Here is a 288,358-nt window from a genome sequence, read left to right as displayed (position 1 = left end):
AAACCTACCCCCAAGCCCATTAAACAAATGAAACAATCTATTCCCCCAAAACCCAAAAATCAAATGAACAAAACTACTCCCCCCAAACAAATGAAAAAACGTATACACATACCCCCACCTGGGCCACCTGGGCACATGTCTTTAGTCCCAGCACTCAGAGAGGCACAGGCAGGCAGATTATGAGGCCAGCCTGGTCTACAGAGAGTCCAGGACAGCCATGGCTGTTACACAGAGAAACTCTGTCTCGAAAACCAAACAAACCAACCAACAAGCCACCTACCCACTCAACCAACCAACCAAAGAAACTGAAAACAAAACTTACCCCCAAACCCAAAAAAACAAATGAACAAACCTACTATACCAAACCCCCAACTAACAAACCTACTCCAACCCCTGGAAAAAAAAACCCCAATCAATAAAGCATGAAGACTTGTTATTTTGCAGAAGTTTTTCTTTTGTTTGTTTTGCTGAAAATGAAACCAGCTGAGAGGTGGTGGAGCACACCTTTGATCCTAGCATTTGAGAGAGAGAGGCAGGTGGATCTCTGTGTTTTCAAGGCCAGCTTGGTCTAAAAAGTGAGTTCCAGGATAGCCAGGGCGAAGCAGAGAAGGAAGGAAGGGAGGGAGGGAGGGAGGGAGGGAGGGAGGGAGGGAGGGAGGGAGGGAGGGAGGGAGGGAAGAAAAGAAAGAAAGAAAGAAAGAAAGAAAGAAGGAAGGAAGGAAGGAAGGAAGGAAGGAAGGAAGAAAGGAAAGAAAGAAAGAAAGAAAGAAAGAAAGAAAGAAAGAAAGAAAGAAAGAAAGAAAAGAAAAGAAAGAAAGAAAGAAAGAAAATGAAATCATATAATATAGAGAAAACCTGGCAAATCTGCGACTCTGCAGGAGCAGTCAAATGGCACACGATAGCCTGGCTTAGGAGTCTTCTGTCTAAACAGGAGATGCTCAAATGCCAGGAAATCTCCTCGGACCTACTTCTCCTTAAAAGTTATGATTTCACCATTTACAATGATACACTTATGTGCTTGTTTTTCCGGCAAGGGTTTACCCATAAGGTTTGACACACAGATGGTCCTCTAAAAGGCCAAATGGAAAAAAGAGTATATTTTAAAATTTTAGGTTTATGTTGTTTCAAGTGTGTGAATGTTTTGCTTGCATGTGTGCATGCGCACTACATCTGTGCCTGGTGTCAAGGAGGAGGTCAGACCCCTGAGACGAGCTAAGGATGGTTGTGAAGCACTTTGTGGATGTTGAGATCTGAACCTGGGTCCTCTGCAAGAGTAGCAAGTGCTCTTAACTACTGAGCCAGTCTCCAGTCCCCAACGGGGAAAAAAGATTTTGAATAGGGGGAAAATATCAGTATGTGCTCTTGTGGATTCTCGCATCAGTCGGCCAGGTCTGAGGACGTCAGTGCCTCTGCCGAGTGCTCCTAATTACCAATGATTTGTACGGCTGCTCTGTAGCATTCTGTGCTTATGCAATGTCTTTTCTGAACTCTTTTTAGAAAATATTTGTTTTCATTTTATGTGCATTGGTGTTTTGCCTGCATGCATGTCTGCGTGAGGTTACAGACAGTTGTGAGCTGCCATGTGGTGCTGGGACTGAACCTGGGTCCTCTGGAAGAGCAGTCAGTGCCCTCAACTGCTGAGCCGTGTCTCCAGCCCCTTCTCAATCCTTTTTTTTTTTAATACACATATTTAAATATTTTGTTTTATTTTATCTGTATATTATTTTGCTGTATATCTACCAGTGTACCACATGCATGTACATTTGTGCCCACGAGGCCAGAAGATGGCATCAGAGTCCCTGGAATTGTGTTACAAATGGTTGTATACCCCTATGTAAGCGTCCATGAATTGGACCCAGGTCCATCGGACAAGCAGCTAGTGCTCTTAATTCTGAGCCATCTCCCCAGTCCTTTAGGCAGCATCTCTGCTCTCTTCCCTTCTCTTCTTGCTCCACCACTCCCACTCTTTTTTCCCTTTCCTGGCCATATATACTTTTTCTGCCAGAGGCGCCCATGAGCATTACCGGGTCTGAACTGCCACCTCAGTGGCACTGATAACCTTCTCTTTAATGCTCCAGAGTATCCCTACACACTTCATGCAATAGTTGTTTTTCTTTACATTATGTAAATTTCCTTTTTCCAAAGTACTAAATATATAAAACTGTTGGCTAGACAATTTGTTTAACTGGTTTGTTTTTTTTTTTTAATTTTAAAAGAGATTTATTTATTATGTACACAACGTTCCACACACCTGCACACCAGAAGAGGGCACCAGAGCTCAGTATAGACGGTTATGAGCCACCATGTGGTTGCTGGGAATTGAACTCAGGACCTCCAGAAGAGCAGCCAGTGCTCTTAACCTCTGGAGCCATCTCTCCAGCCCTTAACTGTTGTTTTTTAAGAAGACATGTCAGCATGAAAAGCACTGAAAACTAATGGACTTATCTGGATCAGATACTATGTTCGCAGAATTACGGGACACCAGAGTCCTCTAAAGAGGTGTGCTGTACACTCCCTGGGGGAGCCCTTGAGTCATTCCAGTGAAGGGTCTTGACCCTTATTCTCATCTTGAGTGAAGAAAGTCTCTTCCAGAGAGCTGTCATGTTTTACCCCTCAAGTGCTTTAATCTTACACTTACAGCAAGGACATCTCTGCAGTTAGCAACTTGCTCGATGGGCATAGCAAAAGGGCAGTGTGTTTTTATTAATGAGAAATGGCCCCATAGGTTCATGGATTTGAGTATTTGGTCCCCGTTGGTAGCTGCTTGGGAGGTTATGGAGAGAGAGCCTCGCTGAGGAGGTTCATCCCATTTCCTGTTCTCTCTCTCTGCTTCCTGTGTGTGGATGAAAATGTCATCAGCCAGCTTCCTGCTCATGCTGCCATGCCTTCTGCTCTGCCAATATGTGTTCTACCCCCTCTGAAGCCTAAATTAAAGGTTTTTCTTTTCTAAGCTGCTTTTTGTCAGAGAAACCTATCACAACAACAGAAAAGTAATTGATACAGGTGGCTTACTTGAACTGACAAAAGATGTCTGCATACTCTGGAAGGATCCCACTGGCCTGTAGCACAGTGACTCGGAAGGTGAAGGCACTGCCCAGTTTCAGGTGGTTACCAATCTCTTCAGAAAACCCTTCCATCACCATCTTCCCATCCAGCAGAGTACCTGACTTCAAATCTAAAGAGTGAAATGACACACAGATGGTTCAAGTACTATGACAAGAAGGGAACTGGGCACTCTTTCTGTTTCTAGTTGAGCAAAGCGATTATGTTGCTTGACTGTGGTGCTCATTGTTTCCTACTGAGACTCCTCAATAACAGGCATCTGTCTACGTACCCAAGTCATTCATTCGGTTAACTTCCTCTGGAGGACTGATAACGTCAGAGCTCTGACCTTGTCCTTCCACAATCCTCAGTTCCTCCAAAGACAGACCAGAACGAGTCATTGCAACTGAAGAAAAGTCACTCTGTAAGTAAGACAAGGCCAGGTAAATGACATATTCTCCATTTCTACAAAATGATAATTAAATGGACTAAGCTGTCTGAGAAAAGGCAATGTGCTCCTGTAGTTTCATCTCTGTGACTGCTAGACACATCCCATAATTCACTGAGTGACTGCATCTTAAAATTGCTAAATGCTATAAAAGGGAATTGGGTGCCAGCATTGCACACTTTCCTCACAAATCCATTTACTTCCTTTCTTTCCCCAAGGTGTTTCTTTCTTCCCAAATACTTCTTACCTGATTAAAGTATTCATTATCAAAAGATATTTTAGCTGTTCCTGATTGCCGAATTCCAGAGCCATAATCAGGAGCTTCTTCATCAGCTAAATAGAAAGAAAGCCAGCAAAGACTGAATGAAAATACATGTGGGAGGAGGGAATAGCTCTTCCTGAATTATTAAGTCAGGAGGAAAGACCTTAGTATAAAAATGAATGGCACTGCAATAAAATTATAGTCATGGCTTCCAACTATTTTGTAGATTAACCATCTTCCTCTGCTCAGACGAGACTAGTTAGAAAAGAACTGGTTTCAATCTTGAGTTTGTTTATACTGCCACACCTAGATATTCTGACCCCTTAACATCTTGCCAAGATTATACTCAATAACCCAGCAACAAACATTGAAACATTCTACTGACTTGTGGAAGACTTTATATTTACATACAGCTCAGTATGGATGACAATGTGATAGTTTTTCAAGGGATAAAGGCTGAAAGGTCATTATTTGCAGGACAGCATTTATCAGTTAAGACAGAAAATGGCCATATTCTTTACTCATAATGTTGGCATGATCATGGAAAAGCAGAAAATATCATAATTTTGATCTGTGTATTACATTTAGCAGTGAAATAAATGCTTTCTGTTTTGCTCTGTTTTGAGAAAGGGTCTTATGTAGTCCAGGTTGGCCTCAAACTCACTATGTGGCTAAGATTGACCTTCAACTCCTGATCTTTCTGCTTCCACCTCCATGGGTATGTGCCACTATGCTCAGCTGCAATAAGAACAATATACAATCCTTTTTTACTCTCTAACAGTTAGACACACTAATTCAAAGCCCATTGGCTAAGTGTGGTGGCTCATACCTGTGAAGCCAGCACTCAGGAGACCAAGACAGGAGGATTGTTGTGAATTCACGATAGCCTCGACTACACAGTGAAACCTTAAACTAAAAAAATTAAGAAGACAAAAATAAAATGTCCAACACTTGAGCCAAGCACTGGTGGTGTATGTTTACAAACTTTGGAGGATGAATTTGAGGTCAGCCTGAGCTATACAGAAAAGATACTATCACAAACAAAAAGAGACTATGAGGTTTCTTTCTTTGGTTGTTTTGTTTGGAGGGAGGGTCTTACTACATAGCCCTGAGACCAGACTGGCCTTGAACTCACAGACCTCTGTCTGCCTCTGCCTCTTGAGTGTTGGCATCAAAGGGGTGTTGTACCACTATGCCTGTTTTTTTGTTGTTGTTGTTTGTTTGTTTTTGCTGTTGTTGTTTTTTTTGGCAGGGGAGGAGATTCTGAGACAGGGTTTCTCTGTTCTGCAGAGCTCTGGCTGTCCTAGACTCTCTTTGTAGACCAGACTGGCCTCAAACTCATAGAGATCCGACTGCCTCTACCTCTGTAGCACCACGCCTGGCCAGCTTTTTATTTTTTTTTAAGATCGTGTCTTACTACGTAACTCAGGCTGACTGTGAAACTCTACAACCCACGGTGCCAGTCTAAACTGTTCACACTTTACAAAGTCACTCCAAGAGCTATTCGTGTTACACACCATTTTCCTAAAATAGCAATATCCCAGAATAAAGTGAAATCTACTTCAGGGCCAGGGTAGCAGGTAAAGCTAATAGAAGGAAGCTTCAAGGGGCCATCCCCAAGTAGAACACATTAGCATTTATGTGTGTGACTGAAGTGTCCCTGCATGGAGCTAGTCTGTTTTTTCTATGATTTTTTTTCTTTTTAAAAAAATTTTATTTTATGTGCATTGGTGTTTTGCTTGCATCTATGTCTGTGTAAGGGTGTTAGATTCCCTGGAACTGCAGTTACAGACAGTTGTGGGCTGCCACATGGGTACTGAGAATTGAACCTGGGTCTTCTGGAAGAGCAGCCAGTGCTCCTAACTGCTGAGCCTTCTCTCCAGCCCCTAGCCTGCTTTTTCTGTAGGAAAGAATCCCAGCTTTCATTTGGAAAAAGGTCACTCACCTGCAATGGCCTGCACAGCCACACGAAGAAATCCCCGCACTTCCCCCTTCTCACTGACGATGGCCACCCTGTGAATCAGGGGCACCGGATACAGCAGGTTGCTCAAGTATACAAATGCCCTGTAGACAGAAGGCCAGAGACAAACATCAGAACATCTGAGGAAGGAGAGGCTGAGTGTTTCTGCTTCCCCAAACTCAGCTGGCTTCTGGGCCTTTTAAGATCCACTCTGAACTCTGACCTCTTAAATTGCCTCCAGTTGCTTTTTCAGACCATCGATACATAAGCAAGTGTAATGCATGGCAACACAGCTGACAAAGACCAACTTACACCAAATTACTCTACAAAAAAATTACACCATAGGGAGAAGAGTAACAATTGGAAGTAGACTGTGAGTTCTGTCAAGGAGAAAGGAGCCCACTGAAGTGCTTAGCCTCCAGAGGTCAGGATGCACCAAGAGATCTGGCTGGTCTCCATCCACAAAACAGAAATCAAGAGACAAAAAGGGCAGGAAAGTGTGAGTGAAATACAGTTACTTGTTCTAAAATGGATTTTATATCACAGCAGTATGAGTCTTTGTTTTACTTAAAGGATGATTAAAAAGGTGAGAGAAACAGACATTTTGGCAGAGAGGTTATGTAACCGTAGGGAGCTTGCAGGGACTGAATGGGACAAGAGAAATACTAAGGGAGAGGACACAGCTGGCCCTTATGGAGTTGGCCTTTGCTCCTCAAACCAAAGTCATAAATAAAAGGGAACTTACAAGTCTCCCCTGCTTCCCTTTTATTTCCTTCTTTTGTGGCCCTGGGGGAGAAACTCAGAAGTCTCATACTTAATACGTAATCCTCAACACTCAACTGCAGCCTCAGCCCTTCCTTTGAGACAAGGTCTCACTAAATTACTCAGGCCAGCTTTGAGGTTACTCTGTAGTTTAGATAGGCCTTAAAAATCTCAATGTTTCTGTCTCAGCCTTCCAAGCAACCGAGAAGACAGGCCTGACCTACTAGACCTGGCCAACACATGATACACATGATACACTCCAACAAACTAGACAAGTCCTATCACGTTTGTGCTTTTTTAAAGGTTCACTATTTTGCAGATTTTTCCCCCCTGAGACAGGGTTTCTCTGTGTAGCCCTGGTTGTCCTGGAACTATCTTTGTAGATCAGGCTGGCCTTGAACTCACAGAGATCTGCCTGCCTCTGCCTCCCAGAGAGTTGGGATTAAAGGCGTGAGTCACCATGCCCAGCCTCTTTTTATTTTTTATTTTTATTTTATTTACTGTTCTCTCACTGTGTGTGTGTGTGTGTGTGTGTGTGTGTGTGTGTGTGTGTGTTGTGGGTGAGAGTCTGACATGCCCAGAGTGTGGAGGAGGGAAGACAACTGTGAAAGAGTCCTGTCTCTCTTTCCACTAAATGAGTTGCACAGACCAAAGTCAGGTAGCCCGGCTTAGTGCAAATACCTTTGCTCACTAAGCCATCTCACCTGTCCCATTCATTTTTTATTTAAAACAATTAAAACTGGTAATCACAAATTTTAACAGCTCTTGTTCCAATAATCAGAATGAAAAGTGGAATCTAGTTCCTACTGTTACTCCTATCTTCTCACTTGGTATATGCTGATCTTTGTACAGAAAACAAAAGACAGTAAATACTATACCAGGAAATTAAATGCAACTAAACTTGACACACAGGGCTATTGTGGCATTTCTTGATCTAACATGTAAGTTATAACAAGGAGAGAAGGATGAAGGAATGGATACTTGGATTTCAACTAAAAACAATAAAAGCAATTCTGCAAATAGGTAAAATACATCACAATAATACCATTTAAGAACATACATGACATATGAATGAAAAGCAAACAAAAGTAACTGCAAATGAACAGAAAACTGTATCATGATGTCTAATTCCCTTTCAGTCTGCTCCAAAGCAAAGGAGGGTTTAAACTTTTGTTGAACAAAAACTTATAAATGAAAATGTAATCTAAAAAGGATTACAAACAAGGTCATCAAACACCACTACCATGAGTTTAAAAAACTAAAAATTTGGCATATGAACCAAACAGCTAATTTCACTTCCAAAGACAATACCAAACAGACCACACATCTGCCTCAATGGCATCTAGTCAGACCTGCCCACTTTCAATAACTGGACCGTTGACAGCAATCACATGTCTCTTTCCTCTCTGCTCTCATCTTCACCTCATGCTTTGATTTCACATCCTTAGATCTTAGTGTAAGTGATACTTTCACGACAGGTCCTTCCAGTATTATACAACTCACATGACACACACAATTCTTTCACTGTGGCTATAATTTACATTTATGCCATGATCTTTACTTAGTGTCTTCATCACTCACCAGATTATAAGACTGTGGGGACAGAAACTATCTCTGGTTTTGTTCATCTATCTGCACAGGGTGTGGTTTGTAGTAAATACACTCAAATATCTGGCAAGTGAGTATCTATGTATGTTACAAACCAGGAATGTGATCTGTCCTTTATCTTTACACAGAAGTGGAAGGTCTTTCAGAAAAAAATGGGTCCTACCAGTGGCAGAAAAGCAAGCCATCCAACTTTACACTAGGTTGATTTTTCAAAAGCAAACTCAGGATAAAAATTAACTGCAAAGAATCCTGCCATTATTTAATTTTACTATGTTAGGTATATTATTAGAAAAAAACATAAAACCACTGTCATGCCTGTGTTCTCTAGCACCTCGAGCATGTTTCTGGGACCTGGACAGGTTAGGCAGGTACTACACTGCTAAGCAATGTGACTGGCCCACAAATTACTAGTGTTTTAAAACATATATTCACAGGTATATCATCATACAAACAACGCTGGGTTGCACAATAAAGGTGAGAATTCCTTCTGCTGATGGCACAAGCTTTTCTACACACAGAAGCACTGAGGGCATTACTGTACACTTCCATTGTTAGGAACGAGTCTATGGCAAGGCAGAGGCACTGGCCTGTGATACATGGATGCACTCACTAGACAGCTCTTTGACATGTAATCAGAATACGGCCTTTGGCCCAATTCTGTATATAGGTTCTTCTCTGAAGCTTTTAAACTAGAATTTTGTTATTAACTCTGTGTTGAACATCCTTATACTTTGACCTAGCAGACTGAAGGAGAACAGGGATGAGAGGGGAGAAAATGTAAGACACATTAGCAGAAAATGATGTGAAGTTACAGCAGTAGGAGAAACTAGTTTGTCAACAAAAAGAAAATCAGCATAATTATGGTGATACTTACAGAAAAGATGTCAAATTTAGGTACTTGAGAAAGGTCACAGAATAACCATCTTTTGCCCCCTTTAGCCCAGAAGACTAACATATATTTTATATTTCATCCCAAGTTATGGTGATGGTTCTTAACATCCCAACATGCTGTAAGAGAATAGCTAAAGGGACAAGCTCTTTTATTCTTGATACAAAGATTCACCAGAGGCAGCCATGGCCAAAAAGCAAACCTATAAATGGAATTCAAAGAAAACATGCAAATTTTCATAAGCGAATTATATTTATAATTATGTGCCAATAGGGAAATCTAATACTGTGAATTATAAGAACAGGAAAGAGAGTACACCTTTTATACACGCTATTACTACTGCACAGCTGAATGCTGCGGCTCTCCTGGAGAGATGTGGCTGAGGGCAAAAGTGATGAGCTCCGCATCCTTTTACTGACTGCTACTTTGCCTTCTCCTGCTCTCTTTTTGTTTGGTGATAGGATTTGAACCTGGAAAAGTACCACTGAGTTCTCCCCAGCCACATCACCAACACCTCGGGCTCCTTCTCACAAGTCAGTAATAGTTCTAGAACCAGAAATCCAAGCAAATAGAAACAACTCCTGAGCCCATAGTCTATAATGTTCTAGATGAAAATCAGTGTAGAGTTGACTGTGTTATATTTATTCTTATATCATCTAATATGACAAAAAGAATAAAACTTTAAAAAATATACATATTTTACTTAACCCAGTGAATGCCCATACTAGGGAGGATTCTGCCTTAACTCTTTCATAAAAGTGATTCAAGATAAAAGTGCTCTTAAGCAAAAGTCTTTTGTTGTTATTGTTGTTTTTGAGACAGGGTCTCAAGGCATAGCTCTGGCTCTCCTGGAACTCACTATGGTGACCAGGCTAACCTTGAACTCACAAAGATCTGCCTGTCTCTGTCATGTACCATTATGCCTGCCTCCTAAGCAGAAATCTTAATAGCTGTATTTATTTTGCTAGTATGGATAACAGAATATAAAAGATGAAGGGGACTGGAGACATGGCTCAGAAGAGCACTGGCCCAACAACTACATGGTGGCTCACAACCATCTATAATGAGATCTGATGCCCTCTTCTGGTGGGCACACGTGCATGCATGGAAAATACTATATACATAATAAATAAATCTTTTAAAAAAAGATGAAGGTAAAAAGGATTTTTAAAAAACTATTCATTTTTTAAACTTTTATTTGCATTGGTGTGGGATCCCCTAGAACTGTTACAGCTAGTTGTGAGCTGCCATGTGGGTGCTGGGGATTGAACCCAAGCCCTCTGGAAGAGCAGCTGGTACTCTTAACCACTGAGAGCCATCTCTCTATTCCCCCCCACCCTCCACAAAAGGATTTTTTAAGGTTCTTTTTTTTCCTAACTCATATAAGTTGCTTGTCCTAAGTTGGTGACAGAGATGCTCAGGACCCAAGGTTCCTTCTGACCACTGTGTCAGGTTTCTCTTCACCAGGCCACTTAGGAAGAAGTTGCCTACTCCTCAGTGTGATTTAGAACATGGTAAAGAGACTAAGAGCTGGAGGCAAAGTGACTAAGCTAATGATCAAAACCTGGCTTAACCTTCTTAGAATATAATGGAAATGTACTGAGGAATACAGATATCCAGAAAATAAATAAAGCACGATTTTTACATACTTTTCTCAATTTTAATATAAATGAATTTCTCTAAACTCCTAAGTAACACTGGCAATAACGCCATGAGCAAACACTACTTGTGATTATATAACCTCATCACGTTTTCAAGGATAATCTGCATTGTAAAACTCAGAGTGAATATTAATTTAGGTTTTCACTTCTATCTAAAAGCATTTCTTTTTGCTCTTCCATCACCTTCTACAGTGAGTTCACTAGGTATCCAATACCATATGACAACAAAGTTTTAGCCCTATGTCTCTGCTGTGCCCAGATACTCGCTGCATTGTTACTCGACTGTGCTTACCCACAGTGATAGAGCCCTTATTTGTAAAAGGTTAAAATTATGTGGTTCTTATGTATCATTAACCTTGATCTTTTTGTTTTTTTGAAACAGGGTGTCATGTATCTCAAGGTAGCTTTAAACACCACCACCCCCACGAAGCCAAGTTTAACCCTGAACTCCTAATATTCCTGCCTTCACCCCAAGTGCTGGGATTGTAGGTATGTACTACCATGCCCAGCTTAAAGCAATGAGCATGCTACTGTCAAACTTCGATTACTTTATTATGAAGAGGGGATGTGGACCACAGAGATATCAGGAACCTATGCATCTCTGACAGGAATATGCACAGCAAGAACTGGAGATAAGAGCTTCAACACAAAGCAGCTTCATGTAGTGCAAACAAATAGTGATGACGGTGACAACGGGTAACTTTCTGAAAGTCATCATAAACCTATAGGTTATTTCTGTCAGAAGACCAAGATAGGCTCCGAACACAGCAAGACAGCCATTGTCAACAAAGGAGAGCTAGGCAATCCTGATTCTTTTATATGCCCAAGTCCACCGCAGTCCTCTAATTTCTGAGGAGCCACAAATTCTTTCGCCTAACCTCGGGCTTGCTCTACTCCTGCTCATTTTATCCCTATATGCTTCACTAACCACACTCCTTTAGAGATGAAGCATCTGGACCTCAGTAACATTTGCTAAAGCAATTACATCTGAGTCTTAGCTAAATTACTGGGCAATTTGGGTCAAGCCATCCTCCAGGTAGTCTTCCAAAGTTGATGATGGTGTTCTAAGTAGACTGTGCCTCACAGATAAGGGCGGGGCTTTCTTTCTAGCCAAAACTGCACAAAGAGGCATTTAGAATAAGAGCTGGTCCCTTTTTGCCTTTCTCACAATAACCTCACCAACCTTCCTACTAAAATGAACCAAGGGGATCGGTCGTAAAATGGGTCATGCCCATCACTGAAGAGATCTGATCCCTCTTCCGTCCCTGCGTCAGAGCCGGTGTCATCCACGAATGCCTCATCATCAAAATCCTCCATGTCATCCTGCTGTTCGTCAGCCAGTTCAGTGATGTCGGAATCGGCCGTGGAAAAAGTGGGGGAGGGTGTGCGGTCGGCAAGGCGCTCATTCACACAGCCGTGGAAAATGGGGGAGCTAGACACCAGGTAAGACGCCGATTAACACAGGCAGGGAGAGAGGAATAGTTGGTTAAACAGGATGCTCAGGTACCAGCAGGACAGAATCCACTGACAGAATCAACATGGTAAAAGCAAATAGAAAAGTAAAAGAGTAAAATGGACATGAACTACACGGTTCAAGTAAGAGGGAACAGGAGCAGGTTGGTGAGATCTACAAGGACAGGTCCTCAGAATAAGGAAAGCAAAGAGCATCCATGAGCAGACCAGCTCAGGTAAATATTACACTGCAAAATGTATATGTTCTCCAGTTCACATAAAAGATCAGCATCTCCTGTCCTCCAAGAGCCACTTACAGGAGAAATAGTAAGGCTTTAAATGTTTGAATTCTCCTGTCAGCTCAGAGCAGAAGACCAAATGGATGAAGCTGCGTATGGCAAAGCAGCACATGCTGGACAACCCTGAGTCTACCATCAGCGTGCAGTGGGAAAGGCTGACTTCAACAAAATGCAGTACTTCAGTAACTCCTTTTCAGTTGCTTCCTTCACAAAACATCTCATGGCATTTACAAATAACGAGTAACTCATAATTCTGAAACTAGTGCATTCAAAAGTCACATTTTCATGGGGCTGGAGAGGTGGCTCAGTGGTTAAAAGCACTGGTTGCTTTTGTAGAGGACCAGGTTTGGTTCCTAGCACCCAGAGTAGCTCACAACCATCCCTAAGTCCAGTTCCAGGGGATCCAATGCCCTCCTCTGGCCTTGGTGGGCATACATATGGTATACAGACACATATATAGGCAAAAAACAAAACACACACACACACACACACACAAACCCAAAACAAAACAAAACCAAAAACATATAAAATAAAATGCTTTTTAAATTTTTGCATTTCCTTGCTTTTACATGTCTAAACCTTCTTGAGAGCTAAATTCCAAACAAATTCACAGAGAAACTTGTTTTCATAAAATGCTGGCAGTGATGCATAAAAGAACTGAAGAGGCCTACCATGGCATGCAATTAGCTGGACTAAACCAAGACAAATTGCTTCAAGGAAAAACAATTGAGGATCAATCAGGTCACGGGCCAACTGCAGTCTGGTAACACACACTGTGATTTCTATTTAAAGTGTACAGAATTCAGACAAGTCTTCTTTTTCATCTCAATCTACCTTGATCAAACATTCTGTGAGTAAGGTGGGAGTCAAATACTCTGGCTAAAAAGCCTGACAGTCAAAGCAATATGCACACTGAGAGAAACTGAAGCAAGCACATGAAACAGTGCAGTGCTTCTGAGTGGGCAAGATTTAGAGAGGAGATGGGTCTTTTGGTTTCTTTGTTTTTCTTCTTTCTAATGCTACTAGGAATTGAACTTGGGACATGCAGGGCTGAACTACAAGCCCAGGCTGAGAAGGGGCTTTTACATAGTCCTTTTTCCCTATATTTCTACTGACATTTAAAAAGTTAAAAGTGCTTGTTATTTTTTTTTTAAAGACAACAAAATCATTGCATACCTTCCTACAAGTTTGAACCAGTGGAACCGATCATAGAATGGGTCACTGCCAGTCATGGTCGTCTCGCTTTCGTCTTGAGCGTTGGAGGCCATCTCACCCGCCCTGTCGTACATCTCTCGCATTAAATCCAGTCTCTGCCTATTTGGCAAACATGGGTGCACTGAGTAAGACCATGAGATTGCATGAAAACTTTACTTTGGAAACTGCTTGCATGCAAGATATTTTAAAGAAGCTGCTCGTATCATTTAATGTTATTAAAAACAGAAACAGCCAAAAGCGTAGAAACCAAAATGCTCAGTATCCGATATGTCTGAGTAGAGAAAGATGCCACTAAACATAAAAAAAAAGAAAAAAAAAAGGAAACTAAAAAATGTGTGTGTGTGTGTGTGTGTTTGTGTGTGTACTTGTAACCAAGGAGAGCAATAGAGAGTCAGTAGAGAGATCTGATTTTATTAAACCTACAGTCATGGAAGAAATGTAGTTCAATAGTATTTGATATCTTAAATATAACTAGACAATGAGAATTATCTTGTCACATTAAATGTAAAAGAAGAGAAATGATTACTTCTTTGTTTAATTAAAGATTACCGTGAGGCCCAGGATGAAAGTAAGAGAAAGGTAAGTGCTACAGTCAAGACAGAAATGAATATAGAACTGGCTCATTTAACATTAAAGAGGGCTTATGGAAATAAATTTAAAAATTAACCAATGTCAGTGTTGTCTGGTAAACGCGTTTCTTTGACTTGAGAAAAAAAAAATGGATGGCACAATGTTGACTGATCACAACACTTAAAGGCCACAGAAAAAAATTGACATCATCCTCAGAGAGAGGTAAGTATGAGGGAACCCACTTAAGCAAGTCACTTTTTTTTTCTGTTTGTTTGTTTTGTTTAGTTTTTAAACACAGCTTGGCTGTCCTGGAACTTTCTCTGTAGACCAGGCTAGCCTCAAACTTATAGAGATCTGCCTGTCTTTGCCTCCTAAGTGCTGGGATTAAAGGTGTGCACCACCATGCCAGGCTATTTTTTTCTTTTTAAAAAATTATCTTTAATGAATATTTTCTTACTTGAGTTTATCCAAAGACCAATAATGTGTTGCTCCATTCTTCAGATCCTGGACTTCCACGGCCACCACTGTACGAGGGAAAGGTCTGTCCTCGTGAGTTTTTTCCATCTCCGTGGGAAGTAATTCAGGAGGCAAAGGGGAGTAGAGTGTGTCAGTCAGCAGAACAAACTGAAACTGCACCTGAAGAAAGAGTAAGGATGGACAAATGTCCACATCACTATCTCAGCAGGTAAGATTCAGAGAGATGGTGATACAGCTGGCTGGGCACAAAGAGGTCAACTACAGAGCATATATTCAATAAACGGCTGTGACTAACTGAAAAACTGGCCATCTACATTTTATTTTATTTCTATGAGTAGCAATGGCTGTCCTGAAACTTGCTATGTAGACCAGGTGGTCTGGAACTCACAGAAATCCACCTGCCTCTGCCCTCCTGAGTGCTGTGATTAAAGGAGTGCACCATCACCATCTGGATTCTACCTACATTTTAAATTCAGGGCACAATTCTAATTTTAAACTAAGGTATTTATAGGCTTTGTTTTCCTGGAGTGGTGATGTGTTTGTTTGTTTTGTTTTGTTTTTTGCACAAACTAAAACTTCAGTAAATATATCTTAGCGAGTGAATGAAGACTCCTATAGAATGTAAACAAAAGACCAGAAGGTGGACCCACTTATTCGCTAATGAGAGAAGATGCACAAGCAGCTTTTCAGTTGACCGCAGAGGACTACAGCTATCACTCTTCAAAGCATTTACTATGTAATAAGACTGCATCGTGTCATTTATTTCTTGCTATGCTACCTTGGATTTTTACCAACACATACCAATTAAATAACAGGTACAGCAACAAGAAAAGAAGATACAGTGCCTGACTTTAATCCACTCAATGAAGAAAATGGTTAATAATTAACTTAAAAAGTGCTTCTGAGACCATGAGTGAAGATAACACCTATCCCAATTTACAGATGTAGAACACATGCCGCAGGAGAAGAGAATCAATTTTCTCATCAGGTGTGTGTGTTTCTTCCAACTGTACCATATGGTTCCCAGCTGCTAAGTAGTAAGGAACACAAAGGAATCAAAGACTTCGTGTGAAAATGTGGTAACAGTATTTGGGGGTTGGAGGGCTTAGGTGGCACAGTGCTTCTTAGGAAGTGCCAGGTCTTGTGTTCAGTTTCCACAGCAGTTGAGGTCTTTGATCGTGTCCAGGCACTGTTACTGGTGTTTTGTACGCACTCATTCTCTTTCATCGCTTATCGACCTTGCCAGCAAATCAGCTTGTAGATGGAGCAATAGAGCTACAGAACTTTTAGGACATTCAACCGCTCTGGGTTAGACTACGGCTGTCTGAGTGCACAGCACACACACCTGTCCGCTACCCAGGGCCTCTCAGGCCCCAGAAGGGAACAAATTGGTGACAAAGGGGCATAGAGGTCTCAGAGGTGTAAGCTAAAGATGGAAGAAACTAGAAACTAGAAGAAAACCAAGATTTTTTTCCCCAGAAATCTAACAGAAGCATTTATCTATTAATAAGTTTATCCAGATCTCCTTTAAAATACTCACGTTTGTAAAATATGCCAGAAAACAGCCATTGTAAAATTTGTAATTACAACCTACATTGTGCTGGCACATATATGGAATGAAGCTGGTTCATGGCATAGCACGGCTGAATTCCGCAAGTAAAAAGTTAATTTAAGGCTATTAATTTAAGTGCACCCACTCAGCCTCTGAATCACCTGTGTTCTCATCACCCTCCATACCTTCTTCTTCAGTTCCACACTGATGGCGTTGGCTTCCTTCAGGTACACCGCGTTGCCCCACAGTAAGTCCCTTAATGAAGTAAACTGGTGACATTTCCATTTCCGGAATGCCCATTGGGCTAACTCAAACTCATGCTGTGTCCAAGGAACTGTAAGAGCAGAGGGAACATACTGACTTCAGAACCACAAGGAGCTTCATCCCTCCGGTGCAGCATGTGTACTTCTACATACCTAAACCACAAGAATACTGTTCTGGGTTGTTTGGTTTGTGTGTGACAGGGTCTCATGCAGCCTAGTTGGCTTCAACTATGCTATGTAGTCAAGACTGGCCTTGAACTCCTCCTCCTCCTCATCAACCTTCCTGCTGAAGTTGCATACATTCCTCTTCTTTCTTATTTATTTGTTTATGTATTTATTTTTCCAGACCGGGTTTCTCTGTATAGACCTGGCTGTCCTAGAACTCACTCTGTAGACCAGGCTGGCCTTGAACTCACAGATCCATCTGCCTCTGACTCCCAAGTGCTGGGATCAAAGATGTGTGTCCACCACTGCCCGGCCACATCCCCCTTCTTAAAATAAGTAAATAAATAAAAATTTTATGATGTTTATTGGAAACTTCCCAATGTAGTTATTTATTTATTGGGGGAAGGGACATGTGCCATAGCATGCATGTAGAAGCTCAAAATACAACTTGAAAGAGTCAGTTTTCTCTTTGAAAATGTGGGTTCGAGAGATTAAACTTCAGTCACCAGGCTTGGCAACAACACAGTTACCTGATGAGCCAACCCTTTTTTTCTTTTTTCTTTTTCTTTATTGTTTAGGTCTAATTTTTAAGTCCCTGATCATTATCATATTGTACACTTTCATTACTTGACAATAACTAGCAACAAAGCCCCTGATTCAGCTAATAAGTTCTGGAAAATTAAGATAGGCAAGCATGACTAAACAAGGTATCAGTCTGTCAGGAATGAATCAGCCATAGTGGCTCGCCTATAATCCCAGAATTTGAGACACTGTGACAGGAAGAGCAACTCTCATTCAAGGCCTGACTACAACAGTGTCAAGCCAGAGGATGCTACAAGGCTAAGACTCGGTCACAATCAAACATGTCTGCCTGCCTGCAATGACTGTGAGTACACACACCGACTCTATCCAAAACCCTCAGCAGTGAATCTCTGATAGGAACTAGAAAATTGAACAAACTATGTAAGCAATGGTCCATCTCTGTATTTACATGAAGTTCTAATGTGCAGTGATGAGAGCTGGCCTATGTGAAGCTCCCAAAGGACAGTGTGAAGCCCTAGAAGCACTGTCCACCCCACCCTTACAACACAGCGCGGAGCTGCAGCACTGGGCATCTTTTAAGTCATCTCCGAGCGGGCTCAGAGCAAGGGCGACGGGCAGTAGTGCAAATCCGCGGAACCCGACTTTGTAACGCCTTAAAGGACCAATTGGATAACACTGATCCAAAAGACGAAAAGCAATGGGCTCTAGCTCTCACCTTCCTCCTCCTCCTCTTCCTCTTCAGTTGTTTCTGCAGCCAGAGAGCGCGTCTCAACCTGTCTCTGCAAGGCCTGCAATTTACTTTCATAGTCCTGAGTGAAAAGAAAGAGGAAACAGGTAGAGAAGGGAGGGAAGAAGGAGGAAGTGGGGGATGAAAGGAACAAGGGGCAAAGCACAGACAACAAGAACAAACACAAGAAAAGGGGGGAGGTTTTATCTTGCACATCAAGGAGTCCAGAAAAAGAAAACACCGGGGAGATAAGTCACCAGTGCCTCGTAAGGCCCCACCTTCTAATGATTCAAAGGGAAGATAATTAAGACTATTGGTTTTGAAGCCCACAGCACCACTGAACTGAAATAGTTGTAATTCAGAATATTTTAAATATACTCGTTTGTGAATTTAAATGAGTATAATATAAGTCAGGTTATTTTTTTTTTTTTTTTGTCTTTGTTTTTTGACACAGGGTTTTTCTTTGTAGCCCTGGCTGACCTGGAACTGCAGACCAGGCTGGCATTGAACTCATCGATTTGCCTGCCTCAGCCTCCCAAATGCTGGGATTAAAGACATGCGCCACTGCCACTGAGCTCACAAATCAGATTTATTTTCTATTTCTCTACCTTATCCATGCACAATAAATTCTTTTTTAAAATTATATATAATTATTAAAATTATGTTATCTGTGCATGTCTGAGTACAGGGACCTGAAGAGGCCAGAATAGGGTGTTGGATCCTAAGGAGCCAGAGTTACACGAAGTTGTGAGCAGCCACCTGATATGGGAGCTGAGAGCCGAATTCTTGCCCTCTTCAAGAGGACATGCTCTTAACTGCTGAGCCATGCTCCATGTCTTTTCAATACAAGTAGTATTACTTCAGAGGGGGCAATGTTTATTGGATGGAAAAAACATTCTTGTTTCTTTTAAAAATTAAGATTATAATTTATTATTATTAATTTTTGGGGGGATGAGTACTGGTTCTAACAATAGTCTAATTCCAGAAAGCTAAGTCTTTCCTAAACAATAATTTCTTCATCTTTAAAAATTTTAGTATATGATCTTCCTACCAAACAGCTGGAGAAGGACCAACAGATAAACCTTCTAAAAGACATGTGAAAGTTCCCTTAAATAAAACTATGGTAATAAAATGGCACTTGTGTGTATACATGCACATATGTTTCTGTGTGTGCATGCATGTGTGCACATACATGTAGAAGCTGGAGGTTGCTGTTGAATGCCTTCTTTATTGTGTTCTCCAATCTTTTTAAATTTTAAAATTCTATTTATTCATTTGTTTAAACTGTTTAGTGTGTGTGTGTGTGAAAGAGAGAGAGTTAGGTGGAGGCCAAAGTACAGTTTTTAGGAATCAGTCCTCTCCTTCTACTGTAGTGAGAATTCAGGAATTTTTGTTTCTTTAAAAAAACACAGACCAAGTCTAGGACATCTAAAGCTGTGCACACAGAGAAACTCCACCTCGAACAAACAAACAAACAACAAAACCCCACAGAAATACTATAAGCATGTGTTCATCTTAATCCCAGGTGTAGGGATATGGGGCTGCTTCACAGCAGCTGACTATGACTTGCCTCCTGCTCTAGCAGAGGTGTGGTTTTGCCAGCTGCAGATAGTTTTTTGCAACTGTGTGATGTTTGGAATTCTGGGAAGTGTTCAGAGGGCATATAAATGCTAGAGCCCCAATAGGAGGTCAGTGGTTGTTGGTCATTCAGGGAGGTTGGCTGCTGTTAGTAGTCATGCTCAAAGAAGAAACAGCTGAGGTGTGAGGATGGCTTTCTCTCCACACTCTGGCCCAGCTTCAGTGGGAATACAAGATCTCTCATCACCGTCAAGATGGCAGGAAAACCAACCTCCAAAGGAATTTTGATTAAATTTTGATAGTTCAAATAACAATACTATTTTTTGAATTGAAACCTGTTCCCAAACCTGGCTTCTTATGAACTTCCAAGGACATTAGTATGTCACAAGGTATGTCTGTCTGTCTGTCTATCCGCACATGCGCGCAGAGGCCAAAAGGTGGCACTAGCTAGAGCTACAAGTGACTGTGAACTGTCCGACATGGGCACTAGAAATCCAACTCCAGCCATCTAAGCCATCTCTCCAACCTCCAGACTAATATATTCTGTGATCCTACTAATTACCTGATGCTACAGATACAGAGGTTAGCTAGAAAAAGGTCATGTGGTGAGGGATAAAGAGATGATAAGCAGTAAACATGGCATACACTACATTTTGGTAGAGAGAAGCATTCTGAATTATGTAAAGCAAAGCAAAAGACAGATGAGGGATTACCAGGGAGAAAAGAAGGAATGGAATAATCATTTTTGATTAGGTGGTAGGGAAAGTGAAATGAAGCTGAGGCTGCTTTCATTCCTAAAGGCACCTATTATGAGTTTTTACAGCAGCCTGCATTTTTCCCTCTTGGCCTATCACAGTGTTGATAAATACCAGTGTGGTTATCTGTCCAGTGGCTGCTTCTCCATTATTTTGAATTTCACAAGTACAGGGACCATACTGTCATTTACCACCCAAGTACCTGGCACATATCTCTCTTCCAAATAGAAAATCATGTCTTAGTCTAGACCGAAGGACTCAAACATGACTATGTTTTAGATCAGGGACCAGCACACCATGGCCTGTGGGCTAGATCCAGACACCTAAGAGTAAGTATCGCCAGTGACTAGGCATATGCTTTAGTGGTGGAATACTTGCCTAGCACATACAGCGCCCCATCTGTCTTCCATCCCCAACACCAACTTTTACAATGTTAGTATCTGCCTTTTTACAGGAAAATGGTTTTCCAACCCCATTTCCGCCTAAACAGTTTTGGATTTCAAAGGTGCCTGAGGCTCAGACATCATTCAGGTACTCTGGATGCAAATGATCAAGTCTCATGCCAGATAGAGTTAATCAGGATTCTGGAGGTAGACCCAGAAGTCTGTTCTCACAACACCTCTAGGATACTGTGAACACACTACACTTGAGAATGACTGATCTGAATCCTGGGGAAATGAACAGAACAGACAAGGCTTACATTTTCATGGAAGAACCAAGCAAATGCACAGACATGCACAGGTTGTGATTATTAAAATACTGTGACTTCATAGAGTGCTTGTCTAGAATGCACAGAGCCCTCCATTCAATCCCCAACGCCGTGTAGATAGACTAGATGTGGTGGTACATGCCTGTAATGCTAGTAGCAGGGAGGTGGAATAAGGAGGAACAAAAGTTCAAGGGCATCTTCAGCTACAAAGTTCAAAGTCAGAATGGGATGCATGAGACCCTATCTCAACAAATTATTTTATCTATCTATCTACCTACCTATCTTCATTTTATTTTGAGACAGGATCTCACTATCTAACTGGCTGGCCTGGAACTCAACTATGTAGATCAGGCTGGCCTCAAACTCATAGAGATCCACCTGCCTCTGCCTCTCAAGTGCTGCGATTAAAGGCATATACCAACATGCCTGGCTGAAAAATAACATTTTCTGAAAGTGGGAGTTCACGTAGGGTGGGTTTGGAGTAGGAAGAATGGCACAGAAGTGGTGATTTGGAAGAGATAAGCATGATAGGAAACAAGCTAGAGAATGAGGAAGTGTAACTGAGGAGGAACAAAAGGCCAGAGGTTATTTGCACTGTGGCATTAATAACATATGGAAACATTAGTGACATATGTAAAGCCTTGTACACAATGCTACAATTCAGATTTAAAAGTGCGTTGGAAAACCGTGAGGCCACTGACAGGATGTGACTTGGATCTTAAAAAGATGGCTTTGGTTGCTGCATGGACAATGAATGGCATGAGTTAAGAACAGAAGCAAAGGCACAAGCCAGGCTATTAGGGGAGAGATGATCGTAGCACAGTTTGTATCCTTAAGATGAAAATTTAGGCAAAATCAAACTCATCATCTTTTAACAATAGAAATGTGGGGGAGCTGAAGAGATGGCTCAAAGGTTAAGAGCACTAGCTGCTCTTCAGAGGTCTTGAGTTCAATTCCCAGCAGCCACACAGTGGCTCGAAACCATCTTTAATGAGATCTGGTGCCCTCTTCTGGCATGCAGGTGTACATGCAGACAGAACATCATATACATAATAAATAAATCTTTCAAAACAATAGAAACTTGGCTTCAAATCATAAGTTATAATGAGCAAGCAATCACAGGAATGGATATATCCACCCACATCCCAGGTGACACCTCACTTCTTGTCAACATGTGAATGTGCTCCTCATCACCAGGAAGACAATCTCAGATCCATGGCTCCTCCCCAAGGGTTCAACAATTTTTTTAAGTAACAGCTTAAAAACTTTTTAGATTTATTTTACATGTATGAATGTTTTGCCTGCATGCACATATGTGTGGTGTATGTGTCTGTTAGATCCCTAGAACTGGAACTGGGGTTATAGATGGTTGAGAGCCATCATGTGGGTGTGAGATTAGAACCCAGTTCCTCTCAAGAGCAACAAGTGCTCATTGAACCATCTTGCCAGCCTCCTATAACTCCTTGGTTGGTTTGTTTGTTTGCTTGTTTTTTCCACTTCTGTTTTGTTGTTGTTGTTATTGAGACAGGACCTCATGCAGCCAAGGCTGGTCCAAGAGATTTCCCCGTCAAGTTTCCTTAGTGCTGAGATGACAAGAGTAAGCCACCATGCCCAGCCTAGGACATTGTTTCTAAAATCAAAACAGCTCCCATCTCTCTCTTGGCACTGCTTTGAGAAACACTTTCTCACCTGGATCAAACAGCAACTTCTCAGCTGGCCCACATGGCTCTGAATTTTCATGCCCACAGTCCACCCTCTATATTGTGACCACAGTGATTGTTCTAAAAGGTGGATCTAATAAAGGAATCTTCCTGTTGACACCGAGTTGATAGTTTCTCCTGCCAGTCTGGTCCTCACCACCTCCAGCCTCCTTGTCTTTTACTCACCAAAGCAGCCGTGGTTTTCTGACCCTCCCAAGAAATTCACATGGTTCCCTATCCTGACCTGCTTTCTTCATGGCTCAGGACTTCCTCCACAAACTTCTCCCACTATCTTCTCTGGCTGTGGCTCTGTGCATACAACTGTCACTGCATGCATTACACTACACTGGAACCACCTCTGTGTCCTAGGACACTAGGAATCTTAGAAACTTCCACTAGCTCCCTGCAAAGCCGAAACATACAAGGTACTTGAAGAGAAAGATGTGAGACCTGGTACAGAAAAATTCAAGCTTAGCATCTCTCATAAAGCATAATATATTAAGAACTCATGCACCTGAGTCTGCATGCATTGAATTTTAATTTGCATTGCACAATGGTGCTATTTTCCAACTTGAAAAAAAAATCTGCCAGGTCACAATTTTTTTCAGATAATTCATGTTTATTTTTATGTGCATTGGTGTTTGGCCTGCATGTCTGTGTGACAGAGTCAGAACCACTGGAACTTGAATTACAGACAGTTGTGAGCTGCCATGTGGGTGTTGGGAATTGAATCTGGGTGCTCTGGAAGAACAGTCTGTGCTCTAAACTTAACCACTGAGCCATCTCTCCAGACCTGGGTAGGTCCAAATTTTTAATAAGACCAATGGTCCATTAAAAAACAAAATCAAAATTCTGTTTTTTTCAGGTTCATTTTTAGCAGACTAACAATAATTTTGAGTGAAGAAAAGCAGACACTAAAGTAGAGAGAAAAGGTATATGACCTAAAATCATTTCAAATCATGACTATGTAATAAAAAATTTGAAAAGCTAAATGTAAACTAAAATCAAAAAGTATTATTCTAATTCATATATGAAGAGATTTTTGTTTTTGGGAAAAAGAATAAAGTATAATTTAAAGTGTTTTCTTATCATTTTGTGGCACTAGAGACAAAGCCAGGACCTTGTGTGGTAGGTTTAAGTACTAGCATGCCACTTAGCTATATCCCATGGTCCCAAATTTTGTAAAATAGAAAAGGACATTATATGCAAAAGCTTGAAGGTCCATATAAAAATATAAAGAAAAAAGATATCTGACACACAACTAGCTTCAGATGAGAAAGCAATAACTATGAGCCAGGAAGAGACTGAGTAATTAGCGTTACTTGGTTTTGTTTTTCCCTCTGCAATAGAGATAAATCACACTTAACAGATCATTCCAAGTTTTATTTAATGAGGACTTTATTTTTTTTTAATATTACAACTAACTCTCCCTCTCTGAAAATGCAGTCTTACACTCGATATTCAAGCATTGTTGTAAGAAATTGAGAGAAAAACCACAGTTCATCAGCAAGAAGATTCACAACTTCTTTTTACAGTAATAACAGAAAAAACAGTACATGTCACAACCTAAAGTGGATAAACTGAGTCTACCTAGAGCAGATGTTAAAGTCTGGGGAAGATGAGATCAACTGGACACGTAAGAAAACTGTAATGAGTTTGTCTAATGATACAGAGCACATGCTTTCTTTCCACTGAATCTAGGACTCACTCATCACAGTACACCAGACCACAGGAAGCTTCCTCTCCTCTCAGGCTTCTGTGTAAACCACTAAGGCAAGTCAACAAAGGACCAGTAAGGCACTGGCTACAGCAGCTGACCAGGGGAAGCCCTTGTAACTTAATATAATCTGATAGTATTTAAAAAAGCAGGCACTAGTGTGCAAACTCAGTGTTTTGTTTTTAGTATCTTATGACTAAAGCACAAAAGGTCACTTCAAGTCACTTCAATGTAATAAACAATTCTTTTTTGTTCTGTTTCCTATGAAAGGAGAAACAATATGCTGTACTAGAAGAATAGGAAGCAAGAGTAAAGGAAAAGCCCTTTGGTTTAAATCTATTAACCAGATTTTCTAACTGTCATAGGATTACATTCTACAGTCCCAGTAATGCCAGATCACGTATAATTTCCCAAGCATGAGCACTTTTCTCCATTTTACAATGATAACACCTAGGAATATTTTCAAAATAAAACAATGTTTTAATCTAGACAATTTCTCTTTGGTCTTGTTTTTTTTAAGCTGAGGGAAAGACTCCATCATATCAAAACAACAAAAAACAAAACAAAAAAAACAACCAAATAAACAGCAACAACAAATAAAACTAAACTGAGCTTGGTGATACACACCTCTGACTCCAGCAACTGGGGAAGCTCAGGCAAGAGGATTACAAGCCCAGGGCAAGCCTGGCACACAGGCTGAGTCCAAAAAAGCATGATGGCACTATATACTTGTTCAGCAAGTCAATCGAGCAATTCTGTGCACACAGTTCTCCAAGGTAAGTACTCTCAAATGCATGAAAGGACATTGCTGGCAGAGTGAAGCCTTGGTTCATTTCTTTCCCGGTCATCTAGAACATTAAGGGCTTCTGTAGATGTCTGATCATTTCAGTAACACAAGGGCACTTAGATTAGCAGAAGAAGAACAAAATTAATTCTTTGGACTATCCCTGTGGACATAATAACACCACATCTGTACATGAAAATATTACAGAATTCTTCATTGTAATGTCAACAGTGGGGAGTTACCTCACTCCTAGCATTTACTAGTAAAGGAAAGCATTTATCTATAATGGAGAGAAAAACTGTATGGACCTAAAATATCCTCTTTCAAGTTAGGGAAATGAGAGCTCATTTTTGCTACAGAGTTGGAACCTACGTAATTAATTTTAGAAAACGAATTTTTTGACAAAACCAAAACCCTGAAGGGTCAGTATAATTATGTGTGAAGGAGAAAGAGAACTGTAGATTTACATAGATGCCTTGAAGTGACTCAAATGAAGTAGCCTACGAAGAGTACAATCAAACCAAATAGCACAGAGATTGTCATCTCAGTTCACACACAGCATCATCATTCATCCAAACTGGATCTGTCCTACAGATTTCCACTGAAGACTAGAACTGTTCTAGCTATGAAAGTGAAAATACCTCCCCAAACTTCTTTTTTAAGGAAAAAAAAGTTGGAAGTAACTTATTGTGCATTCGGACAGCATTTTCTTAGAAGAGAGAGAGAGAAAACAAAAAAGTCCACCACAATTAAAACTAATGTGCTCTAATAAAGCATAGTTCCCCCACACAAAATGGGGTTGGGGGAAGCACATAATCAGTCTTGAAGGCCACCTTGAATGCTATGCCATCTTGTCTGCAAATTTTCACATCACTAGAAGACAGATGGTTGGCGCATGACTTGGTGTGACTCGGAGATCTTCAGCACTGCGGAGTCTGGCCATCTCTAGCTCTTCATACCGACTCTTAGAAAAGCTCCTGACAAGTCCCAGAGATGAAGAAGCATATAGCAAGCCATTCTTTTTTTCCATTTGAATCAACCTTTTCTTTCTTTCTATTTTTTCTTTTTCTTCCTTTTTTTTGTTTAAATTGATTCAAAGAAGAGTCTCCAGCAGGGCACACCGCAAGCACAACATGGTGAAGTGAGGTATTGGCAGCGCAGTGGCTGTCCGTCAGGGCTTCTCTCCCTGCTAAAGGGTCTGTGTGCATGGCTACTGTTGACTAAGCAGCAGCTTACTATATATACCGTCTCCAAACTCACCAAAGACACTTTTATCATCTCACCAGCTATTGGAAGAAGGCAATTGAAGAGGTATATATCAGCCTTCTTGCCATGTCCCATCTCTTTCTTCTCTCACCAAATAATCTTCTTATAAACTTATACACAGTGCTCAAAGCACACATTTCTGTTGGTATTTCTATTGGCATAATTTCAGCAAATATAGTTCAGTATATGTGAGATAGTCAGTAAACTTCAAAATACAGATCAAATAGAAACCCAGACAGTACCAATTTAAAGATTTTAGAGTTATGACAAATTTTATGTATATTCTGATACATTAAAAATTACTGAATCAGTTCCTTAAAAATATAGACTAAGATGATGATCTATGAAAGGCAAGGCTGTGTAGGACAAAAATATGCCTAAAGACCTTGGGTTTGAGCTTGTAAAAATGCCAATGATATTTAATGAAAAGAACAGACATCAAGGTGAAATCTAAAGCTGTGTCCACACAGTTGCATGTTATTTTTAAGCCTAATTTCTAGTGTTTATGGGGAATAAGAGGTTTTTATTCTATGTATCAATTCCTCTTTTGATTGTTTCCAAAAACTAAAAGGCAGGTCTTATGGGACATCAAATAAATTTCTTAAAAAAAAAAAAAACAAAACAATTTACTTAATTATACATGAGTGTTCTATTTGCATGTATGTCTATATGGCAGAAGAGGGCATCAGATCCCCTTATAGATGGTTGTGAGCCACCATGTGGGTACTGGGAATTGAACTCAGGACCTCTGGAAGAACAGTCAGTGCTCTTAACTGCTGAACAATCTCTCTAGCCCCCTCAAATAAATTTCTAATAACTAAAAAAAATTACAAAACTTACACCAAAACAAGACAAGCCAGTGTAAGTACATTAATAATTTAGGCACCATGGTGGAAAGTATCAGAAAAATACAGGGCCTTGATGTTTTATACGAAATTCTAGGACCTGCCCACTGATAATACACAAGCAAAAGGGAGGCATTGAAACATTTACCAGTGTTTTACATTTTAACAATGAAAACCAGTTAGTACTTGTAGGAACACAACATTAAAATCATAATGAATATAGCAGGCACCAACTCAGTCCATGAAGTACTATGAACACTGCCTGTTTCCTCTGCTACAACTTCAAGTTTGTCCAGTAATTTACTTATACTGTGGTTTCTCGACCAGCCTTGAGATTGGGTGCTGAGAATTGTCTCCTCATTCTTGGAGGTGTCACAAACTGGCTACAGTGGTTGGACTTGTCAGTCTGCTTTTGACAGCAACTGGCTGTACTGCCCTCTACCTGACCTCCAGTGTTATAATTACAGTAAGACTGACGGTGTTGGTGAATATGACGCTTGGCCTGGAAAGTTTGTAGATCGGCAGTGGGGTGACCACTGTGGGAGTTTAATGACTCTGAGGAGGCAGTTGCCTGGCAGCGCATGTTTTTCGGTTGGCCATTGTTGAGAGAATTGCTTCTCCAACGTAGCTGAGGTGGTGGTTGCTGATTGATAATATGCTGTTTGCTAACTTGGATATGATCCTGACTTCTTGTACCCTGGGAGCCCCATGCTGACTGGGGATCTTTAGATGCTGCTCTACCCCCTTTTTCTTGGCTTTCTTCTTTATTTCCTTTTCTTCCTTCTTCATCTTTTGGAATTCTCAGCTCAATAACCTCATCTTCTGTTATAATAATATGTGTCCCAGGACTCCAAGAGTTTCTGTGTCTAGGATTGCTCTTAAAAGGAAAGCGGGGCTTCCGGTTCTCAGGCGGGATGAACCTGTGGGGTACATTCTGCCGACGAAGCTGCTTTGTTATCTCTTGCTGTTGCAGGTTCTTAAACCGAATCTGCTCTTGCCTCATCCAACGTAGACGCCCACGTCTAAAAGCTGGATCGCCGTTCATCAACTGGGAAACACGTTCTTCTTTGCCTAGTTCTTCACTCTCTCCTTTACTGATGCCAGTATCAGAGATGCTGTTAGCACTAGCAACTAGGGGCTCTTTTGTTTTGTGATTTCCTTGGCTCTTCTGTTCCTGAGATCCAATCAATGGCAAGACTTTCTCCATTTTGAGCATTTTATTTCTTAAGACTTTGATTTCTTCATCTTTCATATTATTTTGCTTTTTGACTTCTTGTAAAATATCTTCCAGCTTGTCGATGTGAACCCTGAGGTCATCTACATCTGCTCCACCTTTCCCAGTGGCCATGATATCTTCCGTTTTCTCATCCCCTACCCCAACAGTGTCCCAGACATCCCTGGCCACTGCCTTCCAAGAGTCCCGCTCATTGGGATCTTTCTTTCCATACATGGCACAAAGTTCTTTCATCTTAACAATGGCCAAGGCTTCGATCTCCTGCCGGCTGTGCCTAAAATCATTGAGGGCTACCTCATAGCAAATCTCTTTAACAGCCTGAATCTTAAGATCTGAGATGGTGACCCACTTGGAATCTTTACTCAGGCGCCTTCTTTGTGGGATCTGATACATTTTAATTGGTTCTCGTTTCTTTCCACTGCTGGGGAGGCCACACTTTTTAACAATGGTTTGTAACTTGCTGGGAGGTAGCTTTTCTCTCAGAGAAGTAATCAGTTTCCAGCTCTCTTCACAGGACCTCTTGTCAGAATCGTCCCCGCTATCAGAATCCGCGTCCTTTGAAAAAAACAAAATAAAAAAATGGCCCCCAAATAACCAAAATTAAAATGTAAAAAGGAAAATCAAATTGAAGAAAAATCAAGCAAAATGCTTTAACCAAGTTTAAAAACAAAACAAAAATCTAAAAAACAAAACAAAACTCAAACCAAACAAAACCTAGATGAAGAAGTCTTTTAAGACCTATGCATATGTAGATTACTATTAATAAAAAGATTTGTTTGTATTCCTGATCCAAAGGCTGGGGTACATGAATCACATTTCTTGGAGGGCCGGACTCTCACTCTAGTCATATAAGCTTAATAGTCTAGTGTGAGATAACACCTCCACCATGCCAAGAAAACAAGTAAAGCCCTAAGTCCCACACGTGCTAACAACCCATGCAGCCACTCTCCCACATTTGCCTTGGTTATTGCTGTTGCTTCTTCCAGAATCTCCTTCCCCAAGAGTGAGCACGGACGCCATACAAAGATGTGACGAGCAGGCAGGTTAACAAAGGTTAGTAAGACTGCAGGGTGCCAAGTTTTGTTTAGCTTTACTAATGTGAGCAACCCTAGAAAAAAGTTAGATAGAAAATAGAGAAAGAAGCAAACAGAGACGATGTTAAAGTGCTAAGAACTCCTATTTGTAGAACATGTAAAGTTCTTATCAGCCAGATTCCCTTTCCTATTGGATGAATGATTTTGAAGCTGGTCTCTCTAAAAGCAGATACTGGATTTGCCATTTTATTTTGCAAGTAAGTTAATCCATTTCATTGTTACATTAAGGCTTCTTACTCTTAGAACAAGAAATCATTAGGGGAAAAAGGGACCGTGGCTTATTTTTTACAAAAAAGCCTTTCATTAAATATAATTTAAATTTTCCTGAGTAACAGCATATTTTAAACCTGTCTTGGAAGTGGGTACTGGTGCCCTGTACATGCTAAGCAAACACTCTACAACTCTAGTATCACAGCTTATTTCAGAAGCTTAGGCATGGGAGCTAACATCCACAGCCTCAGAACATGGAAGCCTGAGACTGAAAGACTGCCACAAATTCCAGGACAACCTGGGTTTAGTGTAAGATTGTCCCTAAATAAAAAACAAAACAAAACCTCTACAGACAACAGAAAACAATTTATATTTTCTATGGAGAAAACCCATATGATTTCCAGCTACTTGAGGACTGCTACTTTTAAGTGACAATGCTGCCAATAAACACACAGAATATAGTCTGTGTATTTAAATGGATGCACTTCAACCGTCTTTTCAGTAATCTGAGATGCAACATTGTTTCCTCTTAAAAGCAAGGGGGAAAAATTAAACCTCGGCTCAAAGTGTGGCCTCACAACACACTTTCAGGTTCTTCTTTTCGTCCTTTTTTATTTTTATTTATTTGAGTGTGTGTGTGTGTGTGTGTGTGTGTGTGTGTGTCTACATTTGCTTATGTGCACCATGAGTGTGCCTGGTGCCTGCCGAGGCCAGAAGTGGGTGCTGGATGCCCTGGCCAGGAGCCACAGACATTTTTGAGCTTTCATATGGGTGTTTAAAATTGAACCTATGTCCTCTGTTATAGCATAACTATTGAGCCATCTTTTCAGCCCAAAACCAACTGTTCTTTTGTTTGTTTGTTTTGTTTTTCAAGACAAGGTTTCTCTGTGTAGCCCTGGCTGTCCTGGAACTTACTCTGTAGAACAGGCTAGCCTTGAACTCACAGAGATCTGGCTGCCTCTATCTCCCTAGTGCTGGAATTAAAGGCTTACACCACCACTATCTGGCCAATTGGTTTTTGTTTGTTTGTTTGTTTGTTTGTTTTCAGTTTATTATTTTTATTTGATTTTATGGGTGTTTGCCTGCACATGTCAGTGAACCATGTGCATGCTTAGTGTCCAAGGAAGCCAAAAGAGAGTGCTGGATCCCTTGGAACTGGAATTACAGATGTTTGTAAGCTGCTGGAAATTAAACCCAGGTCCTCTGGCAGAGCAGCCTGTGTTCTCAGTCACTAAGCTAAGAACACAGCTCTCCTAACCAACTGTTGTTAACAAAAGTTTTTCTTGCTCACTGTGTAGACCAAGCTGACCCTGAACTCAAAAGATCTGCCTGCCTCTTCCTCCCAAGTGCTAAGATTAAAGACATGCACCACCACACCTATTAAAGACATTAAAATTTAATAGTGTCTCTTGTCTTCCAGGCACAATTATCTGTATGTATGGTCACTTTAGGAGGGACCATATGCCACCACAGGAGGAATAGTACTGCAATAATGGCAATGAGTAGGCTTTGTGGTTGTTTTTGTTTTGTTTGCTTTTAAAAAGTTTTTATTTGCATTAGTGTGAAGGTGTCAGATCCCTTGGAATTGGCATTACAGACAGTTGTGAGCTGCTGTGTGGGTGCTGGGACTTTAACCTGGGTCTTTTGGAAGAGCAGACAGTGCTCTTAACCTCTGAGCCATCTCTCCAGCCCCTGGGCTTTTGAATTTAAAGATAATGCTATAGATCTGGATTTCTTCTAAATAAGCAGGTACTAAACCCACTTATAAACTCTACTTAGAAATTTAACAAGGAAAAGCAGATTAAGGCATGCTTAGATAGTCTAAACTTTTGAACTGTATATGGTATATGGCCAGAGATCTGTTGGAGATCTTCCTTTATGTCTCTTCAACTTGTTTTTTGAGACAGCCTCTTTTGCTAACCCTGAGCTTGCCGTTGGGACTAAACTTGTTGGCTATATCCACCTGACTCTCCTCCCCCAGGTTAGGCTGATACAGGCCTCCATGCCTGGGTTTTACTTGGGTGCTGGGGGCTCCAAATATAAGTCCTCACGCTTGCACAGCAAATATTCGACTCACTAGGACATCATGTCCCTAGTCTTCTCAGAGTTAAAAAAGGCAGAATGAGCTTTAAGTACAGCTTAGTGTAAGAGGACTTACCTAGCATGGGCCAGGCCCCAGGCTCAATTCAAGTACCACAAGAGAAAAAAATGCAGAAGTCGAATTCTGTGTGTGTGTGTCTGTGTGTCTGTCTGTGTGAAAGAAAGAAGGGCCAAGGACAATGTTCTGAGCTCCTGAGTTCAGCCAGGCTGGCCAGCCAATAAGCTTTAGAGATGCCCCTGTCTGGCACTCTTGAGACGAGGGTCACAGGCATGAGCTGTGGTGCCTCGCTCTTCCCCTGGGTTCTGGGCATCTGAACTCAGGTATTTATGCTGTGCAGTAGCTGCTTCAGTGACTAAGCATCTTCCCGACCTCAAGACATCAACACATGGAGGGAGAAGCATGTCTGAATTGAATGCATTTGTTTTCAACTAGACAAACTCAGTTTGATAGAAGAAAAATTATCTTAGATTCTTCCACATAACTATTATTTTATTTCTTGGTTGTTTTTTAATTGCTTAGGGATAAAGTGAGTATGACTGGGAATTTAGAAAATGACAACTATTCTGACTATTTAAGTGTCAGACTTGAGAAATCAAAGATAACTTTAAACTCTAAAATGAAACACAATAGTTTACATAAATTTGAAAAACTCAAATTAAACCAAGCACTCATAATTTTCATTCTTTTTAAAAATACTATTTAAAAATACTACTAGCTCCATAAAATATCTTCTCTTTAAAGTTTAAATTTACCATCATATCTCATTCTGACCATGATACAAAAACAAGACATAAGTTCATTTCAATTAAAAAAGACGTAAAGCTATTTGTACACCTGATTAAAGAGCTAGAAATAACACCTGGGCCTGGCCCCTCCCCATCACTAAATGAGTCATCCACACTTACTACAAATGCACTATGGGCCTGTGGGAAAGTTAAAAAAACAACTATATTCAACTGAGAAAAAGGAAAGACAGGAAGTGTGTGAATGCAAGGATGAAAGACACAGGTGTACAAGAGCACCAGCTGTAAAGAAGGCTCACAAGCAGAAGAGGGAGATGCGTCTGGGGAGCTGTCGTCACAGAAAACTCGTGAGCTCCAATTTTAGAAAGCTATGCAATGTACATGTGCATGCATGTGCACACATACATACGCGTGTGCGTTTGAACCTGTTCCTGCCATGGCACACGTGTGGAGGTCAGGGATCAACTGCAGGAGGTAATTCTCTCCTTCTGCAGTGTGAGTTCCGGAAATAAAATTCAGGTCATCAAGTTTGATGGCAAGCATTTTTATCCACTGACTCTGAATTCCAATTTTTAATACTGTCATATTTTAAAAATTTAAAGATAATCATTATCTAAAAATAATTCATGAATATTTTAATAAAATATCTAGTAAAAACAGCATTTTCTTCATATCCTCTCAATCTTTTTAGGGCACGTATTAGTTGACCAAAACAGAATCATAAAAAAAATACCTTCTCTATCAGTATTACTGGTAAATAATCTTTAGGCTAAAAGTGTTAGGTATGAGTTCCTCTCAAAGTCAAGAAACTTAAATACAAGAGAGCTAGACTTATCAATGAAAAGTAACTTCCCTTCTATGAGGGAACTTCTTTTTTACTATTCTAGCTTACCTTTAGACACACACAAGAAATGGCAACCAGAGTGTTATCACCTGAAGACTAGAGATGGCCCCCTAAAAACCAACACTAAGTACATCTTAAAGACAACTTAATTTCTCTTTATTAGTATTTCTTTCTCCTTCCCTTCCTTTTTTTCCTTGGGGTTAAACCTAGACCCTTTATATGCTATATAATCTCTGTCCCTCTAAACTATAACCACCTGCTCCCTTTTGTCTGTTTTAGATTTGTGGGCAGTGTCTGGCAGAGCTGTGCAAACTTGCTATGAACCTGTGACCCTCTTGCCTCAGCCCCACAGACAGCTGGCTTTCGGTTGGGCTGAGCCCCATCGCTGCCTTTGCATCAAGGCATAAAATGATTGCAACTCTGCTGACGGAGAGCACCACACATTGTTATGCTTTCACACCCACTTGCTCAGTGTGTTACAAGGCCACTGGCACCAGCACCACCCGGGAATCTCAGAGAAACTAGAATCCCGGATCCCACCCCCAGACCTCAATCACTACCTGTTTTTAAAAGACTCCCAGTGATTGAGAGGTACTGAAATAAATTAGGAAACTTAAGTTTAAGGTTGAGATCCATGACTTAGCAGGTATATAAGGCCATTACTGAAGCAAATTTTTTTAATGTACATATGCACAGTAACATTGTTTTCCAATCTTAATATCGACTATGAAGGAAAGGCAATGTTATATATTTCATTTACATATATAGCTACCAAACAGTTGTTGCATGTTATCAAGTAAAATGATAGATGTTAAAGCTTTTTGTAAATTACAAAGCACTGTATACTTAACTAGAAGACACTACTGTTAATACATAGTGCTTAATTATACCTTTCCTCTTTGATGTCTCACAGAACATCACGGACATGTTATTAGATTATACTACATAATTATGATAACACAAATCTTTCAAGCCCCAGCCTTTAAAGCCAAAGCCAAGAGATATTCTCCCTATAACATCAATATCTTCTTGTTCCAAACACTTTATTTATTCTCCCAATCCATAGTTTTTGAGGACTTAACTATAAGTTTAAAGATAATAAATTAACTGGTTTACCCTACTGCCAAGAACCAAATGCTCTGATAAAAGCTGCTTTTGTTTAGTGTCTTGGCTTTCATGGTCCACAATGCAACAGTTTTCCAATAGAACACAACATGGCATAAGGCTGAACCATATGTTGTAGTTCACATTAAGGGAAGAAGCCAGGGTCCTTCTCCCTGCTTTCTCATTGCTTCCTTTTCCGGTTTTTTTGGTTTTTTTTGTTTGTTTGTTTGTTTTTGCTTCTTGTTGTTGTTTGTTTTTGTTTTGTTTACAAAAGGTAACTTCCTAAACTATATCAATTGTATTCAATCTTTGTACCCCTGAAGTCCTGAAACTCACTGTGTAGATCAGGCTGGCCTCAAATTCAGAGATTCTCCTGCCTCTACCTCTCAAGTGCTGGAATTAAAGGTGTATGCCATCATACCCAACAATATGGAACTTCTTACTACTAGGGCATTGTGACTGGCTTTAAATATAAAATCTACTAAGAGCAATTTATTTATTCATAAGACACTTTTATAAAACTTTAGAAATAATCATAAAGTGTTAACCCATTATGGCTGAGATGATCAACTGACTTTCCAACCGTTTATCCAAATCCTTTCTCACCCCAGAGCCAGCAGTGTCCCTCTCCTGAGATGGGTGTGCAGCCCTGCTACACTGGTACCACAAAAGCCACTGAGAACCGTACTGAGATTTCAGACTCCATGCAGGGCAACAGAAAAGGATTAACACATGCAACTGTGCAGCAACACTTTTAGACACAGTTTAACTTAAAAACAAAAGAAAACAAGAAAGAAAAGAAAAACAACCTGCCCAGCACAAGAACAACCCCACGTCAGCCTACGAGCAGAGAATTAGTACTATCAGGTGGCCAGAAACAAAACCAAGGCAAACTCCCACAAAATTCAATATTCAGTTACTATCAATTAAAAAACCACTACTGGTGCACATTCAAAAGGCACTACCAAAGGGCAAAGGTGTCATAACGCTCTCATTATTTCTTCCAAAAGCTCTTGAATATGACAGAAGTAAAGATTTAATTTTAAGAAAGATAAGGTACAAAACAGTACCTCTGTAGATGTTTTCTCAAACTAAGATTGCCAGAAGATACATAACAGTTCTTCACTAAGAAGATGAAGGTTAATGCGTGGCACCAATGAGAGCTAGAGGTGTGAGAACAAGCGCCCTTCCCAATAGTTGCCGATTCAGGACAGATTCCTACCAGTCTCTGCTGCTCCAGAAGAAGATCAGCTTCCTCCTTTTCCTTTTTGTACAGGATCTCCATTTCCTGTAGCCTAGAAGTAAAACAGAAACAAAATACCAAAAAAAAAAAAAAAAGAAAGAAAGAAATCATCAGGCTGTTGTGAAAGCTACTACATGTTTCAGAGCATCATACAGGCTGTGTAACACTTATGGATTACCTCTTTTCCATCTCCTGTTTCATATCAATTCCTTGTTTTTCAAGAAGCTCTCTCTGAGCAAATGTCCAGTCCACTGGCTCAGAGGGGGTCTCCGCAGAGGGAGTCTTCTCCCGTTCAGCTCGGGCTTGTTCAGGGTGGTTGAAACGAAAAACATGGTTTTTACCCATAATGATACGGTTCCCTAACAAAACAGAAACAGGGTGAGAATTTATTTGCTTTGAAGTGCTATGAATCAAATCCAGGGCCCTGTACACACTAACAAGTGTGCTTTACCACTCAGCTAAAGCCCCAGTTCCAAGGAGTCCATTTTAATAAACAGTTCTAGTTTTTAAAATGTTAATCTTGCCAGGAAGGGTGGCAAATGCCTGTAATCCTAGCACTCAGGAGGCCAAAGGTTTACAACTTTGAAGTCATCCTAGGCTACACAGGGAAAACCTATCTCAAAGAAACACAATCTTACTCTCTTCATACAAAAAGACAGCTGCTAGGCTGGGTGTGATGGCCCATGCCTTTAATCCCAACAGAAAGCAGAGATGGGAAAACCTTCGTGAGGCCTACCTGGTCTACATAGCCAGGGCTTCTTAACGAGAACAACAGGCAAGATTAAAAAGACACTTCTGTAGCTTTACAAGAACATAAATCCTAGGCTAAGTTTAGCCTTTAAATGAAGAGTCAGAGCCTGAGCTGCTCACACAGGCCATATATACATGGCGGTCGATGTTGGCATCTTCTCAGCCTTACCTGAGCGCAGCTGCACGGGATGGGCCACCCTCTTGCCATTCACATATGTTTCCGAGCGCTCACAGGGCTCTAAAGTCACAACAACTAAGGAGAATACAAACTGATGTTAGTACCATAAACTAGTGCCATCACACAATGAAAAGTGCTTCACTATCAGGACTCAGTAACTACAACAGATCCTTATAACCAACCAAGAGACTGAAGTGTCTATAAAGCAAGGGTTTTTGTTTGTTTGCGTGGAGTTTTGCTATTTTTGTTTGTTTCAAGATATTAGAACTTCTGTCAGTATAAGAAGCTATTGGAAGCCATGGCTATGCTAAAAACATTTAACTAAATTTCACAAACCTCAGAAGAAAACAGAAAATACTAATTTTGATAAAATCTGATACAGCAGAAATCTTAAGTATGATACATAAATAAAAGCTAACATTTTGGTTAAGGAAGAATTATATATTCAGGGAAGAAGCTAGCATATAGCATAAAAGTGTCATTAGATAGCTGCTGTCCTGTTAATGAATTGGGTTGGGGTGGGGACTCACACAAAATTGGCCTTTTCTTCCCTTTAAGATAAAAAGAAAAAAAACTTCTATTGGCCTAATACTAAAGATTTTTCAACTCTCCTGTTACATAGAACAGTCATTTTTCTCTTACTTTTCTGTTAAATAGTTAAAATTCAAGACCAAACCTAATTGCCTGCATCCTGCTCAGTTCTTGGCAGTAACAAATGGGCTCCTTTTGTTCATGCTATTTTCATGTTAAGTAGCTGTGTGTGTCCTTGCATTTATAAACATCCCAGGTTTTTCTATTTTTCAATATTTGATTGACACAAAAAATTCCACTAACAGAGATAGGGAACTCCCAATCTTAAGGATTTCTCATGCTACAGAGAAAAAAAAGCTGCTTGAGAAAGTAAAACACAAAATTCTCACCTTCACCAGTGTTGTTTCTCTCACTCCGAAAGATACAATGCTCTTCTTTAATGTGAGCCCCACTCAGCACTATGTCCTGGCGCCGCTCAGCATCTGCTTGGCCAACCCTGAACACAAGGAAAAGTGTTTCACAGGGACATTCAGACACAAAAAGCACTTATAGACAATGAACTGCTTTCTCCCAAAGAACTTCCTTTTATATGTACACACATATATATATATGTATGTATGTGTGTGTGTGCATATATATGTATACATACATATACATACATACCGCTTTTTTGTATCAGGTGCTTTCAACTACAAATTTTATTCTCAAGTGTGATGAATATCTGTACCTGATCAACACACTGATATAATTTACACAATATAAGAAACAGGGCACTCCAACTTTGCTAGTGAACTCTTGCATGTTGTTATATAGGGTAATTTTTATTCAGGTTCTTCCAGAGAAAACTAAGTGCTAACTGGTTCCACTTAAAACCATGAAAAGAAGAGAAGATAATTTATAATCATTTCAGAAAGAAGAAGTAGTGAATTATTACAATTTTTGGATAATTCCTTTAGTTATCAATGTCTAGAAGAAAACATTAAATGACTCAAATGAAGCAAATATACCTTGTAATTCCATCTTTGATATAATAAAGCAGACACTCCGACATTAGTGGGTCTTCATTGAGGTTAACGAGATGTGGAGTCTGGAAAAGGTTATAGATTATCAGTTTGGGGCAAGACAGCATGAGAAGGCTGTAGCAGCAGGGATATACTGAGCCTAAAAGCTTCTCAGAGTCCCCAGAATGCCTGAAGTGAGAGGGTCAACAGAAGTCCTAGCTGTAACTTTGTCATTAATAAAAGGCCTCCTCAGACTTGACTATCACATCCTGTTTAAGAACATGAGTTCTAGAAGGGTGCAGTGGCTCATGGCTGTAAACCCAGCACTCAGGGAGGCAGAAGCAGGTGGATCTCTGTGAGTTCAAGGCCAGCCTGGTCTACAAAGCAAATTCAGGACAGCTAAGGATACACAGAAAAACCCTGTCTCAAAAAACAACACACACACACACACACACACACACACACACACACAAGATTATGAGTTCTACTAGGCATGGCAGCATGTATCTTTAGTCCTAGCACTATGGAGGAAGAGACACGTGGATCTCAAGGTGAACCTGATCTACACAGAGTTTCAGGCCAGTCAGGACTAACCCAGTCTCAAAAAAAAAAAAAAAAAAGAGTACATAATAATAATAATAATAAATGGGGCTAGAGACATAGTTCAGTAGGTAAGACAACTGTCAGCTCCTCTACAAGACCCAGGTTTGATCCCAAGTACCTACATGGGTGCTCACAAGCATTTCTGTTGCAGAAGATCTGGCCCAGGCATGCATTTGGTATTCATAACGTGCACACAGGCAAAACAGACACATAAAATAAAGTGCTTCCTCAAGATCCAGCCATACCACTCCTAGGCATATATCCAAAAGAGGCTCAAGTACACAATAAGGACATTTGCTCAACCATGTTTGTAACAGCTTTATTTGTAATAGCCAGAAGCTGGAAACAGCCCAGATGTCCCTCAACGGAAGAATGGATGCAGAAATTGTAGTACATCTACACAATGGAATATTACTCAGCAATGAAAAAACAAGGAAATCATGAAATTTGCAGGTAAATGGTGGGATCTGGAAAGGATCATCCTGAGTGAGCTGTCCCAGAAGCAGAAAGACACACACGGTATATACTCACTCATACAGACATATAACATAGGATAAACCTACTAAAATCTGTACATCTAAAGAAACTAATTAAGAGAGAGGACCCTGACTAAAATGCTCAATCCCCATCCAGAAAGGAAAAGAGGATAGACATCAGAGGAAGAAGAAAACAGGAAACAACCTAGGAACCTGCCACAGAGGGCCTCTGAAAGCCTCTGCCCTGCAGACTATCAAAACAGATGCTGAGACTTAAGGCCAACTGTTGGGCAGAGTGCATGGAATCTTATGTAAGAAGTGGGAAATAGTAAGATCTGGAAAGGACAGGAACTCCACAAGGAGAGCAACAGAACCAGAAAATTTGAACACAGGGGTCTTCCCAGAGACTCATACTCCAACCAAATGCCATGCTTGGAGATAACCTAGAACCCCTGCACAGATGTAGCCCATGGCAGTTTAGTGTCCAAGAGGGTTACATAGTAATGGGAAGAGGGACTGCCTCTGACATAATCTGATTGGCCTGTTCTTTGATCACCTCCCGCTGAGGGGGGAGCGGCCTTACCAGGCCACAAAAGATGACAATGCAGCCACTCCTGATGAGATCTGATAGACTAAGATCAGAAGGAAGGAGAGGAGGACCGCCCCTATCAGTGGACTTGGGGAGGGGTATTCGTGAAGAAGGGAAAGGGAGGGTGGGACCGGGAGGGGAGGAGGGAGGGGCTTATGGGGGGATACAAAGTGAATAAAGTGTCATTAAAAATAAATAAATAAATAAAATAAAAAAAGCCTGCTTGGGAGCTGGAGAGATGGCTCAGTGGTTAAGAACACTGACTGCTCTTCCAGAGGACCTAAGTTCAATTCCCAGAAACTACATACATAGTGGCTCACAATCACCTATAGTGCGATCTGATGTCCTCTGCTAGTTTTTAGGTGTACATGCAGATAGAACATTCATAAAAAATAAATAAATCTAAAAAAAAAAAAAAAGCATGCTGAAAAGGGAGCAGAGGGTCAATCTAGAGGGTAGAGATTGGAGCTGCTTTATTAAAAGAAATGGCTGGAAGTTCACAAACATCAACAGCTAAAAATGGTTCCTAGAAGTTATAGAGCCTCCAGCTCTTACACGCTGGGATTATAGATATCCAGCACCCTCCTCAAAATGTCTGGAACTAGAAATCAAACCCAGTGCTAATAACCGCACACTAGGCAAGCACTGGACATTGAAGAGAGCATAGCAGAAGCAACTGGTGCTCGGCTAGGTCAGGATGACAAGAGGAGCAACAAGAAGATGCTTAAATGTACCCAGGGCTAAAAGGTACAGGCGCATTGCCCTAGGTTTTATCTTTTGTAAAACCTATAATCATTTGACAACTGGGTTGTCCTTGTACTGTAAGATGAAAGCAGAAATATCTGAAATTAAGTTAAGGATCTAGAAAAAATGGGTGTATCTGAAAGACATGAAGTGACTTACTGAGACAAACTGTTTTGTTTGAGTTTTACAGCATGGTTTCCTACCTTTTTAGGTGAGAAAACGCCAAGTGTCCCTCCATCTTCCCGTATGGCAACTCCCATCTCAGCCAACAAGGCTTCTCTAGAAAAACAAAAACAAAAAACTCGAATAAATCAGAATATTAATACCAAAATGTCAATTACATTAGTTTTAAAAGAGCTGGAAAGCAAGACAGACTAAGCAAGAACAGTGGGCTGTATGAAACGCTGGCAAGAACAACACAGAATGATACACTTATCACACAGAATACTCACATGCAGAAGTGCTGTTCATCCAGGTAAGAAATATGAAAGGTTCTATTCCTTAAGGCTATGCATCCAACATGAACAAACAATTTCCCCAGAATCTAAGAATGCAATCAACTTAACTTGGGAGCCAGCACTCTGGTTTTAACATTAGTGAAGCCACAGATGTAATACAGGGGAAGTGGGAGTGGCTACATTAAGTATAGTCTGTAAATGTGATTTTTTTTCAAATGTTATATTCTCATGCTCCCCACCATTTTTGTACAGTAATTCTAGGAAGGTTTTATTTTTGTTTTTGTTTATTTGTTATATGTGTGCATGTGTGTTTGTGTGCGTGTGTGCCTGTTATTGTGGGAATAATTTGTGAACTTGATTCTCTCCTTCCCCCTTTATGTGGGACTTAGGGTTCAAACTCAGGCAATCAGGCTTGAGTGGCGAGCACCTTTACCTGCTGAGACAGGTACTTGCCTGTCCCAATAATTCTAGTTTAAAACATCTAGCATAAGTAAGAAAATTCTTTGTTACATTTGCTAATCAGTACATCAAAGCTCATTTCTCCCTCATTTTCATAAAGGAGGAAGAACTTACTTTTAAAAAAAAGACGTGTGCAATTATTCCAACAGTATAAACAGAATAAGAATTCTTTAAAAGTTTGCAAGCTAAACTATACCTTTTACACAAAAGATTCTACAAAAAGTAACTCTAGAGTCAAAACAGCTTTTACATATGGTCCTTTGCCAAGTAAAGTCTACTTTTTACAAATGAAAATCTCCTTTACTTAGTATGATTTTTCTCAATCCCAACAACATACAGGTGTGGTAACTATTACACACTTGACCCCCTATGGCAGTGGTTCTCCATCTTCCTACTGCTGTGACCCTTTAATACAGCTCCAAACACAACCCCAAAACTTAGCAGCATCCAAGATTTTCATCTCCTGACCTCTCCATTCTGATAGCTTCTGTCTTTCGAAGCTTCTCTTCCCAGGTTTCATTCAACTCAGCAATGATCTTCTCTGATTCCTATGGAAGGATGCACAGGTTGAAGTAGAAGAGTCATAATTTAACATACCATGTTTAGCAAGGAAAGTATAAAAACAGGTAATAATACCCTTTGGGGAAAAAGGACCATCTAAAGCGATGGGCTCTTTTTTTTTCTTTGAAAAGGTAAGAATCATAAATTTGTTTTTAATTCTATTTCATCTTTTCTTACCTCACAAACAATCCAAACTCAAAATTAAGGCTAAAATTGAGTAAGCATCAAACACAGACATCTTCCAGCCCCTAATCAAAATAGGCAAATAATGAGCCCATGTGTACAGGTGCACAAGAGCAAGGCGGAGGATGGGTGACACCAACACCCAAAAACGCACTTTTTTTCAAATCAAGGCTTCAAGTTATAATATAACAATGTTTTTAAAAAGCTCCAGGAAAAGTCAGGTGGTGGCAGTGCACGCCTTTAATCCCAGCACTTGGGAGACAGAGGCAAGCAGATCTCTGTGGCCAACCGGGTCTGTAGAGCGAGTTCTAGGACATCCAGGGGTACACAAAGAAACCATGTCTCAAAAACAAAACAAACAAACAAAAAGCTCCGACAGCTTGGAGGAAATGTTAATTGAGTGGCACACTAGCAAACCTTTAGTGCTAGCAAAGACTGAATAACCACTTATTCTACAATCATTCTACAGATAAGAAATTAACCTAAGCCTATCCTACTCCTTGAGCTGGGCTTATTACTGATCTTTCTTTACATTTATGTATTTATTCTTTAATTCATTCACTCTTTTTATCTCTTTATTTTCACTTTGGGACAGAGTCTCATGCAGCCTCATCCAGTCTTAGATTCATTTAGCCATAGATGCTACTGATCCTCCTGGTGCAGCCTCCGAAGAGCTGAGACTACAGGCCTGTGCCACTATGTCCAGTGTTTTATTTCTTCTCAAAGATTCAATGAGAAGGCAGTAAATTTGATAGGGGAAACAGAAATAAGTCCACACAAAAATTGTAGTTTAAGTTTTGACATTTAGAAGGTTAGATGCTTACTCCATGGAACACTCCTTGAAGCCATAAGGTAGCTAAGGTTTCACTGTAACGAATAGCATGCTTCCTGAGTTCCAAGTATGGGGCCGTCAGACTGCTTAGCACAGATTTGCCCTGCCCATTTCTGTGATGGATGCTTATAGATATTTATAGGTTGAATCTTGGTAATGGCACTCACAGTACTGACTTTGATGTGAGTCTGTAAACATCAGAGCCAGTGGCTCACGTTCAAAACTTTACTGAGTGAAAAGACCAAATCACACATACAGGGATTTCAACTCAGTTCAAGTGGAGGCTTCAAAGAAAAATTACATAACAGTATCTTTTTTTTCCTTTTTTTGTTCAAAAATTTACTTATTGTTTATATAGTGTTCTGCCTGCACATGTGCCTGTATGACAGAAGAGGGCACTGGATCTCACTACAGATGGTTACTGGCCACCATGTGGTGACTGGGAATTGAACTCAGGATCTTTGGAAGAAAAGCCAATGCTCTTAACCTCTGAGCCATCTCTTCAGCCCCTCTCCCCCTTTTTTCCCCCAGAGAAATTTGTAGAGAAATCGAGATATTATATGTAGAAATAGGCTATTCAGTGGAGAAAGAAGGAGCAGTACCTAGGTAAAAGCAATGTATGAACAAACACTGACCTTAAGTTAAAAACATAGAGAAGCAAAGGCAAATAAACCATTAGGGAGAAGAGTTAACCTCCACTGCTCCTGTTCTCCTTGCAGCATTTTCCTCTCGCAGCGTCATGCCTTAGGAATGCGGCTCCTAAGACACTCTCAAGCATTTGTACTGTACAACTGCTGCCCCACACTCTGGACGAAAGATGCTCTCTACATCGTTAAAATGCAGGTCTGTCCACTCTCCAGACACAAAATAAACGCAGAGCCAAAGCGCTTATGCTTCAGTGAGCTACCGCACGAGACGGAGCACAAAGCTGTAAGGGAGCCATTTGCACTCTAGAATAAAGCTAGGGAAAGAAATGTTTTACTTATGTTGCTTCAAGAAAAATTAAGAGAGCAATTTATTTGCTGACTAAAGTATTATAGCTTTGTTTTCATGAGATGTAGGCAGTTGTGGGGGGGTTCCTTGAATAATGATGGCATTATTCCCTAAAAGCCATTTGGAAAACACTGGGTGACCTAATTCTTAAAAAAAATCCTAGTTACTGTCTTGACTCCTAACATGTGGCATTATTTTCAGTTGGTTCTAGCTGGCAACCAGAAAGAAATTTCTCCTTTACACCAAAAGCGGGGAGAGGTAATCTAATTTTGTGCAGGAAGGCACAATATAAAAATAGTTGAGATTCAAAATCCCTAAAGGAAATAAACATTTAATATAAAATAGTAAGAGGGAGCCAGGCGTGGTGGCACATGTCCGTAATCCCAGCAGTCAGGGAGGCAGGTATAGCTCTGTGAGTTTCAGGACAGCCTGGTCTACAAAGTAAGTCCAGGACAGCCAAGGCTACACAGAAACACCCAGTCTTGGAAAAAAATTAAATAGTAATAGTAATAATAATAATAATAATAATAATAATAATAATAATGGAAGTTCATTTTTCCCTACTGCCAGAGTCGTGCTAGCAACCCAGCCACTGACCCTGACTTACGAGGAAATTTGTGAGTGAAGACACCTTCTCACACAGGACTTCAGTACCATCTGTGAACTGTGACATGGCTTCCAAGTCAATTTTACAAAAAAGATTACCCTGTACCCTGCAACCCCGAATAGAAAAATTTCTCCTCCTTGTCCTTTTGCCAGGCATTTTAGAACACCGCTGCCTTTCTGAATCAAGACCCAAAAACATGGCTTTTATTTTGGAAGCAACTTCTTGTTGAAGAAAATGTCAAGAAAAAGGATGTGGTGATAAAAAAGGAGTCTGAAACCTACTTCATATAAAGTCTGTTACAGCTTCCCCTGAAAACGACAGTAAGAGCATCTGACACTGACTCACTGACTTCTGCAGTGAAGATGTCCAACAAGCCTGCCTTCCTTCCTTTCTTACCCTTTACCTATTAGAGTGCCACTGCCCACAACGGTCTTTGGATGGGCAGCAATTGGTAGTGGCAATACTGGGTGATGGTAAAGAGGATCCCTGACTGGTAGCATGGGTGTGACTTCCCATATCCTAAGTGGGTTTCCCCTGCACTGGGACTCTTGAACATAAAGGCCAAAAGGCAGAAAGAAACAATATGGAGATAGCTAGCAGGAAAAGAGAAAACATGATGCTCCTAATGTGGCCTGATGCCTGGCACCACAGATGACACCTGTCTGCTCTCACTGTAGTCACTGAAGGGAAGAGGAGAAGTACTGCTCCTGGTTTTCATACTGAGGAAGAGACAAGACAGAAGTGGACACAGCCAGCAACAGACTGGAAGAACCCTCCACCTGCAGAGCTGGGAGCCAGGCATGAGTGATGGTTAACTGAATCTGAAGTTAGATGCATATCTGACTGTGTCAGTGAGAGTACTGCCAGAAAAGCTGAACAGCGAAGAGCCACCATGAATGTGGCAGCGCCATCCTATGAGCTAGGGCCCCAGACTGAAATAAAGAAAGGAAAAGAGAAGGCACCTGGGTACTGGCATTCTCCTTTCTCCGTTTCTTGATCTACAAAGATGTGAACAAGCAGCCTCACACTCCTCCAGCCATGCCTTCTCTTTAGACTAACCTCAAACCATGTGCTAAAGGCAACTCTCCCTTAAATTGCTTCTTCTCAGGCACTCGGTTCCAACAAGTAACCAGTCCAGTGGGCAATCCGCAGATGTGCGGCACCACGGCTCCAGAACCCCAACTGCACTAAACAGGAGGAGAAAGCCCTCTTCTCCCATAACTAAGGGCTTTCTGAAGAGTTCTAGAAGTTACAATTTCACAGAGCCTAATAAACCTGGTATCACTACTCAAATGTTCAAACTTCCAGTTAGTTGTATAATAATGTTACTAACAGAAGAATGGCTCTACGGAGAATTCTATCTTCAATGAAACCAAATTTTCCAACTAGTTATTTCATTTAAAGCTAAATTATTACTACTTTAGAAAGGGTTTCACATTGCCTAGGCTGTCCTCAAACTCACTATGTAGCCAGGATGACCCTGAACACCTCATCATCCTTTCTCCATCTTCTAAATACTGCGTTAACAGGTTTGTGCTACCATGTCTGGCTTTAAAACTAAATTCTAACAAGCAACTTCACTGTGACTTATAAAATTACCTGCAAACTAATGGAAATCTCTACTACTCAGCTTTTTTGCATGGCTAACTTACGACCTTTCCATCTCCGGCCAAGTAAAACTCAAGCACTCCGATAAAAAGAAACTAACTTAAATAAAACAAATAATTTCAATTTCAGGGCATTTCTGTTAACATCTCCATGTGCTAAGCCAAAATTTCTGTGAAGCTCATTCGGTCCTAGTTCTGCCTTCCCGAACAACATAGAATGCTTCTGCATTCACTCTTCAGACTTACCTTCAGACGCTCGATGGCTTCTTCCCCTCCAGGTGTAGACATGATCCTCTCTTGAATACTGGTCACAGATGTTAAGCCCACCTGACTATTAAGTGAGCATGAAGATGGAGATGAAGTAAGGGACCCCATGGATGCTGTGGAAAAATTGCCAGGGCGTTGATTCTCAGAGGCTAGCAAGTACCTATGCTTATTGTTCTGAAAATCTTTCAGATCTGGGAGACAGAAAGAAGGGAAGGTAGAAAAAGAGAAGGCAAGGAGCAGAGGAGAAAAAAAGACAGGAAGGAACACCAGTGTGAGAAAGGACAGCATCAAAGCGCCAAGACTAACACAGCTATAACACAGAGACAAGCTACAGACTGTACTAGATGGCAGTTCTAAAACATGTCGCTCTTCAGTATTTGCTCCTAAGCAGTTAGCCACTTGTGAATTTAGAAATGAGATGTTTCCAATGTGTAGGGTATAACCAGAGCTTCAAAGATGTTCTTCTTAAGCAGGTAAACTACAGCCCTTCAATTCTTCCTACTATTCTACACCTTCAATATCTACAGTTTTACTATATTTTTAAACTCCAGTAGTGTTTAACAGAAAGGGAAGAATAGCAATTAATACCACATATTGGCCTACTTTAGTGTTTAATGGAATTCAGACAAAAATTTAAGAAATGTTAGTTACAACTCTGAGCATTTAGTAGAGTTTCTGCATAGCCACATTTTAACAGCCAAAATACATTCTAAATTAAAAGGTAATACAGAAATGAGAATAATTTTGAGGAAGTAGGATATGAACTTGGTCATGAATGGTTGTTTCAACAGGAAAGAACAATTAGTTAATTAATAAGTTTTAGTATATTTTTAATTTATGAGTCACAGCAAACAAAAACTATTTGATAATTGAAGTGAAACCCTTCTAATGGCACAATCACTGAGCCACTGTTAAGCCTCTTTCCCAGTATAACAGGCAAGTTTTCAAGACCTATTTTCACTAATTAAGGTCTGGAATACAGCTGAAAATTATGCTCTTAAACTTGGTCCTGGTAAAAGTCTATCAATAACAAAACTCACTGATTTCCTTTTTTGGATTTCATTCATTAACCATCCTTTTAAATAAACATGGCTACAATCCTTTTTGTCCTGTTTGTTGGCTTGAAAAGTGGGACTCATGCAGTTCTGCCTAACCTCACACTTGCTATATGACCAAGAATGACCTTGAACTCCCGACTCTTTGGTTTCCTACTCCTGAGTGCTGATACTGCTGGGATTTCAGATGTGTGCCACCATATCTAATTACATTTCCACATTAAAATTAGCTCATTAAGAGGTTTTAAAATTGCATTTATTTATTGTGTGTGTGTTCCTGTGTGGTCAGGGCAACTTGTGAGAGTCAGTTATCTCCTTCCACAATGTAGGAGTCAGGATCTAAATGGCAGCAAGCACCTTTATCCACTGACCCATCCTGTTGGTCCTCACTTTTAAATTTGAGAAAAATCTATATTACTTAAATTCTTATCAAAGCTAGGTTTTTGTTAAAGAATATGAGGCAATAGAAGTAGTTGGGAAAAAGAGTCACTCAAGGGTGTAGTCATCTTTACTATTTAATGAAAACCAGTTCTTGAAGCCCCTTAAAGCCTATGGTAGTTGCTTCAAGACAGTTTGAAAACTACCATCTGCAAATATAGAACATCGGGAAACAAGCAAAGAGGCATGTTTTTAAAAGCAAACAGGAACTGGAGCGAAAATCATCCATCAGATGATGGCAGCAAGGTGGGAAGGAGGGATGGGTGGAGATTAGAAGGTCCTGTGGACACATGCAGCCCTAAAATGAATTAAAGAGATCCAAGAGAAACTGAGAAGTGGCCAGGGCTGCTTTCCTTTGTGGACACAAGATTAAAACTTAGTCATGCACGGTTTTCAGGAAATGTCACAGTGGCTCAGAGAATAAATAGGCAACAGGCCAGCAGCAGCACCTTGAACACAAAAGCAAGAACAAGAAGGCACCCTCTCCACACCAATGTCCCTCAGTTTTGGAGATCTCAGACAGAGCTGTTCCTGGCAAGAGCCACATGTGTGTCTGGGCATGGCCGTCCTCTGGGCTTAGAAAGCACAGTAATGAGTACTCTGAGGTTTCCTACATATTTTCTTGTCTGAAATGACTTTTTAAAGATAAACAAATAAATAGAACCTAAAAATTAATTCCCAAACTGAGATCTGAGATATCTTTTTTTTTTTGAGATCTGACATATCTTGATGAGTTATCGTAAAAATATAAATACTATTTCCTTGCTAACATTTATATAGAGAAAATGGTCTGTGATCTTTTGTAAGATATATCTTCATTTAATTTATATACTTTAGATATCTATTTAAAGTCTTTAATTTATGAAAGGAGAAAAAATGTCTATCTAATGATCAAGTAAGATAAGTCTCAAGGAAATGAAGAAAATCAATGGAGTGTATGCACAGGTGAGTACTAACCCAAAATACACAGAGCTCTTTAATTACAGTTTGGCTAACTAGAAATGATTTTTGTAATTATACAAAGACTCACATTTACAATAATTAAAAAGGAAATTTTCTATTAAGTAACTGGATCATAGAAGGAAGCAATTCAAGAGGGGGAAAAGGTGTTTATGTAGTAATGATTAAAAGCAAGAGCTCTGAGTTAAACTGCCTAACCTAAACATAAGAAACCATGGTACCTCAGAAAATGAACCACTCCTGGCTATGGAAAAATAGGAATAAAGTAATTTTATCAATAACAGAATTTAAAAAGAGATAGTATGTTTAAGGTGCCTAGAACAGGTATATTATAGATTTTCAATAAATGTGAGCTGCTATTATCACTAACCTTATCTACTGTGATTTTGAATTTTATTTAATTATAGAGATAGAACACTGAAGACTGAGTGAAAGACTCAAATTCTACACCTCACAACTTCAGTAAAGGCATAAACTAAAATTAATTAAATTACTTTGCTAAATGGAGAAGGGTAAAAATAAGAGAATTGGATTTTATAGTACACTCTGTCTGGGATTTCCCTGTTAGGACTGCTGGCATGCAAAGCTCATGTAGGGCTGACCCAGCAAAGGCAGGTTAGCAAGTCAGCGTACTAGAAATAACCAATACATGATATACACACATTTGCCTCCACTTCCAGAGTAATCATCAATCAATGGATCAACTAAAGGTAAGCAGGAGGGAAAATACAAGAAGGGTCAAAGTTCAGATTCAAAATTGACATAGAGTGGGAATAGAGTAGCATTTGGAAGATAAAAAAAATGAAAATTCAGTAATATATATTATCATTTTCACAAATTATATTAATTAAAATACAGGTTCCAGTCAATAAGAGCTAAGTTGGAGAAGGGTTGGAAATCTGTTAATATTTCAAAGTATACAATATTTTTACATTAAAAATAAAAAAGATGCTTTATTAAACAAACCCATATTCTATCTGAATAAGCTATTTTATGGCAAGAACTTTTTTCTAAAATGCTGAGGCTAAAAGCAGAGCTTTGCACATGCTAAACAATGAGCAATAATGAGCTGCACTGCCAACCACAACTTAGAAGTTGGATTACACACTGTATGAGAGATGACTAAGATTATAAAAAGCATGCACTATAAAAGAACACTGCGCAACAGCACTTTCTGGAAGTCTAGCTCTTGAACTTGACTTAGACTTTTCCTCTTCACTGTTCCGTGGAGAACAAGGGTCAAAGGCAAACCTTACCGAAAGTAGACTCGAATGGTGGGTTCTTACATGTGCATTATTACTCCTACATCAATCCAGGGAAACAAAAGCTTCCAGGTAATGTTTTTATGAAATGGTTAATTTTCCAGAATAAATTTAAAATTAAAAAAATCATTTGGATATCTGGACGTATTGTACATAAAGAAAATTTGAGGTTATTTCACTGACATTTTAAGAAGAAACAACCTCATAAAACCATTTGCACTACCATTTAGTTCCATCAAGTCTTTAAAATCTAAGCTTACTTTACTTACTTATTTGAGATATGGTCTCATTGTGTAGCTCTGGCTGGCCTGCAGCTCGCCGAGTAGATCAGGCTAGCCTCGAACTCACTGAGATCAGTCTGCCTCTGCCTCCCAAGTGCTCATCACACCCAACCCTAAGCTTGTTTTAAATATAGAATCTGGAGAGGAAAATAAGAGTCTGTATGATCCTTAGTTCACTTACTATCAATAATATCTCCCAGTCCCTGAGCACGAAGAAGGTCCTTCAGTCGTGTTACTTCCTCCTTTAGCTCCCGAACCAGCTTGGCATTAGGGTCCTCATTAATAACAGCATTGCATTTAATTTGTTTTGCACGATCTGCATATCTAGATACAAAAAGACAATGCATCCTTGCTATATCTCAGAGACTCTTCTCATAAATAACATGCCATTACCTCTAAAGCAAACATTCTGACTACTTCCACATTTTAAGAACCTTGATAAATAAGTTATTTGTTACGAGCACCTTACAGAGGTGACAAAGACTCAGAAGAATTTAAGTGGTTGGCTAAGGTCAAAGTAGAAATAAAACCAGAGAGAGGCACAAACCCAGTGTGTCAGTCCACAGAATGTTCTCTTACTGAAAAAATACCCTTTTTTCAAAAGATTTATTTATTTATTATGTATACAATGTTTTGTCTACATGTATGCCTGCTCCAGAAGAGGGCACCAGATCTCATTATAGATGGTGGTGAGCCACCATGTGGTTGCTGAGAATTGAACTCAAAGCCTCTGGAAGAGCAGTCAGTGCTCTTAACCTCTGAGCCATCTCTCCAGCCCTTAAAAATATCTTTAATGGGAGAAGGGAAGAAAGTTTCAGATTAAAATATTTCACACACAAAAGTGTGATGAATATTCAGTTGGTACTTTATCAGTGCTATATGTACTGATAAATGCATTACTTTTTACAACTTGAATATATCTATAAACTATCTATAGAAAGAATACTTCTATTAATAGAGATAAATACTATTAGAAAGTTTTATTATCTAAAAGTTATTTAAATATCTCAGTCAAGTAATCTCGACATCTTTCCTGTAAAAAAAAAAAAAAAAAAAAAAAAAGCTCTAATTTATACCAATGAATCTGAAAGCCACAAAAGTAAACTCCATTATAACAAAAATAATTTCTCCCTTATTATGGAAAAAAGGATCAAAAAAAAAAAAACAACCCCTCACAGTGAAAGAAAATCTCTGGTAGACAGAACTACTCAGCTACTGAGATCAAAGGAGAGTACCTCAGGGTGCTCAAAGTTTCATCGTAGTTGATATCTGCTGGGCTCAGAGCAGCAACCATTGCAGTTCGAGAGTTTCCACCTAAGAAAAGACATTGTGAGGCTCTCAAATTACACTCAGTATTTAGAAGAATTTTATTTACTGTGTTAAAGCTGACAGCAGTTCCTAAAATTTAATTTAAAACAAACAAACAAACAATTTTTTTTTCTTTTTTTGGCTAGGTGCTGATTTGAGCTAGCAATCTTACTGCCTTCATTTCCTAAGTACTGTGATTACAGCTATGTGCCACCAAGCTCGGAACCCAATAACATTCTTAAATGTTCCCATGCTATGCACTGTTCCACTCATATTCTGCTTTCTGAATCTGCTAACTTCAGTTCCCGTCCTCCTCTTCCTTATGACCACTCTAGCCAGGTATGGTAGCACATGCCTACAATTTCTGCCCTGGAAGTGGTATCAATGCCAGCCTGGGTCCTGTCTTAAACAACCAAACACTCTAATCAAGATCTCAAGCACTCCACCAAAACTGCCCTCAGTGATGGGAAAGTTGCTTGATTTCTTTTTCTTAATGAGGAAAAAGGAATGAAGAGAATGGCTGAAAGGTCAAAAAACATCAGTAGTACTATGTAGACTGTACTTTACTATGTAAAATTCAAAGGAATCTGAGCTTTTAAGTACTCTGAGACAGGGCTAGAGAGATGCCTCATCGATTAAGAGTGCCAACTACTTTTGCAGAAAACAGTGTCTGTGCCCAGCACCCACATGGTGGTTCACAGCAACCTGCACCTCCAGGAGATCCAGTGCTGCCTCCTGAGCTTTGTGGGCAGCACACACACACAGTACACACACATACATGCAGGCAAACACTCGTGTACATAAAATAAATAAGCTTTGATAGGAGCAGGGAGATCTTAAGAAGGCACAACATTTGTAAGTAGCTGGATGAAGTGCAAAGTAACTGTTCCTTAGTACGTGAATCTGTCCTGAAGTATGTGAATCCAACCAGGGAAAATCAAACTCAAAAACAGAACAAGACAAGAAACACTCAAGTGAGTTACTATGACTATCTAGGGATGATTCTTCTCCAAAACAGACACAGAATAATGGGCCACAAAAGACCATCATTAAACAGCTTTAAAATGACAACAACAAAATTAACTTGTACGAGTGGTCAACATACCTAGATTTTCTCGAAGGAGCCAAGTAAGTACAGAATCCCTGTAAGGAATAAAATCAGTTTTCTTCTTCTTTTTACTCTATTAAGGAGAAGAGAATAACTTTAGCAACATCATGGAGAAAATTTATATGAAAAGCAAACCAGTCTAAAATTCTGAAGTAAATCAAACTGTAACAGAATTCCATTACGACGAAAACGTTCTATTCAAATTTCAATTCTTCAAAAAGCACATGCATTTCATTTTAAAATCTTTATAACAAAAAGTCAGGAGAATGGTATTACAATGTATATGTAATATTTTGCCATTACCCAAACACTTGAGTAAATTGCAAACACAAAGTCTAAATACTTCAGCAGATACATAGTATATAAGGAACAAATTTAATGATTTTTAAAAGATTTGTTTATGTGTTTATTATACAGTATTTTGCCTGCATGTGTGCCAGCAGGTCAGAAGAGGGCATCGGATCTCATTATAGATGGTTGTGAGCCACCATGTGGTTTCTGTGAATTGAACTCAGGACCATTGGAAGAACAGCCAGTGTTCTTAACCCCTGAGCTATCTCTCCAGTCCCCAAATTTAGTATATTTAGTACTGTAATACTATTTTCTAATATCCTATCCATGTCTTTAGACCATGTCTTTAAAATACTAACTTTAAAGAAAACCCAGTATTTAACTTATAAACACTTCAAGCACATTATTTTTGACAAGGAGTTAAAGAAATAGCATAACCAAAATCAGCACTTGATACACCAGATAAAATACCAAGTTTGGTTCCCAAAAGGAGAAAGCCAAATGTTGTCCTCAAACATCTGCACATGTACCTTAGCACATGTCTGTCCACAACAATAATAAAAAAAAAAATCTTTTAAAACAAAACCCCAAAGGTGGAGTAAACAAACACATTAAGCATTTAAGCATTTGAATACTAAATATTTTAATACAAATACTGCCTCTACCCTGACTGTTTCTCACAAAATTCTTAACTATTAGGTACTCTGAATTTTTTTTTTCTTCAGAAAAATGACAAAAAAGATTAAAGTAATTGTAGAGAAATACAAGAAGGAAAAAATATATACCACTGGGTAAAGGAAGATATAAAGTCTTTTCTAGCTTCAGTTAAAAGTTTAAATTGATTCTATAGCCTTTACTTTATCTATGTATAACCAAATAATAGAAAAAGACGTTTTAAAGAACTCATAAGCTTCTATGGTGGGAAATAAGATAAAATAGAATTTACATATATTAGTAATATATAAAACTGTTTTATCTTACTTGTTTCCAATAATTTCAATAAATTAGCCATGCTTTTTACAGGACTCCTGTAAATTCAACTTCCTCCTTTTTTTGAGCGGTTTTCCTGAACTATTCAGAGATACTTTAGAGACCAGTGGAACAAACCTGACACAATGTAAAAGCCTCCTCAAATTTCTCTCTTGTTCCTTTATTTTTATTCCTTCTCCAAAGTACTTTATGTTCCTTAATTAATTCTGCTGTGAAGTCTCATGATTCACAGCCACCCTAAATAATCATTCTAAATTCCAAAGCCAGAAAAAAATGAGAAAATCTTTTTGAAGGTTCTATTCTAACTTATGCCCTATTTATTCTCTAAAAATGTTAAAATCATAGAGCTAATAATTTAGCTAGTTCACTGTGACCAATCCCCCACCGTACCTTGCTCGTGCAGTTATCCTAAAAATGAAAGCATTTAAAGGAAAGAAAAGGAACACAGGATAAGCCTCTAGAATAAATGGAAATCAGAATGCTTTCTAGAGACAAGGAAAGATTTAATTATTTTTAGTGATTTAAATGACTAATTAATCTATATTAGGACATACAAAAACTACCTTAGGTCTTAAGTCTAAAGAATGAACAGCATACAAATTTTGGTTTAGCTTTAGTGTGCCAGTGTTGCAAAAAGAAGTTTTAATCTACATATGTAACACAGAGACAAGGATGGTCTTTTAAGATTGTGATGGCATTGAAAAATTACAATGTTGTTACTGTCTTCAGGTGGTGGCACAATGCACTGTTTGTAGAAACACTGATGGAAACAAACCTACTAAACAGCCAGTTATATAGAACACACAGTACACATAATTGTGTTCAATACATGGCATATATAGTATATCACTATACTATTTGCCCCATGGTTTTTATTTACTACAATGACAAAATCAGCTAATGGTACATTCCTAAGAATGCATTCATCTCATTATACACGACTGTATTTTAAGATTATATATTATTGGCTTCTAAATCAATATCATTCTCCAAAATATTCCAAAAATTCTATATTCTAGCATGAGACAATGTGGGAAAAGCTACAAAAATAGATTTGGTTATTATGAGTTGTGAAGTAAGGTTCAAAAAAAATTAACCAAATTTTAGCTCTAGCTTCACATAGCTATAGTTGTTTTCATCTACCTTCAATACAAAGTCAAATTGTATTATACTCTAGTCCTACCTGAAAAAAATTTAAAAATCATATAAAAAGGCCAAACCCAGTACAGTCTTCATATGGAGGCACAAATGAGCATGCTTATTTGCTAAGCAGACACTTCATGTTAGAGTGAAACAGAAAACTTACCACTTCCGCCAAGGCTGAAATGACTTTGCCCAAAGTTGTAAGAGACTTATTAATATTTGCACCTTCCTAAAATAAACACCAAACATGAAATTTTAAAACAAATAATTTCTACTACTGCACACCGTTCATTTGGCTACAAGCTGAGCATATCTGCTTCTTTACGACATAAGTTCTAAAGACTCCTGTAACCTTTGATCTTTCCTCTGCTCACTTGGTAACATGCTGAGACCCCATGCCCACCTCCCAATCCTTCTGCCTTCAACATGCTTTTGCTAAAAAATGGTACAGAAGGAAGGCTTCCTCTCACAACTCAACAACATGAAAGGCCTGTCCCTGTTAAACAATATCTCTGTCAAAGCTCACACTTGTCCTTACATCTGTATCTTGTATACCCCATTCCCATTACTGTCTCTCCCATCTAGCCAAATTTTGCCCATTTCTCAAAATATAATATGACCCTCACTCCTAACCATAAACTCTTCCCTAAGTATTTTGTTATCTAACTTATCATTTTATTGAAATTATAGACCAATAATTTGGATTTTTTTCATTAAAAATTAAATTTAAAAATTGGGTTTGGGCCAGTTGTAGTGCTGTAAGGCTTTAATCCTAGCACTTCAGAGGCAGAGGCTGGTGGATCTCTATGAGTTCAAGATCAGCATCGTATATGAAGTGAGTCCAAGACAGCCAGGGCACTGTTACATTGAGAAACCCTGTCTTTAAAAACAAAAAGAATAATTTTTTTTAAATTATGTTTTGTGGCTCACACAGTCTCTGGTGCAGCCCTCTACTGCAGCACAGAAGCAGCAAAGGGCGAGGGCATAGCACAGTTGACTTGGCTACGTGCACAGAACTCCAGGGCCCATCTCCAGCACCAAACAGAGACAAGCGGGCTGTGCTTATAATCTTAGCACTCAGGAGACAGAGACAGAGTTCAGTCTCATCCAAGCTATATACTACATTCAAGGCCAGCCTGGACTACAGGAGAACCTGTATTCAAATAAATAAATTAGTAAATGCTACCATAAACATATAGCTCGCTCTCAATAGAATATTGTTTGTAAAACTAGGCAGTAAGTAGATTTGGGTCCTAGCCATAATTTATAGACCTATGATACAAAACACTTGACTGACTGGACCATTTTGCTAAAATAAATACCTTTAATCGAGTTCCTTTGGCACCAGTTGAATCAGCTCGTTCACTTCCTGCTAGATCCACCAAGCTGATCTTACTGACCTAAGTGAAGAACAATAACATGGAAATTAAAAAACAAGCAACATGGCTAGGTGTGCTAAGACATGACTGTGAGCTCAAAGATGGTAAGCTCTATATAGTGATAATGAGCTCAAGACTTTAAAAACAACAACAAAGCCCAGGAGTAGTCTTTATACTTGGGAAGCATTAGATAGATTGGGTAGATTTCTGTGAATTCCAAGCCAGTCTGGTCTCCACGCCAGGGAGACATACTGACCTCTTTATGTATGCACATGTGCATATACATACATCCACAGGTGCACACATCAAACCTATTAAAGTGGCATATGAAAGACGAAGCACTGAACAACTGCAGCTCTCATAATCTTTTGGTGGCAATATTTTAAAAACTGTTTAGCTGTTTCCTTTTTTTTTTAAGATTTATTTATTTATTATGTATATAATGTGTGTTTGCATGTACACCTGCATGCCAGAAGAGGGCACCAGATCTCATTAGAGATGGTTATGAGCCACCATGTGGTTGCTGGGAATTGAACTCAGGAGCTCTGGAAGAACAGGCAGTGCTCTTAACCTCTGACCCATCTCTCCAGCCCCTGGAGCCTGAATTCTAGCTTTGGAAGGGTACTCAGCGCTCTTAACCTCTGACCCATCTTTCCAGCCCCCTGTTAATAGCTGTTTCTTAAGAAGCTAAGTATACCTGTAGTTCCAACACTCAGGAGGCAGAGGCAAGCAAACTTCTATGAGTTCAAGGCCAGCCTGGTCTACACAGTGAGTTCCAGGACATCCAGGGCTACATAACAGGGAGATCCTGCCTCAAAAGATAAAAAAACAAACAAACAAAAAAACCCAGACCTAAACCCAGACTCTAAATATATCTGCCGTGAGACTCAATTCTACTTTTCATTATTTACCAATATAAATAAAAACAAAATAAAATTCAAATTGCCAGCTGTGCATGGTTTGTATAACCTGTGTCCCCAATACATGGAGCTCAGTAAGTGTGAGGTCAACTTGAACTGTAGAATGAAACAAGTTCTCAGAAAAACAAGAAGCAAAACAAATCTCCACACACACGTACACAAATGTTCATAGGGCCAGGTGAATGAAACAGTAGAATATTTGTCAGCTAAGAAAAGGAATTAAGTATTGACATAATAACAAATAATATCAAAATTATTATAAGCAAAAGAAAAGTAGTAAAAAATATAGTATATATCTCATCTACATAAAATTATACTAAATATAAACTAATCTAGTGACAAAAAACATACTAAGAACTGCCTGGATGAAAGAAAAGAAAGAAAGAAAGAAAGAAAGAAAGAAAGAAAGAAAGAAAGAAAGAGAGAGAGAGAGAGAGAGAGAAGGAGAGAAGGAGAGAAGGAGAGAAAGAGAGAAAGAGAGAAAGAGAGAAAGAGAGAAAGAGAGAAAGAGAGAGAGAGAAAAAGAAAGAAAGAAAGAAAGAAAGAAAGAAAGAAAGAAAGAAAGAAAGAAAGAAAGAAAGAGAAAGAGAAAGAAAGAAAGGAAGACTGCCTGGATGATGCAGCAGAGAGAACAGAAAAATACTATAAAGTTATGAGGCAACATTTTAGAGTAACAAATATTCTCAGTATACTTATTATGTCACATATGTAAGCATTCATCAAAAATGGTCAAATTTTATACTTTGACAATTTTCAGGATAGTTTAGACAAAAGTCTCCAGAAGGGATTATTTGGGTTTTTTGTTTTGTTTTGTTTTTTGATTTATTTTATTTTATTTTTTAAATATTAGTTACAGTTTATTAACTTTGTATCCCTAGCTGTAGCCCGCTCCCTCATTCCCTCCCAATCCCACTCTCCTTCCCTCATCTCCTCCCTGCCCCTTTCCAAGTCCACAGATAGGTAAGGTCTCCTCCCCTTCCATCTGACCCTAGCTTATCAGGTTTCTTCAGGACTGGCTGCATTGTCCACCTCTGAAGGGATTATTTGGAAAGCTACAGGGTTAGGTGCAGCTCAATGGCAGAACACTTATTTAGCATGCAAAAAACTGGTTTCAATTAGCTGAAACAAAAAATAGTCACTAAGCATACAATGATTCTAGCTTCTAGTGACAACACTATCAGAAAGCACTCACTTTACCAGGCAAAAGGCAGAGAACCCTGTCAGAGTACCAGTACAGTAAGTCTAGAGTCATGTCCACCACATGAGGACATAGCACAGTGGTGCAGCGCTTACCTAACATGAATGGGAACCTATGTTCAATTCCGAGCACAACAATAATACAGCTGAATGAAACTTGAGATCTCAAGCGGCATCATCCTAAGTACGTTTATTGGGTGCGACAACAAAATTAACAAATACTGAGCGGCCACTTGACGCCAGGCACCACCATATGCACTTGCGCTACATTAGTACTTAACCCTTTTAACAACCCACTGAGGTTGTCACAGAAGGAGGCATCAGAGGCATACGGAGGTTCAAGGTAATTTGTTCAAAGTTACGCAACCAAGAAGTAGTAAAGTCAAGACTCAAAGCATTCAATTTCAGTCCAAGATCCAACATATTTAACCACTCATAGAATGAGAAATTATCAATCCAATGTGGCTGGGGAAAGCTTGTCTAGCAGGCTAGATGTGCTCCGTTCCTAAAGCACAACAGACAGCTACGAAGGAAAACAAGGGGCTGGGAATAGCTCAGCAGTAGTGTCTGCCCACCATGCAGTAGGTTCTTAGTTCAATCCTCAGTAACAAAAACGAACAAGTAAGCATAGGTATTTATTAGACAATATTAGAGTTGTTATAGAGTTTTTTTCCAGGAATGAAGTGTGCTTAATCACCACAGACATCAGTGTAGTAACTTTATCAATGAACAATATTGTTGTCCAGTCAAAAAGAAAAAGTATTTTTTCCTAACAGAACCACTTAACTGTCCTTGCATAAAATAAGTAAGCTACTAGACCCAAGGTTTTAAATTTTCTTAACTGTGTTTTCTATCTTTCAGTTCCATTGAAGACCCACACTGAAAACTGGTGAGTAGAAATTAAAAACCACCTCCACTAAGTAAAAGAACAACACTTATCCTGTACAAAACAAAAAACAAACAAACAAAAAAACCCAAAAACAACAAAAAACTAATGCAGAGGGTAGTAGTATAAAAGGAATTTCTCCACAAAATCTCTTCACAGCTCAAGAGATCAAAAGTTCTCCTACCTTTTCAGTTGAAAGGTTAGTCTCTGAATCGTGTTTCTTCTGGGTGAAAACAATGGTAAACACAGCGTGGGAACGGCTGCTTGTTTCATTCATGTTGGTAGCTGCCACCGTCCTAAATAAACCCAAAGGTGACCCATTGACAAGAGATTTTTTTTCCATGAGAGTTAAAATAGACAGCAGCTTTATACAGCCACACATGACAATCACTGACAACAGCCTCAAGTTTGCTTAGACTGGAAGACTGTCACCTTCACAATTGCCCTAGATGCTGTCTTATTCGTGAGCCCATCAAGTTACCCTACAACTCAAAAGGCTCCCAATCAGAATCGCTTTTCAGATTCCAGCTCTCCCTTTAGTAATCACCAGAGCGTTTAATTTTTATTCTGTATTATGTGTTCATTTATTCCAGAATCAACTCCTACCACAGCCTCAGTAGACATTACAGCTAACACTTTACCACGACTTAATCAACACCCAAGAGTTAACCTGTTGGAACAATGCACCATTTTATGGAAAAGACAGCTACTTAATATGTTGAAGCCTATACCTCTCCAGCATAGCCAAAAACTCAAAGGAGCTCTACAATTAAAGCAACTTTCATAGGTACAAATGTCACTTTAATCCTTATGATGAAATCAAAGGACCTCAAAATATGGCAAAGGACTCAGTCATTGGTCTATATCCCACCATACCTGGCTTTGTTCCCAGCATCCATGAGGTCAGCAATGTCAGTGTAGGAAGTGACTGCCAGCTTGGACAGATCCTCCACATAGGGTCCAAGAAGCGGGTGTTCACGCACACGCAAATTACCCTTGTTTTTGGGATTCAGCAAATCTCGTACTCTCTCACAGTAAATTTCCATGTAGCTCACCTAGGAACATTTTATTAAAGTAAATCAAAGGATCTGGAAAAGATATATACACATTAAATACTTTTTCCAAACTAAGCATAGTTATAAAGACCTTGAAAACTCAGAATTTTAGAAGGCAGAGACAAAAGGATCATATATTCAAAGACAGCCTAGATTTAAAGGAGAGAGAGAAGGAGGGAGAGAAATCCTGTCTCATTTTAAAAAATGATTTAAAAAACGGGGAGGGGGGCTGGGCGGTGGTGGCACACACCTGTATTCCCAGCACTTGGAAGTCAGGCAGATCTCTGTGAGTTCAAGGCTAGCCTGGTCTACAAAGCAAGTCCAGGCCAGCCAAGAATACACAGAAAAATCCTGTATGAAAAAAACTGTAAAAAATTACACTGTACAATTACCAGTTAGAACACCATAGCCATGGACCCTTTACTAGCACTATGTGCAGATATGCTGCATGAGTATTTCCACAAAAAGGAAGATGCAAACAGGTACACATACCAGCTATTTTTCTAAGGCAGAAATTATATTTTTAGTAGAACTTTATTATTAGTACCTCTTCTCTTCTGTTTTTGTTTTTCTAAAGATTTATTTGTTTATGTATGAGTGTTCTATCTGCATGTTTGCCTGCATGACACAGAGGGCATCAGATTTCATTATAGCTGGTTGTGAGCTACCATGTGGGTGCTTTGAATTGAACTCAGGACCTCTGGAATGGCAGACAGCACTCTTAACTGCTGAGCTATCTCTCCAGTCCACCCACTCCCTTTTGAAACAGTGTCTTTATAGCTAGCTAAACCAGGGCTCAAGCTTGCAATCCTTCTGCCTCAGCCTCCCAAGTACTGCCTTCTAACCACTGTTTCAGGCACTTGGCAGAAATCAATAAATAAGATACCATGCTAGTGAGTTTATGATTCTAGCAATAACAGACTGACAAGAACAGTCAACATTAAAATATAATAACAATTAGTAGCCAGGAAGAGATGGCTCAGGGGTTAAAAGCACACACTGTTCTTACAAGGCTCTAGGTTGATTTCTAGCACCAATGTTGGGCTGCTGGCAAGTCTGTAATTCCAAATCCAGTGAATCTGATGCCCTCTTCTGGCCTCCACAAAACCTGCACTCACATAAATACCCATACACAGACATATACATAAGCAAAAAATTAATATTTTAAAATATATAATTTAGGGGCTAGAGAGATGGCTTGGTGGTTAAGAGCACTGCCTTCTCTTCCAGAGGACTGGGTTAAATCCCCAGCACCCAACAGCTCACAACTGTCTCTTAACTCCATTTCCAGGGGATCTGACACCTTCACACCAATGCATATGAAATAAAATTAAATTTAAAAAATATAATCTATAGGCCAGTAAGAGGGTTCAGTGGGTAAAGCACTTTGCCACCAAGCCTGGAGCCCTAACTAAGTTCAATCCCCAGGATCCAAACGCTGAAGGAAGAGTCATAAACTGTCCTCTGACCTCCACATTTACACAGTGACATGCACATCCTCTACTCCCCAGCACACAGAGTAATAAATGTAAAAATGAAGTTATAAAAAGGAACCTACGAAATGTTAGAACAAGACGAATGCACTCTAGGAAAGAAAAACAGAACAAAGCAAGAGATCAGAGTGTTGGGGTAGAGTCAAGTTCTAATATTAGCGTAATGGTCAAGGCACCAAGAGAACAAGACTTGAGCAAGAATTTGAAAAAGGCAGGCTGAAATTTAAACAAAGAGCTATCCAGCAAAAGGCCTAGGAGTGTGGTTCAGCCTAGTATATATGAAGCCTTAGGTTTAATCTCTAGACTACAAAAAGAAAATTAAAAACAGGGTTGGGGGACAGCAAGATAGCTTAGCAAGCAAAGCAGCTTGCTGCTAAGCCTTGACAACCTGAGTTCTGTCCCTGCGTGCAACATGGTAGAAGAAAATCAACTGTAAGCTGTCCTCTGATCTCATGTACCCTGGCACTTGTGTGACACACACACAGAATAAATAAATGAAAAATAATTTTTAAAATGTTAGCTATATAAATAGAATCCTTGCCTGGTATACATAGCCCTAGGTTCAACTTCCAACATTAGTAAACTAGGTATGGTGGCATATATCTATCATACCAGCACTAAGGTGGACAAAGGAGGGTCAAAGTTCAAGATAATCCTGGGCTACAGTGTGCCCAGGCATAAATGAAAATTTGTCTCAAAAAAGAAAAAACTTACACATAATCAATCATTACAAGGCTGGGCATATAACTCAGTGGTAAAATGCTTGTGTGACTCCCTGTGTACAATCTTGAGTACTGCAAAAACATAAATAAATATATTTTTTTAATTATGGGAAAAAATATATTCACCCTGAGAGGTAAGCCATGCTTCAATAGATGGCCCTACACCCAGGCACATACTGGCAGTACTAAATGAACTCACTGAAGCTAAAATTAAAAAAACAAAAATGTGAAATTAGAAGTCTAGAATGGTGATGGGGGCAGGGAATTGGAAGGGAAACAAAGGGAGGAGGAGTTCATCAAAATGTATTATTCAAACAAGGAATTCTCAAACAATTAACAAAAAGATATCCAGAGGAAGACAATAGGAAGATTATATACTAAGTCCTTGAGAGAGGAATGCTACTGCTCCATTATAGAAACTGAGAAAAAAACAAAGTCAGTATGGCTGGGGCAAACTGGTGCAGAAGTGATAAAAAGTGGTCAGGAAATGTAGCAAGGAACCATAGTGTCCACCAGAGCTTGAAGGTGCACCCCACATGATTTCTGGAAACTTTAATGGTATCTTCCCTATTTCCTATAAGCTGAAAAAGTCCTTCATCTGACTTAAAAGAATTGTCATAAGATGAGACAAGCTGGTTAAACAGAAAATTAAAATGAAGCTCACTCCCTTTTGGTATATGATAGCCATGAGTGTGAGAGACTTTGATCATGTTATTTTCCTACATTGCTGACATTTTAACCAGAACTCTACAAATTCAAAAATGTGTGCAACCATTAATTAGCAATGAATTGAATAAAACAAGTAGGAACTATGTAAGTACTGTCAAAAAATCACATCACATATCAAAAAAAAAAAAAAAAAAAGGAGGAGGTGGTGGCAGCAGCATTGGCTGAGCAGGTTGGCACATGCATTTAATCCCAGCACTCAGGAGGTAGAGGCAGGCAGATCTCTGTTGAGTTCACGGCCAGTTTAGCCTGGTCTACACAGTGAGTTCCAGGACAGCCAGAGCTACACAGAAAAACCCTGTCTTGAAAACAAAACAACAACAACAAAATTACTAGGATTTTCTTAAGAGGCAGCTTTATTTCCCAGAACAGTAGATTCATGTTAAAAAGAATCTCCATTGCTTTAAAACCCCATACACAAAGAGTGTTTTCCTCTGTGTGTGCATCAGCAGCTTCAAAATCACATACTTACTAGCTATCTTAAAGAAGAGAGCTCAAGTAAAAAAGATTGTGACTCCCAGATATAAATGAAGTTTGTGTTGGTGGTACTGTAGTAAGTGTAACTGCCTTGCCTTCGAAACATTAAGCAAGTGTGCATATAATTTACAAGACAGTCAACCACAGTAATAATCAAAGAAATTAAAATTTAACAAATAATTATGTATTACAAAATGCTCAAAACCATGTACTATTTGCTTTTCCTTTTGACTGTTTGTAAGTATGTATTTGTAAACATGTGTGCAGGTGTCACGCCTGCCAGGCAAGCTACAGGTGGATGTGGATACTGATACGGTGCTGCAAACACAACTCAGAGCTTCTGCAAGTGCAGTCCTCATTCTTAACTCCTGGGCCATCTCTCCAGCCTCAAATTGGCAAAGAGTTAAAAATAAAAATACTAAGTATTTAAAAGAGCACAACCGTTGCCAATTTCTCCTGGAAGAAAGAAAACTGCTACAGTCTTTCTAAAAGGCCATTTGCCAATCAAATGTATCACTTAATAACCAAGATACATATTAACACTCAAGTGATACAGAACTCTGAACAATCTTAATTGCAACATTATTCATTATAAACAAACCTTAGAAACAGACTAAATCCTTAAAATCAAGGGAATACTTTAAATGAGTAGCAACAAAGTCACAACTGAGAGCCACTTAACACAATTTGAGATAGCCTAGCTAAGGCAAAGAGTTCCTCCCACCTATAATCCCAGCACTGGAGAGGCAGTAAGTAGATCTCTTTGACTTCCAAATCAGACTGGTCAACAAGGACAGCCAGAACTAATAAAGAGACCCTGTCTTTTAAAACAAACAAACAAAAAGCAATGGGGGCCTAGTGTGATGTGAGCATGGAAAGGCCATTTCCACCAAGCCTGACAATCCTTGGGATCCACATAGCGGAAGGAGAGAATCAACTCTGGCAACTTCCATTCCTGTATTCCTACATCATGGCACTTCATTGTACGTGTATGCACATGCACAAAAACATCAGACAGACAGACAGACAGACAGGCAGACAGACAGACAATAGATAGATAGATAGATAGATAGATAGATAGATATAGATATAGATAGATGACAGATAATTAAATACAGGAATATTTTTATGAAATAACACAGAGCCAGGCATGGCAGCACACACCTTTAATCTTAGCACTCGGTAGACAGAAGCAGATGGATCTCTGCAAGTTTGAGGCCAACTTGGGCTACACAGCAAGTCCAAGACAGCAAGAACTGCACAGAGAAACCATCTCGGGTAAAAGAAACAACAACAACAAAAAGAAAAAATATGCCTGGGCACAGTGGCACACACTGTAATCCCAGCATTCAGGGATTACCCTTGTCTTGAAAAACAAAAAACAAAAAACAAAAACAAAAACAAAACAAAACAAAAAAAAGTCTGGATGGGGTGGCACATATCTTTAATTGCAGTAGCAAGTAGGCAGAGGCAGGCAGATCTGTGTGAGTTTGAGGCCAGACTGGTCTACAGAGTGAGTTCCAGCTACATTAAGACTAAGACTGCATCGAGAGGCCCTGTCTCCAAAACAAGAAAGAGACAGAGAAAGAGAAAGACAAGAAATGAAATGAAATGAAGGGATAGGAATACAAAAGTCCCTGGTTTCAATAACAGCTATACTCACCTCTACAGAGTAAGACATTTCTTCATTACAGTTGTCATTGATCTTCTCAAAAAGTTCTTCACACAACTAGGAAAGCAAAATGAAAGGGACTGTGAACAGCTCAAATCAGACATACTACATCATCCACAGCATTAGAGAATTAATTAGTAAGATATTCTTTCTGTTTCTCCAAATATGCATGTCATAAACCTGAACACAATATTTTAAATAAAAATTAAAATATGCTTCTTATTTTTATTCTCCTTCAACAACAGAAAACTGATATTATTTCCTTATCCAAATCTGATTCTTCATACTGTGCCCAAATAACTAATTACATATCATTATAGCAATAAAACTAACTAAAAATGAGTATAAAACTTATGATCAAAAACTTAACTGCAATAGCCTGCATGTGGTGGTGCACACCTTCAAACCCTGTATTTTGGATGCAGAAGCAGGGGGAGCTCTGTGAGATCTAGGCCAGCCTGCTCTACATAGTGAGTTCTAAAAAACCCAGAGTTACATAGTGAAACTCTTTCAAAAGGCAAAAAAGCAAACAAAAACAAAAACTTAACTGCAACATTACTCATCACCATCAAAACTTACAGTCTAAAGAGGGTATGGGGACATACAGTTCAGTGCAGTTGATAAAGTGCTTGCCTAGCATGTTCAAAGCCCTGGGCTGGATCTCCACAACCCCACAAACTGGCATGAGAGCACACACACAAACTAAAATAATAAATGGGATAGAACTGTAGTTAACTGCAGAGTACTGTTCTAGAACACAAGGCCCTAGGTTCTATCCTCAGGACCACAAAAAAGGGAAAATAAAAATATATTCCTTAGAGAAGATCTACACAGGAACTTTTGATCAAACCAGAACAACATGGCCTGAGTGTTCCAAGGTTTAGAAAAAAGCTTTAAGAAGCTGAGAACACTAAAAGATAGGATAATATGGCAGTGCGAAAACAGTAGTTTTTAGAAAATGTTAACTTGCCCATCTTAAAAATCTATCTATATACAAGCCCATTTTTTTTCCCTCTAGATAGTAAGCACCTTTGAGGAAAATAAACAGGTCGTCTTAGTGCCTCAATTCCAGTCCCTGAATACATTTTTGCCAAATAAAAAGCAATTTGAGACTGAAAGTATTTATTGATAGTCACAGATGCTTTACCTGTGGGATGATGCCAGCCTGGCTTTCTTCTTGTTTCCCCATCATTGTGTAGGATTTCCCAGCACCAGTCTGCCCATAGGCAAAAATACAGACATTATATCCTTCAAAGGCATGTAAGAGCATTTCCTTTCCGATGTCATTGTACACACGACTCTGCGATGCAAAACAGGGATCTTCAGGCTGTAAAGATTAGGAAGAAAAGTTGTGACATTTTAATAATATTCTTTCCTTATGTTAATTGACTGCTTCCATATTTCAAAAAAATGTTCGGAATCAGAATAGTCATTTAAACTATATTATACGTTTCAAAAGACCATTCTACACTTTTTTTTCATTTTACAGACAGACACATAGAGAGATACCATAGTAGTTGGAGCTCAAAGATTTTCTTAAGTAGAAAATAGGAATAACAGACCAGAAGTCAAGTTCACATATAAAACTACTTCTTTGAACTCACTGTAAATAGTGTGGCTGTTTTCAATATATACAACTTTGGTGAAGAACATTTCCAATTCCTCCCTCAACCTTTTCCTTGATGATTAGGCTTTGTGGATAGTTTGGAACATCTCTCCTCAGAAAACAGGAAAAACTTAAAATGTCTAAGAAACAGATGGCACAGAAATGGAAGCAAACTCAAGTTTAGAAGCAGTCTGTAAAAGTCAACAAGATTTCTATATTGACTAAAGCTGTCAGGGAAGAATCAAATACTTGATTAAAGTAACTACTTTACTCTTCAGGTAGTAGTCTCTGTGCCAAAAATGAACTAATGGCTGGGGGTGGTAGCACCAACTTTTAATTTCATCACTGAAAAGGAAGAGGCAGGAGAATCAGGAATTAAAGGTCAGCTTCAGCTACACATAGTGAATTCAAAGCCAAATGAGATCCTGTCTCATTTTTTTTTTTTTCTTTTAAGTTTTGTTTTTGAGAGTCTCACTATATAGCCCTGGCTGGCCTGCAACTCAGAGAGCCATCTGCCTCTGCTTCTGACTGCTGGATATAAAGGTGTGTGCCACCACACCAGCGCTTCAAAACAATTGTATTAAAAATTAAAATTGGGAGCTGGAGAGATGGCTTAGGGGTTAAGAGCACTGGCTATTCTTCCAGAGGACCTAGGTTCAATTCCAGCACCAACATGGCAGCTCACCACTATCTGGTCTGTAACTCAAATTCCAGTGTTCTGATTCCCTCACATGGACATATATGAATGTCAAATGTATATAAAAATAAATAAATTTTTTAAAAAATTCAAATCAAGGGCTAGAAAGATGGCTCAGTGGTTAGGAGCACTATCTGCTCTTCCAGAGGTCCTGAGATCAATTCCCAGCAACCACATGGTGGCTCACAACCATCTATAAAGGGATTTGATGCTCTCTTCTGGCATGCAGGTATATATGCTGATAGGGCACTCATACACTAAATAAATAAATAAATCTAAAAAACAACAACAACCTTTAAAAAATTAAAACCAAGAGGCTGGGGATATGGCTCAGTAAGTAAAGGGCTTGTGTGCAAACATGAATGCCTAAGTTTAGAAAACCAGCACCACATAAAAGCCACCCTGAGTAGCATGCATCTTCACTCTACTGTAAGTTCTCCGGAGGAGCCTCAGGCTCCCTGAACAGTCTAGCCAGTCTGTGAGCTGTAGATTCAGAGAAGCCCTGGTTCAATATGGTGGAAAGTGATGGAGGAGGACACCAGCTACCAACCTCTACTCTCCACATGTGCACACATGCACCCCCTGCACATGCACACTCACAAACACACACACATTACACAAATGAACAAATAAATAAATTTTTTTAAATGAACTCATGAACTGGGAGTTTGTTAGCCTGGTGGTGTGGCTCATGCCTGTAATTCCAGCACTTGAGAAGGTAGAAGGTAAGTCAGGAATACTGGCACAAGTTTGAAGCTAGCCTAGGGTATACAGTGAGTTCAATGCCAATGTGGGCAATGAGATCTGTCTCAAAAAACAAAAGACAAACAAACAAACAAACAAAAACAAAATCCTAATCTGCCCCTCAAACATACACAACTCATCCTTGACCATAGTCAGAAAATAAGAACTGGATCTTGGAACATCTAGGGATAAAAGAAAGCAAGAAAGGAAAAGGCAGGCAGAACAACTCACCGAGGTGTGAGACCAGTAAGAGTAGTCAAAGCTGAAGGACTTTGGTGCTTCCTTTGGGTTCTTTGGGTTAATAATACCTACAGAATAAAAATATTTGTGTTAAGCCCTTCAATTACAAGTTCATTGGCTCCATATATTATATGTTTAAGTCATCCCAAACAGTACATTTATACTATCGAGTCCTAACAAAAAACAAAAATACCATTGTTTAAGAGGCAATTTATACTGGAATGCATGCGCACACGCACACGAGTGCACACACGCGCACACACACGCGCACACACGCACACACACACACACACACACACACACACACACACACACACACACACACACGTGGGCACATCAGGCCACAATACTCACTTGGGTGTTACCAGTATTCAGAACAGAGCCTAGTATGTAACAGGTTCTCAGTAAATCTTCTAGAACTGAATGTTTGTCCTTCCTTAGTAAGTTAGCAGCTAAAACTAGGAAATGAGCTATTTCTATTTCAAAGCACCTCATAAGGCTTGAAATACTTAAAACACTTTAAAAATAAAAATTGGAAAGGTATTATTATATTAACCCAATGTGAAAAAAACAAACTCTTTGTGAGGTTCTTGCTATCTACTTCAAAGAAGCATTTGGTAAGGAGGCAGTCATGGAAAGTTTGTGTTTCTGGAATCCAAGGCAAACAATATTGTTATTTTCAGTATGTGTAGTGAGATTCGTGATTTATTAGTGCTCTGGTTCTACACATGTTGAAAATGACTTCTCATATAACTAATACCATCATACCGCACTGCAGCAACTGACTGAACGCTGTAGTTTAATCCTTTCTTTTTCACACAACCTTTTATCATCTCTTATTTCACATGAGACACACTCTCCCAAACATGTGCTCAGAAAATCTTCCCACATACTAGACATCTCAACCAGTTCCTTTTGCTGAGGCAAGGCTTCATGCCAAACTATCAGTGAAAACAGGATTCAAAAGTAAATCTGTCTTGGGCAGCTGGTGTTGAGGACACAGATAGCAACAGTTGCTACGTGCTTACTTCTCCCTCTTGCTGGATCCCTCTGGGCACAGCCACATACTTAGGTTCCAACCTCAGCTGCTGACAGAGTATTAATGAGGCTCACATTACGCATAGTCATGTGACTAGAACATGGTTCTAGAAAATCTCCCTACAAATAAATGGTAATTTAATCAAAGTCTGACAAAGGAGTACAACATACCAGTCAGCATTTGCCACAGCATTACTCTAACCCGTAAGTACTTTGTGTTTAGTAACCCTTTTTATCCTCCCAACCAGGCAGTGAGGCAAATGTCTTCTATTCCCATTTTATAAAGAAGCTATCACAGAAAAGTTCAATATTCCTTAGGCCACAGAGCTAGCTAGTGGCAGATTCAGAATTTGAATTTGTAGAGCTGCCACAATTAGACAAGAATCATCATGTAAATGCTTTTTCTCACATACAAAGATTACCAAGGTGAAAGAGAGGAAGGCATTTTATATATTTGTTTTACATACAGGTATATCTGCATATATATGTGCATATATATGGCTATACACATATAGCTACCCTCTAAACTTAAACAACAGGCATTATTTAAAACTCTCTATTCGCTTAAACTTTCCCTGTTTTAACAATAAGAATTAGACCACAAACTCTAATAAGAAAACAAAAATTAGGAGTCCCACTGCACGAGTTAAAGCTAAAAACCAGTAAGAACTCTGAGGTGGAGGCATGCCCCGAAAGCCAGTCTTCACCACCCCAAAGCATGGTTAAAGCAGAAGCTTCTCACATCTAGGAAAATGGGTATCATCAAACACTTAAACCGTATTTCATTCAGTTACCAGTTCTGTCAGAACATGAAACAGTGCAAGTTCTCAGATCCTACCCTTCATTTGTCATTTCCCTAAGGGGAAAAAGAAAGAAAATGTACAGCAGAGTATAGTAAGTTCACAAGAATCCCTTTCTTCTTCCTCAGCAAGCTTTCCTCCCAGATCTTTGAAGCCTCTGATAGTAACACAACCAACTTGGGTTTCTTGTTTGTTTCCTTGTTTGTTTGTTTGTTTGTTTGTACAGGGCTGGGGTTTGAAGCCAGGGCTGGGTATATGCTAAGCTAATGTAGCTACCATTTTGCTACATTCCCAGCCCCATCCTGTTTTTTTGTTTGTTGTTTTTTATTTTGGGGTTTTTTGTTTCTGTTTTTTTCCAGACAGGGTTTCTCGGTATAGCTCTGGCTTTCCTGGACTTGTTATGTAGACCAGCTTGGCCTCAAACAAAGATTCATCTGCCTCTGCCTCCCTGAGTGCTGAGATTACAGGCATGCACCACTGCACCTGGCTCAGAAATACTCAATTTTTCAAAAGTTCTTTATAAGGCTTGGGATCTACCTCAGTGTCTTTCCAGCACATATAAGACCCTGAGCTCAATCCCCAGCAATACACACAGTATAACTGTAGAATAGTTTTCATAAATAATATTAAATCTATCTATAGTTTAAATATTTCAGTTCCCAAATGAAAAATATAACAATACAAAAGTCAACATTTTCACAAGAGTTATCAAGAACCTCAGAAGACATAGTAATTCCTACTTTAAAAAAAAATTATTTTATTTTATGTGTATTAGTCATTTGTTTGCATGTAAGTCTACTTGCCTGGTGCCCACAGGGCCTGTAGAGGGCATCAGATCCCCTGGAACCACAGTTACAGATGGTTGTTCACCACCAAATGAGTGCTGAGAATTGAACTCTGGTTGTCTGGAAGAGCAGACAGTGCTCTTCCATCCCCCTCCCCATTCCTGGTTTATTTTGAGAAGAAGATCCCAAACATCCCAATGTCTGGCTGTTCACAAAACTAACCCACAGTATTAACTTTAGAAAACAAATATTAAGACTATTACACTATTTTCCTGTAAGATGCATTTGACATGCCAACTCCCATTCACAAAAATACATGGTTATATTCATGTTGAATAGCCCCTCACGTGAGGGAAAACACACACCTCTAATGCAAGGCTGCTCTCAAGATTACAAATAAATGAGATGCCTCTACAGTTAGGGAAGCAACTACTGGAATTATATGAATGGGAAGAACTGTACTCCCTGCATAACAAGAGGTTATTTTGGAGACAGTTGATAAAAACCACACATCTTTTTTACTGTTAAATCAAAGAGATATCAAAATTAAAGCAAAACTTACAGGGTAAAACTTAACAAAACTACTAAGGAGCATCAAAGGAAGTGAAAATGTGCAGGGCAATTACAAATGAACGAACACAGAAAGGAATAGCAGAGGGAGAACAGTGAGAATGTGCTGAAGACACTAGGGGAGAGGATCTGGTGTCACTTGGATCTCTCACAAGTGCCCAGGAAAATGAATAATGGGATAAGATTTCTAAACTCTACTATGTGCTTACGAGGCATCCTCTCCATTGGCACTGTCTCCAGAGAGTACTCTTAACCATTGGGCCATCTCTCTAGACCCCATGTTCTACTTCTTAAGTTCTGTGTCTGCCTCTATGAAATTATTTTGTTTCTGTTTTTGTTTTTAAGATTTTTTTAAAAACTTGTGTGGGAGTTGGGAGTTTTGCCTGCATTTGTATTTATGTACCACTTACATGCCTAGTGGCAGAAGACAAAAGATGAATGTTGGGTGCCTTGGAACTGGAGTTATAGATGGTATGAACCGTGTGGGCACTGGAAATTGAACCCAGGTCCTCTATAAGTACTCTTAACCACTAGGCCACCTCACTAGCCATATTCTTTTTTAGATTGTTTTCAATTGTGTGTGTGTGTGTGTGTGTGTGTGTGTGAATGGGGGTATAGGAAATGTGAGTTCAGGTACTTAAATCTAGAAAAAGTGTCTGATCCCCTGCAACTGGAGTTATAGGCAGTTGTGAGCGACCCAAAGTAGATGCTAGGAGCCAAACTCAAATCTTCAAGAGCAGTATGTGTTCTTAACCAATGAGCCCTCCCATACCTTCTTTTTTAGATTTAGTTCTTCCTTTTGTTTTGGTCTGGTTTTTTCAAGATAGTGTGTCTTTGTGTAGCCTTGGCTGTCATGGAACTCGCTCTGTAGACCAGGCTAGCCTCAAACTCAAAGAGATCTGCCTGCCTATGCCTCCTGAGTTCTGGGATTACAGGTGTATGCCACCACGCACAGCTTTTTTTTTTTTTTTTTCTGTGTAGTGTTGGCTGTCCTCGATCTGTAGACAAGGCTGGCCTCAAACTCAGAGATTCTCTACCTCCTGAATACGGAAATAAAAGGCCTGTACCACCACTGCCTGGCAATTTAGTTTATTTTTTAATATTTTATTCTTTGTATTTATACATGTATTACCTTGAATATTGAAGTATTTTCTAATTAAAAACATATACACTTGGGGGACTGGTGTAGTAATTATCTCATAGCCCAGGCAGACCTAAAAGTTGTGTTTTCTACCTCCCTCTCCTGAATGGCTGGTTCAGTTACTACCAAAATTCAATCTTATGTCAAGGCTGCCTTCTAAGTTCCCTTTATAAATTTGAAAAGCAGCTGTAGCATCTAAGACCTGAATATATCTTTTTCCCAAAAGGAACAATAGCCCTCATTCATCCCCTTCAAAAAAATTTCACAACTTTTGCTTTTGAGTTCAAACTCTTAATTCCTCATGCCACAGTCAAAACTGGTTACCTTAAGAGGGCCAGAAAAGAGCAGGATGGTATTGCTAACTACAATATAGACAAACATCTTTAAAACAATGATCACGCAATGTTTCAAAGGCTTTAGTTTAGTAATGGACCAGAGCTAATCCTGTTCTCTTTTTCGCAGTTGCTTGAGTTAACATTAAGCTCAGAGGGGCTAGGGAGCTGGCTCAGCAGTCAGGAGAGCTCATCCCTCCTGCAGCAGACCCACGTTCAGCAGGTTCCCAGCACCCACATGGCAGCGCTCAACCACCTGTAAGTCCAGCTCCGTGGGGTCTGACGTTTGCTGGATTTTGTGAGCTACTACACGCCGTGGTGCAAATGAACACGCATGTGCACACACACACAAATAAATAATAAGTAAATAACCTTTTTGTTTAAGGCTGACTCTTAAACGGACTGGCAAGATGGCTCAGCAGGGAAAGACGCTTGCCATCAAACCTGACAACCTGGCTTGGCCCCTGGGACCCGCACGCTGGAAGGAGAGAACTGCCTCCAGAAGGTGTTCCTTTATCTCCACAGATAAACCATGGTGTATATATGCGTGCATGTGTTTGTACTCACACAATAAACTAAATAATGTAAAAAGTAATAATCAACTTTCCAAAGTCCGTTAAATACTCAATTTTACTCCCTCCTCCTTTTCTCCTCGCCTGCTTTCCAGTTTTGTTACCACAGCATAAATATACAGAAATGCTTTCATTACTGAACCCTAGAAAACAAGGCGGTAACACAAGATTTGTATTTAGAACCCTTTTATTCTCCAGAATAAATTTGTTTATCTAATATCTCAAAGTCACTAATGTGGTAATTATACTGTTGTCGACAAACTACTAAGACTCTGCCTGCAACTATAATTAACATATCAGTGTGGGAGCACTGTAACTTTATATTAACTTTTCTCAAAAGCATGTTTGGGATTTTTCTCAAAAGGCATGTTTGGGTTTGTTAAAAATCCTAGTGATAGACTAGGCCTGGTGGCTATGCCTGTAATCATAGCACTCAAGAGGCTGACGCGGGAGGATCATGAATTTGAGTGTGTCTAAAGCTGCATAGTAAGACCTGCCTCAAAAACACAAAACAAAAACCTCAGTGACATCAGGGTAGCCTTCCTCTGCCAAAAGCATCCTATGTCAAATATTTGGCACAAAATTATTCAAAACCATGAAATCAAACCTAAAGCCATAACATTTTAGAGTCTTCTGGCAATACAGTAAAATGATAGAAAGTATAAAGTAGATTTGAACAAAATACCTATCTGTAATCATAAAGCGTTATTTCATTTGAAATAACAAACTACATCCCTAACATGATTTAAAAAAAAAAAAGCAAGTCTAAGTATATTACACATGTTCACCATTTACTCAATCACAAAGAGTTAAAAGTTATATAGTAAAGAAAGAAGCTGGAGTGGTGGCACATCTTCAGTCCCAGCACTGCAGAGTCTGCTCTTCCGGAGGTCCTGAGTTTAATTCCCAGCAACCAACATGGTGGCTCACAGCCATCTACAAGGTCTAAATGCAGACAGAACAATGTATCCATAATAAATAAATAATTTTTAAAATTAAAAAAAATAAATATTTAAAAATAAATAATTTTTAAAAATTTAAAAAAGGTACCTGGAAAGCCTAGATCTCATTCAACTGAGTAGACAAAAGCCTCGAATTGATACTGTACTCCCCTCTATGATTTCACGTAATGAGGAAAACACAGGGAGCTGGCTAGATGACTCAGTAGTTAAGCGAGCACACTGATCTTCCAGAAGACCCAAGTTCAGTTCCCAGCACCTAAGTCAGATGACTTACAAACCCCTGTAGCACCTCTGACTTCTGAATACACCTGCACTAATGTGCACATACATGTGAGTATATATTATGTATATATATATGTATACATATGTTAAATTATATATGTAATTTAAAATAATAAATCATTTTGGGCAGTGGTAGCACACAGTCTTTAATCCCAGCACTCAGGAGGCAGAGGCAGGTGGATCTCGGAGTTCAAGGCCAGTTTAGTCTACAAAGGGAGTTCCAAGACATCCAGGAGTATAAAGAAAAACCCTCTTCAGGGAAAAAAAAACAACAAAACACCAAGTCAATCTTAACCTAAAGTTATATCCAAATTAGACAAGAACATTATTGAACAGGATAGTAAAACAGCAGCTATCTTGACATGCAGAGCACAGATGACACTTACACAGACGGAGGAGCCCCAGGGACAGACAGCCACATTCTACTTCCACAATAAGTGAGAGCCCAGGTAAATGAGATAATCACTACTTGCCTTAATGACTTCAGGACAATGAGAAAGTAAAGAAAACCAGCTAGAAGATGATTTTGAAGACTGAATGAATTAAAATTTATAAGTATCTAAATATGAGAGCTTATGTGTTTGTTATTTTTAATTAAAAACCATTTTCCTCACAATAAAAAAAAATGATGAAAAAAGTAAAGGGTTTTTTGTTTGTTTGGTTGGTTGGTTGGTTGGTTTTTAGGTTTTTGAGATAGGATTTCTCCAGGTGGTCTTGGCTGTCCTAGACTTACTTTTTAGACCAGGCCTCAGTCTCCCTGAGTGCTGGGATTATAGGCACCCTGCTAAAAGTAAGGTTTTTGTTTTTCCCTGCTCCAATTTACCTCAAGGTTTTTCACAGTGAAAGGGGCTCTCTAGGATCTGGCCAGAACATATCTGGAGAAACAATGAATATGTTGAGAGGCAGAGACAATGAATATGTTGAGAGCCGGATCTCTGTGAGGACAGCCAACTCTACACAGAGAAACCAAAAGAAGAAAACTAAAAAAAAAAAAAAAAGAAAAAAGTAAGAAAGAAAAAAAGAAATGGGGAAGGCATCCAATAGACTATTAAATGGTTTCTTAAACTAAGGGACAATCATTGTACAAACTATGCTATTTTCACTGAAAATGGAGAGAATGAAAGAGTCCTACTTCTATTATTGTTTTTTGTTTTGTTTTGTTTTGGTATTTTAGAGACAGGGTTTCTCTGTGAAGCTTGGGCTGGCCTCAAACTCATAGAGATCCACCTATTTCTGTCTCCAGAGTGCTGGGATTAAGGGTGTGTACTACCACCATCCAACTGCAGATAACACCATTAAGAATAGGATAGAAGAATTAAAAAAAGAAAACAAAACAGGACAGAGAAACCCTGTCTCAAAAAAAAAAAAAAAAAACCAAAACAATGAAAGGTGTTATCTATCTAGCTATTTATCGATAATGAAAAAGAGAAAGGTAAAACAAATTCAATTTATTGAATACTTTATTAAGGAAGGTACAATGGATATGAAACACAAAATCAGAACTCCTCCCAATTTATGAGACCAACATACAAAGTAAAAACCTGTACATCCGCACCTTGTCCAACAGGCAAGATCTGAAATAAAGAAATGAGGAGGATCATCACAGCCAGATTGAAGAATCCTGAAAGAGTAAACTGAGCATACTACTTACTCTGATCTGCTGAAATATGGATAAACAGGGCTGGCTAGATGCTCAGTGGGTAAAAGTATTTGCCATGATGCCTGATGAACCAAGTTTGATCTTTGGAACCCACAGGTAGAATCACTTCTCTATGTTGTCCTTTGACCCCCCCAACACACACAAATAATATAAGTGACTAAATATTCATGATATCTATACAATAATATATACAATAAATAACCACAATATCTATAAAATAACTATTCTAAAACTACCCACTATTTTTCTAATATAAAGAAAACAACTGTAACATTAGCAACAATTATCTGTGGCAAAAAATGACAGTTAAATCATTTTTTGTTTATAGAAGCAGCCAAAAGATACATCATCTCTCTCTTCCTCAATGCAGTGCTATAAACAGAACTCCACAGCAGGAACTTCTCAATAAACACAAGACAGACCACACACACACCAAAAAACAGGCTCCAACACAAATATTCTAACAAATTGTATTCATAAAGCTAACTAACCCTTGGAAGCAAGTAGATAAGTAGAAACAGAATTCAGAAGAAATACTTCTAATTTACCAAAACCCAGTATTTTTATCATAGACAAATATGTCCTAACATATGTTCAAGTAATTAAAAAAAAAAGTTTTGTTTTTTTTTTTTTGTTTTTTGTTTTTTTGTTTTTTTTTTTTAGCAAAATGGAAAGGAAAATACATACCAGGGGTCAGGGATGTCTCTCAGGTAGCAAAGTTCTTGTCTAACATACACAGGGCCTGAGTTTGACCTACAGTACCTTATATACTGGACAGAATGACCCACACCTCTAACTCTAGCATTCAGGAAGTAGAACAAAAGGGCCATCCTCCACCACATAATGAGTTAGAGGGCAGCCTGGGCCACAAGAGACACTGCCTCAAAAAAAAAAAAAAAAAATTAAAGACAGAAAGGAGGAAGGGAAGGAGAAAGGGATATCCCTGACATCTTGTCTATGAAGTAGAGCACAATCTAATCTTTCTGATGTTGAACTCTAACCTAGAAGGAAAAGACAACATAAGTGCAGGGGCACACCGCCAGCAAGATGGCTCTGTGGGTAAAAGTACTTGCCACGGAAGCCTCCTGGCCTCAGGTCAAGCTCCGGAAGCCACAAAAAGTGAAAGGGAAAAGAATCTACAAAGTTGTCCTCTACCTCCACACCCACTTAGTGGCACACATTTGTTACATACACAGAATAACAGACAAACAGAGAAAGTCTATAAGTAAATAAAGACATAAATAAACTGGAAGGAATGAAGAAAGGCCAGAATGAGGAAAGTCCACTATAAAGTCAGTACCCAACACACAAGCCTGTACCAAAGAAAGGAGGCCTTGAAGCTCACAGTCTTTCCCAGCCCTGACTCTGGGAGAAAAGAGAAGGGCACTGACAGTGCAGGACAGGGCCTGCACATCCTCTTACTTTTCTGAAACATTTAATCAAGTGGACATGTGGTTTTAGAAGTAAAGATTCTCCTCTCTGGAAAAGAAAGGAGCAAAAATGTGGCACAAGGATTTCAGAAGAACAGGCTATGGGGCTAGGCTGTGCCTTGAACAGACATGCACTAACTTCTGCTGTGGACAGGCACACTGCACCCAACCTCTCTTTTCACACGACTGATTAAGATTAGTTCATAATAGAAAAAAAAAATCATACAAATTTAAAGAGGATTTCTTCCTGCCAATAGGTAGTGGCACCCAATTTTAATGCCAGCATTCAAGAGACTAAGGTAGAATAATCATGGGTATGAGAGGAATGTAGGCTACAAAAGTGAGGCCTGTCTCAAAATGCAAAACAATAAAGGCATTCTCTTCTGTATCAGTCCTTCTCAAATCCCCATACTGGCCACGACCATATTTTTAATCAATAGACATGGAACATTCTCTGTGCCTGTTGTAAGGGTTTAGAAATGCACATATGTGGATGGGAAAGCCTTTAAAGATGCAATATAAGCAATTGGGGTAAAAAAAAAAAAAAGCAAAGTTACTTCTATTCCACTTAGCTTAGCATTAAAAAATAAAAATTTTAAGATTCTAGGCAAAGGAAGACTGATAATAAGTGGATTTATGTAACCAAGAACAAGACAGAATTCTATGGAAGACAAAGCAAAATATTACAATTCCATCTTATACTCTGAGAAAATCAGCTCTACTCACCTCCTTTGTCTGAGAGAATTTGTTCAGTGTCTCCAAACTTACACATAATTTAAGCATGAATGTTAAAAGTTAAATCATTACTTTTGACCCATTTTCTTTTTTACTACATAATTAGACCAACAAAATAAAAATGGTTCTAAAGTGAAGGAAACATGGGATAATAATGAGCATTCCTGAGTAAAACCATTTGTCTCTCTGTTTACATATTTGTCTGTATCTAACATATTTAAGACAGTAATACATGCCCATGCCACAAAATGCTTCCTGAGACCACAGGACACTTAAATAAAAAGGCTGCCTGTCACTAAGCTTTCAAATTTATTCCCCAAAGTATTCTTTATGCTTTTCTACTTTTCGTAAAAATTATTATAGAAGGGACATTCTACGCCCCACATAGGGAGCTATAATGCTGTGATCTATAGGCAGGCCAGTCTGCCAGCATAATCGCCTTTTACAGCACCTAACTAACACAGAGCTACAGCTTATCCTTTTTTTTCCAGCATTGCTACATTTAAAACCACAGGTACTGAGCACTCAGGAGGCAGAGGCAGGCATATCTCTGAGTTGGAGGCCAGCCTGGTGCACAGAGTAAGGACAGCCAGCTCTACACAAAGAAACTCTGTCTTGTAAAAAACCAAATCACACAAACTACATGTACTCTTTCAATCTAAAACTATTGTTTTAACTTTTTAGTTGATTCTTTGCAAACTTCATATCATGCACCCTAATATCACTCATCTCCCTGCCCCTTTGTATCCACCCTCTGCCCTTGCATCCTCCACTCCCCAAAATAAAATAAAAATAGAAATTAAGAAAAAATTTCATCATAGAAGCTGCACTGTGTCAGTGTCCCACACAATATACCCTTTGTCCACACTTCCTTACTTGTAAACGCTCATTGTAATGAGTTATTGGTCTCGGTTCAAGGCTTCCTGTTTCTGTTTTTTAATAAGACACTTGCTGCTCTTACAGAGAACACAGGTTTGAATCCCGGCACCCATGTGACGGCGGCTCACAACCGATAATTCTAGTTTCAGGGAATCAAAATCCTCTTGTGTTTTCAGGTACCAGGTTATGTACATGACACACTTACATAAACATATAGGCAAAACACTCATAGTCATACACATAAAATTACATATAAATATTTTTTCAAAATAGCTTTAATCTATTTATTCCTCAAGCACATCCTACAGCTGTCTCATTACTGAACCATCTTATTTGCTCTTTCCAAAACCTGCATTTACAGTTCTTGTCTTAATGTGTATGTGTGTGAGAGAGACTGGGTAAACATGCATATGTGTATCCATCCATGTAGAGACCACAGGTCAATCTCACCTGGTATTCCTCAGGAAGCCACTACCTCATTTATTAAGACAGCCAGGAGTGGTGGCACACACCTTTAATCCCAGCACCTGGGGCTGGAGAGATGGCTCAGCGGTTAAGAACACTGGCTGTTCTTGCAGAGGTCCTGAGTTCAATTCCTGGCAACCACATGGTGGCTCACAACCAACTATAACATAATCTGATACCCTCTTCTGGCATGCAGGTGTATATGCAGATAGAGCACTCATATACATAAAATAAACAAATCTTTAAAAAAAAAATCACAGCACCTGGGAGGCAGAGGCAGATAGATCTCTGAGTTTGAGGCCAGCCAGATCTATAAAGTGACTTCCAGGACAACCAAGGTTACAGAGAAACCCTGTCTCAGAAAAAGAGCAGGTGGGGGAGGAAAAAGAGAAAGAGAGAGGAGGGAGAACATGAGCTACATAGCAATCTCTGTCTGTCAGTCAGTCTGTCTGTCCCTCTCTTTCTGTTTCCTGACTGTTCATGCAAGCTCACCCTCCTGCACCTATGCAGGATGGCCCCCTCAGACTGGAAGCCAAAATCTTTCCTTCCTTAGGTTGTTTTGTCACCTATTTTGTTGCAGCAATGAGAAAAGTAAAGTAACTAATGCAAATAGATCACTAGCAACACACACACAGGTATTTTAGTACGTCATGCTATTCCTATGATCAACTTTTTTTTTTAATTTGTTTATTATGAGGGCACCAGATCTCATTATAGATGGTTGTGAGCCACCATGTGGGTGCTGGGAATTGAACTCAGGACCTCTGGAAGAGCAGCTAGTGCTCTATAACCACTGAGCCATCTCTCCAGCCCTATGATCAACTTTTAAATAGTCCACTGTGAGGCTGTAACAGTAACCAGTCTGAAAAAAAAAATCAATTCTGATTTATTACAAACTACAGACTAAAAGATGGTAGGTCTACTCCTATTTAAAATAATATTTTGTCTACAGACCCATATAAATAATTTAGTAATACAAGTGTAAGTGCAAAGGAAACAAGCTTAAGTCATTTTTATTTAAGCATTTTAATAGAGAAACAAGTTAGGAAGAAATGACTGTTTCAGGATATGTTGACTATATTGCATTTTTCAAGACAGAGTCATTATATAGCCACCCTAGCCTGGAACTCACTTTGCAGCTCAGTCTGGCCTCAAACTTCTAGCTGCCTCAATGCCCCAAGTGCTATGATTTATAGGTGTGTGCCACCAGCATTGGTATTTTACTGTATATTACAACCAATGCTCAAATCAACCATTAAAAATCAAGAAAATATGTTTGAATACTTTTTTTCATTTTGGTTTGGTTTGGTTTTGGATTTTTGTTTGTTTCGTTGGTTTTGTTTAGGTTGGGTTGGTTTTTCAAGACAGTGTTTCTCTGTGTAGCCTTGGCTGTCCTCAACTCGCTTTGTAGACCAGGCTGGCCTCAGACTCACAGAGATCCACCTGTCTCTGCCTCCCAAGTTCTGGGATTAAAGGAATGTGCTACCACCATCCAGCCAAGAGAATAAGTTTTTTTTTGTTTCTTTTTCCAGAGCTGAGGACCGAACCCAGGGCCTTGCGCTTGCAAGCACTCTACCACTGAGCTAAATCCCCAACCCCGAGAATAAGTTTTAAAAAACATTTTAGCAAGCTCAAATTGTAGCTAATAAAAGAAAGAAAAATGTTGGGAGGGTATTAAAGTTATATTTTACTTCAGAATTTGGTAAAAAATCACTGCTTATACCTGTCATAGAATCTAAACTTGGTAAGTAAGCATCAACACCCCGCTATTTAGGTTATCCCAATTATAAAGAATGAAACAAACAGCTCATATTTAAATTCTGCAGAAAACAGTCCTGACGGGAAGACACTCAATAGCTCATTGTGAACGGCGATGATGATCGTTTGCTCTGCTCACAGTGAGAAGCAGAGAGGGAAGGGGAGTATGCGCTGATGGAGAAGCACGTGTACTCACTGGTAGAGTTGCCTTGCATTTGAATGATGCACTTGGACTCCTTGCTCATCTCTCGAGAATTGAAGGGTCTCACTCGAACAGCGACCTTCACTGAGGCTCCCGACATTCTGATGGCTTTATAAGGTATATGCAGTCCAGAAATAAAAATCAAATCTTCTTTAGAGGTTGTGTCCAAGGCTGCCTTAAAAGAAAGCATGGTACACAAGGTCGTCAGAATTAGGGACACAAAGGCTGACTCACGAGAGCTACTGCTTCAGTTCTACGTCCAAAAGCCTCTCCTCACATTCCCAACAGCCATTTACTGAACAGTAAAAATGGAAATTTCTTTTCCTCTTCCATCATGTCTTTCTCAGAACCTAAAAAGTCTCTGATTAATTAAAAATAATGTGCAAAATAACAGCCATCAATCTTTCTTTGTGTGTCTTCAGATCAATCTCCAGTAATATAAAAAAAAAAAAATATTTGCTAATGGAACCCCTTAAAAATATAAGTTTTCACATAAGAACCATTTATTTGTTTGGTGGTTTTGTTTTGCATTTTATTTTGGTTTTGGTTTTTCAAGACAGGGCTTCTCTGTGTAGCCTGGCTGTCCTGGACTCTGTAGACCAGGCTGGCCTCAAACTCACAGAGATTTGCCTACCTCTGTCTCCCAAGTGCTGGGATTAAAGGCATGTACCACCACTGCCTGGCTCTGAATGGGGGAGGGGGGGGTCATCACCATCTTCCAACATGGGTTTCTCTGTATAGCCCTGGATGTCCTAGAATTCACTATGTAGACCAGGCTGGCCTAGAACTCACAGAGATCTTCATTTACCACCTTGCCTCTGCCTCCTGAATGCTGGGACTAAAGAAGTGCACCACCACCACCCAAGTTAAAAAAATAAAATAAAAAACTTTTATTACTTTAAAGAAATTTGGTGATTTTTTGACAAATGAAACACTTGGTTCCATGATAAGTAACGAACAGAGAGATGTTCTAGTTTATTCCTTTAACCAGGAACAAGGCCAGGCCAGCCAGGACTACACAGAGAAGGTGGGAAGGAAGAAAGGCAAGGTGGGAGAAAGGGAGGGAAGAAGGGAAGGAAGAAGGGAAGGAAGGAAGGAAGGAAGGAAGGAAGGAAGGAAGGAAGGAAGGAAGGATGGATGGATCTCAAAACTACCCATGCATGAGAACCAGAAGAGATTCTGCAGGTATGCCAGCGACTTTGTGAGCTAAATAAAATCACTATAGTTCACTAATGCAAGAAAACATGGGAAAAACACAAACATTTTCAGAGGAAGTTTCTCTCAACAGACCAAAAACAATTCAATTCCATAGGAAGGAAAATAAATAAAGAGTAAACTACAAGTAATTTCCAAAAGGAATAACCAATCTTCTGAGCCAGGAAGAAACTTACTCATTACAAAAACATCTTTAAGAAGAAAAAAAAACAAAAAGCTAACAAGGGAAAGTATTTATTAGTTTAAATATCATGGAACCTGATAGAACTTTAAAATCTGATCAATATTTTCTTTTTTTTAAAAAATACAGCTTCAATGTCAGAATTAAATCATATCTTTTTTACTTTTTCGAAATTATGGTCAATTTTAAACCACTGAGAAATTACCTTTCAAGATGTATAAGGTAAATGTACTTTAAATGTTTGAGATTATAATGTAATTATTTTTTTTTTACCCCTTCTCTATTCTCCCTCCAATTCCTCCCATGCTCCCATCCTCTTTCAAATTCATGGTCTTTTTCTTTGTCGCTGTGTGTGTGTACATTTTTAATATATAAATGCAACCTGCTCTGTATAATGTTACTTCTATGAGTAAGTTTTCAGGGCTACTATTTGGTATTACTTCATCAGTTGGTATGCTGTTCCCTGAAGAATACTATTTCTCCTGCTCTCAGCATTCTTTAGTTGTCTGTAGTTCCATGTTAGCACATTTCCTGGTGTCACCCCTCCAGCTTACTTTAAGAAGCTATGTTGTTGAGACTTCATGAATGTAGTTTCTTTGACTTTTCTAGGAGACAAAATCTTACAGAAAATGTCCTGTTCTTCTGGTTCTTACAATCTTCTGTCCTGTCATCCCACCTCCACAATATCATCCCTCTACCCCTATTTATTTTTACTTATTTCTTTTTCTTTTTTATTAGTTACATTTTATTAACTCTGTATCCCAGCTGTATCCCACTCTCTCATTCCCTCCCAAACCCACCCTCCCTCCCTCATCTCTTCCCTGCCCCATTCCAAGTCCACTGATTGGGGAGGACCTCCTCCCCTTTCATCTGATCCTGTTTTATCAGGTATCTTCAAGACTGGCTGCAAAGTCCTCCTCTGTGGCCTAGCAGGACTGCTCCTCCCTTGGGAGGTGGGGAGGTCAAAGAGCCTGCCATTGAGTTTGTGTCGGAAATAGTTCCTGTTCCCCTTACAATGGGAAACCAATTAGTTACTGAGCTACCATGGGCTTCAACTGAGCAGAGGTTCTAGGTTATATCCATACATGGTCCTTGGTGGAGTGTCAGTCTCAGAAAAGACCCCTTTACAGCCTAAACCCAGCACCCCCCCAGTCCCATCCTCATGCCTCTTCATTCAACCCCCTCTCCTTTTTTTCAGAGAAGGGGGGTACCAATCCACCCTGGCACCTCAAGTTACAGCAGGGCTAAGCACATCCTTTCCCACTGAGGCCAGACGAGGCAGCCCAGCTAGGGAAAAGGGATCCAGAGGCAGGCAAAAGAGTCAGAGACAGCCCTTACACCCATTGTTAGAGGACCACATGATGACCAAGCTGCACATCTGCTACATATATCTAGGGGGTCTAGGTCCAGCCCATGCATGTTCTTTGCTTGGTGGTTCTGTCTCTGTGTACCTCCCTGCGCCTACGTTAGTTTATTCTGTAGGTCTTCTTGTGGTGTCCTTGACCCCTTTGGCTCCCTCCATCCCGTCCTTCCTCCCACTACACAAAACTCCCTGAGCTCAGCCTATTGTCTGACTGTGGGTCTCTGCATCTGCTTCCATCAGCTGTTTGATGAAGTCTCTTAGAAGACAGTTATGTCAGGCTCCTGTCTGCAAGAATAGCAGAGTATCATTAATAGTGACAGGTTGGCTCTCTCCCATAGGGTGGGTCTCATGTTGAGGCAGTCATTAGTTTGCCATTCCCTCAATTTCTGCTCCATCTTAATCCCTACACTTCTTGTAGGCATGACAATTTTTGGGTTGAAAGTTTTATGGATGGGTCCTGAACTTTAAATGTAGGAGCAGTGTTGAAGATGTATCAGTGGTGACTGTGCTCTACAAAACTGCATTTTGATCAGTTGTGGTTTTTCTGTAATGGCTGCCATCTGTTGCAAAGACAAGTTTCCTTGATGGGGGTGAGAACTACGCTAATCTATGGGTACAAGTGTAAATATTTAGAATGTAACTAAGGATTATATTGGTTTAGTCAAGTGGCAGTTGTAGGTTCTCCTTCAAGATCTATGACTTCACAAATCTGGGGTAGAGCTGACTAGGTTTCCAGTACCAGGCACAATTTCCTTCTTCTCATTGTTTTGTGTAGCCCTGGATATCCCGGAACTCACAGAGATCAGCCTGCCTCTGCCTTCTGAGTGATGGGATTAAAGGCATATACCATCATACCCAGCCTTACAGTTGAGGAGGCCTTAAACCCAGTCCCAGGGATGCCCCTGTCTCCACCTTCCCAACACTGGGATTACAAACACAAGGCATTCAGGTTTGTTTTGTTTTATTTAACATGGGGTTTAGAGATTTAATTTGGTTCCTTAGCACTTTACTGACTGAGCTATTTCTCCAGCCCTTTTTTGAGACAGGGTTTCACTGTGTAGCCCTGGCTGGTCTGAAATTCAGACAAGGCTGGCTTCAAACGTGGAGATCTTTCTGTCTCTGCCTCTAACATGCTAGGATTAAAAGCATGTACCACCACACCTGACTCCTCTTATTTTCTTAATAGAATCATCACTATTTGAAATTTTTCTTTTGTGGGAAATGTCTTCTTTCACACTAGTCCAGATTGCTCAGAGATCTCCTGTTACAGGAGATAACAATATTTGGTGTAAGAGCTCAGCAGCCATTAAAGGAATGAATAAATGAGCTTTATTTCTCTTGTTGAGGAAATAACTTGTTTTGTGTGTCCTTACTAGTTAAGTGTTTTTTGTTTTTGTTTCAGTTATTACAATGTTTTGATGTTAATCTTTTATTGCACATATACTGCAACTTTTTCCAGTCTGTTTTTATTTTCTTTTATAGTAACTGAAAAAAAATTTTAAATATCAAATGCTTTCGTGGCCACATAATATGTCAAATATTTTTGTGGTCACATTTATCAAATGAAAGCTTAGAGATATGAATTTCCCAATTACTGTTGCATATGGAATAGTCACTAGTTCAGTACTAGCCTCCCTCCACACACATACACGCACACACAAATGTAGCACTGAGAAATAAAAGCTACATATAAAACACAGTTGAAAGCTGGGCACGATGGCACAAGCCTGTAATCCTATCCCTCTGAGAGGCAGGCAGAGCTGTGTGAGTTCAAGGCCAGCCATGGCTACACAGAGAAACCCTGTCTCAAAAACCAAAACAACAACAAAATAATTGAATACAGGTTTGGTTGTGGTTGCACATACCTGTAATTATAGCTACAAAGGAGACTAAGCCATGAGGTTTGCTAGTTCGACACCAGCCTATACTTTACCCAATAAGACCTTGTTCCTAATAAAATTTTTAAAAAGGGGTGGAGATATAACTTGGTCATCCTAAATTCAATCACTGGATGGATGCATACATGCATACATACATACAACAACAAAGGGGAGAAGGAAGGAAGAAGAGGGAAGGGAAGAGAAAAGAAAAGAAAAAGGCCAACAACATCAACATTTCAATTCCCCCAGAATGTTAATATATAACTATCATTTTAACTCTTACAATATCAAAAAAGTCAGTTATCTCCCCAAACCTGACAATTCTCCTACCTCTTCCAGTCCCCAGTTTTTGAAAACAAGGTCTCACTATGTAGCCAAGGCTGGATTTGAATTCTCCATCCTACTCTGACTCAACCTCCCAAATGCTGGGTTTTCAGCTCCTCCCTACCTTTCATTCTCACTATCTGTGCTCTAATCCATGCCTAGGGTTCTTGCAACAAATGAGCTATTCTTTGATCTTTCAGTTTTGATCTAATAGTCCTTTAGCAGGGTTGTACAAAACAGAACTGACAAGCAATAAGCCTAAGATAGCCACTGGCCAGTAGTCACCAGTTTTAAAGTAGGCACCAAGGACTGGATTTTTGTTGTAAAAATTTTTACTACATTTTATTTTGTATGTCAGAGGACATTTTGTGGGAGACGGTCCACTCCATCCACCATGTGAATCCTGGGAATGGAACATAGGTTGTGAGACACTTTTATCTTCTGAGCCATCTCACCCTTAACCAGAATCACTGCTTTAAGCCAAAACTGTTTCAAGATCAAACTTCATGTGCAGCCCAGAGGAAGACAGAGTACTGCTCTATCATATTCCCTTGAGACAGGATCTACACAACCTGGACCTCACTGTTTTTCAGTTGTTTTTCATCCTCCTGTGTCCTTTTCCTTCCCTGGCAGCACTAGTCACAGGCCCAGAGGCTATTTTTGCAGGAATGCTAAGGACCAGAACTCAGGCATTCATGCATATGTAGCACGAGTCCAAACCCAAAAATCAAATCTACCTTCCTAAAGTATGACTCTCATGTCACTCTAATTTCTAAGAATCTAAGACCAAAAGATCCATGTTCTAGCCAAACTCCTTCACTCACCCACATTCATGTTCTTTCACAATTCCCCACCATGACTCCCTTACAATAGAACCAAATATTCCAGGAACCATAGCTATTTCCTAAGCACTTACAGCTTCAAACACATAGTGAGAACACTGTGGTCCCTTTACAGGACTGCACTCTATCTCATACTGTTCTACAATAGCTCCTCAAACAAAACATCATAGGTCCCTTCAAAAATGACTTTGAACTTGGGCTTGAGGAAGGGCTAATATCATCTCAGAAAAAAAAAAAATCAACACAATCCTAAGTAAAACATTTTAGTAAATCCTAAAGCAAACATCTGTCAACAATGACTAGAGACATCAAATGACAGATATCAATTTTTAAAAGTTCCCACCTTTTAAAATGCTTTTTTCTCATTTATTTATTTTTTATTTTTTATAATATAATTTTTATATTACAATTTATTCACTTTGTATCCCAGCTGTAGCCCCCACCTCCCACCCCTCTTTCCCCCCCTTAATCTCCTACCATGCCCCTTCCCCAGTCCACTAATATGAGAGGACTTCCTCCCCTCCATCTGACCCTAGCCTATCAGGTCTCATTAGAACTGTCTTTCATAGTCTTCCTCTGTGGCCTGGTAAGGCTGCATTCCTCCTCAGGGAGAGGTGATCAAAGAGCCAGCCACTGAGTTCATGTCAGACACAGCCCCTGTTCCCCTTACTAGGTAGGATGCCCATTTGGCAACTGAGCTGCCAACAGCTACATCTGTGCAGGGGTTCTAGGTTATCTCCAAGAATGGTCCTTGGTTGGAGTATCAGTCTCAGAAAAGACACTGGGCCCAGATTTTTTGGATCTATTGTTCTCTTTGTGGAGCTCCAGACCCTCCCAGGTCTTTCTATCTCCCTTCTTTCATAAGATTCCCTGCACTCTGCCCAAAGTTTGGCTATGAGTCTCAGCATCTGCTCTAATACCCTCCTGGGTAGAGTCTTTTGAGGCCCTCTGTGGTAGGCTCCTGTCTTATTCCTTGTTTTTACCTTCTTCTGATGTCCGTCCCGTTTGCCTTTCTGAATGAGGATTGAGCATGTTCATAGCAGTTTTATTCATAATCTGGAAACAACCCAGATGTCCCTCAATTGAGGAATGGATACAAAAATTGTGGTACATTTACACAATGGAATACTACTCAGCAATTAAAAACAAGAAATCATGAAATTTTCAGGCAAATGGTAGGAACTAGAAAATATCATCCTGAGTGAGGTATCCCTGAAGCAGAAAGACACATATGGTATATACTCACTAGTGGATATTAGACATATAATATAGGATAATAATACTAAAATCTGTACACCTAAAGAAGCTAAGCAAGAAGAAGGACCCTGGGTACAGTTCCCCTCCTTTATGATAGAGTAATTGGGGGAGGGGGGGACAGAAAAAAAAAAAACAGCCAGGCATTGGCAGCATGTGTCTGTAATCCTAGCACTTGGGAGACTGAAGGCAAGAAGACCAAAGAGTTCAAGATGATCCTCAGCTATGTAGAAGGCTGATCTCTTTCTCTGATATCTCTCTCTCTCTCTCTCTCTCTCTCTCTCTCTCACACACACACACACACACACACACACACTGAAAAAGTCAAATGTATAGTCTTAAATTCAAATAATATATCTTGTATAAAATATTCCAAGATAACAAAATAGTTGATACAGGTAAAAATCTTCTTTACCAACAAACAAAAAAACTAATAGAAAAACTAATAAACACAGAAGAAATTAGCATATTTCTCTTTTCCAGCTCTGATAACATAAAGGTTTTCTGCCACAATCAGCATTGGTTGCTAAACACATTACATAAATGGGTGGTTGGTAGAGAAATTTTACACGTTAAAATTAAGGCAAACAATAATTCATTTTGTCATTACTAGAAGCCAGACACTGAAATAACAGGAAATACACAGCACCACCTACCTGGTACCCAGTAAGTGTCCCTGCCCCTACTACCTTAGAAGACAGTAGAATCAAGCCTTAGATTCACCATTTTGCAGAACATAGAAAGTAAAGGGAATCTGGATAACACCTCAAAGACGTTATCCAAGAGCAGAATGTAAGAAGAAATACTGAACAAGTCACCCAATTTCTTCAAATTGCAAAGCTAGGGAGGAGGTTATAAAATCATCAACCAAGCACAATGATTTTTTTCATTAAGAAATGCTAAAAACATTTTTTAGATAGAAAAAAAAAAGATTGCTAAAATGTTGGTAGTTATTTTGAATACTTAAATTTGTAAGAGGTTTTTTGTTCATTTGTTTTTCTTTTTGTGTTCTACCCAGGGCCTAGTAAATTACTCAAAGCTTCACACTTAGAGATAAAACAGGAGACACTGAATCCTCTTTACCTGGCTTTTGACACAGAAGTCTTGCAACTACAAACTAAAACATGAGTATCTTTAACATCCTCACACAATCATTTTGTGGCAGGCTTAGTTCCTTTTCCTAGCTGTTCTGCCAGCATTTCATTTAACCTCACACAAACAAGGCCAAAATATCTCTCACCCAAATACAAGCTTGCTTCCTCTATCTATCTAATCAGACACTAAATTGTGCAGCTTCTAGCTATAAAATCTCTTTCCATTCCTACCACACCCCTGTTAGTTAACCATTAAATTCCTTTCTAATTAAAAAAAGCTACGAGCCATCATTTGGGGAAGGAACATATTTATATCCCCCTCCATCCCTCCCTCATTTCTTCGAACCTCTGATCAGCCTGCTCTAACCTCCTAAGAATTCAGATTATAGGTACACACCACCACACCGCTGTAAGGTGGATCAAATCCAAGGCTTCATGCATGCTATGCAAGCACAACTAGGCCACATCCCCATCCAATAATATATACATCTAAATTTTCTTTTCCCACAAAATACAATGAGTGAAAAAACAAACTTTCTCAAAATAACGTGGACATGCAAAAATATAATAGATTATACTTTTTAATTTAACTCTGTAGTAAAAACAGACCATCTTCACAAATGAGTTAAAATTTTAAACATAATTGAAATTAAGTGAACTATAAAAGTTACTAGATAAATTACCTATAACTATAATCTTCTATAAAAGATGTCCATCAGAGAACTGTAACTTCAAAACTTGCCAAGTGTGATGGCCCACAACTTAAATCCCAGCACTCAGGAGTCAGGAGGCAGGAGCAGACAGATCTGTATGATCTGGTCTACATAGTGAGTTCCAAGCCAGTCAAGACTACATAGTGAGACCCTTTCTCAAAAACAAAACAAGCACCTATCCCAGACCAGGAAGGCAGAGACAGAAGGACATGTGGGGGTTTGCTGGCCAGGCAACCATTCACCATAAACTTCAAGTCAATAAAAGGCCTTGTCTCAGAAAACAATGGATGACTCCAGTAATGGAGGTTTTGGTTTCTTTAAAAGCTCAGTTATGTAAACAGGTTTTTGTTTTAATCCCAAGTGTGGGATATGGAATTGCTTTTAGTTTGTCCTTTAGTTTGTCCACAGCTAATAACTGCCTTGTGCAAGGGCATGATCTTTGCCAGCTGCTATTAGTTCAATTCTGAGGACTCTGAGAGGGTATAAATAGGAAAGACCAGAGAGAGAAGGCGAGGGCTTCAAGGAGATGAATAGATGGAGAGAGGGCTTGGAGGAGACTGATGGAGGATGAAGAAGGCTGCTGCATTTGCTGTTTGCTGTTGCTGGACTACTAGATATCCTAATGACTGAGATTGATATTTTTTCAAAAAACCCAACAACCCTAACCTGCTGTAACTAAGTCTAAAGAGGTCTATATCCTCTTTCCCTTTTAACCTTCTCTCTCTCCTACCTACGGTTGGGGGGTCGGAAGGGAGGTAAAGGCTTAAAGAAACTCCAAATAAAATAAAATAGTTTAAAAACAGCACCTACAGACTCCCAAGAAACCACTCCAAAGCTTGTTCTCTAGTCTTCCCCATATATGTACACACAAACACATAAACATGCATGCATACAACACACAAGAAAAGCAGCTAGAGAGGTAACAATCTGTACTCTAAATCACTTATACACCCCAGTTCTAGGCTGTTTTATTGACTAGTTTTCTTCTTATGGCATAGTTAGAAGCATTAGCAAAGTAGAACACAGCAAAAATTCCAGAACCATTCCCTAATATTAAAGGGACAATAAAACATTGAAGTTTACCATTTGAATATTTCTCATATTTTGCCTATTTATCTTTGATCTTGTGAGATTCCCATTTGCTCTCAGAGGCAACATGGATTAGGAGTAAGGAGAAAGCAAACTGATTCTTCCACAAAGTAAAGAAACAGAAATGAGTAATACTTGTTTATTATGAAGGATATCAGATGTGTTGGCTAGTCTTTTGTCAACTTGACACAAGCTAGAGTCATCTGAGAAGAGAAGACCTCAGCTGAGAAAACGCCTCCATAGATCAGCTGCAGGCAAACCTGTGGAGCATTTTCCTGAGCACTTTCCCACATTTGGTGTGGGAAGGCCCAGCTAACTAGAGGCAGCACCACTCCTGGGTGGTCCTGGGTTGTGTAAGACAGCAAACTGAGCAAGCTACGGGGAGCAAGCCAGTAAGCTGGGTTCCCCAGTGCTCTCTCCTTTCAGTCCCTACCTCCGGGTTCCTGCCTTGAGCTGCTGCCTTGGCTTCCTCTGGTGATTTGATATAACTTGTAAGCCAAAGAATCCTTTCCAATCCAAGCTGCTTTTATTCAAGGTCTTTACCACAGCAATAGAAAGCCAAACTAATACATGTGTGTGTGTGTGTGTGTGTGTGTGTGTGTATTATACTATTTTTTAAATTCCTTGATGTCAATTTGCTGTTCTAGAAAATTGGGCTAATAATAATTTCTTTTTGAAATAAAAGTTACCTTAGTGCAATGAACTCAAAATAAAAACTAGATTAAGGTACCTACTGAAGCAAACCCAAACACCTGCCCAATTCCAAACTTTATGCATCTCAGTGGAACTTCTCAAAAAACTTTTTTTTTTTTCTTTCAAGACAGGGTTTCTCTGTGCAACTCTGCTTCCTGGACTTGGTAGACCAAGCTGGCCTTGAAATCACAGAGATCAGCCTGCTATGCCTCCCGAGTGCTGGGATTAAAGGCATGGACCACTACACCTGGCTTCAAAAGTTTTAAGATTTACTTATTTTATTATTTTATGTGTATGTATGTGCACCATGTCCTCCTGCCTCTGCAACTATGAGAGACAGAGACAGACAGAAAAAGACAAGACTGAGAGAGGCAGAGAGGGAAAGGTGTGTATGTGTGTATATTCTTGATCTTTGACCCCCTGGTCATTCTGTGAAAGTGCAAAATAGATCACATGTCAGGAATGCTGCTTTTTGCATTTTAACTCAATGCCAAGAATCAGACTGAACAGCAATAGTCTCTGATAGATCAGATTTTCAATTTCCAATGTGGCTGAACAAGCTCAGCCAGGCTCTCTAACTGTTTTCTTTTAACTGCTGTCTAAAATAACCTGATACAATTTTCAGATTTACCAGACATATGTCCTCCTGCCTCTGCAACTATGAAATCAAGAATCCTCCTTTGCACTGCTGACATGGTTTGTTTGTTTGTTTCTCAGAAATCAAGAACTGCCTTAAACAGTTTGCAGTTAAGAGATGCAGCCCACTTGTGTGTTGAGTGCTTGCCTAATATGCACAAAGCCCTGGATTCTATCCCCATTCTTAGGGGTTAAGGGAGGCACCTCTGGATTGGAGGAAATAGTCCCTATGGTTCATTAGCTTGAAATAAAGTATTCTAAATGGAAATTATATTTTTCATTGGAAAAAACAGCGTAGTTATAATGCTATATTCCTAGCTTGAAAAGCAAATGGATTTAGATTTACGTTTATGTGAAATATGAATTCAAGTACTTGAGTCCAGAAAAGGGTGTCTGATCCCCTGTAGCTGGAGTTACGGGCAGTTGTGAGCCACCCAAAGTAGATGCTAGGAGCCAAACTCAAAACCTCTCTAAGAACAGTATGTGTAAACAATGAGCCCTCCCCATGCCTCTCTTTTTTATATTTACTTTTTAATATTTTCTTCTTTCTAGTTATGTGTGTGGTGGTCAGAGGACAACTTGCAGAAGTGAGTCCTGAGTATCAAGTTCAGGTCATCAGGCTTTAGTAGCAAGCGCTCTTACCCACCGAGCCATCTGGCCAGCCTGTACATTAGTTTTTAAAAGGATCTTTTGTTTGTTTGCTTTCTTGTTTTTCGAGACAAGGTCTCACTATGTAGCTCTGGCTGTCCTGGAACTCACTGTATAGACCAGGCTGGCCTCAAACTCACAAAGATCTGTCTCAGCTTCCCAAGCCCGGGGATTAAAAGCATGTGCCACTATACCGGCTTTAAAAAGACCTTTGAACGGCCTTTCTTCCTTTCACTTAGAAAATATTGAAAACACTTAATACATATACCTTTGTACCTGGATGCTCAAACACCTTTCCCTTAGACTGTCTTTTGAATTTTGTTTTTTCAGACAGGGTCTATGTAATACAGGTTTGCCTCCTCCTGCCTCAGTCTCCTGAGGTTTATAGGCATGCACTACAATACCTGATCCACTTTAGAATTTAGCATCAGAAAGTTTCTCTTGACAAGCTATTAACTTTTCTTTTGCCAGATTAAAAACTCTATGCTTTATCTTTTCCCTTTTGCTTTGATTTCTAAGTGTTTCAAAACTAAACTTAAACAGCCACATTAGTTCAGGCAAGCTATATTTTTAGGTATTCCTCTGTACACAGATTTTTGTTTACTTATATTTTAAATCCTTTATATATATTTTAAATCACATATATATGGAGCTTATAGTAATTTTCTCAAATACTTTCCAAAGGCAGTAAGTACAAATTATAAATAAACAAAATTTTCTCATAGTGGCTTATTTTATTATTTATTTTACCTGGAATATATATCATACAGTCCAAGTACTAGTTCTTAAAACCAAAACTGAACAACACAGCAAGCCTTTAAAAGTTATACAAAGCTCTGTGTTCAATGAACTTGCTAGCTGTGTTCTGTGGACAGGAACAGAGGGGACCCAGAAGACTAACACCAGCCCCAGACAAAAGCAGACAGAAGCTCAAGGACAGAGCACGGTAGGTGAGGCACCCTTCTAGAAAAACGGGGTAAAATGTGCAACCACTCCCCACCCCCCCGCAATGAAGGCTAGAAACCTGCATAGGACAGGATCAGAGAAGTGGGGGACACTTGAGCCATTCATGCTGGGGTGGCAAAAACTGAAAATGCCAATGCCCAGCATAACTGACTGGATGTAATAAGCAAGAGAAAGCGGACAGGAATGAAGAAGGAATTTTTCTCCCCTTATCACTTTATTCTTTTAATAAAACAGACTTGCACTTTTGTATACATAGTATAGGGAGTTTCTACCTTGGAGGAACCTTCATTCTACTGGGGAAAAGAGGCATTAAAAGCAGTGAGCTACCATGAAGGTAACTGAGGGGAAGGAAGTAAAGGAGAAATGGTACGTAGCTATGCAGCTAAGTCAGGGAAGGCTTTGTTGAAGCAAAAATCTGAAAGAGGTGAAGATGCTAGCCAAGCAGATTAGGGAGAACGCACAACCCACGCTAAAGACAGAATGTGAGTCCTAAGGTAGAACTTGCCAGGAGTGTTGAAGGAACAATGGTGAAAGTCGGTGAAGGAGAAACAGGAGCAACCAATGAAACAAATCTCAAAAGATTAGGAGCCAGTGCTACATAGAGCACTAGCCAAGGGATTAGCTGAAGTCGGAGAGAATAAACCTTTCTCAAACTGGAGGAAAAAGGGGTAGGGGGCAGGGAAGTTTGCAGAAGAGAAAGGGGGAGGTTGAAGGAGCTCATGCCTTTTTGCCTGTGAGATAGTACATACATTTTCTGCTAAGCAGAGACAGTGGGAGGCTTAACCCACTGTAAACACCCTGAGAGAACCAAACGGACCAGCTTCAGCAAACATCAAAAAGAAACTGAGGGACTCCACACTGGTGGCAGTACAAATCCCCAGCCCTACGTGAGGCTTCTCCATGAAACCAGAGGAAGAACGGAAGATATGGATAGCAGGAATGACTCAAGCTGGCATGTGTAAGAGCTGGAGCAACGACCCCCAGATATCAGCATAGGAAAAAAGAGACTACGAGCCTTGGAGACTCAACATGGGAACACACAAGCAAAGAGACTACACAAGTGAAAACCGTAAGTTATCAGGGTTTAAGATCAGAAGGTAAATTTGAGTTCGCAAAGCGATGACATGTTAAAAGATGTGGTACAATACTAAGCAGAAAAGAACCAATGCAGTGTGCGAGTAAAAGTGAAGGAATTTTAAGGGAAGGGTAGCTCCTAAGTTCAGCACAGCGGTAACTGAGATCTAGTGGTGATAGGGAAGTCATTTAACATGTTTCAGTTTCTTCATGGGAGAAACGAACAATAGCTACTTGGCACGGTGGTCTACGAATTAAGTTACTAAATATGCTTACAAAGAACCTGACATATAGACACTGCTCAATATAAGTACAATACTTTTATCATTACTGCTGCTGCTACTACTGTTTGTTTATCTAATCACTGACAGTTGCCAAGATGATGTGAAAAATCTGTATGAGGCTAGAGCCTCAGCTCCATAGTAAAAGCCCTCACTCAGTATGTGCAAGCCCAGCAAATGCAATGCCTAGCAACACAAAAACAACAATAAAATAAAATCCGAATGGGAGGGAAAACTAAACCAAGGGGTACCCAAATTACCAAAGGAGGAATGAGAGAAACTATATGACAGAACGACAAGCCTTGTTGTAAACAACATGACAGTACATTTTAAATGTAAAACTAAGTTTAAAAGCCTTATGGGGCTGAGGGTTTAGGTCAGGGCACAGCACTTGCCCAACAAGTTCAGTCCTCAGCTCCCCCAGCCAGAAGAAGTTTTTATGTCTAAAAGACCTTTTATTCTTTTAGAATATGTGCTGCCGGAGTGAGCATTATTTTTAGTCTTTTAACTTGCATCACATATGCAACCACAAACAATGATAAAATCATGAATACTATACAGCATGAGAAAGAGGAAAGGCTGACTGGAAAGCACAAGCCTTCCACAGCACCAGAGCAGTACATTCACTGCATTAAAATAAAGGGAGTATACTAGGTGCAATTAAAAAAGGAGTCTAAAAACAAATGGTGGCACTTACACTCTCTTAGGATAAAGACCGGAATCTCTGTATGGGCTCAATTAACTCCTAACAACTAAGAGAACAAATCAATCCCTGAGCTGTTAACAAAAATAAAACAAAACAAAAATACCTCTCAGCAGTCCAAGACACACACCTTCTACAAGAATTTCCTATCACAGCCACATCTGTTTAATGCTTTATCCTGCATCAAAATAAAGGTTCCAGAAGTATACATATTTATTCACTCTCCTACAGAATTCACAAGTTTACTAGTATGTGTTCAAACAGACCTCTTTCAAAAGAGGACGCCGCAGTGAAATAGGAACGATAGATACACCTTTAATTGCAGGGCGCTGTGAATTATATCACATCAGTTTACAAGACCAAAGGGATATGCTTACTCTTGGGAAAGAAAGACTGGTTGCAGAAAGTAGCCTGGGAAGGGGCTTACAAAGAAGGCAGCAAAGAGTCATTGTTGGCCTTTATTTTGTACACAGAACAAGACCAAACAGAAAAAACAGGCTAGAAAGCTCGGCCTTGGAAACTTGACAGACTTCTCTTGAGCAGTAATTTATTCCCTGCACTTAGTAAAGAAAAAAAAAGTGCATTCATAGCTGGTCCTGAAATGGAAAGCAGTCTGTCCTATGCCTTAGAAACTGTACTTAATTGGATAAAAATATTCAACAGTGAAGGCCTATACAGATTCAAAAAATCTTTCCCCCATCTCAAATTCACAACCAGGTTTAATTGTATCAAATGTTTGAATTATATTTAATCTCAGTTCTTTACATATACTTAAAACTATTCATGGAATCATGAAACAGACATTTTTATTTCTTGAATATTAATGTACTTGAATATTACTTGAATATTAATGTACAGGCTAGCAAGATGGCTCAGCAGCTAAAAAGCACCTCTTGCTCTTGAGGAGCACCCTGGTTCAGTGCCCAGCATCCATACAGTGGCTCAAATCACCTGTCACTCCAGGTCCAGGGGATCCAGCTCTCATTTGTCCTTGGCGGGCACCAGGCATGCACATGGTGCACATACATACGAGCTAGCAAAACTCTCATACACATAAAATAAAACGAATAAACTCAAAAGAAAATTAGTGTCTGCTGAAAGTTTAAAGAGATTACTTAATGGTAAAAATTACAAAAAAAAATAAAGTGTGTTGATTTTCCTTAGAAAAACATTAGAATTTGTTTTTAGGAGTTATTCTTAAGTAGACAAAAAATTAAAATAGAAAAATTAAATAAGGAAGTTATGCATTAAAAAATGGAGTAGGGAGAGTAGGAATATAGCTCAATAGTAGACAGTTTGTCTAATGTCTAAGACCTGGCTTAGATCTCCAGCCTCCATTGCCAAAAACAAGTGTGTGTGTGTGTGTGTGTGTGTGTGTGTATACATAAGGATGGCAGGAGTCATTTCTCCAGTTCCTGTGCATGTTCAAAATATAGGAAAACACATTTTCAGGCTTCCTCTGAACCTTATTGATCATTTCTAGATCTACTTTAAAACATCAAGATGAGTAATCTTCAAAGTCCATCCTCAAAATAGAACATTAACAACATCAATTACTTCATAATCGATATTAACAAAATTAGAAAACACTACCACACTCCTCAAATGAGAACCCAAGCTAACACTTTGTTATGACTAAGCCAAGAGCACCAAGTGCCAGCCTTTAAATAAATTACCCACTAAAATATCACTTTTTAACAGTTTCAAAGCCAATCACCACTTTCTCTGGGTTAAGACAGGCACATCATGACACAAAGCAGCATGCTTAGTGTTGGCAGAACAGCTGCTTGGAACAGGGAGAGCAACATACGCAAGAGATCTGTTGACAATCTAATTTAGGCTACCTCCAGATTCCACAAAGATGACAACCTGCATCCTCAGAAATACTGCTGTAAGTCTTCTCTGCTACCAGAATATTCCAGTTTACCTAATCTCTGCATGTTGAGACACTAGGCAAATCTATCCACGTAATGCAATATGCTGAGCGCCTCCAACATGGTAAAGTGGCCTTCGCACAGAAAAGGCATCAACAGGCCTTTGAGGGCCAGAGCAGCAATGGGTATCGATTATAAGTACAGAAATACAGAATTTCACCCCAGTTAGAATGGAATCTTCAATCCAGTTTATCCTGAAGGCTCCTATAGCAATTCACCCAAGAGAAAAAGTGATTTTGTAGCTCAATTTTGCTTTTACAGTAGGCGAGAGGTTGCGTTGCATGAACAATGACTAGCTTGCTCCGGGCAGCCTCCCAACCCCCACAACTTGGCTTCTGGTGTGGCCAGTCACCCTGAAAGCTGCCAGGGCTGTCACTCGGTGCCTTCCAGCAACCGGACTTGGCTCCTAAAGGATTTGTCAGATCATCCTCCCAATATGGCTGCCAGAGTAATCCTGGTCGGCAGAACGTCGAGCCCACACCAGCCTTCCTCCCAGCTGGCCAGCATCCAGCAAGCCCCCTCCCTTTGCATCGCTTCCTCCGTCCAGCCCTTGCGCTCCACCGGATGCCCTTTCCTACCTACATCGGGCACAGGGGCATTGCCACATTCCCAAGTCAGAACCCTGATGCCAACCACAATGGGGGTGAGAGAGCAGAAGTGGGGAAAGATCGGCTGGCTTCACGCCGGGCAGGGCCGGCTCCCTCAGAGCTGCAATGTGCGCAGATACCGAGGGAGAGCGACGGCTCCGCTGGCCCGCGGACAGAGCGGGGCCTGGCCGCCCGGGGGGAAGCCGAAGGCTGGTGCAGGGCACTGCGGGGGACCGGCCGGCCGCTGGCCCCAAGCCCGGGGCTCGCGGCCGGCCGGCCAGGTCTCTCCGCTGAGGGCGCGGCTCCTCACCGCGGACACGGTGCCCGGCCGGCCGCGCCGCGCCCTCGCTTCGCCCCCGAGGCCCGACACCGGCCCGGGGTCCCTCCCGCGGGAGCGGCCGGGCCCCTCCGCCGGCGCCGCAGCACCCCCGACCGCCTCCCCTCGGCCGCCCCGCCTCAGCCTCCCCCCAGCCTCCTCACCTCAGCCGCGCTGCGGACCGACGGGCGGGCCGGCCGAGTCAGAAGACGCCGCGGCGCGCAGGGGCGCGGGAGGCCGGGCACCGACGCAGCTCAGCGCGAGCAGCGGCCGCCGCGAGCCGCAGGGCGCCGCTCCGCAGCCCCATCACGCTGCCGCCCGGCGCTGCATCGAGGGTCGGCGGGAGGCCGGGGAGCGGCGGTGGCTGCGGCGGACGAGTGGAGAGAGGCTCGGACGCGAGCTGTCGCCTCCCAGGACCACAGCCGTCTGACTACACGGCTAGCCAAACTCCGCCCGAAGCCGCCGGCGCGGGACACCGCCCCGAGCTAGAGCGCCGCGCGTCACCTCGGCCCGCCCAGCAACCGAGACCGACGTGGAAGTTGACCAATCGAGAGGAAGATCTTGAGACATCTGGCCAATGGTGAGGCGAGTCTGGCGGAGGGGGCGGGAGATGCCGGCGGAGCGGCGGAGACGATGGAGCGCCCCCTGGTGGTCCGGGAGCGGATGCGGGTGCGGGCGTGCCGGGTGGGCGAAGCCGGTGTCCAGAGTTCCCTCCCGGTGACCCCTGAAGGGTGTTAAAGGGTAGACTCCGCGCCTGTGTAGCCGGATGACCCGCTTCGTAAGGGGACAAAAGCTTGGCTCGGTGACCAGGCGGGACTGGACGGTCCAGAGGCCATCCGAGAGCTGGGATTCTGTGGGAGCGGCCGGGTGAGGAGTCATTGTCCGTTTGGAAAACAGCTCACACGGTGTAGCCGACGAGCCCGGCGCGGTGGGAACGGAACCCCGCGCGGGCATGAGTGTATCCAGCAGAAAGCTTCCTGGCCTATTCTTGTCGAACCCCAGCACAACACCTCCCACACGCCACCTTGGGAGAAAAGGAGGAATGAGTAATGGGAAAGCATGACTTGGTGGGCATTCAGCGTCTCCTTGGGAGACGGCACGCTGTGGTGAGCAAAGGAACAAAACGCTTTGTATCGCGCCCAGTGAATGGACTGCGAGGCCTGTGAGAGAAGCCCCTGAAGGGGGTTACCAGAGCTCATAAGAACACAAAAGCGCGACGAGCCATGTTTTTTTAGAAATCAGATTTAGGTTCAGCTCAAAAGAAAAGCCCCACAGCCGTTCATAAGCAGCTCAATTCAGTACTTAGTAAAATATCACAATGACAACCTGCCAATCACTCTGCTTTTTAAGGTTAGAGGACTTGTTTTGGATTTACTAGCAGAAATTGAAAGTAAAATAAGATTTTTTTTTCTCATTCCTGACTTTAATACAGTATTACTGGGTAGAGAAAGGACTACACATGAAATTAACTTTCTGCACTAATGAATCTGAAAAATCACCGGTCCACTGAAGTCCTCAGACTCCCCAGTTATTCCACATTTATTGGACATTGCTCATTCTGTTTGTTTGCTTGCTTGCTTCTGGTTTTTTGTTTGTGTTTTTGTTTTTTCTTGAGACAGGGTCTCACTTTGTTGCTCTGGCTCTCCTGGCACTCACTAAGTAGACTAGCTTCAACCCCACAGAGCTCTGTCTACCTCTGCCTCCTGACTGCTGGGATTAAAGATGTGTGCTCCTAAGCCTGGCTCTCGTTTTCTTTGGAATTTATACTCCGCCTTCCCACAAAAGGATTTGACGTAATTTATATTGAAACATACAAGCAATAAAATTGCTTAAAATATTAGGAGCAGCGATTTGATGGCCAGCCTGAGCTACCTAGGGAAGCCTTGTTTTAAACAAACAGGTCCAGTGAAGATAGCTCAGTGAGGAAGGGTGCTTCTGGTGAGCTGGTGAGCTGTGTTCCAGCTCCAGAGCCCACGTAAAGATGGAAGGAGAGAAACAACTCAAGAGTCATCCTCTGACACACTGTTAAATCAAACTTCAACAGACATTAATAAATAAAACAAGAAGTTCTCCTGGAAGGGTAGCTAAATGGTGGAGCACTTGTTTGGCATGCGGGAGGCCCTGAGTTCAGTCCCTAAAATGGAGGAGGAAGAAGAGGAGGAAGAGGAAGAGGAGATGAATCATCACGATAGGGAAATAGGGAAACAGATTTGCACAGGGGCAGGAGGTTCTGACTTGCTCAGTAGGAACAGCAACACGCCATGTACTTCAGAAAGCAAGGAGAAAGGACTTCAAGAGTTCACTACACAGAAGGGATGTAGGGGGGGGGTAAAGAGATGGCTCAGCAGCTGAGAGTTCTTCCGGCTCTTGAAAAGGACCTGAGTTCTCAGTACTCACATTTGGGCAACTCACAACCCACCTGTAACTCCAGTTACTGGAGGATCTGACATATCTGGCGTCCAAGGGCACCTGCATTCCTGTACACATGTCAACACATAAATACACACATACATGCAATTCTTTTAATTAAAAAATATTTTTAAAATGTTTAAGCAGAAAAATGTGCTGACCCTGAGTTAAACACTATTCAGTGTATATGTGCATAGTACGACGTCCTCACTAATATGGACAATTTTAATATTTCCATACAACATAAAGTATTTTTAAATCAAATAAGAAACTACGGAGAAAAACCTGCTTGAGCCAGGAAAGATGGGCTTGTCTATATTCTCAGCACTCAGGAGACAGAGTCTGGAAGATCTCTGCAATTGGGAAACCAGCCTGTGCTACCTATGGAATAAGCTAGCTGGGATTACATAGTGAGAGACCTATCCCACAAAACCAAAGAACCAATTAAACAAACAAAAACAGGCTGTTTCTGCTTGAACAAGCAGAATGCAGAGAAAGAAGGATAATATCAAAAAAACTAGAGTCAGGGAGATATACTACCTGAAGACATAGACTCATGACTCAGCTTCCTGAAGGCCCTGCCCAGACTGAAAGTGTGATGGCTTCATGAACAGAGCTCCATCAAGTCATGGGAGACACCCACTTAAATCCAAGCTTGGAGCTTCAAGTTTACCAACCCCTAGATGGTTTGAACACTCAATGAAGCTCAACCTAAAACGATTTCAGTGGAGACAGTAAGGTAGCAAAAACAGACCCACTGATGGAGACAGATAAGGCCAAATAGCCTGCTATGCATGCCCTTTTGATCCTCTGACAAATGAAGACACTGCACAATCATTCAATTGCTCAGTTAAAAGATTTTTATAAAAGAACCTCAACCTCTAAAATCACAAATTATTGTGACAGTGAGTACACTACTCTCTGATGGAGCTATCCCTGAAAAGCACAAAGGTGGTGAGAGAGAAAAGCCATTTGCCCCTAGAGAGACTCTAAAACATGACACAGAGTGGAGCTCTGTTGTATTGATGAAAGAACATACACGCCTAGAAATGGAACAGAGAGTCAGATACACCCAAGGCCGTGGGAACCTAACATATGACCACAGCGGGATTACAAGCCAGTGGGCCAGGGTTAGCCTATAAATGATAATGAGGGATGCTGGGATAATTGTGTAACTATGACAGAGCAGGGCATGGTACTGCAGACTCACTCTGGGGGCTGAGAGAGATCAGGAGTGGAAGGTCATCCTTGTGTTTGAGGACAACATATGCTATGTGAGATTCCATCTCAAAAAACAACAACAAAAAATGTAGAAAATGTGATCTTTTTTTATACCATGTAAAATAGAAATTCAGGTAGATTAAAAACCTAAGTAAAAGCCAGGCAGGGTGCCACACACCTCTAGCCCCAGCACCCTGGAAGGCAGAGGCGGGTGGATCTCCGTGCATGTGAGGTCACCCTGGTCTACATAGTGAGTTCCAGGATAGCGAGGGCTACACAGAAAACCTTATCTTTAAACAAAACCTGGAAAAAAAAAAAGGGAAGGAAGGAAGGAAGAGGTTAAAAACCTAAATCAGACAAGGCAAAACTATAAGCATTTTACTAAAAAATATATAATATCTTTATGAAGCAAAATAGCTTAAGAGACCAAAGGCACTGACTGGTAAATTCTACTAGTGAATAAAAACAGGTTACACAACAAGAGATAAGAAAAACAGAGGGCAAGCCAGTGTCAGGTAAAGAAGTTTATTTCTAGTAATTTCAGCCTTTAGGGTTCAAGGTTGTCCCTGGGTACACAGTGTGTTCCAGGCCAGCCTAGAAGATAGGAGAGCTTGTTAAGAAAGAAAGAAAGAAAGAAAGAAAGAAAGAAAGAAAGAAAGAAAGAAAGAAAGAAAGGAAGAAAGGAAGAAAGAAAGAAGGAAGGAAGGAAGGAAGGAAGGAAGGAAGGAAGGAAGGAAGGAAGGAAAGGAAGGAAGGAAGGAAGGAAGGAAGGAAGGAAGGAAGGAAGGAAGGAAAGAGAGAGAGGAAGAGAGAGAGAGAGAAAGTAAAAGAAAAGAAAAAGAACTTCATGTTGTGTAGGACATTTGTTTCAAGTAGGAAAATAGGCAGGAGAGCCATAGTCACCAAATTCAGGATGAAATTACCCCAAGAGGGAGAAGAAAAGACACTATGAAGAAGGACACAGAAGCTGCAAACCAATCCACTGCTTTATTTCTTCACTCTCTCTCTCCTCTGCCTGTCTGCCGGTCTCTGTCTATTTCTCCATCTGTCCCTTTGTGCCCTGCTCCCGGTGTGTGTAGGTGAACACATATGTATACATGGAGCCAGAGGCCAACCTTGACATCCTTCCCCGGGAGACATTCGCCTGGGGTTTGAGACAGGGCCTCTCACTGGGACTAGAGTTAACTGAGATTAGACGAGGTTGTAGGCGGGCAGACAGCAAGCGCTGGGATTGTTGGTTCCTGCCTTCCCAGCTCTAGGGTTACAGGACAGTGCCACCTTGCCTGGCTTTTCACATGAGTGACGGGTATTGAATTCAGGTGCTCGTCCTTATGTGGAAAGCACTTTACCAACTGCACTACCTCCCTGGCCCCTAATGTTTTATTTCTTGGGAGAGAGAGAGAGACACAGAGAGAGACAGAGAGAAAGAGAGAGATGTCAGCAGGTAAAGGGCTTGCCACACAAGCAGAAGAACCAGAGTTTGAATTGTAAGTGGCAGCTCATATATAATTTCCAGAGCTTGGGAAACAGATAGGAAACCCCCAAAGCAAGCTAGCTAATGGGGTTCAGCTGGGAGACCCTGCCTCAATGAATACGGTAGAGAGCATAGAGGTCTCCGATCTTAGTCTTGATCCTCCAAAGGTATGTGCCACACACATGTGAAAACATACACACATGCACACATACCTCACACGAATATTCTTAAAAAGACACATGGGCTGGCTAGATGGCTCAGTGGATAAAGGCACTGCAGCCAGACCTGCTGACATGGGTGTGATCCCCATCCCCAGGCCTACATGGTAGAGGGAGAGGACTGACTCCCCCTAAGCTGTCTTCTGAGCTCCACAGGAACACAGCGTGCACTCCCTCACCAAATACATAACTGTGATTTTTAAAAAATCTACACGAAGGCCAGGCATAGCGTGCACGCCTTTAACCCCATCACTCGAGGGGCAGAGGAAGAGCTCTGTGAGGGCAAAGCCAGTCTGGGCTACATAGTGAGTTCCAGGCCAGCCAGGGATTTACAGTGAGACCCTGTCTCATAGAAAGATAGAAAGAAAGAGAGAGAGAGAGAGAGAGAGAGAGAGAGAGAAGAAAGGAAGGAAGGAAGGAAGGAAGGAAGGAAGGAAGGAAGGAAGGAAGGAAGGGAGAAAGAAAGAAAGAGAAAGAAAGAAAGAAAGAAAGAAAGAAAGAAAGAAAGAAAGAAAGAAAGAAAGAAGGAAGTTTTGCTTTTATAATGTGGGGTAGGGGAAATGGCTTAGTGGTTAAGAGTACTTGCTGTTCTCAAAGAGGCCCCGGGGTCAGTTCCCAGCATCCACAGGGTGACTCATCACAGTCAGTTACACCAGATCCAGGAGTCTGGATGGTTTTCTTCTGCCCTTTCTGACCACCGGGCATATCAGTGGTGCAATTACATACATGTAGCCACTCACACATAGAATACAGATACATGAATATATAAATCTTTAAACAAAAAAAAACCTCAAAAAACCTTGGGTGATAGGTACATGGGTGAATTCTGTACATAGTCCTGGAATTTTTACTATTTTAAAACAGTTTTTGGGTTGGAGGACATAGCTCAGCAGTGGAGTGTTTGCCTAGGGAGTTCGAGGCTCTGGGTTAATAAAAACACAATAACTTATAAACTATATTTGTCCAGAAGCATCTGAGCCATGATACTGCAAGTAATCCTCTGTAGATTAGGACAGCCACTGCCTGGGGACCATGGCAGCTGGGCCGCGCCTGAGAGGCCATGTGGGCAGGACACATGATCCTCTCTCTGACCTGGCTTTCACTGGAAAAGCCTCCACATCTTAGCCAAGGATTTGGTAAAAATGTGTTGGATGTCGCTTTCTGATGGTGGAGGGGACACAGATGTCCTCACTGGGGCCACAGGAAGACCTGAGAGTTGACTGAAACAGGGTCTTGGTAGCCAAGCTTCGGTGCATCTGTGAGTTGCAGTCTCTCTAAATTGCCACAAGCTGCCACCCCACTGACAGAACCATTTGAAAGGCCTATTTTTATTTTGGGGAGGGAAGATTCTCGAGCCCTCTGCTGAGCTCTCCAGGCGCCTGAAGAAAAAGTATTCTCCAGCTGCTCTAACGAAGGTCAGGTAGCACATGTTCTCATGTTGCATGCTTAAAAATAGGAACTGCTTATATTTTTGGACCCATGAAACTAGAAATGTCTACCCTGTCAAGTCCCCAACTTTGTTTTCCCATACAAAGTCTTTATAAATATTAACCAATACCCACTTGATGTACAGACGTGCGTACAGATTGCATGAAGCTCTGTATTAACTAATGAGAAGTTCCTGACGGGTCAGTTAATGCCTCATTTCAACAGTGAGTATTTTAACAACAGTGGAACTTGGTCTGACTCATTAATATTAGCATATGGTGACACCACACATGCCAAGGTTTTTTGGAACCAGAAAATCGAAACCTGAACGTGCTTCAGAACCAGTTGATCTGCTCTGTCAGAATGATGCACGCGGCAGGCCTCCGGTGTGTGGACTGCTTCTGTTGTTGTTGTTTTGATTTTATTTATCGTCAGTGGTGCGTGTGTGTGTGTGTGTGTGTGTGCGCGTGTGAAGATGATGGGTGCTGCACGTGGACATCAGGGGACAGCTTTAGGGAGCTGGTCCTCTCCTTCCACCATGTTAAGGCAGGTCTCTCATGGTTACTCTGGCTGTGGACTTGGGGTTATTCCACTGAATCCACTTCCTATCCTGACACAGAAGTGCTGGGATTATAGACGCAGACCACTGCATCAGATTTTGTGAGTGGGTTCTGGGACGAGAGCTCAGGCTTTCAATCCTCACCCATGAGCCATTTCACCTGCCCGTTTCAGTTTTCTTCTCTCCTCTTCCCCTCCCTCCTTCCCTCTCTCCCTCTCTCTCCTTCTTCCCATCTCCCACTCCTCTTTCTTCCTTCCTTCTTTTCTTTCTTAGACAGAGTCTCACTGTGTATCTCAGGTGACCTGGTACTCACTTCCCACTATGTAGACCAGGCTGGCCTTGAACTTACAGAGATCCACTTGCTTCTGCCTCACAAGTGCTGGTATTAATAATGTGCTTGGTTTTCTTCTGAAACGGTCTTGCTGTAGAGCCCAAACTAGCCTGGATCTCACTATGTAGTTGAAGCTGGCCTGGAATTCTCAACAAAGGACCAACTTTTAAGACAATATTAACTTAAAATTTTTATCATTACAGTTGTGACAGGGGAGTGGATGCATGTGTGAGGGTAGGAAATGGTTCTGTCCTTCCACTGTGGGGACCAGCAATTGAACTCAGTTTATTAGGCTCACATGATGAATATTTTTTAACATTTGAACCATCTCATTCGGCACTACATGTTTTGCTTGTTGTTTTCAGTTTACTTTGAGACAAAGTCTCATGTAGACCAGGCTGGCCTCAAACATTCCATAAAGCTGAGGATGACCTCAAATTCTGATCTCAAATACTGCCTCTGCTCTCCTCCCCCAAATGCTGACTGCAGGCATGTGCCACTATGCCCAGGCTTTTTGTTTTTGCTTTTTAGTTTTGTTGTTGTTGTTAGGTTTTTCAAAGCAGGGTTTCTCTGTGTAGCCCTGGCTATCCTGGAACTTGCCCAGAGACCCACCTACCTCTGCCTTCTGAGTGCTGGGGTTAAAGACGTGCACCATCATGCCCGACTATGCCCAGTTTCTTACGCAGTGCTGGAGTAGAACACAAGACTTTGTGCGTGTGAGGAAAGATGATTTTGAACTTCTGAGCTTCCTGACTCTAATCCCAAGTGCTGAGATTGCATGGAGGTGCCACCACAGCCAGTGTGCGCGGTACTCAGGAGGGGACACACGGCCTCCTGGGAGCAGGGCAAGCACTCCTTCAACTGAGCCACAGCCCCTTTCGTAGAGTCCAGAGAGAAGGAGAAGAACCTGCCCAAATAGCTGTCATAAACACTTTCTCCCTACTCACCACAGTTCCTGAGCATGCTTCCAGTGTGCACTTCTTCATTTATGTATTGACTTCGGGGCTAGAGAGATGGCTGCACACATGGGAGAGCCGGGGTTAGACCCCGGCCTGGGCCTGCTGTGCTTGAAGAGTCCCTCGGGGGTGGGGCATGGTGAGTCACATCTTTAGTCCCAGCACCCTGGAATGAGAGGCAGTCAGGGTGCTGTGAGCTTGAGGCCAGCCTGGTCTGCATGGTGACTCCAGGCTTGTTGGAGCTACATAGTAAGTTCCAGGACAGCTTGGAACATGAGGTGTCCACCTTAAAAAGCAAACAACAACAACAACAAAAGAGACCCATTTATTATTTATCCATCAAGCTATCAATTTATTATGTATAATAAGGTGACTTAAACAATCGGCTCAAGGTCTCTTTATTGGTATTTCACCACTTTTCTTTCTTTATTCCTGGGAATCAAACCCAGGACTCTCTTGTTACTGGGCAAGTTCTCCACTGCAATGCCCCATCCCAGCCAGCCTGAAATTTCACCTAGAGGGGTTAGAAGGAAATTGAAGATGTGAGAGTTTAGTGTTAGGGGAAGCCAGGAGTATGTACAAAGATTGACGTTAATTTTGTAAAACAGATTTCCATCGATGCCGGCAGTGCACCTTGTACATGCAGGGCCCACAGATGCCTCCACAGCAGACTGCTTAGGCCTGAGTCACGGACAGACGAAATCCACCGCAGGGCTGCTTGGAATCAAACCCAGGTCTCTGGAAGAGCAGCTAGGGCTTTCATACACGGAGACATCTCTCCAGCCCTGACAGAGACTGGTATTTAGGAAGCATATGGAGGGATCTGGGTGCAGCAGCGCTGCCGGAGTGCTGGCCTAGCACACACAAAGCCTAGATCCAGTCGCCAACACAGAGCAAACAGAACCCGGTGATAAACGCCTGGCGGCAGGACTACTGGGACAGTAGAGGTAGGAGGGTCAGAAGCTTAAGGCTAGCCTCAGTGACTCAAGACGCAGCTTCAACAAAAGCTAAGAAAGAGCGAAAAGCATGTGTAGGGCCTCAGAACCATGTGGTGGCATGTGGGTCCAAGGGACCTCTGCTCATTTCAAAACCCAAATTAATGCAGACATGGATGTCTGGTACAGGGTAAAATAGTTCATACCGTGCTGCAGGTGGAAACATGGTTCTAGAAAAATTATTGTAAAAACAAAACAAAACAACAACAAAAACACCTGTTGCGCAAAGGGCAGAGGTAATACCTTCAAGAAAATAAGATTCTACGGTTGGTGAGGTGCCACTGCAGGTAGAAAGTGCCTGTCATCAAGCCTGATGACCCACGTTCAATCTCCGGTGCCACACGGTGGAAAGAGGGAAACAGCTTCTGTAAGTTGTCCTCTGATACACACACACACACACACACGCACACACACACACACACACACACACACACACACGCATGCAGTCAAGTATATGCTAAATCAGCAGGTAGTTAGATAAAATATAATTAAAGAGACTTGTCCTCTAGATGAGCCTGAAGAGAGATGTCCAGCTTCCTGGATCACATTTTCTGAAGGCGACAGCAAGATCAAATGGTGACAATTTCTCCCTTTTCCTTTGATGCTCTGTAGGAAGTTCAGGCCAATCTAAGATATGTAACATGACCCTGTCTTAGGAAAGGACGGGAGGGGAGGGGAAGAAGGGAAGAAAGAAGGAAGGAAGAAAGAAAGAAAGAATCGAGACCCAAATTCTAGGGCTGGAGAGATGGTTCACTGGTTAAGGGGACCCAAGTTCTGAGCACAGAGCTACTGTAATTCCATCTCCACAGGATCCAGTGACTACCCTCTGCTGGCCTCCAGGGACACTGCACACAAGTGGCTCTCACTCACACAGACATACACATATATACTTAAATAAAAATAATTTTAAAGGAAAAATCTCTAATGCTTTGGTAAAGACTAAATGAATGGTTGGTTTTTGTTTTGTTTTTGAAACAGGGTCTTATTCTGTATTCCTGGCTGGCCTTGAACTCAGAGAAATCTACTTACTTCTGCCTTCAGAATGCTGGGGTTGAAGGCATGGCCACCTCGCCTGGCTGGATGGGAAATTTTCTTTGATCTGTTTTCTTGATTTCCAGTGATTTCTTCATGACTTGCTTCTAATCGGCCGTTGGCTCTCACACGCATCGTCAGCCTCTATAATCAGTGAGTCTTGCGATTTTCCTCGGTCCCAACTGAGCATCCATCATTTCAGCCTGATAAGAACACTCTGCATAGATCCTCCTCTTCTGAATTGTAGTGTGTGCATTATTTTTTTCCCGAACAGGCATTTTTAGTAATTAGGAACAACTTTGTATCAATTAACTTCGCTCTTAAAACCATGGTTCAAGAAGGAAATTGTTGTTTGCTGGGCTTGTTGTGCCAGTGACAGATGGCCAGGGAACACATGGGCAAGAGACTGTGACCGAAATGAGCTCCCTGCAGCACCAGGGAGAGTTCAGCCACCAGGAGGGAACCCTGAGACACAAGAACGGGGCCACGGGCTGTGGCTATAGCTCAACAATAAAACATGTGCCTAATGTGTTCAAATCCCAACCCAGGGTGTGTGTGGGGGTGATAGAGAATGGAGAGGGAAGGAGGGAGGGGGAGGAAGAGAGGGGATTCTTAGAGCTCAGAGCACAATGGCCGCTGCTAAATAGTTGCAATGGCCTAATTGATCCAGTCTTCTTCACCACTCCCAAAACCCTCAGCTCAAGAAAAGGATCCTGAAGACTCCAGTCACCTTAACAATACTCCAGCTCTCAGACAGTGCTCCTGAAACTGACCTTTATTACTTAATTAATTACATTTTTATTTATTTTGTGTCTGTATGTGTGTGCAGCACACATGTGCCGCAGCTGGTGTGTGGCGTTCAAAGGACAGCGCCCACCATGCTGGGCTCTGAGGATTTCACCCAGGTTGTCAGGTTTGGAGGCAAGTGCTTCTTCCTGCTGAGCCATCTCACTGGCCCTAAAACTTTGTCACTCTCACCAGCCTCTTTAGATAAGTACATAATTGGTGCCAAGAGAGAGTATCTGCTTGCAAAGAGAGGGCTGGGAGAGAGGCACCTGGCCATGACACTGTTACTCAGCATTCTGTCACTGTGACAAAGCACCAGAGACAATCACATTACAAAGTTCACAGGTTCAGAGATTTCGGTCCATAGTCACTTAGTCCTCCTAAGCTTTTCACTCCATGCCAGGCCCTGGGCTCAGTCCCCACAACTGCACCAACAAACACAATTTAATCCTGATCTATAAATACAGCTAGTTTGTTTTGAAACAGGGTCCCACGCTAAGCCCAGGCTGGTGTTTGCTTTGGGCCTGTGGCGTGCCACTCATCATGAAGAGAGGGTGTGTCCAGGGTCACTGTTCACTTCGAGGCTGTGGGGAAGGAGAGGAGGAGGCGGGGGCATAGTATTGGAATTTGTAACCATGACTTTGTGTGCAAACAGGACCTTTGTAGACGTGAGTAAGTCAGGGCTTTGGGGTCAGGAATTATCTGGGACTGTGAAGGCAGATTCTATGTGCAAGCAGAGGGATCCGCAGAAGAAATGGGTGAGAGAGGTTGGACCACACACCCAGAGACATGGAGAAGATGGACCTTGGGAGCAGAGACTGCAGAGAAGAGGCCACAGGGGGATACAAGCAGCCAGGGGGAAGAGGCAGGCAGACTTCTCTGCAGCCTGAGGAGGCAGAGTTCCCTGAAACACCTTCATCCCAACCCAGTCAGACTGACTTTGGGCTTCTGGACTTAAGAACGATCACAGAGCATGATGGTGCGCGCCTTTAATCCCAGCACCTGGGAGGCAGAGGCAGTTGAATCTCTGTAAATTCAGGGCGAGCCTAGACTACAAAGTGAGTCCAGGACAGCTAAAGTTACACGAAGAGGCCCTGTTTCTAAAACAAAACAAAGAACTGCCACAGAAGAGCTGGTGAGTTGGCTCAGCAGGTAAAGTCAAGCCAGATGACCTGAGCTGAATCCTTGGAATCCACGGGGGAGAAGCAGAGAACTGACCCCAAACGTTGTCCTCTGACGTCTGCATGAGCAGCAGGGCATGCGTACACACACATATGCATGCACACACATACAGCCATGGGTGTGCACACACGCTCAGAACTACAAGAGAGTAAACTATTACGTTAAGTAGGCTCATCTGTGCCAATCTGTCACAGCAGCCACAGGAAATCAACACAAAGATGGTTTTGTAAAATTTGCTTTTCTCAAGATTTTTATTTTTTAAATTTATTTACCTTTATTTTAAGTGCATTGGTGTTTTGCCTGCATGTATATCTGTGTGAGAGTGTCAGATTTTAGAGTTACAAACAATTGTGAGCTTCCATGTGGGTGCTGGGATTTGAACCCAGGTCCTCCAGAAGAGCAGTCAGTGCCCTTAACTGCTGAGCCATCTCTCTAGCTTCAAAGATCATTTCCTTAAGGTCACAATCAATAGGGGTTGTGAACCCAGGATTCAAACCCAGGGCACCAACTCATGCTCTTGAGCACAACACTGGATTTGCTATACAGAAAACAAATATAATACAAACAGAAATTAACTATTAGCCAACAAACGAAGAAATAAGTGAAACAAACCCAAAACGCCACCAACAGCAAGGTACCAAATTTATTCTCTTTTGTGCAAATACTAGCGTTGTCACTTGGAAGCGCATTCTCCCACACACTTGACGGCAGAATTAGGTCACCAGCGCATCCCTGCCAAGAACGTTAACAGGAAGATGCGCTTTGTAAAAAGCAGGCAGCTGCCATGTTCAGTTCACAGCTGAAGAGCGCGCTTGGCAGCGACCGCAGGCTCTCACGGCCATCAGAGACACGGGAGTTGCTTCTCTTTTCAAAAGGTTTGTTTCCTTTCGTTCCCTTCCGTTGGGATTCTGTCCTTAACCTCCTCAAAAGGAAAATAAGGGCCGGGGTTTCTGAAGCAGAACGCCGGCTTTTCACGCCATACCAGGCCCTGTCCCCAGCACCGACCACACCAACAAACACAAAGGCACTTGGGAAACGGAATTGACTGGCCTGTGCCAAGAAAGTCAGCTAATGGGACAGTCGGGGTCTAGGGGTGAATTTAGTCCTGGTCTATAAATATAACTAGGGGTGTTGGTTTTGACAAAGGGTCCCACTCTGCAGCCCAGGCTGGTCTGAAACTCACCATCCTCCTGTCTCAGCCTCTCAAATGCTGAGATTTGAGGTGTGTGTTGACACGTTTGGCTGTGTGTGTGTGTGTGTGTGTGTGTAGGGCCTCACCCTGTAATGTCTGTAATGTTACTTTAAGACAGGGTATCATATATCCCTGGATGGCCTCAAAAGCTGTTATGTGTCTGTGGATGCCCTTTGACTCCCGATCTTCCTTCTCCCCTCCACTAGGGCTGCCATTACAGGTGGCGATACTCCACCTGGCTTTGCCCAGCTTTTGACTGAATCAGCGTTTTGAGTTCTAAATACCATTAGGTCTGTCCCTTTACATGGATTTCCCCTTCTCTGTCTCTCTCTGTCGCTGTCTCTCTCGTCTGTTTGTCAGCCCCACACCCTTCTCTGTCCTTCTTGGTACCCAAGACCTCACACGTAGGCAAGCACTTTCCCACTGAGAAACACCCCAGCCCCTCCGCCCTCATACACTATCAGCGTCTGTCCACGGTCTTTATCTTCTCATCTCCCTTTCAGCCTTTCTTTATTTTGCCACTTCAACACCTGCAAAGTTTTAAGGTGAAGATTCACTATAGGAGGGTGGTCTGTAATGCTCTTATAGTATTTGCATCCTAGGTTTTTGGACACAAAGCAGTGAGTAGGGACAGCTCTAGAGATGTGATTTCCACATGGCCTTAGTCAGTGTGGTGTGCACGGACCAGACGGCACAGCCTTTAAGACCAAGTATGGAGGTTTCAGTGAGAATGGCCCCCATGCTCGTTTCTTTGAATGCTTGGGTCTCAGTTGGTGGAACTTTTGGGGAAGGATTAGGAGGTGTGGCCTTGTTGGAAAAGGCGTCACTGAGCGTGAACTTTGAGGCTTTAAAAGTTCACGGCATTCCTTTTTGTGCCTCAGTACATTTGAGTCAGATCTGAACTCTCAGCTTCGGCTCCAGCGCCCGCCTGCCCACCTGCTACCATGTTCCCAGTCATGAAGGTCAAAGACCGACCCTCTGAAACTGTAAGCAAGCCTAAATGCTTTCTTTTACAGGATGCCTTCAGCAGCTAAAAAGTAGCTAAGACACAGGATATGTTTAAAGGACGTTGACGCAGTTAGATCTATACCATTCTTATGTAAGAAGCGGACCCCGTGGTTGTACTTAGAAATTAACTCTACGCATTTATTGCTAAGATGCTTTCTTCACAAGACCTTACGTTTCAAGAAAATTAAAAGGCCATTTTTTTATTAGCAATTTCCTTCATCCCTGAGATGTTACAGGTAATATGTGATAAAATGGCAGAAAGGTAAAGAAATAAATTGCAAGAGGCTGTATAAACATCCTTCCTTGTCTACAAGGCTATGGGCAAACTACAATTATATGTTGCATATTATTTGAAAATGTCATAATGAAACTCAGTATTTTATATACTAAACATTTAATAATAACAATTACAGGTGCTCTGCCTATAATTCCTGGGCTCCTAAGACAGAGACAGGGGATCCTGAAGCAAGCTAGCTAGCCAGACCATGCTGGTAAGTTTGGGGTTCCACTGGGAGACCTGCCTCAGTAAATACAGTAGAGAGCCATCTAACAGACTTCGTGCTAGGCCAGCCTGGTCTAGAAAGTGAGTCTAGGACAGCCAGGGCTACACAGAGAAACTTTGTCTTGAAAAAAATAAAAAGACTTGTGCTGCCAGCTGGATGGGGGTGGGGCAGCAAGCTTGAATCCCAGCACTCAGGGAGGCAGAGACAACCAGATCTCTGTGAGTTCAAGGCCAGCCTGGTCTACAGAGCAAGTCCAGGATAACCAGGGCTACATAAACCAAACCAAACCAACCAACCAACAACCAAAAAGCAACAACCAAAACAAACAAACAAGGACTTGTGCTGTCAACCTCAGGCCTCCACATGTGCTCACACATGCACACGTGGAAACGTGTGTGTACACTCATGAATATGCACGATACACATAGGCACAAAGAAAGGAAAAGGAGCAGGACACAGTGGTGGTCTGCACCTCTACTCCCAGCACGAAGGAGGCAGAAGCAGGCAGATCTCTGTGAGTTCAAGACCAACCTGGTCTACATGGCAAATTCCAGGACAGCCATGGCTACACCGTGAGTCCATATCTAAAAACAAAAACAAACAACAAAAAAACCACAATAAAAAGAAAACCAGAGAGAGAATCGCTGACAACCAATGATCTGTGTGTCTGATGAACACACAGAAACACACACATATATATATAACACACACATACAGACACATACACACACACAGGCACCTACAGACATACACATACAGAGACATATACACAGACACACATAGACACACAGACACACATACACAAATACACACAGACACATTCACACACATATAGACATACACACAGAGACATACACATTGATACACACACATACATAGACACTGACACACAGGCACAAACAGACAGACACATACACAGGCACACACACTCACAGACACATACAGAGACATACACATTCACATACACACACACACATGCACACACACACACACACACACACACACGCACACGCGTGAACACACAGTCCTTTCCCTGAGAGTCTCAGGTTAAAGCAGTGCTGAAGAGCCTCTGTCCTCCCAGAACACAGCGTGCCTGCCACTTCCTGCCCTGCCCTCAGTGGCGAGTTCTCCAACATGCTTAGCTTTCAACAAAACAGCATAAATAATTCAAGCCACCATAAAATGATACAGAATACACAAGGACGGAAGATTTAGAGCCGCTACTGAAGGCAGCATCATCACGAGGCCTCTGCCCGCCCCAGTCCCAGGGGCTTTGGAGATGACGGGAGCAAGGCTTTGGCCCATGTCTCTTATGACAAAATACTCCAAAGAGTAGCTTAGAGCAGCAAATCCTGTGTTTGGTATTTGTGGGGCCTTGGGCTTTACCCCAATACCCAAAGCAAAAACAAATCAAATCAAAACAAAGTCCTTCTGTTTCTCGTGCTGATCTTAAGATCCGACACCAGCACTCCTCCCCTTGAGAGATGGGTTTATATTCCCAGGCTTTGAAACTGAGAGCACCTATGACTGCAGCAGCACAGGGCCCTGGAGGCCGGGAGCAGAGGCGAGGAAGCCCTCAGGACAGCTGCAGCCCCGGATTCAGTCTGACCACAAACATGCAACTTCCCTCAGTGAGCAGCTCCTGAACTCAGACAACTGTGCCATGGTTTACGGTGATAAAACCACAGTTCCTGGTTTAACCCACAACATGTAGGTGATCCCAGGCAGGTAACCCTGGCCTGGGACTGACAGGCAGGCAAAGCCCGGTGAGCATTGAAGATTGTTTTGTTTGGGTTTGGGCATTTTGAGACAGGGTCTTGGGTAGCCCAATATGACCTTGAATACGTGACCCTTCGGCATCTACCTCCTAATAGCTGAGCTTCCCGGCCGAAGCCCTCCAGTGCTTGGCCTCTAATGCACATATTATTTATTTATTTTTACATTTTTGGGAGTCGTCCAGGCTGGACTCATCTTGAACTTGCCATGCAGCCAAGGATGAAGTCCCAATCCTCCCACATCCACCCACGATGCGCTGAGACTCCAGGTGTTTGCCACACGTTCATCTAAGTCAGTGTAGATGGTCAGAGGCCACTGGTCTGCTTTCAGCACAATGAGCCCCAAATTGTCTCTAGGCCAGACTTCTACTGCAGACAGGTTCTAAAAGATTTTCCACTTCCTGCATCAAGCCAGGACTCCTTCACTCCACCCCACGCCTGCTCCTCTCAGTATTGCCATCACTGTGCGCGATGGTCTTTGAAGTCACGTGGGCTTTCTTTTTGACTCCTCCAGCACACCCTCCAATCCCTTTACAGATCTCAACTACACAACCAAACCTATCCCAGAATCCAGCCCGTCTTCCTGGGTCTGCTCCAATCGCTTTGTTCTGAGTCAGCCGTAGTTGGCTCTCCCGGATTATTCTAAGAGCATCACAAATGCTCAGCTTATCCTCGTTTCCAATAATAGCTGCTGGGAGGGGAGGCTTGCATTATAGCTTGGTTGGCAGAGTGCCAGCTTGGCGTACGGGCAGCTCAGGGTTTGACCCCCAGCACTGCAGAGCAGACGTGATGACGCAAGCTTGCGATTCTAATGCTTGACGGGTAGAGCAGGAGGATAAGACTTCAAGGTCATTCCCATCTGCATAGTGAGTTTGAGGCCGACATGGACTTCCACGGGACCGTTACAAACAAAACATAAAAAGAAAAAAAAAAGTTACATCGGTGCCATTACCTATGGTTTCATCTCAGGGAAGGAAAAGCTTCATGTTAACACCATGTTAGCTACAAAAAAAAAAAAAGTCAGAGGAGATGGAGAGGTGGCTCAGTGGCTAGGAATGCTTATTTATTGTTCCTTCCCAAGGATCCCGGTTCAACTCCCAGCACCCATGTCAGAGCTTGACAGCTGTGTGTGCCTCCGGGTCCAGGGGTCCTCAGCGGGCTCCTGGTGTCTGTGGGCACCACATGCATGTGGTGGGCATAAACGCATATGGACCTACAATACCCACAAGTAAGTAAACAAACACTGGAAGACAATCAGGGAGACCGCTCCATCCAACAGTATTAAGAACCTGTGGGCTTATACTAAAAATCTCTGAGTACTTTTCATCAACCCCAAGCCTGGCTCACTCAGCCTCCTCTACTCTGTAAAGCAAAAGATGTTTAACTTTTGAGCCATCTCTTAGTTCTGCTTAGGTTTTTACACAGGCAATGAGCAGCCAAGTGGTCAGCCTGGGCTACATAGGGAGTTCCAGGCCAGTTTGTGTTATAGGGTCAGACTCTGTCTCAAAACAAAAACAAAACCAACCAAACAAAAACGAAAAAAGAGACCATTAGGCCTAGGGCCGGCCTCCAAGCCAAAGCGCCTTCGGCAGCGCTGTGCTTCTCTCTGGGCGGCCTGGGCAGCTCTGAAGAGAAGGCAATCCGAGGATTCGGCCATGTATCAGGAATGGGGACGACACCAGGCAAAGTCCTGGATTCCTGGCTCCGTCGGCGTCACTTCGCAACCTCCTAAGGCTGTTAAGGCTTAAATGTTACCGCTACACACAAGAGTGGTTTGCATGCTGAACATAGTCAAGAGATGCCAATCACTACCCGTCAGTCCCAGACGAGTTCCACCCCGCGCTGGCTGAGACGGTGCTATGCCCACGTTTTTCAGTAAAAAACAAACTCTAAGATGGAGATGGCTCAGCCCATGCTCTTCTTACAGAGAACCCTGGTGCGGTACCCAGTGCCCAGACGGCAACTCGCAATCAACAGTTCCAGGAGATCCAGTGCCCTCTTCTGGCTTTCATGGGCACACAGATGGTGCAGACATATACTTAAAGTAAAAACAAATATATCTTTTAAAAAACTTAAGTCAGACCATGCTTAGGTCACTTTATAGAGGCCCAACCAAAACAGCTGGCAAGTCACTATTCTGTGTGCCAAGCACAAAGCAAACCAGATAGGAGACTCATGGTTTGAAAGGTATTCTAGGGGGCTGGAGAGATGGCTCAGAGGTTACGATCACTGTCTGTTCTTCCAAAGGTCCTGAGTTCAATTTCCAACAACCACATGGTGGCTCACAGCCATCTATAGTGAGATCTGGTGCCCTCTTCTGGCGTGCAGGTGCACATGCAGGAGCCAGGATGTCGCTCGGTCGGATGTCAAGCGCCTGCCTGGGACTAACTGTCCAGAGTCGGACCGTCAGCACTGCCTGGAAAACAGAAAGAAAAGAGGCACCCTGCCCAGTCTCTTTTAGAACCCATCCGATGGTGACTCCCAAAATGAGCATGATGTAATCCTCATCATCAAGGCCTTTCTCAAGGCCTTTCCTTTTGCTGATAGAATGCAAGTTCTTCTTTTTGGACAATTTTCCTTCTAATCCAGACCTACTTTTGAAATATTTTGGATTGTATCACTTATAATTAGCAGATTGAAGGCAAACAATAAAGTTTCCATAAAGTAGCTACCTTAAGAATAAAAATCCCAAACCGCACCCCTAGAGGGAAGGAGACTGGCTGCATCCTCGCCCCAACTCCTTCCTGAAAGAGCATTCTTGAAACCCTTCAGTTCCGAAGTCAACAGAAGGCAGCACCTATGAGATTGCTGGGATGGAGACAGCACCTCCTAGGGGTGGGGAGGAGATAAGCAATCCATAATTGTGAAACCAGTAAGCATCAGGGATGCTTCTAATTAATAATAAATATAACTAACTGCATAGGCTTGTAGGTAATAAACCTTGTAAAAAGCAAACAGAACCATGTGAATGGTGAGATCATGAATAACGTTGTTTAACTAATTATGCTTATTATTATTAAGATACTGGGGATTAATTCCATCCCTCAGGAGGCAGAGGCAAGCAGATCTTTGTGAGTTCAAGGCTATCCTGGTCTACAGAGCTAGTTCCAGGACAGCCAAAGCTACACAGAGAAATCCTGTCTTAAAACAACAACAACAAAAAACCCTGGGGATTAACCCAGACCTTCATGCATGCCAGGCAGATGCTGTTAGCACTGAGTTACATCCTAGCCCAAATTGTATATTTGGGGCCAGGCTTGCAGGGCATGGTGAATCCAATGTGCCCAAGAAAAGTATATATTAAGGTAATGAATGATGTGGGCCCCAGAGACAGGATACCTGCCAGGGACTAATGGACTAATGGGCAAGGCACCTAATCTCTCTGAAGCCTATATCCTGACATACTGAGACAGGGCCAGTCGAACCAACCAGATAAACAGCAGCACTGTCTCACCGGAGGCTGGCACTCAATACAGAGGCTTTTGCATTGGCACCTAAGTGCTTCCAGTGGCTGCTGTTATTACTGCCTGTGCTGGCACAAACAATTTTGCAGACTGCGGTGCTAATGAAATGGGTGGGACCTGTGGCTGGCCACAGAGATCTCTGAAGTTAAAAGACAAGTGGGGTGCAGACTGCGACAACACCTTCAAACTGGCAAACAGCAGAATGAGACCTAAGAGGCCTCATCAAGACTGAAGAGGATGGGAAAGCTTCCTTTAAAGTGAGGCTGTTTCTTTACACGTATTTATCGTATGTGCGGTGGGATATGCTCTGGTATGTGTGGAGGACAGGACAACTTGTGGGGGTCAGTGATCCCGGGGAGACCCAGGTCAAACGTAGGTCATCAGGGTTGGCAGCAAACCATCTCAGTGGCTCTGAATGTTTTAAAAATTGCAGTTTCTAAGTGGCTCCAGGAAGCATATTTCTCCCCATGCACTTGGCTCGTTTGCCCTCATTCCTTCCACTTTGTGTGTGAGTGCTTTGACTGCATGTATGTCTGTGCAGCATGTGTGCCTGGTGCCCATGGGAGTTCAGGCAGTTGAGAGCTGTGGTTCACGGGAACTAAACAAGGGTCCCTCTGTGCCCCTATAAGGGCCAAACCATCTCTTTAGCCCTGTCTATAATTTTTCTTTTCTTTTTTTCTCTGCTTCGAAACAGGGTTTCTTTGTGTAGCCTTGGCTGTCCTGGACTCACTCTGTAGACCAGGCTGGCCTCTAACTCAGAGATGCACCTGCCTTTTCCTGGGGAGTTCTGGGATTAATGGTGTCCACCCTTAGGCCCAGCCTGTCCCGCCCTTTCCTTTCCACAAAAAGACGACGCACAGAAGACTCCTTCCGGATGGGCATCACCGTTTATTGTAGTTTGTTTTGGGAACTGAACAGAGCACATTGTCTGTGGAGAAGAGGAGAAAGGAGGAGAGAAAAGAAAGTATGTCTCCGAAGATTTCTTTAAAACACTTTATGGTTTCAAATCCTTTTTCACCCCAAAGGAACTTCAAGAATTCAAGTATGTTGTGTAGGGAGCGGTAACACCACGGGCTTCTGCTTGTGAGCGCCTGTGCAGTGGCATTTGTCCGGGCGTGGAAACAGGCAGGCAGATTTCCACATTTCTTGCACCCTTTTTTTTTTTTTTTGCTTTGGTAAGGCCAAACCCCAAAAGGACACAGCATACAAATGAACTCTGACTGAGGAATGTATCTATCCTCAGACAATAATGGTATAGGTTTGAAATTGTCACATAGGATTAAAAAACAACAAAAAACAAAATACAACCCTCACCTCCCCCAAAGCCCACAAGTCACTTGAGTCCTGATCCACTTCAGCCGTTCTGCTGCTGCACCTGTTCCTCAGAATCTTAACTGAGGGTTGGTGGAAGGACCAGGCCAACAGGGTTCTCTTCATTTTTTTTTATAATAAAAAAATTGAAAAGGGCTATTTCAAAAGAAAAAAAAAACTGAAATTCAAATTCTGAAAATATCTTGCCTTTTTTATTAATCATGTCATCTAACACCAATTAAAAAAACAGGTATGTGAATATGATATAAAAATACGATCCCAAGATTAACACTTTGTCGCAGGCACAGTTATCTCACAGAATACATGTTTGGAGGGCTGGGAAAGGAGTCTGGTTTTGTTTCTCTTTAAAAAACCCACAGCAGTGCAAGTAGGGTGAGGAAGGGGGAGATTCTTTAGCAGCAAAATGTCCGAGTTCTCTAGTCACATCGAAAAAACAAAACAAAACGAAAGCTCAGGGGATGCTGCCCACACCCACTCGCCATCACTAACGACTTCCGTTGCCACAGCCCCGGGTGTGACAGGCGGAGGACGCACTTTACTACACAGCAACCGTGAGACTCGTCCCTCAGGCGTTTGACTGTTTGTCACTTAAATATATGTACAGGAATTGGGCTCCTCTTCTCATCATGTCCCTCAGATCTCTGTTTGGTCACTTGGGGTGGGCGTTCATTCTGGCCACAGCTGGTTGCAGGTTGGAGCAGCACTCCGAGGTGGGTGCTGCTTCGGCCTGGCTGGCTGGTGTGGCGGCTTCCAGCAGAGAAGGGCGACAGGATGCTTAGTGGTCACTGCTCTGCTTCCCTCTCATCCATGCTTGAATCTGCTCCTTCAGCTCTGGCACTGAGGGAGAAAAGACCGGGGGATTAATGGAGCAGATGGAAAGGCTCTTCAGCTCTCTACTTGGAGTTCTAAGTGGAAAGAGAAAGCTATTCATTCCCTCTGCATGTGAGAACTGTGGAAGAAACAGCCACAGACGGGAGACATTTACAGCAAAAGCGGAACTGAGCGCTGTGTCTGCTCCATAAACAAAGTGTAAACTGTACTTTCTCCATTCAATGTCCCCTTTTTGGTGGTGCTGCCAAGGACTGAACCGGGGACATGCACATGCCAGGCAAGTGCTCTGTGGGTACAGGCCGGGCCAACTTTTCTCTTTGTTTATTTGAAACCATCTCTCAACTAAGCTGTCTGGGCTGGCCAGGAACAGGCCAGCCTTCTGCCTCGTCCTCCCAAGTAGCTGGGACTCCAGCCTTGAGGCTCCAGGCAGGCCCTCCCTCTCCCTCACGGTCTGGCCACAGCACTGGCACTGGCATCAGCGCTGCAAGGCAGGCTGAGCCTCCTACCTGGTTCCAGCATGCTCTCAGTCAGTGTTTGGCGGTTGAAGGGGTCGGTGGGGGAGTTCAGCAGATGTCGCAGGATGATAGAGCGGTCCATGATGGTGCCAGAGGGGAGTCTCACGGGGTCAATCATTAGGGTGTCCATCAGAGGGTCTGTGGAGACAAAGCAGAGCACACAAACTACGGTGAGGATGATCCTGAATTAAAAAAGCACACTGTCCCACCGGTGAGAGATGCAGGCAGAGGGAGCACCGCAGAGCAGCCCTCAGGTCCTTGCATCAAGGGGAAAGCAGCACTCCATGAAGGCATGTGTCTTGCCTCCATCACTACTGCTGGGAGGAGAAAGAGCAGAGACAGACAGCAGCAAGGCAGCTGGCCCCGGGACAGGACCCTTTGCCCTAGACCTTGGAATCCTCCCTTCTAAAGGCAGAGCTGCCTTTAAAATCTTCATGGATATCTGATGAGGCCACACGAAGGACGTTCTACCTTTTATCCACGGTATGAGGAAAATTTGTATACACAATTTTAAACAACTCTCAAGAAACAGCTACAGCACACCATCAAACAATCAAAACCACAGAGAGCGTCCTCTTGGCAGTTTCAATGAGAACGGCCCCATAGGTTCCTATGTTTGAATGCCTGGATCCCAGTTAGCACAACTGTTTGGAGGGGGTTGGGAGGTGTGGCCTTGCTGGAGAAGGTGTGCCACTGGGAGTGGGCTTTGAGGCTTCAAAAGCCCTTGCCAGGCCTACTAGCACTTGGGCTGGCTGCCTGCCTGCTTATCAGGATGCAAGCTCTCATCCCTATGCCTACCTGCCCGTTGGTTGCCCTTTGAAACTGTAAGCAAGCTGCCAATTAAATGCTTTCTCTTGTCTTGGTCATGCTGTCACTTCAAAGCAATGGAACAGCGACTGCGACTGAGCTGTTAACGTCACACACTTCAAATCCCACCACAGACGTGAGCACGAGCACACAAACTTGCCTCTAAACTCATCCGGGGCGTCGCTGTAGTCAATTTCAGCCCGTGCATTCTTGGCCACTATCTCCTCCACTTTCTCAGCAAGAAGCTTAAACTTCTCTATTGCAATGGTGGATTTGATTCCTGCTTTCCGCATCTTTGAAATGACTTCTTCAAATAGTTCCTTGCTGTAGGATCTCTGCAGATAAGGATAGGTCACGTGATAAGAAAATATGCTTGAAAAGATAAAAAGCTTTAGAAAATGGGTAAGTGCAATCCACTTTACCTTCTGCTCCTAAAAATTGTAATTATACATTCTATATTCTAGTCTTCCCCTATACACTGTACCGTGTGCAAGGCTGCATGTCCTGGATATAGTCAGAAACACAGAGAGAGAAAATAACACGTGTCAGCAGTCCAAGGTCTTCTATGGAGAAAGCTGCAGGACCCAGCAAAAACAGGAGTTTTTAGACTTTAGGAGCTAGCACGCATTTATTTTAACATTTGTCACTAAAAAGTGAAGGAAACTGAGTTTATTTCAGTCTTTGTGGGGCACTGTGCCCCAGAAGCCCAAAAGACAAGGTAAATCCCAGTTTTCTCACATAATGAACAGACAAAAACCAAAACACATGCCCCTGCCTCACTACTGCTCATACTTAGGGGAGCTTGGCTAGTTACTGTTCTCCAGGCTTACTTGAGCTGAGCATGATGGCAATCACGTGTGTACTCCCTCCTAGTACTCAGGGACTGGAACAGGAGGATGAGAAGTAAGTTCAAGGCCAGCGTAGGCTAATCGATGAGGCCATTCCACAACAGATTCCCAGTAACAAACAAACCCAATCACCAAGAAAGCAGCCATGTACCAACACCAAACCCAAGCACTACTTAATTGGCACATTTTCCACAGCAATGGACTACTCTAAAAAGTAGGTGATTTACTACAGCATTGGACCACTCTAAAAAGTAGGTGACTGGGCCCAGGATCAGACTTCATTTACAACAGAAGTGAGCAAGGTGGGCACTGAGTCCAGACAAACATGGACATGCATTCAGGCCCCAACACCTCCCAGCTGTACACTCTTAGGCAACTCCCCAGCCTGCTCAAGGCAGAGTCCCCTGGTGTGACATGGACAGAGACTTAACCCTGAGGGACCCGGTGTATAAAAACCACTGACTGCACAAAGCACAAGTGTATATAGCATGTTTTACAGCGGCCACTTGCCGACTTAGGACAGGATAGGGAAAGAGAAAGAGAATGGGTCCTGGGGTCCCGGGACAACCCACAGTCTCTCATCACACTGGGAAACCACAGAACAGAGACCCAAAACAAGTCCTCCAACAAGTGGCCAAATGTCCATTCATTTGGTCAAGCGATGATGCCACCTTCAAATGCTCTTTCCCTCCCTGGCCTGTGAGAGCGCACACCTGAGACTCAGTGATGACCAAGGAAGGAGCTGGGTGCCAGGCAACTGGTGTTATTTTCCCTAGATGGCCCTCCCTAGCCCCCAGTGGAAGAGCAATGGGCCAGCTAGACTGACTTGCGGGGGCTTCTGCTTCACTGAGGGGCTGGCTGTCCTGTGCCTACTCCTCATCTTGTGACTCAGTGGGATCCACACTGACAACCATCATGGACTCATTTTATACCTGCATTCCTTTCCAGGACTAGACTGAGTCAGTCTTTCTTCTTTCTTTTTAATGAGAGAGGATCTCGGTATGTAGCTCTGGATGGCTTGGAACTTTCTACGTAGACTAGGCTGGCACTGAATTAAAAAAAAAAAAAAAAAGATCTACCTGCCCCTGCCTCTCAGGTGCTGCCTCCCCATCCCAACCCCCGTTTTCTTTTTGATTTTTTGAGACAGGGTTTCTCTGTATAGTCCTGGCTGTCCTGGACTCTTGTAGAGCTGGCTAGCCTTGAACTCACAGAGTGCTGGGATCAAAGGTGTGCACCACCATTTCTGGCCCAAGTGGTGCATTTTAAAACTTCCATTTCTAAATAACTAACTACACATGCTTGTCTTCTCTCTTCTCTGCACATCCACCCTTACCATCACTCAGCACACATATAACCCCAGCACTGCTGAGGCAGCCAGCTACTATGTCTCAAACAGTAAGAGAAACAACAAAGAGCATCAACATATGGGAATTATAGTGCAATAAGGCTATTTGTTTTTTTAAAGCAGTGCGTGGTAGCACACACACGTATCAGTGGAAGTTGACAATGGAGGATCTTGGGTTCAAGCCCAGCCCGTTCAAAAAATAGTTCTTTCATTTTAACATTACTGTTGGCTATTTAGGCAGCCAACAGGATTCTGTAAATCCTCAAGGCAAGAGAGTGGCCAGGCCCTGGCCTGAGGAGCTCCAGCAGCCAGGCCTTGTCCTCTAGACTTCCCTTAAGGCCCTTAGGGCTATAACTGTCATTACCAGCCCTGAGGCAAATGAATGCCCAGACCCTATAAGAAAACTCCCACCAATCCCCAAGCTCCCCCAAGCTCAGGACTTGAAATCCCACTAATCCTCGCTCTGTAAGTCCCCACCTTAGACAGACAGCTATGACCCCTAAGAAAGCCTGCGTAAGGCCTGCCTACTGCTCGGTTTCTGCTATCTTCTCCCAGGAGCAGAGGCAGCCAACCCGAGATTCATCCCTCCCAGTGTGACTCTCACTGGAGGAAGGGCAGCGGGGCTGAGGTTCCTGAGCTCCTGCACAGCTGGGGACCCCTCCCCCGGGACCTGTCACACTGGAGGTTAGCTCCACTGTAGCACTCCAGCTCAGGGCTGCCACGGTCTAGTGAGGCTTCCTCAGCGGTGTGGTTCTTGGGCTCCCATGTCTTAAGTTACCCTTCCACTGGGACACTGCCCGCTGTCCACCTCACTGTCCATCCGAGCAGGAATGCCAAAATCACTCCTTTGGATTAGCTATAGGTAGAGAAGTTTTATAATGTCTGAGGATGGGTGACTTTGGCATGAGCCATCCTGGGATATGCTGTGTGTGCAAAGATACAGACTTTTAGGTAGAGGGTGAAAACATGGGCACAGGGTGAGCCTGCCAGTCACACCTCCTTCACTCCACGCTGCGTGAGCCTGAGCATGTCATTAGCCTCTGCCTCCCTGAGTGCTAGGGTTACAGGCCTGTGCCACTGGCCCGGCTAGCCCTACTTTATTTTAAAACAAAAGACTTAGTAGAAACTGCATCACAGAACTCTATGATTATAAGTGAATGGAAACAAGAGAAGTGTTCAGAAGGAGTGCAGTTAGTAAACATGAGCCCCTACCACACAGAAGATTTGTCCTAGATGTCAGGCATGATGGCACACATCAATGTGTTCAAGAGGCAGAGCCTGAGATCAGGAGCTCAAGGCCAGCCTAGTCTACATGAGACTTGATTGTAAAAGACCTGGGAAGAAAATAAAAGGAGGAACAGAGACTATGCTCGAAGGGGCCCTGTCTTTTTTCTCTTTTTAAAGGCTTTTTGGCTGGACTGAGGTCCTAGCCTAGGGCTTTGCACAACTGGGTGCTACATTCCAGGGTCAATTTTATTTTCAGAGATGGTCTCAGTAAGTCCAGGTTAGCCTTGAACTTGTGACCAAGCTGTTTCAAGCCTCCTGAGTATCTTGGATACAGGCCTGTGCTGTCAGGACAGGAGAGGGTGTGGAGAACAGTGTGGCCTGCACTGGTGGCTGTGGAACAACACAGGCTGGTGTGATCCCGAGGCTCTTGGGGGATGGAGGGGGAGTAGGCTTTGGCTGGAAGGCCACATGTTCCTGGAAGCTCTCGAGCAGGGCGTTCGGGAAGACCCTGAGAAATACAAACAGTGCTTGGACACTGAATGTATTTGGGGTTTGAGGGATTAAGGGGCCAGCTCTGCTCTTTCCTCCCAAGGAAGCAGCAGTCCATCTCCTCCTGGTCCAGATGTGCGCCTCTGCTTCATGCCACTGCATTAGCAACTTCTGAAACCAAAACTTAGAAAGCCGTGCTTTCCATGCCTCTAAAGGCCGGGAAAACTCAAGAGGGAGAGAATGTCCACAGGGTCTGCCATGAAGGCGCAGACCACAGATGCGAACTGTACGGCTCCCGATGATTCCCGTCTCCTGTGAAAGGCCCCACTCGGCACTCACCTGGTCATCAGCGATGGCTTTAGCAAAGCGGGCACAGTCCAGCTGTAAGTAAATATCGGTCAGCTGGTCCAACAGCTTCTTTGGCTCAAAACCATACTTCTCTGGGTTTTCAACTTTTAGGTCCCGGCACTTGGGTCCACACAGCTGCTGTAGGTTAAAGTTCAGCATGGCTGCCAACCGGGGACCAAGTTCCTAGGAAACCAAGATAACAGCAGAGTTCAAGCTGCTGGGAAAGTCAAGGACCAGAAACTCCCACCTCAGTGAGAATAGGAATCAGCTTAATCTTCAAAGAATCCCTTAAATAAGCTGAGAAGCATAAGCTAAAGAAAGCTAGCATTGTAATCAAACACTTTTTTCGGCATTTATCTGAAAACCCTTATAATGAATTATACAACTGCAGATGGTTGAATGCCCATAAAAATACACACTTTTAATTATAAGCATCAATCCAAATTCACCGAGAAACAGGTGAAGGAGAGCATTTGCAATCCTGTCACTCTCAGTTATGAAGCACCAGGTTCATGCATTTCCCCATAAACTCCGAAAGGCCCTTCAGTCGGGTATATGCCATTCTTATTTACTTACTGAAGAGTAACACAAAAGAAGGTGGCCTTTGTCAATGGTTTTCAATCTAGTCAGCACAATGAATCAAACAGCCAGAAAATAAGGACAAAATAACACTCAAGGGCCCGCAGGACAATAGCACAGCTACAGCTGGGCAGACAAGGCATCTGAGCTCAAGAGAAGAGCTGATGCAGATTAAATAACGACCACCAAAGAGATTCTTTAAATAATAATGGGGTTCTCATGAAATGACAGGGTTTATACAAATCTGATAGACATAGCACCTCAGAGCTTCCTGTTACAGAAAGCACAGGTGTAGTCCAGTGTGGAGAAGCTGGGGGCTGCAGAATTGGTAGGAGTTGCTGGGTGTCTATAGGGAGTGTTTAAGCCAGCCAGTAAAGAGGGTGGAAATGGAGGCTGGAGAGATGGCTCAGCTCTTAAGAATACTTGCTTCTCTTGCAGAGGACACAAATTCAGTTCCCAGCACATCAGAGAGCTCCTAACTATGGCTAACTCCAGCTCCAAGGAATCTGAGGCCCTCCTTTAACCTCAAGAGGCACTGGCAAACACATGGCACATGCCGTTTCCAATAAATAAATAAATAAATAAATAAATAAATAAATAAATAATGAAATGCACACATAATATACACATAAATAAAAGGAAATCTTACACAAATAAACAACAACAATAAAAAAAGAGTTGGAAAAACGCGCACCATTGTAGCCAATTCTAGCAAATTCTTTTGTAAATAAAGCTTTATTTGAATATGGTCATTCTTTGGTAAATAAAGCTTTACTGGAAAATAGCCAGGCTTCCTTATGCCCAGGCTGTAGCATGAGCACAGCTGAAAAGTTGCTGAGACACGTGGTCTACATCTTTAAACGACTTACTCTCTAGCCTTTGTAGGAAATGCTAGTAAATCCCTTTTACACATCGTTAAGGGAAACAGGTACTTGGATGGTGAGCTGTTTTCTCCCCTGCTACTGTGCTGACAGCTGCTAATCAAGAGACAGGAAAAGGCCCAGCCTCGAGCTGCGGACAGGCCACGGTGTGAGAGCGCCTCTGCTGGAGACAATGGCCTGCATCACGTGATGGAACACGAGGAAGTATGGAGAGCTGGAGTGGGCACAGGAAGCTCCACAGGTGCCAACAGAGGCGGCCAGACCTCGGCTCCCTCCCTCACCTTCCCCTGCACCCTTGCTCTGCCGCAGCACGGGGCGTCTCAACGCCTCATCGGCTGCTCAGTTTCAGCCTCAGAACAGTACCGGAGCTTAGCAATCAGGTGGAATATTGAGACTGCCGCTAATCTACTGTGAGCCCCAGCCACGGCTCTCACTAGCCTCTGGCTTCCTCGATGTTGTTACAAAGCTACGTTAAAAGCAGAAAGACCATTTATCAATTATTCTACTTAATGTCTTCCAAATCATAATTTGTTACCTTGTATTTTCCGACACATAAAATACAGAAATCAGTAACAATGAAATCCTGTCACAAATCTATAATCCAAATGCGCTGTGCAAACAGAAAGAAGAAAGCCATCCTGAATTAAGCATTTTAGAGTGCACATCAAGGGGCTTCATTTCGGTCCGGTGGAGGGCCATGTGCTGTATCAACTGATATAACCGGGGTCAATCGGAACCCTGCTCACTAGCTTCGGTGTGGAAAGGAACACTGGTGCTGAGTTGTAAGCGCTGTGCGTGGCAGCCCACAGGAAACACAAGCACTCCAGTTTCTACTCACTGGCCTGAGGAACGGCTTCTGGACTTGCTTGGTGAGGAGATGGAACATGTCCACGGTTTCGGTTGCCAGGGCAAGATAGGAACGTGAAACCCGCTCGTCCTGAGCAAGCTGAGACTGCCGGGCCTGCTGCTGATCCTAGGAAACATCACGGTTGCCAAAGACATCTCAGTACCAGGCATCTACTCAGAACTTTGCAAGTAAAAGGAGTAACACGTCAGTGTACCACTGCGGAGGCCACTGTGCTCTGCGACAGAGGCAGTGCGCCCACCAGATCTGTCCAGACAGCCCATGTGGTCTGCTGGCCGACACCCAGCACCTGGTGCATGCTAAGCACAGGCTACCCCCCTGACCTACACCCCAGCCCTGGTCCACTGACCTCTCATGAGCGCCAGTTTTCTCAGCCACATCTGGTTGCAGGGAGGATGACGTAGACCAGTCCGTTCTCAACCCTCCTAATGCTGTGACCCTTTCGCACAGTTCCTCATGTGTGACCCCAGCCATAAAATTATTTTCAATTCTACTCCATAACTAATTTTGCTACTGTTGTGAACTACAATGTAAAGAGTTTTGGAGATAGAGGTGTGTCAAAAGGTTGTGACGCACAGGTTGAGACCCGCTGAATTAGACTATCAGAACACCTGGTGTACACACCGGAACTACAGGGAGGGGTTCACTCCCCTCAAAAACGACTCTCGCTTTAGTCATCAGCATTTTAAGAATAATATGAGACTAGGGCTGGAGAGATGGCTCAGCAGTTAAGAGCACCTGCTGCTCCTGCAGAGGACCCAGCTTAACTTCCACTCATTCGGTGCCTTACAACCACCCGTTAACCGTTGTTCCAAGGGATCTGAGGCCTCTTCTGGCCTCCACAGGCCCCAAGCATGCATGTGAGCACACCTTCACACTCAGGCTTTCCAACTGTGACTCTGCACCATCAGGCTGCCCAGTACTTGCCGGCGGTACCCTCTTTCTCCCTCAGTTCTGCCACAGCCGGGGAATGAGGTCATGAACAGTTTGACTCATGGGGAACAGGCAGAATCGAAGGCTCTGCACCCGCTCATCAGCTGAGACAGGTTTCCTATGACACAGGTGGCCACCAACAAGCTACACAGGCTTTAAGCTCTGATCCGGTGCTTCCGCCACTCTAGAGGAAGGGTTACAGGTGTGTACCATACACTCATGTTGGAATGCATGTCAAGGTCAGAGGACAAACTCAGATCTTATTCTCAGCTAACACTGCCCCCCCCCTTAATAGTTTCTCTCACTGGCCTAGAACTTGCCAAGCAGACAAGGCTAACAGGCCAGCAAGCCTGAAAGATTTCCATGTTTCCCCTCAGCAATGGGGTTACAACTGTGTGCCACCACGCCCGGCATCAGTGCCCTCTGCACTTGGGAGGGGCAAACAGCTGGAGTGGCTGCTATAGCCCAGTGAGTACCCTCCTGGCTGGTGCTACAGTCTGTGCCTGGTAGAGACTCCAAAGTGCGGCTGGGGAACTGCCCACTTGGCCAGGGTTAAGAATGAGCCTATTGAGACAAAGGCACTGGGAAGAGCCAGTCCTCAATGGCCTCAGTGTTAGTCTGAGTGTCCCACCCGTCATTTGCACACATTATGTAGGCCAAGTCTGAGGCAAGATGGATGACAGACAGACAGACAGGGAATATTAAGGGGACACGGAAAGAAAAAAATTATTCTGAACTGTCCAGGGGCCTGAAACTTTAATATAACTGATTAACCTGAATTTCCTATAGAGACTAGTGCTGCAGACAAAAAGACATCCCAAAGATGCTAGAACAAGCTACTGTTGCTCAGGGCCAGAATTTGGGTGGCCTTGAGTTTAACTGTGTTCACATCCTCTCTCATCCTGAAATCTAAGCAAGGAACCTCACAAAACTACCTCACAATTACATTTCCACACACAAAAAAAAAATCTTTAAAGATGAGAAGCAAACCAGTTCTCATATGTGTATGTACATTTATCTTATGTGCATGAGTGTTTTCCCTGCATGTATGTCAGTGCACCATGTACATGCCTGGTACCCAACGAGGCCAGAGGAGAAGTCAGATCCCCTGGAACTGGAGTTACAGGAAGTTGTAAGCTGTCATGTGGGAGCTGGGAATAGAACCTGAGTCCCCTCTCTAGCTATTTATTCTCCATTTTAAAAGCATCTAAGGTTAAAGGCTAGGCTCGTAACAAAAAATTTAAAACATCTAGGAGAGCCCCTCGGAGAGCTTAAATCTAAAGCATGTGTAACCACCTCACGAACTTTGCTTCCCGAATGATGGTCTTGAATTCCTCCATGCAAAGTAGCCAAGGACCTGGCTCCCCGCACCCCTAGCAAAATCTGGAGTGGCCGGGCCTCTCAGGCTGCGAGTGGCTATGTGGAGTTCCACCTCCACTTCTCCTGGTGTGTCCTGAGGCTTCGGACTGAAGTGCAGCAATAACCCAGAGAGGCTCCCGACTCGGTTGGCATTTAGGGAGACTTGTTTAGTAAGCCAACACAGCCCTCCAACAGACAGACACACAGAAAGGCTACAGCGATGGCAAGGAACTGGGGAGGCTCTGGGGAGAGAATTATCGACAAGAGTGATGGCAGGGTCAGCAAAACCCAGTAGGGTTTACAGTCCGAAACGGCACGCAGGAAGAGGGAACAGCAAGTGCCATGAAGACGTGTGAGATGCCAGTGTGGGCGCAGATCGAGTGGAGGGAAGGGTTTCGGGAGATATGGACAGAAAGTGTCCAAGCCCCATAGGACACACTGAGCTGAGTGAGAAGGGGCATCCCTTCACTGTGTGTGCTGGCCAGGGTGAGGCCGGGAGACCAAGAGTGTGCTGCTGCAGTACTGCAGAAAGAGGCCACACAGCCCTGTTGACCATCCTGCCTCCACACCCCGACTACTGCAATCACAGGGTACACGCCACATCCCGTTTGTAGGGTACTAGGGACTGAAGCCGGAGCATGCTGGGCAAGCACTCCACCACTGAACTACAGCTTTAGCTCATGGAGACAAAAGACAGCCTCTAGATGGGGGAGGGGCACAGGATGATCCAGGGCAACCCAGAAACCTGGTAGGACGAAGCTGCCATTTGTTATGGTCACTGATTGTGACTCAGAGAGGAGACTTAAAGGACAACAAGGATCATCGGGATTGAGGCAGTATTGGGACAGCCGGCAGGCAAAGCAAGCCCACAGCGCTCGGCAGTCTGCAGACAGGAGTGCACTAAGCAGCGAGCTATATTTTGCAGTCTTTAAAATACAGATATTTAAAGCCTTGGAAAAGATGAGATCACCTGGCAGTGATTTCAAGAAGAGGCATCGGGGAATGTGCGGGAGTGTATCTGGCTGTGTGAGGAATAGGGCTGGGGGTGGAGGGGTGGGAACAATAGAGGTGAGACAATGTTGACAGGAAGGACACACATCACTGGTGCTAAATGAACAGCGGCAGACAGTTTCCTGCAGAGATATGCTTCAGCATCCTGCTACTGCCCCACTGAGAGCCACCCAGGGGCAGAAGTGGGGAAAGCCTAGAAGCAGAGGACAGAGCTCTGGAGCTGCCATTGCTTGGAGGCTGAGGGATAAGGAAGTGAAAGGTAGCCAACAACCTCAGGGTCAAGGGTCAAGAGTCAAGGGTCAAGGAAAAGTTGTTCATGAATACTTTAGAGAAGATTTGTTCCTTAAAAAAATTCATTAAGAAAAGAATCAATAGTATCTGTCTCAAGTAAATGCCTGACTGTGACAAGGAGAATGGGCTTCAGGCCCAGAGCTCAACTTCTAAGAGACTGGCTGGTCTAAACAACATGGGAGGGCTTCCAAGGCTGCTGAGGCAGAGGCAGAATGAGGTGGGGCTGTGTTGTTTGGGCAGAATGCGGAGTATTCTACTTCAGACTACTGAAACAAAAGAAACTCTGCAAGCTGTCTGTCCGGTTGATGAGCTATGTACCTTCAGGCCACCACCTCTCCTTAAGGTGTCTCTGCAGGTCAGGCATTCTCTCTCAAGTATGGCTGAGGAAACATTTCAGGAACGGAACAGGAGCCAGTTCCGAGACCCAGCACACCCTGGACAAAAGAGCTGAGGCTCCCTTGGCCTGGCGTGGACACGCATGTTCCTTCTTGTGGTTTAAATCTGCAGGCTGACTGAGGCTAGGGTGACAAGAAGCCCCTACAGCCACACTAGGGAGGGGCAAGGCAGCAAGCCTGCGTAGACTCTACCCCAGAGAGACAGGAGCAAAACAGGTGAAGAGTGTTTAGAAACAAACCTGGGGTCATGCATAGGAGAGGCACAGTGGGAAATGCAAACTCAGTGGAAAACTGCATTATTTCAACAGCAACAGAGGCAAGGGCTGTGGGGACATGGATACAGGGGGACCCAGGCATTCATGGACCTCCAGGCAGAAGCCAGCGGAAGGAACAAGATGTGAAATTCTCATCGAGGCAGCAGGAACACTGTGATGAAAACCTTCCCTAAGCTGGGCTTTTGCCCCACTGAGAGCCACCCAGGGGCAGAAGTGGGGAAAGCCTAGAAGCAGAGGACAGAGCTCTGGAGCTGCCATTGCTTGGAGGCTGAGGGATAAGGAAGTGAAAGGTAGCCAACAACCTCGGGGTCAAGGGTCAAGAGTCACCAAGTTCCAGCTCTGCTATTCTTTCAATTCACTTTGATAAGCTCGGCTATGGTGGCACACACCTCTAATACCAGCAACCAGGGGGTAGAGGCAAGTGGATCTCTGCGAGTTCCAGGACAAAAAGTGTCACCAAGGGATGACACTCTGCCTTTAAAAAAAAGTTTCCTTAAACGTTTGGTATCCTACAGTCAGGATGCTTCTGCCTCCACAGGAAAGACTTCAGCACTGCCTGACCGTGAGCTCAGCACCCACTCCGCAGGCAGAACTCTGTGGAAAGATGCTTTGATTCTGACCTATTGCACGATGGCCTTCCCAGGAGCCGTCAGAGCCTACCAGGTGACAAGAAGCCACCTGAGTGGCTTTCATCATGCCAGGAGAGGGCAGTGTACTGTCCCTACTAAAGCATGAATTTCTTATGGAACCTGGCAACTAGGCCTTTCTTCTAATCATAACCAAATGGGAAAACCAAGATCAACAGGAAGGAAAAAGCCCTGACAGGACCCTAGGCAGCTCTCAGATGTCTACAGAGGCTGTGTAAGCAAACCCAGTTCCTGCCCAGCAGACAGAAGCCTAGGGAGTCATTTCCTGGCTACCACACAAGTCATAAGGCACAATATATACAATTAAACAGTCCTCTAAAGAGTCCTTTAAATTTAAAGGCAGCCTCTGCAAAGCTGTGCAAGCACCAAGGCTGTGCTCACCCGAGGCAACTGGTCCCACTGCTCTTTGTTCTTCATCTCTTCTTGCACTTCATGGATCCGCTTCAGTGACTCCAGACTTTCATCCAGTAAAAAGGTCGTGTCATTTATCAGCATATTGATATAGCGAACGAACTGCTTTCCAGAACTGAAAGGCCAACAAGACAGGGTGTGGTAAACATCTGGCAGGTCACGGAGAATGTGGGCCTCCCCCAAGTACCAGCCAGACTACTTGTGAGATGGCAAATCTTGGCACAAATGACACACAGTGGAGTTTAAGGAACACCAAATCAACTCTCTCCTTAGATTCTGTAATTCTCGTTTTGGTTGTTGTGAGAAAGGTCTTCATAGCTCAAGCTGATCTCTGGACTACTTTCCTGCCTCAGTCTCACAGACCAGATATCACACAGGAGCCACCAAGTTCCAGCTCTGCTATTCTTTCATGCTGGACCAACCCTGTATGGCTGAGCCAATCAGTCTGAGCCAATTGCTAAATATTCCAGAATTTTCTGAGCTGACTTCCTTAGCAGTTTATATTTGGCAATGAGTTACTTAGTTACATCGTGGAAAAGAAGCGAACGCTGACATTCCTCTTGCTGGGGAGGCTCACAGCACAGCCTGGCTTGCTCACTCGGTGTTTCTAAGTAGGGGAAACACTCTTCCAGCTGGAGAGGGATCAGCAACAAGAATTACCCAAACTCAGAAGACAAGAGATTACTGATAATGTTATTACTTATCACAAACAGACACTGAAGAAAATTTAGTGCTGTAATATCGATAAAGAGAGACAGGAACTCATTCCATAGACCCCAAGCTCTGGGTCTAAGGACCCTGCCATCAGTGCCGGAACGAGGGGACTTACTAGTGATGTGTTAAGTTCTGAAACTGACAATTCGTAGCAAAGAGAAGGCCCACAAATGACCCGCCATTACTTTCTACTTAACGGCAGGAAGGCCATGCCGGGGATGAGAGGGTCCTGTGAAGAGGAACAGATGGCTTCACTCTCAGGATTGTGGGGATACCAGGACATCCATTTCCAAAAAGCACTGTGGACAGACACAGCTTATGCTGAGGGTCTGTCTGGAAACTAACTGACCGTGAGAGCAGTTTAATTGACTTTACTTTTCAAGAGCGAGCCCCTAAGAGGTCAAGACGCTGGCAATACCAACTGGAAATTCCGTGAACACAGGACACCTAGACTCGATCTGACACGGGAGTGGGACGCGCCATCCTCTGAAGGATACGAAAGGGTTTAATGTTTACACCCATCTTTTTTCTTTTACGTACGTGAAAATAACTTAGAGGAATCACGACTGACCAGGCTTATACAATTTCAAGGTGACATATGGAGAGTTATTAACACGGCCTGGCACATAAGAGCAGCAAGAGAACATTAAGTGGCAACCACACCTAAGTGCTTCTAAATCTCATGTTTCCTTAGCATTTCTGAGTCAAATGGATAACTCCATTTAACAACATATAATTCAGAGAAAACACAAAAAAATCACTTCACCTGTGCATTTTTCCACAACGTCCCCATATCAGCCACTCCCAGCCTTGAGAATTCTAAAGTAAGCACACAATCACAGAGGTGGCCATGCCAAGCAGTACCTCCTGGCTACTTGCAGGAGGCTGAAGCCCAGACAACAGCCACAGGAACCTGCTGGGAAAGCCTTCAGCAGCGAGCTACCTGTGAGTGGCCAGAGAGCAAGCCATGCCATCGGGGCCCAGTACTCACTTGAACTCCTCCATGAAGGTGCCGTGGTGAGCTATATTTTGCCAAAGGCTTTTAAAAATAGTGCTTATGTGATAGCGAATTGTGAACTTGTCATAGAACTCGCTGGTGGCTCCAGTATGCTCGACATCTAAGGAGGAAAAGACAAAGGCACTCAGACATGGGCCCTTTCTGACCTTCCAGGTGCAGGCACTAAGACAGTGATAGGGCAGGGCGGCAGAGCTGGGACAATGTAGCCTGGATCTCATGTGGAAGGCACAGGAGACATTATGACGCCATTCTTCTTTTTAAAAAAGACTGAGTGTCACTGTATAGCCATGGACGTCCTAGAAGTCACTTGCTTCTGCCTCCCAGAACAGAAAAGAAAAATTCTCAGTATGCTAAGATCTGGGAGTATTTATGTACACTCATTAGCTGACTCTTAGGAAAACTAAATGCCATTTTATTATGTAAACGCGTGGATGAAGTGTCAGCAGTGACTCAAGCAAAGCTTGCTAAAGAGGAAACTGGAGGCCAGCACAGCCAACACTGTCCTCTAAAGCTGCTCCATTCTGGGCTGCATCCCAGACAAACTCAAGTGAAGACACTACTGTTAGCTCACTGCCCAACAGAACCTCTCACAACATTTCTCTTTTATTTGATCCAAAGTTCCCTTAAAAATCATACCTGGTTCCAGTTCCCAAGTCCTTAAATGGACTTGTCCCTTGCTAACTTCACAAGCTTCATGCTGTCCTGGAACTTGCTATGTAGACCATGCTGGCCTCAACCACAGAGAGATCCTCCTGTCTGTGCCTCCTACACTCTGGGATTAAGAATGTGTACTACCACACCCATCTTGAGCAAGGCTTCCTGCTGCCTTCTTGTAGATTCATTTTGCTGCTACCTTTTCTGTCTCTCTGTGGCCAAGATCCGCTGATGTTCTGGTTTGTCTCATTGCCTCAGAGACCTTCCTGGAACACTTCTGATTTTTCTTTTCTGTTTCCTTTTTTGTTGTTGTTGTTTGTTTGTTTTTTTTGAGACAGGGTTTCTCTGTGTAGTCCTAGCTGTCCTGGAATTCACTCTGTATGTAGACCAGGCTGGCCTTGAACTCAGAGACTTGCCTGCCTAGATGCTGGGATTAAAGGGAAGCACCACTGCCACCCAGCTTGAAACAAGATTGTACATAGGTATTTCCTATGCTCTGTGGCCTGAGAGGAACTGGGTTCTGCAATCTATCTTGGGATATACAAATCTTAAGTCCCATCTTGGAGACAGCCTGGTGAGGGACAGGATCTAATGGACAGACCCCTGGGAGAAGTGTCTGTGAAGCTTCTGAAGGGTCAAAGCCATGGGAACCATGGAAGAAAAGCAGAGCAGCTAGAGTCCAGGTGCTGGGCATCTGCCACTCCCTAGCCGTTAACCTTCAGCAAGCTTCTTGACCTTTCTGAGCTCAAGTTTCCTCATCTGCAATCTGGCGGTATTTATAGGGCCTACCTTTGACAGCTATGTGCATCAAGTGAACAGGGACCACAAGTGGCAACTATTATTAGGAAAGCTATCATCTGTCCATGACTATGGTGGGGGCTCAGGCCAGAGGGCACACTGCTCCATGACAAAGGAAAAGAGCAAATGCGCAAATGCGCGCGCGCGCACACACACACACACACACACACCATGAAGCTACAGTCACAGGCCCAAACCACCAACTGAACACTAATATTTAACAAAAAAAAAATTTTTTAAAAATATTAACACAGATCTCGTGTGGAATGTGGCTATTACTTGGCATTTTTCTATACATATATTTTTTCTTTTTTTAAGAAAAAGAAAGGAGGAGGACAGCAGATCTCATTATCGATGGTTGTAAGCCACCATGTGGTTGCTGGGAATTGAACTCAGGACCTTTGGAAGGGCAGACAGTGCTCTTAACCTCTGAGCCATCTCTCCAGCCCTATTTTTTTTCTTTTTGAGACAGGGATTTCACTATGTATCCCTGACTGGCCTTGAACTCCTCCTCCAGCCTTCATTGTATAAGGCAACATCTGTGCCTGTCTTGAATACACACAAGGCACCTAAATATCCTGAGCTCATTCCAACCATGTCTATGAGATCAAAGGACCTGCACTCAAAAGGCGCATCAGTGTTACGCCTATCTTCAAAGAAAAGATGTTAACAAGTATCTAAGACATCAGCGCTTACATTTACAGACCTAAGAGAATCTGAGTAGGCCAAGGAAGAAACTTAGGAGATGGAACAAAGCAACAGTGATAAAGGTCTGAAAGGCAGTACAGCAGATTCTGAGCGCTCCTGAGAAACCAACACCAGTCAAACAGGCAGAGGCCAACTGCTGGCTGTGAACCCTGTGAATCCTCAAACAGGCCTCCCCCGTCCAGGCCAAGGGGCTGTATCTTCTGTAGAGCACAGTGAAGTCTACTAAGTACCGGGTACTTACTCAGCGGCCAGAATGTGCCCGATTCAACAGAAGACAAGAAGCAGGCACACTGGAGGAGCACACAGCTGGGGACCTCTAGCGCAGCCTGTGCTTTCGCTGGACACTGATCAACAGATCAAAAGCCGCACTTTGTTGTCAAGTCAAAATGTGGAGTACAATTTGACCAGAGGAGCAGGCTCTTGTTGAAGCACATTTCCCATGCTCTGTCATTTCCATGTGTAACTGAGCCCAGAGAAGAGCACCCAGCAAATATCAGGAGCTCAGGAGTGTGACCAACTAAGGAGGACCCCAGACACCTCATTTCACTAGCTTGGGTGAGATCCAATAAACCTTCTTTTGTTTTGCTTTGCTTTGGTTTTTGAGACATAGTTTCTCTGTGTAGTCCTGGCACTCTGTAGACCAGGCTGGCCTGGAACACCCAGAGATGACCTGTCTTTGGCTCCCAATTAGAGGATGGTGTTGTATATCAAATGCTGTAAATTCTACGGCAAATGGACCAGGTAATTTTACTCAGATGAAAGCAACAGCCTGGGCTACAAACAACAAACAGAGTCTGCTAAACCGTCTGAAGCCGGCAGATGCAGCAGCCAGGGTGAGTGCACAGATGCTCAGGAAGAAGGTCCACGGTGCTCTGGGCTGCGGCTAGTAAGTGATTTGTATAAGCGGATGTTGAAGCCTAGATGACAGGATTATTTATTTATCTATTTATGGATTTCAGGTCACACAGAGAGAGATTTACGTTCACCCCGAAACAGCCTTGTCTCAGTCCTCCTCCCACACACCACAAGGCATACTCTGGCACCTACCTGTATAGAACTTCATGAGGGAAGGTACCAGCAATTTGGTAGAGAGAGGGTGGTTCTCAATCATCTCAAAAAACTTCTGAGTTCGCGGCTGGACCGAGGGGTTGGTCATGAACATGACCTCCACCAGTTTGGCCACTAGGTAAGGGTTCCGGATGTAGTTCTGATTGCACAGCATCACCACGAGGAACATCACGATGTCCTGAGTGCAGGGCTCATAAAGCACCTGAGGAGAGTATCTGAAGAGAGGCCAGAAGGACAGGCCATGAGCTCCAGGGAACCTCGGGAGAGTTCGCTAGCCAGGGAAGGACAGGGCACAGCACAGGAGGAAAGATACTGGATGGTTCAAAGTGATAAGCACACTGGAACTACACAGATTTAAAGCCAAGTGTGTGCGTGTGCTGGCTGTAGCATGCTATGCTAACTTAACATGCTTTAGAAAGTAAGCAAAAGCCATGAGGCTTCACAAAAAGATCTTCACTATCCAAAAGTGCTGGTTTTATTATCTATCTATCTATCCATCCATCTTCTGACCACTACAGGTGCTTGGTAGCATGTAAACAACCCATGTACACACATGAATAAACACATGCAAGTAAAAAAATTTAGCCAGGTGGTGGTGGTACACACCTTTAATCCCAGCACTCGGGAGGCAGAGGCAGGGGGATTCTGAGTTTGAGGCCAGCCTGGTCTACAGAGCAAGTTCCAGGTGCAGGCAAAACAGGGAAGCCTGTCTTGAATTCCCACTAATTTTTTTAAAAATAAAATTTAAATTAAAAATTTTAACTAAGTATCTTTATATTACTGTGCTTGGGATAAATTTTAAAATGTGACTACTTAAATTCTAGTGCTAGATTTACTCAGCAATTAAACTATGACCTTTAATCACCCTTTAAATTTCTTGCCATTACTACAGCACTCTAAAGACTAGGCCCTGCACCTCACCAGGGTAGCACAATAGAGCAGGCTCCGGTGGCAGGGGCACAGGGGAGTCAGTCCTGCAACTTGCCTGCTGTGAGGTAGCGCAGGCCCACTGGGAGAACAAGACCCCTACCCCAATCCCCATCCCCATCACTGGCTACAGCACTCCAGGTTGGGAGGGGGGACAGTGCACCTCAACTGGGCAGCACAGGAGAGCTGGCTATGTGGCATGGGTACAAGAGAGCTGGCAGGATGACCAGCGACCTACCACCCAGGCCCAGATCCAGGCCCCCCTCAACATCTACCTCATCTATGAACTGCTAAGCCTGTGAAAGGGCCAGTCCTGCAGATCCAAAGCTGCAGGACCATGACACAGGGCAACAACAGGATATCCAAGAAGAGTCCGGGTGAGAGTCCAGTACTGATGGTGCAGCAGAAGCCAGAGGCCAGAACAACGACTCATTGCAATGAACACATATCACTCGGGATATGCAGGGTCCAGCTTCCAAAACAGGATGTTTTTTTATGTTTTGTCTTGTTTATTTACTTTTTTAAGTTTTGTTTTCTATTTTCTTCTGGGAGAAAGTTTCAGGCTGGAGGGAGGACTCGAGGGGACTTGGAGATGAGTGGGATTGGGGTGTGTTATGTGAAATTCACAAAGAACCAATAAAAATTTGAAAAAAAAATTCTTGCTGTTCAAAACTCTATGTATCACTATTGACTGTGCCTGTCTGGGGACAGCTTTTCTGTTCTTTTGCTGTTTGAGTGAGGGTCTCACTATGTAGACCAGGCTGGCCTACAACTCACAGTCCTCCTGTTTGAACTTCCAGGTGCTGGAATTATAGGTGCGCACCATCATGCTTGGCTTGGGGCGATGGGGGGGGGGGGGCAACTTTTATAACAGCACAAAAACTTGACTGTTTAATTCTGGATTTTTGTTGTTGCTGGAAAATGGTTGTGATTTGTACTTTGGGCCCATGAGCCTATGCTGCTTTGGTGCTTGCAATGAGACTTCAAACACCCCTCTGCCACCCAGTACTGTTCCCACTATGTTACGGTGATGAGGAATAGCCTCTCATGGTTCCAAAATGAAAAGTGAAGGGCTTTGTTTTTGCTTTTCTTTTGGTGGTGTGGGGGATCAAATTCAGGGCCTTGACATGCTAGGCAGGTACCTGAGAGGCCCAGACACTGAAGGCTCAAGCCCTTGAAATGAGTATTTTAGGAAAACAAAAATCCAAACAAAAAAGCTAACTCCTCCCAAATATTAGATAAGATGAAACCATTTCTTTCCACACCTTCTCCCGTCTTACAAATGGACAAATTTTTGGTTCAAAGCACAGATGTGGTTATTTTGGGCTTGGATGTTCACTGGGCCATTCGTTTCTCAGGAACACATTTAATTATCACTCAGCTCAGGTTTTGGAGGGCTTGCCATCCATCACTCATCCTGCTCCTGTCCTGCAGAAGGTACTTGAATTGGCTGCTGCTAAGCAGAGTTTATTTCTCCAATTTCTGAGCATCTTTTGAGTAAAGAAAGTTACATGACCCCAGACTCCAGTGACAACACAGTTTACAACACAGCTCATGGCGCCATGCAGTGTGCGAGCAAAGCTCGTGTTAGATCACAGAGCATGTGAAGTACTTACTGTACAATAAAAAATAAAAATTCAGCGACGTCTTCTACATAAAACTCAGGCAAGGCTGCAAACACCTTGGGGACATCTGAATGTAAAGGCAGTGTTACGCTGTAGAAGAAAAGAACGCAAAACTTAGAAAATGAAATCATGGCACATTGATTACAAGGGCTGTTATCTGAATACCTCATTTTGGAAAGAGCAGCCCTTACTGTATGACACCACTGTGTAAAATGCACCCTGGCAAACAACTGTGACCTTTAGAAGTGGAGAAAGGATGAGGGAGGCTTGGGCGTGCCTGGTGTGGAAAGTGTTTGCCTTGTCTCAATTTCTGGCTAGAGTTAAGGTAGTAGTTAAAATAGGAAAAAAAATCCAAAGGTCATATTTGGTCTTTTTGAGCAAATCAAACTGAGCCCACGAAGCCATGCATATATTTTATATAACCTTTCCCAGTCTTTGAGGGGGCACAAGCCAACTTCATCTATACCTGTAACCCAGCAGCTTTATAATACCCATAAAACAGACCTAACTAAAACAGCAATGATGTCAATGTCTTTGGCTAGCCTGTAATCTGCAGTATTGTGCTTCCAATTATAGCCATCCAATGTTGGATCAAAGCTTTTAAAATGACAAGCCATTAAAAACACATGAGGAACTACTATAGCTCATCGCCTGTGTAAGTACAACCCAGCAACTGAAACACAAATCCCCAAGAGTGGGCGCAGCGGAGACCCAGCGGAGGAGGGGAGAGCACACTCACTCGGGATATGCAGGGTCCAGGATGCGCAGCATCAGCTGAATGAGAAGGCCATAAAAATTCAGACATCTTCTCAGGAAGCTCTCGTCAAGTAAGCCAGCGTCAGCACAGGCCTTGCACCGTACCAGTTTCTGTGGAAGCAGGTGTGGCCACCCTCAGGTTATTCTAGAGCCAAGGCCCCTCGGCATGACTATGCAGGGAGAGGGGCCAGCAGGTAAGAAATCTAGGTTCTAGGGCCTGAGCGTCCTCTCTAACTATACAGATCACCGGTTGGTGTGTCAAGGTCTTGCTTTTTCCTGTTTTGCCATGCAAACCACTGAGCACAGAGGACAGCACACAGTGCTTGAGTTAGTCATGACACCATTTCTCAGGGATTCGGATGGGGATGGGGACAACAGAAAGGCCCTCTGGGTGTCAGGACAGTTAGTGGAAAAAAGCCAGACAAATTATACCCGAATCTCAGCACCACCACTTAACTGCAACCCCTCCCCCCACCAGCAAAGCGTCTGCCCACTAGGCTGAATACCAGAGGACGGCCATGAGAGGGAGTCTCACAGAGGCCACGCTGTGACTCGGTGGATTGAACATAAACACAGATAAACACAGAAAACGTACACGTGTGCTTCTATTTCCTAAGCAAGATTTTTAGCTGAGTTTTGCCGTTCCTGTTAGGTGGTATGTAGCGGAACATTTTAAATTAGAAGAGAAGAACATAGGGGTACGTGAAAGAGGTCTTTCTACTACCACATGCACTTGTGCAGGTGTCATGAGAGTGTGTGCTTGTGTGTGCTGCAGCATGTGTGTGGTGGGGAGGTCTTTCACAAGTTAGGAAAGGGTGGGGAGGTTACCCTAGGGTAGAGAACACTTACTAAGAATTCACTGCGTAAGCATACATACATTCTCTGCTAAGATTTAAATAATTAGATACAGAAAAATGCAGGGTACCAACAAATTTTAAATTGTCCTATTTTACCTTGAGGGAAAAGAACAATGAAGAAATAATGACAGAAAGCTGTTTACCCAAGGCACTTATTCTGGTGGAAAGATTACTATTATAAAGCCAGTCCATAATCATGCCAATTAACTGTACAAACCTTAAGCTGTGTTTTACAGCGCTTCAGCATTTCTCGGTGTCTGGTGGCCAGTGGGGAATCTTTCCACTGGCTTTCATTATTTTTCAAATCTTCTACGGTTCTGAAATTAACAAAACAAAAGATCCTAACAATCAAATGAAAGCAAACACCCAGGTCTATCTTTTCATGGATTCTCTGTAGTAATTCTTTTATATTCTGACATAATTCTTCTACACTTAAGTATTTTTTATTTACTCATTCATTCATTTATGTATATGTGTGTTTGTATGTATGTATGTATCTCTGTGTAGAGACAGGGTTTCTCTGTGTAGTCTTTGCTGTCCTGGAACTAACTCTGTAGACCAGACTGACCTTGAACTCAGACATCAGCCTGTCTCTGCCTTCCAAGTGCTGGGATTAAAGGTGTGAGCTACCACTGCCCAGCTTCACACTCAGGTATTCTCAGTACTTGAAAGGAGCAGGCAAATAGATCTCTGTGGGCTCAAGGCCAGCCTGATCTACAGAGAGAGTGCCAAGGTAAGATCCTGTTTCTAAACAAAACAAAATATAAACCAGGGCATATCTGGTACAGTAGCTCTGGTTTAATTGGCAGCATTTTTTTCTCTCTGATTGCTCAGGAAATAGTAATGTGTCTTTGTGTGCAGGGAGTGGGGTGGGGGATGGGGTTGAAACAGGGTTTCTCTGTGTGGACCTGCCATCCTGGAACCCATTCTGTAGATCACACAGGCCTGGAACTCAGACAGCGGCCTGCCTCTGCCTCCCGAGTGGGGGGATTAAAGGACATCACCACCACCGCATGGCTGATGTGGCTCAGGGAGTGTTCTTCCTAAGTGACTGGGAGGCAGGCGCGTGACTGGGAGGCAGGCGCAGGCAGATCTTTGCAGGCTCTAGGCCGTTAGTCAGCACAGTGAAAGAGGCAATGTCCACACCCCCACCGCAGGCAAAGTGCACTGTAGATTTCTCAGGCTAAAGAGAACTTTCTTACAAAAGTTCTGGCTGCCAAGGTAAAATGACACTTTGCCAACAGCACCTCCTTCTTCCCTCGAAGGGAGGGCTCTTCTCAGTGGCTTGCTTGTTACCTTCTAGGTGACTGCTCAAACATCCATCGAGAGACGATCTTCATTACCTAATACACTGCCTATTTTAAACACTTTTCAGGAGTACATAGTTTTCCCATGACACTGTGTAGAGAGTCAGTGTTAAACGTCTGAACATCCAACTTCCCTAACTCCAATGCTGTGAGTATTCTTTCAGACCTCACTAGGGACAGTTCGCACTGAAGCAGAGGAGCTTCTATCAGTGGCATGTGCAGAAGCCTTGTGGGGAGGGGCAGAGCAGTTTGAGCTGAGGCTGTGGCACAGGTTCCACTACTAGATTGAAGCAGCTTCCCTGTCAGACCCAAAACATCACCTCCTTTAGCCATTCTAAAGAGTTAAAAATAAAACACTTTCCCTTTCTACTTATCTCAGAAAAACTGGATTCTTTGGTCTGAGATTAGAACATGAGTATAAAGGACAAAATAAAGTAACAGTTTTTAAAGATGTCACATCAAGGACTGGATGGCCAAGAACAACTGATGCTATATCAAAGGACACAGGTTCAACTCCCAGCACTGACATGGTAGCTCCCAACAATCTGTAACTCCGGTTCCAGGGGATCTGATGTGACCTCCAAGAGTACCAGTGGTACACAGACATACAGACATACATGCAACCAAAACACTCACATACATAAAATAAATAAATCTAAACAAATATATTTAAATAAACAAATATATTCAGGATAAAGTGCTTGCCTATAACAAGGCTGGATGAGGACAGGAAAAGAAACGAGACAGCCTCAAGTTCGTGACAGAAGACAGTGAACCACAAGCTGCTAAGAAGTAGAACAGTCTACCACAACTAACACACAACACAGGCTAATTCCATAAGCCTTCCAGGGCCTGCAAATCAGGGCAAGGGTTAGGACCAAAATGGCTCATATCTTTAAAGATGGCTTGCTGGCAGAGGCACCTCCTGTAATGGCCTTACTTGAGGAGCTCGCCTTTGCAGGGTAAGGCGCAATAGTCCTGTCATATCCTACAACCCTTTAGCACCTCCAGAACCATAACTCAGAGCAGGAACTGCCTTGGGAAGACTACAAAATCACTGCAGGAGGAGCAGATGTCTGAAGGTGGCAAGATCTATTCCATTCGCTTTGAGGTCAGGATCCCAAAGAAAGAACCCAGTGCTGCTGCATTCAGGGATAAGAAAGAAAGCCCAAGATTGGGCTGTAGAGGCAGGGCCTTCCCCAGGCCACAGTAAGGAGCATGTTTCCTTGCTTATTCTCGATTGCCAGGGCTCTGAACAAGCTTTATTTCCTGGCTTCAGATCACTCTGATCTCTGCTTCACCATTACAACTCTTCCTTTACTCTGATCCTTTCGCCCCTTGCAAAGCCCTGTGATGACAACAGCCCCTCCCAGATGATCAGCTCCTTGTTTCTGTCTGCCAGATCACTTTACCATCACTGTAAGGTGACAGTCACAGGTTCCAGGGCCTAGGATGTGCACACCTTTAACCCCAGCACTTGGGAGGGAGAAGCAGGTGGATGTCTGAATCTGAGGCCGGCCTGGGCTACAAACTGAGTTCCAGGGCTACACAGTCAAAAATTACACACACAAAAAGCTATGAGAAAAGCTGAGCTGCTTCTAACATCAGACGAAACCAGCAAGTGCCACGACAGCCAGGGCTACACAGGGAGATGTAGGGAGTGATGATGATGATGATGATGGTGATGACAGGGAAAGAAGGGAATATCACAGGAGACTTCTAACTCCCTTAGCACATAGGAATTTAATCTGAATGATAGAAAACTGCCTGTCTTCCTCGTTACCTAGACTACACACAATTCAAGGTCGCAAGAAGTTTCTCCTTTATCTGTCGTTTCGCTTTCCATGGGTTCAATAATTCATGGTCAGACATGATCAGCATAGCACAGTAAGACAGAACGGGGGAGAGAGAGAATGGGAGCTGCTAGCACATGCCTTTAATCTCAGCATTCCAGAGGCAGAAGCACGTGGATCTCTGCCTTCAGTTTGTTCCAGGGCTGTAAGTTAGACTCTTAAAAAATGGAAAAAGGAGAAAGGGAAGAAAAGAAAAAAAGAGAAAGAAAGAAAGAAAGAAAGAAAGAAAGAAAGAAAGAAAGAAAGAAAGAAAGAAAGAAAGAAAGAAGGGAGAGAAAGAGAGAAGGAAAGAGAGACTGACTAACATAGCAAAAGAGACCTTGAACTTGTCTCCACAAGTGCTAAGATAGCAGACAAGTATGCTATCATGCCCAGTGTCATAGCTTTTTATAGTATAATTGTTCTACTGTTGTTAGCTGTTAATCCGTTAGTATGAATAAGCATGTATTTATAAAAAAGCATAGTGTAACTAATAAAGTTTTACAGTAGTCATAATGTTGGGCATTTGTTAATGGTCTCAGACTTCTCTTTAATGCTGTATTAGAAACCCAGCAGCCTGGAGAGATGGCTCAGTGGTTAGGAGCACTACTGTTGTTGGTGAGGATCAGCGGCCATTTGCAACACCAACATGGCAACTCACAAGTGTCTATAACTCCTGTCTTCTGGGGGAGCCAAGCACGTGGCACATACACACATGTGGGCAAAACACGCATATACATAAAATTAAAATAAATTTTAAAGCCATGGTGCTAGAGCGGTGGCTCAAGGGTTAACAGCACTGTTGCCTTGCAAGGGACCTTGGTAAATTTCCCAGTACCAAATGGAAGCACATTCAACTGAAACTCCAGTTCCATGTCTGTCATCTTCTGACCTCCATGGGCACTGCACACATGTGGTGCACAAAAACATAAAGAAAAAAGCACTCATACATGTCAAATAAAATTAGATAAATAAAAAAATCTAAACAATTAGTTCAAAAATTTACAGCCAATGAATTGAACCATAAATAAAAGGAAAGTGCTGTGGCTATCTACAAACATACCACATGTGGAAACCAAGCCTTAAAGAATCTAGTCAGCACTGAGTAAACGATCTGAGGAAGGAACGGTTACAGACAGTCAATACGACAGTTTCTCTGACAACCAAGCCAGAGCAAGCGGAGGTAGTTTTCAATGGCCTGTCCACCAAATGTCCGTCTCTATGTCCCTGAGATGTCTGTTTGCTTGGAGAACCTGAACATCCAGAGATGCAGCAGTGGAGCTAATGACTTGATGATTGACAACTGAGGCCACAGGCCAGAGTCTGGGGTCCTCAGAGCCAGACAACAGCCAAAAAGGGAATGACAAGTTTCTCTGGATTACCATGGGAAAAAAGGGTTTGACAGTCCAGAGAAGGAAGGGTACATCTCTTGAAAGTGGTTCCTGGTAATTTTCATACCCAGTGGGAACCCAGTTTTTACGTAAGTGCATGCAGAAAAGAACACCAAGGGTTCGGAAATCAAGCTTTGGATCAGTTCATCACCTACAGAACACTGGATGAAGGTGAGGCACCAACACGGGAGTAGAGGCAGACAGCATGCTGCGATGCACACTTCCCACACTCGCTCTAAGGACCACAGGCGGCATACTGTGATGCAGATGTACGGACCACAGTCGACTGCGTAAGAGGCAGCAGGAACAGAGACCTGGGAGCAGGGGTCATAGCACATACCTGTTGAGCTCTCGGATGGCTCGGAGTCTGCGGATGTAGCGACGACAACAAGGCAGAACAGAGAGGTGGTGGGCGTGCAGGGTGAGAAAGAAACATTCCGTAGGGAATTTTGGCTCAGAAAATGGAGGCTGGTCTCCATCTAAAAGAAAAAGAGGAAAAAAAAAAAAAAGTCAACATGAATCCTTAGGTAAAGTCAATTATAAGCCTTAAGTGAAAAGTCCAGTTCTGAAGGAAACTAGGTTAACACTTTCTGTGTGTGGTGATTGTGGTGTGAGGACATGGTTTTGTATTTGCATGTGTGAGGTTGGCACTTTCCTCTTACTACGGCTTATTCTTGAGACTGGGCATCTCACTGATCTTAGACATCATCAGTTGGCAAGGCTGGACAGCCAAAGACACAAAGAGCAGCCTGTGTCCTTCCACCCTGTGTTAGGGTAACAGTTGGGTACTGCCATGTCCAGCTTTTACATGCCTGCTAGGAAGCGGAGCCCAGGCCCTCATGCCTGCCTAGCAGTGCTATACTGACTGGGTGAACCATCTCCTCAGCCCCCAAAATTTTATTTTTGTGTTGCTTTTTGAGAAGGGTCTCTCTATGTAGCTCTGGCTATACTGGAACTCACAGAGATCTGCTTGCCTCTACCTCTAGGTACTGGGATTAAGGATGCACCAATTAAGCCTCCAGGAATATTTTTTTACATTAGAAACTTATATGATGTTGTAAGAAAAACAAATTCGGGCTGGGGAGGTGGCTCAGAGGTTAAGAGCACTGGCTGCTCTTCCAGAGGTCCTGAGTTCAATTCACAGCACCACATGGTGGCTCACAATCATCTAGAATGAGACTTGGTGCCCTCTTTAGCACACAGGTATATGTCAAGTATTGCCAGAACTTAGAGAGTGATGAAAAGAATTTATTTAAAAGTATCTTTCTGGGCTGGAGAGAAAGCTCAGAAATTAAGAGCACTGGCTGCTCTTCCAGAGGTCCTGAGTTCAATTCCCAGCACCCACATGGTGGCTCAGCACCATCTATAATGAGATCTGGTGTCCTCTTCTGGCATGCAGGCACACATGCAAACAGAATATTGTGTAAATAATAAATAAATAAAATCTTTTAAAAAAAAGTGCATCTTTCTTTTCTTGGTCTTGTAAGGAAGGGTCTTGCTACGTAGCTCATGCTAGTCTTTAACTTGTGACTCTCCTCCCTCAGCCTCCTGAGTGCTGGGGTTAGAGATATGCACTAAGCAAGGCTGAGCACTTGGTAATTACTTTTCTGGAAGGTGTGCATTTGATTATGACATTTCCACTTTCAGGTAAGTAGGAATTCCTCCTAACCCACACATAATTTAAAATGTTTTTAAAAATTGACATAGGATTTTGATTTTTATAATTACAAATATATTTTATTTCATCAAGAAGCAAGATTATCATCATCAGGTGGGCTTGGCACATGCCTTTAATACCAGCACTTGGGAGGCCGAGGCAGAGGCACATGGATTTCTGAGTCTGGTCTACAGAGTGAGTTCCAGGACAGCCAGGACTACACAGAGAAAAACTGTCTCAAAAAACCAAAATAAGATTATTATTATCATCATATATCATCACAAATATGACCAAAAGTCATATTTTCAACCATCACAATATAACTCAAAATCTATATTATAAAGTCACTATATTATAAAGTCCCACCCATGTGGTCTATGTATCTGTTGAGCAATTCCAGGAAGAATCTTCACTGTGTTATCTGTAACTGTGTATCTCAGAGCCCTGCAGATGAAAGAGAGGTGACCCGGCAACAAACACGGCACTCACAGAGCTCAGCCAGCCACTCATTCACATCCTCCATCGTTGCATTTATTCGCGTCTCGTCATTCGGGAGAGTGATCCGACATCGTGGGTGGAATATGTAAGTGGGGTCGACTGTTTCTAACTTGATTTTCGTACTTAGCTGCTGCAGGACCCAAAGGAGATTCAGCATAAACCCATCTGTAGACACCAACCGATCATCCGCCTGTGACAGAAGCCGGGGAAGCAAGTGAAACAACCGTTAAGCACAGATCTGGAGCGGTTTCCTATGAAAGCAGATGGACACGCCCTAAAGCCAGTGACAGGGTGAGCGGTGATCAGTGTCAGTCAGCTGGCAGGTGCCAGCCCAGCAAGGCTCCACCCATGCACTGTCATGTACTCCCTGACCTCTGCAGGAACCCCAGGGTCTATACAAGTCACATTTAGAGAGGAACAAACAGTCAGAGAATCAAAGCCCGTAAATAAAAATGCAGTAAGTGTAGCTTCTTTCTCTTTCTTATTTCGCAAGAACATCAGCAAATGAGCTGTGCTTGGCCCACGTGACAGCTTCGCCATCTTAAACAGTGAGCCCAGTCCCACGTGACTAACAGTGGCTCAGCGATCACACACTAGCAACTAGTCTAATGCTTTATGTATAAGAAGCACAGCTTAGCTGCCACTCTTAACTCCGTTTAGCAAACGACGAAACTGAGGCACAGAGAAGTAACTATCCGGTATGGCTAACCTACAGACCACGTGTAGCTGGGGCCAGCTGTAAATGTGGCCAGATATAAAACTATAAACTTACAAAAAGCGTGATGAACTTTTTTCATGTGATCTCTGTTAAATTGACTGGGTGGTTCTAGGGTGTTCATTATAGATGACAACACCATGTGACAGGATCAACAGACTGGACATACTAGAATCCTAGCCACAGTCAAAAGTCGCTGGGCCTTTTGCTCTTCTCTGTACTTTCATTTTATTCTTTTTTTCTGAGTACCTATTAATAATAATAATAATATAGAATTTTTCATTTTCCGGCTTTTACCATAAGCACTGGATTCCTCCAGAGCTCGCAGTGTATCCCCAGGAGTTCTTCCATCCCTGCTCCCTGTCATTTTCTCGATGACACCTCTCCCCTGCTGCGGATTCTACCACAGTCTTCACCTGAAAGCCCTGGCCGACTCAGGACCATATTTTCTTGTGCACCTGCCCGATTCCTCCCAGCCAGAAAGGCCCATGTGTTGGGCTTGCAATGATGCTGCTCATTCTACTCTAATACTCTATCACCAGGAAGGCTCCTTTCTCAGCCTCGTAATGACTGGATACTCAGCCAAAGCTTTAATAAAAGGCCGCCCTGCTACCTGATCAAAATCCACTCCTATACCTTCCCTGCAGCACTTTATTACAGTCTGGAACACTGTGCTTTCATGTCTCCGCCCTGCCTGAACGCTCAGGCTCCACACAGCAGGAGGCTTGCCTGTCTTCCTCCATGCTGTCTTCCTGAGCCCCAGAACGCAGCCTGTGAGGTGCTGAGTTAAGTCTGCATCAGGAAAGCGGGTGTCATGAGTAACTGAAAGCATTCTGGAGACTCCTACCTGCATCTGGGCTTTCTTCATGTTGGCATTGACGACGGCCGCCATGTAACTGAGCGCCGCCTCTCGTGTTTCGCCGTTTAACAAAATACTATGCAAAATCTTGAAAAGCTCTTGCTGAAAAAACAATTGATTTCTTTTTTACTTTAAGAATAGTTCCCCACCTTCCTTCCCGAGTCCACTCCTTGTAGGGAACCCAAGCACAGTCAACCGGTGTGTGTGTGTGTGTGCGTGTGCGTGCGTGCGTGCGTGGGTGTGTCCGTCCAGGAAGAACAGAGAGCAGCAGCATGCAGCAGGAGGATGCTGAGCAGTCACAGTTGACCAAATTTCCATCCCATGAACAACACAACCTCGATCAGCTAGGCACTGCGCTTTTACAATTCAGCATGGAAGACATGCTGAGTATGTTAGGGATCAGTGGGTCGGCAAAGAACGCTACACACTAGAAGTTCTTGCTCATCCTTATGGTTTCCATGGCTACAGGAAAACTGCAGAGAAGGCGCGGCCCCCAGACATCACTCCAGTCCCCACTCAGGTCTGCTCTGCCCACCTACAAAGTCGGCTCCTTCACCATCTCACTATACTTTTCAATAGAGGCAAGAACCACTGTTTAACTCCCTGGGAAAACACATTTAAAGAATCACGTTAGACGGCTTACTTCAAGGAGCATATATAGTTTCTTTCACTTTGGTGCGACAGTCCCAGGGCAACAGCAGAGCCAGGGTTTGGTCTCTGGGAGACAGCTTGACTGACCCCCATGAGGTGCCGGGCTGCAGTTTCACGTCTGCCCAGCAGCAGCGCAAGTGCTAAGAGTAATGGGGTGAGGTCTACAAGGAGTGTGTTCTCTGTCAATGGCCTGACCTCCGAGATGGGAGTGGCCTAGTAGCAAGCATCTCTGAAGCAGGCCTTTCTTTGTGGGGAGGCCCTCTCCTGGCTTCCTCCTGGACACCTACCCGTCCCAGCTCCAGGTAGTGCTGCAGCGACTGGCTGACCACGCGCGTGTTCTCTAGGGTAATGGCAGGCCCTGAGAAGTATTTCTCAACCACCTTTGCCTGAAAGGAGAGGAAATACTCCATCAGCACAAGGCGACCGTCAGGGGAGGGCTGAACGCTGTCAGATGCGTACTCACATCGTCCTCTGCGAAGACTGAGAAGCTAAAGAAGGCCCCTAAGTAGGAGAGTCTCTGCAGCTCCCGCCCGGAACCGGGGCTTAAGGACTTCGGCAACCACAGGGGTAGCGAGGCGACCTAGACACAGCACAGAGGGATGCGCAGGTGCTGAGGAGCTCAGAGTGCCCACCAGTCAGCTACACAGGTAGCTCTGGGCACCCGGCACCCCAAAACACAAGGCACAAACAGGTCAGATTCCTTTTAATATTTTACTACCTCAGAGACAGGGCACTCTCCAACGTCCATATTTTTTATAAGAAACACTTGTAAAATTTTGTTTACTCATTCACAATTGTGTACTTCGTCATATTTCTCCCCATTGTCCTATCTTATCATCTTTCTCCTTCCCGCCAAAGCCTTTCTTCCCCTGCTGTTCTCACGCGGTCTCTGCGCAGCACACTGCCTCTAAGTAAGGACACTTACGTGAGCATGGGGGGGGCACCGTTTACTTCAGCAGGCTGCACTGCTGTGCCAGGACTACGGCAGTGGGTACACTGCTGAGGACTATGACTCTCTCCAAAACCATTAACCGCCTATAACAAGTCAAGACACTCACGAGTCAAATTTAAAAGACTCATTCTGCTGCTACTCAAAGGATCCATTCGTTTTCCCACAACACCCCTATCCTAGATGTAGAGCACTTACCCTCAGAAAACACTTCACCACAGAAAACCCTATATAATAGCAATTTAACAAGTAAGGGCGCCCCCGCCTACATCCAAATGTCTTTCAAGAGAAGTCTTTAGCTGAGTTTACTTTAGAAATGGCTTCTGTGACATGACAGGTCAATGTACACACTCACCAGGCAGGCACTTACCAAATTGCACATAGGGTGTGTCTTCCCAAACTTGGTTTCACAGAGTTCACCCAGTGCCTAGAAGTAAGACAGGAAGGAATCACTGTGTTGTGTTCTGTCTCACAGTGCTGCCAGGTGTGACAGCAAGGGACAGCTTTCATTTCCACCACAAATGCTTGGCCGAGCTAAACAAACAAACAAACAAACAAATAGGTGCATGTGCACAGCAAGAAATCAAAACAAAAACAAACAACAAAACCTAAAGCTAAATAAAGGTGCACTGAAAGAGAGAGAGAGAGAGAGAAACAAACAAACAAACCAAACCACAACAAAACCTAACCCTGCCTAGATGGCTTGGTGTGCACCTTTAATCCCAGTACTCTGGAGGCACAGGCAGGTGGATCTCTGTGAGTATGAGGCCAGCCTGCTCTTCAAAGTTCCAGGGCAGCCAGGGCTACATAGTGAAATTCTGTGTCAAACAAAACAAAAACCTTTGTGGGAGGGGAAAACATAAGCAAAATACATTGCATGAAAGAGTATTTAAGTTGAAAATGAAAGGCACTTAAAGGACAGCTACAGAGCTGAGACAGGAGTCCCTGGCCTACACTTGCAGACAACATGCCCTTTGATGTCCTGGTGAACTGCTTTCCAGATGTGCACTTAGTTTTTAGAACTGAGTTTTGCTTCATATCATTTCTTAAGATTTGCAGCATAGACGGTGCGTGCTAGCCCTGCCAGCATCACCCAGGGTTTACTCTGGACCCAAGAAGATAGCCGACACACTCAAGGGTGATGTGACGTGGCTCCCAGGCAGGTGCAGAAACTTCTTCAGTGCGGCTGTCATTCCGTACTAGACAGTCATGACTAACAGTCTAGTCCAAGTCCATCAAGCCACGCTGAATATGTGACTCAGTCAGAGCTTTGGTCACTGATGTGGGGAGCTACCGGGAAGCTTAAGTTCTCTTTACCGAGGATATCACATCAACACCACGGGGAAAGCCGGAGACAATCCAACACCAGGTAACCCTGCCCACAAGTTAAGGAAAAGGCCAGACAGCATCACGGTTACTTATTGTTGGCGTTGTTATCGCTGTGGGGTGCATGTGTGTTTTCCTCCCAGAACTCTCACCTCTCCTGCCTTAACCTCCTCCGTCCTGGGACTTGTAGGCATGTGCCACATGCCCAGTGCACCAGCATAGAGAACAACCCTCTGCTGATTACAGCATGGGACAAACTAAGAGGTCACCAATAATTCCCTTATGTCTGAGCCAGATCCAGCAGTCTTCCTCTTCTGGCCTTGTCTCACCCATCTCCTTCTCTCTCCTCCCTCCCTCTCCGCGCACCCTCAGTATTGTACTAGCATCAACAGCAGGCCCCAAATTAAATCACTTTCTACCACAAAGGATGCTTCTGTCTTTCACGAAGGGCACTTTGTTGATATCTGTCACTAAATTCTCTTCCCTGAAACACTGAACTAATTTTGACGAGGACCAAAAAGGCAACAGTTTCAAAGGAGTATTTACATAACAGTGAGGGTGTGATCAGCACTGCCTGAAAACCTCCCAGCTGAAGCCTCAGCCATCCCACTCTGCTCGGCCTTCTGCGTGCCATACACATAGTTTTTAAGAAACCTAATAACATGGGTGCAATAGGTTCACACTGGTTCAATTTTTCTCTTCATCTACTCTCGAAATTTAATTTATCTTATTTATCTACCTACCTACCTATCAGTCATTATCTATCTATCTATCTATCTATCCATCCATCCATCCAGATCTATCCATCCATCCATCCATCCAGATCTATCCATCCATCCATCTATCCATCCATCCATCCATCCATCCATCCATCCATCCACCCATCCATCCATCCACCCACCCATCTTGTCTAGGCTCTTACTGTGTAGCCCAGGCTTGTCTGGGACTTACTGTGAGGTCCCACCCTGCCTCCCTGCTGAGCCACAGCACAGCAGGCTCTGGCAGGACTTCACGTACCCAGGATGACCTCACACACTCTGTAGATGTTGGTGACCTTGAGCTCCTGAACCTCCTGCTCTGCTAGAGGTTCACAGGTGCACTAATACACCTGACTTTATGTTTTGTTTTTAAACATTTTTCACTCTGTAGCCAAGGCTGGCCTTCAATTCATGACTCACTTTCTTGCCTCAGATTTCCAACAGCCAGGGTCACTGTCAGCCAGCACACCCGGCTCAAGCTGCCTCTCGTTGCCAGCGTTGCTATGAACTTTACCTTGTTAATGACATGACAGTTTAGATTTTTCTGTTTATTTGTTTTTTAAGACAGGGTTTCTCTGTGTAGATCTGGCTGTCCTGGAACTTGCTCTGTAGACTAGGCTGGCCATGAACTCAGAGATCCTCCTGCCTCTGCCTCCCGAGCACTGGGACTAAGGGTGTGCACCATCACTGCCCATTTATGTTTGCTTTTGGCTTTTTGAGAGTGTTGATTTTTCTAACAGTAGACCTTTTGCCCCCTGTCTAAGCATCTGTCACAGCAGAACTGTGAGGAGGTCTTGCTATGGTACAACTTTCTCCCCCAAATTATGAACACCCTAAGGGAAGAGAGTTTGTCCCAGGAGCGCCTGTGACCTGGGGCGAGGTACAGGGCACACCCCCAGGAAACAGTGAGTTACCAGCATAACGAAAATTAAATCAATAGAACGAGTGAAGAAACAAACGCAATTTAAAGTTTCACCTTCTTTATGGCCTAAATCTATACAAAGCTGCAAACATATATGGAGTGAATGTGTCCCAAGTTTTGACATTTTTCCTGGTATAATCCTACAACAAATAGAAATACCTGAAGACTTTCATCTCCCAAAGTTTCAAAGAAGCAAATTCCAAACAGAAATGAGCCTCTCATTTTTGTTGTTGTTGTTTATTTTTGGTTTTTCATATTTTGAGACAGGGTCTCACTACAGAGCTCTGGTTGCTCTGGAATTCCCTTTGTAGATGAGGCTGGCCTCAGACTCAGTGGTCCATGTGCCGCAGCCTGCTGAACGAGGGATTCAGTTGCGGGCCACGCCTCTCATAGGCACAGCACAGTTTTACAACAGTAGAGTCCTTGGTCAGAACATGGCTGAAGACTCTTACTAAAGTACTCCACAGGGAACAGCACTGCCCTTCCATCTTACCAGAGTAATTATTTTTATGTAGGTGTGGTATGCACGGTGACTGGATGTGTGATACACACGTGTATTCATAGGGGAGGGATGGACTGATGCTGGAAAGCTTCCTCAACCTTTCATCCTAGTCTCACTGAAGCAGCACGGCTCCATCTCACTACCAGCTCTTGACAACGGCTAGCCTCTAGCTAGGCTGGTCCAGGGATCCTCTGTCTCCACCTCTCAAGGCTAGAACAAGTCCAGTCTTCTGCTTACCGGGAAACTACTTTAATTACTAACTCAACCCCCAGCCTCTGCTAACAGGTTATTTCATTTAAAAATATTGCTCACATAGTGTGTTTGTGCATGTGCGCACACATGTAGATGCTCACATGTACACACCAGCAGGCACACACATGCCACAGCCCATATTTGGAAGTCAGAATGAAACTTTTCAGCAGTTGCTTATTGCCTTCCACCCTGTTTTGGGGCAGAATCTCCTACTTCTGCTACTGTTTTGCTGATGCCAGCCCACGAGCTTGCAGCCCATTATCCTGTACCTGGCCCTTACGTTTCCCTAGATACACGGGGACAACAAACATGAGCCAGCACAACACCTGTCTTTTTATGTGGACTCACAGGAAGCACACGCAGGTCATAAGCTCGTGTGGCAAGTATTTTAACCTGCTGAGCCATCTCTCTGGCCCAATAAAAAGATTTTGTCCCAGTCAGGCATGACATCACAAAGCAGCAATCTTAGCACTCAGGAGACTGAAGGAGGGCCCTGGTACAAGGCCACCTTGGGCTACATAAGAAGATATTAAGGTGACTTCATTAGAGATTTTTTAAGATGCATTTTATTTTTATTTGTGTATGTGTATGTATATGCCTGCTGAGTGCAGGTAGTGTGTATGCCAGGCGGGGGCAAATCCCCTGGAGTTGGAGACACCGGTAGTTCTGCAAACCAAACTTCAGTTCTGCAGAACAGTAGCCAACATTCTTGTCTGCTGAGCTACCTCAGCAGCCCCAATTTGATCACATCTTTCCTCTTACTGTTACTGTGTATGTGGGAGGGGGTACAGATGCATGTACAAATCAGAGGAGAGCTCACCAAACTTTTGTTTGTTTGATTTTTAAATCCCAAAGTATGGTTTGTTTGCTATTCTAAAAATTAGCAAGATGGCCCCAACAGTCCTTTGTGCTAGCGGCCCAGTGTGGCAAAACAGATCTGAACCAGTGCCTCACGCACGGCTGTGTAGGACTGGCAGGGGTGCGGTATAGAAGGCCGCCAACACACTCAGGTGGCTCAGGACACAGCCACACTCAATCTGGCCTACACAAGGGTCTCCTGCTGCCCAGGACACAGCCACACTCAATCTGGCCTACACAAGGGTCTCCCGCTGCCCAGGACACAGCCACACTCAACCCGGCCTCCACAAGCACTCAGGTTTTACATCTACACCTGGGATTTCAGCACTTGAAAGGTAGAAGCAGGAGGATCATATGTCACGGGTCATCTTCAGCCTGAAAGGCATGAGACCCTGTCTCAAACAAACAAACAAAAACTGAAAACAAGGTTGAACACAGATCTGAAAGAAAAACATCTACTCAAGCATCTTTTAAAGAAAAAGGAGCAAGACTTTACCATGAGGGGGTATTTAAAGTAGTCGCTATCGAGGGAACACTCTTTGGCAGCAAGAGCCAGGCCTTGTAAAATGGGGATAAAGATCTGTAAGAAAAAGAAAACCACAAACATTAGGTTTAAGGGAAATGAAGCATGCCAGACAAGCCTCTGAGTCCCTAGGTCCAGGCACCCCTACTCTCCCCTCCCTGAAGAGAAACCTTTCTTGTCCTCCAGAGAAGGAATTCCACATTCTTGAATGTTGACTGGTCCATCAAGTCGACTAAGCATAAAGGAATGGAGTTCAGCATTCCAGATAAGGATGCTGAGAGCACCAACACCCAGCAGCAGCCCCGGGCTGTGCGGGGTCCTGCCTCACTGTGGACTCCCGCACCCTCACTCTGCACGGCGCTGCTCATTAACACACACCTACGATGCATAAGAAAATTACACTGAGTGTTCCACACCCTCCTCAAACCCACCAATACTCAAGAAAATTGTTTTCTTCTGTTTGTTCCATTCAACTTAATTGAGAGCAAGGAGACAGTAATGGATACTCAAACTGAAAATAATGTTTTTAGTAAGAATGTTCTACCTTCACATACGGTGTAATTAATATGGTCACCAGACCAAGAAACTGCAGGGCATGCAAATATGCGAGGCAAGCCCTGCTAAGGCCAGCACACCTTCAAACTTCACAGTGTCCTCTCACTGAGCCACAGGATTAAGAGTGGGCTAGCATCCAAGACCCGCAGCATCAAGGGGGAAAGTACGCGGCAGCTGGCAACGTGAGCCACAGCTGCAAAGGGAGCAAGGTATGAAGCCACTAGAAACCTGGACCAATCCCACAGGCCGCAAAGCTCATCCCAGCTCGGAGAACTCTGAACACAAGAGAGGACACAGGATTACCCGTGCCTCCACAGCATTTTAAGGTATCAACACAGCACAGCTCTGGAGATCATCCTGGCTTCATAACCCGAGTAATCAGGATGGAAGTAATTTGTGCTTTCACGAGCAGGCTGAAAATGGGGAGTAACACTCAGCATGGGGGCAGGAGATGCCAAACTGCAATCAGGAATGCAAAACAAGTTCTAGAATCACACGGATAAATGCCATTACCTGTCCATCTGAATGAGCTTTAATGTGTTATAAGTAATACTTTGGTTTTACTCTTTTTAGTGATATTATTCTCTTATGCAAATAAGAACTTAAGTAATAATAAACAGGCCAAAAATGAATCAGCACAAAAAGTTTCCCATCATCAAGTATATATTTTTTTAATTTAATCTCGTGTTTGCATTATGTGTGTATAAATGGGTATGTGTGAATGAACATGAATGTGGAGGTCGGAGGGCAGCGTTCAGGCAGCCATGGGGCCTGTGCGGCAAGCACTTGTGCACACTGAGACAGCTTGCATCTTAATATTTCTGTGACCTGCACATTGCAAACAATTCTTTATTTCTGAGTAAGTAACCTCCCAGTGCAGATAGGAGCTTCAGCTACTATCTTCAGTCTTATATTGAAGCTGCCATTTGTTCCTGCTTGTTTTTGGGCAACATCACTCAAACATTAAAGGAAGTGGGAATTCCAGTCAAGGACCTGGGAAGTCATATTTGGCACATTTACGTAAAAAAGGTAAGATGAGGCCCAGGCTCAGCAGCTGATTCCTTCAGCATGTCTCTCCAAAGGAAACTTGTAGTGACACAGGAAAGACAAGGCATTCAGGACAGCGAGCCCGAGAGAGCAGCAGCTCCCTGTGACCCACAGAGACCTATCTGCACTGCAGCTGTAACGGAGTTCACGCCACCTCCTTCACTGTCCTTTACTCGTCTTGTGACCCACTGAGTTTACCTAGGGGCTGCTGCAGAAACGTGGGTGAGAGGCTGTCCACTGGAGCTCGCTCACCTATACCAGGAGCTGTATCACTGCAGACAGTATCTTTCCAGCCCCCAGCTGCTGCACAGCAAGGGAGGGCTGGAGCTGCCAGAGTTCCTCCCTTCCCCTGTGACACAGTGTATCCAGACAGCATGAAGACAGTTAGCGAAAAGCTAGAGTATTAACTGGCCCAACCTTACCTGCTTGAACACCTCTTCATCCTGGTGCGTGGTCCTCACCAGCTCTTGGATGAAGCCGTACGGGAGATTCCTGCAGAGCATGTACGGCACAAGGAAGGATGGCTGCTGCAAGGACCTGAAGAAAAAGCAAGGGCTGTGACGGCAGCAGTGGAATGCCACGGCCACACAGCCCACCCAGTCACATACACACAAAAGCCACCAAACGCTCTGCACAAGCATTACTTATGCAAAGCACGACCATTGCTAACACTGGTGACATCTGGCCTTTAAATGAGACGTGAGTGGAAACTGCAAAGACAACTGATCTTTCTGGATGATGCTTTAAGACTGGGAGTACTTCAGTGATGGAGCACTTGTCTAGATGCACAAAGCCCCAGCAATGGAAAACAAATAATAAATGCATGTAAAAATGAATTTTGGGGACCAGAGAGAAGGCCTGGTCCTTAAGAGCACTGGCTGCTCTTGCAGAGGGCCTGTTTGGTTCCCGGCACCCTGTGGCAGCTCCCCACTGTTTTAAATGCCAGTTCCAGGAGATCTAACACTTTTTTCTGACCTCCAAGAGCTACGAAAGCATATGGCATGTGTGTGGTCCCACTCTCCCCCGACACACACAGGCAAAATGCCCACACACCGAAGTTTCTAAATTTTTTTACATAATAAAAAGAATTACTTGTTTTATTTATTTGTTTATGTCTAATGCACACTGAGGGAAAAAAAAAAGATTAGTTGTAATCTTTTTCAAACTCTTTTTCTTTTGTTACTTGGTTTTATGGTTTTTCTGATTTGGTTTGCTTTTTCAAGATAAGGTTTTTCACCTGGTGGTGGGGTACATGCCTTTAATTCCAGCACTCAAGAGGCAGAGGCAGATATATCTCTGTGAGTTCGAGGCTAGCTTGGTCTACACAGTGAGCTCCACCAGGACAGCCAGAGCTGTCCAGTGAAACCCTGTCTTTAAAACAACAAACAAACAAAAAAAGTTTTTCTGCGCAGCCCTGGCTGTCCTGAACTCAATTTTTAAGGCTGGCATTGAATCCAGGGCTCTCCCTGCCTCTGCCTTCCCAGTGCTGAGCTTCAAGGCATGTGCCACTACATCCTGCTTTGTTACTTGGAGCTTAAAGACAAGGTTTTACTATGGAGCCTAAAGAGGCTTCAAACAACTCAGCAATCCTGCCTCAACCTCCCAAATTCTGGGATTACAGACATGTGGCACTATACAGCCTAGTCTTCCTTCACTTTAAAAAGATTATAGAAATATATGGTCATAGTACAGGCAATAACCAGAATGAAAAAAATATCCATTTTTTCCCCATTTTTCCTTTAGCTATTTTTTTTTTCATGAAAGACATGAAATACAGGGCTGGGAGAATGTGATGTCAGTAGTTAAGAGCACTGCCTGCTCTTGCAAAGGACCTAGGTTCAATGCCCAGCACCCACATAGAGGTTAACAACTGTCTGTAACTCCAGTTCTGGGAATGCCCTCTTCTGGCCTGTATGGCTACCAGGCATGCATGTGATATAGACACACAAGCAGGTAAAATACCCATACATATAAAATAAAATTGTTTTGTCTTGTTTTTGTTTTTTGAGACAGGGTTTCTCTGTGTAGCCTTGGCTGTCTGAGAACTCACTGTGTAGACCAGGCTGGATCAAACTCACAAAGATCCATCAGCCTCTGCCTCCCCGAGAGCTGAAATTAAAGGACTGTACCACCCCCTCTACCCCCAAAATTTTTTTAATGAAATATGCAATCTTTCATTAACCTTAAAGGCTATACAAAATTTTCTGAAACAGGTAAATTGTAGCACTTTGGCCAACTTCCAAATTATTTTCACCTGGTTTCCCCCAACTATTCTCTAATACCTAGTAACAGAAATTAATGTGGAGACACATGGAACCTAATTACTTTGTCACAAACATCCACTATTTTCAAACACTAGGTTTTACATTAAATTGCTAATATTCTGCCTTGGGTCTACATATTTCAAGAAGTACACAGAACTCTTAAAACAAAACTTTTAAGAAATAAGTATTTAGAAGATGAAGAAAACATTTTATTTCCACAGTATCCAGGAGGCAAGGGCATCTTTACTCCTAAAGACACCTATGTCCTTGGATGTATTTATCTTAGGTAAGACCGCTTCTCCTGCACTTGTGACTCTGTACCATACCACATGTATGCAGTGTCCTAAGAGGGCTTCAGCTCTCTTGGAGCTGAGGTACAGATACCACGAGCCACCATGTCCTCAGCAAGAGCAGCTGGCACTCTTAGCCTCTGAGCTCTCTCCAGCCTGAGCTCTGACGACTGAAGCAAACACGTTCACTGTACAGGTTACAGGGCGATCACCGTGTCGCCAACCAGCTGGCACACGGCCCTCCCCGCCGCCAGCAGAAACACACACCGTAAGTGTCCACAGTACCTGGGCTGTGTGAGGGAACCTTGCAGCACTAGTGCGGTGTGGGAAATGCACTGTGAGCGGATGTTGCTCAGAAGCTGGCTGACTGCTGGCTGGCTGCACATCTAGAGGAGAGAGGCAACAAGGTAACAAAAACACAAAGAACGGGAGGAGAGCAATGGCTAGAAAAAGGCCTGCTTTCCTCTCCCTATGCTCATAATGGACAAAGCACAGCAAATGTGTCACCACCTGTACCGAGGTCAGTCAGAAGACAGAGCTGAGCCGTGGGGCACACTTACTCCATTTCCTTTTGGGGGAGTTATATCATACTGTGAGACAGAGGTTTTCACATACTAGCCCAGGTTGGCTTCAAACTCACAGGAATCCTCCTGCCCCAGACTCCCAGAGTGCAGAGATGGTAAGTGTGTACCACCCCACCCAGCATTTCTTTGCTTTTGTTAAAATTAAGGACAACAATCTCTGAAGAGGACCCACAAATTTGAAACGAACACAGGGCAATCAGTTTCTAAAGTCAGCCCAGAATTAGACATGAAATGCCAGTAACAAGATAGGGAAGGAGACAGCAGAAGGTGCTGGGCGTGGTGGTGCCTGTCCTGATCCCAGCTGCCAGGGGCAAGTGAGTTCAAGGCCAGCCAAGGCTACACAGTGAGACTCTGTCTCAAAGGGGGTTAGCCTGGTCCTACACTTGTTATTTAATAATTCTGTACAATTACAGCCTCATCCCTGTGGCCATCGCTTACACATACAGGGCTGCCCAGGCAACTGTGAAAACCCAAGCTCACAGACTGCTAGGTTCCTGCAGTCCATTGCACTGGTGCTCTGTAATGTCAGATGTCTTCATAACTGCTACCTCAGGCAACTGGCCATTACTGTTTCAATTTAAGAATGTCCCTGGAACGCTTCATATGTTATTGGCTTAGCTGCCGGCTGATGGGTGTTTTTGAGAGGTAAGGGGGTCAACAGGGCTATGGCTCTGGTTTCAGCAATGCACTGACTGACACAGCAGAACTGGCAGGTAAGGCCTCATAAAAGGAAGCAGGTCGAACAGAGTGTGACTGAGCAGTATAGCTCATCCAAGACTCTTCCTGGTTTTCCTTGCTTCCTGGACACTATGACAACAGCAACTTGGCGCTACCACACCTGCGTACCACAATGTTCACCACCCCCCAGAAACAGTGGATTTAAACATCTGTGAGCACAGTACACCTTTCCTCCTTTGGGCTTCCTGTATGTCGTGTCCTAGCCATGGGAAACTGATGCAATCAGCAATCATTAGGACCACGTAGACAAAGGAGAGTAGCCAAGGCACCCAGACTCATGGCTGAGCTCCGGCATTCTCTCTCCATGGTGACGTGAGTCCTATAAGGGCTGGATTCTGTTGTCACAGACAGGGCTTAAGCTCCAGTATCTAACAGCTGTTCTACAACTACTGACTAACCAATGAACAGCTGCTGCTCCCGGGCCATGGATTAGCACATGCACAACCAGGGTTTGCTTTCTGGTAAACCCAGTTCACAGTACCTTTGGTGCTTTTTTTTCCTCTATTCCAACTCTGTCAAAACACTCAATGAGGTAGTTCAGCATGTCTGTCTCCTTGCAGGTTTCAATGGTGAAGTGGTCACTGTACGAATCCCAGTTACTTGCTCCACCAGAGGCTCCCAAACTTTGGAGAAGAGAAAAAACATTGCCAATGCTTACCTCCTCACGACCATCTCTAGGGAGAAGCTTGCACGCTGCAGCAGAAGCCTGTTAGGAGCCCTGCATCCATGATGAAGCACAAAACACCATGCAGCCAGAATGGAGCTCACCGCTGTTCTGTCTGCTCCCAGGCCAACCGGTGCTCTCTGTTAAACACCTTCTAACCTGTCAAGGGAGCTGGCCTTTCTGCGGATGGCAAGTTACAAACCAGAGGGGCCAGGAACCGCTGCTGAGTGTTGGGCAGCTGGAGTCAACCACAGGTTCATGTGCCAAACCGGGCGGCCTCGCTTGGGCAGACAGGAGCGGCCAGATACTGCTATAATCTGCGCCTCCAGGGGGCGCTATCGGCGGCCGCTAGGACAGTGTCGCCCGTCCGCAGGGCGCCCACACAGACCTCAAGAGACCTCAATCAGCACTGACAACAGGCCAGAACTTACAGAAAACAACAACTTGGACGGAGATAGGAAAGTTTTTGCTATTGAGTTTTCAAAACTTTCAGTGAACAAGGAGAAGTAGAACACTGAAAACAAAAATCTTGTGCGAGGAGTAAGCTGCCGGGGCGTAGTCCCAGGATAGCTTGTTAACCCTACAACCAGAACCCCCACCACGCCTGCAGGGGGCAGTGTGGAACGATGGTACTACTTGTACTAACTAGTCCCACCCAAAGGCCAAACATCACAACGGTGAGGTCCAAGCATACTGAACAAAGTGGAGGTTAACCTCAACCCATCACAAACCAAACTGGGTGTTTCATTACCACACTGATTTCTGTGTTTATATTTAGCACAAAAATCACAAAGAGATTAACACAGAGGAAGAAGCAAGAAATTCTAAAATAAAAGGGAAAAGTTAGGGAAAATATACAAGATGATAAATATGGGAAGAACACGAGGACCCTGCCAGACATGTCTCTCCTTCAATGCCACGCAGACAGAGCATAGAAATTAAATGGCCCAACAAGAACTGAGGCAGCGACAATAGCTACGCACTCAGAGAGGCATGCATAACTAATTTTGGAAAATATACACATTTGGGGAAATGCACACAGCTGATCTGAGAACGGGAGCTGCATGGAAACACCTCAGTGCAGAGAACAGCACTACAAAGCCAAGGCTTTCAGGCCAGAGCCTAACAAACCGTCACTACAATCTCTATTCCTATCTGATAAAAACTCTTAAAGGAAGGAAGGATGGATGCTAAGGGGAACGCTAGACAAAGGGGTTGGCCTCCGGTATGCAGAGAACCTCTGAGACCCAGGACAACGCCGGGCAAGGCAGCCTGGGCTTCGCTGAAGCAGAGGAAATTCATTCTCATGGCAGCAGTGAGTGTTTGGGTGTGCCTTACTCATTAATGGCTTACTCAGGTAGGTCCTAACTGCCTAGACTACAGAAGCATGAACTGTGTGACAAAGCAAAAAGCATAAAGCAACAGATAAAAACCACAAGTGCGCTGAGTGCAGCAAGTCTTGGGAAGCTCTCGAGGAAACCTGCCAGATCCACAGACTTCTGAGTTTACCCGACGGGCTTTGCTAATCCAGCCCTACACCTATGTGTAATTTATAGTAATTTTCCTTGCACAGCTCTCACAGGTGTCAGTGGCTTTTAAAATGAAAACTTTAAACTATTTTCCTGGTAAGCCCACATTCAGTTGCTTTTGATGTCAATAGCTTCTTCCCAGCTGCAGGGAGCGAGTGTAATGGGACAGCAGGCTAGCAGGGGTCTGAGGGACGCAGCCTGCTGGGTGCTGGCTCCTGTGGCTGCGGCCGATGTTACACGCCCTCTCAGCAACACACTCCATGTAACAATCACTGTCACTTCCAACAATCTTGTAAGTGTTCCACAGAATGTGAAGAGGGGTGGGGACACTGGCACACTGGCACACACCTGCAATCCTTACACAGGTGGTACAGGTGGACTAGGTGAGCTCAACCTAGTCACATAGCAAGACCCTATGACAGAGCACATAGAAGTCCATCTATCACGTGCTAGACAACACAAAAGGACCTAGAAAAACAGCAAGGAATTCTCAAAACTAAGAGACGTTCCATGCACGGACAGCAAACAATCATCTGACTTCATCAGAAGAAAGGAAATAAAGGAGAGAAGAACCCTTAACCCAACACAGAAATAGAAAGCCCCGTATCCATCAGTGTGATATTCAAGATGCCAAAGGAAACCATGATCTCAATCTTGGGAGGGCCACACTCATCGACGCTAAGTCAACAGTGTCACTGGTCAAACGACTGCGGATTCTCAGTGCACGCCCAGTGTGAACGCAGCATGGAGAGGGGAGTGGCGGGTACTCATTCGCCAGCGGCAGTGGTCTGGGCCTTCATCCTGGCTGCTTGGGAGGCTGAGGAAAAGAAAGGACGGCGTCCAGGAGGTGGGAACCAACAACAACAGAATCCCCATCTACCACACTAAATAACTTCTCACTTTTATTACTCGAAGGGGGTGATTCGTGACACTTCCAGAACTCTGCCATTCTCGAAATCCTGGAAATGTTTCACACTGAAGTCCCAAGAACAGGTTAAACACTTTTATGCTACCATCTAAGAAAATGTAAGCCATTTTCCACTAACTATACCAACAGCCCAAGTTCTAAGGTGACTGACTACCTCACATAACAGGAACAAGCCAAATATCCAAAAGAAAGGGAACATTCGAAAAATAACACAAGGCTCATCCCAGGCAGACTGAATTACACCTCAAATGTGCAACACTCCTGCTTCTTAAAGGGCTCCACTCTTTTCTTCTCTGAGGGAAATCACACTTTTCCATTTAACAAGCATGTGGGTATGTGTGTGTTTGCACGAGTGTTCACCACTGAGTGCTCTTCCCTCAGGAGCTGTCCACCTGTGTCTTGAGACAGACTCTCGCTGACCTGGAGCTCACTGACCACACTGGATGAATAAACAGGAAGCCAGGGAGATGCTCCTGGGCATTCCTCCCCAGTGCTCGAATCACACACATATGCCACACCAAGTTTTTGAAGTGGAGCTAGGGTTCAAGCGCAGGCTCTCTTGCACGCAGTCTGCTGCCTCAGCTGCTGCCCAGGCCTCCCACTCTCCATGCTTTTAACTCTAGACCTTGGAATGTTGTACTTCCTCAAGCTAGGGCACAGGGTTCATCAAGTTCAAGCAAACAGGGTCGGTCAGCCATGTGCACACTGGCCCAGCCAGTGGTCCTAGGGCTCCCCAGCGAACGCCACAGCCCACAGCGGTCAGCCTCTAAAACCGGACAAGCAAAAACAAATCAACGTGTAAGTGGGACACGGTGAACAAAAGCACAGATCTGCGTGCGGTGAGCACTTGGGCAGCTGTGTGGACCATCCATTCACACAAGCGGGCAGGCGCTGTGTTTCTAATGTGTAACGCACTAAGGTCAGATACCAGCGTCTGAAGGGACGGCACAGAGGCCCACGCTTGAGGAAAGCTAGCAGCAAGCACACAGCTCTGCAGGGACCACGAGGCCTCCAGGCGCTGCGGACAGCACGTGCAGAGCACGCCACCGGCCAGGCCCGCCGGGTCTCGCGGGAGACCGACCATCCTGCCCCGTCTCCCTGCGCTGTGCACACCACCTATCTGTTTGCCTTCCCTTCTCCACGCATGGCCTTCACTGGGATGGCTAGCGGTCAGAAAAGCAAACAAGACCAAATACAAATAAAACACCATTCAATATCTCCTGGACGCCAAGTTACCAAGAAAGAGTTAGGACGCCTTCCTTGTGATATCTGAATCACAGGGAACGTCTTCCCTCAGTCTCTTCCTCAAGAGAAGCAGTTCTCTCCAGAGGAGACATTTTCCTTGACCGCCCCTTTGTCCCTTTGCTTCTTTATTTCAAAATCACACTTATTCATTTCATGTGCACTTTGTGTACACAGTTGTGCACACATGACACAGTACACATTCATTTAATGTGTACGTCTGTGTGAGCATGTGTGTGTACGTGTGTATGCATGTGAAACAGCACAAGTGTGGATGTCAGAAGAAAATCTGCAGAAGGCCTGTTTTTTCCTTTTCTTCCTTCCACTATGTGAGCGAGTCCTGGGATCAAACTCAAATTGTCAAGCTGGTCCTCTGCAAGAGTAGTGTGTGCTCCTACCTACTGAGCCACCCCAGCGCAGGAGTCCAGACTCTGCACATGAGGAAAGCATCTGCTACTTGCCTGTCTGGGCCTGGCTCACTTCATTAATACAATCCTCTGGAGGCATCAAAACCTCCACGTCACGGACTCTGCTGACCCTCCAACAACCAGTGTCTCTAAGTTTTGAGCAGAGAAGTCTTCAGCTGAGAGGCTAGCTTTACTCGAGGTGGTCTGTTTCTTAGTAAGCTACTGTGAGGGATTGCTTGCCAGGTTTCTTAATGTGATCATTCTGTTACACAGAAAAACAACCCATTTCCCTGCATCCTGCCATGTGGCTCACAGCGTTATTAGCGCTCAGAGTTTTCTGGTAGGGTCTTTTAATGTGGACTACAGAGATGGAGGGATGGCTCAATGGTTAAAGTCATTTGCTGCTCTTGCAGAGTATCCAGGTATGGTTCCTAGCACCCACATGGCTGCTCACAAACATCTGGAACTCTAGTTCCAGGGCATCCAACACCCTCTTCTAGCCTCCAAGGGCACCTACATGCTTATAAGTACACATACAGACCACTCAGGCACATACATATGTATACAAAATAATAACTAAATTAGTTTCAAAAAGCTACAGAATCAGGCTGGAGAAATGGCACAGAGATTAAGAATACTAGCTGCTTTTCCAGAGGACCTAAGTTCGATTCCCAGCACCCACATGTCAGTTAACAATTATCTGTAATGCCAGCTCCAGAGGACCCAAGGGTGCCAGGCACCAATATGGTACACAGACACAATGCAGACACCACCCCCCTACATATAAAAGAAAATAAATCTGCATGTCCTGCACATTAAATAATCTGACTTCACTTAGTGTTGGACGCCTTTAATCTCAGCAGGCGGAGGCAGGCAAATCTCTGAGTTTGAGGCTACCCTGGTCTACAGAGTGAGTTCTAGGACAGCCAGGGCTACACAGTGAAACCCTATTTAAAGAAAAACAAACAAGCAAAAAGATAACCTAACTTTTCCTTCCTTATTCATAAGCCGTTTACCTGTTTGTTGCCTTACTGCTCTGGCTAACAACCCCAACACCACAGCAGGAGTGAGTTACAGGGCATCCTCAGCTACGCAACGTTACCCCAGAGACAGCTCAGAACAACACACATGAAGCATTTTTACCACGTGTGGCAAGCCATTCCTATGGATGTCCGCTGTGTGAACTGTAGTCACGTGGGGTTTTAGAGACAGGAGAAAGACACTTTCCACGCAAAAAAAAGAGCAAGTTCTTTTGCTATCTCTTGCTGTTCTCACTTCCACGTAGTCTCAAGTTCTCTATTTGCTTGTGTTAAAATGTTCTGTGACCATCTTCACATACTTTATCTGAACTCTATAAGCAATCTACAGACATTCTAGACTACCTCATCCCAATGTAGCAAAAGCAGCTCGTGCCAGCTGGCTGATAAACATGCTGTAACTGAGTCTGAAAACATTGGCACCTTCTGAGCAGGAGCAGAAGATGCTCAAACTCACAGTGGTGAGGTAACTTGTGAAAAACCAGAGCAGCAGAGACTAGGAAAACACAAGAGCCAAAAACAGTCCAGTGCAGAGGTGCAGAACATGAACTCTGGTTCCACCTTCCTCAGTCTAAGTCTCAGCAAAGAGAGCACAGGCACAATGCTGGGCACCAGTCATTGTACAGTCAGCACTGGTGGCTGCTAAGTGCAGAACCTGGACCTCAGGCAAGATCACATGCCAGGCAGAATCGAGAAAGAGACACGCTAGTAAACCCAGCATGTGATTTGTTAGAGGAAGAATTAAACAAAATATTTCTCCCACAGATAACTTAAGGCAAAACAGATGAAGTACCTTCACCATGTATGGCAAGCCATCCCTGTGGCTGTCTGTGGTGGAACTATACTCACACAGGCCTTTATAGGCAAGAGAAAGACACCAGCCCCGTCTGGGGATATGTACTCGGGAAGTGCTAATAAAATGTACAACCTAATACAAACCCTGACACTCTTTTCTCTCTTCAGGAGCTGTCAAACTTAATGAAGCGCACCCAGCTCCCACTGCAGTCTCTATTCATAGCCTGGAGTTATTTTTGAACTGTGCTGGGCACAAATACGAACTGGGTCCAGAGGGAACTACAGCTGAAGAGCAAAACTGTTAAAACAATAAGTCAGAGGGGTGGAAACAAAGGGTCATTGTATTTGTGGGCTCAAAATCATCTAGAAACCCAGAGTTTTCAACTCTGGAACATTCAGTGGGCCCTGAAGCAAACGGGACACTGCTTCACTGAGACTCAGGAGATGCTCAATGCAACTCCCAGTCAGACGTAAAAGGAGAATCCCAGGTACACTGCACATGTGACCCCACACATTCGTCCAGACTGCCCAGATGGAGCCTGGTCTGGAAGGGATGGACAACCCCCCAATTCCCAGTGTTATTCCTCAGTACCTGTAATCGGTGCAACCCAACTCAGGAATACACTCTCAGTGGATAAACAGAGGGCCCTCATTTCCTCCCTAATGGCTGTTTTGGACAAATGATTCAGTTATGTTCTCTTTCAAGGGCAACAACTGTAAATTGTCTTAGGTGTATCACTTCATCCCAGTGTAAGGCGCTCATACTTCAGTGCATGCTTGCTGGCCTTCCTCAGGTAATGCTACCCTGTGTGGACTCAAAGCAGAGCCCTAAGCAGGCCTCACTACCTAACGTTAGTTCCTTAGCACCTAAAGCACATGCAGGGGTAAGACTCCATTCTGCTGATACCTGAACCCAAACTGGACACAAGAAAAATCATCATCACCACCACCACCTTCATCATCCTCATCATCATGATCATCATCTTCTTCTTCATTTTCTTCATCACTACTGTCCCCAGAAAGTGCGAGGAAGAGGAAGGAGAAAGGATTGTCGTACATACTACCACAATAAAAGCAAAAAAGGTCATCAGGGAACAAAGGAAAGCGAGATAGGAGAAAGACGCTGCTGCATTGCTGTCATTTAAAATAAACTTTACACTTTACTGACTGACATGCAGAAACACAGCGCCTGAGTTACAGAAACACGCAGGTACGTTTGAGAAAAGGGGCACTGGATTCGTGGTGCTGCTGCTTTGTGAGAGACTGGAAATACATGCAATCAGACATCAAGGCATAAAGGCAGGACTCACAGAAAGAGCAGACACCAGTCTAAAACGGCAGCCTGAGCCCCAGTTCTCAAACGCTACACTGACCACAGTCTCTGAGGTTCATTTGTAATAAGGAAGGACCCATGAACTAGATCCCAAGAAATGCAATTCTTTGTTTTTTGTGCAGATGACAGGAAGAGTGATGATAAGGAGGGAGAGAAAGGAGCGTTACAGCACTGCAATCTTCACTTTCTCCACAGTCTGGTAGGATCATGGAGGCAGGGCACATGCCCACCACAGCTAGCGAGCGACACAGGTTAATAACCAATGACTCCCAGAATTCCACTGAGGTCAGTGTCACACAGCAGTTCTTTCCAAACCGTGTTAATTTCTTTTCCCTGCACTACAAGCACACACGCAGCTCTCCTGCAAATAAATACCTAGGAGAGATCCGCAGGGAGAAGGGACGTCTGCTGGCAGCACTGGGCGAGGCGGGAGGGAAGGCTGGGCCCCTGCTGCGGGGCCTCTGTCTGTAGGAGCTGCCAGGCACTGCCCGGGGACTACTTGGGCGGGCAGGGAAGCCTGGGGAGTTAGCCAGAATGGAGGACTGTGGGGTGGGGCAAGGTGAAGAGCCCCACGGGTGCATGACAGTGTAGGGACGATACCTTGGGGATGGTGGCTGGCTTCCGACAGCAGCTCCAGAAGCTGCACTCTGAGGGCTGAGGGATGGGGAAGGTGCAGGCGCCTGGAGGGCTGCGAAGTGAGGGCTGAGGGATGGGGAAGGCCTAGGCGCCTGGGGGGCTGTGGTGTGAGGGCTGAGGGAGGATGGGGAAGGCCTAGGCGCCTGTGGGGCTGCACTGTGAGGGCTGAGGGAGGATGGGGAAGGCACAAGGGTCTGGGGGGCTGCACTGTGAGGGCTGAGGGATGGGGAAGGCACAGGAGTCTGGGGGGCTGCACTGTGAGGGCTGAGGGATGGGGAAGGTGCAGGCGTCTGGGGGGCTGCACTGTGAGGGCTGAGGGATGGGGAAGGTGCAGGCGTCTGGGGGGCTGCACTGTGAGGGCTGAGGGATGGGGAAGGTGCAGGCGTCTGGGGGGCTGCACTGTGAGGGCTGAGGGATGGGGAAGGTGCACGGGCCTGAGGGGCTGCATGGGAAGCTGAGGCAAAGGATGGACTCAGCACTGGCACAAAACTCCACGAACTGGCAGAGGGGGCAGGGCTAGTTTCATAGAGGCTGAATTAGTTGAGAGAGGGAAGAAAGAAGAAAAAAATCAAAGAAAAGCTTAAGATAACTAAAAATAGATAAAGTCAGCTTTTAAAGGATAGCAAAATTATATTACAAACACTAGGAATTGAAATAGATAAGCATTTTTAAAATGACCAGAATCTAACCACATTCATGGAGATGACCCCTTTCAAAGAATAATGCAGCACAGGCAGTCATGAGTGCCTAAAATTTAACCTACTGACAACCTAACCACAGAAAACTAAGGAATACAACCAAGAAAGGGTACCACCTCCAATGGCCACATCCACCCTCTCCCCACCTAAATGTGTCCATGCCACAGATCAACACTGTGAATTGGCCCTCCTCAACATCCTTCCCAGAGGTTTTACTACCAGTGAGGTGAGCAAAGAGAAGCACACTGACCTAGACAAGGAGCCGGCGCCAAAGGAGCCCAAGCTGCAGAACATGGGGCTTGTTCCCGAAGTGGAGCCAGTGTTCAGCGCCAGACTCCTGTCTGGCGACCGAGCTGCTGTGGCAATAGGCTGGGACGTGGCTGTCAGACTGGCAAATGGGTTTTCATCTCGGGTCTGAGTGGACATCATCAGCACTTCCATTAAAATCTGGCCAATCAGATCCTTAAAATCAGAGAACACTGTTGGGAAAGCAGAGTAAAAAGCAGGTTATTCACGGGTCTTCATTTCCACAGTCCTCCAATAAGCCAAAAGAGCCAGAGTGTTCTGTGGTGTGCTCTGGACTGGATTCTCAACAGTGAAAGCATATTCACGGAAAACCCCAAAAATCTATGGTGTTTTCCCCAGTAACTTCTTTTTCTTTTGAAAATTATTTTACATTTATTTGTGTCTGTGTGTGTATATGCACATGTGTGCCCATGTAGGGGTCAGAGGAAACTTTCAGGAGACCCTTAGACCTGCCATGTGGGTTCTGGGGATAGCACTCGGGCTACCAGGTCTAGGAGCAAGCGCCTCTGCCTACTGGGCCATCTCCCTGGCTCAGCCCACACTAATTTCAGAGTTTCGGTAAACAGACCACAACTGTACAAGAAGTTACATCAGAGGAAACTGAGTGAAGCTTATGCATATGCTACGTGAACTTTCCTTACTTTTTTTCTGTAAATATGCGTCTCTCCCCAAACTAAGTTTTATTTAAACCACGTTAGAGCGCAGTCAGGGAGCTCTCACTGATAAACACTAACTGTAAAAAGGGCCAGTCCCTGCTGGAGTCGCCCTTACTATAGTACAACAAATGTAGCAAGGCTCCAAGGTTCTATGAGAGGGTCTGCAGGAGTCGCCAACTGATTTCTGAAGCAGATTCTATAGTCTAGTTTCTTTCTTATTCTTTGCAGCTACTAGTTGATTTGCTGTTGCTGTTTTGATACATTCTAGATATCACTAAATCAAAGCCCTGATCCATGTCAGTTTCCCCAGTTAGAGTTTTAAAGATTAGCACCGATGTGTAAAGAGAGTTATGAGACCCTCAGAGCTGAGAGCATGAGTACCTCGGTCATGGCAAGTCTTTAAAAGCTAAGGCTGCTCAACTCTGCACCTCTAGAGGTGCTAAGAGGCTATCACATCAGAAACCTGCCCACCCCGGGAACACAGAACTTCCACACCCTAAGAAGACAGGATGAACGGAACAGTAACCACAGGAACACTGACTGCCTGGGTGTTTCACCCCACACAGTGAAAACTATTCATGTATTTAGTTTCCTTCTGTGAAAGAGCGATGGCTCAGCAGTTAGAGAGCTTGCTGCTCGTCTACATGGCCCATGCTTGGTTCCCAGTGCCCACTCTGGGTGTCTCACAACCATCTGACACTCCAACTCCAGGGATGGATCCGATGCTCTCTTCTGGCCTCCAGAAGTTCTGAGCACACAGACGTGCACAACACACACACGCCCTTCAACTTACACATAAGCAAAAACACACTAAAAAATCATTCAGCAATAAGCTCAGTGGAAAGGGAAGAAAGTGAGCACACAGCTGCAGTCCCTCAGTGAGGAGACAGAGATGGCCAAGCTCAGAGCCTGCATGCAGGTGCTCTGGCAGAGCCCCACCTTCTTTTGGGTTCTGTTTAAACTGCGCAGAAAGAGAAGAAAGGAAGATGACATCTCTGTCCCGGTCCTTCCAAGAGACGCGGAAGATCTTACAGACCAGCTGTAAGGCCTGCTCTTCAGACACCTCAGGACCTGAAGGCGGCTCCTGGAGGGGAAGACGTGAGAGTTAACCTACAGTAGGAGACACGAGTTAAGGCATTTTATTCCAACTTAATTCATTTATTAACCAGGATATTTTAAGTGCATATAAGCATTCAGCCGGGCAGGTGGCACTATGAACACAAGGCCAGCCTGGTCTACACAAGGCAAGTTTCAAGCCATCCAGAGTTACATGTGAGTTACATCTGTGGACAGGAAAGTAAGTTACAAAATCAATGTCTCATTAAGCTGATGTCATCATTCATGGGAGAGCCTAAAAGAGCAAGAATCACCAGAAAAAGGCCCAGGATGCTATCCACTCACTATTGTGAATGCTAAAGAACCAGGGTTATGTTCTTGGTATACAACTACTTCCCTTCTAGGATTTTTACAACCTTTAACACTTCTCACTAGATTTCATGACAGATACATTATCTGTACATACAAGAGACATAAATAACTACAGGAATAGAGACTGCAGCACAAGGAGGCTACAGTAAACTTCTAACAAGCACCAGCATGTCACCAAAGAGTTCTGTAAACTTCCTATATGGACCACGGGATGCTAAACCTACGTCACTCATGACCTGCAAACCCAAGCCACTCAAGCATAGGGAAAAAAGCTCGGATGGACACAAACAGAAAGGCCTTACCAAGGGTTTACTTGCTGGTGACTTTACATGCTCTTGCTTTAATTACTTCAGAATAAAGCCAGTGATATGATGGGACCTAGCCAGTCATGGTGGCACACATCTTTAATTATCAAACTGAACAAACAGCCAGACAGATCAGTGAGCAGCCTGGTCTACACAGGGAGTTCCAGGCCAGTCACCGTCATACAGCAAGATTCTGTCTCCAAAAGAACCCCAAACCAACCAACCTACCAAAAAAAACATGGACCTAAGCCAAGTAGAATGAGGAACTCTATTGTAGAAAAGAGCTGCGCTGCGCTGCTAAGAAGAAAGACTAAAGCTGGGATGGGTGGTGTGCACCTTTAATCCCAGCCCTTGGAAGGCTACGACAGGTGGATTGCCAGTTCATGACAGCCTGAACTACATAGTGAGAAATTGGGGGAGGGGGAGGACAAGGCTCAGCATTCTTCAGAAGGAAAACCCCACCCCTACACACAGACCTGCAGGCAGCAGCAAGGCAGTGAGCTCACCAGCACTGAAGAGCAAGGCGCCGCCGCATCCTCCTTACTGACCTTGTCACTCAGGCTCCGTTTTTCTCTTCGGTCATTCTCATCCACTTCCATATTTTCGATTCCTGAATCCACATCCACCTGGGACATGCTTTAAGCACAAAAGAGAAACAAGTGCTTCATCTTTTCTAAAACTCCAGCATCAAAGCTGCGTCGAACTTTAAATCAATCAACATTGGTCAGGAAAGCAAAATAACGTTGGTTTTCCTTGTCTTCCATAAATCTAGGAGCTCCTCGCACTGCAGGTAAGCATCCTGCTCATCCTGCGGGCTGGAATCATTTTTCCCAAGGTATCATTTCCTTGGGCTCACCTTTCAAAAACTAAGAAATCAGCAGAACAGATTTTCAGGACATGCTATTTTTACATAATGCACAACGCAAGCAGAGCCTGCTCACAGCATTGATTGTCCAGCACCATGTATTAAAACACTCATCGCTTTGACACTGACAAGAATCCCATTATGTCATATGTCTCATTTTCACAAATATGTGGTATTTGGGGTACTCACTTTCTGTCCCACAGACACCAGGTCTTACTCTGGCGCCATAATGCCATGCTCTAATTCTACATCCCTACAAATTTCCATTATGATTTCTCCTTGAAAGGTATTTGGATTTTTCAAATGTATGAGGGTATTTTGTTGACTTCTATGCTAATTTTCTGGCTTAACATACAAGTCAACACACACAGCCTTTATGTGTCTGACTCTGGTAACTTTCTGCCTGTTGAGTATGTAATTATATATTTCCCATCATATCACGCTCGCTGGCTGTGGTACTTAATCTGCATGCTTACTCATGTTCATTTTCTCCATCTATTTCTGGCCAAAAGAGACATGTTTGAAAGCCTGCTGGTGCTGTCAGCATCCGCTTTTACGACATGCTGATGTTCTATTAGTAAGTGTGTACATATTTGGAATGGTTGTAGCTACTGATAAACTCAGCATCATCATGGAATGCTTCCTTCTAGTGATTGGAATTGGGTTACAAGATACACTGTAGTCGAAACCTTTAGCTGGCTTCAGTCAATACTATGAAACCAAAAGTTTCAGAAATAGTCAATTCCAAAGTTTTAAACCACGTGCTGTTTAAGAGCCTGGTGAAATCCACTGCTCCACTCTGTGCAGACTGGGCATCCTCGCTTTCTCTGGCTTATCTGCACAGTATACATTACCTGCTCATCAGTCATTTGGTAGCCTGGTTACCAAACTTACGGTCAAGGTGCTGCCATGCTTCAATTAACTCTTATTACACTCAACACAGGCCCCAAAGCCCAGGGGTAGTGACACTAAGGAAGCAGTAGGGCATAAGGTATGGAAGGAAAAGATGGACTCTGTTACTACACTCTTGGAATACAAAATAAGTCACTGCCTTGAAACAAAGGGCCTGAGGGAGCTTGCTGAGATGGCTGAGATGGCGCCGTCTCTGGCTTACCTGTTACGGCTGGTCGGTATCTTAGAGCCATCTGATCTTTGTGACTTCTGTCTCTCACTACTGTTTCACACACTGGAATCATGGTTTACACACTGAGATTTATTCATATGTACCACGTGTCTATTATGAGGGCTTTTCTTTTCTTTCTTTCTTTTTTTTTAATTCACCCAAACCTTACATCTAATGAAAGACATTTGGAAACAAAACTCAGGTTCTGTGGAAAGGTGGTACCTGCTTAATACTGAGGCACCTCTCCTCCAGCTCATAAAAGACACCCGGCACTGACAATATATAAACAACAGTTCATTCACAACAGAAACACTTTTCAACTTACACAAGAAATTTGGATTCAGTTTGATAAAGACATGGCTCTCTTGACTGTCATTCTGACTACTCACCTAGAGACTAACGGGCGAAGACTTCCCTTCCTATAAACAACAGTAATACAGCTTACCTTTTCTCACAAGAGACACCGTCAATATCCATGCTCTGGGAACGGGAGAGGGACTGAGATTGTGTCTCAAGGCTGTTGGACGGCGAACTGCTAAGAGAACTGACTCCTTCACTGCTCTGGCTCCGATGGGCAACTCCTACACAGGGAAGGCAAGAGAGAGAAAGGCCACGTGGCTCGATGCCAGCCCAAGAGTGGAGGCGACAGCAACACACATGTCCTCCTAATGCCTGGCAGTGGGCATTCCTGTCACACAAAGCTGGGAGTGTCACAAACAGACCATGATTTATCACGGTGCATGGCTTAAGGTCAGTAATGGAGCCACAATGATGCCTGGAGGAACTCAGCACCACGTTCCAACAGTTCCAACTGTGGCCCTGTTTCAAAACAAAACAACAAATAAAGCAAAGGACTCAAGAAGATCACTAGCCAGTCATTTAGAATATTTATATATATTGGTTCATAAAAGGAAAGTGAACAAAACTGTTTAAAAATAAACAAATTACCATTGGTCACTGAAATAGTTAGCAAGTGGGTAACCATCTTAGCATCCAAAGGAAAAAACAAAACAAAACCTGCCCGTCTCTCCTCTCCTGACTCCCCACTAGAATATCACTAAACCATACTTATTCCTTGACACATCTTTAAAGTCATCCAATGGATTAAAACTAGAGCAAGATTCACAAAAGAAATTGGAAATGATTCACTATTCCTAACACAACTCACATAAAATATACAGGGCATTTAATACCAGAGTTCTGAAATAAGACTTAACCTCATTCATTCATAAGAGGTATGAACCAAATTTTAAGAAAATATAGAGCAAAGTAAGTTCTCAATACGTTACTTATTGGGGTAAAAAAAGTAGTAGAACATACAAGATTATTTTATGGTTCACAAAAAAGGCAAATTTTAAATTAAAATTGACTAATAAAAAGTTAACTACACAATTTACATGATACTGTTTATTGAACGCTGTGGGTTGAGACGTTGTCGGTGCTGGGAGCGTGCTTGCTGCACAAGCAATTAGCCCACGTGAAAGCCACCCGCAAGGCAGCCTGGAAAGGGGATGAGGGGAAGATGCCTGAGGCCCATCTACCCAAAATGGCCAGCTCTAAGATAGGCAAGACACACGGTAAAGATGAGGCAGACTGAGGAGACACCTGGTGCTCACTCTGCCCAGACTCGGGTGCACTCGTGCACGCTAGCCACACCATCGACTGCCCTTTACTTAGGGCAGTGTGCTGTGGGGTGACACACTCCGTGACAGGAGTGGAGCACCAGGGCAAACTGGGAGACATCTGAATTCACCCTGTCCTGTGCGCCAAACGCCTTCGCGCCCCAGTCTCTCCACAGTCACGTGCCCACTGCTTCCCATCCTTAAACATGGCAACCATCTACTTGTTCTGTAAGTTTACCAAGCCTGGGCCCTTCATTTCACCTAGAACAACCCATGAAAGCAGCAGCCCAAAGCGCCAGAGTGCGGCTGTCGCCCCCTCCCGCTTCCCGCTGGGGACCTCAGTCGGGAAAGTGAGACTCAAAACTTGAGATTTTATTCCATCTTCCAAAGGCCAGGCATTAAAAACTTAAACCGTTGTCAGACATGGTGGCGCACGCCTTTAATGCCAGGGGGGCAGTCAGGTGGACTCCTGAGTTCAAGGACGGCCTAGTCTACAGAGTTCCAGGACAGCCGGGGATATACAGAGAAACCATAACACGAGTATCAAAATAAAATTTAAAAAAGTAATTTAGAAGATAGGGAAGGGACTGGAGAGATGGCTCAGTGGTTAATAACTCTGTTCCAGAGGTTCAAGGATCAGTTCTTACAAGTCACAAGGCAGCTCACAACCATCTTCAACTCCAGTTTCAGGGGGTTTGATGCTCTCTTCTGGCCTCCACAGGTACCAGGCATCCACATGGTACACAGACATGCATGCAAATAAAACACCCCCACACATAAAATAAGAGAATATTGTTATAAAAGAAGATGGGGGCAGTGGGCTGACCTTAAAGATCATTCACCATTCACCCGCTTTTATAGGAAAGATCGAGATCTCTGAGGCCACAGAGGATGGTGTCTGCTAGGATCCTAGCCCTCAGGAGGCAGAGGCAAGAGTGTCTCAAGAGTGTCTCGAGTTTAAGAAAGCCTATACACAGAAAGACCCTTCAAAGTCTAAAAGAAAATTAAAAGCAGCGTCATGAGTCTGTGAGTCTTTCCTGTCTAACTCAAATCAACATGAAGCCAGAAGGTCATGGGGCAGGCACTCCTACACACTCACGCCCTAGCACAACCCAGTGAGAGACCGAATACCATGTCCTTGCTCAAAGGCCACGGCAACCTTTCCATGAGGACAGCTGCCTAGCAACCACTCAACCAACCTTGCACCAAGGCCTCCCTTGTTATCGCTCCTTGCGGCCAATGGTAATTGAAAACAACTTACACAACCTCTCTCACTTTACCTGTGACCTGTCCTCTGCCTCCCCAGACAAGACCACAATCCCCCACAGCACACATGCCCCCATGCAACCATCTGCTCATTTCCAAATGAACGCACTGCTTCCTGGGAAGAAGCACGGTCAGGTCAAAAGAGCAGCTCAGTACAAGTCAGGCTTCAGGGCCCACGGAGGAGGGGGAGAGGAGCACCAGGTCCTCCACAGCAGGGTCCGTGGGCATCGATTCCATGTCCATCACAAGTATTTTGACTTTTTTTTTTTTAAGTTTAGCAGGAACAGAACAGCACAGAGGTTATAAAGTTCTCTTTAGAACTTTATAGATGGTTTCAGGAAAAGCAGAACCTTCATCAAACTCACTGATTCCTTTGCTTCTAACACTTGAGACAACAAAACATTCATTGCTCTCCTTCTGTCCAGCAAACAACTGGGGGGTTTTCGCGAATGCGCACTAGGACTGCGCTAGAATGGGTCTTGGAACAAGGAGATGAAGATGACAAGGAGCTGGAGAGACGGCTCAGTGTTAAAAACACTGCTACTCCTATAGAGATCCAGGGTCTAGGTCCCAGCACCACGTGGGGCAACGCCCAACCAACTCCAGCTCCAGCTCCCCGGGGCCCAATGCCCTCTTCCGACTTCTCTGAGCATCTGCAACATGTGTATATATATCCACACACAGGCACACACACATACATGATTTAAAATGAGATAAATCTAGTCAGGTGTGGTGACATAGCCACACCTTTAATCCAGCACTCTGGAGGCAGAAGGCTCTCTGTCCATTCAAGGCCAGCCTGGTCTACACTGTAAGTTCTAGGCTAGCCAGGACTATCTAGCAAAACCCTGTCTCAATCAACAAAATCTCAAATAAATGAACATTGGAGAGGGACGCGACGGAGAGAGTGTGTGCACACTTCTTGTCTGCAGCTGCAGCAAGCAAAGGGAACACTCTGGGGTTGCTGTTTGCACGTGCGATGTCTGAAATGCAGAGGGCCTAGTGCACGCTAGGCCTGTGCTCAATGACACATTTCTCCAGTCTGAAACACAAATCTCTCCGTCACGGCCGATGGGCAGTACGCAGTACATCTACCCTCCGGCGCTACACCAACTTTCAGGTCGGCTGAAAATGAACCTTCCATACGGCAACGTTCCTTCCTTTTTTCTTTCTGAGATGGTCTCACAACGCAGTCCAGGTTGGCTTTGACCTCATGATCCTCCTGCCTCAGCCTCTTTTAACTTCTCGTTTTTAGCTTTAATATTTATCTATTTATTCACCTGTGTGTGTGAAAGAGTATATGTGTAAGTATGTGGGTGGGTGTGAGGGTGAGTGTGTGTGTGAGGGTGTGTGTATGAGGGTGAGTGTGTGTATGAGGGTGTGTGTATGAGGGTGAGTGTGTGAGTGAGGTGGTTTTCTCTTTCCATGGTGAGTTCAAGGACTGAACTCAGGTTGTCAGGATTATCAACAAGTGCTTTTATCAACCGAGCCATCTTGCCAGCCCATAGCTTTTCTTTTTTATTTTATACTTATTTATTTGGGACAGGGTCTTACTATGTAGCCTAGGTTGGCCTCGAACTCACTACGTAGAGTAGGCTGGCCTTGAATTCATAGAGATCTACCTGCTCCTGCCTTCCAAGCGTAGGGATTGAAGGCATGTGCCAGCATGCCTGGAAACTCTTCACTTTAAAAATGACAGCTGTCATAACTTCTTGAAACGTCTACATCGTCACGTGCTGTTCTGCTCAGTTTCTCTTTGGGATTCATTCAATGATTCACCTATCTTAAGGCCTGTGTGGGTGCTGGAGAGAGCACTGGGAACACAGGAAGGAGCAAAACCAGCGCACACTCCCGACCCAGATCTGGGGTTGCCATCCCGCCAGGGGAGGCAGACAAAATGAGGCATACCACCAGGCATGGTCCCGTCAGGGGCAGTAAGGAGGTAAAAGCAGGTGGACCCCAGATTGAGGCCAGCCTGGATTACACAGCAAGGCTGTCTCAAAACAAGGAAGTCAGACATGCAAGCAGCACAAGGGTGGCAAGAACTCAGACCAGTGGTGCCTTTGCTACCAATTTTAGACACTGGCCAAAGGCCACTTTTCTAAAACGGGAACTAAAAACGCTGCTTGCTTGGTATGGGTTTCATTCCTTCTTTTTAAAAAAATCACCTTCATTTATTTATTCAGGGGGCTGCTACAGAGTGAGAGAGAGACAGAGTGAGACAGAAAGAGAGAGAGAGAGAGAGAGACCCCCCGGAGCAGGTCAAAGGACACCTTGGTGCCCTCCTGCCACCCTGAAGGTGCAGGGGACTAAGTTCAGGTCACCAGGCTTGGCATCGAGCCCCTTTAATTGCTGACCCATCTGGCCAGTCCTGATCTTGGTTTTCTAAAACAGGGTTTGGGAGTCATGTGCAGCGAGTGTAGGCCTGGGACAGACATGAGGAAATAGCAAAACTTATTTTAATTTTAATTTATTATTATTGGGAGGAGAGCCTCATACACCCACACACCATACATATGTGTGGAGGCCGTGGAGACAGCTCTTGCCTTTCAATTTTACTCGGGTTCTCGAGTTTGACCTCACATCACTAAGTTTGCTCAGCAAGCACATTTACTTGTAAGTCTTCTCAGCAGCCCCTAGAAGCCTGGCGTTACGGGGCCGGGAAAACGGCTCACTAAGGAAAGTGCTTGCGGTGCATGCTCTAGAACCTGAGTTCAGATCTCCAGCACCCACACAAAAGCTACATGTAGCCGAGCACAACCGTAATCCCACTGCTGCGAAGACAGAGCCAGCTCAGGCTCTGGCTGGAGGCAGTCTGGCCAAATCAGCAAGCTCTGGAGTCACTAAGAGATTGTCTCAGAAAATAGAAACAAGGTGGCAGGTGACCAAATGAAACACAGGACATGCACTTCTGGGACCCCACACAGCAACAGGCATGTGCACATGCACCTGCACACAGCATGTGTGCACACGAGCACACACATTTATTGTTAAGATCTGTGACTGTGAGGTGCTGACTGGACATGAAAGTAAAGTCAAATGGGTCATGAGACTGTGAGTCTAAAGTCCAAGGTACAGGTCTGGATGGAAATGTCAACTAAGGAGTTATCAAATTGGAAGGAATAATTAAAGCCAGGAAATTAGATGAAATCAATAAGAGAATAAACACAGATAAAGAGAGCAAGAGTTTAAACATTGAACCCTGGCGTGCTGCCGTTCGGACATTAGGGAGAAGGATCAGAAAGAATGGGAGCCAGGACAAGACTGTGTTCTGGAGGCTGAAAGGGTTTCATCAGGAGAGGGTGGAAGCCACCAGAAGAAACAAACTCAGGGCAGCACGCCCACCCAAGCTCATTCGGCTCAGCACAGGGTGCAAGGGCAGAAGACGGGGTGAGGGCCTCGTTGGGGGGGGGTGTCTTCTGGGGAGAGAAGGGTGGGAACTGCAGGGGAAATGGCATGAAGGGAGCTCTTTTTCCCCGGTCACCAAGGGAGAAGCACTGTACCGTGCCACACTGTAGAAAGCAACTTCGCAGCATGGCTAACCAATTCACCCGGGGTGGAGAACCTCACGAGGCAGGAGGAAAGGGGGGCTGTGGGAGTGAGGCTGTCCACCGTGAGAGGAAACGGCATCGGAAGTGCAGGCGGTGATGGGGCAGGATCGTGAGTCCAAACGAGAACTGGGCACCAGCAGAGAGCCAGATGGAGGCAATGGCAAAGCTTACATGAGTTCCCTCCTGCATGTGTGTCTTCTCCACACATGGAGAGTGTGCGTGGAGAATGAGGTGCTGCACGCTTGGGAGCAGAGTAGGAAAGCAGATGGGGAGACATGGCATAGCAGCCTGGATGACTGGGGTCTGCTTGAATTTGTGATCATGGACTTGAAATGGGGCTGACAGATATGGCCGTGTAAGCTCTTCTCCAGCCTGGATCCAGCACAGGAGACAAACAGCAGGTGGGGAATGGACAGAGGCAGAACCCTGATGCAACCAAGTAAAAAACACAAAATGAGAGAGCTTTGTACTGCGCAAATTCCAGAGCTGCAGGGAAGGTCCTATCACAGCAAGGAAACAGCACAGCTGTGAGCATGCTTCCCGAGGAGAGGACAAACTCCCCCCCAAAACCCTGAACATGAACTCTGACAGAAAACTGACACGGCCACTCACACCGTGCCTCACAAGGCTGCTGTTTCCCAACAACTGATGCTGGTCTGAATTTCTGTGGTCACTAACAGGGTGACAGGCAGGCACTCCTCCACACAGCCCACACCGAGGCTTAATGACCTAAAGCAAGAGAAACTGCAAATGCCTTCAGCTGAGAGAAAGAAGGACTGTTTGGATGGCTACGGCAGAGTACACAGAACTGGAATTAACAGTCACACATCAAATTACTCCATATGACACACACGGCTCTCACAGCACCTTTCCATAAATAAGAATTATGGGATTACCATGTCTGATAGAAAAATCATTTGGAGAGGTATTTTCAGGTGCACATGAGCAGACAGCACCATTTCTTAAGGAAGACAACCCTGATCATCATCAAGCTCGTTTATTGTAAAGAAAGGAACTTCTACCAGAGTTAAGCAGTTTCCGATCAGACAGCTACAAATATCATCGAGGTAGGGTGAATTCTGGCAGTGCTGGAGAGTGAACCCAGGGCCTCACACATGTTGGCAAGTGCTCTGCCATCCAGCATTCCTGGTATCCAGTGTAATTCAGAGAAAAAAATTCTGTGCCAATGTAGCCCAAAGACAAGGAATCTGTAACCATGATTTTAATCTTCCTGTGTGTGTGTGTGTGTGTGTGTGTGTGTGTGTATGTGCGTACCCTTGTGTGTTCCTCCATAAACACTGCGTTTCCTCCACTGAACGTTAAACTCATACACCTATTGGCTAGAGCCCAGGTCTTACATGGGGACCAGAATTTGGGCCCACGCGCTCACGCAGGAGGCACTTTACCCAGCAGGCCCTCTCTAAGGGAAGCCAGCATGTTCTGTGGAAAAGGCCATGCCTACAGAGAGAAAGGAAGAGGGTCAGGGAGAGAAGCATCAACCAAATTCATGAAACCAGCAGACTCAGTGCACTCTTCCGCCACCTCCCATGGCCAGACCTGAGCCTGGCTGGAAAGAGCTGGAGAAGGGGAAGGAGACGGTTGCAGACCATCTTCACCAGTCACTATCAAATGAACAGACAAGAGTGAACCACCACGTGACCTTTAGGCTCCCAACTGCTTTAATCTGTGGCCACATGCAGACGATGAGATCAGAAGCGCAGCCGCTTCCCGGCGGGGCTCACCTGCTGCGCCTATGGGGGAGGTAGCTGGGGTCATGCTGTGGACATTGAGGCCAAGGCTCTGGGAGGGGCCTGGGGCTGACGCAGCTATTGGAGGTCCCGGAGGGTTCTCCCTCTGGGGAGACGTAAGCGGGGTGGTCGGCTGGGAGGTCTGTCCACCAGCAAGTCGCGCCAGGCGCCTCCGTCGAATCTACAGAAGGGGGAGAGAAAGGACACTGTAAGTGAAAGCAGAAACACATCTGCCTAGAAGAACAATGATATACATGGACCACGCCCCATCAATAACCATTCCGAAGCTCAGGAGCCAGATACACCTACAAAGACCGTGTTCAGAAAAGTAACCAGGCAAAGCTAGAATTCTAAGGGGGGAGGGGTGCACGTACATGTGTCCGTACGTGTGAGAGCACACACATATGTGCACGTGAGCTGGCACTTGAGGGACTCGGAGGACAATCTCAAGGGTTAGTCCTCACCTTCTACCTGGTTTGAGCCATTTCTCTGTTGCTCCCCACTGCGCAGGACACGCTGGCTGATCTTCCACCCTCCAGGATATGCTCCACCTCCCTCCCCTTATGTCTAGAAATGAGCTCAAGCTGGAGCCCAGGATTTCTGGACGTTAGATAAAAGCTAGCGTTCCTCAGGAGCTTGTCCCTAAAGGAGTCCCTCCCTCGGTGATTTATAATCCACCCCACCCTTGCACTAGATTTCGCTCTCTTGGGTGTCTCCCGTCCCTCCTCCCCACACTCCTGCTTCACTAGCCCCGGCCCTGTCCAGTCTGCTTTCTTTTCTCTCTGCTCTGGACTCTCCAGATGCCCCTGGCTATCTTCTCACTCTTACACACAGTAAAAGCCTTTCCCCTAGTAGAGAGGTCATAGCAGCCGTTTTTTCACTGCTCAGCCCCACAGCATTTTCTTCTCTCTGCCTTCCATAGGAGCATGAGAATAAAAGCTTACACTATGCATCTGGCTTTACATGGGTTCTGAAGACCTGAATCTGGTCATCTAGCCTGGGCAGCAAACACTTTTCTCCCTGAGCCATGCCCACAGCCCAGACTAATATTCTTAGAAGCCAATTCCTTACTTAAAAAACTGTACTTTGATTGCCTTATCAAGGGTAATAGGAAGAAGCCCACTGCCCAATACACTAAAACCTGTGCTGTTCGTTGGGGGTGGTGGGGCTGGTGTTTTGTTTGTTTGCTTGTTTGTTTTTTCCAGACAGGGTTTCTCTGTGTGGCCCTGGCTATCCTGGAACTCACTCTGTAGACCAGGCTGGCCTTAAACTCCAAGACATCTGACTGCCTCTGCCTCCTGAGTACTGAGATTAAAGATGTGTGCCGCTGCCACCCATCAAAACAAGTCATTTTAACTGGCATTGTGTAGTCATTTTAGATAGAGGCTAAAGACACACATCTCAGCACTTAACCAAAGTTTGATTCTCAGCAATCAGTTGTAACTCAAGCTCAAGGGGATCTTACACCCTGTGGGGACAGGGCCAAGCACACTTGTGGTATACATGGACATATGAATGCAAGACACTCAAACACATATGATAAAAATAAAGAAACTAAAATGAAAGTCTATTTCATTCACTAGGAGAAAGAGACAAAAGGTACACAAGACACCAATTTATCACAAGCTTCAAGGGCAGAATGCCCAGAATGGTTTTCTAGCTTTTATGTGCTCAAAATGTAAATATAATCTTCCGGGGCTAGAGAGATGGCTCAGTGGTTAAGAGCACTGTCTGCTCTTCCAAAGGACCCTGGTTCAATTTCCAGCACCCACATGGCAGCTCACAACTGTCTGTAACGCCAATTCCAAGGAATCTGACACCTTCACACTATGGCACATTAAATTAAATTAATTTAAAAAAAAGAAAATATAACCTTCCATTCTCTGAATACTCCAGTTACCAAGTGATTGCGATGCACATGAAGTGAATCACAGCAATATTCCCATTTCAGTCATTAACTCACAACTAGACGATAAGCTCGCAATAAACACACCACCACCACCACCACCACCACCACCACCACCACCCCTGCTGCTCAGCTCCTCAGGCTACAAACAGGTCTGACAAGTGCTAGATGCAAGCAGGTATCACAGAAACAAACCAGCCGCTGGACACAGACCGGGAGCACGGAGGATAAAAGCTTCAACCACAACAAATGCTAACAAGCACCGACTCAGCTGAACCAGGAACCTGTGTGTCACTGTCACCCTGTGGGTCACCTGCTCCCTTTATCATTCCTAGAGCGAGGAACGACTCCTTGCCCCAGAGTGGAGAAGCTCCTCCCCCATGGCTGTGCTACAGACATGCCAGCCAATCACCTCGCTGGATGCCCTGACCCTGTCACAGGGAGAACTATCATACATTCACTTAACCACAGTAAATCTTTTGAAGAAAAGATAAGGAGAGCTTAGGGAGATGGCTCAACTGACAAAAGTTCTTGCTTGACCACATTTGAGGCCCTAAATTGAGATCTCCACCCTCTGTCTCCCCCTCCCCAGCTGCAGGACAGGTACAACCACCCAGGCTTCATCTGGGCGCTGGACATCTGGACTCTGGTCCTCAAGCTCATACAGCCAGTGCTTTCTGTATCCACAGAGCAACAGCCCCAATCCCAATTTTCTCTTTGCTCTGTTTTGTTTTGATGGCAGTGATAGGGCATAAACCCGGGCCTTGCACTCTGCTCCCAGGCCAACAGCCCCAGCTCAAGGTGTGTGTTTCTTTGAGATAAATATTAAGAGATGAACTCGACATCTTGAAATATAAGCAAGCCAAGTTTTGATGTACTTGTCTTAGATATTAATTGAGGGGCTGGAGAGACGGCTCAGTGGTCAGGAATGCACACTGCTCTTAGGAAGGACTTGAGTTTGGTTCCCTGCACCCACAATGGATGACTCACTACTGTCTGCGACTTATCTGGCCTCCTCCACTGCACACTTGCTCAAAAACACAGAGAATTAAAAATAAAAATAAATCTTTATTATGTGTATGTGTGGGTGTTGTGCCCACATTATGTCCACATACCATGTAACCCAGTGAGAGCCCTTGGAGGCCAGAAGGGGGGGTCTGCTGAGACGGTCCTGACAGATCATTTTAAGACACCATGTGGAAACTGGGACTGAACCCAGGTCCTCTGGAAGAGAACTAGTGATCTTAACCACTGACCTATCACTCCAGCCTGAAATAAAAGTAACTGTGTTTTGTTTCTTTCTTAATTTAAAGGCATACAGCTGGGCATGGCGGCACACGCCTTTAACCTCAGCACTCATGAGACAGAGGCAGGCAGGAGATCTTTGTGAGTTTGATGCTAGCCTGGTCTCCAATGTAAGTTCCAGGACAGTCAGGACTACACAGAGGAATCCTGTCTCGAAAAAATAAACAAACAAAAATTAAAGACATTATTAAAACACTTACATAAACTAATATGAACAGTCCCCACTCTAACAGTCCCTATTGTCTATCTTTAGTTATATATTTGGTTCATCTCTTAGTGACTCTAACATGCTCTAATTTTCAATGGTTATCTTTCTGTGTCTTTGTGACTTCTGCATTTAGCCTTCCAGCATTTCCAGTGCTTAGCACTGTTTCATTAGTACACATTAAAACTGCAGCTGCTCACTAGGTCTGGCCTCTGCTTTATAGTGCAGGTGCTGGCACTGCCCTGTGATTGTTATGACCCCACTATAAGGCTGGACATTCTCAAAAACAGCATTTGCTTTGGTTTGGTGTTGGTGTCTGCAGACAGGATCTCATGTAGTCAAGACTGACCACAATCTCATCTAACTAAGGCCAGCCTTGAACTCCTGATCCTACTGTCTCTGTCTCCCAAATTCAGAGATTATAGGCATGTGTGACCACATGTCCACACTCAGCTCAAAAATTAAGTTTTAAGGCTAGAGATATGTCTCAGAGGTTGAGAGGACTTTCTGTTCTTCCCAGCACCAACACTGGACAATGCAGAACCGCCTGTAACTCCAGCTCCAGTGGATCTGCTGCCCTCTAAAGGTACCTGTGTTTAAGTGCACATATACAAATACACACATAAAAATAAAAATAAATCTGTTTTTTTAAAAAAAAAGTTTTACAACACTATCCATTGTCAAACACACCCTGTTTAGCAGATTCTAATCAAACTTGAGCGGTCAGTGGGGAAGAGGATCCAAAAAATGACAAGCAAATAGTAACTAAAGCCCCTTAGAAGAAACCTAACAGAATAAAGTGAAGTAAAGCCAAAGAGTAAAGTCTTAGTATCTAAAAACTGTTAAGCACGTTCGTGCTTCTGGGAAATCAGAAACTTGCAACTTTCATTTCGGACTTAGTAACCAAGAACGTCAAGAAGGTACAACGTCGCCAGCCAGTCCCTTGGAAACACTGTACACAAAGGCACCCTCTTCTCCTGAGGCCATCTTAGACCTGGCTGAACTTCTCCAGCAGAGGGTGCAGCTCCTATCTCAAGCCTGATCTGACAGCCCATTCCTGGGCCCAGGATTACCTCAGAACTGAAGTTAGCCTGGTACATGTAGTGAGTTTAGGACCAGGCAGGACGAGTGAGAAAGGCTCTGCCCCAAACCACAGCAAAAACATTCAGTGTTTGAAATACCCCAAGCACATGCCTGATAGACTCAGGGCTGAAGTTCTCTTATGATCATTCTCTGTGGTGTGAACACACAAAAGTCTTGCTGTCAGTGCCATCATATTGAGAGTCAGTGCCCTACATGAAAGCACTGGAGACCAGTGGAGGACAAACTATTACCTTACAAACTGAGGGAGGGGTGGTCAATCAGATGTGATCAGCAGCACTTCCAAATCAAAAGTAGCTAATGGAAGCAACCATCACAATTTAATTCCACATGGATATCCTTTGTTTATTTTGAGCCAGGCTGGCCCTAACAGTATGGCTATGCATTTGTGATCTTTCTGCCTCTATCTCCAGAGTGCTGGGATTACAGGCACATAACAACACAGCGGCTTTATGCCACGTACAGGACTGAGCCCAATGCTTTGTGTTTGTGGCAAGCATTCTAACCAACCAAGCTAATCCCCAGTCTCAGCAAGAACTATTCTGATGAAAGGTAGATTCTTAAGAGTGGGTTTAAGAAGAAAAATAAAGGGATGGGTGATAGCACACTTTAGTCCCAGCACTCAGGAGGCAGAGGCAGAGGCAGAGGCAGGCGGATCTCTGTGAGTTCAAGGCCAGCATGGTCTACAGTTCCAGGATAGCCAGGGATACACAGAGAAACCCTCCCTGCCTTGAAAATCCAAAAGAGAGAACGAGCTTCAAACTCAAGGCTTTTATTTTATTTCATAGTGAGAATCTATCTCAAATGGCATTTAGGAGGCAGAGGAAAGCAGATCTCTGTGAGTTCAAGGCCATCGTTATCTACAAAGTAAGTTGCAGGCCGGCCAATGCACAGTGAAACCTTGTCTCAAAAAAAAAAAAAAAGACAAACATAAATATATAGGGCTGGAAAGATGGCTCAGAGGTTAAGAGCACTGCTTGCTCTTCCAGAGGTCCTGAGTTCAACTTCAGCACCCACATGGTGGCTCACAACCATCTATAATGAGATCTGGCGCCCTCTTCTGGCACAAATGTAGAACATTGTACACATAATAAATAAATAAATCTTATAAAGAAACAAAGAAATAAATAAATAAGACATGATATAAATAAAGCCAACAAATAACAAAAAGAAATTCAGGAGAAGAGAAATTAACCATAGTTAATTCTTGTACTCAAATCTATATAGTAATTGAATGGGCCAGTACTCTAAGCATTAGCATAGGTAATGGTTACATCCAATACCAAACTAAAGAAGCCAGGCATAAAAACAAAGCAAAACAAAAAAACAGAGATTGCTGCAGTAATTTGCTCATACTGTGAACCCCAAGATTGTGTTGTTTACTGGAAAAAAATGTTCCTAGTTGTGTGGCTCTGCCCTAGCACACACCTTTAATCCAAGAGCTTTCTGCTTGAATATTATAAACAGTATTAAATAAAATCAACCATTGGTCAAGAGGCGGAACAAGCAACAATCGACAGGAAGTGAACAGAGGAAAAAAGTCAGGACAATGGATAGAAAGATGATATTTATCTTGAGTGTTTTTTGAGACAGCGTGGAAAAGGAGGCTTCCTACCTTTAAGACATCTGCTGAAAAGGAAGGTCAGCCGGGTACCTTCTCTGCCTCTGAGCAAGCAGGCTTTCAACCCATTCTGGCACCTGAGTCTTTGTTGGTAAAATCAAACGCTTGAGAATTTGTTAAAAACAAAAAGACTGTATAGTCTAGATATATAAAGTCTAAAGACTAGAAAAACTAAGTTATAACATTTGTTAAGGTAATGATTATTCCTAGTAAGATGGGCTGAGGACTGGGAGAGGTATAAATAAGCTTCAAGATAGAAGGGAGGAAGGCGGTAAAAACACAAAACACAACACCTGGCTGACTGGACCCACACCTCTAATCCCAGCACTTGTGGAGGCGGAGGCCGGGAAGCTGGCCCAGACAGGGCACTTGCCACCAAGCCTGACGACTCAAGCTTAACCCGGGAATGTACTGAGCAGAGGAAAAGAATCCAACACTGACCTCCATGTGGACACTGTGGCATGTACACCACCTCCCCCTAGACCGATGTGTAAATATTCAACCACAAAAAAGAGGAAGCTGAGGCAAAAAGAAAACTTGAGAGTTCAAGGCTAGCCTGGGCTATATAGTGAGCACAGACAGACAATATAAGCGGACTGCTAACTAATTTAAGAGGTATGTCCATTTCGTGAAGATGTCCTGTGGGCACACTTACAGTTAGGAGTGATGAGCTTATTACTCCTAATTATTATATTATTCTTCGTAACTGTCTTTTGTATGTTTCAGACAGGATATAAGTTTTTAAAAATATTTCAAGGTGGGGCTGGAGAAATGGCCCAGCAGTTTAGAACACCAGCTGCTCTTCCAGAGGACCCAGGTTTGATTCCCCGTGCCCACACAGCAGCTAACAACCACCTGTAACTCCAGCTCCAGGGGACCTGACACCCTCTCTGCCTCTGAGGGTGTACACGGTGTACAGACACACATGCGCTCTTATACATAGGATAAACACACACAAAACATACTTCAGAAAATTAAAAACAACTTTCAAGGCCCACTAGAAAGGCAACTAGTTGAGAGTCTATGGTTTTCGATTGAACATAATCCAAAATATGTTCTATAAACACTGCACTTCCTGCCTGATATTAAAATTTGCAGCACTTTTTAAAGTGTGTTCATAAACTGGGCATGGTGATACAGGCCCGTAATCTCAGCTTCTAGGGAGGCTAAAGTGGAAGGATCGCTAGTTCAAGGCCAGCCAAGGCTACAGAGCAAGAACAAGACAAACATGAGTGACTTAGGCCCATCTCACAATAAAGTGGAAGAGCACCAGGGGTACAGCGTGGTGTGCGGACCCTGTGCGGACCCTGTGCTGACCCTCCGCCCTCTGGCTAAAGGATGCTTAATTCAAATTCAGACTGTGCAAGGTAGGCTCCACCTCTCTGTGCCCCATGTGGCACCTGCATGGAGTGTGACCGCAATACAGAGTGAAGAAAACCACCACTCTCTGGCCCCCGCAGCTTTGCCCCCTGGCTCCCGCAGCTTCCCTAGAGTCACTGGTACTGGAGACAGACCCTGGACCACTTCCTCAGCCCCTAAAATTTTAAGAGCAGGGACTTTTCTCAGCTGCTTCCCCTTCTTTCTTTTGTTGAGTCTCCACAGCACCTGATACTTAACCCATAGTGGGTATACTCTCAATATTTGCTGAAGGCAGGAAAATAAACAAAAATATTAGAAAATACACTAGTTTTTTATTAATAATAAAAATTGTTGGGCTGGAGAGATGGCTCAGAGGTTAAGAGCACTGGCTACTCTTCCAGAGGTCCTGAGTTCAATTCCCAGCAACCACATGGTGGCTCATAGCCATCTATAATGAGATCTAGTGCCCTCTTCTGGCCTTCAGGCATACATCATACATGCAGGCAGAACACGTAAATAATAAATAAATCTTTAAAAAATTGTTAATTATAATCAATAATAATAGTTAATATTAGTATTACATTTTGAGTGAGGAAGGTCTTTGCTGGCCAGGCTAGTCTTGAACTTGTGGAATCAAGCAATCTTCCTATCTGAGCCTCCTTAGGTCGAGGCAAGCCATACTGCACCTTCCTAACATTATTTTTTAGAGATTATTTGTTTGTTTATTACGTATGCAGTGTTCTGTCTGCAGGCCTGAAGAGGGCACCAGATCTCATTATAGACGGTTGCGAGCCACCATGTAGTTGCTGGGAATTGAACTCAGGACCTCTGAAAGAGCAACCAATGCTCTTAACCTCTGAGCCATCTCTCCAACCCCTAACATTATTTTTTTAAAGAGCATATTATTCTTTACCAAAAAAAAAAAAAAAAAAAATTAACCTTCAAATTTCAAATTGGATGCCAAGGTGTAAAAACAAAAAAAGCCCCTCTGCTCGCTCAGCTGTAAAGAGAATGAATGCCTACCTGGCTGGCAGATTTCCCCTGAGCAACCCAATCGGCTGGGTCCCTCCACGAAGCCCTGGCTAGTTCCCAAACAGTCCACACAGGATGTAGTGAACAGGTTCTGTGATACCTGCTCTGGCCATGCTCCATCTTTGTAAATTAGTATTTATACAAAATAACAGCTTTTGTATAAACAGTGACACCTTTATACATACCACTGCATTTTGCCCATAACCCTCCCTATAATCCTCCCTCTCCCTTTTTTTAAAAAGTTATTTTTAGGTTTGTATGAGAATTTTGCCTGCATGTATCCTGTGTGTGACAGGTCCCCAAGGAAGTCAGAAGAGGGAATTGTGTCCTTTGGGACTGAAGGCATAGGTGGCTGTGAGCCAGCATGGTGCTGGTACTTGAACTCTGGTCCTCTGGAAAAAAAGCCAATTTTCTTAACTGCAAAGGCATCTCTCCTTAATTTTTTCTGAGTGTATGAATGTGTGTGTGGGCATGTGTGTGTGTGGGTGTGCGTGCACACGTGTGCTTTCAGGTGCACATCTGACTGCAGATACATGTGGAGGCCAAAGAAGGTGTGAGGCCCCTGGAGCTAGAGTTAGGTCAGTTGTGAGCCACACAGAGTGGTGTCAGAGTGTGCACAAAAACTACAAGACACACACGGGGAGAGACATAGAGAAAGGCAGGGATTAAATCTAGACTGCAAAAGAACAAAGATGCCACACCCACACCCACTCTTAAAGACCTATAACAGGAAGAAGCACAGGGGCGGGGTGGGCGCTGCTTTGAACTCCCCGCACAGCGCTCAGGTCAACCATCCACAGACTGCTTCAACGCTGGTAGTTTGGGAAAGGCTCAGCAGCCTGAAACCTTGGGAACAAGATCTCTCTCTGGATAAGAGTCTCAAGACAATGGCTTTGTACATGGAAGGCAGAGGGCTTATCTGACCAGTGGAGCCAGGGCTCGAGATGTAGGTAAGCATGAGCACCTGCCTGGGTGGCCCTGGGCTTGATTCCTCGAACCACGAGGGGGAAGGGCAATGCTACCTCACCTTTCTCACAGTCTGCAGATGGCTCAACAGTTACAGGCACTTGCTGCAGCCAGACAATGCTGGCACACGTGGGAAGCAGAGGCAGGTGGCTGTCTGTGAGCCTGAGGCCAGCCTCATCTACAGAGTGAGTTCTAAGACAACCAAGGCTACCTACCCAGAGAAACGCTGTCTCGAAAAACAAAACAAAAACCAAAGAGTCCTTGCTGTTCCTAGGGGACTTGAGTTCAGGCCACAGCACCCATATATGGTGGGTCACAGGCACTTATAACTCCAGCTTCAGGGTCCAATCACATCTCGGCATCTGGATGCTGCCCTCCCCTCCTGTCCCCTCTGCCCCTCCCTCCCCCTCCTGCTCCTCCCTACCCCTCCTCCTCCCTCTCTCCATGTCTGTCTGTCTCTCTGTCCCTCTGACACACACATACAGCCTGAGATACCAAAATAACCCCAGCATTTTAAAGAATTACTAAATTCCTTTTTCTTTACTCAACCTACCATTTTACCTAAGCACAAAGGGCTGGTTCTCTTAAGTTAAATTAAAGTCCTTTTAAAACATGTTTTTTTCTGCATGTCACAGAGAGAAAGTCCCAAAGCATGCAAAAGCAGCAGCTGTAGCAGTTCTACAGCCATGGCTGAGCCCTACACGGAGAGAAGCCGCATTCCTAGAGCTTTGTCAATCTGCTCTGCTTCACTTCAAATTTCTAAGTGACAGGGCAACAGGGCTTTCCCCTAAAGGCTCCTCCTGGTGCTGTATTTCCCAGGCTCCTCCTCCAGATTTACCAACACTAGACTCAAGCAGGGAAGGCCGCTGTGGCAGGTCAGAAAGAATAGATCAAACTATCCTCTTATTTTTAGCAGTTTGTGGAGTGTGGGAGGGTCCACAAAATACTGCTTTAATTTTAACAAAATACACAGCCTATAAAAATGCCTTGATTTTCAACTAAAACTTCAAAAAGTAAAGAAATTCCAACACACAGAGAGACACCACTTCTAATTCTTACTCTTTGGAGTGGTCTCCTAAAGACATCCTCCCATTTTTCCATCACACAAGACCTCTGAGGTCTCAGTGCAGACCTAAGCCTGCCCTGGCAAAGAGAAGAGGGGCAGGTGGCAACAAAGGAAGAATAGTAACCTTTCTAGCTACAATGTCACTGGCAGCCGCTCCTGGAGGCTACAGGAGATCCTCACACAGCGGAGTAACAGAATAATTAACTTAACCGAGCCTCTACTTCCTGGGGCCAGAGTCACTCTAAAGCCCCTGTTTAAGGTCAGTTAACGATCCTGAGACCAGCACATTCCACTGTTTCGCAGGTGAGGAAGCCACCCTCACTAAGCGACCTGCTCAGCAGCTCGAGGTCTGAAATGGGTCTGAAGCTAGACTGTGACTTCCCACACACCACCTGTCCCCACAGTAGGGTGCTCCGGCCGTGTGACAAGGTGGCCCTGCTGCTGAGTAGCTCACTAGGTAGCTCCCGTGGATGTTAGTGTCAGGCGCTGCCTTGCCGTCTCGTCAGCGGCACAGGCCACACTGAACTCTGGCGAGCTGTGCAGAGTGGCATGGAGCGTCGCCCTGTGTGCTGCCTACAGAGGGCGGGAGTGAACACACTCTCCATCGAGAACACAAGCCCTCTGTTGGCACTTTCACTAAATGCCTACTGTGCACAGCTCCAAAAGATGACCACCAGTCCTAAGGCCCACCCTCCAGACAGACTTGGAAAAGAGACGCAGGGTGGCAATTATGACACAATGTCAGGAGGGCACAGGCAGGGGGACACAAGCCATCCACGCTCGTCACAGCCTCACAGCGAGACTTGTCCACAGAGCGCTGAGGATCCTGTCTTTACCAGAAATAACACAAAAGCAAACTGCAGCATTCACTCTGAGGTCTTCTTTTCTTTCTCTAAGATTTATTTTTATTTTTTGTGTCTATTCAAACTCTTGCATGACCGTGCACATACGGTGCCCAGGAAGCAGATCCCTGGAGCAGGGGTTACACACAGTTGTGCTACCTGATATGGGGATCAGGTCCTCTGGAAGAGCTCTTAAAGACTGAACCATCTCTCCACCCTGATACCCACTGCTTTTAAAATGGGGTGCACTTTTCTTCTTTTCAGGGTTTAGAATAGATTGGTAGAAGTGGAACTGAAAAGCAGGTTGCCACAGACATGCATTGATTTCCTCTAAATTTACACTATAGTTAGTGCAAAGCTCACATAATGCAAGTGGCAAGGACAAGTTTTCAGGTTTTTCATTTCTTCTTTCACAGTTTCCAGTGACAAGAACAAAACCACTATTATTTCCTACTGATCTCTAAAACCTGCAAACACTCTGACATCACTCTTCCATCCATCCCTCCAAGACCAGGTGACAAGGCAGCCCCCACTAGAAACACTATAACCATTCAGGCCAAGGAAACACATCATGGAGAACTCTACCCAGCCCAGAACTGACTCCTCCAAGCGCCGAAAACTGCCAGCAGGGCATGAGGGAAATACAGCTTCCCCCAGGAAGGCAGTGTGCACAGTAGAGAAAATTAGTCCAGGTCTTTTAACAGGCTTGCTGCCAGGGCCACTTCCTGCTCTGCACCCTGCCGTACTCCTGGTTGTGTCTCCCTTATTACCTTCTCAATGAGGCCTTCAAGCACCTCTGCCCATTTCCCATGTCTCTGGCTGACCAAACCTGCGAACTGGTTAGCACAAGCTAAGTGTGTTTGTGTGTGTCTGTGTACACAAATTTATACACTGAGAGAAAATGTGCAAAAACTTAACAACTGATGATTCCAAGCAATTCATTCAGCCTTTCTGCAGACGTGAACATTTTCAGATTACGAAGATGAGAGCTGATGGGGCTGGAGAGCTGATGGGGCTGGAGAGCTGGCCCAGTGGTTAGAGAACTTACTGCTCTTGCAGAGGAGCCTGTCTTCCAGCACGCATATGGTACCTCACAACCATCTCCAGCTTCAGGGCACCTGACACCCTCCTGATTCTGCAGGCATGCACACGGTGGCATACATGCATTCTGGCATAACACTCATACACATAAAGTAAAAATAAATCAATCTCTCTCATTTTTAAGTTGAGAACTGAATATAGCAGCATACAGGAGAATAAATTCAAGGTTAGCCTGGGCTACATGACACCCTGTCTCAAAAAAAAAAAAAAAGTAGGGGAGCGCTGAGTCTGCGTATACTCTAACCATGCTCAGCCGCATGGAGTGGGCATGAAGCAGGATTGGCCAGGCTCTCTGGAAGTAGGCTGGAGTGATTAAGAGGTGAGGCAATGAGCGGCCAATGGTGGCTGCAACGACGAGATGAAGGAAGCCTCAGAGCATGACTCAGCCATGACTCATGACTCTGTCCCTAGTTTCAGAAGACGACTCGTGTATCCCTGAAATAAGTCCCGCTTTTGTTCAGCTCAGTAAGCTGTGCTATGACTTACACTGGTCTTCGTATAAATACATCACTCCCAGAGATGCTAGCTCCACCACATGTGCACAGCAGCATCTTCCTTTCCTCACTACTGGGTTTTCAGGATTCACACTCTATACACTGTGCATTAAGGCCGCATTTGATCACTCCCAGGAACAACTGTCAAGACCTAGCACATTCAAGTGCCTGCACTGTGCTCATTTCTGACTTGGGGTTCTTTGTCAGAACAGGTAGAAACCAGCCATAGTGGGGGCAGAGCAGGCAGATGCGCAGGAACCTCCACTGCTCCCCTGATAAAGTGAGTGTGTCCAGAAGAGGTCAGACACGGTCAGGGCAGGCAGGCTGAGACAGGCCCCCTGGCAACACCACACTGAGGCACTGGCCTCACTCATGGAGGCAAGGAAAAGACTAGAACAATGAAGCAATGGAGTGGGACAGGCGACCACTCCAGACACCAGCCTGACAAAGAGGATGTGGAAGAAGAGGGACAAGTCCGGAGACATTTAATGAGTGCAACAGGGAACTTGGTCATTCTTTCCAAGTGAAGTATGAAGAACTGTGGAAAGTGTAGGTTTCAGGCCTAACTATATACATGAGATGAAATTCTGTAAAGCAAGAATACAAGATATTTCAAGAAAGCAAGCAAGGCAACCAGGCACAAGGCATGTATCTGCAGTACCCGCCCCTTGGGAAGCTGGGATTGAACTGTTTGAGTCCAAAAGCTCATGGCTGCCTGCATCTTTTTCCAAGCACTAGGAAGATGGGGAAAAAAAAAAAAAAGAATGATTTCCAACAACAGGAAGATACAGAGCCTAGAGGAAGGTAACAGATTTCCAGATTTCCACCTTAGGTTCTACAGGCTTCAACACACACACACACACACACACACACACACACACACACACACACGAAGGAAGAAGGAAGGAGCTGGAGGAGAGCTTTAATTGAAGTGTCTGCAAGAAACTCAGGTAAACTGGAGGAATGCAGCGTGCCTGTAATCCCAACTCTTGAGGAGCTGAGGCAGGAGCATTTCTGTGGTCAGCCTGAGGCACACGGTGAGACAATGTTAAAACATTAAATGAAGAAAGGAGGAGAAGGAGAGCGTGATGGAGGAGCTTCCAGTCAGCCCAGCAGTAGGCTGTGGCATGGCTATTGCTAGCTGTTTCTCCACAAATTTATAATGAGAACTGGAAACTTTAAAAAGCAAAATAGAAAAATTTTTAATTCTTACATTTTGCCTAGCAGGGAGCATGTTTAAAACTGGGTCTAAAGAAGGCATGACTTCTCAAAAAAGATTAAAGCCACTAAAAAGAAGCCAGGTGGAGCTGCAGAGGCAGCTCAGCGGTTAAGACCATTTGAGGTTTTAGCAGAAATCACAGGTCGATTGCCAGTACCCCCATGGTACCTTTACCCCCTAGTCCAAAGGCCAGTTTCAAAACTTGCATATCTTCTCACTTTTTTTAATGCTATTACTTTTGGTTTTTAAATGCTTTCTTACAAGTGTTGTTTGAATCATTTTCTCAAACAAAGGGACATACAGTCAGCTGCACTAGGAGAAACTACAGAAAGCATGAATGCCCAGCAAGAAGAGTGTGGAGCCTGGAACACCAGTGCCACAGGACCTGACATGCTCTTCTGGCCTCAGCAGGCACCAGGCATGCCAAGTGCTACACACAGACATACATTCAGGCAAAATACCCATACACATAAAATAAAATTTAAATTAAAAATAAACCTGATGCATATAAAACAAAACAAATCTACAAGGAAAATATATTTTTTAAGGCAGCAGCAGCCACCAAGTACTTTATGCTGGAGCAAGAAAGCTGTCGAACACACTCAGGAACTGCCTGAACTGTAATGCTTATTCCAGGCTCGAGAGTATAAAGCTTCAACTCATCTGGGGGACTCTGCTTTCCAGGCTGAAAAAATGACCAGTAGATAAAGGAAAGCTGAGCAGGCATGAACACAGGCGTTCACAGAGAAAAAGCCCATGTAAAAGCTGTGTGGGTGTGGTGGCAGCCTACAAACCCAGCACCCAGAAGACAGGGCAAGCAAGCTAGTAAGACCAGCTAGAACTGGGGAGCTCCAAGTTCAGTGAGGACCCTGTCTCAATAGAATGGACAGTGATCAAGGAGGATGATGTCAACCTCAGGCCTCCACAGGAATGCAGGCACATGCATGTGGACACACACACATACATCGCATGTGCTTTGTAGCTTTGCTTAGGAAAGAGAATGCTGAGATACCCTGCTCCAACAGGGCCACCTGAAAGTGTTTCCCTGTACTGAGTTATCCCGGCACTTAAGAACCACTGAGGCTGTGAGTTAGGGGCAGAGCTCAGCATCATACATGGATCATACATGTGAGGCCCTCAGTTCATCCCCAGCACAGCACACATAGTAAGGGCTTAATACTCAGTACAGCGCACCTCCTTACAGTTCCAACAATCGGAAGGTAGGTGGTTCATTTGAGGTTACCATTGGCTACAGTGGGAGTTCAAGGCCAGCCTGGGCTACACGGGTCCCTATCTCACAAAAGACCCAAAGGGAGGGAGCTTCTCCAGGCTATTCATCAACAGTTGATTTGGGGTGGGAAGGAGGGCTACACAGATCATGAGGCCTGGTGGGGAGTTCCTTTACCACCGACCTGCTAGGTTCCAGAGAGACTCTTCCAAAAAGCACCTAGTGTGGGGGTGCGCGCTTGTACTCAGAGCACTCTGGAGGCAGGAGGACCCTAAGTTCTAGGACAGTCTGACCTACATAATGAGACCCTATGCTGAACAGGTAGGGGAGGAGGACGACAGGAAAGAGGAGGAAGAAATGGAGAAGAAAGAAGCACTGCCATCTCCACCTGAAAATCAAGCAGAAGCCACAGGCAGCTGCTGAGCAAACACTGCTCCACCATCAGTACGCCACAAAAACAGACCCTCTAGCTGGGTCTAGCCACAGCCTCAGCTGCAGCACACCTACCTGGATTCCTGAGTTCTGGATTCAGAAGGTACTGAAGGACCACTTGCCTCACCAGCAAGCACCAGAATAAGGCAATGGACAGCTCCATCTGACCTGGCACCTTCTTTCTCATCTGCACAAGCCAAGCTCCGAGAGAGCAGGAGCGTGCGCTACTCTATCCACTGCTTCATCCTCAGCAACCCCAACAGCGTCCCAGCCACAGGTACTCAGTAAACATTTGCTGAACCAGTAGTGTCCCCTAGAGAGTGACGGCAAGAATCCTCTCGGAGACACACGTCACATCATGACACATTTGACCCAGGCTCTCACCACCTTTTTGCTCTTTAATCTCTGAGGCCTGGATGCTGGTTTCCTTTCGTTTAGGTTCTGTTTCACCTTAACAATATGAGCAAAGCCGAGGTAATGCACCTTTATTACCTTTATTAACTGACTGGAAATTAGCAGCAGGAGACACAGGAAGGATCTAGAGCGTCCTCCATCTAGAAGGACTGTGTGGCAGGAAACAACGTGAAGAGAGGCTGCTTTAACCGCACTGCGTCCTGGCTTGTTCGTTTGGTTTCTATTTGTTGTTCCTCTGGCCTGTACTGCTAAGTACACCAGGCAGCCTGCCGGGAAGACTGCCCTGCGCCCACCGTGCTTGGCTCCCTTTGGTGCTGGAGATTGAACCTGGGGTTTCATGCATTCACTCAGGTTACACCCTCAGCTCCTTGCCTTTGTTTTGCTTTTTTGAACAAGGCCTCATTGTATAGCCTAGGCTGGCCTTGACTTTCAGTGATCCCCCTGCCTCAACTTTCCCAATAGGAAAATTATAAGAATATGTGACCATACTCAACATAAAAAGTAATTCTTACAGATAATTTTCTGTCTGCACCAAAACCATCAGAAGGCTGGACAGGGATCCTACAGTCACCACCATCATCTTTGATCCACGTAGACAGTGAGCTAAGGCCAAGAAGTAGCTGCTTCTCACACTGGTCCATGAAACTGACTCTGGTAGTTGATAAGCCCCAGCACCAAACAGCTTCTTGAGTGTGCGGGGAGATGATGCTTGTCACACAAGCATAACGACTTGAGCTTTCCCTAGCGCCCACATGAAGACTGGGTATCTGGCTTGCTTCTCTGACTGGGGTGGGGTGGGTGGCCACAGAGCTCACCCGCCAGCCAGTCAAGCCAGGTGAGGAGCTCCAGGTCCAGTGAGATCTTGCTCATGAAAATAAAGTGGAGAGCAACGTAGAGATACAGTAACAGTGACCTCTGGTCTCCAGAAACAAAAGTTAACACACACACACACAGGCACATGTGAATTCACACACATAAACACACAAATAATAAATATAAAATTTAAAACAAACCAGTTATTTAGAAATAGTTTGGTTTTTTTTAATTGACTATCAAAATTACTTATAATGGTGTACCCCTAAAATCCCAGCACCCAAGTGGCTGGGCCAGGAGAATGAAGACTCTAGGCTTCTAGGACAGCCAGGACTACATAGTGAAACCCTGTCTCAAGCAAACAAAGGCGGCACTTCCGATGAAACACTACAGAAATGATGGCTAGTCTACATCACAATCAAAAGGTAAGACAAAGTAGTTAACGCTAACTAAGGCTGGGCAAACACTGACACACAAGGCCAGCGCCACCATTAACACAAAAATGGTCTCTAAAATGAGCTCAAACAGGCTGCATACTTTCCACTCAGTCAGGTTAGTGTTAACAGGCTCTTGAGAGGAGGTAGCCCTCTGTCTTGGAACTTGCTCTGCAGACCAGGCTGGCCTCAACCTCACAGACATCACCTGCCTCTACCTCCGGAGGGCTGAGAGTAGAGGTGTGCACTGTTGCTTAGTGTTGACATTTCTAATTGTCTGTTTAGATCAGGCATACATTTCCTGGAGGTGGGCGCCCTTGGCTTGGGGCTACAGTGCTTGCCCGCCACGTGTAGTCCCCCAGTGTGGTGACAAAGGACAAGAGCAAACAAGCTCCCCTTAGAAAAGTCTATAAGGAAACTAAGCTCTTCACGCTTCTCTCATCTCACTCAAAAGTTCTACTCACTCATTTTTTTCTCAATGCACACACTGCCTCCCAGTATCATAAAACACGGGAGTTTTGTTGCTTAACTTGCCTAGTGCAATGGTCCATGACAGTAATTCCACTACTTGAGAGACAGGCTGGTTTGCTGGGAGTTCCAAGCTAGCCTGCGCTACAGAGTGAGATGATACCTAAATAATAAAGGCTATTTTTCACTTTCTAATAATTTTTATTTCCTCCTCAGAAATAATTTTCCACATTACAACATTCATATATTAAAGCTTTCTCTGTAAAAGTAAATGTATTTTATTATTTTTGAAAATTTGTAATCTGTAATTTATTTGTAGCTGACCTAAACAACTGATGGGCCAGCCCAGATTCGTATTTACAGATAAAAATTATACTATAATACCTGAGAAGCTGAGCGAGGGGGATCACAACGTCAAGGGTAACGTTTTATGATAAGTTCCTGTCTTAAAATTAAAACAACAACACTATAGGAAGTGTCTGTGTATGAGGGGTTATGTGCGTGTTTGCCTGCCTGCATCTCTACGCCTCATCTCTGTGCTGGTTCTATCAGGGACCATCAGAAATCGTCATCCCTTGAAAACGCAGTTGCAGGAGGTGGCTAGCCATCGTAAGGGACCTGCACATGCTGTAAGAGCAATCAGTGCTTTACTGCCAAGCTAACTGGCCCCCGATAATACAATACACACACGTACACACTTTTTAGTTTTTTGTTTTGTTTTATTGTTTGTTTACTTGTTTTGCTTTTTTCCAAGACAGAGTTTCTCTGTGTAGCACTGGCTGTTCTGGAACTCACTATGTAGACCAAACTGGCCTTGAACTCACAGGGATCCCCCGCCTCTGCCTCCCTGGAGCTGGGATTAAAGGTGTGACCCACCACTGCTAGGCTGGAGAATATTTTAAAAATACATTTTATGTACACTATGGTTTTGTGTATAATTCATATTTCATGAAAACAAGACTTCAAACTATAAATTGTAAGAGCAGGGGCTGAAGAGAAAACTCAGCGATTCAGAGCTGTTCTTTCAGAAGATTAGGGCTCAATTCCCAGCACCCACATGGCAGCTCCCAACCATCTGTAACTCCAGTTCTAGAGGACCTGATGCGACGCCCTCTTCTGGCCTCCAAAGGCACCCGGCACACAAGCAGTGCACATACATACATGAAAGCAAACATCCATATTAAAAAAATAAGTCTTCAGGCGGCGGTGGCCGACATCTCTAATCCCAGTGGAAGGGAGGCAGAAACAAGTGGATCTCTGTGAGTTTGAGGCCAGCCTGGGGCTACACATTGAGAAAACCCTGTCTCAAAAAAAAAAAAAAAAAATTTAAGACATGATCAAAATAGATACTGTACATGATAAAATACAAAAGTTTTATTGAGGTTGGAGAAACTAGAAGTACAACACTGGACGTTAGTGTGAGGCACACACATCTATAGTCTCTGTAGTAGAGGCAGGAGACGGAGGCTGACCTAGATAGTGAAACTCACAATGTTTACAGTGGTGGGAGGAGGCTCCGCAGTAAAGACCTTACCTGGCGTGTGCAAAGCCCCGCTTTAATCCTCAGAGCCACAACAACAGTAATGAAGCTCACATAGGGCAGGGTCAGTCTGCTGAAAGACAACCACATCACAGCCAGGACTGCCCCTGGCTTTGCTTCATACAAAGGGGTAGCTAGAGGTTGGATGAACACCAGCAGTATTATCAACTGTATTCAATTCAATCCTCAAGAAAAACAGTATGCCCCACAAATCTGCTCTGCCAATGCACTGCACAAACCAGTGATTCTGAATCGCAACTTTGACAAAGGTTTCCTCCCAGCATCCCCTTGACCTACCCAATAGGCACAACAAACCAAAAAAAAAAAAAATCTACTAACATGAGGAAAGAAGTAGGGGTCACAAAGAGACACATTGTCTTGCTCTGTCCACCCGTGCATTCAAACAAACATTTGTCCCAGGCCATTCCGTGCCCAGCCCTGTGCAAAAAACTGGACAAAGGGGCTAAAAATGAACATGAGTGGAAGCCTGTGTTCAAGGAGGAGGCACATAGGACTAGACCATTCAAGGTTCAGTGACTAGTTAGGACAGAAAACCGAATTTTAATGACATGCCTTTCCTTCTCCCAAGTCCTCCCTCGCTGCTGCTTGGTGATATACGGTATGGGGAGCTGGGTTCACCTGAACCTCACATCACAACTTAAAACCTCAGAGTCAGGCATGATGTAATCCACCTGTAATCTCAACTGGGCTTGAAGACTGAGGCACTCACTCAAGAGAGAACTAAGACAACCCTGCCTCAAAAAACAAAAACAAACAAGCAAACAACACCATCTCAGATCTACTTCTGTAAGCAATTTCAAAAGAATGAGCAGTTTGCTCAGAGGATGTGACTGAAGTACTTTCTTTGTCCCCCTTAACCTAGAGGCACACCTACCTCCCTGCCCACCTCAGAGGTCCCCCTGGGACCAACTGCTCCACACATCCACTGTGTGCTCTTCACGTCCATCTCACACAGGAACTCCAGCTGTCTGCTCCTGTGCCCAGACAGGAGTGTGGGCCAAGGGATGAGAACCAAGAATGAGGCACTTCCTCATCCTTGACCTCAGTGTGATCCTGACTGAGAAGGCATCCTATACCTATTTGTTGAAATTACACTGATCAACAATATTCAGATCTCTCACCACATGTGTGTTTGTCGTCAGTTTGTTTGTTGTTGTTTAGAGGCAAGCAGCCCAGGACAGGTATTACTCAACAGCCTCTCCTGTTTCCCCTCACAAGATCTGCAGTTAGCACACACAACCAGAGCTGACTTTTCTAAGTTCTCCCATGTACTTGCAATGACAGGCTTGAGTTAAAAGCCAGGCTGGTCTATACAGAGTTCTGGTTCTGGGCCAGCCAAGGCTACATAGTAAAACACTGCCTCAAAAAGAGTGTGTGTGTGTGTGTGTGTGTGTGTGTGTGTGTGTGTGTGTGTGTATCATTCAATGTTCCCCAGACAGATTCACAACTTACATATAGGACTCAGGCCCAAAGCAGCAGACTAGAATAACAAGCAAATCTTCACATATACTCTCTACCTTGGGGAAAAGGAGAGAAACAGTAAACACTGAATACATACCTACTGAGTAAACAAAGAAATTAGCCCACGTTTAATTATCTTTTTAATTTTACGTGTTTAAGTATTTTTGCCTGCATGCATATTTGTGCACCATGTGTCTGCAATGCTTGCAGAGGCCAGAAGGGGGCATTAGATCGGCTGGAACCGGAATTACACATGCTTGTGAAGCACTATGTGGGTCTCAGGAACTAAACCTCCTTCCTCTGGAGCCAGTGCTCTTAACCACTGAGCCATCTCTCCATCCCCACCCCTATTTAATTTTTGTGGGGGTGTTTTGGTTTTTTGTTTGTTTGTTTTGTTTTGTTTGAGACAGGGTTTCTCTGTGTAGCCTTGGCTATCCTGGACTCATTTTGTAGACCAGGTTGGTCTTGAACTCTAAAGATCCACCTACCTCTGTATCCCTGAGTGCTGAGATTATAAGCGGACACCTTCCCATTTTAACTTTTTTTTAAAGGATAAAAGTAGTGATTAGAATAGGAAAATAATAAAATGTAAAAGGACCTTCCCTCCAAACTGACAAGCCCAGAACCCATGTAAAAGTGAAAGAGAGCCACTGCACAGATAATGTCCTCTAACTTGCATGTTTGTGTGCGCAACACACACACAAATAACAATAAAATTTAAAAAATAAAATAGGTTGGGCAGGTGGCTCAGTTGGTAAAGAACCTTCCTACAAACACAAGGACCTGAGTTCAGGGCCCCTGCACCCATGTAAAACCTGGGCTCCCACGGTACTTAGGGATTGATCGAGACAGATGGATCTCTAGAGCACACTGGCCTGACCGTCTAGCCAATCAATGAGCTCCAGGTTCAGAGACACCACCTCAAAACATCACTCAAAATGAAGAGTCACAAAGACACCTGACCTTGACCCCTGCTCTCCTGAGGCACTTTCACATGTGCATCTGCACCCCCCCCCCAAGAATCACACAGTCAGCATACACACATACACACACAAATCAGCAGCTAAGCGATTATCTTGCTTAGGCCATTACTATTCTGGACTGTCTGCTCTACCAGCTAAATCACCAACATAACTACTATATAGATTTTGGAACCTGGAAATTACTTACGTTAGTAATAGATACAGATGACCCTGACTTGGGGTCAACATGGGCACAGACACCACAGAATGGAAAGTGGATGATTCTCATTAGGCTTCAGTAAAACATTCTGAAGTGGATGTTTCTGGTTTCTTTGAAGACTTAGTTTTGTCAGGTGCTATTCTGCTGGAGGCTGGCTTGTGAGAGGGTATGTGATGTTTTGCTCTGAGCTCTCTTGTGCAAGGGATGTGACTCTGGCCAGCTGAGAACATCCATGGGTGGACTCTGAGGAGAGGGGATATACAGAGGCCACACACGGTGAGGCTTCTTTTTGGATCGACATCTCTGCACTGATTTTTGTGCTTTGACACCTGACTTCGCAGAGAAATGTTCCAGAGAGCTTCTCAGGGCAATCCAACTGCGTCTTGTGGCTTTCGCTGACTTGTCCTGCTGATGCATTTTGCTGCTTGGTGTTGGCCTTTGGACTAGACTGCTGGTATCCTGACGACTGAATTTGGTAATCCCCTAAAGACCCATGACCCTAATCAGCAGGAAATAGATAAAAGAAGTCTACAGCCCTTTTCCCTACTAGTCTCCTACCTAAGGTCAGGGGATTAGAAGGGAAGTAAAGGTGTTTGAACCCTAAATAAGGTAGGTTTGGTAAAAAATCTAAACCTACACATTTGGTAAAACTTTCGATATGTGGGCCGTTGACACGCTCAACAGGTCACAAGCTAGTGACCCGAGTTTCATCCCTGGCTCCCAGAAGGTAGCAGGAGAGAACCAACTCTAGCAAGTGGCCCCTGCCTCCACACAGTCACCATAGCCCTCCCCAACACATAAATAACAAAAACAAGAATAAATTAAAATCTGACACCTTAGAAAACAGCAAACACACCAACACAGCCTGTAATTGTAGGGCGGCTGGTTGAACGATTCTGACCTATTTCCTGTCTTCATGCCACTTTAAGGAAGTAGTTCCAAGCATGAGGCCAATCAGCATCCAGGGATGAAAGGAAATATAGCAGCCGGTCATGGTGGTGCATGCCTATAATCCCAGCACTCAGGGAGGCAGAGGCAGGCAGACTGATGTGAGTTCAAGGCCAGCCTTGTCTACAAGGCAGGGGGAGTATGGCTCCGCCTAAACAATGTCCATGTCCACAGTGCAGGTTACTCAGAAGAGGAAAGCATGGAAACTGGAGAAACTCCACCTCAGGAAGAGATGTCCGGGCCAACTGCAGACTTTACCCAAGAGACAGTCACAAGTCTGTTGGCTAGCTTTGTGTCAACTTGCCACAGGCTAGTCATGTGAAAGGAGGGAATCCCAGTTGAGGAAAACACCTTCCTAAGACCGGGATGCAGGCAAGCCGGTAGAGCATTTTTGTAATTAGTGACTGATGGGGGAGGGCCCAGCCCTTTGTGAGCAGGTTCATCCTGGGCTGTGGTCCTGAGTTCTATAAACAAGCAGGCTGAGCAGGCTGGAAGAAGAAAGCCAGTCAGCGGCAGCCTCCGTGGCCTCTGCCTCCAGGTCCCAGGGCTGTGAGTTCCTGACCTGACTTGCAGCCATGATGAATCACTACCTGCAAGTGTAAACTGAAATGAACCCTTTCCTACCCAAGGTCATGGGTTTCATCACAGCAATGGTGACCCTAACTAGGACAACCAGGGACAGGAGGTGCCACCAAGGGACCAGAAGCAAGGCTGCTGGCTGGGACATCAGGTACTCACACCAGTGCAAAGGCAGGTGGCCTTTGCAGGAGGTGACAACAGCCACAGATCAGGAGGGCATGCCCCACACACTACACTCTTTCCTCTTCCAATGGGAGTCTTTACTTCCAACATCCCATCCCTACCACAGCATATGGGGGAGGGACGGAGAACTGGTGTTTTCATTCATCCAGGGCTGCTGGACTCGACAGTTAATGTGGGGCTTTCCTCCTCAGGAGGGGGCAGTTTTGGATCTGGGAAGAAGGGTCTAGCTGGGAAGGGACAATGTCTTCCCTTTCTAAGATGAAAACTCTGGCTGGGCATGAAGCTGCCCAGTAAGAACTACCCCCTCAGCGTTCCCAACAAGCAGCCATGGCTGTGCCTTAGGCTCTGCCAGTGAGAGGTAAACCAAAAGATGTGTGCAGATCTAGGCTGCGCAGGGAGAGTCTGACCTCCCTTTTCCTCTCCTCTCTCTGACTAAATGTAGATGCTCATAGCCAAGAGATGAAGCCATATGTTAGGGAAACGAGTACAAGACAGTGGCGGGCCCTAAGAGCAGACAGTGTTTCCACACCAGCCTTCGCCTCCCACCTGATTTCTATTACAGAGAAATCAACAGCCACCTGGCTTAAGCATCGATCTGCCCTAACTAACAACCCCATAACAAGCTGAGTCCTCCAGCACCCTCAACTCCTCTCTCAACCCCACAGCCATGCCATCGCTGAAGCCTACCTGTTCTCCAAACCACTGGCTTGACTCTTTCTCACTTTGTCCAACACGAACCCTGGCTACCCCACATCGTCTCTCCCTGGCCCTTCTGCCAACAGCCTCCTAACCTTTCTTTCTAAATTCCCTATTTCCCTGGTGATCTATTCTCTTCATAGAAGACAGAATGGATTCTCCAATAACATAAATCAAATGTGTTTTTATTGTCCAGTTAACATAGCTTAGAGTCACCTAAAAAGTTTCAATGAAGGGGATTTCTAGAACAGATTGGCCTATGGTAATGCCTGTAAAAATCTGTGCTGATTGAACACTGATGTGTGAGGGATCAGCCTACAATGAGCAGCAGCATCCCCTAGGCAGGTGGGCCTGGGTTCCGGAAGAAGGTTAGTGAGCAAGCCAGAGAACAAGCCAAAAAAATGCTGTTTCTCCATGGCTTCTTCAGTTCCTGCCCTGACTTCTCTCAGTGATAAAAGGCGGCACGGAAGTTGTCAGGTGAAAAAAGCCTTTCCTCTCTCCTCTCCTCCCCAAGTTCCTCGGTCATGGTGGTTTATCACGTCAATGGAAACTCCGACCAAGACACAATGCAACATGGGCAACATTCCTATTTGTTCACTGGCATTCCTGTTATCCAAAAAAGCACAGTATTTCACAAACACGAGCTGTTAGCTAGACATTGTGGCACAGCACTGGGAAGGCTGAAATAGGAGCAAATTTCAAGCTATCCAGGGCTACACAGTAAGACCCTGTCTAAAAAAAAAAAAAGGAACAAAAGTATGTGCTGTCATAGACTCTAAGCTGCACCAGTATTTTTTTGTACCAGCAAGAGGAAAAAATAAAACTGCCCATGAAACCATTACCAAACACTACCAATGGATGAGGACCAGCGGGGCATTGTGGTTTAAGCTTTAACCCACGTGCTCAAGTGGCTGAGTCTGGGAACTGAGGCAGGCCGAGCTCTGTGAGTTCAAGCCAACCTGATCTACACAGTGAGCTCCAGACCAGCTAAGACTACATAATCAGACTGTGTCTCAAAGAGAAAGAAACAAACAAAAAAGCAAAAGCAATCCTAGCTGTATGCTCTCAGTTACACGAAATGCGTTCTGCCTCTCTAAACTTCGCCGGTACACCTGCCTGCTGCTTGCAGTACAGAGCTGCTGACTGGGCTCTGCTGACCGGGCTCCCAGAGCAGCAGCTCACTCTTCCTCCCTCTCTCACCTGCGTTTCTAAACCCGTTTGCAGGTGCAGACCCCATGTGAGGCCGGAGAATAGTGTCCACTTCTACTGCCTCAGTTTCTGAGACACAGTCTCTCGCTGAACATGGTGCTCCTCCATTCAGTTGACTTACTGGCTATCAGGTCTGGAGACCTCTTGTCCCAACTGCTCACAGCTGGGAGCCCGCCCTTGCGCCACGCCAGCTTTCTATGTGGGTACTGGGAATTCTGAACCCCCATGGCATCACTGCATCATGCCTGTGCAGCAGGCACATTAGCACGTCTGTTTACTAAAGGCACTTACAAAGGCAACTGAGTCAACAGGTGAGTGCTCAAAGAGACATCAGCAGGTACAACCAGATCTGCACATGGACAGGAAATGGCCATGTCACACACCAACTGTTCAACAGTAATTACAGAAGCCACAGTGAGGAGCACCCAACTCCAGATCCGACCATGTGGAAAGGACAGGGGAGGCAGCTCAGCCACCAGAAGCACAGGGAGAACCCGAAGACCCCAGCTCTCCCTGCTCTGTCCCTGGGTAGCAAGCCCCAAGTTCCCTCCACTGGGTCAAGGATGCAACCGGGCACAGTGGTGCCTGTCTGTGATCCCAACACTTGGGGAGGCAGAGGCAGGCAGATCTCTGTGAGTTCAAGGCCAGCCTGGTGTATGAGTCCAGGACAGTCAAGGCTACACAAAGAAACCCTATCTTAAAAAAAAAAAAAAAAAAAAGAAGAAGAAGAAGAAGAAAAGAAAAAGAAAAAAGAAAGGAAAGGAAAGGGGGAAAAAAAAAAAGAAAGGTGAAGGACCTAAGGTCAGATTCCCCATTACACCCAAATGTATTGGCTATTCTTGGTTGTCAACTTGACTACTTCTGGAATTAACTAAAACCCAAATGGTAGGCAGACCAGTGAGGTTTTTTTTCTCTTTGTTGTTGTTGGTTTTGGTTGTTATGTTTTTCTAGCCAGGCCATTTTTAATTAAAAATGGTAGTTCCAGATTCAGTGGTGTGGTGGTTTGAATAAGAATGTCCCTCTCAGCAAGGACGATGGCGGGGCACACAGCTTTAATTTCAGCAAAGGCAGGTAGATCTCTGATTTGGAGGCCATCCTGCTCTATGTGGGAGGGGGCTGGAAATAACCCCCACCACGTCCTCAGTTATCAAGGGGTGGCACTATTTGAGAAGGATTATGATGCATGGGTCTGCTGAAAAAAGTGTGTTACTGGGGGTGGGCTCCAAAGTTTCAAAAAGCTTACACCAGGCCCAGCATCTTATTTCTCTCTGCCGTGGGACATAGCTCTCAACTACCTCTCCACCCTGCCTCCTCGCTCCCTGCCATGATGATAACAATCTAAACCTCTGAAGCTTCACATCCCCAGGTAAATGCTTTTCTCTGTAAGTACAGCTGTGGTCATGGTGTCTGCACAGCAACAAAACAGTGACTAAGACAAATGAGAAGCCCTACCTCAAAAAATAAGGTGCCAAGCAAGCAAAAAGGCTCCTGACACCTACCTATGGTCTTCATAACTGTGCAGGCACGCATGCACAAGACACCTTCTTTTAAGGAGGCTGAGGCAGAATGATCTGAGCTCAGGGATTTGAAGCAAGCCTGGGTTATATAGCAAGGCCTCTCGCCCCTCAAACCTGACGGCTGTGATAATAAACTGACTTTAATCCCAACACTCAGAAGCAGAGGCGGGTGGATCTCTGTGAGTTTAAGGCCAGCCTATGGTGTACAGACCGATCAAGCCTGCCAGAGCTGCACATTGAGACCCCATCTAAAAATAGTATTTATTTTTTTTAATTTCCCCAATGTTTTGGGGCCAGAGAGATGGCTCAGTGGTTAAAAGCACCTACAGAGGACCCGGGTTCAGCTCCTAACCCTGATGATGGCCCACAATCGCCTATTCACGTCTACACTCAGGCACACACATAAATAAAACGAAAACAAAAAGCCACCCCACAACTGCCCCCGGGGTCTCCATGCCCTCAGGCTGCTTTCCTTTCCTTTATAGGGCATATCACCAAAAAACACGGTGAGCCTATGTGTTACCTGCCTCTCTGAGGAAAACTACGCTCCCCAGAAGCAGGTCTGTGGTACTGCACATGTAGCAAGGAGAAGCCTTCCTGCCTTCACCCAACACAGCACCCAGGGCTGAGTCCTGCACTCTCGACCATAGCAGCTAAGAATATGCAGGAACTGGGAATGGAGTTCAGGGGCTCGTGCCTGCTAGGCAAGCACCAAGTACATTTTCAACAATCCTAAACACCTCATCTTGCCTTTTCTAAAATCTGTTCCGAGTCCAATCCCAAAATCAACCCTGCCCCAAACTGGAGACCAAGGACATGTCTCCTACCCTCTGGCTTCACAGCTGATGTTAGAACTGGATTAAGTTAATCAAGTTTAGCAGGGAGTGATGGTGTAAACCTTTAATGCCAGTGCTCAGGGAGGGAGAGGCAGGTGGATCGCTGTGAGTTCAAAGCTTGGTCCACAAAGCAAGTCCAAGATAGCCAAGGCTATACAGAGAAACCTTCTCTCAAAAAAAACCAGAAAAAAAAAAAAAGTTAGTCAAGATTGAGGTAGGGGGCCCTAGCACTTGGGAGACAGGCAAGAGGAATTTGAAAGTCTGAGGCCAGCTTGAATACAAAGAGTCCCAGGGCAGCCGGACAGCCAGGGCTACCATAGTGAGAGCTCATTTCAAACAAGCCTCAGTTTTTATTCCCAGTGTGCCTGCTCACCACCTTCTTGTGGTCTATGCCTCAATTCCATGGAACCCTGTAAAAGCTGCCTCCCACTATCTCCCCATGGCTTGGTGCTATTTTCTGAGCCCTCCCCCTCATCCCCACATCTCACACCCAGGACCCTTCCAGGACAACACAGCAGAACTTTTTTCTGAAGTTTTAATTAAGACCTAATTTCCTGAGGCATTCCTTCTTATGCTTGAGTGTCTCATGTATACCTCCACAAATGCACTTGGCACAATAACTATACTGTCTGTTAAAATAATCCTGATGTTTTAGTCTCTGTTTGAGTGTTTTGCCTGCGTGAGTGTATGTGTACCACATGTGTGCCTGGTGCCTGGAGAAGTCAGAAGAGGGCACCAGATCCCATGGGACTGTAAATACATCGAGAACTCAATCTGGGTCGAACTCAATCTGGGTCCTATACAAGAATAAGTGCTTTTAACTAAGCCATCTCTCTAGCCCCTATATTATACATTTTAGATTCCTATCTATATCCCCAAACCAACCCCTAAACTTATGAAGTGAACGCACACAAAACATTACTTTATAGAAAACTGGGCACCTCAGAGGTCAATGTTAGCAGGATATTTACATACATGCTGTGATCAATCTATGGTCAGTTGTTAAACACTGAAATGTAAGAAACGGGGCTCCGCAATCAGGAGTCCTGAGTTTGAAGTCTAACCATGTGACTTCTAAACCACGTCACTTTTGCCAAATGTTTCCTCACCTATAAAATACACAAAACAGTTCTTACTTCATCACCAAATGAGACAATGGCTGCACCCCGCTGACAAAATACAGAAATACAGAATCTGTAATCCCAGCACTTGGGAAGCTGAGACAGGAGAACCACAAGTCTAAGGCCAGCCTGGAATATATATAGCCACACTCTGTCTCAAAAAAAGAAAAAAAGAAAGAAAAGAAAAGAAAAAGGGAAACCCCACAAGAGTGAAAGGCACTATATTAAAAATAAAGCCAGGCATGCACACCTTTAGTCCCAGCACTCAGGGACTAAAGGATCATTTTTGATTTCACGGCCAGCCTGGTCTACAAAGAGGGTCCAGGACAGCCAAGACTACACAGAGAAAGCCTGTCTCATATTCAAGGTCATATATGCTGCATTTGGGAAGAATACTTAACATTCTTCTAAAGCCTTGCCCATACCCCAAATCCCAGCAAGCCATCTCTCAGAAGTAGGTCGTATAAAGACTTAGAAGAAAAAGAGAAAAGGAAGGGAAAAGGTAGAAATCATTTCAAAGCAGTTTCATCACCACTGCTGAAAGGCTGTTTACACGCCTGCCCTACTTACAGCATTGCCTTGATGCAAGAAAACACGTGAGTCGCCAGCTATAGCATGAATATAATGTAAACTTTGATGCTGTGGAATGTAAGTTCTTCAAGAGGCAGAACTTAGTCACAACTCTGCCTTGTGAAGCAAAGAACTCACTGTACAGCCTACGTAAATAACACACAGCAGTGCAGTTAAACAATTTTTCAACTACGACAGAAAGAAGTGAAAGAACTCAAGGTGACCTCTGAGAGAAAACCTAGTCTGGTTAATCCAGTTTTTATTCTTCCAGCTTGTATTCACAAATATTTTTGGTTTTGTTAAAATGGCAAACTCTGATTTCATCCAATTTCCTAACTTGCAGTGAAGAGACACTTACGTGACTGTTTTAATTCTGAAATGTATCCTTGAACTGTCAATAAGACACATGGTATTTTTTTTTAACCAAATCAACATCACCTACAATATCAGTGATACAAGTTTCTACTAACAAGAGTAACAACACAAAGACAAAGAGACCTTTGGAAACATCTAATGCACACCTAACCCTGATTAAAGAAACTAGATTAAAGTTAGGCAAGTTGGTACACGACTTAATTCCCAGCACTCATGGCAGAGGCAGGTAGATCTCTTGCGAGTTGGAGGCCAGCCAAGGCTACACAGTGAAACGCAAAAACAAAAACCAAACCAAAAAAAAAAAAAGCTAGAAAAAAAAAGAGATTTTTGTTCTAGCTTCTAATGAGAATAAAATGACCAGTAATTGTACTGTCATTGAGATCAAGCCAACTAATTTGTTGACAAAACCTTTATACTAATCCTGTGTTAGTGAATTTAATTTTTCATATATGTTTTAGTGCTCTGCTGACCTTGAAAAAAATTTCTCTCTTTCTTCCACAAAGGTTGCATGTGTTCCTTTTATGGTCACTAGAAGCATTACACCATGTCAAGAACTGAGCAAAATGAAAAAATACCTTCCAGATTACACAGTATCTTTGACCAGTCTACACACTTTATTGGTTTGGGGGAAAAAAAAAAATTTAGGAAAGACTCAAATTTGCAAAGGCCTCTAAACCAAGAACCATTTACAAGTCATAAGAAAAAAGTAATTTTCGGAAAGAAAGGATTACTGAAAACAGAGTGTGTCTCTTTAGAATAAAGGTACTTCTAAAAACTACATAAAACCAAGTGTTTCTAAAGCGAGGCTCAGGGCTTTTTCTGATTTAGCATTACACTCCTTCTGTAGTTGAGGAAAACTAAGTTAGTTGACACAAAATGAACAATTCTGACTTAACAACTAAAGTATCACAAGCCACAAAACTGTTTCTTTTCCCACCTGACCCTTCACCCACCCATGTGCATGCTCCATCCCTGGAGAATTTCAGTGATTAAACACGAGGAGACCGTAGCCAAAAGTGGAGCATGGGCCTCTTCCAACCAACCTGATGACGGATGCCTACTTTCGTAATACTGCAGGGGAAGCTGATGTGAAGCAGTGAAAGAAATTAAGTCAGCAGGGGTCTTGAAAAGAATGCTTTCAATTGGTAAAAAGACAGGGAAAAGTCAACTGAGTCACAGGAAATTCCTTGTTCCCTAACTGCCACCGCTTTTCTGACAACCCCACGCTGCAAAACCAAAGTTTAAGAGGGAGGGGTCCTAACAAAAGTAAAATAAAATAGGATACCATCAGTCATTAGTAGCTTGTTAAATTACTAAATTTTAAACTACTAAGGACAGACACTTTGTTAATTATCAAGGAATCTGTCTGTAACTACCCCTCAAACACAAAGGTACCTTTAGTCAATTTATACAATGAAATAGCCACATGTATCTGGGATTTCAAATACTTCCTTTTAAAACAACCATTAAACATAATGATTCTTTAAAACTGCTGAAGACACAGGCACACACAATATACCAGGATCTAAATCTTGCCCCTCTTTCTTGAATACCCTTTTAAAAAGACTGAACACCTTCAAGATGTTCTCCTCGGCTTCAGACCCTAAAAGAAAAGCAAGTGGAGTCCGAATGAAGAAAGAAGGCAAGAAATTAAGGAGAATAAAACGAGAGAGCCTCTCCAGGGTCTTGCATTCTCTACCCCAGGAGAATTTTAGTGATTGAGTAAAGATACTGAGAAGACCGCAGCCCAAAGTGGAGCAAGGGCTTCTTAAAATACAACCAACCTGATGATGAATGACTACTTTCATAATATTTCATTATTTTTGAAAATACCATCTCCGCTGCCTCCCCAATCCCAAAACCCCGACACCACTAGCGCAAAATCGTCGCCGTCCAAAGCGCCAAAGAGTTGCCAAGTAATCCTTTCAAGGTGCCCCCCCCCACGCCCCAGCCCCCTCACCTCATCAGCGCTCAGCTCCTCCATCTCCTTCCTCTTAATGGTGAAAGGCGTCAGAGAGATCCTTCGGTTCTTGAGACCAGGGAGGGAGCAAAGGAGAGTGGAAGGTATCTACCGGGCTACCTGGTCCCCCAAGGGGGGAGGTTTCAGAATTGCATAGTCAGAGGTTAAAAACTAAGAACACGAGGCACTGAATCGCCTTGGCTTCGGTCGCTCGGATCGCCCCAGCCTCCTCCAGATGCAAGCGTCCCGAGCTGCCTCCTCTGGCCGCAGCCGCTGCTACCGGGTCCTCTCCGGGCGCCACTGACTCCCCTCAGCTTCCCAGGTTACCCAGGGCGGGCGGCGCGGTCTCCAGCTCGGCTCGTGCCCGCTGCGCGCCGTGTCTTCGCGGCGGTGACGCGGCAGCTGCGTTTTTCTCCCGCAGACCCCGCTCCGGGTCCCACCCCTGGCCCTGGCGGGAACAGCTCGGCTGCACACTGGATGCCCCGAGGCGCGGCGACCCTACGGCAGCCCAGGGAGAGCCCAGCGCCGCACCGGGAAGCCCCTCCCCTCTAAAAGCAGGCCGGCTCGCCCCGCCTCCACGCAGGAACCCTAGCAGGGGGGAGGGGAGGGATGGGACTGGCGAAGCTCTCGCTGTAAGCGTAAATCCTCCTACCCCTCCAACCCTACCCTTACCCCCTCGCCCCACCAAGTATTATTCATCAAAACAACAGGGCGGCCATCTTTGAAAGGGATCACGTGACCCTCGCTGGGAAGGCGGGGCTTCTGGCTCCCGGAGGCAGCAGCCAATAAGCAGCGGGCGTCGCGCCGCCGATTTCCTCTTCGCCTGCATCCTGTCCCCGCCCCCTGCCCCACCCCCTCTCCCCTAAGCGGCGCCAGGCGGGGGGAGGGGCGAGAGGGGCTGCTAAGCTAAGAGGAGGAGGCGGGGCGGCCCGTCACCATGGAGACCGCGCGGAGGCGAGGGGCGCGGTGGGCGGGGCCCAGGTGGGGTAGCTGAGGGTGAGATGCGCCCATCCGCAGATCTGCCTGCCAAGGGCGCTCTTCCACGCCTAGGGTTTCTGCAGCGCTGCTGTGTTCCCGGGTGGCTCCTGCTATCTAGTGACGTGGAGGTCCTCCGGGATGCTGCAAGCCGGGGACCGAGACGAGGAGAAGACAGGAATCGGAGAAAACGTTTGCTTTCTGCGGGGAGCACTTAGCACCTTGCTACAGATGCCTTGTTCCACTCTTCCCCTCCCCCAGGAAAGCCCATGAAAGGAAACTACCAGGAACTTACATTAATTTTATTTTACCTTGTTCTTTTGGAGAGGCTCTCCTCTTTAAGTGTGTTCGAGAGTATTGATAGAATCCGAAAGTGTCGGTGAATTGGAGACTCGAATTACTGAGAAACGTGTTGAACAACGGCTTAAGTAAGCCTTTTGTGAAGCCAGCTTAGCCAGACAAAAGCTGACTTTCCAATATAAAAATCTTAATTGAGCAGAGTAATAGTGCTATGAAAGTCCAGAATCTGCCACAGAGTGTATACTGAATGGCTTATAAAAGCCATAGTCATCTGTCCTTAATTGTTCTTGGGACAGAATTTTGCCATCTATCTCAGACATCCCCAAATTTGAAATCCTCCTGCCTGATGCTGGAGTGTCACCACCATCACAGACTATCGAACTATAACATTCACGTATGTCTGTATGCGTGTCTGTATGCGTGTCTGTTTGTATTTGAAAGAGGGTCTCGCTGGCCTGAAGCTGGTTTATGGAATCCAACTGGCCTTGAACTCAGAGATCTGCCTACCTCTCTGCCTTCAAAGTGCTAGGGGTAGAGTACGCTGCTACTTGTAGCTGAACTATAATCTTAACTGTTCCACTCTAGTTTAAAAGAGTTACATTTAGTCTTAGCCAAAAGGCCGAGAAGTGACAAAAATAGTTTCAATTTGTTTGCTACATGCTAAAAATAGGAACATGACGACTAGATATGCAAAGAATTTGTGAGTAAAATTAAACTGCTGCAGGCTTTTCAGGATGGCATTCTACTTTCCAGGAAAGGAATTCTGTGTAAGCCATTTTGGACCCCTAGTTACACTGATGTTAATTACATTGTCTTCTTAAAAACATCATAATTGCCAGGTAACCTCAGATTAAATCACACATTTAAAGAATACAATGGCTTTAGGATAGAGTTACTTAACATCATTGCTCTCTAATTTCAGAACATTTTAATCACCAAAGAAAGGAACCCTCCGACATACTACATGTCCGTCCTCAGCCTACTGTTACCTCCTCTAGCTAATGTGCCCTCTGGATTTACCTATTCTGCATGTTTCACATCAAGTGAATCAAATATTCTGTAACTTCTCCTGTAGCCTTGGACTGACACCTTGACACTTTGTGGCTCCTTTGTCTGGAAGACTCTTCTCCTGGACTTTGCAGGGCTTAACCCTTCTTTGTTTTTTAGGTTTTAGATTAAATGTAGCATTCATTCACTTATCAAATGTGTTAGGATTTTGGAACAAAACCTGCTTCTGGGTTGCCAAGCAACTTATGATGTCATCATAGGTCACTGGTCAGGAGGCCACACCTGGAAGGCATGATTACCTTGCCCCTTAATTAAACAACCCAACACATAGTCTCCCTCTCTTGGTTCTCTCTCTCTCTCTCGGTCCTTTCTCTCCTGGCCTCTCTTGGTCTCTCCTCTCTTGGCCTTTTCCCCTTTCCCTATGGGGTCCCCCCTTCCCCTTCTCTCTCTTTCCTTCTCTCTTTCTTTCCCCCATCATGTCCTGCTCTCCCTTCTCTCTCTTCTCTCCATATCCACCTAATAAAACTCTTTTATATATAAGATCTGTCTGTCGTATGCCTAATCATCTTTATTTAATTAATTTTGTCCCATAACCTTACAAAATGTATGGATGGATGGATGGATGGATGGATGGATGGATGGATGTGTATGTTCCTGTATATCTATGTGATATCCATGTGTGCCTGTGTGCATGTGGGTGGAGGCCAGCGGAGAATCTTGGCTGTCATCTCAGGAACACCATCCACTTTCTTTGAAACAGGGTCCCTCATTGGCCAGGAGCTCGCCAAGTAGGTAGACTGCTGGCCAGTGAGCCCTGGGAACCCTCCTTTCTCCACCTCCCCAGTTGTGGGCTTACCAGCCTCCATGCCTGGCATTTTTATATGGGATTTGGTGATTGAACTCAGGCCTTGCACAGTCAGATATCAGCTTGTAGAAATTGGTTCTTTGCTTCCACTTTGTGGTTTGGGGTTGCCCTCAGGTTAACAGGTTTGCTGGCCTTTACTCGCCAAGCTGTCTACCAGATGAACTCATCTTTTTCCTTTGCACAGGGTTGGAGATATAAATCAGCGGTAGAATGCTTTCCTATGCATGCATGAGCTCCCTAATTCACTTCCCTGGCACAGAAAATAGTAATATAACAACAGTATTTCTTTTCTTTTAATCCTTTTGTTTGGTTGGTTGGGTGGGGCTTTTTGTTATTGTTTTGGTTTTGTTTTGTTTTTCGACAAGAGTTTCTCTGTGTAGCTTTGACTGTCCTGGACTTGCTTTGTAAACTAGGCTGGTCCTGAACTCACAGCAATCTTCCTGTCTCTGCCTCCCTGAGCGATGGGATTAAAAGTGTGCACCACCACCCCTGGCTTCAAGCATTTCTTGACATGTGGCCATGTCTAGCTTGTATTCCGGTTCTCTGTTTTTCCCCCTTGTCACAGGCAAGGTGATGACTGCCTTAACTGACCAGCTCTCCCGTGTCTTGTATAGGACTTTGCCCATAATTCTGTATGAGTGCTTCCCAAATACAAGAATGGATCAGGGCTTGAGTCAGCAGCACTGGCTAATTTCCTAGAAACCACACATACCTATCATTAGGCATAACCTCATAGGCCTGTGGAGATCAAGCTGTAGCCAATCAAGAGGAATTCAAGTAGTTAACACTCCGAGGCTTAACCTCTATCAGGGCATTATCTATGGTGACGACCAGAAAGGATGTCGTGCTGTCCAAAGCCTTCCTCATTCTTCGGCAGGTGTGCTGCCTTGTCTTTCTACAAGATTAAAAATCTGGAAAGAGGAGCTGAAGAGATGTCTCCCTTTGGAACATTCGTTACCCTCAGAGGGGACCTGGGTTCAGTTCCCAATGCCCATAAGTGTGGCTCACAACTGTCTGTGGCTCTAGTTCTAGGGAATCTGTCTGGTTCCTCCACCTGACCTCCACAGGCAACCAACATGCATGTAATGCACATACATACTGACAGACACCGCATTAACATACAAAATGCGATATGGTTCTCACTGTGGGGCCAGGTAGCTATCTCAGTGGACAAAAGCACTAGCCTTGCAAGCCAAGCAAGCTAAGCCCTATCCTCAGAATCCTCAGAGCCCATGTAAAAAGCTGTGGTGGCACTCATCTGCCACCCCAGAGCCCCTGCCATGAGGTGGGATGCAGGAAAATGGGCCAAAGGCTCAAGGGCCAGGCAGCCTGGATTATGCAGTGTAGTAGCAAGAGAAACAAGAAAGACCCCACCTCCTCAACAAGGTCAAAGGTGAGAACTGACTCCTGAAAGTTGTCCTCTGAGCTATACACACACAGCAAATAAATCTTATTTTTCCTTCCATCCTGTCTCTCTGTGCTCTCTCTCTTCATCTTCCTAACCCCTCTCATTTTTTTTTTTTTTTTTAGATAGGGTCTCATGTAGCCCAAGCTGGCCTCAAAACAAGTCTGAGAGCAGCCTTGAACTCCTGACCTGCCTGCTTCAGTGTCTCGGATGCTGACATTTCAGGCACGCAGCATTATGCCTGGCCCTCTTTGCTCTCTTTTGTCACAAACCTTCTTAGGAGACTGCCTGTACTCAATAGGTTAAGGCCTTAACTCCACTCCTCATCTCTCTTCCAAGTCTGTTCTATGGTTGGTCCGTTCACCGCCACCAAGGGACAGAGCTTTGTCTGTTAGCTAATTTCAGCAAAAACAGGCCAACCAGAACCTCCATTCCTTACTGACAAGTGGACCTGTGTGACAGAGTGCCAGGGCATCAGCGTCAGAGAGGAAGACAAGTGACATCTGGTCTCTCTCTGTTCCTAGTTGCAGAGTCAATACAGGCAGCTGAGGCACAGACGCACAAACAGAGTAAAACAAGAAAGTCGATTACTTCTGCTTTAGGAGGCGTAGCTTATGACAGACAGACAGGCAAATACTCCACAGGAAATCTCCCCAGCAATGTTCCTTACAGCCATATTTTCCAGCTTTTCAAAACGCAGTAATTTTTTTTGTTTGTTTGTTTTTCAAGACAGGATTTCTCTGTGTGGCCCTGGCTGTCCTGGAACTCTCCCTCTAAACCACAGATCCACCTGCCTCTGCCTCTGCATGTTGCCAACACCACCCAGCTGGGAATCAATTTTTATAATCCCTTGAAAATGGGAACATTTTGACTCTGCTTTCCTTTTTTTAACCAAATGGGCTAATTCTATCTCTTGTTCCCAAAAGTGTTACGTTCAGATTATACTTAAGATTTAACATTAAAGCGTTCTGTCTGTGGGGTCAATCCCACCTCACTTATGTGGCTAGAAAATAAGGAGAGGCTAAAACACACTCGAGGGCAACCCAGTGTTCCCTCTGCCACACACAGAGTGCAGGGCTTTCCACATTGGCTGACAGTACCCAGTGCCCATTGCCTTGAGGGGCGCCATTCCGATCTCTGTCCTCTCCATACTAATGTAAGGATGGCACAGTGATGAGAGAAATCTCTACCTCATTTCTTAAACTTAAAACTTTTTACATTTAGTGTGTGTGTGTGTGTGTGTGTGTGTAGGCACTCGCATACCACAGCACGTGCCTCGGTACCTGGAGATCAGGACTACTTTTGCAGTCGCTCTCCTTCCATACTGTGGGTTCTGAGGATCAAACTCAGGAGGTGAGAGCTGATGGCAAGCACATATACCCACCGAGCCACTGGCCCCTCTTCTCTGACTTTGTTAGTAATGACTCCTAGATTTTTGCTCTGGTTTTGCAATGCTGGGAGTCTAAGCCAAGGCCTTCCGTGTGCTTGGCAAACACTTGCTTTAACCACAGAGTCTTAGCCCCAGCTCAGGGGATTTTGATGATGGATATTTATTTAGTCAGGGTCCCACATTGCCCAGATGTTCTCACTCTCCCTATTTAGCACAGGATGGCCTTGAACTCCTAATCCTCCTGCCTCCACCTGGAAACCTGTGGGACCTCAGATGTGTACCATCAGTGAGGATGTCTTTACTTTTTAACACGGCTGCATTCTAGCCTCAGCTGGTCTGGAACGCACTAACAGCTAAGCATGCCCTTGAATTCCTGATCCTCCTCCCCCCAAGTGCCAGCTCTTACTCTGATTAATGGTAATACTCTGAATCAGCGTATGCAGCAACCGACGTGGCTTTGCCGTCACGACAGTGTGTTAGGAGTTTGTCAACTCCATCAATGTCAATGTCATAATGTAAATTAAACGCAGATTTAAATCTTTTGTTTCACTCTCTTTTATTAGTTAGATTACAAAACGGTTTTAAGAACTTATGCATTGTGCCTATTCATAATAAATTATTGCTTTTGTTGTGACCTAAAAAATTTCCTTTTCAGTGTCAGAAGAATATATATTGAGTTCATCATTCTTTTACGGCCCTTCTTTCTAAATTCTAGGGATTTAACAATGATTCATGGTGAACCCCTACAAATAAATGCAGAACTGGATTCAACCTAAGCAATTATGATAAAATAGCTTCACAGGGCTGGGGGTGTGGCTGAGTCAGCAGAGGCCTTGCTTTGCACACAATCCCCAGGCCGCACAAAGGTGGCTTGGCAGTGCAGGTCTGTAATTCCAGTACTCCAGAGGTGGAGAAAGAGGATCAGAAATTCAAGGTCATCTTTGACTACAGCAAATTCAATGGCAGCCTGTGCTATGCCTCAGAAACAAACAAAAATAAATAAATAAAAAACAGGAGCTGGCGAGTTAAGAGCATATAGAGGACCAACATCCCATTCCTAGCACCCATGTCTGGTGGCTCATAACTGCCTGTGACTATAGTTTCAGGGACTCTGACACCTTCTTCTGACCTCCACAGACACTCACGTGTGGCTCTCACAAGCACTTACACATGTGCGCATGTGAGTTCACGTGTACACACACAGAAATGAAAATGAAGATTTTATTATATGTACAATATACATATATGTATATGTATTTATTAGTGCTTTTGCCTGCATGTACGTGTGTACACGATGTTCAGACCTGAGGGGGCCAGAAGAGCACATCAGATCTGGAACTGGAATTACAGATGGTTGTGAGCCACCATATGGGTACTGAAAATTGAACCCAGGTCTCTGGAAGAGCAGTGTTCTTAATTCCTGAGCCATCCCGAGTTCCTGAAAATATCTAAATTTTTTTTTTTTTAATAAGCTGGGTGTAGTGGTGCATATTTTAAATCTGGTCCATAGGGCAAGTTTCAGGACGGCCAGGGCTACATGGAGAAAGCTCTCAAAACAAAGAACAAAAAAACTAAGTTATCACTCTGTTTTTATCTGAAAGGTTCCTTTTCCTTTTCCCCTTCCCTGTTTCAAACTGAAGTATGGCTGGACATTGGTCTAGTTTACATGGGGTCTTGGGTTTGACTTTGAATGTGTGTTGACTATACACACACACACACACACACACAAAGAGGAAATAACTCTTAATGTAGGAAATAGGAACCATGAGGCCCAGTGGATGGCTCAGTAGGTAAAGGCACTTGCCATGTAAGCTTGGCAACATGAGTTCAATCCCCAGAACCCACATGAAAGTGGAAGAGATCTGACCTACACATACTCACACACATACACATCTTACACACACCTCAGATTCACACATGCACACCTTATACACACACACATCTTACACACACCTCACACACACACACCAATGATGATGATGAATAAGAATTTTAAAGAGAAATCACGGAACTTATAAACTGCTTTTGGGGATGTAAGTGGCGTGAGCACTGTGGGAAACAGGCTAGCAAGCCCTCGACAAGTTAGACACGGGGTTACTATGTTACCCAGATTTAATTCCCTGGCAGAGATCCCAAATAACTGAAATCAGATCCGCAAGCAGAACTTAATACATGAATGCTCACTGCAGCACGGTTCGCAGTGGTTGAAATGTGGAAGTCATTATGTGACCATCAGCAGATGGTGGACCAGCCATCTGTGGCTTAGCTGTGAAATGGAATGTCACTCAGACATGAAGGGGAGTCAAGCTCTGAGGCATGCTACAGTGCAGACAAATGTGAAGATGCTATCCGCATGGAAGAAAGCACATATTTATTCTATGATATCATTTACATGAGAAGCCAGTAAGCAAATCCACAGAGCCAGACAGCAGCCTGCGGTTGGCGGTTGGCAGGAGCTCCGTGGAACCCTACTGGATATGAGGTTCCCACTTGTGGGAATGTATCCTTCTTAAAGCCTGGTGTGGTAGCTGGTGCCTGTAGGCCCATGCCAGCACTCCAGAGACATGTGCAGAAAGATCTTGAGGGTTTTGGGGGTTTGGGTTTGATTGTTTATTTATTTGTTTGTTTTCCTTTTGTTTTTGTTTGTTTGCTCTGAGACAGGGTTTCTCTGTGTAGCCTTGGCTGTCCTGGACTCACTTCGTAGATCAGGCTGAACTCAAACTCACAATGATCCGCCTGCCTCTGCCTCCCTGAGTGCTGGGATTACAGGCGTGCACCACCACTACTGGTTTGTTTTTCAAAATTTATTTTTATTTTTTATTTTTCAAGACAGAGTTTCTCTGTGTAATCCTGGCTGCCCTGGAATTCTCTGTAGATCAGGCTGGCTTTGAACTCAGATATCTGCCTAGCTCTGCTTCTGGAGTGCTGGAATTAAAGGCATGCACCATCACACTTGGAAAATTTTTAATTTGATGGCATATTTATGGATCTGAGCTTGGTTATATGGCAAAACATATATAAAATTAATATATATTAATATATATAAACATATATAAAAAATAAATAGGGCAGACATGGTAGTGGGTGACTTTAAGCTCAGCACTCAGCAGATAAGAGACAAGTAGACCTCTATGAATTTGAGGTCAGCCTGGTCTACATAACAATTTCCAGGCCAGCTAGAGCTACACAGTGAAACTTTGTCTCAAAAACAAACAAAGAAAAAACAAAACAAAAAAAGCAAAACACCTGCATGTGGTGGCGCACACCTTCCAGCTCTCTGGAGGCAGAGGCAGGTGGACTTCTGAGTGAGGCCAGCCTGGTCTACAGGACAGCAAGGGGTACACAGAGAAACCCTGTTTTGAAGAAGTTCTTGGCATCAAACACAGGACCTCACACATGCCAGGCAAATGTCCTACCACAAAGCTGCTTCTCCAACCCTTAAATGGCCAATTTTATGCTATGTAATTTTACCATCCTTTTTCCTTAAGTTCACTCACAGCGATGGGTACTGTCAAAAGCCAGAGAGTGACAGTTGTTGGCCAAGATGGGAAGAAAGCCTCACCGTTTGTGAGAATGTCAGCATGAAGCATTTTGGCTGTTCTTCTACAGAATTACCACATGACCCAGGAATTCCACTTCTCAGCCAAAAGCACTGGAGTAGGGATTCAAAAGAGGCTCCCTCCCCACCCTTTCTTTTCCGGAGACAGTGTTTCTCTGTGTAGCCCTGGCTGTCCTGGACTCCCTTTGTAGACTAGGCTGGCCTCAAACTCATAGAGATCCTCCTGCCTCTCCACCCGAGTGCTGGGATTAAAGTTGTGCATCACTATGTCCAATTTCAAGCGAGATTTTTTTTTTTTACACAGTTTTGTTTGTTTTGAGCCATTTGTGTTCCATCAGGGTGGCCTGAAACCCATTATGTAGCCCAGGCTGGCCTTGAACTGTGGCATCTTCCTGCTTCAGCCAACCGAGGACTGGACTGCAGGTGTGACCTGTGCTCATAGCAGCACCCTTTACACAATGAGTCAGAGAGCAATGGAAGAAAGGACAAGCAAAATGTGGTCTAGCAACACAAGAGCCGTGTCTCAGCAGCTAAGAGCACCTGCTAGGTCATGCCAGGACCCAGGTCAGGCAGCTTATGACAGGAGCTCCAGAGGGATACCATGATTCTAGCCTCCAGCAACAACTGTACTGATGCAAGTACCTTCCCCAAGGACACATAAATTAAAATAACAAAAGAGCATGTAGGGCTGGAGAGATGACTCAGAGGTTAAGAGCAATGGGTGCTCTTCCAGAGGTCCTGAGTTCAATTCCCAGCAACCACATGGTGACTTACAACCATCTATAAAGAGATCTGGTGCCCTCTTCTGTCGAGCAGGTGTATATGCAGGCAGAACACTGTATACATAATAAATAAATAAATCTTTATTAAAAAAGTGAAAAGAGCATGTTCTGCTCTCGAAGAAGACCAGAGTTTAGTTTTAAACACTCTTGTTAGATGGTTCACAACCACCTGTAACTCTAGCTCCAGATGGGTCTCTTCTTGGAAACCTGCACACGTGGCACACATGTACACTGACACACACACATATACTCATGAATAAAAACAAAATGTTTACATAATCCAGCCTTAAAAAGAAAGGGAATTTTGACTCACTCTCCAGAATGGATGGACATTAGAGATTAATAGTATGTGAAATAAGCCAGTCATTGGAGCTGGGGGGGAGAGGCAGCAAGTGAAAGAATGAGATCCCAAGCACCCACATAAAAGCTAGGTATGGTGGCCTGTGCCTGTGGCCTATGTGTGCCTGTAATCCTAGCACTGAGTGTTCAGGAGAGTGTGGAGACAGGCAGCTCCCTCTCCCTGGAGCTCAGTGGCCAGTCTAGATCACCAGCAAGTTCCAGGTTCAGTGAGGTCCTGTTTCAAAAAACAAAAGAGGAGAGCAACTGAGGAAGACACCCAACTTTGGCCTTTGACCTCCACATGCAACTACAGGAACATATACACAAACACACACACACACAGTATGCCACACGTAGAAATACAAATATTGCAATTTCTCCTTTATCCAAAGTCCCTAGAGTGGTGACACTCTTAAAGACAGATAGCAAATGGTGGTTCCAGGGCCTGGGAGTAAGTGTTTAATAGGGACAGGGCACCATGAGAGACGAGGAAAGGGTTCTTCAGGCAGTGGTGGTGGCACCACAGTGGCACCAAATATCCTTTGATCTGGTTTGGCTTATGTGCATGCTTGAGACAAGACTTTGAAGTCTGCATCGACCTTGAATCCTGAACTTCCTGCTTCCTAGTGCTGGAGACACCTCTGTCTCCAAACCTGACAGTATGAATGTTCCTTTATTTATTTATGTTGAGGCAGGGTCTCACTAGGTAGCTCTGGCCGTGCTAGAACTCACTGTGTAGACCAGGCTGGCCTCAAACTCACAGAGAAGCACTTACCTCTGTCTCCTGAGCGCTGGGATGAAAGGTGCTCACCCTAAATTCAGCAGTGGGCGTCCTTAATGCTGCCTCCTTTGTACTGTTTACCTTAACCAACGCGGCTTTTACCTGCTTCTTGTTGCCTGCAAGGCTTGCCTGAACCCAGGGCCTCTGCGCGCAGCCAAGTGAGCTGCCGTGGAGACAGCACATTCCCACTGTGTTTTTCTCTCTCCAAGTCTTTACTCCACCCTATGTATGGGTTTTGTTTTTGTTTGTGCACTTATTTGTCATTTGTGTGGACGCGCTGACACAGGTGTGGAGATCAGAGATAACCTTCAATGTTCTCCCCTACCCTGTAGATTCCAGAGATCACAGTCAGGCTTAGCGGCAGGTGCCTTTGTGTGCTGAGCCATCTCCTTAATCCTGACATATGTATTTTTACAATTAAAAAACCAAAAACAAACAAACAAACAAAACAGCCGGGCATGGTGGCCCTCATCTTTTTTAATACCACCGCTAGGGAGGCAGAGGCAGGTACATCTCTACCTAAGTGAGTTCCAGGACAGCCAGAGTCACACACGGAGACCTTGTCTCTAAACTGACCCCCCCAAAAGTGTGTATGTGTGTGTGTGTGTGCGCGCGCGCGAGCGCCCTCGTACACAGGGTGCTGTGTGGTGGTGAGGGTGTGGTGTAACCTAAAGCTAATTTTTTATTGTTTTTGTTTGCTTGCTTTTATTTATCTTTTCTTAAGGACAAGGTCTTTTCTATGTGTCCCTACTGGGCTGGAATAAATAAATAACAATTAACTAAAACCAAGGACCAAGTGTCCTCTTTGCTCCTCCTCGGCTGTCCCTGTGGAGAACTGCAGGTCACCTCCCTAGCCACAGACTTCCCATTGTTCTCCAGCTCCACGGCTCTCCAGCCCCTGTGGAGTCCAGGCTGGAATTCTTGATCCTCCCAGGAAAGCTGGGCCGGTTCAGGGAACTGACAGAAGCGGCTCCTGCAAAAGCTTCCTCTTTTGTTCCATAAAAACCTGCCTCCTCCCGGTGTCGCTGCACCTTTGCGCAGACGGCCCAGCCCCCGCCCGGGGAAGCGCCGAGCGTGCCGGGCGCCCGGGGCTCCCCGCCGTCCTCCCCGGACACGTGGCAGCCTTCCTGCGCTCGGCACTCCGCGGCCCCGCAGCCTCCCCCTGGCGGCCGCTCGGGGTTGGACTCGCGCTGGCCATCCGCCGCGGCCTGGAGTCTCAGCACCTTCCGCGTTCGCCGTGAAGGTGGCCAGCACGACGTTTCCTTTACAGGTTTTCACGTGAGAATGTTAAAGTATCTCTGTCGAGGCTCCCGCCGCTGGGACTTCACCAGCTTCCGAAGGGGGTTCCCACTTCCCTGGGCGGCCCCACCGGCTTGAAAACTCCCCGCGGCCCTCTGTGTCCTCCCCGGGCTGTGCATCCTCCCCCATCGCCGAGCTGCAACTCCACTTCCGGCCCCCACCGCATTGCCCTCTGCCCGGTGGGTTCCCTCCTTCCTCAGCGGCCGGAGCCAAGCCAAACCCCTTACCGCCTTGCATCCTGCCACTACTCCCCGGACTGTGGATGCTACGTCCTAACTGGCTGCGTCTGCCCCAGACTGAGCCCTCGCCTGTTAGCCGGACTGGCCAGGGCTTTCCACCGGGACCTTCTCATCTGCATCTCCAAGTGCCTCCCCCACCAACTACCCTCTCTCCTTTCGGATCCAGCCCGTCCTACTGCCTCAATTCCCTTCTAGTATAGTGACAAAATACCCTGAGGATATGGAGGTAGAGAAGGAGGTGTCTGTGCTGACTCACAGTCCAGGTTACAGTCCACCACAGTGGGGAATCCGGGCATCCGGGCTTAAGGACCTCTTGTCCAGTCCAGGCAATGGCGCCTCCGGGTTAGGGCTGGTTGTTTCACCTCGGTTATCTAAACCCAGACATTCCCTCATAGGACCGCCCAGAGCTTGTCTCTGGCTAGTCTCACTCCTGTCAAGGATGCTCAATCTTCCCACCGTCTTATCGTGACCTTCCTCTTATGCTGGGGACAGATCTGACTCGTGTGTGTGTGTGTGTGTGTGTGTGTGTGTGTGCTCGCGCGCGCGCGCGCGCGCATGATGTACATGTGGACGTCATAGACCTGTGGGGAGTCAGTTCTCCCCTTCACCATGTGGGGATTGAATTTGCCAGACGTGAGGGCCAGGGCCTTTACCCACTGAGCAATCTTGCCAGCCCCCAGTGTTTATTTCTGCAGGTGGAATTTTACCTGCACATGTGTCTATGTACCACATGCATGCCTGGTACCCACAGAGGCCAGAACAGGGGGTAGGATCCCCTAGAAATGGCGTTACAGATGGATGTTAGCTGCCATGTGGCTGCTGGGAATGAAATCTGGGACTTTTGGAAGAGCAGCCAGTGCCCTCAGCCACCTCTCCAGCCACCCAAACCCTGACCTGTAAAGTTTTTCTTTCGAGGTCTTTGATGATCCCCCTGAGATGCCTCTCCCCCGTACATCCTGAACTCCGTTAACTGTGCAGCCCTTCAGGTATCCCGCCAAGCTGCAGGTGGCAGGAGCGGCCAGTTACGAAGCAACAGCCTGTACCCCCAGGGGCACTCAGGAGGCTGAGGCAGAAGGACCACCAATTCCAGGCCAGCCTCAGCTGCACAAGCCTGCTTATAAAAACAAACAGACAAGTCCCCTGAACTAGACCCTGGCCTTTCAGCTAAAAGGCTTCCTCTTCGCAGCTGCATGAAGCCCACCTACACTGCCCCACACCCTGCCCGTGCTTTCTCGCTGGCCTTGGAGGCAGGAATTATGTCCTGTTTCCTGACCCATACTTTGCACACCAGAGCAAGCTTATAAACGTTCCTTAAAATAATGGGTCGTGGCACATGCCATTAAACCCTGCACCCAGGAGGCAGAGGTAAGGGAAAGGCAGGCCACTCTCTGTGAGTTCAAGGACAACCTGGTCTACATATTGAGTTCCAAGCCAGCCAGGGCTACACAGTAAGACTACTGTCTCAAATAAATAGGTTAATAAATTAAAAAAAAAATCATGTAAAATTTAGAAAAAAAAATCAGCATCACTTGGACAGGTTTATTGAAGCTGAAATAGTTTCAGCTTCCAAGCAACCAGAGTTTCTAGTGCAGGCTGTGTGACATCTTTCCAATGACAAGACCCTTCATCAAACCAAGACAGACAAGCACCTTTTGCAAGATAATTTGGCATTGCCCAGTGGCCTCAAGTGGGCTCTGCTCTGGACATGAATCAGGCTCTCTGGAGTGTTTGTTTGCACACCTGGCCTTCAAAGAACATTTCCTGGGATAGGAAGGGAGGGAAAAATAAGAAAAAAGAGTTGATGTACATTCTCAACATGTCTGATACCAAATGTGTGTGTGTGCAGGGGTGGGGGCGCCTCCTGATACCCAAATGTAGGGTCTCTCCACCCTTACTTCTCCCACTCTGATACCAAGTGTTTACACACACACACACACACACACACACACAGAGAGAGAGAGAGAGAGAGAGAGAGAGAGAGAGAGAGAGTCTTTCTACATAGATAGCCCTGGCTGCTTTGGAACTCACTATGAAAACCAGCAGGTTGGTCTCAAACTCCCAAAGATCTTCCTGCTTTGCATCCAGGGTGCTAGGATTGAAGGCATGTGCCACTGTACCCTGCCCCAGTTTTTTTGTTTTTTTGTTTTTTGTTTTTGTTTTTGTTTTTTTGCTTTGTTTTGTTTTTTATACTTTCTAAAAGCAGGATTTTATACCTTCTGGACGGTACTTTAGAACTATTGACTAGTTTGAGCTATAACCCGTAGTCTTGAAGTTCTGGTTGTGAAATCGTCTGTGAAGAAGGAAAGCCTGAAGCAGGAGATGGTGAGCTGCTCTTCCGGCCTCCTGAGGTAACAAGATGCACCAGGGACTGAGGCCCACTGTTAGCAGAGACACCTTGAAACACTCCTATTCTCCAGATTTCACGTGGTCAAAGCTAATCTCCAGCTTGCTGTGTAGCTGAAGAGGACCTGTAAGCAAGAACGAAGGGGCTGGAGAGGTGGCCCAGGGGCTGAGAGCACTTGACGCTCCTGCAGAGGGCCAGGGTGCAGCTCCCCCCACTCATACCGGGCGGCTCACAACCACCGGCAACTCCAGCGCCAGGGGATCCAGGGCCCTCTTTAGTTCTCTCTCTCTCTCTTTAAAAAGATTTATTATTAATACAGCATTCTACCTGTACACCAGATCTTACTATAGATGGTTGTGAGCTACCATGTGGTTGCTGGGAATTGAACTCAGGAACTTTGAAAGAACAGCCAGTGCTCTTAACCTCTGGGCCATCTCTCCAGCCCCCTCTTTAGTTCTTTCCAGACACTGCAAACATATGATGCTCATATATGCACACGTGTGGTTATACACACATACGGAAGAGTAAAAATAAAGAAATAGAGATTTAAACATCTCCTTCCACCCCTGAAAACGTTTTTAGAAGAACAAAATGTCTAGGTACCAGGTGGGACAGGTCCCCTTCAATCCAGTGGCGCCAGTCTCTGTCCTCTTTCTCGCCTTTCTGCACACAAGTGAGCGTGCCATGCTCCAGGTAACCAAGCTGTGCATGAAGGGAGAGAGAAAACAGTGCTTTGCTCCGGCAGGTCCTTAAACTCACCAGGCAGAATGCATGCCTGGTTAACTCTGTGATAACAGCTTATGTTACATTTAAAAAACTTTTTTAAAATTTTCTGTGTGTATGTGCTTTGCCTACATGTATGTATGTGTACTGTGTGCATGCCTGGTGCTCACAGAGGTCAGAAGAGGGTGTCCCTGGAGTTGGAAGTGGCTGGGAGGCACCATGTGGGTGCTGGGAATTGAACTCGGGGTTCCCTACAGTAGCAGTAAGTGCTCTTGACTGACGAGCCATCTCTCCAGCCAGGAGCCTGTGTTCTTTTCTTCTGCTTTCTACAGTGCTGCCAGACCTCACATATGCTAAGTGAGAGCCACACCACGCAGCCAAACCCTACTCCCTTACCGTGCATTGTCTTTTATCCAGGCCTTTGTTATCTTCCTCAAATTCATCTGCAATGTTGCATGTAACAGGGTAGTTCCTTAGGCTGCTGTGTGGGGATGGTAAAGGAATCCCCGTTTTTCTGTGGTGATCTTACAAATTGCAAAGTCAACACCTGAAAAGTTATTGTTCTTATTGTTAAGATTTATGTATTTATTTATGTATACGTGTGCTCTGAACTTCACGTGCATCTGCACACCAGAAGAGGATCCCGTTAGAGATGGTCGTGAGCCACCATGTGGTTGCTGGGAATTGAACTCGGGATCTCTGGAAGAGCAATCCACGTTCTTAACCACTGAGCCATTTCTCTAGCCCCTATTGTTCTTTTTTTTTTTTTACTTTAATTTTTTTTTACATTGATTTAATTTATGTGTGGGTACGAATGCATAAGTCAGAGGACAGATTGTTTTAAACAGGATCTTATATAACCCATGCTGTCTTTGAGCTTGTATAGACGAAGGTGACATTAAACTTCTGATTCTCTTGCCTCCACCTCGAGTATTTGATTACAGGTATGCTCCACCATGCTCAACTCAAGAGGATTTTTATAATTTTATTTAATTATTTTTAAAGACTTATTTATTATTTATACGGTATTCTATCCGCATGTGTGCCTGCATGCCACAAGATCTCATTACAGATGATTGTGAGCCACCATGTGGTTGCTGGGAATCGAAGTCAGGACATTTGGAAGAACAGTCGGTGCTCTTAACCCCTGAGCCCTCACTCCAGACCTAATCATTTAATATGCATGTGTGAATCTGCGTGCATGTCTATGCACCACGTGTGTGCAGTGCCCACAGAGGCCACAAGAGGGCATCCGATTGTCTGTAATAGGTCACTGAAATGACTGAGCTGCTGTGTGGGTGCGGGGATCAGAGGGGTCCTCAGGCAGTGAGTGCTCTACTTTAACTGAGCCATTTCTCTAGATCCTGAAGAGGACTTTTTAAAAACTGCCTTCAGTGGGGTTGGAGGTAGGGGTTTGGAGTCTATTCTGTTTACTTTAAGGTAAAAGGAAGAGTCTGGAAATCAGCGACTGTATGGAGGTAGAGCAGCTTAGACCTGCGATCCCTGTACTTAGGGGGCCGAGGCAGGAGGATTTCCTAGAGTCTGAGACCAGCCTGCTCTACAAAGTGAGGTCCAGGACAGCTTGACCTACCATGTGAGACTTTCTCTCAAATCAGACAAACAACAAAAACAAACAAAACCCAAATAATCCCAGCAGCAGCCCTGGCAATCATCAAGAGGATTTTGCACACATAATGGGTGCTGAAATCAGCCAAATCTGTGGAATCAGAGCAAGCTGCCGGGGCAGCGCCATGCAGAGGGTCCTTTGGGAAGCAGGGAGAGTGATCGGATCCCCTCTCGTGGACCCACGCACCCCGCTAATGCCCACAGAGTTCAGGGTCCCTGGCGCAGCTCTCCCACTGCCTGCGTGGGCAGCCCCGCTGGCTCTGTCCGCTTATCTGTCTCCAACACCGGCCAAGCAGACTCCACTCTGGCGCGGGAACTGAATTCCTGCGCAGGCTGTAGCTGCTGACTGCCTGGTTTAGAGCCCTGGTCTCCGCCTTGCCCAGGAGCTACATCTGGTCCCTATGGTCCCCATGAAGAATTGGATAAACAAGGGTATAAGCGCACCTGACGGACACAGGGTGGTACTGAGGGAGAGCCAGGGATGGCCAGGGTCGTTTGGCAGGCAGACAAGGGGGACAGAGGAAAGAAGATGGACAGAGGGGCGCAAGATGGGTGCAGAGACTCAGGGACAAAGGCAGGGGCTGACCAGCCGAGAGCAGAAGCCATGAGAGAGAGAAGGACCTGGAGCAGACAAGACAGGGTGCCTTCATTCAGCCCCTGAGGCTAGAGCCTGCCTCCCCTCCACTGCCGCACAGCCCTAGGTGCTACCCAGGGCCAGCACGTAGCCCTCGAAGTTGTTGCTGCTGAGAAGTTTCCAGGTGCCGCTGAGGTCTGCTGGCATGGTCGGGAGGTTGGCAGCCGAAGCCTGAAAGTCACAGGCAGTTCAGCTGTATATTGTCAGTGGGGGCAGGAGGGGGCTGAGGGGACAGCTGGGGGTGGGGAGCACTGGGAGGCTCTGTGGCTATCCCTCCTGGCTCCATCCCTACTCCTGTGCCCCCTCCACCTTGGCAACCCCTGTTTCCCTTGAGACTCCCTCCTGTCATTTAACTCTAAACACCTCTGAACCCAGAGTATGTCTCAGGTCACCTTATATGCCTCGCTGTCAGCGACTAAAGGAACGGTTCAGACTCATGGCATTAAATTCTGAGTCAACCACAAATGACAGTGTATGTATAATCCCAAGGCAGCACACAGACACCCCAATAAATAGGAACTCATTTATTTTAGCCTGCTCAGATTTAAACAAATATTAATTTTAATTTTGTGCATGTGTCCGTAGTGTATACCACATGTGTGCCTGTGTCAGAAGAGGGGAGGTGCTCCAGAGATGGAAGCCTGCAGCCTCAACCGAACCTCGCCCCATGGATGCTCAGCACCTGACTCAGGTCTTCCGAAAGAGCACCTAGTGATCATAACAGCTGGGCCACCGGTCCAGTGCCTGCCTTGTTTCTGAGACAGGGTTTTATTTAGCTCAAGGCTTGGTTGCTAACTCACTATGTTGACCAAGACAACCTTGTGAGCTTATGAGTCTGCTGCTCCTGCTAGGATCACAGGTGTGCACCACGCCTGTTGAGTGTACCTGTGTAACACACCTGTGTGCCACACCTGTGCACCATGCCTTGGATTACACCTGTGCGCCACACCTGTGCACCATGCCTTGGATTACACCTGTGCGCCACACCTGTGCACCATGCCTTGGATTACACCTGTGCACCACACCTGTGCACCATGCCTTGGATTACACCTGTGTGCCACACCTGTGGCGTGCACCTGTGCTGGTTTATGTGGTGCTTGGTTCTAATGCAGAACTTCATGGGTTAAACCCAACTATGAGCCGTATCCCAGCCTCTTATCTAGCATTTCTTTTTTGGTTGTTTTGTTTGTTTTGTTTCTCTGTGTAGCCTTGGCTGTCCTGGACTGGCTTTGTAGACCAGGCTGATCTTGAACTCACAGAGATCTGTCTGCCTCTGCCACCTGTGTGCTGGCATTACAGGCGTGCACCACAGTGCTCAGTTTAGCCATCATTTCTATAATGACTAGATTTCTAGGTGACACAGAATGGCTGTTTATGTGGTCCTGGTGACCTTTTGCCTCTGGTTTTGACTTCACTGTCATGAGTTGGTTTTCAGGTTGTCATTCAGATGGGAAAGAGTGGGAAGAGTCACATATCATTACCTCTGCAGCATTAGCTTCCTTAGCACAATGATCCGGTTCTTTCTCAATGACCCAATATATCAATTACCACTGCTAACTGCAAGGGAGCCTGGGAGATGTAGTCTCTAGGATTTAGCCTCTAGAGCAGAGAAAGGCAAAGGAAGAGAGAGGAGGAAAAATGGACTAGCCTACAATGTCAGCCATAGACATCACCCATAAGTGCTGTCTCCAATACTTCCTTCCATGCCCATCCTTGTAACACCTTGGGAGGTAGGGGCAGGAGATGGCTCAGCAGTTAAGAGCATTTGCTGCTGTGTCAGAGGACCTGAGTTTAGTCCCAGCACCCACGTGGAGGCTCAGGACTGTCTGCAACTCCAGACCACCCACAGCACCAGTTCCAGGGGATCTGACTCCGTGCCTTCTGTGGGCACCAGGCACACATGTGGCACACATGGGCAGATGCAGGCAAAGCGCTCATATATAAAGTAAACCTTAAAAACATGTTTTTAAGCTGTTGGGTGATGGTGGCACACACCTTTAATCCCAGCACTCAGGAGGCAGAGGCAGATGGATCGCTGTGAGTTCAAGGCCAGCCTGGTCTACAGAGTGAGTTTCAAGAAAGCCAGGACTACACAGAGAAAGCCAGAAGAGGAGGAGGAGAAGACAGCAAATTCAGGGCCAGGGCGCTGCTCCAAAAGTAAAGAGCTTGGTTTGTAGGTAGCAGCTGTTCTGTCAGGTGCGATTCCAGGCCAATAATAGATTCTGTCTCAAACAAAAGGTGGGAACTGGGGCTGGAGAGATGGCTCAGAGGTTAAGAGCACTACCTGCTCTTCCATAGGTCCTGAGTTCAATTCCTAGCAACCACATGGTGCTCACAACCATCTATAACGAGATCTGGTGCCCTCTTCTGGCGTACAGGCACACATGCAAGCAGAACGCTGTATACATAATAAATAAATCTTAAGAAGTGGGAAGTGTCTGAGGACTGACATTTGAGGTTGTTTTCTGAGCTCCACAAGCATGCTGTGCGCGCGCGAGAGAGAGAGCACTCACACATACACACTATAACTATAACACCCATACCAAAAGTCCTGAATTCACGTCTTTTCTGCTTATGATCCCCCAATGATCCCATCCTCCATCTCTCAGCCCTCTTTCCTTCCTTTATTGCATACTTCTTCTTTGTGTGTGCACACATGTGTGAGCATGTGTGGGGAAGGTTGTTACTGAGATGAATCCAGACTTTCAGAAGCTGATAATAGAAAGCCATCCCTCATCCCCATGCTCTAACCCGGTCCTTCCTGACTTGGCCTCTTGCTATTTCCCCAACAGTATTACATGCTATTGCTTCCAACTTGTTAACTCCAACAACCCCATTTAAGTTTATTTATTTTGTTTTATGTGTATGAATGTTCTGCTTGGATGGATGTCTGCTCACTGCATGCATGCAGTGCCCACAGAGGCCAGAAGAGGGCACCAGAACCCCTGGAAGGCACTGGAATGACAGGTAAGCCTCGGTGCTGGGAACGGAATCCCACTCCTTCACAAGAGCACCAAGCGCTCCTCACCACCAAGCATCTTTCTAGCCCACGCAACTGTGTTTTTTGTTAGTTTTAGTAAAGATTTATCTCTCTCTTCCAGATCTTTGCATTGGGGCAACCCTGTTTTTCAGGTGGCTTACCTGGTCTTTGCATGATTAGCGCCTTTGCCTTCTAGTTCAGAGGAAGGATTGTTTCTCCAATACTGCTCTGTACCAAGAGGAATTCCGAGACACCCCTGGTCACCTTCCACATCCTGTTTCTTCCTCATGGAGCTGGAATGAGTCCCTGGACTAGAGAAGGACCCAAAACATAGGACTTTACTCTAAAAGTGCAATCGGGGACTTGTCCTTGGGGCCACAGCCATTGAGGCATTTTAATCAACTAGATAGAATTAACTTGAAATAGAAAAACTTTAGTCTGGAGTTCTAGCTCAGTTGGTAGAGTGTTTGCCTAGCACACACAAACCCTGGGCTCATTCCCTAGAATTGTATAGACAAAGAATGGTGATGCCTTCCTATAATTTCAAAGGTCATCCTTAACTATTAGCAAATTTGAAGCCAGCCTGGGCTACATGAGACATTCCCTAAAAAACAAAACAAAACAAAACAAACAAACAAACAAAAAAACCCTCTGAACTTTGAAAGATCTATCTTGCCAATTTACAGTTTTTCCTCAGGCAGGATGCTCCAAAGTCAGTCAGTAGAATTAGTGATTAAATCTCATCTGACCAAAGACAAACAAACAGAAAACTTAGCTGAGGGAATAATTAAATTAGGGTATTAGGATTTAGGTAACACACATAAGGCCCTGGGTTCATATACAACACAGAAAGAGAGAGAAGGAGGTGTGGGGGGGAAATAAAGAGAGAGAGGGAAAAAGGAGGGGAGGAGAAGGGAGGGTAGAAAAAGGAAAGGGAGGGGAGGGGAGGAGAAGAGCAGAGAAGAGAGGGGAGGAGAAGAGAGGGAAGGAGAAAGGCACATCTGACTGCCTGGCACTAAATGTTGGTGCTCAACATATCATTGCTGTTACAGGTACAGTACTGCTCAGGGACTCTCTAGATCAGCAGTTCTCAACCTGTGGGTCACAACACTTCCACAGGGGTCGCCTAAGACCATTGGAAATCACAGATATTTACCTTATGATTCATAACTAGCAAAATTGCAGTGATGATGTAGCAACAATATAATTTTATGGTTGGTGGTCAGCACAATGTGAGAAACTACATTACAGGGTCACAATAGAGGGAAGGTTAAAAATCACTGGTCTAGATCTTATTCACACCATGAGAGTCTTTGATATATACATACATACACACACACACATATATACACGTGTGTGTGTGTGTGTGTGTGTGTGTGTGTGTGTATGGGTGTCGGTGCACACCTCTAATCTCGGCACTTGGGAGGCAGAGGCAGAGGCAGAGGCAGACAGATCTCTGAGTTCAAGAACAGCCTGGTCCACAGAGTGAGTTTCAGGACAGCTGGGGCTAAGCAGAGAAAACAACAAAACACTTAATCATGTGCCTGTGTGTGCTGGAAGGGATCCTGTGCACATGAATGCACACAGCCTCAGAGTGCAGAAGACTGGTATATCCCCACCCCATCTTGGAGGCACTGGGAGCCACCATGTGGGTGCTTGGGTCCTCTGTAAGAGCAAGTGCTCAGAACAGTCATCTCTCCATTCTCCTGAGAGTTTTAATAAAGCCCTTTCTCCCTGCCCTTGGTTTTTCATGTCCTCCCTCCTACTAGCCCTCAGCATAATTGTTTCCATGTGCAAAGGGGACTCCAGCATTCCTCAGGGAGGATTTGCCAGTAAACCCTGCTGCTAAGGTCACAGTCCACCATGACTGGAAAGCCCTGAGCTCGGCACAGAATGGAGGACTCCCTTTGTGGGTGAGGATTCATCTTCTCTGCTGGGGGATCTTGAAATCCCAAACCCTCTGCCTGAGGAATGCAATGTAGTCCTTCAGGAAATTACAGGTCTGACTCCCTTTCTCCTGATAAGAACCCGTTCAGCAAGCACCTGGGAAAGCCTCTCCGTGTACATGAGGCACCTCAGCACCTTAGCCCTTCAGCCAGTGACCTTTGCCCACCCTGGCTATTCCTACCCCCTCCCCAAAGTTCTATGTAACCCTCGTTCACCCTGAATAAAATCGATCTGCCCCCCAGAAGCTGGTCCCAGAAGTTGCCATTTCTGTCTGTACTCGGGGGACTTCGGAACTTCCTGTCCTGCTCCTTTTGGCCAATGCTAGCCCAGGAACAGGGAGGGTCACAGTATAGGCAGGTGAAGTTATACATATGGGGTTTCATTCCAAAGACGACAGGCGATGCACGTCAGCTGAGAGAGTGTTTGCTTAGCATGCATGAAATCCTAGGCTCTGTCCTTGCCATTGCCTAACCCAGACAGTAAAGCCATGCTCGCATCCCAGCGCTCCTTGGGCAGAGGCAGGAGGATTAGAACTTCGAGGTTATCCTCAGCTACATAGGGATTTTAAGACCTGCCTGGACTAGAGGTCCTGTCTGGAAGCAAAGCAGATCTGACGAGAAAGCCAGGCATGGTCTGGGAGCACATGTTATCCCAGCACTCCGGAGACCGAGGTAGCAGGATCTTGAGTTCCTACCAAGCTTGGGCTGCACAAGACCTTGTCTTACACCACTACCAAGACAACCAGTAAAAGGAAACAGTGTGTGGGGTAGGGCACAGCTAAGAAGTGTTGAGATGTCCATGAAGCTGGGTGATGGCTTTATAGCATACATAATGGTCCATTAGGCTGCTCCTGGCTATGTGTGAGCTTGAAAATTTCCTTGTTTTACAGCACGTCTGTCAAGGTTACCACTGGTTTTGAAAAACCCACTGGACAGCTCACCTGGCTCTGGGAAACCCAGTCCCCTGTGAGTCACTTAGGCTCAGTGAGGACCACAGGCAGCAACAGCGGAGACACGGAGGTGATGCCAGGCGACGGATGTACAAAAGCACGCACAAGGACGGAGGTTTCCCCCGCGCTGTCAAAACAGAATCAGGAGACTTTCCGCAGGGCATGCCAGGAGCCAGGGCAGCAGGCTAGGAGCTGGCCGACCCCTCCTTCCGCCTGTGCCAGCGCTTCCCACCTTATGCTCTGCCAGGCTTCCCCGTGACAGCACACAGGTGAAGTGCCAGCCCTTCTGCATAGCTCCATTAGGTGGCGCCACCTGTGTACAGCTGCCAGAGGTAGCAGCAGGGCCAAGTCAGCCCAGGCGAGGTTTTGAGCAGGACGGCTCCCTGCTTCCCAGAATGCTGTTCTTCCTGTTTCCTCTCTTCCCCGGGCCCAGTTTTTTTGGTTGTTTTTCATTTTCTTTCCTTTGATTTTTTTTTTTTTTTAAAGAAAGCTTTAAAAATAGTTCTGGAAGGTCCTGACTAATGCCCTAAATCCAAGAATCTTCTTACACCACTGTTGTAAACATGATGGCGGAGGCCAGCACTTGTGCTTCCGTGGCTCCATGCATAGAAAGAGTGGTCAAGCAGGAAGGAAGTTCTACGTGGTAGTTCAGAGAGGAGAGAAGCCTTTGAGAGCAACCTCCCCACCCCCAGTTAGGGGGGTGATTGTTGGGATAATCTTTTTGTAAAGATTTTATTATTTTGTATTATTCAAATGTTGATTTCTGTACCAGCGGAGAGCTGAGTAATGGCTGGACTTTGGAATTGTTTTTGTTTGTTTGTTTGGTTTGGTTTTTCAAGACAGGGTTTCTCTGTGTAGTATTGTCTGTCCTAAACTAACTTTTTAGACTAGGTTGGCCTTGAACTCACAGAGATCCGCCTACCTCTGCCTCCCCAAGTGCTAGGATTATAGGCACTGCTACTCCCCGCTTGGATTTTGGAATTGTTGTTCTTAAGGCTCATCACCTGCCTCAGTATTCTGTAAACATATATCTTCCTCACTGATTTCCTTAGTAAAGATCTGATGACCAATATCTGGGCAGGAGAGGAACGGCAGGCTGTCTAGGCAGAGAGGGGCTCTGTGGGAAGAGTCAGGCTGAGAAGATTTCGCCAGTGTGATGCGGAGGTGGAAGGAACAGGTGCCAGGACTGAGTGAGAGGTAATGGTCACACGGCGGGACGTAGGCCAGGAATAGTCAGGTTAATTAGTATGAGCTAGCTGAGAGTCTGCCCAGCTATGCTGCCTAAGCTTTCATAAATATTAATAAGTCTCTCTGTCCTTATTTGGAGCTGGCAGGTCTAAGATAGTCTGGCAATCTTTGGCACCCAACGAGGGGCAAGAAATCCAAGCTCAGAACACTAGATATAGGCATAGGGCCTGAAAAAAGTTCTGAACGAAAGAGCCAGACCCAGTTTCTAGGCAACTGAGAAGGCCAGGGAGGAGGTGTGTGGGAACCGCAGTCCCACAGGCAGGCCTGAGCTCAGCAGGGGGAGCTGGAGCTGTGCTGTGGGCCTCTCAGGCAGACCAGAGGTGCCGTCCTCATCCATACCACGCTGCTTGGGAGCCGGTAAGCTTCTGCAGGCCCGGAGTGAGCAGCGGCAGCGGCAGCGGCAGCGGCAGCGGCAGCGGCAGCGGCAGCGGCAGCGGCAGCGGCAGCGGCAGCGGCAGCGGCAGCGGCAGCGGCAGCGGCAGCGGCAGCGGCAGCGGCAGCGGCAGCGGCAGCGGCAGCGGCAGCGGCAGCGGCAGCGGCAGCGGCAGCGGCAGCGGCCTAGCCCAACCTGGCAGCACATGGGCAAACTTCCTGGAACTGCACTACAGTCTGGCTAGGTCCAGGCACATTGGCGGGCAGAACCTGAATCCCAATCCCTGTCTGCCATGTCCCCGCTGGGTGCCAGGTGTCACGGTGGGACCATCACCTTCCCAGGGCTGTGGTGGGTCAGGGCAGCTGCTGGCTGGTTCCTGCAGCCAAAAGCTGGCAGCTATGCAGAGGGCAGTGGGCAGAGAGGCTTGGCATGGGCCAGCCAACATGGCTGAAGCTGGAGCTGGCAGGAGGCAAGACCAGTGGGGTAGCTGACCCAAGGGAGGCGGAGCAGCAGCCACTGCCGTTTGCTGGTCAGAGAACAGCAGCAGCCTCACAGAAATCCAGGTCAAGACTAAGAAAACCTCTGATCTGTAATACATGCTTGAAAATGTACCTAGGTGCTGAAGAAAGAAAATAAACTAGGAGCCGAGTGTGGTGGCACACGCCTTTAATCCCAGCACTCAGGGAGGCAGGGGCAGAGGCAGAGGGATCTCTGTGAGTTCAAGGCCTGCCTGGTCTACAAAGCCAGTCCAGGACAGCCAAGGCTACACAGAGAAACTCTGTCTCAAAAACACCAAACTTAAAAAATAGAAATTTAGTTTAAAAATAATAAAATGAAGTCTCCAAAATAAGGAGTTAGAGATTAACACTATATATATTATACACATTACATTATACATAATATATATTGTATATATTAAAAATGGAGAATTCAGTACTTACAATTATATATATCAATTATATATTCTATATATATTAAAAATGGAGAATACAAAAAAATATGGAGAATACAATGGCAGAGGGCACTTGGATCCCCTATAACTTTGCTTCGATTATCAGCAAAGAAATAACCATATTTTTGGTAATCATTGAAATTTTACATATCCTCTTTAAGAAGGATCAATTAAAGCACACCTAGATAAGGAGAGAGCTGAAAAAAAAATCCATGATATGTTGCAAACACTAGAACAAAAATTATTTAAATCAAAATATCTTTAGAAGAATCCAAGCTAAAGCCTACAGCGCCACCTTGTGACGAGACTGCAAAATGGCAGTCCTTGTCCATTAGAAAACCCACAATGATTTTTTTTTATTTTACCAGCTACAGTAAGACAATTAGATCCAGATGAGAGAAACCCACAAGGTCTTGAGGAACCTGGGTGGTAGCCCATAAAGGTGATAGGCATAAAGAGATTTAAAAAAACAGTGATGGCCTATGGCTTACATTGATCCCATGTAAGACAGATATTTAAGGGGCTAGAGAGATGGCTCAGAGGTAAAGAGCACTGTCTGCTCTTCCAGAGGTTCTGAGTTCAATTCTCAGTACCCACATGGTGGCTCCCAACCATCTATACTTGGATCTGATGCCCTCTTCTGGCGTGCAGGTGTACATGCAGACAAAATATTGTATACATAATAGAGAAATCTTAAAAAAAAAAAAACCCTATCTCGAAGATGGATATTTAATAACTGGGCCACACAAAATCATGTAATTCCAAAAGACTGGGGAGATTTGCTATCCGCAGTCTTAGAACCTGGCTCTCAATTACAATGGGTAACATGGTGGAAAGATGAGGCTTCAGTTATGGAGCGGCAAAAGCAGACGAGAGGTATTAATATTGTCAAGAACCTGTTAGTAGGTGAAGGTCAATATTCTGAGTTTGGAGTACAGAGTATGTTTGATGGTGCCATCTCAGAGCAATGCCATACAATGGCTTTAACGCCTTGGATGAGGCTGAACAACCGGGATGACCTGAATCTCTTAAAAAGATAACCCAGGGTTCAAATTAATCTAACAGCTCTTTAGAGGAAGTGCTCATCAAACAGAAGGGGTGTGAGATCTCCCAGGGACAGGACCGCTGGTCTAAGCCAGCCCCTACATTAGAAGGCTGTGCTAACCTCAGACCGAAGTCAAGAGACGTGTTGATGTGTTGATGTTTCAACAGTGAGCAAAAAGCTGTGGGTTCTGCAAAATTCATAAAGGTTAGATTTGACTGGGGGAGACCTTCTACAGATCTTGGCTGCAGGCGTGAAGAAAGAGACCTGGGAGAAAAACGATGGTGTGATTGTTGATCCCCCACGTGGGAACAGCCCTGAGACTGGCTGAGACATGAATGGGCACAATGAATCTTGTTGGCTACAGCGTCCTCATGACTTTTTAGTACATGCCGTTCTTTCATATGGCATGGGTGGAGATTTAAATTAGGTTTGGTTATACAGTTCAGGCTTATAGAGCTGACAGATGGCTTTCACCTGCTCAAACATAAAGCAGAGAATCATCTTTAGCCAGTTAGTTCATACTGAACATTCTACACATGTGCTAATGTACAACTGTATATTACCTTTAAAGGTTTGTGTGCTTTCACAAGGACAAGACACCAATGAAGACAAGACAAGTAGCCCAGTGAGCCAGCCTTGCAGACTGCCTCAGCTGCTGCATCCAGGACAGCTTCAAAGCAGCTGGTTCAATTGGTCTAGCCTCACAGACTCAGTCAGCACTTCAGCTAAGCTCCGAACTTTCCCATCCCACAGAGACTAGAAAACAAATGATACAGCTAGCTCTCCCAGGACTTGGCCAATTTCCCAAATTTCCCAGGTCCCCCAAAATATGCCTTCGCCCCCAGACAGCAGGAAGCAATTTTAAGAGAATGATGTCCTCACTCCCTAGAGGTGGGGTGGGTGGTTTTGATAGCTTGTTGGGTTATGGATGTTTGTTGTCATTTAGGGGGGTTGGTTACAAGTTATGGGTCCTTGTCAGGGAGGAAACAAAGTAAAGGTTAGATTCAGATATCTGTTTCTCTCCTCTATCCTTTCTCTCCTATCCAGTATTAGTGGGAAAAAATAGGCAGAGGGCATGAAAAGACAAAAAAGGGATGATTGTTAAAAGGGTATGATACAGGGATGATAGGATTTTTTTGTTTGTTTTTCAAGACAGGGTTTCTCTGTGTAACAAGTCCATGGGTGTCCTGGACTTGCTTTTTATTTCATTATTTTATTTAACACTTTTTTGTTTTTAAAGATTTATTTACACATGTGAGCACTCTATTTGCATGTGTGCCTGCATGACCGAAGAGGGCATCAGATCCCAGTATAGATGGTTGTGAGCCTCCATGTGAACTCAGGACCTCTGGAAGAGCAGATAGTGCTCTTAACTATTGACCATCTCTCCAGCCCCCTGGACTTGCTTTGTAGACTAGGCTGGCCTCAGACTCAGAGATCTACCTGTCTCTGCCTCCTGAGTGCTGGGATTAGAGGTGTGACCCACCATGGCTGTTTAGCGATGGATGATGAAAATTAAAAGGGTATGATATGGGGATAAGTTAAAAGGGTAGATTATTGAATCTACTTTTAGATTAAAAAACAACTACAATTCTCAAATCTTTTACATATGCGTGGATTTTTGTATATTGACAGAAATGTAAGGTTATTTTTGTTACAACAAACTGCTTGTATGTTTCAACTCTTGTTTAAGGTATTGTTCTTATGCAACTCGTTTTAAAATATAAAGTTCTATTCCTATGAAGGCTACTTTTACAAACTGTTTAAGAAAATTAAGAAATGCAGGTTAGTAGTTGGTCACCTATCATAATCAAATTTGTGGTTTGGTTGGGTACTAGTTTAGTTAATTATAGAAATAAGCTTTATTTAGCCTCCTGTAGATGTTTCAAAGTTAAGCACATACTAACTAGCTAGAAAAAGCAACATTTGTCCATTTAGATATACTGAGATAGGTAGGTGTTTCCAAATACCTCAGAGAGCTACAGAATATGACATTTAAGATGTTTTAATAATAAAAGGCTTTTCGTAATAGTGAGACAATCCAGTTCCTGGCCGCACCCCCAGTCTACTGCAAAGAAGATGATGGGCACTGAAGAACCTCCAAATGGAGCTTGCTTCAAGTGTGGCAAATATGGCCACTGGGGAAAAACCGCCCTTGCCTCAATCACTGCCAGCATGCTGTCCAAACTGTGGATAAGCAGGACACTGGGAAGTCAACTGTCCAACTTTTCCAAGACAAGGTAAGCCAGTCTGTCATGATTTCTTATCACAGCTAAGTCTGCCAGAAATACTCTGGGCCTGTGGGCCGAAGATGGATGACCCAATGCTCCAAAGGAACCTTGGGTGACTGTCCAGTCAACTAACAGTCTCTGTCATTTTTATAGTTTTGGAAGCTTCTTGCTCTGCACTTCCTGTTTGCTCAGGTAACATTTGTCCTTCTCAGGTTTCTGATAAGCTTAAGTTGCTTTGGATTTAAGAAAAAAATTCTAAGGTCTAAAAAGGTATTTTCAGGTTGGTAACGCAAGTTATGATAGAAAGTGATTTAGGTACAGAACTTTGAACTCGCCAAGTTAGGACGGAGTGGAGCACTTTCTCCAAGGCTGCCAGAAACAAAATGGACTGGACACCGTGAATACAATTCTTACCTAACAGCTCTCATAATTGTTCCTCCTGGATATAGTTCATTGCTGTTTGTTAGAGAAAAGGCCTTTTCTTGGACTAAAAGGGGGAGATGTCGTGATAATCATTTGTGCACTGTGTAAAGACTGTCTTTGTATTATTCAAATGTTCAGATTTTGGTATTGTTATTCTTTTTTTAAATATTTATTTATTTGTAGACATGAGTGCACGCCTGCGTGATCAAAGAGGGCATCAGATCGCATTATAGATGGTTGTGAGCCATATGTGGTTGCTGGGAATTGAACTCAGGACCTCTCTGGAAGAACAGACAGTGCTCTTAACCACTGAGCCATCTCTCCAGCCCCTGGTATTGTTATTCTCATGAATCATCACCTGCTTCAGTATTTTGTAAACACACACCTTTTCTCTCTCTGATTGGCTGGCCTAGCATCACCCCTCCTCTGGTGTGGAGTGCGCAAACCATGCCACCAGAGAAACTGGCATGAAACCAGTGCGGTGGAGCATGATCAGACCCCAGAAATCTCAAGCTTGCGATTTTGAATCTCATCCTGAGATGGCAGGAGTGGGACAGCTCCTCCCTGTTTCCATGCCTGCCTCTGAGCACGTAGCAAAGGACCCACAAGGCGGTCATCGGTAGCCAGTCACAGCAGCACAGCAGCTGGAATTCTTTTTCCAGAGGGTCGCCAGCATCTTAGCCTCAGCCAATAGAATGTGTTCACTTCCAAAACCCCTTCCTACTCCCAGGATTTATATAGTCCCTGTTCACATGGAATAAAGAGGACAAGCTGTCTCACCAAGCATAGTCTGAGACTGTTTTTACCTAGTTATAAACTTATGGAAGGGCGCTTTCTCTCTCCAGAGAATGCATCCTTGGAACCACCTGCCTGGTCAGGCTCCCGCGGTGGCCACCACAGTCACCACGGCCCCTGCAGTCACTGTGGCTTGCGGCCCGGAGCTCCCACAGCCGGCCCGTGAGCTAGCGGGAACTGCTGCTGCCGCTGGCCTTCGCAACGCTTGCCCACCCTGTCCAGCAGCAGCAGTCATTGTCCCTGAGGCAGCTGCCGCCTGGCGCCTGGCTCAGCTCTGGAGCCCGAGCTCCCGCTGCCGGTTGGCCTGGTGCTGGCCCCCGTCAGAGAGCTGTAACACTTAAAACCTCGGAGGAGGTCTTCTCCCATACACTCAAGCCTGGCTGCACTGGAGGCCTCGGAGGGACCCAACCCATTCCATATTATCCTTCCCATCTCGGAGTCTGGCAGCATCTAGGCATCCCAGGGAGAAGGGAACCATGGAACCACACTCTGGTGGCAGCTAGAAACAGGACCATCACATGAGTCCCAGCTACCTATCGTCAGAGACACCCTGAGGGAAGTCAGTAGGGACAAGGAGAAGCTACGTTGTGCTTTTTTTGCCTCAAAGATGGCAGAAGGTCCCTGGGGATTTTGGGCAGGTGTCATACCACACACAGGCTGCTGGTGGGAGCCAGTCTGTCCTGGTCCTGCCCCTGCCAACTACAGGGCAGAGTATGCAGGGCTGGTTCCTGGGGCCTGAGGACATGCAGGCCACAGCCTTTGGTCCCCACTGTCCCCACCAGGCTGCAAACATGACATGGTACCACCCTGACCCTGAAGGCTGCCCCAGGTACTGACTATGTTCTCCAAGAAAAGATACTGAAAAAAGCATGGTAGCAAATTCCCATAAAAGTTCAGTCAGCAAAACCCACATAACAACCTGTGCTTTAGCAAAAAAATATAATTTCAGTTGTTAGGTCACAGGACTAAAACCAGAAACAGTACGAGGCAGCAGACCCTCTCTCTGCAGACTTGGGAAATGCAGATTCCCTCAGCAAGGGCAGAGGCATGGGGGCTCTGTGGAAACTTGCCAGTTTCAGATGCAGGGTGTGGGGCTTTCATCCACCAAGCAGCCATCCAAGAGCTCCTGGAGCTGACCCAGTCTGTTCCTCAAGTTCTGAAGAGTTTTGTTCATCTTTAATTGTAAAAATATAAAGGTTGAGCATTTATACTTTTAAAATCCTTAAATGGGTTCATTCATCTTTTGTGGGTCGCTCAGAGGCTTTGTGACATCTTATCTGAAGTTGTCCCCAAAGTTAAAGATGAAACTGGGTCAGCAACAAGGCTGTGCTAAGAGAACGCATAAGGCAGTGCCTGCCTGTCCCGGTGGGCATTTGAGGACACAGGCCCCAACCTGTCTCCAAGCCCACACCCTGCTTCCAGTGGTGTGTATTCAAGCAGACGAATCTGGCAAAGCTTAATCAGCTCTTCTTATTATTTACTCCATGTGTGTATGCCTGTGTCGAGGTCAGAAGGTAACTTTGGGGAACTCTGTGGGTCCTGGAGCTTGAAGTCAGGTTGCATGGCGTGGCAGGAAGCACTCTCGGATGAGCCGTCCAGCCAGCCCTTACTCAGCTGCTGTGATGAGGAGTTAGAATGGTGCTATATTCTGACTTCATTTTGAAGAGCTGGAGGATCACTGGTCACTGGTGCATCTCACAGGATCACTTATCTATTTTGAGACAGGGTCCTCAGCATCCCTTGACGGCCTCAAACTTGCTGGTTGTCAAGGATGACCTTGAACTTTTGATCCTTCTGCTTCCATCTTCCTAGTTCCAGGACTATAGGTGGTGCAATGCCATGCCTAGCTCATGGTACTGGAAATTTAACCCAGGGCCTCAGGCCTGCTAGGCAAATACTCTACCAGCTGATCTACATGCCAAGCCAAGGTGATGTTTTAAAGAATTTCTTCTTTGACTATCCTGGATAAAGATGGCTGGCACCAAGCGCAAACATGTCAATCCTCTTCATAACTAATGCAGGATTTCATTTTGTTTCTTTGAAAGGGTCTAGCTGGGCGGTGGTGGCGGACGCGTTTAAGCCCTGCACTCCAGAGGCAGAGGCAGGCAGATCTCTGAATTCAAGGCCAGCCTGGTCTACAGAATGAGTTCCAGGACAATGAGGGCTATTACACAGAGAAACCCTGTTTTGGGGAAAAAAAAAAAAAAAAGAAAAAAAGGTCTATATTATCTAGGGTCATCACGGACTCCTGGGTTCAAACTGATTCCCCTACCTCAACTCCGGGTGCCGCTGGGGCTACAGGGGTGTATCACTGAGCCTGCTAAAGTAAGACTTTTCTTCCTTTTTCCTTCTCTTTGTGTGTGGGTGTTTTGCCTGCATGTATTAAGCACCATGTGTGTGCTTCGAGCCCACTGGGGCCAGAGAGGGCATCAGATCCCCTGGAACTGGAGTTACAGGCAGTTGTGAGCTGCCATGTGGGTGCTGGGAGGTGAATCGCTTTGGAAGAGCATCGAGTGTCCTTAACCTCGGAGCATCTCTCCAGCCCCTAAAGTAAGGCTTGTTTTGTTTGGTAGACAGGGTTTCTCTGTGTAGCCATGGCGGCCCTGGAACTCACTCTGCAGACCAGGCTGACCTCAAACATGTGGGGATCAGCCTGCCTGCCTCCTGAGTTCTGAGATTAAAGGTATGCGCCACTGCCGGTTTTAAGTAAGGCTTTTGAGTGGACTTGCTTATCACATTTGCTTCTCTTGTGTGGTACAGCCATGGTGTCCTTTCTTGAAAAACTTATTTAGAGTTAGCATTATTGAAACTTTTTTCATTTTAGAAAATGAAATGAGCTAGAGATGAATTACATTGTTTTTTTCAAATGGCCTTTTTATAATATTCATCTTAGCAACTGATCTTAATCCCCTGTTGGTTTTAATCAAACGTTTAAACTTAAGTTTGTGAAACAGGATGTCAATTCCTTCCCTGAGTTCCTAACAGCAGATTGAGCTGGACCTGCAGAAGAGCATGTGACATCATGTACAGTGTCACAATGTGGACTGCCTGTGCTTAGCTTCTGCGATGTTCCTCTGCAGAGGAGCCAGGGTGACCCCAGCATTCCTGTCCTCACTCTCGGAGCTGTACAAACTGTGCTTCTCAATGTACTCTTGCACAAGGTCGGGCACCAAGTAGCGGATGCTCTGTCCCCTCCTGAGAGCTCTCCGGATCTTGGTGGAGGAGATGTCATTGGTGACCCACTCCGTCACCAGGTGGATGTTGTCCTGATGTCTCCACAGCACATCAGACTCGTAGATGAACTTCTGAGCGTCACTGCCAGCCCGAGTGACACATATGAGCCCATAGTTGCCCACGATTTGTGTGATGTCCTCCATCTTCCACAAGTTGGGCACACTGAAAGACTCCAGTAAATCTGCTCCACACAGCAATTTCACCCTGGGCACACCTGGGAGGAAAACAGAGTTTCAGGCTTTATTTTCTTAATAATCACCCGTACAAAAGTGATTGTGATTGTGAGTGTGTGTGTGTGTGTGTGTGCAAGAGAAGATCTCTTTATTGTCTTTTGCCCCATAGCCCTTCCTTCCTTCCTAAAATCATTAGGAACTCAGCAGGTATGGAATAAGGAATAAAAGCACTAAATGGGTCTCTGCTGCAGAGTCTGAGCAAGCTTTGCAGCCCTGGTAGGAATCACGAACCTGTTGGTTTGGGCTCCTGGGGCTTCTTTTGGCTGGACTCTTGCTTCTGTTCAGTCCACTTCCTCTTCTGCCCAGGCCTTTCCAGAGCAGGTGAGCTTTGTGGGTGATCGCAGCTGCCAGCTGCCAGCTTCTCCTGATGGTGTCTACAAAATGACAACCCGAAAGAACATTCCCTGACATCAGAGTGCTCTCTGTATGCTGTGTGTGTGCGTGTGTGTGTGTGTGTGTGTGTGTGTGTTGCAACAGCCACAAGAGTAACAGTAACGACCTACTCCTCTACACAACTGTCTGACCCAGTCTTCTAAAACTGCAAGGCCAGTGGAGGGGAAGATGGAGACTCAGAGTTGCGGCCCACCTCCAGCAGAGTCCCTGGCATTGGAAACATTCAACAACTGCCTGAGGGAACAGGCGCTACTGTCAGCTTCTGTCTGAAGTCTTTGTCAGCCCCCCAAGAGGGGGGCTATTAAATGCCCACAGTCTCTTAGCTTACGTACAACAGAACGGGCTGGTCCAGAGCCTACAGCCTTGACTTCTGAAGACCATGGCCTGATCTTGCAATGAAGAAGCACAGGGACTGTAGGGGCAAGTGCCTGAGGCCTTCAAGGAAAGCAGCATCTTGGGAAGGGGCTGGCAGCAAAGGCTCACTGTCCTATGTCAGCACAAAGCTACCCCAGCAGGACAGCCACACCAACAGACCCGAAGGCTGGCCTTGTGCCCTTAGTCCCTCCCCAACTCAACAGGCAAACTGAATGTGCTGGGGATAATCAGGTTACCATGGGGCCAGAGAGGCAAGAGTGGGGCTGAAACAAGAGCAGGGCCTCTCACGGGAGAATTTTTTATCATTAACAGGGAGACTTTTTCCTGTTAACCCTGAAAAGGGAGTGCTGGTATGTCACAGGTAGCTGCCACCTTCTGCCTCAAGGCCCTGTCCTATCCCAAATACCAGCAGAGGTCTTTGTGGCAACTTCCAGTGTGCCTGACAGTCTGCGGAAGGCAGTCTCTGGGAGAGTGCCGTGAGGCGGGAGACAGTGACAGGATGCCACTGTGCAGCACCTGCCAGAACCTACAGCGCAGGGCTGAGCGCCTTCTGTCTGCAGACATCAACAGCCTCGGAAGGCAGTGGGAATGGACCAGGTCCTGCTGGGACTGCAAGGACCCCTTCCCTATTCAGCCAGTCTGGAGGACTGAGGATCCTAAGAACAGATGTCAGACAAAGGTTTTCAGATCCCTTAACTCACTCTCCAGATTGTAAAGAGATGTTACATATTACTTCTTTCACTGGCCTAGTTTTACAGCTCCGAGCACAGAGGTCTGGTTGGCCTCCCGTGCTCTCCAGAAAGCACCACACAACACAACACACAGGGTTGGGCTGGACGCCGGGCAAGCACTGCCTGACACTCCTCCTTGTTAAAAATAAGGCAATCAATAAACAAAAACAAAACAGCAGCAGCAGGTCCAGAATAAAAACACGAGTCCCTCAGAAAATATGATTCATGAGGGGGAAGGGAGAGGAGCATTAGACAGAAACAATACAACATACAGAGACCTATACATGATGGGGCCTTGGAGGGAAGGAACGGAACATTGGTGAGGAACGTCATTCAGAGTGAGGAGCAGAGTGAGAGAAGAGAGAAAGAGAGAGAGAGAGAGAGAGAGAGAGAGAGAGAGAGAGCGCACTGCTGTGAGAGGCACGTGGCGCAGAGCAGCCTCTTTAGAAAATTCATTGCACTTCTCTGAGCAATCCCAAGAACAATGAAAAGTTCAGACATTTATAAGTTGGGGGTGGGGGGAGGTAGGCTGCCAGGAATGTTCACATCATCTGATTAATTTAACAGAGCGTGGAAGAGCCAGGTATCATAAATTGAGAATTGTCAAGTTACATCTCAGAAGGTTTCTGAACCCTGTCCAGAGACAGCTGCAGGGAATCTTGGCCTCATCTCTTTGGGCTCTGGACCTGGCCCTTTCAGGTTGAAAACTGAAGCCATATTCTCTCCTTTTCTTCACCTAAGAAGGCTGACAGCTGCAATATTCTCGGGCAACTGTCTTTCTCCCTTCAGGCCACGCCAGGCCAGCTTCCTGTCTTCCACTCTGACAGACATCTCTCTGGGAAACAAACATGCCAACATCTCACCCCACGCAGAAAGATACAAGGGCTTAGGTGCCTTGCCCTGTTGCAGTCTCTGCAGCCTTCGTGTGGTGTTTTGAATAAGAATGGCCCCTATAGGCTCAGATATTTAAATGCTTAGTCAACAGGAAGTGGGACTAGTCGAAAGGATTAGAAGGGTTAGGGGGTGCGGCCTTGTTGGAGGAAGTGTGTCACTGGAGGTGGGCTTTAAGCCCTGAGTCATTGTGTGGACCTGCAGGAGGTGGCTCTCAGCTACGGTTCTGTGCACCGTGTGCTGCTGGCTCCCTGCCAGGATGACAGCGAAAGCCTCTGACACTGCAAGTAAGCCCCAATTAAACGCTTTTTTAATGAGTGTTGCCTTGGTCCTGGTGTCTCTTCCAAACAATAGAAGTGACTAAGAAGCTTGGAGACAACCTCACAGAGCTGCAGTCAGATGCAGAACTGAGACTACAGTGATGGGAACGTCCCCCCCCAGAGCCGACGTTGTGGGCTGTGCCATGGTTACCTGAGCACCTTCACAGTCTCCACCCAGTCCTTCTGAAGACTTTCCCATGTGTCCACTTGCACCCAGTGTGAGTTCCTGGTGGCAAGTTCTGCCATGATAACCCGGTGGTGGGCTGGGATGAGCCCTTTCTTCTTGTATGCATCACCAACAGGTGAAATTATGCCTTTGATAACTTTGTATTTTCCTGGATAAAGAGTTAGGTTGGATATTAGGTATAACAAATCAGATTTTATGAATAAGAAATGTGATCGATATTATGTTATAGTTGTAATTCCACCCCCCCACACACACACCTTTTAAACAAAGAGTTAAGTTTAGCCAATTGAAACTGTGCTAAAGGGCTGGCAAGATGGCTCAATGGGTAAAGGAGCATGCTGTCAAGCCTGATGATCTGAGTTCAACCCCCAGGACACACATGGCGAAAGGCTAGAACAGATTCTCCAGGTTGTCCTCTGATCTCCTCACGAATACCATGTCTCACATAACACCTGCACATGTCAATAAATATTTTTTAAATTAGAAAAGAAACTGTAATAACATATTATAAAAGTTATCATTAACATCCCCGTTTTAAAAGATTTATTTATTTATTATGTATATAGTATTCTGCCTGAATGTATGCGTGTGAGCCAGAAGAGGGCACCAAATCTCATTGTAGATGGTTGTGAACCACCATGTGGTTGCCGGGAATTGAATTCAGGACCTCTGGAAGAGCAACCAGTGCTCTTAACCTCTGAGCCATCTCTCCAGCCCCCATTAAGCCCTTTTAAGTGTGGGGTTCTGTAGTGTTGAGCTCATGCATGTGGCTACACCACCTCCACTCTTTCCATCTTCAGAACCTTCATCTTCAACTAAAGCCCCACCCCTTACACCCTAACTCCTGGCCCCTCATGGCTTAAGCTTAAACTCTGGTTGGTACTGCTGAGTTCCCTTGCTAAAAGCCTGAATCAGTTAGCACTGCTCACCTAGAGCAGCTGCAGGGAGCTGTCTTGCCTCCCCTAGGATCTGGGTACCTGACAGCATCAAGAAAGCACTTTACTCTGCCTGGCCCCACTCCTTCTCATGCTATTCATAGCTCCTCCTCCTTTTTCTCCCTTGATAAAAGGTCTCACTGTGTAGTCACAGCTGTCCTGGAACTTGCTATTTGACCAGGCTGGTCTGAACTCATAGAGACCCACTTGCCACAGACTTTCAAGTGCCGGGAGTAAGGATGAAAGACATGCGCCACCACAGCCAGCCTTATTCACACCCTCCTGCTCCACACTCTGTGACAAACACTTGTATCTACTGAGCCACCTTGCTGGCCCCATCAACCCTTTGCCAGGAAACAGGGCAACATGCTTGTGTCCAGGACCAGGCGTTCACACTGAAACACTCACTGTGTCTAAGCCTCAGTTACCTGGGTTGTTGCTCCTACCTGTTGCATTCATGTAGTCCTTGGCCAGCTCGAAAAGCCTGAGGTGCATGTTGGTGATTGGATTAAAAGAACCGCAGGCCAGGAGAACCACTTCTGTCTTCTCGGCTGAATCCATGAGGAGAAGTGGGAGTTACTGCTCTAGATGGAGATCTCTGATGTAGATGTTGCTGTCCACAAAGGAAAAAGGAAACAAGTTCATTTACAGACCTCCTGACATCATGTGTTCTTCCTGCGGCCAGGTGGACAAATTCTTGGCTTCACTGACTGAGATGAACGGCAGAACCGGCTTCACGTTCTGCCCTTCGATTATACTTGTGTGCAGTTCCTCCCAACAAGGAATGGGATACACCTCTCTATTTCTATGATTTGCTTTGCCCGAAAGAACACGGCAGAAAAGACAGTGTGTAAGTTTTGAGCCTACACTTAGAGGCTATCACAGAGGTATTTTCTGTTGCTATAGTAAACATGTAGTAACATAGTAGAGATCCAGGCAGTAGTGGGGAGGCAGAGACAGGAAAATTTCTGAGTTCAAGGCCCACCTGGGCTACAAAGAGAAACTCTTTCTAAAAAAAGCCAAACAAACATGGCATGTAACTGCATCATAACACGGTGGAGACAGAGAAAGTGAACCAGTCCTGTTCAGAGAGGCCAAGCCTACAGTGTGGCCTAGCTTTAAAGCAAGGTCTGCACCTTCAATCCCCGCACTTCAGGAGGCACGGGCAGGCAGATCTCTGTTGAGTTTGAGGCCAGCCTGGTCTACAGAGTGAGTTTCAGGACAGCCAGGGCTACACAGAGAAAAGTCTGTCTTCAAAACAAAAGAAAAAACAAAAAACTGGTCTCCTGAGAACCAAATGACACTCATGACCACCTTGCTCTCCACCTGTTCTTAAAGGCCCCACCACCTCAGCACAGCCATGCTGGACACAAAGCTTTCAGCACATGGACTTTTAAGGATACACTTAGACAACACCTAAACCATACATAGCAGAGATGTCCTTGCCTCCTGCCACTGCCTCTACGCTAAAACAAAGCCCACGAGAGACTGCTATGGGGTGACAGCTGGAGGCCCAGCTGAGAAGATGGCTGGCCTCTTGGTAGGTGACTGTGGCCATCAGAGGCCAGCCCAGCCACAGCCAAGATGCTCATCCCCACAGGAAGCCCAGGTGAGAACAGATGCAGACCCACAAGTCTTCCTGAATCACAAGTAAATGTTTACTGATGGATGTCACTCGGTCTTTGTGATGGAGACAATTTTAATAAAGTAATTCACAGGGCCGGGGAGACAGCTAAGCGACGGCACACTTGTCTAACATTTATGAGGTGTTCACTGCCCTGCATGGCAAGACAGACAGACAGACAGACAGAAAGTAATTCAGTCAGGCGGTAGTAATCCCAGCACTTGGGAGGCAGAGGCAGGTGGATCTCTTGGTCTACAGAGTGAGTTTCAGAACAGGCAAAGCTACACAGAGAAATCCTGTCTAGAAAAATTCGTACAGCTCTTGAAGAAACAAGAGAAGATGCAATGGCGGTCAGCAGGAATGAAGTCAAGTGTGCCCGAGGCCCTCCAACCAAACAGTCCTTGGAGTTCTGGTTGCCTAGGGGATGAGGTAAGGATCTGAAAGGAGCCTGGACAAGACACCAAGATTTCATCTCAAAAAAAATCTTCCCAAACCCCACCAACAACAGGGGATGGGCTCGGTCAGCAAAGGGCTTGTCAGCCATGCACACATGAAGATCTGAATTTGATCCCCAGCAGCCGCATAAAAAGCCAGGCACAGTGGCGCATGTCCGTAATCCAAGCCCTGGGCAGGGCAGGCAGACAGGAGCATATCAGGGGATCTCTGGCTAGTCAGTCTCTCAAACTGATAATCTCCAGGTTCACTGAGAGACCATTTTAGAACAAGGTGGAGAAGACGTAAGGAATGCAGCCGGCACTCAGGTCTGGCTTCCACAGGCATTGACCCCCCCCCCCCCCCCCGCATAAGCATGGGGTTGGCATCAAACATGTATAATCCCAGCCCTGGAGAAGTAGAGCCAGCCAGTCTGGCTCAATCAGCAAGCTCCAAGTTTTGTTCCAGAAGCCATTTCAAAAGTAAGGGGTGAGGATGCTGCCAGATACAGACCTCTGGCTTCCACATGCAGACATACACAAATGTACACCTTTACACACACACACACCAAACAACCAACAAAAGCAAACAACAGAACCCACAGGGAAACTGCTAAATATGGACAGAAAATTGAATACAGTCATTGATGAATAGCACCTTGTCATGAGTTAAGGGCTGGGACTGTAGCTCAGGGGTCACCTACTGGCCTCACATGCAGCTGCAGGCTACCCTCCATTCACCCCCCAGCAGCCTTCCCTTCACCTCCAGAAAAAGAGAAAAAGGCTGAGTTAAACACAAGGCATTTCAATGTCTCTCTTCTCCCCTTTCATCATGAAACCAGGGTTACTAACCCTGTCCCTTCTAGTCGTACCCTTCCTAGTTCCCATACAAGGTACCTGCTGGAGAGCTGGGAGAAACAGAAGGACCTGAATTTTACCTGAATTTCAAGGTGAGCCTGGGCACACGAGAGCACGTCTCAGGAAACAAACAAACAAACAAAAACATTAACTCCACAGAACTGTAGCCTACATGGAAACTGGGGTTCCTGCCAGCCTCCGAGAAAGCTCTTCAGGACTTGTTGAAAGGTGCCCAGGCCAGTCCCGGGCACACCCGAGTCAGTGAGTCAGGTTCTCAATGCCTTATCCCAAGGGAGAGTGTGGAAGGAAGGTAAGGGTGGAGGGAGTCAGGGAAGTCCCCTCGGGTCTCAAAAGAGAACAAGGTGCTCCGGCCCACTCTATGTTCTGGGGAGCTCAGGTCTCCTGTCACCCTGGGGAGTGAGGAGGCTGGCGGAAGCTGATCTCCCAGCGCACAGGCGGCAGCATTGTCCTTTGTCCCACTGGTGAGCTGTCTCAGATATCCAGCCATCTCAGCTGGACTCCGGATCCGCCAAGAGCCGGAAGAGTTCCGGTATAGTGAGCCTGTCGGAACATGGAGGTGACGGATGGGTGTGGAATCTCACACAGACCCGAACCAGTGTCGCCATGATTCACTTTTGTTTGGTCCACGCAGCCTATCACCTGCACTGCTGGCTGCCGAGGTCGCATCGGCTCAGGCTGTAAGTGTCCCTCCCCAGAGCACTGCTGTCAGAAAGTTCGCTGCTTCCTGGGGCAGGCTTCAAGTTTAACTAAAATTTACATCTAAGTCATCCATCTTTCGAGTTTTAAAGTCGCCGTGATGGAAGCTCGGACTCACACTACAGCTGCTTTGAAGAGCTGTGGCTCTGTGGGCTCTCCTTGTCAGTTTCAGGTGCTCAGTCTAAAAGCCTCGCCGGCCCGACAAGACACGCCCGGCCAAACCACCTCTCACAACCGCCTTCTAAAATGACGCTATTTCTTTTGAACTAGTAACTTTAAGCATGTTCCTCTATCTTGGTCTAATGATGCGTCTGTTTTAAGCAGTGTAGATCTTGAAGGTATTCATTCAGGTGAGTGCCTGCACCTGGAAGTGCAATTACATGTTTTCTATGAACATCCTGGAGTCTTTCAGCCCTAACCCTGCTGATAAAAGAACAACTGAAGTGAATACAGCAGGTAGAGGGCAGAGACGACTTAGTGATGAGGCTTTACTCAGAGGTCATTGAAGAAACAAACAAAGGCTCTAGAGAAGGTCTGCAGCAGTGAGCAGTGATTCCCGTTGGCCTGCAGGCTGTGGTGGGCAGGCTAAATCCAGCTACTGTGGCGGAGCCAGACTGGGGGCGAGGCTGTCAGGGTGCGTGCGCTCCAGTCCTGCCTCTATCACTCACTGCTGCTGTTTGTCCTTGGACAACTCAAAATTTTCTGAGCCTTGGTTTCTCCATTTTTAAAATGAGGACCCTAGCTTGTGATATGTGCCTCTAGTCCCAGTGTAGGGCAAGCTGAGGCAGGAGGATTGCTTTAGTCCAGGAGTTCAAGGACAACCTGGGGAACATAGCAAGACTTAGTCTTAAAAAAAAAAAAAAAAGAGGTGGGGGGAGGGGAAGATAGTGGTGCACGCCTGTAATCCTAGTGCCTGGGAGGCAGAGGCAGGTGGCTCTCTGTGAGTGAGGCCAGCCTGGTCCAGGACAGCCAAGGCTATAATGGAGAAACCCTGTCTCAAAAAACCAAAAAGTGTGTTGTGTTGTAAGTAATGGTGCGCACGCCTGTCATCCCAGCACTCGGAAGGCAGAGCCAGGCAGATCTCTGCGCGTTTGAGACCAGCCTGGCTACAGGGAGTTTCTGCCCATCCAAGGATATGTAGTGAGATTCTATTTTGAAAAATCAAAAGGAAAAAGGTGTGTGTGTGAGAAGCCATAGTTCTTACCTTATAGAACTTTGTGAATATTAAGTAAGATAATGCATGTGAGATATTTAATACATTTATCCAATTGCAAATATTAACTTTTGTAGTTTTGTTTTTTCTATTTATGCTTATTTTGAATGAATACTTCTTACTATAATTGATGTGTTGTTGCATACATTAACTGAATCACAGGAAAGGAGTCAGGGTCCCACAGATTTCCTGGTGACTGCTCTCAGCGGTGCTGGGTACCAGGCAGGAGCTGAACGATGGCAGCACTGTTTACTTAGGTATTAACAGGCACTGTTTCACTGGAAAGTGCACAGCAACTCATCTTGCTGGTTTCAAAGTCTCTGTGGTTTAATTAGCATGAACAGAATTTGAACTTGGTTCCTTGAAGTCATGAAGGTGTGCCTCCCCTCCCTGTGCCCACAGCCAGGCGACAGTGCTCCTGTTTGGCATCGGTACCCTGGCCCTCCAGCTGTGCGTGCTGCTCAGGTAAGGCTCGGTCCAGGCAGGCCTTATCTGTGCACAGGAGGGGTGTGGGCTCCCCGAGATTCCTGTTACACGCGTAGCTGCTGCCTGCCCGTTGTCTCTGCTCCTGTTACTGATGGCAGTCGTGCTCCCCTTTGTAGACTTGAAAATCTCAGCACAGTGAGAGTTGCAGACTTGGACAGATTAAGTGTAAATTTTAACAAATGTTTACTTCCAGTATAAGAGGCCATTAAATGGGAGACAGTGAGGACACCACGGGATCCTAGAGGCCATTCCCAAGGGCCTAGCATTAGCCAATGTCTGCGGGCCCGGGCAAGGCAGGCACACTCAATCAATCATGGATTCTGAACTGATGTGCAGCCTCAGATCAGGGCTAGCACCTAGCCTGAGAGCTGAGACTGTCCACTAACAACTGCCACTGAGGAAGCGAGGCAAACACAATCTGCTTGCTTAAAATAAGGTCACAGTCTTACAAATGTCTACACAAATCTGAAAACTGAAAATCCACAGGCATGACGGGGACAAAAGAGAAGGCGTGAGCGGGCGCTAAATCTGTAAGGCAAGTCTGCCACAGCTTTGTGCAGCACAGCACAGCACAGCACAGTTCTTTACTCCCAAAGGACACAATTTCTACAAAGTATTTTTACCAAACCATCAAATTAGGATTACAAGCCAGTAAGATTATTCCTCAATTTCAACTAATAATAATAATGTTCATTATCAAGCTACCAGGAGCCAAGATGAAGCGACTGTTAGAGTTGGGGTTAGGGCATGAGGGGGCTCCTGGTGCGCCTGCAATGCAGAAATTCTGTGGTGAGTGCTAGATGAAGGTCATCAGGCCATGCACTGCCTTTCAGGCCCAGATCCTCCCGGTACTGCAGTCAGCCTCTCCTGGCCAACTTGGTTGGAAGCATCATCTTCACCTTCTTCACACTTGGTAGGTAACACTGTCTTTGCCCTCTTCTTTGCTTTGTTCACACTTGGTAGACAACACTGTCTTCACCCTCTTCACACTTGCTAGGCAACGGCATCACCCAATTCACACTTGGTAAGTAACATCACCGTCTTCATCATCTTCACACTTGGTAGGTGACATCGTCCTCACCCTCTTCACAGTTGGTAGGAACATCATCTTTACCATGTTCACATGTGGTAGGTAACATGGTCTTCACCCTCTTCATACTTGGTAGGCGTGTGGTCGCCCAAAAGTACTCAGTGGGCAGCTATTATTTGATACATGCTGTGGGAACAGAAGCAGCTAAGAGAAGGTTTTCTGCTGTTTGTGCTTACAGACTGACTGGCTCATAAGAAAAAAACAATCACACTGAAAATTCCCATGGTGAGCTGGGTTGCAGCTTGGCGTAGAATGCTCACCTAGCATGTGTGAAGCCCTGGGTTTGATTGTCAGCCTCATTAAAAAACAAAAACAAAGCAAAACAAAACAACAACAACCTTAGATGAAAAGAGTCTTTTAAATTTCTGGGCAACCCTTGTAGTTATCCCACAATTACAATGTGAAACCTGAGGTGAAATCTAGTATAAGAAATTATTTTTCTCCTTTCTTTTTTCCTCTTCCTCATACTCTTTTTTGATGGGCATGTTAGCTTTCTTTGCAGTAGTAGTAGCCCTGGACATCCTGGAACTCACTCTGTACACCAGACTGGCTTCAAATTCAGAGATCTGCCTGTTGCTACCTCTGAGTAACATCTCTCTTCTTATAAATTAAAAAATAACCATGATGAACAAGAGATGGTGTTTCTGAGGCTGGGCACAGGGGTACACAGCTGTAATCCCAGCACTCAGGAGATGAGGAACACTGTGAGCTTGAGACTAGCCTGGGCTACATAGTAAGAGCCTGTCTGAAGGCATGAAAACAAAACAACTAAAAAGCATGTCTGAGCCAGTGAGACCCGACCAGCAATGCTGTTCCTGTCCTTCTAGGTCTCATCGCGCTGCTTACTCAGCTGGAGCCAGGCCCACAGGCTCTCAGGGTGACGCTGGCTGTTTTCGGGCTGGGGTCCTTTGGTGAGGGAGTCTGCTCTGTGCTGTTAACACTTCTGGCGTCAGATTGTGTATGTTCTCTTCTTTTTTTAACATGAATTTGTCTGTGTATGTGATTGTATGCATGCCACACTACTGGGACGGAGACCAAAGGACAACTTGTGGGTGCCAGGTCTTTTCTCCCATTTTTCACGTGGGCTCTGTGGACCTTTCAGGTCATCAGGCTCAGCAGCAAACACTTTCACCCAGTGAGGCATCTCACCAGTCCTGGTTTGGATATGTTTTTAAGAATTTAAAAAGACTTACCTTACTCTGAAAGCCTGCCTACAGATAACCATTACTTTCCAATATTTACTATCAACTTATGCAGAAAATAGAGACAGACGTGGAATTCCTAATCAGATGCATGGTGGTTACTCTAGAAAAGGCATAAACTTTCTTGAGCATAGGAAGAATGTAGCTGGCAAAGTGTTTGCCTCACACGAATTTGATCTCCAGAGCACACAGGAAAAAGCTGCGTGTAGGGGTGCACACCTGTAATTCAACTGTTGGGAAGGCAAAGACAGGCAGAACCCAGGGCCCCAGGGCCAGCCTAGTCTAAAAGGGGCGAAGAGCGTTCCTGAGGATGATGGCCGAGGTTATCTTCCTGCCTCTACATGCAGGAGTACACTTGCACAAATAAGTACACCCTCACCATCACACACACACACACACACACACACACACACACACACGAATATGCCACACATGCACACAAAAAGAAGCTATTTTTAGAGAGTATGGTGTAGCTCATTGGTGGATAACTCACTGGTGGAGAACAAACTTGGCACGCATAAGACCCTGTTTCCATGCCAACACCTCCCTAGAAAATTCCCATGAGACTGTGGTTGCTGGTAGTGGTGACAGTGGTCTTGTTGTTTTGTTTGTTGTTGTTGCTTGTTTTTTGAGGGGTTCTCTATGTAGCCCTGGCTGGCTTTGAACTCAGAGATCTAGCTGCCTCTGCCTCGAGAGTGCTGGGCTGAAAGGCATGCTCCACTGCACTAGGCCTGAGATTTTCTTATTGTGAGTGAATTCCACTTTAGTAGAATTTTATCTTTTAACAAATTAAAAAGTGTACCACTACTGTGTGGGTTGATATGTATTTGGACACCAATGCTATGGCAAGCATGTGGAGGTCAGAGGTCAACTCTGTGGCGTGGACAGTCTCCTTCCACCATGCAGTACTGAACTCAGGTCGTCAGGCTCGGTGGAAGCACCTTTACCCACTAAGCCATCTCACTGGCTCTAAGAACATTTTAAGTAACTATTAAAGACAATGCAGACGTTACAGGACTGCTGCAGAACACGTGCCGTGACTGTGGAGCTTCAGAAGCAGAGGCAGCAGGAACGCAAGGTCTGGGTCAGCCTGGGCTGTGTAGCAGAACACCAAATCAAAACCCAAACAAGGCTGGGCACAGTGGCGCATGCCGTAAACCCCCAGCACTTGGGGGCCAGAGGCTGGGAGTTCTCTGTGAGTTTGAGCCCAGCCCGGTCTATACAGTGAGTTCCAAGACAGCCAGAGCTGCATAGTGAGACCCTGTCCTGAATCTACAACAGAAACAAACCAACCACCACTGGCTAAATGACAACAGTATTCCTGATGCGGCTTTTTGCTTCTCATACAGGAGAAAACCACCCCCGAACTCTACTACTTCTCTGTGCTGCTGTCGGTGGGCAGTGTGGTATCTGCAGGTGAGTAAACCACTTCCCAGGTGCCCATCTGGGTCAGACGCTTGCAGACCCCTCAAGGGAAGACACCATGTGACCAAGAAAGATCAGCATATGTAGGGAGGCCTGGCTCCTCTTACTGCAGAACTCTAAGACAACAATGTTAAACAGAGGAGGGGGAGGCGTGGGATGGGATAGAAAGAAGTTTCCTGGGGACATGGCTCAGTGGCAGAGTGCTGGCCCACAACAGAGGTCCTGGGCTCAGCCGCCAGCGCTGCCTATGCCCAGGTGGTGGCTCACAGGCTGGTAATCCCAGGCACTCCAGAGGTGGCAGGAGGGAGGGAAATCAGGAATCCAACCAGTTCCTGGCCAACCTGAGCTACGTGAGACGCTGTACTCGGGAGGCAGAGGCAGGTGGATGTCTGTGAGTCTGAGGCTAGCCTGGTCTACATAGTGAACTATATAATCTATTACACAGAGAGAGCCTGTCTCAGAGTTAGATCTTTTTACAGCAGCAGTGGTTAGCTGCATAGGACCTGCACAGGACTGGGCCTTTCAACACTCTATCATCATGGGTAGAGGAGGGGCTCATAAGGTCCCACCCCTCCCTTGATATAGGCAGTTAATGGTTACTGGAGAGGGAGTCAGATTTCTCACTGGTGTAGCCGCTGGCAAGGTGCTCTTGCTCCCCCCATGTAGGCAGCCTTAATTAAAGCCTTTGGGCCACAAAGGGAAAACAAAAAAAGACATACACGTAGGAGGGGACTCATAAAAGTAACTTTTATTCACCTGAGGTAATTGCTGTTTGGGAGGCTTACTGCCTAGTCTGCTAACCTAGGCCCAGAACGTTTTCAGCCTTTGAGACTTACTGCTTAATACGCTCACCCTTTTTTGTTCTTATTGAGCTCTGGGCTGGCTGGTTCAACTCAGCTGTTCTGGCTCAAGCTCAAGCTCGTCTCCCAGCTGACTTGTTCAATATTGCTTTCCTCTCAGCCCCTGAATTGCTCTGCTTGGCTTCAAACTAACTCCAGCAGTCTGTTCTAATCTTCCAGCCCCTCATTCTCTGGCTCATTTAGTCTTCACCCGTGTTCTTTCTTTCTCTGCAACCTGTCTCTCTACTACTGTCCCAGTAAAACAGCCACTTCTCTCTTCCCTTTCCGCTCTCTCTCTTCTCATGAGAACTGGAGTATCACATTCTGTCAAATCTTTCTCATTCCGTCAAATCTTTCTCCGATCTGTCACATTTTCTGCTACTCAATTAAACATCCCTTTCAAACATGGGTGCTTCCTTCTACAAACTAACTTTACCTTCATTGTTTGGGATTAAAGGCATGTACCACCATGCCTGGATCTAAGGTGTTTTTTGTTTTTGTTTTTTTTTTTGTTTGTTTGTTTTTTTAAAACCTGAAACTTGCTCTAAACCAGGCTGGCCTTGGACTCAGATCTGCTTGCCTCTGTCTCCTGGTTTAAAGGCGTGTTTGTATTCCAGCCCACTCACACAGACCTAGATCTCTGGATGTGATCTCTGGCTGGAACAGCCATGTTCTGAATTAAAATTCCTCTACAGGGACTTGTTCCGAGGAAAGGTTTAATGTGGGTGGGGGGAATAATAGGATACAGGGCAAATATGATCAAACATTTATTTATTATTTATTTATATATGAAAATGTGAAGGAATAGTTTGTTGTTTTGTTTCTCTGTACAGCCTTGGCTGTTCTGGACTCGCTTTGTAGACCAGGCTGGCCTCGAACTCAACATGATCTGCCTGTCTCTGCCTCTCTGAGTGCTGGGATTACAGGTGTGTGCCACCGTGCCTGGCAAGAATAATTCTCCCAAGTTCTGCTCCACCTTAATTAGATCCTGTGTTCTGTCCTGCAGTGCTTTTCTCTGGCATGGGGCTCCTCTGGCTCTCCAAAGTGTCATGTCCAAGGACAGAAGCTAAGCCAACAGTTTGAGGCCAGCCTGTGGTCCTGCTGGTTTCCTGCCTCGGTTACATGCCTGGCTGACTGAGCCTGCCCCAGCAGCACAGCCGTTTACTGTCAAGCCGTTCACAAGAGGCTCCCCTAGCTGCCGTTCCTACATGGAAGGTCAGCTGCACACCACAGTCACGCAGGAAGCATGCCAAGACCAGCCTTCATGGAGGAGAGTTGCTTTTCAACACAAATAAGTGAGGAAGAAGCAGGAAATGGAATTCGTTAACTGGTATCAAGGGATTGCCATCACAAATTCATCCAAAGTAGCGAATGTTTATACAGTACTCTCAAGACCATTACACTGACTTCCTATAAACCTCAGTTTCTGGTCCAGGGACATTAGTGTCTGAGCCAATGACAGCTGCAGAAATGAGCATGGACAACCAAAACCACTTATTTCAGAAACCAGCAAAGCAAAGCTTCAACGGACACGGTGATTCAGACCATCTATTTCAACAAGATCAACTTACTGATTCTTTACATTGCATGAAGTTTTGGATAAAGAGAATTTATTACAACAATCTTTCATATCATTACAGCCAATTATTTTGTAGCGCACACAGCCAGTGTCTGAGCCTCACTCCACTGCTATGATGGAACACTCTGACCAAGAGCAACTCGGAGGAAAGGGTGCTTTGCCTTATATTCCAGGTCAGGCCATAACTGAGGAAGGCAGGGTATGAGCTCCAGTAAGTCCTGAAGCAGACACTAGCAAGGAATGCTGCCTCCTGGCTTGAACTCACACATATCAGCCTGCGTGTGCCTACTGAGTGCCAGGATTAAAGGCATGCACCAATGCCTAGCACCCAGTAAGCTGGCTTTCTTATACAGGCCAGGCCCCCTTGTGAGGGAATGGTATTACCCAGTGAGCTGGGCCCTCCTCCATCAATTTACAGGACAGTCTCTCGCAGACATGGCCACAGGCCAACGCAATCTAGGCATTTCTTCAATCAATCTGGGCTTTCCTTTCAAGACGACTTTAGGCTATTGCAGTAAACAGTTAAAGTTAACTATGAACCTCTACCCCTTTTCAACTTGACACACAAACACATCACTGTAAACTATAACCTTTCAATTTCTTGTCCTCAAAGTCTCATATTGACAGCATAATACAAAACATAAGCCAACTTTCAAATTTCTCAGTCGTTAAAAATTCCAATACTTTTAAAGTTCTAAATCTCTTTAAAAGTCCAAGTCTTTTAATCATGAGCTCCTGTAAAAAAAAAAAAAAAAGTTTCATACTTTCCAAAAAGGGAAGAACCAAAGAATAGAAATAATCACGTTTAAGCAAAACCAGAATCCAACAGTGTAGTCCAATGTCCAACATTTGAGGCTCATTCAGGATCTGGGTCCCAAAGGGCTGCACAGCCCCCTCTCCACTCAGTTCCCTGCTAACATTTAAAAGTCCACTCAGCAGCTATTTTCCTAGTTCTCAGAAAGTCGCTTTCAGGAAAGTGGATCTGCTCTTTCCCAGATTTGAAAATGTTTTGGGAGGGAAGCTAGGTTTTCCCCATTGCCTCTCACCCACATCCTTCTAAGTTCATAGGTGCCTGCTCTCGACACAAGTCTAAAGAGGAAGACTCCGTGCCACCCCAAAGGGTGAAGTGACCTGCACCAAGGTCACAGGAAATTTTTACCAACTTTTCAGTTCCAAGATAGAACTAAAGGGCAAGAGTTGACTACGAAGACCTGGCCCTAAGGAGCGTTACAAAGGACGCTAAAGGCTCAGCCATTATGCAAAATAAAGGGCGCCGGGCTGCAGTCCCAAAGACGGGCCTCCCAGGGCCGCGGGTGGGGTGCTTACCAGGCTCTAAGGCCAAACCGCCCTAGTCCTCCAGGAGCAACCTCCGCCCGGACGCCTGCGAGGAAACACCGCGACCGAGCTCTGATTGGTCCCACGCAGCCGGAAGCGCGTGTGTCCGACGGAAGTGCTCGTTCACCGCGGTCCGCCCGGCCCTGGCCGTCAGGTAGGCGGAGCCCTAGTTCCAAACTCTGGGACCCGCTGGTGGCGGCGGGCGGGGAGTCCGGGAGCAGAAGGAGGTTGTCCTGCTTCCGATCAGCGAGGACCGAGAGGCGTTTCGCGGGCGTCGGACTCCCCGCCACCCCAGGTGACGCCGGGCCTTCCGGAGCCCGGCCTCGGCGGGCCCTGCGGCCCGGAGCGTCAGTTCCTCCGCGGGGAGGAGACTGGCGTCCGAGCGTGCGGCCGTTCTGTCCCCGGTGGTCCTGGGCCGAGCGCTGCTCACTTCCGGCCCCGAGAAGGTGTGCTTTCTGCCCTTACCTTTTGGTGCTTCTGGGTTTGACAGTTCCTTAAGGCGTGTCCTGGGTGCTGTGGCCTCACCAGAGGAAACCTCAGAAAAAGATGCAGGAGGCATGGTCCAGGGATTAACTGCCCTCCCCTGCGTCTTCCTGGGAATGGAGAGTGTCTTGAAATTACAGGCTGCTTAAGGGGAAGTTATTTGAACGGCTGTGGGCCAGAGTTCATAACTAGCAAATAAAACTACGTAATAGTTGCCCTTGTTCTAGCTAACTCCACCCAAGAGGTTTGAAGTTTGAGCCTCCTGTAAACCCTACGAGCAATTCCGCTTTCCTCAAGTTGATGACACTCGGAGCTCCGACGTTGGCGATTTGTGCGGTTTGAGACCAGTCAGCACCGGACACAGTACGGACCGCTAGAAGCCTGGTAAGCATGAATGAATACTTTCCACTTCAAGATGACAGTATTTGAGAGCCACTGCAGCTGTCTCAAGGAAAAGTCATCACTTTTTTTCAATGCTAGGTGGTGCAAGTGAGTTAAATCTTGCCCAAATCTGTAACGTGTGGTTAAAGCTTTTTAAAAAGGCATCTATATTCCCTGAAATTTACTCGGAATAACTTTGCTTCTTGAGGTTTGGGAGGTGTGGCCTGCTGATGGAGTGCGTAACTAGCATACTGGCTCTTCACACTCCTCCCAAAAGAGAATTTTTTTTTTTATTAAACATTAGTAACTTACCGGGCGGGGGACTTATCTTAATGGTAGAGTGCTTGTCTAGGAATGATTGGATTCAATCCCCTATTCTGAAAAAAAGTTTTATGCATGTTGGAACATACCTATAATCCAAGAAATACTATATTCATTTTTTTATATTCATTTCTTTTTATTTTCGAGACAGGGTTTCTCTGTATAGCCTTGGCTTTTCTGAACTGTTTGTAGACCATGCTGGCCTTGAACTCACAGCATCTATCTGCCTCTGCCTCCCTGAGTGCTGGAACTGAAGGTGCGCCACCATGCCAGGCTATTTTATATTTTCTTAATTTTTTCTTTTTTGGTTTTTCAAGACAGGGTTCCGCTGTGTAGCCCTGGCTGTTCTGGAACTTGCTCTGTAGACCAAGCTGGTCTTGAATTCAGAGATCCACCTGCCTCTGCCTCCCAAGTGCTGGGATCAAAGGTGCCACCACTGACCAGAATTTTAGATTTTTTAAATTTTGAATTGCACTGATATGTTGGATCTCCTAAAGTAACAAAATACAGTGTGCTATATTGTGGGTTGATTGTTCTTGTAGTGATTAAAATGGCTTCCAGAGGAAAGACGGAGACAAGCAAATTAAAGCAGAATTTAGAAGAACAATTGGATAGATTGATGCAGCAATTACAGGATCTGGAGGAATGCAGGTGATTATGTAATTATATGTTGTTTGCTGTAAATGCCTGTTTCTGAGGAGAGTTCAGGCTCCATGGATGGAAGCCCACGTGTGATTGTGGTCTTCTCTGTAGCATTTTATAGTACTTTGCCTGTTGGAGTCATAAAGTCCAGGATGTGAAAGACTTAAAATACTTAACCTCCTGGAAGTAAAGCTTACTTTGTCTTCGTATTTAAAACAGCTTTGCCTGGTCCGAACTCCTGGCTAATGGCTAAAAATACTATGATTGTGCTGGGAGCATGGCTCTCTAGATGAGTGTGCGTCTAACATGCTAGAGACTCTGGACCCAGTCCCCAGCATTGAAGAAGAAGGGCGGGGGGAGGGGGAGCACTCCTGCAACCCCAGCACATGGGAGGAGGATACAGCTGGGCCAGGAGCTCAAGGTCCTTGACTACGTGGTGAGCTCCAGGCCAGCCTTGTTTCAATAAAGCAGAAGAAAACAAGCAAACTGTTAATGGTAGTTTTTAATGGCCTTTCAAAGATGTTATGAGCATTAAGGTGAAGGATAATACAGTGCTTGGTCCAGAGTGAGCGTTCACTGCTCTGGGCTGTTGTTCCTTGTAGTAAATATTGAACAAGCTTAGAGAATAAAAGCAACCTTTTACTCAGGTGACAGGTGCGTTGCTGTTTACTTGCACGGAATACAAGGTGCTTCCTACCATTGATGAGTCTGAGGCTAATTGCAGCTACTTAGCTGTTACTAGATGCTAGGCAGTTTGTTTGATTTACTTCCTATAGAAATCTTAGTAGGATGGTACTATCATTTTCTGAAGTTGTGTAGACACATTGAGGCTTGCCTGTGTCCACTGCCTTGCCCAAGGTTGTGCCCTTGATTGCTTAAGGAGAAGTCACTGTGGGCTTGTCGTGCGCCTCATATTGGTAAAATCTGTTCACGGGCAATGGAAGATCACATGCTCTCATCCCCGAGTTTAACCACACTGAAAGACAGTGGAAGTGCCGGTAGTGTAACTGCGTCGGCGCGAGCCCCACCGGCCGCATCCATTCCCCTTCAGCCTTGCTCTAGAATGAGCATGAAAATTTCCAGACTTAGACTTCTGTATGTTTCTGCATTCTGATGTGAACTGTGACCTAGGGAGGAGCTCGATGCAGACGAATATGAGGAAACTAAAAAAGAAACCTTGGAGCAGCTGAGTGAGTTCAACGATTCCCTGAAGAAAATTATGTCAGGAAATATGACTTTGGTAGATGAACTCAGTGGGATGCAGCTGGTAAGAGGAATTTACTGATGTATTCTTTTTAATTTTTTTAATGTGTGAGTTGTTCTTGTTTGGTGGGCATATTTCAGATAGAAAATGTATACTTAGAAGGCTGAGCATGTAGCTCTGAGGTAGTGTACTTGCCTAGCATGTACAAGATCCTAGATTCTATCCCTAACACCGCAGAAGAAAGAAAGAGTGCTGTGTTTGCCAGACAGCTTCTCGATTGTGTGTCTACTGGGCTCCAGTAGCAAGCTCAGAAATGGCAGTTGAAAACCGATTGCAAGTACCAAAACCTACTAAATAAGACTCAGCTGAGACAGTCAAATACTGCGGATCTACTTGTGTGGAATATTTTGGTTAGTTTTTGCGTCCCTGTGTTTCTAGGCTCTTCAGGCAGCTATCAGCCAGGCCTTTAAAACACCTGAAGTCATCAGATTGTTTGCAAAGAAACAGCCAGGCCAACTGCGGACAAGGTTAGCCGAGGTAAAGCTCTTCACCCTGACCTGGTTGCTGTGTGCACTTTTCTTCCTTGCCTGTGACTGGACTCATTGTGCTAAACTGCTCTTTAAAAACCAGTTGGTGTTAGAGCCACCCTCAATTTTCTGACATTTGTGCCTTGGACAATTATGATTAATTATAAATGAATATTTAAACACTGTGTGGGTAGTTAAGTCACCTCCAACCACTTCCACTTGGCCTTTTGTCCTTACTATCTGGGGCCCTAACTTGAAATCCTGTTGGGAATTCAGCATCAGCATTCCTTCTGTGTATGCACTTTCTTTTCTTTTTAGATTTGTTTGTATTATTTTAAATGATGTGTGTGTTTATTTAAGTACATATGTGCACATATGGGCACGTGCCCTGGGAAGCCAAAGGCTCAGATGCCCTGGAGCTGGAATCAGAGAAGGCTGTTAGTTGCCCAATGTGTGTGGGGGAAATTTAACTTAGGTCCTCTGAAAGAGCAGGACACAGTTCTTAACCACTGAACTGTGGCTCCTGTCTGCCGAGCAGCTTTTTTTGTTGTCATTTTCTTCTATTTTTCTCTGTGCAGCCCTGGCTGTCCTGAACTCACTCTGCAGACCAGGCTGGTCTTGAACTCGCAGAGATCTGCCTGCTTCTGTCTCCCTAGTGCTAGGATTAAAGGTGTGTGCCACCACTGTCCAGTGTTTTTCTTTCTTTTTTGGGGGCTGGGTGATGGTTCTTGTTAAGCATGTTTATAAGCCTGATACTTTCAGAAATCTGTTTATGGATTTGAATATAATTATTCAATTAATTGACCAGCAGGTAATTTCCATGTTTATTTAATTCAGTAGAATAGTAACTGGACAGATGGCTCAGTTCATAAAGTGCCAAGGAGGCAGCACTGGGAGATAGAGACCAGAGGATCCTTGGGGCTCTTGCCAATGACAGACTGTGTCTCAAAAAATAAAGTGGAGAGCAATTTAAGACTTGATTGCTGAAATTAGGAATTGATTGACCTAACATTGACCCCTGGTCTCCCACCCAAATATGCACCTGTGTGATCATAGGAGCACATATACTCCCTCCCTCTCCCTTTCCCCCTCCCTCTCCCTCTCCCTCTCTTTTCCTTTCTCTCCCTCTGTCTCTCCCTCTCTCCCTCTCTCTCTCTCTCTCACACACACACATACATACACACAGAAAAAAAAGAGCATAGATGAGATTGGTTGAGCTTGAGTTCCTGCTGTACATACTGGGTGGGGTTTATGACCTTTGGCAAGTTGTTTTATTCAACCTGTACCTTGGCTTTCTTATCCGTAAGAAGGTGATTATGACAGTTTCTACTTGTTGTCCTGTGGGTTTGATGACACTTAGATGCTGGCTGCAGTCCCAACTCCTTGGGAGGTAGAGGAAGGAAGCTGAGCTGGACAGTGTAAGAGACCCTGTCTCAAAAATAAATAAATAGGGCCAGTGAGGTGCACTGGGTAATGGTGCTTTCCATCAGGCCTGACCCCCGGGGGGAGAGCTGACTCCTGAAAATTGTCCTCTGAGTACCACACAAGCACACAAATAAATATGAAAAAAGAAAAGTAGGCCAGTCATAGAGTTCAGCAGTAGAGTACCTGCCAAGCCTGAACAAGACACTGGATTAAAACTCCAGCAGAATCAAAATTAAATACATTTTAAGATTCTTTTTAGAGCAAGGTGGCTCACACCTGTAATCCTTGAGAGGCTGAGACAGGAAGATTGAGTGCGAGGCCAGCTTGGCCTCTTGGCCAGTTTCTGCCCTCTGAGCTCTTCAGTTGAGCGGAAGAGTGAAGTGGTTTCAAAAGAAAACAAGCAGTATAAAGCATGTAGAATAGTAGCAGTGTGCAGTGTCTGCCTGTGTTTCTGCCAGCAAGGATGGTGCCGAGCATGGCTCCCAGGAGTCTGGTGCTGGTCACCCCATTCAAACCAGAGACTGAGTTACTTTTAAAACCTCATTTCTTAGCCAGAAAAAGCAGGATATGTTTTAATCCCAGCAGGAGGGACATGGAGGCAGGAGGATCAGGAGTTTAGGGGTACCCTTGGCTACATATAGTGAGTTTGAGCCAGTCTTGCTATGTATGAGCCTGCCTCAAAGGGATTGGAAAGACAGCCCAGTGGCTAAGAGCCAAACGGCTCCTGTGGAGGACCTGGCTTCAGTTTCAGCACCTGGGCAGAGCACATGGGTCTGTAACTGCGATTGGAGAGGTTCTGATGCCCTCTTCTGGCCTCCACAGTACTGCATGCACACAGTGCACAGACAGACAAGCAGGCAAAATACTCGAGCTCCTAATACATCTTTAAAAAGAAAAAATCCTAGTCTGGTGAAATGTCAGTGGGTACCAGCACTTGCCATACAAACCTGAAAAGCTGAGTTCAACCCCTGAAACCCATGTAAATGTGGAAGGGAGAACCAGCTCCCTCAGGCTGTGCTCGGACCTCTGCTTGCATGCTGTGGCATACCTGCTCACATGTACAGCCATACACAACAATAGATAAAATTCAGAAAGAGAAGGCAAAGAAAAGTACTGTCTCCGCTGGTCTTCCTGAGGGTCTGAGTTCAATCGCCAGCACCCACATGGGGGCTCATGACCATCTATCTATAAAGGGATTGGATGCCCTCTTCTGGCATGCAGCCAGAACACTCGTAAATTTAAAAAATAAATACATTTTAAAAATGTTTTAAAAACAGAAAACAAAAACTCTTACAAAACAGCTTGTTGCCAGTGGGAGCTTTTGGCTGCAGTGGAATTTCTGCCTAAATGGTGTTTGTGCTGCAGGTTCAGAGTTAGGAGCCAGCAACATGGCTCAGTGCATGATGGTCCCTGGGACTCATGTGGAGGTGGAAGGAGGGAACAGACGCCACGTGGTTGCCCTCTGAGCTCCTCATGTGCCCCATGAGAAGCGAGAAGTGCACACACACACACACACACACACACACACGCACGCAGATACTCATAACTGAAAACTGCTCAGACTGCTCTGATGCAGTGGCTCATGCCTGTAATCTCAGCACTTCAGCACTTCAGGAGGCTGAGGAAGGAGGGTCACCAACACATTTTGAAGTCAGCCTGAGCTGCAGACTTGAGACTGTTTTGAAAAACAAAAATGGAATGTAAGAAGTGTAAAAACTGTTATGGGTCAGCAAGATGTCTCAGCAGGTGAAGACACCTGTCCCCAGGCCTAATGGCCTGACCTGAGTTTGGTTTTCATCTCTAGACCCTGATGGTAGGAGAGGACCAACACCCACATTGTCCTCTGACTTCACGGGAAGGCCCAGCCATGCATGTGCACGCACAGATCAAATAAATGAAGGTGATTTTTTTTTTTTTTAATCAAGGCCAGGTGGTAGTGGCACACACCTCCTGCACTCAGGAGGCAGAGGCAGGTGGATCTCTGAGTTTGAAGCCAGCCTGGTCTACAGGAGTGAGTTCCAGGATAGCCAGGGCTACACAGGAAAACCCTGTGTAAGAAAAATGTCAAAAACTGACTTGCTAGAGCCACCACCATGATGTCTCATATTGTTTCTGTAGTTTTTCATATTGCCCAAATGGTTTTTTTGTTTTAAGAAGTAGGTCTGGGGGCTGGAGAGATGGCTCAGTGGTTAAAAGTACTGTCTGCTCTTCCAAAGGACCCGGGTTCAATTCCCAGCACTCACATGGCAGCTCACAACTGTCTATACCACCAATTCCAAGGAATCTGACACCTTCACACTAATACACATAAAATAAAATTAAATAAATCTTAAAAAAAATTAAAAAAAAAAAAGAAGTAGGTCTGAAAAGCTGAATTTTCTACATAGAATGTTTTTGGGTTTTTTTGCTCATGTTTTTTTTCTGCATTCGTCCATTCTAGATGGATAGAGATCTGATGGTGGGGAAGCTGGAAAGAGCCCCGTACACCCAGCAGAAGGTGGAGATACTAACCGCTCTCAGAAAGCTTGGAGAGAAGGTACTGGCGTTTCACGTTCTGTCTAGGTAGACATTTGTGTTGTACTTGTCACCGAACTGCCCTGTCATGTGGTCTGTGGACCTAAGACTTTGTAGACCAGGCTGGCCTTGAACTCAGGATCCGCCTGCCTCCCAAGTGCTGGGATTAAAGCTGTGAGCCACCACACCTGTGACCTAAGAGAAATTTTTAATTGTTTTGAAGTTTATGTGTGGTGTGAATGTTTTGTGTGCACGCTGTGAGCCACCACACCTGTGACCTAAGAAAATTTTAATTGTTTTGAAGTTTATGTGTGGTGTGAATGTTTTGTGTGCTTGTGTGTATGTGCAGTGTGTACGTGTGTGCCTAGAGTCCAGGGACGGTGGAGGACAGTTCTGGACCCCCTGGAGCTGGAGGTGTGGGTAGTTATGAGCCAGCATGTGGGTGCTGGAAACTGAACCTGGCTCCTCAGTGAAAGCAGTGAGTGCTTTCAACTGCCAAGCTACCTCTGCAGGCGTGGACCCCTTCCCTGTGGCTCCTAGGGCGTGCTCTACAGTGTGCGTGCACTCACTGGTCTTTGTCCCATCTGTGTAGCTGACAGAGGATGATGAGGCCTTCCTGTCCGCCAATGCAGGTGCTGTACTCAGCCAGTTTGAAAAAGTCTCCACAGACCTCGGTGAGTGAGTGCCCTCGTTATTCCTCCCTCCCCCTCCCCTCTCCTGTGTCTCCTTCCTCTTGCTTGATTTTACTTCTTTTCCTCTTTTTTTTTTTTTTCTTTGAGACCAAGTTTCTCAGTATAGTTCTTGGCTGTCCTGGACTCACTTTGTAGACCAGGCTATCCTTGAACTCACCTGCCTTTGTTTCCCAGCTACTGGGATTAAAGGTACGCACCACTGCCACCCTTTTCTTCTGTCTGTCTGTCTGAGTAAATGTGGGTTTATTAAAGAAAACTGAAGGAACTTCCAATTGTAGAAGGATCTGTAAGGGAGAAGCCCTTTTTTGGTGACGTTGGTGATTGAGCCTAGGACCTTGTCCATCTCTGAAAGCTGGGCTTGGACTACAGCTCTAGACTGACAGAACATGCCTGAGTTTGGAGTGACAGAGTTATTTTGTTTTTAATTCGCTTTATGTTTGTGTGGGGGTTTGTGCATGAGTGCAGGTGCCCAGAGAGGCCAGATAAAAGCACTGGATCACCTGGAATTTAACCTACAGGTGGTTGGGAGTTATTTTTAATTAATGAATTTATTTCTTTTATTTGTGTTTTTTTGAGACAGGGTTTCTCCGTGGAGCCCTGGTTGTCCTGAACTCACTCTGTAAACCAGGCTGGCCTCGAACTCAAAGAGATCTGCCTGCCTCTGCCTCCCTAGTGGTGAGATTAAAGGCGTGCACCACCACTGCCTGGCTGAGAATTATTTATTTTAACATTTTACATACCTGAGTGTTTTGCTTACTTGTGTATGGTGCCCTAGGAGTTCCTAAGAGGGCGTGGGTCCCTGCTCTTGGAGTACTGTCGTGTACACTGGGAACCAGGCCTGTCCTCCAGCAGGTGCTCTTCACCACTGAGCTGTTTCTTCAGCCCCAGTATTCCCAGCTTGGCAGCCTGTTTTAAAACACCTTTCACCAACATGTAACCGCAAAAGTAAATTAGGATTTTACGTTCACTTTCACACCTGGAGCTGAATTAGCCTGCCTAGCCAGTAAGCCATTGTTGGGCCGGACGGTTTAGCACAGCAGATTCTGTTCCATGTGGCCCACCCCGCACCACCCGGGCTGTAATAGCATCCGAAGTGACCTTCTTACTTTGTGCCTTTTCCTTAGGCTCTGGGGACAAGGTCCTTGCTCTGGCAGGGTTTGAGGTGGAAAAAGCCAAGAAATGATGCTGTGGCAGCTTTGGTGCTGCCATCCCCGTCCTTACTGCGCACGGTGCTTTCATCCTGAGGACTCAGCCGCACTGCAAAGCAATAGAGACTGTCAAAACGCAGCGACAGCCCGAGAACAGGTGACATGGAAACACAGTGTGGCTTCTGCTTGGGGTCCTCATCCTACTTTATGTGGGACTCCCATCCTCAGTGACCCTGGGCTTGTTGGGACACAGGGACTTCATTCACTGTGGTTTGTTTTGTTAAGATGTCTTGTTTTTAGTGCTGATAGGAATGAAAGCTGTGAGCTAGTGATCCTGCCCCGATTCTCGTTTGCACGTCTTGGGGTGAGCAGCACAGTGAAGTCCTAGCCCTTCTGTATCTGTAGACTCTTAGAAAGTTTTCATTTTTACCCAGAAAGAGCATGTGATCTGTCTAAAGTCACACTAGAGGCAGAGCTGGGGCTATGGCTCAGGTGTCCTGACTCCTAGTTTTGTTTCTTTATTCTGTACTGTTTTTTTTTGTTTGTTTGTTTGTTTTTTAATAATTAACTTGTATTTGTGCAAGTTTGAAAATGCAGTGTCCTAACCTAGAGTTGAATGGGCACTGAGGACTGTTCCCAGCCTGTGAGTGGGCGGCATGAATGGGGCCCATTGTGTCTCTGGATTCCTAACAAGCAACAATGCAGCCCTTTTGAGAGCCTTCTGCAGTAACTTAACCTCCTGCCTTCTCTCGGTGGGGAGGCAATAGGAAGTGGCAGCCCTGGCCCTCTCTAGACCTCCCGTCAACTCCGAGGGTGGTAACAGTAAGTTAGTATCAACTGTGCAGTTGGGGAGACACACAAAATAAGCTGTGAGGAAAGCACGTTTCTCCCACGTTTCTCCCTGATGGCCACGTCCTTACACATGGACCTTGCCCGCGCTTGTCTGGATTGTGAGCCTTTCTGTGTTTCTCAGTGTTTTGTTTATTTTTTCTCTTTATACAAGGTAAAACATTTTAACTGCTTTTTATAAACTTAAATTCTACTAGGTGCTCTGCCAACTGGACAGATCAGGGGACCTCAGCTATGTAAATGCCTTATTTGGAACTTTTAATGTTGTATTTTGGATTTTTTGAGAGAGGTGGGTCTCTGGGTCAGCAAGATGGCCCAGTGGGTAAAGGTGCTTGCTGCCAAGCCTGATGACCAAAGTTCAGTCCCCCGATCCACCTGGTGAAGGACGAGAACTGACAGGTTGTCTTCTGACTTCCACATATGTGCCATGGCCCATGTGTGTACACACGTACACATGCACACACACACACACACACACACACAATAAATAAATAAAATTTGGAAGGGTCTTCCCATGTTGGAGTCTAAGGCTCAAACTCTTCTCTGCGCGGCCACTTCCTCCTCTGCTTCCTCCTCCTCTTCCTCCCCTCCCTCTCCCCCTCCCCGGAAGTTGGTACTGCAGATGAATGCTGCTATGGCTTCCCATTGGGCTGCTTCATTCACTGTCTCCTGACTGTCACTCACTGAAGTGTAGCACACCAAGAAAGGCTGATAACCAAAGGTGCTGTGTATATGCCACCACCGTTTCCTAGAGAGGACATTCACCTTAACACAGAAGTCACATTTCACAGTGCAGATTCAGCAACGCTGTGCAGCTGGCGACCCGGGGCCACGTCACTCCTGTCACCATGCGGGGAGCCTGGATCTGGGAAGCTCCACAATGTCTTCCTCTAGCCCCTCCAGCATCCACCGGTGCACTCTGTATTCTCTGCGGACTCACCTCTCTGGTACATAATAGGAACACACGTGATTGTGCTCTGGGTGGCCTCGTTACACATCTCGCTTCTTCACGCCAGACAGTGTTTACAAGGGCAACCCACATCGTAACACTTCAACACTTCACTCCTTTTTATGGCCGAATAATGCTTCACTGTGTAAATACTGCATTTGTTTTGCCACATGTTTGATGAGCACATGAGTGCATTTCACTGTTGTGAACAGTTGCACTACAGACATTTCTACACTGTGCTTGTTGGACTCCGATTTTCATTTTCTGTTGGGTCAGTACCTAGTGATAGCATTATTATGATGGCAGTGGTGCATGCCTTTAATTCCAGCATTTGGGAGGGAAAGGCAGGAGGATCTCTCTAAGTTCAAGGCCAGCCTGATCTACAGAGTGAGTTCCAGGACAGCCAGGGCTACACATGGAAACTCTGTGTTGAAAAACAAAAACAAAACAAGACAAAATTATGTTGAGTTTTAAGCTGTAGCAAGATTATCCTTTACCTTATGATCCCCCAGTAAACCAGGAAGGAATCTAGGGCTGTTTTGAAAGAGACTCATGTCAGTCTGGAATCCTTAATGTTGGTTTTCCTTAAACATTCTTAAAGAACAGCACTGAGAGATTAGGTATTGTGGCATCCACCAGAACCCCAGCTTGGGGAGGTAGAGACCTGGGGATGAAGAGATTGAGGCCAGCCAGGGCTTCTTAGTGAAACCTCTTCTCAAGCAAGGAGCAAACAAACAAGCAGGTCAGTGTAGTGAGGTACTTACTGCGGATCACATCTGTCTAGTCTACTTAAAGTCATCTTCCGCTAACAGGCACTGACACTCAAGGCTGCAGTCACTTCATCTTATGGACCTTCACTTTGTAGGTCTTCACTAAGAAGACCTGCCTCATACAATTACTTTGCATTTTTCTCCCTTAATACATACACACTAGCCTTGGCTCTAATCCACCATTCAGCTGCCCACCTTAGCACTGTTTAACATCTGCTTCCCCCATGTCATGTTCACCAGTAAGTTCTGTGCAAGTGCAGTTACTAAATGCTTGCCAGCCATGTCTCCTGTTCACATTTGCACACTTTCTTCAGTCTGTGGAACTTGGACGGTCCTGTCACGTGCAGCAGATAGCCCATCAACATTCAGATACCAGGATGTTCTGCTGAAAATTCCTGCGTTTCAAGCCAGGTGTGGTGCCACACACCTTTGATCCTAGCACAGGGGAGAAGCAGAGGCAGTATGTCTCTGAGTTCCAGGCCAGCCAAGGCTACATACCAAATCCATGTCTATATAAATAAGTAAATAAATTTCTTCATTTCTCAGAGAATTTGGGCTGAAGCAAAAAAAGAAAAAAAAAAGTGTTCCAATGAAAGAGTGTCTAAGTGGGTTCTTAGTGAGATCTAGTAAGGGAAAACATTCTCTGTGTCAGCCTTGTGTTTGATCTTGTGAATGGTAAATCAGGTTATTCTAGGCAGATAGGTTCCCCATGAGAAACCAAGGCTGCAGGGCGGCTTGTTAACTTTGATTGTTAGGCCTTTTACTAAAGGCAGACGCAAGGAAGGGCATCTTTAGTGAATAAAAGACTGTGAAAGTCCTCCATTGACTTGTGTCTTATTGCAGTAAGTGAATAGACAGTTGTAGTTATTACAGTGTAGGTGAACCCGGCTGTCACTCGCAGCTGTCAGTCACCTTCCTGCCTGCTGTTCATTGTTTTTTTCTCTGTATTCTTTCTGTCACAGAGACTTTTCTATTACTTTGCCTCTCAAAATGCATGTATTAATTAGTATTAATATGTAAATTAAAACTGTCAGCATTTCCACGGACACCCAGAAACAAATTGCACCCTTTAATTGCTTCCATTCTTTCTGGCCCTGCAGGTCAAAAGAGTTACTAGAAACGAGAAATGTGTTCAATATTTCATCAAGTTTCCAAAAGCCAACTAAAAGCATGGCCCTGGTAGATAATCCCTGCATGTCTCTTTGACACCCTAACTCAAACTCCATTTTGAAGTTTTTCTCAAAGTATAGATACCATGCTGCTGACAGGACCCTGATCACAAGGGTCATACTGTCCAGAGAAATCATGCTGTCCACATAAATAGCAGTTAGAGGTCTGAGGCTGTCAGTTGGAAGCATCTTAATGTTTTGTCATTTGTGTGTAAGAAATTCTTTGCTTACATCCTCTGACTGGCTAAAATAACTGGGACTGGGGGGTATCTTAGTGGTAGAACATTTGCCAAAACCATAGTGGACAAGGAGAGAGGGAGAGGGAGGGGAACTGTAAAATTACATCAGAAGAGCACATCCAACATGTAGTGGCATCCTCAGGAAGGCTGTCCATCTCTCGTTGGCCTCAGGCTTGAGGTTTAGGCTAGACTGTCTAGCCCGGGAGTCCCAGGCATTCACCTATAAAACTGTGTGGTGTTCCTCCCATACCCCAGTTCCCAAAATAATGACTTTGAGACCTTATTATTCATGAATAAATGTGTAGGACATAAGTTCTTGACTAACTTTTAACTTAAATTACCCAAATGTTCCTATACTATGTGTATGTGTGCCACGTGGCTGGTTTCCTTCTTCGGTTTCATGTATCCTCCTCAGAGTCTTTGGGCAAAACTCTCCCACCTCTGACTCTATCCTAGATTTCCTCTCTTCTGCCAGACTCTCACCTTTTCCTGCCTTAGCTAGCAGGCCATCAGCTTTTATTGACAGGTGATGCTTCCATACAGTACATAAGAGAGTCTTTCTACATTTCCTCTTTTACTCTAATAAAAGGAGCTTTCTCTTATATAATAAACTATGAACAGTAAAAACAATTATGAAAACTATCATGTAAGAGTGTCTAGTCCATTTGTACTTGGCACCTTTGGAGAAAGTGCTCTACCTATCTTGGTGACTTTAGAGTTCCTTACCAAATCACTTTCTTTCACAGCTTGGATTTGTCAAACTGAAAACAACTTCTTTTTTTTTAATAATTTATTTAATTTTATTTTATGTGCATTAGTGTGGAGGTGTAGATCCCTTGGAATTGGCATTACAGACAGCTGTGAGCTGCCATGTGGGGGCTAAGAATTGAACCCGGGTCCTTTGGAAGAGCAGACAGTGCTCTCAACCACTGAGCCATCTCTCCAGCCCTCCTGAAAACAACTTCTTAGACCTAAAAACATCTTAAATCCTAAATAACTTAAGCTTAATTGTGGGACTATCTATCTAGTTTTCAACCCGGTCAGAAACTTGAGAAGGAATAAATTCCTGAGTATCCAGGAAGTGCAGAACAAGCAGCTTCCAAAATAATAGAAATGACAGAGGCAGCTGGCTACCTGGACAGTCACCCAAGTTTCTCAGCAACTGTTGGAACATCATCTTCAGCCTTCTGGCCCAACATATCTGATACACTTTTGTGAAGCAGGAATTATGAAGGATTGCTTACCTTCTTGGCAAAGCTTGGTAGTGGACTTCTCTGCATCCAGTTTTTCTGTTTTGGACAGTGTAATGTTGGCAGTTTCTCACCCAGTGGCAAGTTTACCACCCCTGAAACAAACTCCATAGGAGATTCTTCAATGTCCGTCATTGTCTTTGAAGTAGAAGGGGTGCTACCAGGAGCAGACCCATCTCATTGTCCCAAAAAATAAACCCTTAAATTAATAAAATATCTTTAACCACCGTGTTCTGTAGGTCTCAGGTTTTTGAAGACTATCTGTAGTATATCTGAATAGGCAAACATTTGTTTCTAGCTACTTATTATCTGTTCAACCTAGAAAGCATATTTCTGTAATAAACTATAATAGTATCTGACATGACCATGAGTTTGATTGACTAACATTACCTTGAATTTTTTAATTATCCTAAACAGTTTGTAATAGTAGGTTTTTCTTAAAGGGCTAGAACTTAGTATTGCATCCTTAAGAGCCATCTGGGTACAATGCCTCAGAAAGAGTTAATACATGTTGTAACCAAAATATAACCTTAATTTTGTATAGTATACAAAAAATCTATACCAGTATAATCAAATATAAATTCAATTCTGTATCAGTATACAAAGATCTATACCAATGTTGTCAAATAAAACTTCAATTTTGTATAAGATTTACACCAATGTAAAATTTTTGGCTTATTATTCCTATATCCCCCTTTTTCTCTCTCAACCCTTCTCACCCTACATAAGAAAGAAGGAAGTCCTGACTGGAATAGTCTGAAAGGCTGGACCAACTGAGATCAACAACTTTCTTTGAAGCTGTGCTAGAAGCAGGTTGTAATGAACTAGCAATTGAGGCAGTCTGAGGTTGGATCACACGGTGCTGGAGTTGAGGGTGAATCCTGACAGTGCAGCTGTGACTTCATTGGCGTCTGGCGCTTTTGTTCTATAAACTATAAACTCACAGGTAATGCACATTTTTGCATAAGCACAAGTGTGGAACATGCAGTGTGCACACACCAGTTAACGACAACTTTTCTTTTTGTTTGAGCAGGTAAAAAAAAAAAATCTTTCTTTTTGTCTTTTTTTTTATTTTTATTTTTTCATTCAAGACAGGGTTTCTCTGTGTAGTCTAGCTGCCCTGGGCTCACTTTGTAGACGAGGCTGGCCTTGAACTCATAGATCTGACCACCTCTGTCTTCCAAGTGCTGGGGTTAAAGGCACATCTATCTTTCTTTATAGCTAGTTTGGACTGTATGACCAAACTAATATAAATCTCCATCCATGCCATATGAAAGGACGGCATGTACTAAAAAGTCATGAGGACTCTGTAACCAACAAGATTTATTGGCTGTGCACAGACATTCGCGTCTCAGCCAGTCTCAGAGCTGTTCCTAAGTAGAGGGATTAGCACATACTCTACCTGTCTTGTTCTTTCTCTTGATTTTCTTTTTCCTGTTTGTAACCAATATCTTCAGGGGCTCTCCCCCATCCACCCCCCGTCAAATCTGATTTTTATCAGTTTAGACAGAATCCACAATTTTTCTCCTGTTGAAACAAAGGCAAAACTGTTGGCCTAACAACAACAACAAAAAAAAAACCCCACCAAACTCTTATTTACATTTCTTTCATCTTTTTCTCCCTACTCCACTCCAATCCCTTCCATCACTCCAGCACCAGCTAGGAGAGGGGGTGCAGTTCTTTCTTAGCTGCTTCCTGTTGGTTAGGGTGGTCAGGTTCCTTGGAGCCAGTCCAGTCGTCATGTCCGTCAATCTCCAACTCCTTATCTCACAGCAGCACCTAGGAACAGGAATGGGGAAGCAGGAGCAGCATTGTTCTTTCTCTGATCTCCACACTCCAGAGTCCTCAGATTTATACTGTCTGCAGCTGGCAAAGAGCTCGCCTCAGGGCATGCACAAAGTA

The 288,358-nt window shown here is 44.5% G+C and overlaps 5 protein-coding genes and 1 long non-coding RNA gene across 21 annotated transcripts in view; 2 read left to right on the top strand and 4 right to left on the bottom strand.

The window, feature by feature from the left end:
* Kif1b (kinesin family member 1B) overlaps positions 1–101,191 on the bottom strand; it is a 138,151-nt gene extending 36,960 nt beyond the window's left edge. For 2 of the 14 annotated variants that reach the window (XM_060379057.1, XM_021636171.2), the window contains exons 1-31: positions 100,880–101,184; positions 82,917–83,097; positions 69,303–69,379; positions 67,172–67,351; positions 66,016–66,081; positions 60,756–60,934; positions 60,064–60,175; positions 56,820–56,897; positions 55,661–55,726; positions 54,745–54,762; positions 53,071–53,146; positions 51,893–51,971; positions 50,839–50,981; positions 49,777–49,818; positions 46,641–46,852; positions 42,080–42,159; positions 40,898–40,973; positions 38,289–38,368; positions 37,671–37,777; positions 36,742–36,825; positions 36,001–36,181; positions 35,802–35,874; positions 17,884–17,977; positions 16,383–16,531; positions 14,626–14,804; positions 13,560–13,697; positions 11,816–12,064; positions 5,698–5,816; positions 3,738–3,823; positions 3,335–3,464; positions 3,013–3,175 (exon numbers count right to left, since the gene is read on the bottom strand). In XM_060379057.1, coding sequence (XP_060235040.1) covers positions 3,013–3,175; positions 3,335–3,464; positions 3,738–3,823; positions 5,698–5,816; positions 11,816–12,064; positions 13,560–13,697; positions 14,626–14,804; positions 16,383–16,531; positions 17,884–17,977; positions 35,802–35,874; positions 36,001–36,181; positions 36,742–36,825; positions 37,671–37,777; positions 38,289–38,368; positions 40,898–40,973; positions 42,080–42,159; positions 46,641–46,852; positions 49,777–49,818; positions 50,839–50,981; positions 51,893–51,971; positions 53,071–53,146; positions 54,745–54,762; positions 55,661–55,726; positions 56,820–56,897; positions 60,064–60,175; positions 60,756–60,934; positions 66,016–66,081; positions 67,172–67,351; positions 69,303–69,379; positions 82,917–83,022 — 3,422 coding nt within the window. In that variant the 5' untranslated portion in view covers positions 83,023–83,097; positions 100,880–101,184. Of the gene's footprint in view, positions 1–3,012; positions 3,176–3,334; positions 3,465–3,737; positions 3,824–5,697; positions 5,817–11,815; positions 12,065–13,559; positions 13,698–14,625; positions 14,805–16,382; positions 16,532–17,883; positions 17,978–24,017; positions 29,039–35,801; positions 35,875–36,000; positions 36,182–36,741; positions 36,826–37,670; positions 37,778–38,288; positions 38,369–40,897; positions 40,974–42,079; positions 42,160–46,640; positions 46,853–49,776; positions 49,819–50,838; positions 50,982–51,892; positions 51,972–53,070; positions 53,147–54,744; positions 54,763–55,660; positions 55,727–56,819; positions 56,898–60,063; positions 60,176–60,755; positions 60,935–66,015; positions 66,082–67,171; positions 67,352–69,302; positions 69,380–82,916; positions 83,098–100,879 lie in introns of those variants that run through there. The other 12 variants (XM_060379060.1, XM_021636174.2, XM_060379061.1 and 9 more) reach the window with 9 other exon arrangements.
* Positions 101,192–114,137: 12,946 nt separating this feature from the next.
* On the top strand, positions 114,138–120,477 carry LOC132652719 (uncharacterized). Its single transcript, XR_009590289.1, has 3 exons — positions 114,138–114,181; positions 115,920–115,997; positions 120,113–120,477. It is a non-coding gene; the product is annotated as an uncharacterized LOC132652719 (long non-coding RNA).
* A 1,639-nt stretch (positions 120,478–122,116) lies between these two features.
* On the bottom strand, positions 122,117–221,320 carry Ube4b (ubiquitination factor E4B). Of its 2 annotated transcripts, XM_060379056.1 has the most exons (28): positions 220,584–221,320; positions 188,374–188,560; positions 180,638–180,773; positions 178,753–178,840; positions 177,411–177,555; positions 175,760–175,988; positions 174,551–175,342; positions 166,722–166,863; positions 165,204–165,304; positions 162,787–162,901; positions 160,736–160,819; positions 155,992–156,048; positions 155,136–155,252; positions 154,960–155,058; positions 154,010–154,123; positions 152,439–152,637; positions 150,633–150,771; positions 145,980–146,079; positions 144,889–145,016; positions 144,141–144,239; positions 141,577–141,812; positions 138,343–138,469; positions 136,608–136,752; positions 131,289–131,423; positions 128,982–129,173; positions 124,894–125,068; positions 123,918–124,064; positions 122,117–123,417 (listed from the first exon to the last, which is right to left on the bottom strand). In XM_060379056.1, the coding sequence occupies exons 1-28, from the start codon at positions 220,605–220,607 to the stop codon at positions 123,356–123,358; spliced, it is 4,314 nt and encodes a 1,437-aa protein (XP_060235039.1). In that variant the 5' UTR covers positions 220,608–221,320; the 3' UTR covers positions 122,117–123,355. The 2 variants fall into 2 exon arrangements, with proteins under 2 accessions (XP_060235039.1, XP_021491884.1); XM_021636209.2 differs by lacking the exon at positions 174,551–175,342 and having other exon boundaries at positions 220,584–221,318.
* Positions 221,321–235,044: 13,724 nt separating this feature from the next.
* On the bottom strand, positions 235,045–238,999 carry Rbp7 (retinol binding protein 7). The gene is given in 6 exon segments (XM_021636197.2): positions 235,045–235,286; positions 236,473–236,571; positions 236,989–237,076; positions 237,078–237,106; positions 238,663–238,799; positions 238,927–238,999. Coding segments are annotated over 6 exon segments (477 nt in total). The 3' UTR covers positions 235,045–235,235.
* Positions 239,000–252,715: 13,716 nt separating this feature from the next.
* Nmnat1 (nicotinamide nucleotide adenylyltransferase 1) lies at positions 252,716–272,591 on the bottom strand. 2 transcript variants are annotated; one of them, XM_021636192.2, is made up of 5 exons: positions 272,359–272,591; positions 259,541–259,707; positions 258,124–258,307; positions 255,494–255,636; positions 252,716–255,243 (listed from the first exon to the last, which is right to left on the bottom strand). In XM_021636192.2, the coding sequence occupies exons 2-5, from the start codon at positions 259,653–259,655 to the stop codon at positions 254,828–254,830; spliced, it is 858 nt and encodes a 285-aa protein (XP_021491867.1). In that variant the 5' UTR covers positions 259,656–259,707; positions 272,359–272,591; the 3' UTR covers positions 252,716–254,827. The 2 variants fall into 2 exon arrangements, with proteins under 2 accessions (XP_021491867.1, XP_021491866.1); XM_021636191.2 differs by lacking the exon at positions 272,359–272,591 and adding an exon at positions 271,885–272,054.
* A 30-nt stretch (positions 272,592–272,621) lies between these two features.
* Lzic (leucine zipper and CTNNBIP1 domain containing) lies at positions 272,622–287,110 on the top strand. Its single transcript, XM_021636194.2, has 7 exons — positions 272,622–272,760; positions 273,621–273,729; positions 274,852–274,987; positions 275,363–275,461; positions 279,317–279,412; positions 279,983–280,064; positions 281,207–287,110. The coding sequence occupies exons 2-7, from the start codon at positions 273,629–273,631 to the stop codon at positions 281,263–281,265; spliced, it is 573 nt and encodes a 190-aa protein (XP_021491869.1). The 5' UTR covers positions 272,622–272,760; positions 273,621–273,628; the 3' UTR covers positions 281,266–287,110.
* Positions 287,111–288,358: the final 1,248 nt, after the last annotated feature.

The sequence above is a fragment of the Meriones unguiculatus genome, chromosome 3 (genome assembly GCF_030254825.1).
Source record: "Meriones unguiculatus strain TT.TT164.6M chromosome 3, Bangor_MerUng_6.1, whole genome shotgun sequence".
Classification (NCBI taxonomy): Eukaryota; Metazoa; Chordata; class Mammalia; order Rodentia; family Muridae; genus Meriones; species Meriones unguiculatus.
Note: the sequence above shows the minus strand (reverse complement) of the source record. Positions and strands in the feature narration are given on the sequence as shown.

What these genes read in the sequence shown, in the direction of transcription:
- Ube4b (XM_060379056.1), bottom strand. Translation starts at nt 220,607, where the DNA reads ATGGAGGAGCTGAGCGCTGATGAG. An exon ending in AGGAAAAAAAAGCACCAAAG is followed by an intron (nt 165,305 to 166,721) that starts GTACTGTGAACT and finishes TCTCTCCTCTAG; the next exon opens with ATGTGCAGCCAGCCAGCAGT. An exon ending in CACACCCTATGTGCAATTTG is followed by an intron (nt 155,253 to 155,991) that starts GTAAGTGCCTGC and finishes TGCTGTGTCTAG; the next exon opens with GTCGCCTCGCTACCCCTGTG.
- Nmnat1 (XM_021636192.2), bottom strand. Translation starts at nt 259,655, where the DNA reads ATGGATTCAGCCGAGAAGACAGAAGTGGTTCTCCTGGCCTGCGGTTCT. An exon ending in GGACTACATGAATGCAACAG is followed by an intron (nt 258,308 to 259,540) that starts GTAGGAGCAACA and finishes CTCTTTATCCAG; the next exon opens with GAAAATACAAAGTTATCAAA. An exon ending in GAGACTGTGAAGGTGCTCAG is followed by an intron (nt 255,637 to 258,123) that starts GTAACCATGGCA and finishes GTCATTTTGTAG; the next exon opens with ACACCATCAGGAGAAGCTGG.
- Lzic (XM_021636194.2), top strand. Translation starts at nt 273,629, where the DNA reads ATGGCTTCCAGAGGAAAGACGGAGACAAGCAAATTAAAGCAGAATTTA. An exon ending in CAGGATCTGGAGGAATGCAG is followed by an intron (nt 273,730 to 274,851) that starts GTGATTATGTAA and finishes ACTGTGACCTAG; the next exon opens with GGAGGAGCTCGATGCAGACG. An exon ending in AAAAGTCTCCACAGACCTCG is followed by an intron (nt 280,065 to 281,206) that starts GTGAGTGAGTGC and finishes CCTTTTCCTTAG; the next exon opens with GCTCTGGGGACAAGGTCCTT.